The 287111-nt window shown below is 46.7% G+C and overlaps 10 protein-coding genes and 1 long non-coding RNA gene across 23 annotated transcripts in view; 4 read left to right on the forward strand and 7 right to left on the reverse strand.

The window, feature by feature from the left end:
* Positions 1 to 18376, reverse strand: part of tead1a (TEA domain family member 1a) — an 82334-nt gene extending 63958 nt beyond the window's left edge. For 3 of the 6 annotated variants that reach the window (XM_064311953.1, XM_064311952.1, XM_064311951.1), the window contains exons 1-2: positions 18177 to 18376; positions 17601 to 17730 (exon numbers count right to left, since the gene is read on the reverse strand). The gene's annotated coding sequence lies outside the window, so the exon portion shown is untranslated. The remainder of the gene's footprint in view (positions 1 to 17600; positions 17731 to 18176) is intronic. The other 3 variants (XM_064311955.1, XM_064311954.1, XM_064311956.1) reach the window with 2 other exon arrangements.
* A 27358-nt stretch (positions 18377 to 45734) lies between these two features.
* Positions 45735 to 69348, reverse strand: parvaa (parvin, alpha a). The gene is made up of 13 exons (XM_064312172.1): positions 68945 to 69348; positions 61990 to 62079; positions 61809 to 61879; positions 60486 to 60588; positions 60242 to 60382; positions 58354 to 58469; positions 57246 to 57304; positions 55987 to 56006; positions 55666 to 55727; positions 55459 to 55527; positions 54838 to 54939; positions 51721 to 51793; positions 45735 to 49016 (listed from the first exon to the last, which is right to left on the reverse strand). Exons 1-13 carry the CDS (start codon positions 69078 to 69080, stop codon positions 48940 to 48942), a joined length of 1119 nt encoding a protein of 372 aa, XP_064168242.1. The 5' UTR covers positions 69081 to 69348; the 3' UTR covers positions 45735 to 48939.
* Positions 69349 to 69745: 397 nt separating this feature from the next.
* mical2b (microtubule associated monooxygenase, calponin and LIM domain containing 2b) lies at positions 69746 to 173063 on the reverse strand. 2 transcript variants are annotated; one of them, XM_064313823.1, is made up of 36 exons: positions 172879 to 173063; positions 142029 to 142420; positions 134872 to 135079; positions 133629 to 133745; positions 130509 to 130610; positions 128009 to 128164; positions 127093 to 127193; positions 122974 to 123231; positions 121015 to 121130; positions 120534 to 120660; positions 120035 to 120125; positions 118047 to 118194; positions 115989 to 116188; positions 114780 to 114886; positions 114159 to 114230; positions 113780 to 113920; positions 109924 to 110061; positions 109304 to 109549; positions 108438 to 108545; positions 106553 to 106693; positions 104877 to 104984; positions 104288 to 104308; positions 103148 to 103334; positions 102361 to 102440; positions 100999 to 101110; positions 89913 to 90072; positions 89505 to 89584; positions 87377 to 87457; positions 84575 to 84687; positions 83129 to 84110; positions 80018 to 80085; positions 78336 to 78428; positions 77785 to 77878; positions 74111 to 74210; positions 72567 to 72640; positions 69746 to 70908 (listed from the first exon to the last, which is right to left on the reverse strand). In XM_064313823.1, the coding sequence occupies exons 1-36, from the start codon at positions 173057 to 173059 to the stop codon at positions 70724 to 70726; spliced, it is 5688 nt and encodes a 1895-aa protein (XP_064169893.1). In that variant the 5' UTR covers positions 173060 to 173063; the 3' UTR covers positions 69746 to 70723. The 2 variants fall into 2 exon arrangements, with proteins under 2 accessions (XP_064169893.1, XP_064169894.1); XM_064313824.1 differs by lacking the exons at positions 104288 to 104308; positions 104877 to 104984; positions 106553 to 106693; ... (1 more) ...; positions 109304 to 109549; positions 109924 to 110061 and having other exon boundaries at positions 87377 to 87460; positions 172879 to 173056.
* On the forward strand, positions 162592 to 179376 carry dkk3b (dickkopf WNT signaling pathway inhibitor 3b). Its single transcript, XM_064313825.1, has 8 exons — positions 162592 to 162741; positions 162928 to 163224; positions 163826 to 163951; positions 165090 to 165170; positions 173283 to 173375; positions 175874 to 176018; positions 176612 to 176768; positions 178643 to 179376. The coding sequence occupies exons 2-8, from the start codon at positions 162994 to 162996 to the stop codon at positions 178734 to 178736; spliced, it is 927 nt and encodes a 308-aa protein (XP_064169895.1). The 5' UTR covers positions 162592 to 162741; positions 162928 to 162993; the 3' UTR covers positions 178737 to 179376.
* Positions 179377 to 196207: 16831 nt separating this feature from the next.
* On the reverse strand, positions 196208 to 200191 carry LOC135242228 (ZP domain-containing protein-like). 5 transcript variants are annotated; one of them, XM_064313216.1, is made up of 9 exons: positions 200059 to 200191; positions 199654 to 199806; positions 199074 to 199132; positions 198572 to 198747; positions 198076 to 198476; positions 197749 to 197845; positions 197458 to 197647; positions 197029 to 197135; positions 196208 to 196845 (listed from the first exon to the last, which is right to left on the reverse strand). In XM_064313216.1, exons 3-9 carry the CDS (start codon positions 199108 to 199110, stop codon positions 196801 to 196803), a joined length of 1053 nt encoding a protein of 350 aa, XP_064169286.1. In that variant the 5' UTR covers positions 199111 to 199132; positions 199654 to 199806; positions 200059 to 200191; the 3' UTR covers positions 196208 to 196800. The 5 variants fall into 5 exon arrangements, with proteins under 5 accessions (XP_064169286.1, XP_064169284.1, XP_064169282.1 ...); XM_064313214.1 differs by lacking the exon at positions 200059 to 200191 and having other exon boundaries at positions 199654 to 199786; XM_064313212.1 differs by lacking the exons at positions 199654 to 199806; positions 200059 to 200191 and adding an exon at positions 199230 to 199248.
* Positions 200062 to 203905, reverse strand: LOC135242227 (uncharacterized). The gene is made up of 6 exons (XM_064313211.1): positions 203737 to 203905; positions 202766 to 202974; positions 202537 to 202677; positions 201838 to 201970; positions 200342 to 201127; positions 200062 to 200200 (listed from the first exon to the last, which is right to left on the reverse strand). Exons 1-5 carry the CDS (start codon positions 203854 to 203856, stop codon positions 200384 to 200386), a joined length of 1347 nt encoding a protein of 448 aa, XP_064169281.1. The 5' UTR covers positions 203857 to 203905; the 3' UTR covers positions 200062 to 200200; positions 200342 to 200383.
* Positions 203906 to 212469: 8564 nt separating this feature from the next.
* On the reverse strand, positions 212470 to 219942 carry LOC135242091 (uncharacterized). The gene is made up of 13 exons (XM_064313003.1): positions 219776 to 219942; positions 218783 to 218991; positions 218554 to 218694; positions 217746 to 217881; positions 216658 to 217138; positions 216395 to 216536; positions 215202 to 215354; positions 214895 to 214953; positions 214376 to 214551; positions 213880 to 214280; positions 213553 to 213649; positions 213263 to 213452; positions 212470 to 213001 (listed from the first exon to the last, which is right to left on the reverse strand). The coding sequence occupies exons 1-13, from the start codon at positions 219893 to 219895 to the stop codon at positions 212859 to 212861; spliced, it is 2448 nt and encodes an 815-aa protein (XP_064169073.1). The 5' UTR covers positions 219896 to 219942; the 3' UTR covers positions 212470 to 212858.
* Positions 219943 to 222745: 2803 nt separating this feature from the next.
* LOC135242090 (uncharacterized) lies at positions 222746 to 232255 on the reverse strand. Its single transcript, XM_064313002.1, has 13 exons — positions 232093 to 232255; positions 231144 to 231352; positions 230915 to 231055; positions 230094 to 230232; positions 228874 to 229354; positions 228609 to 228750; positions 227295 to 227447; positions 226984 to 227042; positions 224678 to 224853; positions 224179 to 224579; positions 223810 to 223906; positions 223526 to 223715; positions 222746 to 223265 (listed from the first exon to the last, which is right to left on the reverse strand). The coding sequence occupies exons 1-13, from the start codon at positions 232210 to 232212 to the stop codon at positions 223117 to 223119; spliced, it is 2457 nt and encodes an 818-aa protein (XP_064169072.1). The 5' UTR covers positions 232213 to 232255; the 3' UTR covers positions 222746 to 223116.
* Positions 232256 to 244586: 12331 nt separating this feature from the next.
* Positions 244587 to 271832, forward strand: far1 (fatty acyl CoA reductase 1). 3 transcript variants are annotated; one of them, XM_064312205.1, is made up of 12 exons: positions 244587 to 244744; positions 253702 to 253924; positions 254387 to 254562; positions 256145 to 256324; positions 258968 to 259145; positions 260141 to 260185; positions 260599 to 260726; positions 261185 to 261252; positions 263372 to 263543; positions 266605 to 266734; positions 267690 to 267817; positions 269075 to 271832. In XM_064312205.1, the coding sequence occupies exons 2-12, from the start codon at positions 253736 to 253738 to the stop codon at positions 269235 to 269237; spliced, it is 1557 nt and encodes a 518-aa protein (XP_064168275.1). In that variant the 5' UTR covers positions 244587 to 244744; positions 253702 to 253735; the 3' UTR covers positions 269238 to 271832. The 3 variants fall into 3 exon arrangements, with proteins under 3 accessions (XP_064168275.1, XP_064168277.1, XP_064168276.1); XM_064312207.1 differs by lacking the exon at positions 263372 to 263543 and adding an exon at positions 263912 to 264083; XM_064312206.1 differs by having other exon boundaries at positions 244600 to 244744; positions 253699 to 253924.
* LOC135241654 (uncharacterized) lies at positions 261259 to 262713 on the forward strand. Its single transcript, XR_010326074.1, has 2 exons — positions 261259 to 262470; positions 262513 to 262713. It is a non-coding gene; the product is annotated as an uncharacterized LOC135241654 (long non-coding RNA).
* A 5916-nt stretch (positions 271833 to 277748) lies between the features above and the next one.
* Positions 277749 to 287111, forward strand: part of LOC135242619 (ovochymase-2) — a 17153-nt gene continuing 7790 nt past the window's right edge. The window contains exons 1-16 of the mRNA XM_064313770.1: positions 277749 to 277846; positions 278062 to 278096; positions 278670 to 278767; positions 279090 to 279187; positions 279346 to 279518; positions 279740 to 279835; positions 280751 to 280902; positions 281074 to 281269; positions 281539 to 281568; positions 281738 to 281828; positions 282589 to 282722; positions 283753 to 283896; positions 285615 to 285745; positions 286072 to 286165; positions 286447 to 286578; positions 287088 to 287111. The exon at positions 287088 to 287111 is cut by the window's right edge and continues 84 nt beyond it. Coding sequence (XP_064169840.1) covers positions 277749 to 277846; positions 278062 to 278096; positions 278670 to 278767; positions 279090 to 279187; positions 279346 to 279518; positions 279740 to 279835; positions 280751 to 280902; positions 281074 to 281269; positions 281539 to 281568; positions 281738 to 281828; positions 282589 to 282722; positions 283753 to 283896; positions 285615 to 285745; positions 286072 to 286165; positions 286447 to 286578; positions 287088 to 287111 — 1726 coding nt within the window. The remainder of the gene's footprint in view (positions 277847 to 278061; positions 278097 to 278669; positions 278768 to 279089; positions 279188 to 279345; positions 279519 to 279739; positions 279836 to 280750; positions 280903 to 281073; positions 281270 to 281538; positions 281569 to 281737; positions 281829 to 282588; positions 282723 to 283752; positions 283897 to 285614; positions 285746 to 286071; positions 286166 to 286446; positions 286579 to 287087) is intronic.

Raw genomic sequence — 287111 nt, forward strand, 5'->3', positions numbered from 1 at the left:
AGCCCACCAACATTAGCGATAACCGTTCAGACGGACGCCGTGTTTGCCCGTTTAGACTGGCAGCGTTTCCCCTCCCGCGCCATTCTGCGAGAAAGGCCCGGCGGTTTCCGCTAAGCGCCCGGGGTCAGGCCGGCGAGCGGGCCGCGCTAGCTAATGAGCGTAGCCGCCGCGGCGCATTGTTTGCTCTCCACCCCCCCCCCGTCCATTGTAACGTCTAATGCTTTTTCCACCAGCTTCCCTGCGAGAGGTGCCGGAGGAGGCCTGCTATGCGGCTGCTTAGCGCCGCAAACCCTGCATTCAACCCTTTTTTCTTTTCTCTTTTTTTCTGTCGGGTTTTCAAAACGAGTCAACGTTTCGGTTCTTTTCAGAGGCGCAGCCGAGCGGACGGATTTCCCGTCCGGTCTGGAAGCGCGTCCTCTCGCTGAAGCACAGCGCTACCTCTATCCTGTCGAGACATCGCTATGCCAAGCTCGACGCGAGCGGTTCATTCCGTTCGCACCTGTTCGGGGCCGGCCTCCCAAAACACTTAATCCGCGATTTGGGGAGGCTGGCAGCAGAAGAGGTGCTGGCCAGATCATCGGGACCCCATCTGACTCCTTCCCTACCCTGGAGGCAAGGAGAGAGGAGGTCACCCGAAGAGGATTTGATTGACTGCTGTGTGTCCACAAACTCGAACCCCTACAACCTAAGAAATGGGAGGTCACTCACACACAGCCTATACAGCCTATACACCTGATGGCCTTCCACCCAAAAGCATACAAGCTTCACCTGCAGTAACATGTTCTCTCACTCTTGCTCTTAGAGTGCATAACCTCTTGAAAATAAAATATGGGGGGGGGGGTGTCTATCATGTAGCTTCAAGCTATTATTATTGTTATTTTTATTGAAATGGTATTACAGCGTGGTCCTTTACAATTTGTAAATAAAAGCATGTTAATTCACACTGTTCTGCAATGGTGCTTTCTAATAAATTCGGATTGCAATCTGACTCATGACTCGAATCCAACAAACTGTTTTCCGCTTTCCCCAACGGTTCGGTTGGTACGTTACGAGCAGAGCAGCAGCATTCTTTATTACCGGAGAACCGGTTCGCATAATTTCGACCGCTGCTACGCGAGGCATGTTTGCGTAACCGATGACGACGGCGCTCTGTAAACACCAGGGGCCTGCTCTGAATGGCTGACCCGACGGGCGACCGGAACGGTGGACAGGAAGGGGGGGGGTCGCTCCCGGCCAGGCTAAAATTTCGGCAGGGGGAGGAAAAGCTTGCCGCGCGTCGCCCGGCGACGACTACGGTGTCCGCGACCCGGGCGCGTTTTTCCTCGGCATAAAAACCCGACCCTTGCGGCGGGCGTACGAAAAGAAACAGACCTAACCGAGCCGCCGGAGACGCATGCGCGCGCGTGTGTAAACCCGCCGCGTACGTTTGGCCGCTCCGGGGAGAAAAACAGGCCGGGCCCTTTTGTCCGCCGCAGAAAGGCCGTGATAAAGGCGCTCCGTATCCCCCCCCCCCCCCGCCATCGCCGCGTCTGTATTAATGACATTAAATACTCATGCCACTGTAATATATTTTTCCCCTCTTGTCGCCGGGCGCGGGGATTCAATTAACGATGACCTAAAAATGCTTCCTTTCAAGCCTTTTCTCTGCGAGGCGCTTTGCATTTCAATGGCGCGCGTCCGTGAAAGAGTGCGCCCCCCATCTTGTGCCGAGGCACCTCCTCGGCACTCGGCGATGTGGGACGCGGTCCTTTTATTCCCGCCGGAGCTGAACCGCGCGGCGGCGGGAGTCATTATCACCCTATCAAAAACCCGCCGGCGCCGGGACTGGCCTATTTACTCGTTTAATTCGTCCTCCCCTCCTTTTCCCGTGATCCTGCACGACGTCGGTCGACATGTCGTTTTTTTTCCGTTTCCTTTGTTATCCGGTAATTGTGGGGATGATATGAAAATGGACGCATTTCTGCTCTCTGTAATTAAGAAAGCCCCTCCTGACCCCCCAACGCCACCCACCAACCGCCCCTACCCCCCCCGCCCACTCCCATCGCCGCCCAAACGAACGTAATAAACAATCGATGACGAGTTGATCTACCGTGAAACCCATTGCAGTCTCGCCGTGCGTTCTGCACATGGGTGTGTGTCCTTGCATGTTTCGTTAATCAAAAGGTTTTAACCCCACCCCCAGGCTATGAACGGAAGAGCGGGACGTCCTCTGTCAGGAATGGACTTTCCTTCAATTTTCCCCTCATCTGCACCTGACAAAATTGTTATCCGTATGCAGGAGTGAGACCGGCCTCCAGTTGCTACTGCCACAGACGGATTATTTCCACTCCGGGTGCCAGGCGTTTGTGTGGAGAGACCTAATGATTCTCCTTCAGTAGAATGAGCTTCCCAGCCATGGAAGAATTGCTCCAGTGTGCGCGTATTGATTGTTTCGCAGTCTGGACCCAATGGCACACTTTGCTACTTGACTTGTCTGGCTTAATGAAGCACGCGCAACACATACAGAGACAACTGCGGCTATTTCGCGCGGCTCAGGTCAATGGAACACCCGCACACTCGCTAAATTTAAACATCTGGCAACTTGCTGGCTTCTCGTGTGCCTTCAACAAGACTTGATACACAGGAAGACGTCCTATTGCAAACCTCGTACTATAACTGCAGCTCTGCTCAATTTCTTGGCCCGTTTTTTACGGAAACAGTTCAGAACTGGTGTTTGTGTGTGGTCACTCGGTAAGTCCCACAGCAACAGAGTAGAACAATCTCTGCATTCAAGGACCCAATATTTCCTGCGAAATACAGGAAAGTTTGTAGACAGCTGTGGAAACAGGTTTTTTTATTTATTTAAATGTGCACAGATAATGAATTGGAGCCACATTTGCATTAATTGCCCCAGGGGGGTATCGTGAGGCGACTTGCCCTTGCCTTGATTGGATCCAGCGGACGGCCGCTAGACCATCGTTTCCGCGCGGCGACGCCGCCGGCTCCGACACCAACGGCGAGGCGCAGATTCCGCAGGTAGCGCCCCCCCCTGCAGGTGAACGCCGTCCGCGCGTTCCCCTCCGCCCCGGGCGGCGACTTTCCTGGACGTGATTAAATTCTCACAGGTCTCTCCGCCGAGCGCTGTCGTCGGTCGCACATTCCGCCTACAGGTGGGGGGTGAGCGCCGTGGCAACCGTCACACAGCGCTTAAATTCGCGGGAGAGGTGTCGGCGTTCTCGCCTCCGAACGCGTTCGCCGACCCGACCCGGCCCGGGCCTCCGGGCCTCCCGGCGCCCCCCCCCCCGAATCCGGCCCGCTAATCACCGGCTCGCCAGCCGCGCCGCAACGCGACGCGCCCGCCGGTGGACTAATTACCGCCGTGTTTGTGAGTGGCGGGAATGTCACCTGCGCGACACTTGCTGGGGGTATTAGCGGATAATTACATACTGCAGTCCCCCCAACGCCGCTCCATGGAAATGTCCTTATTAGAGACATAAAGGAGGGGAACCGGGGCGACGTGCGAATGCCTCGGCGGGAGCAGGGCCGTCGCCGTGACATCGCATTAAAGGACATGACACTCGTCCGCACGTTACATAAACCGCTCTCGTTTCTTTTCTGGGTTTTTTTTTTTTTTTGTTTTTCTTCTTTCTTCTTCTTCTTCTTCTCCACGGAGCTGGAATGCGGCGGCTTAATTTAAAGGGAACCGGTTCTACCCGGTCTTCGGCGCACCCGGTAATGAAGCGGTAGATGAATGGACTCGAAATGTCATTTTTCTGCGCAAATTCTTTTTTTTTTTGCGTTGGTTATCTCTGCCCGCCCCGTAATGATTTCGTGAATGGCTTTTTTTCGCAAATCCATAACAAAGCGGCGTAGTTAAGGGGCCAAGGCTGTCAAGCGCGCCATTATAATTAACTTATAGCACAAAAAACACGGCCAGGATATGCTTTACTGACGCGGCATTGGCTTTGGAGGATTACACTGGCAAATGCTGAAACTATTCCAGGGTCACATAACGTATTTTGGAAAATATAATATGCAATTACGCACATCCAGCAGGAGAACATTAAAACAACCGGAACCTCGGCGAAACTCCATCTCAGTTCATCCCGTAGAACGGCGATTATCAAAAACACCGAAACGGTGTGTGCAAATAAGAAATGAGAACGATTATTTTTTTTTATTCACAGCCGCGGCATACTGAAATTATTTTTTTTTTTGCAAGTTCAATATACCGTGGCGCTGTGAATTAAAAAAAAAAAAAAAAGCAGTACGCGCCTCGCGAATTCTGAAAAGGAAAATGTACCCAAAGAAAACCCAAAAAAAAAAAAAACCTTTATTTCAAAAGTTGTGCTGACATTTGCCACCGAGGAGCAGCTCCGCTTTTCTTACACACAGTACGACACGTGGGTAACAGGGCAACAACAAAAAAAAAAAAAAGCGTATAAAAATAATAAATTTTTCGAGGCAACGGCGTCAGTCCCATTATAGATAAATGTAAAATACTCTGCATTGGCCGTCCTTTAACAGACTACAGCGGCCAGCCGAACAAACGCTGCAAAAATGGGTCCATTTGAACTGGATTCCCCCCCCCCCTCACCCCCAACCCCCAACCCCAACCCCGGTCTTTCAGGCTTCATGAATAAATCTATACAACCAGCGGCGCTGATAAATGGATGAGCTTTTCAATCCCGATCTCCAGGTGCGGCTGCGTGAGAGTCCAGCCGGGCGGGCCGCGAATGCCCCTCGGTTACCGGCGGCAGCCGAGCGTTTATTACACGCCTTTCTCAGACCGGCGGGAACGGGCAGGGGCGCGCGGGCTATAAATACCGCGCCTGGAACCCGCGTGCTCCGCCGCACACGCCCCCCCCCCCCCCACAGGGGACAGGGACGGGCCGACGGGGACCGTAGGCAGCTGTCCCCACACGTTCAACCAGAATCCAGAGTACCTGTCCCGCTTGAAGCGTAATTATTAAAAACGTGGAAACAAAAAGATGTGTGTGTGTGTGAGTGAGTGAGTGTGTTTGTGTGGTGAGTGAGTAATAGTGTGTGTGTGTGCGTGATTGAGTGAGTGAGTGTGTGGTGTGTGGTGAGTGAGTGAGAGTGTGTGAGTGAGTAAGTGTGTGTGTGTGTGAGTGAGTGTGAGTGAGTGAGAGAGTGAGCGAGTGAGTGTGTGTGAGTAATAGTGTGTGTGTGCGTGTGTTTGTGTAGTGAGTGAGTAATAGTGTGTGTGTGTGTGTGAGTAATAGTGTGTGTGTAAGTGTGTTTGTGTAGTGAGTGAGTAATAGTGTGTGTGTGTGTGTGAGTGAGTGCGTTTTGTGGTGAGTGACTGTGTGTGCATGCGAGTGTTCAACATTTCACTGGTTTCAGTCACAGCACTCCGCATCGACATTCGGTCGATGTGAAGCTCTTCATTAGCCAGGTACCACCAACACCGTGTTTTCTTTTCATATTTACCTTGAAGCGTACACAATAACGGCGATAATTCAAAAGCGTCTGGTCTGACTCAGGCGCATTCCAGCGTCTGAATGCGCGAGCTCCCCGCCGGCGTGGCGGAAGGGCCCGGAAATTAAAGCCGTAAATAAGAGGCCATGTAGATAACAGCCCCCCCCCCCCCCTCCCGACAGTTACGAGCCCCCGGTCGGACCCTCAGCCGGCCACGTGCCGGGGACGCGGAAACTCAAACCCGAGCGGGGCGAGCACAAAGGGGCGGGGCCGCGGCCGGCTCCGGCGGGGCCTCTCCGCGGGGTCTGGAATGTCAGAGCAGGCCATTGTTCGTCGCCGCGCTCGCCGCCGCTGGCTCCTCGCGCCCAGGCGCTAACGGCACCAAGGTGACGTCTCGTTTTCTGAAAACTGTTTTGTTTGCGGTCCGACCGACGCCGGTCACGTTTACGGCCCCCATACGGGGGGGTGGGGTTGGGGGGATTGGGTGGGGTGGTGCATTCCTAACACCCGCCAGGTCAAGATGGGAAGCATCCCCATAAAATGCTGAGGTACTCCTCGGTGGGGAAATAAGTCAGGGGAGGTCAGCGATGCATTGCTGTGCTGTGCTGTGCGGTCCAAAGTCAGGGCGGCCATTTTGAAATTTTCCTCTCAGTGGGACCAGGTCAGGTCAGGGATGGAGTTAAAAATAACATTATGAAAATGGATTGTTTTAATGGCAAATGATCAAGTTAAAATGGTGATGCAGGTAAAATATATTTGCAAATGTCCAGTCAGCCAACCAAAAACTGGGATGGGTGAATATAATAACAATATTAGTTAATATTATTATTACTATTACTGTTATTATTATTCATTTTTGCTATAAAATGCTTTTCACACACCCCGTTCATATTGAACCACATGTATATCCAAACCAATGGCCTTCATATATTAATACTACCCAGTGAACTCTATCCAACTCTAGGGTTCCACACCCAAAGCGTCAAACACTGGAACAACTTGTTTTTAAAAAGAGGATGCATTAAAGTGCTGTCATTTCAGCTAATTGCAAACTTTCTTTCTCTTCTTATGGGCATAAACAGTTTCCTTCTGTCATTCTCATGTGTTTTTGATTCAGCTATAGTTAACTAATGGGAAGCATTTAGTATCAAAGAAAACCTGTTCTTGATATTCATTTGTATAATAACCTTGTTGGGGAACCAGAGCTACGAGGGGTGATGAGCCAGGTATTCTGTTCCTCACACCCCTCTCCCCAAACCTCCCCACCGCTCCCCCAAACCTCCATTTTTCTCAAGGTGGCCAAGTTCAACACTGCTATTACCTCAACATTTCGGGCGCCTTATTGTTTCCCACGAGTCTTAACGAGGGGTTTCATCCCATGGAGGGTCCAGGTGCCGAAGAGCCCGGGCCGGCAGGGAGGGGTTCAAGGTGTCCTCAGAGGCACCGCACGTGCCTCCCCGCAAGGTGACCAGCTTCAACCCAACCAAGCATTTGACCCCGCGAAACGCTCACATCTTCCGTCCTCTGGGAAGAGCTCTGCTAAATGTCCGTAGGCCAAGTTTGTCTGAAGACACTGGGTATTGAGCTACTCAGACATATATTCTATCAGGCCTTTTACAAACTTATATTCAGGATTTAAGCTGTAAGACTTTCAACTGGGTGCTAATTTGACGCTGGTAATGATGGAGGAATTGTCAGAGGAACATCCTCGTGTGCACGAAGTTCGCTTTATGACAGGATTACACTGAGATTACACTGGGTGGTAGCGCGGTATGATGGTCAGGGAACCGGGCCGAAAGGTTGCAGGTTCAATTCCCAGGTAGGTTCACAGTGCTGTCCTACCCTTGAGCAAGGTATTTTACCAGGCTTCATAAATACACCCAGCTGTATCAATGTATGCTATGTAAAAAATGCTCAAATCTGTGCAGGTTCCCTGTGGGGTAAGAGCATCTGCTAAATGCCAGTAATGTATGTACATGAAGACCTGCAGGGTCTCGGAGCAATACTTCAAATGGCAGGCCTACTAAAAACAATCCAGATAAATGGTGAAGTGACCTTTCCATGTTAATGACTTAAGAATGGAGACCTACTTCCGCACAGAATTATATTCTCTGTGGAAGTCCTTATAAATACACACACACACACATGACACACAAACACACACACACCCACACACACGCACACTGCAAAATCACTCACTGCATTACAACCAAGATGCATTACCAACCGCTGGCGCATTTAAACTGTTTATGCTGCGTAATCGCGTTACGCGTCTTGGTCCTCCCGGAGGAAAGTTTGCGTATCTGGCTTCAATCGACTTCAGATCAGCGCTGCTCCGTTCGCCGGGCTGTGCTCTGGCTCCCACGGGGGGGAAGAAAACACATAAAGGTCCAGCACAGTCACCGGGACCGTAGTTGGCATGCTCCTGCATATCACTGCTCGACCAGCCTGGAGATGCCACCTGACTTCCCAGAGTCCTGTGTACCTCCAGAACAACAGAGCGGCCTTTTGACACTGAGCACTCCTGCCCAGATGCGGCCTAACGTAGCGCCCTTTTTATTTTTGTGCCGTAACGCGGCACCGTAGCCACAAACGACGTCATCTGGACACCCTGAACCTGGAGGAAGGTGGGACGTAGCCGAGCACCGAGGAGGACCCCCCGGTCCCGCGCCGGAAAAAGGGGAGGCCGGGGTGTGCAGCCACGGAGGCGAATGGAGCGGCCGCCTGTGTTCCGTCCGCGGGCGCTACGCTTCCCGCTACGCGAGAGAGCCGGGCGCTGGGAAAGGAAGCTCTAGAAGCCTGGATTTCCTGCTTCTGACAGCGGCCAAGAACTCTGAGGTTTCTGTAGTGCGCTCAGGAACTGACTCATCCAGTGATTCATGGACTAGATATTGCTTTGGATGTGTGTGCGCGTGTGTGTGTGTATGTGTGTGTGTGTGTGTGTGTGTGAGAGAAAGTGTGTGCATGCGTGCGTGCACGCATTTGTGTGTATGTAAGTGTATCTGAGTCCCAGTATGTGATTTTGTGTGTGTGTACAGTATGTATGTGTGTATGTGTGTCTGTGAGTGTGTTGAGTGTGTGTGTGTGTGTGTGTGTGTGTGTGTATGACAGTGCCTGTGTGTGTGTGTGTGTGTGTCCGTCCGTGTGCCTGGTCATGGTATCTGTTCCTTTTAGTGACTATTGGAATAAAAACAAAAAGAAAACACATTCCCAAAACAAAAAAATGGGTGGGGGAACTAAAATGTCCCCACAATCCGCTGGTAACAGGAAAACCACTGCATTGTAATTAAGGGTTATTAGGACACCATTTGTATCTACATTATTTTCCTCCGAGAAGCGGATTAGGCCCGGCATACGGTTTTAATTATGAGCCCATTACCGAAAAAAAGGCAGGAGCGCTGGTTTGTTTTGCTGCATAAGTGTTTCGGTAACAGCGAGCAAGCGGCTTCCATTCACGTTTTTTTTACTCCGTCATAATTTTAATGGATTACGCATAAATATAGAACCAAGGCATTCTTTTAAATGGCAACTAAATGCTCCCCCGACAAAGCACGTTTGATTGTTCTATGTCGTCTATTAAAACAGGACGTCTATGATATTAACGCTAATGAAAAGGTACATTTTCTGATACTAATGAACGAAGTCTTATAGCCAGTGCCTCCCGACGCTGAGCCAATGTAGCAGTAAAGTGGTGACTTGCTGACCGGCTATATATATTTTTTTTACAAAATGGCGGCGTCCGTGAAACAACCGTTAAGTACCCGTAAGAAATGCCGTAAGCTGTCGGGAAAACATCTGGAAATACGCTCGCGGTTTGGTTACACGACCGTCTTGAATACAAAATGCGCCGTGGGGTTGATATTATTTTAAGTTCTGAAGCGCGAGGCCCTCGAAGCACATCTTCTCTGCAGACATCGAGGAAGAGATTTTCCCGCCAAAAGTACCTCCTCGAGAGCCGCATCTGCAATTATCCGGCAAAACCTCGCGTCCGCCGCCCCTCTCTCTTCGAAGGTGGCAGATAAGACCCTTTACTTTACTTCACTTTACTCAGTTTATTTTTTACAGGGACAGCGCACGTTAATAAACGTTTCTGTAAAAACGTGCCAGTTTAGCCAGCACGGCTAATTTTCTAACCGTAGTCCCTGGGTCCCCAGGTACATTAAAAACAACAAACACAAAACGCTGATCCCGCTCGGCTCCGCGCGCGTTCGACGACGCCGCGGCCTCGAGAAAGTGACCGCGATGCCTTCGTCCGGCATCGTCCGGGAAAACAGCGCGTCCGGCTGAAAAAACGAGGCGGCGGAGGGGACGCCGGCTTCCTCTCAACGCTCGGCGGTTTTGGCGGCAAAAGACTTTCCGGGAACTGCCGCCGTTCCTTTTTTCTACGTTTCGCCCGCCACGTTCGGAAGTCTCTCGTCAGACTGGACGGATGACAAAAAAACACCCGAGTGAGCAAAAGCAGGAAACAGGAAAGCGGGAACGAGAGGCAGAAAGGAGAAAGAAAGAAAGCAGGAGGGAGGGAGGCAGGAAGAGGAAGAGGAAGAGAGAGAGAAATAAAACGCACAAACGGACCGTGTGCGATAACGGCGCACTTGAAACAAGTAAAGGGAAATAAAAAATAAGCAAAAACAGCGAGAGGGCTTCTGACGGTGGCAGAGCAGGCGCAGGGCGGAGCCGGCAGCGATCTGGCGGCTGCGGTCCTGAGGCGCGCCGGCGCTGGTGATGTCAGCGGTTCTGCGCCGGCTCACGCAGAGCGAGGCCGGGAGAGCCACAGACCGGGTTTAAAAAATTCCCTTTGTGACACGGGGTTTACCTCAGGGCACCCAGGGCAAGACTACAGACCGCCCTGCCTCTCTCCTCTCTCCCCACCTCTCCACCCCCTCTGCCCCCAAAACACGGTGGAGCCCCCCCCCCACCCCTCCAGAGGACAGTGTGACTACAGAGAGGACTGGGCCTTTTCTCTACTGTGGAAACAAGCTCCTTCCCCTCATCCCCCAACACGCCGCCGTTACACTAACAAGCCTGCGCTCCCAAATGCGATTACAGACCACTTCTCTCTTTCTCTCTCTCTCTCCCTCGGCTTCAAGCGGATACAGAAATCCGGCGAGCTGCCTTCCCGCCCTGCCGTCCATCCGATAGAGGAAGGCCCGGTTGGCACTTAAACAACCTACACGACATCGCTCTTACCCCTTAACAAACGTGGCGGAAGCATATTACTCCAGCACGTAGATAATAGCGCCTTTTCCACATTTCAGTCTTTTTCCCGCTACTCAAAGGGTAAGCGAACGAGGGGGGGGAGCAGCTCCGGCTCAGAGAAAACCTTGCTCGCTTCCTTTCGTTTTCACCGCCATCACGCGGTTCTCCCAGGTTGGCGGATATCTCCGACGCGAGCCCCCGACGCTACGGTCGCGTTTCAGCTCGCCCCGTGCCCCCGAAGCCGTCCGCGAAAAGCCTCGCTTCCTCCCCGCGCCTCCTCCGAGGCCGGCTTTATATCGGCCACCGACTCCTGAGTTTTCAACCGGAGGGTTTCGCGCGTAAAAAAAAACCTGAACGCCCTGGACGGAAGAGGGCGACGGAACCTGCCCGCGCGCGGTGGACTTAATCCCCGCAAAAAACGCAAACTTAACTTCCTCGTAAAAGAGCGCCCTGACCACAGTTTAAACACGCCTGTCGAACAACCGACAGCCTAGCACACAACACCCTGATTCTACCGGTCAATCAGATGCAACACGTGCAACCGCGTTGCACAAGGAAGACGACAAAAAAACCAGACGGCGCTAGCGTTCGACACTGCTAAACCGGTCGAGAGCACGCCTGCGTTAATGGACACGGGTCCCCAAAAACTCAAATAAGCAGAATTGCGTTAAGGCTTTAACGAGTAATTAATCGAGTCAACAGTTCTGCGAAATATTAAGTATGTGGCAATCAGCGTAACAAGTTTTCTCCTGCCGTTCCCGGGGTGAATGCTAACTGATAATGATGATGGTTGGAGGACGTTTGTACTCAATCAACATTACGCCGATGCATTTGATTTGATTGCGCCAGGCCGCACTTGCCAGACCCCTGAACAGCAGGTTTGTTAATCTCTTCTGATGTCGTTCAGTTAAATTAAACCAACCAGGGCAAAATATTATTAACCCACAGCTGAAACATAATGCGTCCACTAATCAAATTCAATTATTTACTTTCTTTTAATAGCAATATAAGAAAGCAGAACTCTTTATTTCTTGAAAGTGTTTAATTAGAGAATTTAAGTAGCACGGCCAGAAGTTTAACCGAAAAACATTAAATGCTATTGTCAGAAGTTTGCCGTGAGTTCATAATAGCGAGTTTGCGAAAGTTGGGAAAGTGAGCAGCCGATTATTTGAAGTGCGCTTGTTTTTAAAAAGTACTTTCATTATTGTAGCATCAGGCAACAGGCTACTGGCAATACCTCGAGACCCAATAAAAATATCAGGTTCCAGCACGCTCAAATTTGGCCTGTAAACAAAACAAAACAAAGCAAACCGGCTGATTCGTTTCCTATAATGATGCGTTTCCTATAATGCCAGGCACTTCCTGCACACATTTAGATCTCAGTTCTTCAAAAATGTTGCTATTAACAACAGCGCAGGTGGCGTTCACCGTCGCCCGTGACGAGGCTGAGGGGCGGAGCTCCGGGGGAGTCTTCGGGGGAAACACCTCAAAAACCGCAATAAAAATCATTTTTAAAAAAACACCTATGACAAACACCAATATTCACCACACTGAGGACACACTTAAGTCATCTGTGCCGAGATGGCGTTCGGCCATTTTGACGTTTGATAAGTCTGACGAAGTACAGTACAGGCCGACATATTTGCTGAGTCACCGCGTGTGCGAACTATTGTACAAATCAGTGAAAACCTGACTGATTTCAGGAGCAATAGACGTTGCGGTGCGTTCGCTTCAAAACCGAGATTCTGCCTTCTCCGCGTTTCTGTTTCCGCTCAATATTCTGAGCCAGGAAATCTGACTGCGCTGCAGGCGACCACTTCAGACGAAGGAAAATACACTTCCTTTCTGTCTGGAACCGCAAAAGAAAAGTTGCCATGTATGAGTTCACAGCCCCCTCGCTACAAAATGGAAATTTCAAGTACACAGATTAATTTTCCAAGTCGTTCTGCGGCTTTATTTCACTTGGCCGAGAGAGGTGGAAGCGCTTGGGCCTTTTGTGCTCCAAACTTTATTTTACTGGCGGGAAAATCGGTTTAGGCATTACTGGAAGGATTAATGCTCATCAGAAAAAAAAGAGAGACCTTGTTTTCAAAGACAGATTCCATTAAACGTGTGCATGTTCAAGAATTTACGAGGCATGGATTTCGAGACAATCCAGAGAATTCAAGCATTATTGCCGTTTCTTGGAGAGAAAGACACAGCCACGGTCACGGGCAGTGTCGTTTTTGCAAAAGTTATCCGCAGCATTTTTTATTTATTTTATTTTATTTTTTAAATACACAATACACAGTGAGCGCGTGCACGTGTGTGTGCGCACGCGCTCACTGTGTATTGTGTATTTAAAAAAAAAAATAAAAACACACAGTCATATAATTTCCCAGTGCACGCTGTACACACACTAGAGTTAAAGGGCACACAAAGCCCAGCCCACTTCACGCAAAGTCAACTGTAGAGACGGCGTGGAATTCTGGAATTCCTGACCGAGATTCCTGACCAGAAAACAACCGCCCTCCCCAACCGCTCACAGCCCCCCGCCCCCCGCCCCCCCGCCCCCCCCAGCAAGCAGCGAGGAGCGGGAACAGTTGGCGACTCAAATATGAAGCGCATTAAAACGCTATTGATAAGCTAAATGAACAGATAGTTTATCTGAAGCATACACGGGCCATATGGTGCCACGGACGCCACCGCCTGTTGCTGGCGCAACAATAGGCCCGGCGCAGACCGAGAGTGGCAGGCGCCGTGATTAATAGGCCGTCAGCCTGAATTTCCAGACCTGCAAGCTCGAGAGCAAACGCGCATATTTGCATTTTTCCTCTTTTTCTTCCTACAGGTGCGCGAAAGAACTGCAGCAGATGTCAACTTGAGGATAGAACTGTTTGCCTTCTGCGATGTGACAGCAGCTCGTTCTCCCCCAGCCCGGAGAGACAATGAGCCCCTCTCTCTCCCTCCCTCCCTCCCTCCTTCCCTCTCCCTCCTCACACTCTCGCTCTCTCTCTCTCTCTCTCCCGCTCCCTCCTCCCTGTTCCCCCACAATCCTCCACTCCCAGAAGTAACTCAATCCACTCAGTGTCCTTTTTCAACCCGTTTCACAACCGAACAGACGGCCCTCCTTTTCATCCCCAAGCACGAATCCGCTCTTGGAAACGTTGGAAATGTTACTCAAGTTTTTTTTTTTTCCCCCCATTTTTAAATTTTAACATTGCACATCTTCCACAATTTCAAACACTAGCAAAAAAAAAAAAAAAAAGCAAAAGAAAAAAAAAAACAAGTTGGACATTTCAAGTGATGTTTGGTTATGTGAAAACGAATCAGAATCAGAATTTAAACCACCAAGGACAGACTGGCAATGTAACCGCCGAAATCTTACATCTTCATGCTCCGAAAACCCGTGCCGGCCACCCCAATAATATCAAAATAATATTTTTCTCGTCCCGGTAAAAACGTAACGATGATCGGTTTAATCTGTATCGATTAAACGCGGGCGTTAAACGAAACGTCCTCGAAGCTAATCGGACAGAGTCCGCGCGTTTCCTGAAGTGTTAGCCGGGCGTGTGCTGAGTCACCGCGTCTGAATCAATACGGCGGCCTCGCGGAGGGCGCGGGAGACGCCGCCGCTACGGAGCTCGGGGACTTTCCGAACGGCGAAGGTGCCGTTTCGCGGCTGCGCCGGACACCGCGTCCTTTCGCCCAGGACGGCCGACGCGGCGGTCCGCCAGGGTCCTCGTCGCTGCCCTCTCGCCCGAGGCGGTCGACGGCCTGCCCGCACAAACCTGGAGGAGCGTCCACTTTTAGCCTGAGCTCCAAATAATTCCCCCCCCCCCCCCCCCCCCCTCTCGGCGGTATTCCGAAAAGGGGGGTCAAGCCGGTCACAGTCTGCACGCCGAGAATATACCCGTGTGCTTTAAAACAAACCCGTCCCTCGTTCAAAAGGGGGAGAGTCTGCTTATACTGCATCCCCCCCTTCTAAAAAAAAAAAGACTACTACCACCCTGCTTTAATAATCTGTGAGGTTAAGTCTCCAAAAAATAAAAAATAATCAACAACAACACAAGCGTTTCCTGGTCAACTGGAAGAGCGATGGCGGAGGTAAACACTTCTGCTGTGTGACTGTTGTCCAGTGTCCAAGATCAAAACCGAATCGAATTACATTCGCGTGCTGCTAAGACTATCTGGAAGTGCTCTTTACAAAAAGCTACGGTGAATTATTTTAATTAAACCCAGCTCTAGTTAAGCAAGGAAAATAAAAAGGCTCCCTCGTTTGTTTTCTCCCCTTCTCCCAAGGGCTCTTATAATTGCTGGTGATGTAAAAAAAAGAAATAATGATAAAATGCTTCGGTCCACAGCAGCTCCCGTTGCATTTTACTCACATGACACAGAATTTTGTTTTATTTTTATTTTTTTTGGTTATGCCTTAAGATAATTACATTTCAAAATGATTATTTGTGCGCATCTTCCAATCGTGAACACGCAAGTAATCGCTCTTAATTTCACACTAACCGAGTTTACCTGCATTCAAGAAGAGCCAAATGCCCACCGTCAGGGGGAAAATATAATCTATCAGTATTGATTTAAGTCTGAACGTTTTACTGCGTGAAACAGGGTGAAAATTTGAAATCACAGCTGTTCTGTACAGTAAAATAGCAGGACACTTGCATCGTACCCATGACTCTAATGACAATACAACCTCCGCACACGTGTATATGTAACAGCAAAAACAGTATTGTGTGTATTACAGTGTATTAAACCTTCCCTTTAAAATGTACAGATCTTGTACAGGCCTCCGAGGGCCATTCAATGCTAACTACACCAAGGCTTCCATTTCAATGGTCCTGATAAAAAAAAATATAATTAGTTATGCACAGTTTTTCTTTAAAAAAAAGGACCTTCGGATTCAAATGGCAGCGCTATGGAGGCACAGGCCTACCCTACGCCAGTCGCTGAGACCACTTTAGGAGAGGCACGTCGCTAAACAGACAGACGGCGACCAAATATTTTTAGAGAAATCTGTGAACCGTTCGCCGAGGTTCGCATAAATAATGTAGCGGTTTAATTATGCAAGAATGTCAGGGTATCCCTCCACCTTCTCTCTGTCGCCACGGTGGGCAAAGACGGCTCCCCTTTTTTTTTCCGGGAGAGTGCTGTAGCAGGGGCACGACGGGGCCCAGAACATGGAGGCAGACAATGTGCTATTCTTGCACTCGCAAATGCAATGCAGGCTGGTGTCCAACAGGTCCGCCAGTTGCATAAGACCAGACAAAGCAACTATTGCTGCTCCCTTGGTATTTTTTTTTCTTTTTTTTTCCTCCTCGGCAAACAGATTCACTTCTCGTCATCGTGACAGGTCTGGGACGAAGTCTGTTAGAAGTCAATCTGTTTACTGTAGTAAACGATAATGGCCCAGTTAGAGCCGTCAACAAACAACACATTGTGTCCCTGCCTTCTCTCTCTCTCTCTCTCTCTCTCTCTCTCTCCCGCCCTCCCTCCCTCCCTCCATTTTTTTTTTAAAGGCCACAGTGAAATAGACGACAATAATTAACTACAATAAAAGAGGTCTTTTCCCAAATCGCACAATAGAGCAACTTGTTCTCAGAGCAGAATCCCAGACTGGAGCAGGAGCAGCATTGGAGCAAGTTGGACAACTTCAGCAGAACTTCTGGGCCTTTCCTCCGTATCGGTGAATGAATCTGAAATGCACTCCACACGTTTTTTTTAAACGTGATGTTAATATGTATTACTATTCACATGTACTGGCCAATTTTTTTTTTTTAAACCCTCAATTAATGTATTGTCTGAAAGGCAAAGGAGTGAATAAGGATTCACTTGCTTCAGTACAAACAGACATTGTTTACATAAACACTGCAGAAAACAAATCAGAAATATAATACCTATCTGTTCCTGGTTGCACACCCATAATGCGAAAACGTGGCAGCCTACCATTTCGTGCGGTTCATGTCAAAACTCACTGCCAGCTTAAAAGAACGATCTTGTTCAAAAAAGTGGCCTCTGCTAACAATGGCATTCTGCTCAGTGCAGCACTGTTGTAGCTTGTCCGCTATGTTTAAGCTATCAGGTGACTTGAATGGCACGGGTTATCAGTACGGTCATGCAACAATGTATAGGAATTGTTCCCAGCCGTATGACCCTCAATAACAAAACAAACCTAAAGTAAGACTGGACCCCATGACGTCCCACGAAAACGGATGCTGACCGCCGCACGCATTGTAGCACTTGAGTTATCTAAACATTGAACACACCAATTCAATTCAACATCCGAACCGCGAATCCAGGTTTTGCCTGAATACAATGCATCCCGAAAAAAGGCGGATCTGAAATGTGCAAGTCAAGCGTAACCTACCAAATGTTTTTTAGCCAGGCAGTGGTGAAACAAAGTCGCCATATCCCGTCGGAAAACGTATTTTAAGGAAATATGCAAGGATCATTACATGACAACAACAGGTTAAAAACACTCCGAACACTCCCCAGACTTGTAGTCTTTGGTGGGTTTTTTAAAGCCATTTATTGACAAAATCACAGGCGGGTACTTTAGTTTGAGCTTCCTCGCTGTCGTTAATGAATCATTTACAAACGCCTCCCTGGATACAAACTCTCTGCAACCTGTGCGAAATTTCTGCTGCTTAATTTGAAAAGAGGTGAATTTATACGTACCCTACATTTATATCCCATTCTTTGTTCTTAAATAAGTTTTGCTATCGTTGTGAGTATGCTACCCGATGCGTTTTTAGCTAAAATAAGGCCTAAAAATCGGGAGCAAATTGTATTACATAGGCTTTGTTAATTAAATTTACTCAAAACTAAGAACAGAAAATCTCAGATAAGATCCCTAGAGAGGAACTGCCCTTAACATCATAGCTATCCATACGCAGCAAGAAAACCTCGAACAGAATTCAGCAAAGTTAATGGAATTCGGAGAATTCAACGCAAAATACTAGTAAATACGGGAAAACGGGATAATGTATACTTACAGAATAGAAACAGCCAATAGAGAGGAAAACGCGCCGTATCCTGTGGGTGCAACAAGTCTTCTTTGAATACTATGTTTTTGCTGAGTTCTGAAAATGTTCCACTCCAATCTGCAACTCCCAGCTGAAGCGGCTATGGAGAGGAAAACAGCAACAATTTGATCCGTCATCTTGTTTAAAAAAATATGTTTCTGCATCGAATACCCATCCAAATGTATCGGAAACCGTTTTTGGACTAGCTGTGGTTTGTGTCGGAGATCTACTGCAGCCCAGTAGCGCGTAAGGTTGGGCTTCTTTACAAAAAATGTGAAAAATGTCAAAGATTTTCGTGCTATGTCAGACGGCTACAGCGCTGTGAGTCAATGGACAAAGTGAAAGCACCCTTCAGCAACAGCGTCGAGAAACAATACCGCTAGCTAAAACCCATATAAATCCAGTTTTTACCAGCTTCGCCGCTTCTTATCACAATACCCATTACTTCAAGCTGGATATATTTAATATTTACACACGACAGGCGCAACTTAATCTAAACTTGCTATCCATCTGCAACCATTTTGCATACCATTAATTCAAACTTACCTCAAACACCTCTGTTATTATTTGTTTTGTTTTTTTAATGTCGCCCTTTTCTTTTCCTTATGTGAGCTGATATAGTTTTTTGTAAACTGTGTAAAGTTATTCTTGTGCTTCTGGGCCAGCCGGGTGTATGTACGTGAATCGGCGGCGCACCTACAGTGATGCGAAGAATGCTCGGAATGAGAAGAGGAATGAAATGAACGCGAAGACCGACTTTGCACTGGGGCGGAGCGAAAGTGGCGTCATCCTAAACCCCATAGCCAGCCGGGGTAGGAGGGACTAGAACCATAGAGATGACCTCACAGGAGACGCTGGATTCAAACTTCAGGAAGACAAAAAAGAGGGGGAATTCGGCCCATATGGCGAGTGGACGCTGTGGAAAAATGGGCAGAAATTTGCATGGAAAGTTCTGTAGTTTCTCCGAATCTATCTCCCATGTATTGGAATTTGTTTCATATTGCATGGAATGTCACATCACTTAACATGGGCCACTACAGTAGCCAACTGCTATACGAGTGTTTCTTAATCAGACACGCTATGACCTACTAGTCATGGGCCTACTCATCGTCAAAAATATACGCTACAGCATTAGAAACTGCATTGCGTAAATCAACACCGTCGGTTTTTTTCCCCCTCGTAGCAAACCTTCACGTGCCAAACTAGGCGGCAAGTGGGGCAGTCCAAAGAGCAGCCAACTCTCGGCCAAATGCAACCCGCCTTCGGTACTTCCTCAGTTGTGGTTCCTTTTCTGCTTTTTCCTTGCTTGAATTAAGTACAAGAATACGACAGGTAATACACCAATAAATAAATAGTATACACCACGAAGTATACACATAGGCTATACATATGGTATACGCCACTAAAGCATAACTTGGAGATGCCATACAAATGGTTAACATTCCTTGACACAAATACTACTCAGTGTGATATTTTAGAATGTTTAGAGGACACTAAAATGAGCAGTAGCTATTTGTACTTTTTCCTCCAAACATTTTTTTTTTTAAATGAATGGCATTTCTTAAATTGATTTTATAATAGCTACTGTCCTTTACCCTTTCAAATGAAGCCAGCAATGGTTTGTCATCAACACAAATTTCTACTGTATCCAGTTATCTAATACCATTAAGCACTAATGTAGGGTATGATTTTATAATGTGATGTTATATACTGGCTGACAACAATAATTAAAATGAAAGACTAAACTTCAGGCAGGGATGAAAAGTGATTGCTCGAGGAATGGTGGCTTGTTTAAGGTAGGCTATAATTTGTTTAAATGCGTGATAAATGTCTCGAAATAGAAAACTGATGCTCGGGATTTTTGATGAGTATTTTTGTAGCATTCTTCTGGATCAAAGTGACTAACTACAAGCAAAACACAGAACCGTAAAGAAGATTAGGCCTATTTTCAGAAATGCTGAATTGCAATCAGTCCCTTAGTCATTGCACAAGACTGGTTGAACCAGCTATGAACATTACAAATCTGTTCAAAGGAGCTGCAAGTGATCTGACACAGAACTGTCATATACTCAGCACCTGTGGCCATTCATTACCCACTGATGACATTTCACTACAAGCCTGACAGCCCTCGCGTAGGTCTGGGGGGAGACGGGGAAACATGTCACCTGCGATATTTTCATATGAATGCCAGTATGCTTGTGAAGCTCGACGTTTGACTGTGCAAGACTGGGTGGTCCGACAGTGTGTGTCTGCTCCCAAGCTGAAATGAAACGTGCACCTATGATTGACAGTCCTGTCCCTTCATCCTTATGTGAGCCAGTTCCACGGGTTCTGTCCCGGCATTGGATTACACTTTCCAAATTCACCTTTTTATCCAGAGTAACCGGAAGGGTGGAGAGGCTGAACCCGGAGCCCTGGAGAGGTCTGGCGGCTTCATTATGGCTGTTCAATTTACGTTCCTTCAGCCCCTTTAAGAAGTGCGAACACCAAATTTCTCCTACAGTTACTTCACAAATGTTCTATGTGAAGTGCAAATGTTCACAAATGATCTTCGCTGCAAATTTAAATGGAAGCACCACACCCACCTCTCTGTCCTGACCCAAACCAACGCGAGCGGGACCGAAGTAAATGCTCAGGCACCGGGTGACCCACTCCCTTCCCTTTGCGGATCTTAGCCCCCCAGTGGAAACCGCGGAGAACCGGGCCGGGTGCGTGCCTCCACACGCCAAACCCGCGGCCGGAGGGGGCCGCTCGACACCGAAACGGGCGCGAGGCGGGCGCGAGGCGGGCGGGCGTGAGGCGGGCGGCTTTGTGGAAGGCCGCCGGGCGAAATGTTCACCGCCAGCTCAGGTGCTCCTGCCTGGGCCTGGGCGTGCTCCGTCACGTCCAGACAAACGGAGGCCATCTCAGCGGCTTTACCTGGACGAGGTACGAGGACGCGCGAAGCTGAAGGATCTATGAGGTTCAATGGCTGGGGTTTTTTTTTCTCTTTTCTTTTTCTGAAGACGTCAGTCAGCGGCTGCGGTATGTGTTAGAGCACGCTGGCTGCACGCAGAGAGAGAAAGAGAGAGAGAAAGAGAGATTGAGAGGCAAATCTGTTGGAGAGACCCTTTTGGTGCTGAATGTTTTCCACTGGATTTGCGTGTCTCTGCGCATCTGCAGACCGATTGTCGCAGGTTTTGTCCTTTGCTTCAAAAGACAGTCTTTGGGTCGATAAATCACGCCAGAAATGATCTTTCGAAAGGGGTGACCGTCGTGAACCTTGAGCTGAAATGAGGCAAAGGTAGGATACAGTCATCCGACAAGAGCGGTGATTACCGAGGAAGATCCCTCACACGTAACTGTCTTCTGAAAATGTCCGTACACTGCGAAACGGTTTGTGTTAAATAAACTTTCGTTGATTTAAAAACAAAAAAATCCAGATTTTACGTTTCACTATGACAGTGGACTCGCATACCCGAGGTGCTGGTGCTGAATTAAGACTGAACATTTTTTACACCGCTGAGCTCTCCCGCTCAAAGTGCTCCCTGCGCTGCGATTCGGAATGCTAATCGCGAGCCCGTCCTCTTTAAGATCGCCTGATCTCGTCTGCGTCTTTTCCTACCCCCCGGGGCGGTGTCACAACAGCACGCCGTTGGCCGTCAGAAGGTTCCGCTTATCTTACGCTGAGGAAGCCGTCCTCGCAGGAGCAGCCCCGCCCATTCCCGGCAGGGTACGGCGGCAGCGCCGAAGCGCCGGAGAGCCACGGGGGGTTCATTCACGCCTACGGGTCGCGTCCGCTGAGAACCCTTGCGCAACCTCCTGGCCAATTATTATCTCTGTGTATCCAGGAAGCTCGCGGCCAGATTACCTGTGTAATGCGACGCTGTAAAATGATTCATGACCTCACATGTGAGAGGCATTGTTGTCAGGACGAGAGTTTGTGAAAGACCCACTCTTATCTCATTACCCTGGAGATAAATCGTCCTGGAAATTGTGTTTGGAAAATGCAGGGCATTTGAAAATGTTTTAGTATCTATTTAGCCACAGGGGATTTCCAATAAAATCATTTTATGGAGGGTAAAATATCATACAGATTGCAAGCTTAAATGACCGCAGAGTATTCTAAATCCCATGCTATTCTTTCAGGATGCAGTCTCACCAAGTATTTTTTCAGGTTTCACCTCCTGTCTCCAATTCCTGCCCCTTGTCTCCATAGTCTAATACAAGGATAAAAAAAAACCTCTAATCCTGGGGGGCTACTGTGTCAGCTGGTTTTTGATGTGTTCCTGCACTAATGTGCTTACTTTAAGTCATTGATTGGCTAAAGAGTCTGCACACCTTGTTTCCAAGGCCTAAATTGGCTTCTGATTGGAAGGAAATCACAAAAACCAGCAGAGACTGCGGCCCTCTAGGACCGGAGTTTCAGACCCCCACCTCCCCACCCCCACCCGCTTTCTAATACATTAGTGAAAAGATTTCACTTGATGTTTCCGTTTCAAAGAGGACTCAGGAGCACTCCCATTTAGATTTTGTACGGCTGGCCAGAAAAATGGGTCGGTTTGCAAATCTGAGGGCCTCGTTCCAATTTGAGGTATTCAGGTACTGACTAGGGTCACGTTTGGCTCCAGGTGCAGCCGTTCAGGAAGCCAATTTGTGCTCTCTTTTCATTTCTGCAGGTTTACCTGACCGACGATCCACCCCCCCCACCTATCCCTGCCCCACCTATGCCAGAAATAGCACAGGTCAGCTGGCCCTTGCTCTGCCCTGCAGGAATTATAGCTCACCTGTGGCACTGTTTTGATATATATTTTGCTTATAGCTTCACGTACAGCTGTTTTTGTACAGACATTTTGATGATGTTCTGTACTGGTGTATTTTCTTGTGTTTAATATCATTATCTACTCTAATATGCCTTGGGACTACGGATGATAATGAGCTTGGCAGCACAATTTTAAGGATCTGACATGTTTTGATCAATGTGCACTGTCCCTGTTTAAAAAAATGTATAAATACAAAACAATTCCTAATGAAACTGCAGCTTGCATACAATTTTTTTACCCATGTGGAAGATGGCACTGAATGATATTTTATACATTCAATTTCTTCCCTCAATATATTGCTTTTTTTTTTAAGTTAGTGGTATATTCTAAAGCATCGTGAAGCTGTAATCCACATATGAAAGGCTCTTTATAAGTGAAGTTTACAAATGAAGTTTATTATTGAAAACATTACGGAGAAGGGAACCCAACTGATAACACTGTCACCCGCCTTTGCTATTTTGCATATGCATCTGATAAGCGCTTTTTCCAAGGAGACGGCTCGCGCTCTCTCCAGCAACGTTCACCTCGTGTTTACCTCACAAGCGCGCGCGAATTCCCCCCTCGCTGCCGCGTGGGCGGGCGGAAACATGGCAGAGTGTCAGCCTTCCAGCGGACCGTGGAGAATTTCTCATCGGGAAACAAGATGCAAGTCGTCATTTTGCAGAAGATGCGCTCGCTCAGCCTGATATCCAGTGGCCAGACGGTAACAGTAAAGAATGCCACCTCCATCCAGCCGAACCATCAGACGCAGGGACACTGAGCGAATTCATGCAGCTAATACATTCCGTTCGGTAGCTTTGGGTGCGCTTCAACCAACGGAGAAAAGCGCCTGTGTTGACGTCCTCGCCAGTGAGCTGCACCATTCAAAGATCACAGTGCATGACTTCAAAATGAGAAACGAGAGCCGGGAGCTGTTTGCTTGGAACAATGGCTGCTTTTCCTTTTCTGAAACACCAGGAGAGCTGCAAAACCTCTGCTGGTGGGGGTCCGGTCTCCTCCTCCAACTGATATTCACAGTGGGAAGAATAACACGAACATGGGAGCACCTCCTGTGACCTGGCCAACACCCATCAGCCGGGGCAGGGGGGAACCCGGGGCTGTGTACTGGAGGCCCCGGAATGTCAACTGTATACGATTGGCCGGTCCCGACCTCTGACTCTCAATTATCTCCAGGGCAACTGGAAAAAAACAGACAGTTTGTGAGATGTGTCATGCAATCCGGCTGGTTCTAGCAAATCTCTGCCCGCCAGCGTCATGCTACAGGTCAGTGGTTGAGTTGCTCGGAAATGCCGTCTCTAATCGACGCCCCGCCTTTACAGAAGAAAATGATTCATGGGAAGCGGGAACTGACAGTGGGTTTGTGGGTTTATGGGAAAAGCACCTCCAGGTTTGGTGGACTTATTTTCACCTGCTTGGGCTCATGTACATTACATACGTTACGTTAGATTAATTTAGCTGACGCCCTTACCCATCTTACAGTGTGACAGAACATGGAACATGAGCGGAATCGCCTGATTTATATAAGCAATAGTGCCAAGCCTGGCTAACAGCATTCCCGCTGTTGCCGCAGGGGTATTATTGGTGCACCAGATAATGTCCCTGCAGCCAGCCACACTCAATTTTATAATACATATTAAGCAGTGGAATCGCACACCAATAGCATTCACGTGCACCATGACAATATTAGGTTTGCTTTATACGTGTTTTGGTTGGCTAATCTTCGGAAATCAAATATATAAGGCATGGCAGTTGGCTGCATTGATACAACAGTAATAAATAGTGATGGTTTCATGTATTTTAGTGGGCTACAATGCCTTTCTAACAGCACAGCTCTGTGCAGCACCAAACAAGAAAAGCAACCAGAACCAGAAGAGACTTACGGTAGTCCTGCTCAAGGTCACGCTGTGCCCGAAAGCCATCCGCTTTTCTTGATGGATCAGATTTGTTTTCTCAATACAGATGGAAAAAGAGCTTTTCAAGGACTCAGAAATTGAGTTCTGCATTAAAAAAAAAAAAAAAAAGATTGACAGACACATTATTTCGCTGGTCATTATCCACTTAAACACATGAAAAGCTTAAATATCTTTAATACCTTAAAATTTGCCTGCCAATGAGATGAATACTTAAAATAAGAAAGGGCCTAAGTGTCACCCCTGCCCTGTCCCTCGCAGAATTTTTATTCTAACTGAATAGCAAATCAGAGGTTGTGTCGTGATTGCTGAATCGCGTAATAAAATAAGATCTATCGGTGGTAGCTCATAGAGGTAATTGCTGAACCACAGTACTGTCAGACACTTGAGTTTAAGGCTGAACCAGTATGGCAAACATGGCAGTCTCTCTGTATACCACAATCAGTTCAATGCAAAATATTCACAATTGCCCCCCCCAACATTCATTAAAACTGTGCAAAAGTGAATAAAGCACACAATCAACAATCCTCAGAAAAGCAGCAAAGGAGGTACTTGAGACCGGTCTAATTAGACGGTGGCTCAGGGATTAACGTCAGGGATTAAAAAGCAGAGAGACTCCCAGCCTCGCCCTGGGGGCTCAATACACACCTTCCCATCTGGGCTGAGGGCGGGACCTGGACTCCAGTCCAATCCAAACGCAGCATTTTCTTGATTGACAAGATATGTCTGAACCTGTATGTAGCATCGACTGAACTGACTGCCACATTGGACAACTTTGCTCGAGAAGGAAGTGTCCATTTTATTCAGCGGTAACACTACATTTAGGGGCACTACATGTCTTTTGCCTAACATACTGTGCAAAAGAATGTGCAACTGAAACACAACTTGGCTTTTTCCCAAATTACTGTACTATCTTTCAGTAAACAGCTATATAAACATGAACAGAAAATTTAAACTAAATAAACAATAACAGTGACAGTGAGTGCTTGTTACGCTTCCGCGTTAGGTAAATGAGATGTTTACTTACATCAGAATAATCATTGATTATATAATTTGAATAATATTGATAAGTATGCCGGTAAAGCAATGGAGGAAGTGGAGTCAGAGGCGGATCGTCCGCACGGACGAGCTCACGTCTGATCTTATTTCCGTCTGCGCCGCGGCGCTCCAGCCAGTGAAGACTCGCAGCTCGGGAGCTGTTTACCCCCAGACAGCCCCAGTCTCTGGTTTCGGCTCCCGGCCCTGGCGGCCTGCCCGTAAACCGTTTTACAACTGGGCGGAGTCACGGCACAGCGCCCCCGCAGCGCCCGGGAGGGGAGGGAGGGGAGGGGGGGAGGGGGGGTCACGCGGTTAATGAGCTTCGGGAACCCGACACCTGGGCTTCTCTCTCCACTCCCACCACCGCACGGAGGAGGGGGGGGGGGCGGACTGTACCACCTCTCAGGTGTGTGTGTGTGTGTGTGGGGGGGGGGGGGTGACTGTACACCTCTCTCAGGTGTGTGTGTGTGTGTGGGGGGGGGGCAGACTGTACCACCTCTCTCAGGTGTGTGTGTGTGTGTTGTGTTGGGGGGGGGGGGGGGGGGACTTACACTCTCTCTGGTGTGTGTGTGTGTGTGGGGGCGGGGGGGGGGGGACTGTACCACCTCTCTCAGGTGTGTGTGTGTGTGTGTGTGGGGGGGGGGGGGAGACTGTACCACCTCTCTAGGTGTGTGTGTGTGTGTGTGTGGGGGGGGGGCAGACTGTACCACTCTCTCAGGTGTGTGTGTGTGTGTGGGGCAGGGGGGGCTGACTGTATCACATCTCTCAGGTGTGTGTGTGTGTGGGTGGGGGAGGGGGGGGGCTTCTGAGCCTACCTCCACATAGCCTCCTTTTGATGCTTTTTATGTGGGCTGCAGTCGACACAAACTGCTCCCTTTGTAACCCCCCCCCCCCTTTTTGAAGTGTTGCAACATTTTAAAAGGCCCTGAAGTGGCCATTAAAACTACCAAAGAGCAGTACATCTCTGTACATCTAAAATGTACAGATTCGTTTTGTACCACCTGTGCTGTGACTATTACATGTATAATCCACTAATGTAATGTTGCAGTGTCATTAAAAAAAAAAAAGACACATACATGACAATTTGCAAACATACTCCTGAGAGGAAAGGTCACAGGGAAATGGGCTCAAAATGGTGGACGCTGTAACTGGCATGCCAGGTGCCATAAATGATAATAATACACCACACATATCCACATATCCACCCCACACACAGTGAGTTTCACCGAACCTTGGTTCTTGTTCTAAAGAGTTCTCAGGGATTTTTAAGAGCAATGGGCATGAAATTAGTATTAGCTGAAAAGCACTGACAGAGGCATCTATGAGAAGTGTGCTTCTTTAAAAAAATAGTTATCTTTTCAGGGGGGGTGTTTACAACTAAAATCAGAGTAGGTTCCGATTCTACACTTCCAGCATTCCAGGGAAGGTTTTTTTACTACAAGGAGGTTTTTACTAAAAGACCTATTTTATTCCTTTCTGGTCCTTCAGTTTGTGTGACTTCAGACAACAAAAAGCACGATGGACTCAGCAGAACTAGCAAACTCGTCTCATCAGGCACATGGTAACTTTGAAGAAGTTCTTCCAACTGTACCACTGCGTTAAATTGTTAGTCGACATCATTACAAGTCCAGCTCACTGCATGGAGGTGGAAAAAGTAATTGTCGCTGACCCTGGGGACCATATTCATTATTTCACTGTTTCTTTAACAGATAAGTCGGAAAAACAGCTGAAAGCCGCATCTGAAATGAGCACACATTCAGTTATTCAGTTATTCACAAGCGTTTACTAAAGCTCGTTGGTATTTCAAGGTTCAAAGTTCCTCTCGGAAGTGAGAGCGCGTCTAGCTTCTTTCCATGCGCTTTCAAGTTCGTGCAAAAGGTTGAAAAATACATCTTTTTTTTCCTCCATCTTTTCGGGCTTCGCTCTAATCGGTCTCATTTATTCGCTTCAAGTGTCCCTGAAGGGTAAGAGTGAGCCTGTGCATCCGCTGGCCGCCCTGGGCATCTCTACAGAACGCCGACCCATGGCTGAGAAGCTTGCTGACCATTCCCAAGGTACTCCACACAGGTGACCTGGCGCCCGAAACGTGTACAGTTATCTAAAAGCTTGCTGACCATTCCCAAGATACTCTACACAGATGACCTGGTGCCCGAGCAAGAAACGTGTACAGTTATCTAAAAGCTTGCTGACCATTCCCAAGATACTCTACGCAGATGACCTGGTGCCCGAGCAAGAAACATGTACAGTTATCTGGTGTGAAATATCAGAGCCAGAAACAAGCCATTCCCATTCTTGCTTCTGGGCACGGTTTCGATCGCGTCGTTGACGGTTCACACCAGCACACAGACGCCTCGCCTCCTGGGTTTGCGTGCCAGATCAGCACACGCACTCAGCGTTCTTCATCTCGACGTTCTGCGTCGTCGTGGTCCGTCCGTAACAGACACGAAAACGAGAACGCCGTTCCTCCGTCACAGCCGGCTAGCAGGGGTCCGGCTTGTGCCCTGTAGCTTGATTTTCGGTTAACGAACGCGATGTGGGCGGGGTGAAGGCCAGGGGTTGTTAAACCCCTGGAGCTCTGGAGGGCCCCAGTGTCCGTGGGTTTCTGCTGTGTTTCAGCACTTCAGTGCTTCGTTTAAGTTGCTGATCATCCAAAGAGTCCAGACGCCTCGTTTCCAATGCCTAAACCGTCGACTAATCGAATGGAGATGGCGAGAAAAGAAACCCCAACCCGTAGACACTGCGGCTATCCGGGACCGGGGGGTTTGAGCTCCCCGGTGTAGGCGGTGCCAGAACAATCGAGCTCTTCTGGTGTCCGGGGTTAAGCAGCGTTTGATCTTTAGAGCAGTGGCGGAGGCTCCGCCAAACGGCGTAGCCGTCCGCTTGCGTGCGTAGCAGGGCTAGCTCGGCTAGCTCGGCTAGCTCACCGGCGAAGTTACCGTTAACGTTACCCTGACACTATCTGGCGACGCAAACCTTAAATAAAAAAATAGCGACGTTACACTCGGCTACGGCCGATTGCGCCTTTACCTGACTGGTAACGCGTTTGCCTAGTAATAATGGCCGAGTGAGAGGCCCGGGTTCAGATCCCACCTCGTACTCAAATCCCCAGCTCGCTCGCTACAGGTGCGGAGCCTCAGAACAGCGCTCAGACTGGAGGGGAAGGCTGGGGGGGAAGGCGGGAGGGAAGGCTGGGGGAAGGCGAGGGGAAGGCTGGGGGAAGGCGTGGGGAAGGCTGGGGGAAGGCGGGAGGGGAAGGCGGAGGGGAAGGCGGGAAGGCGGGGGGGGGGGAGGGGGGGAAGGCGGGAGGGGAAGGCTGGGGGGAGGCGGGGGGAAGGCGGGATGCGGACCCACACAGGGCAGCTGAGGACTCTCTGCTCTCTTTATCGGCGGAGTGATCTGAGGTCAGTGGACACCGTCCCGCGGGGGAGCCCCTGCTGCTGGGCTTTGAACACTGAGATATCGGCCCCCCACTACAACTCCGGCCACACCTACACACACATACACACACGTGCACACACACATACACAAACACACACACACACACACACACACACACCACACATACACATCACACACGAACTCACACAACCACCCTAAAACACAACCACACACACACACACACACACACACACACACACATGCGCGCACGCACGCACAAACACCTTCTCCTCCAGGGGTCTGGGGGAGGCTAATTGGCCTGGGTCGGCTCACCTCACCAGGCGCCCCGCGACCTCGTCTAATCGGCCCACGGGGGCCAGGTGCAGCCTACCGCTGGCATCCGAGCGCTACTCCCCCCCCACCCCACCCCCCCTCCACCCCCCCCTCCTCTTCATCTTCATCTGGAGATAAGAGCGGTGGACCCGCCAGGCCTCACGATGTGATAAAGGACTTATGTGAAGGAGCTGGGAGTGAAACAGACGCCAACGGTCACGCTGGGGGGCAACTCGGTCACGTTTATCTCTTTTATTCAAACAACTGTTGGCTGCGATGCCAATTTTTTTTGATATAGCCGAATCCATTTCTTTGGGTGATGGGCGACCAGCTCACTCAGAATGGAAGAAAACGATAGAAAGAACAGGAAAAAAATGGAAATATGAGGGGACGGAAATAGAATTAAAAACGTCTACATCAGCAAAGAATGTCTATATAAGTATTTGGTAAGCGTAGACAGCAGATCATAGAACAGGCCAAGAGCCACAGAGTTTGCCCCACCCTAGTAGAAAGAACAGAGAAAATGCAACTGTAATTGATGTATTGTTAGGTGATTACATTATTTCGTTCATATTTACTTGCATGATATTTTTCATAAGTAATAATCAAAATATTAAACTATAATTTGACCAAGTTAAAGCATTAACTGTCTATATAATGTATATCAGGGTTCAGAGAGAAATAGTCTTAATCTTCTGAACCCCGATAATGCATTACATGGGCAGTTGGCCAGTCTCTGTCAAAGTATAGCCTGGAACGCTGTCATACAAGTCAGACACTGTGCAGTGGGATTCTGGGGATGTTGGGTTCTTCCAGAAGGAAAGCCTGCAGTTCTTTGAGGGATGAAGGAGACTTTGCTCTACTCTGCACACTGCGCTCAGGAGAACATCCCTTAAAGATTCGGCGCTTAGATGTGGCGATTGCAGGAGCCATCAAAGGTTTTCAACTTCATCCTCGTACTCACAGAGCCGCCCCTTGAATGTGTTTAGCATTGCGTGTTGGGGCGTTGGGGAGTCAAAGTTCGCATTAACTGGCAAATATGACAGTTTTTTTCTGGCAAAAATGATCAAAGTCTGGGACATTTTAAGCCTCCCAGGCATTCTGGTTGACATAAATGAATGAATGAATAAATGAATAAATAAATAAACACTAGACATCCATATATGAAATGGCTATTACGATTTCAAATATGGATTTCACTTCATTTTGTCTCATAGAAGCGTACAAACATAGCATTGCTATCACCTTCCAGCGCAAAGCAATGATTTCAGTCAGATCAAACCTGCGCGGAGAAACTGCCTACGGAAATAACGATGATGCGCACGTCTAAATGCATTAAACGTACAGGAAATTCCATCTCGCATCAGCTGCAATCCCGCTCCCATGCCATGAAGTATCACTGCAAATGTCAGGACATAATAATTTAGTGGTCAGCTGCCACAGCCCTAATGTTATTTTTCGCTTGTTATAAATAGACCGTTTTTACTCTGTCACAACTTGAATAGGCCTCAAGATGATCTTGGTACGATCAGCAAAGTGTTCTTTCGTTGTCTTGCTGCTAAATGCATTGTTCCACACTGCAGGCTAAAGCCAATGAACACACTGTCTGCTGTCCGTGTAAGACTATTCGCAGTGTTTAATAGTGGAAATTGCATTTATTTTAAGAGATTTCGCTCATCTTTATTCAGTATGAGATTATTCCTCTTTATTCATAAGGAAAAAAGTCTCATAAAACAACTGATGATGGAAGTTCGTGACAGCTTATGCAGGTTTATGCACATACATTAAATGTGCACAGATGAAAAATGTTTTGTCCAATTCAACTTGTTGTGCAAAGCATATGTATATTTCCATATTTGATATTCATGATAATTTTGTTTTCAAATCCAAAAATGCAAGATAGAGTTGTAATGTATTATTAAACACCCTTGCCTACCTTGCATACATCAATAAAAGGGTAAGGTGGGGGAAGATGCACCCCTGAAGAACAAAGTTGATTACATTTCGGGACATTTTCGTATCTTGTATTTTTATATATGGGTGGCTAGATAAAGTACTAGGTGGCTAATCCTAGCTAGCTAGAGATCAGTAGGTTTGTGACACTACAATGAACAACAGATTATATTTTCAGCACTTATCTATAAAATATATTTACATACATCTGTCTTTATTGCTGCATACACTAAAAAAATCCAACTGAATACTTATAATACTTATCATTTAAATACTTAAAATATTTATTTTGGTGCTTCCAGGGGGGTTTTGGCCTAATTTTTAAGGAGATAATTGCCCCAAAAGGGAGTAACTATATACATGTTCACCTTTAAAAAAAAGTCTTTTGTCTCTCTCTGCTGGAGTACAGAGCCAAAACAACAAAAATGTGTGTCACTGTCCTAATACTTACAGACTACACCGCAGACAACCATTTTCCTGTGACAGAAAATTCTATCAACTTGCGTCAAAAAATGTTCCAGTCACATAAATCTCATCTTTACCACAGGGGGTATTTCCCCCCCCACCATCTAACTTTAGACATGGGCAGTTTTTTTAATCATTTATACAACTTACCGAAATCCTTCCGGACAGATTTGCCGGCAGAAGAAAAAGCCTAGCAGGAATATGGGGGCATTATGGGGGAACAGGGTCCGCACCGTAGGGTGCACCTGATCTTGTAAAATGGCTTCATATTCCTCAGCTGGCGTTATACGACCATGCAGAGCAATCATCGGATCCAATAAGCAGAAAAAAGCAGCTCACCAGACCATATTACTTTTTTTTCCCCCCCTTCGCTCAAGGGCTCAGGTTTTGTGCTCCTTACACCGGGTTATGTGTCTTTGTGCATTAGTCTTGGATTCGTGGGCTCTCCAAATGAATACCAGCTCTTTGAAGCTCATGACATGCATCTTTTTTTTTTTTTTTGGAGGCTGGGTCACTGATTCGTTTCTGTGGTTATTTCTGTGGCCGCGGTTTTGCTGTTTGGCAGCTGTCCTGTTGAGTGTCCGTCTGTCCCTGTCCGTGAGATTTGACCTGGCCACGGTTCCTCTCTCCCGAAGCAGCTAGTTTGAGCTTAGAATATATTGTCATAAATTTTGACACTGCTCCCCTTGCCACGTTAAATAATTTTGGATTTTTTGAGTGACGCACCAAAACCGGGCAGTGACTACTTAGCCTGTTTGGAACTCTGATACCGGCTTCAGGTTGCTTTGGAAACGTGCATATGAACGTCCTGATTGTCAGACCTCCTTCACAGCAGACACATATTGACATTCAACTGAATATGACTGATCTGCGTAGCTGTTTTCATGTAAATGTTTCCATTAATTTCTCCAACCCCTGTACGTGTTATATTAATGTATGTCTGTGTGTGTGTGTGTGTGTGTGAGAGAGAGAGAGAGAGAGAGAGAGAGAACAGTATTAAGCCTGTCATCACATACCTCATTAATACATGACACAATATTACAATTCTGAACAGACACTGTGGTGTGTATGAATGTAACAGGGATGTTAGTAAACACAGACGGCTTAATTGTCTTTGATGCAGTCTCATTAGCATATTTGGCAGCATATGAGATTAATTCTTCCAAGGGGGCAGAATGAGCGGAGCCTGCTGTTGCCCAGAACTTTTCATGATGGTATTGGGCAGCTGGTGTGAGCCAATCAATTAGGCCCTGTGTTAAATCTATTATTATTATTATTGCTGTTGTTGTTGTTGGTTTTAATAAAGTTCATAAGGTACAAAGACTAACTTTGCTTACTAATTTGCCGCAATACGGAGACTGTTGCATTCCTGGAGGGGGGTATTTTGGTTTGCCAGCGCGCGTCGTTATTTTGAAGTTTCTAGGTCAGCGCTCCCTGTCAGCGAAGCTTTGCTGGACCTAATCGATCCCGAGCAGCTGGTGTGTGCTTGTTGTCTGTACCCTGTTTCCTGTTTGTGCGAAAGTCGGCCCAAGGCAAGTCTCTCTCCATTCCTCGGTTCGCTGCTTAGGCCGGTTTTTTTACGGTTTTGTTTTTCATTGTTCAATAGAATTTTCAGCAGGGTTCCATGGCCATGCGCATCGCCGTGTCGTCATCGATTAGATTCGCTTCAGTCAGTGTTAAAAGTATAGCTGTCATGTCTGGTCTGTCTGAGCATGATGCTTCTTATTAACTGGGACCCGAGCTGTCAGTGATAAAGTCTAAAATTAAAGTAATAAAGAAAAAAAGAAAAGAAAACATCTGGCAAATAACGCCCTAAACGTAAATCCCATTCCAACCAGTGTAGTAGCCCAGATGAATATTAACACTCAACATTACTTTGCCAAGACAATGTGTTAATATTCATCGAGGGACAACATCTGTTTTAGAATTGTACGTCAGGCTCTAGGAATCACGACACACAACTGGATTGGAGGGATTCAATGAGCGAAACCTTGCTCCCTCTTCTAATTCAATAACCACATAACCTAATATTTCTGAAGCACCCTCGTAGACATTTAATGCTTTTACAGCTTTATCTAACGAGTCATTTTCCCTAGAGTGAATCACTCTGAGGACTTAATCAAAATGTAATAGTGTGTAATTGATTTGAATTACATTTGATAGAGGTGGGGAGCTCGCGGATGGGTCAGTGTTCGCCACCTTGTGGTAACAGAGAGGTATTGTTGATGGACTGAGCAAGATGGGAAAGCACAAAGTCAGTAGACTCACAACATCAAACTCCTTTTGTGTCACGGATGATTAATTGCACTGTTAAAGTTGGACACAATTTTATTTTATTCTGGTAGTTCCTGGCAGCTTCCCCTCTAGCTAGTAAGTTGACACAAATGCTTTGAGTAGTCAGATCACGAATCACGGGAGAACTTCGTAAACTTGTCATTGATCCAAAGCGCAGAATTGGAACGTCAAAAAGATCAATAAAAAATAAAAAATAAACAAAGTGATGCTTTTTCAGATCTGAATGTTTTTGTGGTCACTGGATGTTGCACGCTCTTTCCTGTCAAGACGGCCTCCCGTATCTAGCTTAGGCTACTTCAAATGAACGTGCCGATTCTGCGCATTCATTCAACTCTTGACTTTTCTCCGCATTTCTGAACGGAATCATTAGCAAGTGCGGAAGAGAGCCTCTTGATTATTCCCGAGTGAAAGGTTAAGAGCGGAGGAGTGAAGGTTCACGGTTGCGTCAGCTGAAAGCTCGCGGGAGGTGTCACGGATAAGAGTGCTTCAAGCCTGCCGGAAAGGATGCAGGTGGGATCCTTATAGGCCTATGGAAAAAAAAAAATCAGGCACCCAAATGAACAGCCTTGCGTGGGCTGAAGACCAGAAGACCTGAACAATCGACGTTGACCGAGTCATTTAAAGCACCATAATCGCCACAAAGAAGGCAATTGGTTCATTGCCATCATTTCCAGAGGCACTTGGCACATTTAATTTTACCCTGCAGTTTCTGAAAAGGGCTGGTGAACACAACCCCCCCCCCCCCACCCCACACTGGTTCATGATAAAGGTGGTGGGATGCCCTGCCTCCCCCCCCCACCCCCCATCTGAAGAGGCAGATGCAATGAACTTGGATTGGGGTTGGGACACCATAAATCGGGTTCCTGACATCATGATAAATGGGACCGTCCAAAGTCATTGCCGAAAAAGCTAGGTTTCAAGGTCCTACAATGTCCCACCAACTCCCTTTACCTCTGTGTGAAATTAACATGATTTATTTTTTGCATAGAAACGTACTGTCGATACACCACAGCTGCAATATGAGCAGCCTTAATGCAAGCCCTTGTCTCATGTGCATGGACTGGGCGGTGCAGAGAGCTAAGCTGTCGGTCCAGAAGCTTGCTGTTTGTCTTCGGTTGCTGCATTGCAAGCAGCAATTGTCTACGAGCCCCACAACTCTCAACCACATGCAAGCAAATTGTCACCAGATAGCATTAGACCACAGTTCAGTTCATTCGCTCGGACTATTTCAGGAAAACGTAGGCAGGTATTTGTATGATAGACACTTCCCTCTTATTTTAATGGAAACCAAGTGTGCCTACACTCAGCGTATATACTGGATGTCATTGTAAATCGAGGTTCGGCTTGGCTTCACCGCGGTCAGGCACCGCGGATGACATTATTACATTACATTACATTACATTACAGGCATTTAGCAGACGCTCTTATCCAGAGCGCTTACACAGCTTTTACATAGCATTTTTACATTGTGTCCATTTATACAGCTGGATATATACTGAAGCAATGTAGGTTAAGTACCTTGCTCAAGGGTACAACGGCAGTGTCCTTACCCGGGAATCGAACCTGCGACCTTTCGGTTACAGGCCCAGTTCCTTACCCACTGTGCTACACTCCGTCCATGTACAAGAGGGACAAGGGCTGCTCGTGACGCTGCGGCCGCCGCTTACGTAAGTCCTTGCTAATCCTTGTTAGCATGTAGCGTAGCACGCATGTCATCCAGGGGATAATCAATATCAGAGGTAAAATGCGCTCCTGTTGGGGATCTGCAGCGGTGACAGGCCATTGTACCGACCGACGATGTGAAGCGGCGGCCGCCGAAAGGAAGGGCTCTTCGCCGAAACGCAGCGCGGACAGCGCGCCTCGCAGTGCGCGTCGCGCTTCAGGGTTCCGAAGGTGTCCGCCCCGCGGACGCGCGTTCCGAGGGGGCGGAGTCGCGCGAGGGGGGGGGGAAGGGGGAAACAAACAAACAAAAAAAACGCAGGAACAGGCAACCGGAGTAGGTAGTGTCCCCGGGCGACGTGCGGGGGGTGGGGGGTTGGGGGGGGGGTTTGATGTTTAAAATGTTTGTGTGCTAAATGTCCCTTTAATTCAATGCCGCGATGCTGCGTTTGAAGTCGCGGATGAATGCCCCGCGGGCTTTGATGTCGGGCCCCCGGGCTCTCGGCGGAGCGTGGCGGCGAAAGTCCCGCTCTCGGCGCGGGGAGAGGGGAGGGTGATCCCACCTGATACCCCTCGCTGGGCGGGACGGACGCTCCTCTGCTAGACTCGCCTTGCCTTGCAGCGAGCGGCTGACTCACCGCATTAAATTATTATTATTATTATTATTATTATTATTATTATTATTATTAATAATTACATTTATATAGCACTTTTTCCAAATGCTCAAAGTGCTTTACAGTGAAGGGGAACTCACCTCACCCACCACCAAATTAGCCCCACACGAGCCCGGCCTGGCTCGGCGTAATCCGCCTTCTGCTCTCTGAAGTCCTGTTCTTTAGGCTCTAAACTTTAATCTGCGAAAAACTACAAAAACAACAAGGCCCGTAGGGAAAAAAAAGAAAGGGTGGGTTTGCTTCTAAGCGTCCTTCGCTGCTTGCGGGGCCCGGTTAGAGGGGTTTGTGACCCGCCTCGGCCCGTTTTGGACGGAGGGACGGGCCAGAAGGGTTACGGTGCCAGCGTGAAATGGGCTTACGAAAGCGGGCACGCGGTCTCCGTGGCGATCGGCGGTATCAGTACACACCATCTGTGTCTGATGAGATTCTGCCCCCCCCCCACCCCCCTCCCCAAAACAAAAAAAAAAAAAAACCCCACAACAGCCGGACCCAGGGGTGAGCCTGCCAGGAGCGCTGAGCCTCTCTGTCTCACTAGAGTCTCTGTTCATTTTCAAGAAGAGGGACAGGTACGTCTTTAAAAAAAAGGCTTTCATTTTGACCCGAACGGCTGACTATTCCAGCAGCCGGGACTATTCCATCGGGCCGCCGCTGGTGTTCTAGGATGCTCTCTAAGTGAGGTACCAGTTTGTGATTCTGCGATGCCTCACGTGGCGCAGAACTGAATTCCGGACCGTGCCGGTGTCAGTGGTGAGCACGGGGAACCAGCAAGGACCGCCTGCGGTCGAGAGCATCGGGGCTGGAGGCGGGGCTTCAGCTGGGAGACCGGGTCGTCTTACTGGGAAGCAGAGGGGTTTGGGCTTTAAGAGAGCGGGCATGTCAGATCTGTGAAGAGATGGAAGCCTTTCAGAAGAGAGAGGGGTATATATAGGGGTATGGGAAAGAAGGAGTGTAGGGAGCTGGAGCATTGGTAGTATTTTGCAAGAGAGAGGATAGAGTTTTGAGAGAGAGAGAGGGCATGAGTTTTGCGAGAGAGGTTAACATTTTAGAAGAAAGGACAGGATTGTGTGAAAGAGAGAGTGCAGGGCTTAGGGAAGAGGTGGAAGAGCGAGAGGAGAGGGTTTTGGAAGGGAAAGGAGAGGGTAAACAGGTAAAAAAAAGGGAAAAGGGGTAGAGTTTTGGGAGGGTGAGACTGGAGGTTTTCAAGCGGGAAGGAGGGTTTTTAGTCCGCAGGGCAATTGGCTGTGCCACATCTGGGGCATCTGGGGCATAGGTGGCCGTGTAGCTTGACTGGCGGGCCACACTCTCAGTGGAAGATGTCGCCGCGATGAAAGGGGGAAGATGACAGAGAGAAAATGGGGAGTGCTAAAGCTGTTAGCCGGTCTAGCTAGATCTTCCATTGCTTTCGCAATCCTATTCTAAAGGGTTTTCTAATAAGACATTTAGTTTAGAGGTCACACTGAGCTAGAATTCATCTTCACCACCACTAACGCCCCCCCCCCACCCCCCCCACCCCCCCCCCCACCACCCGAGAGATTTATACACGAAGAAATCTTTCTTTCTTTTGCCTCATTTCCACATCCTGTTTTTCCGTTACTCAAAGACCCTGGCCGAGCCTGGCCTGTGACTGTCGCCCACTCATATCTGCACAATAGGTGTTTACCTGGGCTGACCTGGTTTGAAAATGACAAAAAAGCAACAAAAAGAAAAGCCTCGCTCATCTCCAGTCCGCTGTGTGAGGAAGAGAAGAGAGAGACCGGAGGAACTCCAGTACTCCTGCAGCAGGAGTAACAACGGAGTAAGTAAGGGGAAGGCGGCGGGACACTTCCCCAAACGCTGCCTGTATATTAAAAAAATGTGCGGGGCCTCAGGCGCATCACGGCAAAAACGAAAAAGTAAAAAAAAAAATGAATGTGGTGCAAAGCTACATTTTACACAAACACGCGGAAAATTGCGACGAAGGATAAGGGCTTATTGCGAGTAAAGAAAGTGGCATGAGACACAAGGTTTGATTCAGCATACAGCAGAAACGTGTATTTATGGCTTAATGTACCATCGTTACAAAACATTCCGAGAAAACATGGAATTTTACGTGAAACAGAGAATTAATTACTCATCTAGGATAAGGAATGGTTGTTCCATGAAAAAAAAAAACGGAATCAAAGGCAGATATACTGTATGCTGTGTGGTGATGGCATGTTCCTGGCCTACGGATAACATAAAAAGCCACAGTCAGGCAGATTGCTGCACATCACTAATGGAACAACCTTTTCTCCAAGTTGAAAGGAGGTGTTCAGAGACACGGAAGAAAAGACGCTTTGAACTGAATTCTGGGTAAACTCAAACAATCCATCCCGTGGTGAGGAATCACAGGTCAGAACACAGAACGCCATGTTTCTATATTGAGAGAGAGCACGTCCCCCAGCATTTTTAAAGGTGTGCACGTGTCATTAGCTAACTGCAGTGCTATTTAAAACACTGAATGGACGGCCAAAAAAAGCTTAAGAAAAACAAAACGCGCTCATTTAGAGAATTTCTCAGCACACTGGTGACTTAACTGTGGCAAGCAGCCAGATTTCATTTTTATTTTCAGACGTGGGAACATCCGCGATATTCCAGTTTACGCGTTTGTAGCGGCAGAGTGGCCCTTAAAACAAAGAACAAAAGAATAAGGGAGAAAGGCTAAATCTCCTTCTGAGCCATCCGCATCTCTACCAAGGCTGTCAACAAAAAAAAAACAACAAAAAAGAAAACACTTTTGAAGAGCAATCTGGCGACTTTTTTTTTTGCTTTGAACAGTTGGCGACACTGCTCAGGGTGATCCTTCGCTGCCTGGCCGACGCTTCTTAGGGAATGATTGCCCTCTTTTGAGAGAGGTTTGAGAATCAATACATGGAGGGAGCCAGTACTACTGGTTTGTGTGCATTTTTTGGAAATCTGTAAATGAAAGTAGCCTTTTCCGACCTCAAACTCACACCGTAAAATTACTGTCGAAATTCAGCAGCAATAATCTGACCCTTAGCGAATGACAGAAGGGTTCACATTAGTATACTTCATACAAGATAGATATATAGACAGGCAGACAGACAGACAGACAGACAGATAGATAGATAGACAGATAGTAAAACACGAGTAAGGAGGTGCATCTCATTTAGAGGTGATTAGACCCCATACACTCACAATGTTTAGAAAATGAAGGTGAAGGCATTTCACAAGAGCAAAGGCACAACAAAGAAATCATTCATAACACAAAAATAGCCCCCCCCCCCCCAGAGGCACAGTCACAAAATGCACAAACTGTGAGTACACGCTGGTCCCTGCAGTTGCAGACTGGGGCCTTTGGGTGTGCCAGTAACCTCACACCCAACAGGGTTAGAGATTAAGTCAGCCGCGGTTTCTCAGGTTACTCCTGCATTAGTCGCTCCCAGCGAAGCACCGGGCGTCCGCAGGGGACCAGATGTTGACCGTGAGAGATGCCCTGCCTGTCCAATCGGTGCTAGTTCTCTCCTGGGTGGACAGTAGGGTGTAAAACAGTCACTGGCCCCAGGGGGGATGCAGTGGTGGAGCCCACGCACTTGCAGTGTTCCTTGCTCAGGCGCAGCCTGGTACAATTCCAAATGACAAAATTACAATTGGAAAATATTGTATACAGAACAGCAGGAACCTTGAACGAAAAATAAAATAAAGGCTTGCAATTTACTTGAAAGTAGCTATGAGTGCCCATTTATTTTATATTTATTTATAAACACCTCAAGGCGGCAGGTACAAGGGTGAATTCATCCTCTCACCGCGTCCAATCTGACACCCAAACAGCGGGGCCGCATCTCTCTCTCTCTCCCTCTCTCTCTCTCTCTCTCTCTCCCCCCCTCCCTCGGCTCGGTTTGGGAGCGGGAACGAGGCCGGCGCCACAGCGAGAGAGCGGCAGGAGGCTCGGGGTCCGCGCCGTCGCCGCGCCGACAGCCTCGTTTGGCACGCGCGGCGGTGATGAACTGAGTAATACGGAGTTGATGGAGGGAGAGACCGCTCGGGGTAATTGCGGCATAATGGCGGCTCTGCTCCTATTCAGGATACCTAGAGCAGGCTGCTCAATTACACAGGTGTTCTTTTCTGTAATTTTCCCTCTCAAAGGCGGCGCGCGTGAAGATGCTGAAAGCTCTTAATCCCAGAGGTTTAGTGATAATAGCCCGGAGGAAAATGTGTCAGAACAATAGATTTATTGAAAGGCATTGTCGCCGTCCACTTAAATGCACACATTCATACCGGCTTAATGCCGTCAGAAGAATATGGCAAATACTGTATTATTTTTTTCATGTTTCATTAGACGGGCCATTGTGCCCCTGCGTGCACACGGTAAGTACCCCTGGGGTGGGGGGGTGGGGGGGTGGGGGGCAAAATACCCCCAGAACTGCGAGTTCTTGACAGCGGCCATGAAACACAACAGCACCCTGTCTGTCAGGGGACCTGTAATTCGCATTGGAAAATGCTAGCTTTCGCTAGCGCCTGGGAGGACGCAATTCACCATAAAGACCCCAATCGAGTCCTTGGAAAATTAACTCGATATAACAGCTGTCAAGATCTTGCGGTGTTGGCTGCAATCAGTGATCACAAAGGCAACTCCTCTCCTGTGTTACTTTCCTGAATTAAATCACCCAACAGGACAAGCAAAGGGGACAAACTAATTCTAGGTTGACTTAAAAGAAAAGGATAATTGGATGCAGTTTACTTAATTTTAGACAAAAAAGCACAGCTCACCCTCACATTCAATAGAGATATTTCAAACATGAACTACGTTAAGATATAACTGTCTTCTAGACTTAACTGAAGACATATTGATTTGCTTTGTATTTTCATTTGTTTTGTATGTCATATATGTGTATTTTGAGTGGAAAACGCGGCCTTCGGTAAATTCAGAGGCAAATTGTGGACCAGTGTGTGCACTTTTTTTCTATTTCTATTAATTCTGTGATTCTTTAAAATTTTTATTTAAAATGGCCTAGCTATTTCTTGTGAAAAACATTTGCAGAGCAACTTACGCAGAATTTGTCTTTTGTAACATAGAATCCATTTATACAGCTGGATAAATGCTGAAGCAATACAGGTCAAGTACATTGCTCAAGGGTACAGCGGCAGCAGTGTCCTACCTGGGAAACAAGCTTTGAACCTAAAAGTGACGAGGCCAGTTCCATAACCGTTATACGACATCGCCAACTAGAAATAAAATATATTTGTGACGTGAGAGCCGTTGGGCGGTTCATCCTGTTAAGGCACTGTTCTAATGCATGGTCAGGCCTCATGATCAGTGCCAACTGTGGCCAGCAGGTCTCGTAGGGCTGTAAACTATTGGCTGTAGTCAGGGGCGCCATCAGGGATTTTGGGCCCCGTGAAAATATCTCATAACGATCCTCAGCACAGCCCAAAAAATATTTTTTGAGGGCCCCTGTCAGTCAGGGCCCTTGGAATCATCATAACCCCCCCTTTTGGTCCCCTGGCTGTCATGTTTTTCTGAGACAGGGGGGTTTCGGTTGACCACGATGTCCCATCGCACACTAGTGACCCCCACAGGTTGATTGGGTACGGGCGGTCTGCCTGCTCAGCCACACACTGTTTTACTGGCAACTCATGTCTGCCAGCCTGACCGGTAAACTTTGGTGTGATGAAAAGACATACTTGACACCTCCTAAATCGCTATCAGGGGTTGCAGCAATGGGCACAAATAATGCATGCAATTAGGGATCCCAAAAGGCATGAAAAGGCATAAAAAATATAATTCTGACCTCAGATATCGATCGCTCTCTCCTATGAATTACAACGTTGCAGTTATTGTCATTGAAACCTTGGACACCATGAGATGACGTAATGTGCGTGTCGCATTCTCTTCACCAGCGGAAGACGTATTCCGGCAGGCGGTGAGAAATGCGGAAGCGTAGTATGTCGGGTAAGGAGCTGGTCTTGTAACCTACAGGTCACAGGTTCGATTCCCAGGAAGGACGTTGTACGCTTGAGCAAGGTACTTAATCTGTATGTATACAGCTGTATAAATGAATGCTATGTAAATGCTATGCAATACGTTACGTAAGTCTGCTAAATGCCTGTAATGTAATGTAAATGTGGTGAGTTGCGGAGGGAAGTACACGGGGCTGCAGGAAGGAGCGAAAGCTCACAAAGCTAAAACACCTCACACAGGTCGCTGTGTGTGTGCAGGTCTTTCATATGTGATGTCACTGACTTCAGACAACTCTCAGGTGATGAGGTGAAAGGGGCAAAAACAAGTCAAATCAGGGTTAGGGTTAAAGATTGGGTTTTAAGATCTAATTTAGACCTCTAAATAATATAGATCACCCAGGATACAAATTGTACACGAGGTCTCTTTGGCTCCTCATCATTACTCTAAAAATATAATTTTGTGTTAAAAACATTTTGTGTTAATTTTGAAAAAAATTTACCCTTAATTTAACCAGAACGTTAAAAGTTGAATATCCCTGTGACAAAAGACCTGGTGTGACACACAGGTTGACCTGGTGTGACAGAACAAAAAGGCTGTTATTGGCAGGTTTGACTTCTAAAAAATCAAACCAGAAAGGCTGGGAGCCTGCAATTAATTTTAAAATCAGCTTATCGTTTTCCTGGCATTCTTAGTTTTTGAGAGGTCAACTGAAAAGAGGCGGTTTCCATTTTGTGAGGTGGTTTACTTTGCGGCCTTTTATGTATTTTTTCTTTCTTTCACTGAACTTAGTGCTCGTATGAATGCAATTTGTTCGTCATTATGCACAACACAATTTATTTCTAAATGAAAATAGGTAATTTAAATATTGTTCACAAAAACTACAAAATAGATTTATGATTGCTTATCAGGCACTTGATTTTGAACGGGGGGAAGGGGAGGGGAAGGAAGGGGGTGGGGGGGGGGTGAGGCTGGACTGTTGAGATCTTTATCGGGCGAAAACAGGCATGGGGTTTGCACGAGCCCTGCTCATAGCAGTGCATGGTGCTCAGTCCAGCATCAGACCGAAACACCCCGCAGGCAGACCCTTTTCCAGCAGATGGGACAAAACCAGCATCTTTATTAATATGAATATTCATGAGCAGTGCAGAGCACTGTGGGATAGCAGCAAAGAAAAAAAAAAAAGAGGCCAAAGTGTAAATGCTCACTGAAACACAATAGCCCCCCCACACTGTCAGTCCCTGCTGCCCCATGGATCCAACTTCAGGCAGTCCTCATTATTTTAGGGTAGTGGTCACATGACATCTTTGAAAAGAACAATGACCTGCTGTCGAGACTTGGTAAGTTCAACTTAAAGTTCAAGTTTTTTGTATTGACACACAGCTAGGCTGGTGGAATTGATTTCCTGCAGTTGTTGAAGAGCTCAGTGCAAGTTTACAGTAAACAAGCAATATGAAGTGGCAAAACAAAACCAGAGACAAGACATAACAATACAAGAACATCACATAAATAAAAGGAGGTCATAATCACAAATCACTGCTCGTTAAGACTGTGACACAGAAATGTTTTCAAGTGTTCATAGTGACATACTTATCTGTGGAAGTCATTTGTGCATTTTAAATGCTTTTTGGCTATGCTTCTATTTATTCTGTATGGGCTGGCGGAGTCGCTTGCTTGTATTTTGAAAATGTTTTCAGTTGTTAGTAAAAGTTTGTAGTTGTAAAGAGAGCTATATAAAAATAAAAGTGATTGGTTGATTGAATGATTTGAAACTATAATGGAAACTTAATTAACAAAGTAAATTATGGGTTCATTCAGAAGTGAAAACTGTAAATGTTCACCAAACCATTTTCCTCCAAACATGTTAATGTGTGTTAGTTTAAAATGCATACACGCTCCCACTTTGTTGCGCAAACAACTATAAATACAAGCTTACAGTGTGAAAAACTGACTAGACTATGTGAGTGACAATTCATACCAGAATGTTCTATCAATATATGTACAATATATTTTTTTGCTTTAAATTTACAAAGCAAGGTGACCACGTTAGGCTGTTCTATATTGTTCACTATTAGGGGTGCTAATTAGTAGCAGTGCTCAAAATCTGCATGTAAATCAAAAACAAAAGTGGCGGTTGATACAGAAACGGCAGTGGTTTGATGATTCGCGTACATACAAGAGGAACGACCCTGCAGACCTGCACTCCAACCGCGACACTGAAACAAATTATTACTGCAGCCTTCAAATTAAAAAAATACAAAGGGATCCAATTTATGTTCAACGCCCACGCTAAATACAAAATAGTTCAAACTCCGAGCAGCCATCTGCAGCTCAGGGTTATGGTCTGAATAACACAGCTCTCTGTAGCTAAAAGACATTTCATTTCAGCCTAATTCTTCCTCTCCCCACACATCCAACCCCACCCCCACTCAAAAAAAAAAGAGTTTGAAAATATCAAATACCTTTTCCACACAAGAGCCAAGTATATGAGAATTGGTGAAGTCTCCAAATTCAACAAATGTAATGAATGGAATAAAAGTTTGGTTTGAAAAAAAAAAAAATACAAATATGAAACCAACGACAAATGTGCTGTGAATACAGTAATGTGTGTTAAACATTTTATGAATGTGCTGAAGCTACATTAAAAAATAAGGTGTCACAGTTGTGATGATTTATCTATAGACAGCTGTATACAAGTGTCACTTTATACACTTCCTCACATGCCTTAACATGATTTTATACTTCCTGCTCACACGTTTAGCATGAATGTACACTTCCTGCTCACACATTTAGCATGATTTTACACTCCCTGCTCATAAATTTAGCATGATTGTGCACTTCCTGTAACATGATTGTACACTTCCTGCTCACACATTTAGAATGATTGTAAACTTCCTGCTCACACATTTAGCATGATTTTACACTCACTGCTCATAAATTTAGCATGATTGTGCACTTCCTGCTCACACGTGTAGCATGATTGTAAACTTCCTGCTCACACATTTAGCATGATTGTAAACTTCCTGCTCACACATTTAGCATGATTTTACACTCACTGCTCATAAATTTAGCATGATTGTGCACTTCCTGCTCACACGTTTAGCATGATTGTACACTTCCTGCTCACACGTTTAGCATGATTGTGCACTTCCTGCTCACACATTTACAGGCATTACAGGATTTCACGTGATTTTAGCATATATATGTACAGTATGTCTAACATGACGTCTTGGTCGGACATGGTTTTTCAGTGTGCCAGTTTTCAGTGTGAAATTAAACAAATTTCCAGTTTTATTTTACTACCATCCCACACATTCACATAATTTTACAGCACGGCAATACTGAGCAGCTCCCGCATTGAGCATAGGTATGACTTTACCACTTTCATACTCGCGCGCGGGTTTCTGCTGTTATTTATTAAATTTTTTGCAGCTCTTTTCGGACGTGTGCTTGCATGGCCTTGCAGCTTCCTGGCCGACAGCAGATGTTGAATCTCGTGAACCGAATTCCAGCCAAGCGCAAACGCACACAAACCCCGCTGAAGCGCCAATGCGCACCAACACCGCCTCAACCCGCCGGCTGAACAGATGGACCGCAAGCGACAGCTCCGTCTTTCCATTCCAAAAAAAAAAATAAAAAAGCATCCTCAACAAGACATCTACGGGTTTTAGAGATTATTTATTTTAGCATTTCGTGTAATCAGCATTTTTTTTAATGAACAGTGCATATACTTCGAGAATGTTTCTCCTTCAAACCGCAAAACTGTTCATGAAATTAAAAGTAATATCAAAATCCGTATAAAAGCATGCAAGGCAATTAAGCAACAAAATGGTTTGTGCTAAGCCTTGTCAGTTACATCCCTTAGAAAAAACATGTGCTAATACTTCACACAAAGGACAGATTTTCAGTAAGCTTCCTTGTTTTCAGTCTAATTAGTGTTATGGAATTAGAATACTTTGTCTGCAAAATAAAGCATAAAATTGATATTATCCTTCATCTCAGTGCTCATAAGAAAAAACACAACATGGGACAGAAGAAATATAACACATATTAAAGACAACAATATTAAAGATGTCAGACAAGACAATTTCCAAACATGATACACACATCCCTGCATGCTAAGAGATGCCATATCTTCTGGCATGATCACCCTAGTGTAAATCTCCAAGCAGGTGACTTATCCTTCCATCTGATGTATCTCAGCTAAACTTTGCATTTTATAAATGTGAAGCCTTTATTATAAACACAATGGAGCAGTGGACTATGGGATTGCTGGCTCCTGGGGTTCCGAAGTCTCCCTTTCTGAAAAGGGTGACTTCTTGGCATCCAGGGGAGTGAGTTGAACAATAACTGATTTGATCTGAAACCAAAGAATTTAGTGAAATGCAAACACATTAATGCAAACCAACGACCAGGCAGCTAATGAGAGATATTATTCATTCTTTGTATTTAGAGTTTGTGTTTATTCCCCCCATCAGAAGTTACATTTAACTCTTGAGTCCTAGTGCTGGAGTTTATCACTAAACCTAATCTTAATCCGTTGTCGTCTACCTACAGAATCCATGAGTGACAAAGTCACTGTCGGTAACATATTCATTTATGTTATATTTTAATGGTCTTATTTCCAGTTTACTGCACTGATATACTCCTCACCCTAAGCTGGTATAAACCTAAGTTTGTACACCGGGTTTGATTTTACCAGAGCTTCCTGGATTCTAGCAGGTTTCTGTTTTCAAAACACTTTTTTACAGAATTTGCTATATACTTAAGGCATTCTGAATTGAGATCAAAGGATGAATATGAGACAAAAGTACAGACAATCGGCATTTATTTCACGGTATTTACATGCATGTACGTTTTACCATTTTCCAGAAACAGCAGTTTTTGTGTTGAGTCCCCACATTTTCGCTGTGAAAAAGTAAGTTAACGGATGACAGACAGGTGTTAACTGTTGCTTGGGCATTTCCTTTTGCATGGATTGTTCACACATAAAAGAGCAGTGAGTGTCTAGTCTTGGGTTCAGCCTTTGTTTTCATCTGTGGAGATTGCATTTGGAGTCAGAAGGCATGCACCACCACGAAGACCAGAGAAAAGGCTGAAAAACTACTGAACGTCGGTAAGCTGAGAGAACAGAAGAATTCATTAAGAAGGAAAGAACAGAAACTGGATATAGAAAGTACAGCAGTTTGGAAAGTTTTGAAAAAGAAGGAAACCACTGGTGGTTTGTCCAAGGAAAACAACTGCAGTTGGTGACAAAGGAATCCTAAGAAAAACCCTAAGAAACAATGACATCACCAGCAGTCTCCAGGACAGTGGTGCACTGCATGATGCGAACCTCTAATCAGCAGCAAGAATCAAAGGCCTGATTAGAATCTGCTAAAAAAAAAAACAAAACAAAAGAAGAAAAAAAAAAACACTGAGACGAGCCAGAAAAGTTCTGGAACAAAGTTTTACGGTCAGGTGAGAGCAAAATAAACCTATAACCAAATGACGGAAAGCCAAACGTGTACCACAGCGTACCACCACATCTGTGAAATATGATGGAGGTAGTGTCATGGCTTGTGCATGTACGGCTGCTTCCGGAACATGCTCATTCACATTTATTGACAGTGTAATGGAGGAGGGCAGCAGCAGGACGGATTCGGACAGGCTTTGTCAGGCTAGGGATGAAAAAATTCTCCCAACCTCATTGGCTGGTGCTTCATCCTGCGGCAAAACGATGGCTCCAAACGAACTGCCCATGCAGCCGAAGCATTCATCAGCGGGGAAACGCCGAAAGCTTCGGACTGGCCAAATCAGTCACCCGATTTAAATCCGATCGAGCACGCGTTTCACTCGCTGCGGAGTAGACCGAAGACAGAAATCCCCCCAAAACAACTACCGACCGCAAGTGGCTGCAGTGAAAGCCCGGAAAGGCATTTCCAAAGAAGAGATACCAAATGTCCGACAATGTAAGTGGGTCACAGAATTAACGCAGTTATTGCAGGTAAGGGCTACGCAAGCAAATATTAGATTTTTTTTTTGTTGCTTCGATTTACTTTTAAGTTCATCCACCGACTTACTTTTGCACAACTGAAAATGGGAGGACTCAATCAAAAAACAGATGTTTCTGTAAAATGGTAAAACATACATGCATGTAAACACCATGAGATAAAAGCTGATTATCTGTACATTTTTTCTAATTAACTTTTTAATCTCAAATCCAAATGCCTGAAGTATATAGCAAAAATAACAAATCTCTACCTACACTTTTGGAAGGCACTGTATAATTACACACTGGTAGGCATTAAGTCTAGAAAATTGATCTGTATTGTATATATTACAATAAAAAGTACACACATTTCTAAAAGCCATCATAAATGTTGTATGGTCCCATGTTGCTTCAAGGGCTCCTCCAGCAATTTAGGGGCTTTTGGTCAAAATGGCGTTACCTTTTAACAGTTTAACAGGAATGTAGCTTCACCCCTGACTTTCCATGTGGTGCTATACCGCACCTTAACAAGATCCACATTTACACTTTCACACGTGTCTGAATGCTTTCCGATACCTGTTTCTACCAATGCCTGTTCTGTTGTATTTATATTTAACAACATGATTATTTGCGTTCGAGATTTTCTTATTTTCCTCAAAATGAAAAGCAATAACGATAAAACGAATCACCGTTCAAATCAAATCACAAAAACAAAAAAAAAAAAACAACAAAAAAAAACCTATATTTGATATCCGCCCAAAATGTCTGCAGGGGTAATACATTATTAACTGGGATCGCATGTACGGCAGTCCGTGTGTGCCGTCAGGGGGCGGAGAACGGTAGCGGTGAAGGAGCCTGCTGACCAGGCCGGTTGCCCCGGAGACGCTTCCTGTTTATTCAACATTCCTGTATTTGGTGAAGAGGTTGTACAGCACCCTCAGCGTGGACTTCAGATCGCAATTCACTATGTCTGCAAGGAAACAAACACAGACAGACGCATGAGAAACCGCACCGGCACGGGCAGGGCTGCACGACTGACTTGAGCGCGCCCCAGGGACGAACGGGGACGGGCGCGACACGTCTGCGCGTTCAGCCAAAAAAGCGACGCGTTTGCCGACGCAGTTCCTCGCGCGTCCGAAAAACACAAAACCAAAAGGCTTGTCATACCGCCCATGACGTGAGAGTTCCATCCGCGTTTGTTACACCCATTTAGTACTTTTCTCAGTAACAATTCACAATTTTGGCACGAAAACCAAACTTCCTTCATCTCCTAATCTCATATCATTACCAGGAATAAAAACAGATGTTACACACATCCCATAATTATACCTCATGAAACAATTTACTATATATTTATCATAGTACTATAATCGTGCATGCACTCTCCCTCAAAGCTGAGTGGGAGGGTTTACTGTGAAAACCAGAAAGGCCACCATGGGCCATTCACGGACACTGCTGCTACTACGTAAAACTACTTTCTGACTGAATGAAGCCACCCAGATGTTCCTGTGGTCAGGACCAAAAAAAAAAAACAGAAATAAAAACAAAAAATCTTGTCTCAAATTGAAGCATCCCCTTCGTCAAGTGGCGAGGTCTTAAACTGAAACGCATCAGATGAGTGTGTTATTTAAGCACACAGCTCCTCGTAACGACCGTGCACCGCGCGGCTTTGGTGCGAGCGTTCCTTCAAATTTAGCGGTAAATTTTAGGCAATTTAGGCGCACGACCCCTTCGGAAAACAATCATGCCCTGCGCACTGCTCCCCAGACACGTAAGCAACAAACCCCCTCTGTTCCACGGGTGAGACTTCATTCCCATCCTGCAGTATAATGACAAATATTGCAGGATAGGAATGAAGGAAGCAAACGGCACACACCGCCTACCTATGCAACTGCCTTTTCATTTTAACAGCCAACGCAAATTTATTTATACATTGAGGGGAGGCCGTTCAGTTCGATTTATATTCTGTTTGATTCACAGAAAACTAGGTTGACACACAGATACTATTATTACACACTTTAAAAACCCTTACAAATCTTTTCTTGTAATGAAGACAGGTGTTCGGTTATGTTTATACACTGGATGGACCCAGCTGCAGTTTAGCTGGTATTTGATAACATCGGTGTGGTTCATTACATTCCTCAATGCGTGCTCCTCGGGTTCAGCCAGACGTAGAAACGTCCACAAAGAACGATTTAAAAGAAACCACGGTGAATGCACGCCACGAACGTACACTCACACGCACAAGGACAGAGGCGAACGCACAAACATAAACACCGAGATGGCTCAGACACACAACAGCACGACACACAAAACGAAACACGTGCAGGAATGAAAGGACAGAAGACATTGGTAGAGACACAAATGCACGCACACGGCAAGCAGACGCACAAGGTCACAAAGCCATGCAAAATTTAGCATCACGCTACCTTCATTTCATCAATATTAATAACTAATAACAAATGCTGCCAAGGACGCTAATTGACAAGGCTCGCTTATGCAAAACTGACTATTTAAATGTAGAAATTAACATTGCAAATTTCTCAAGCTCCACATTTTTTTATATTCTACATTTAAAATGTACAAATATTTCAACTTTCAAGGGGTGCACAAAAGTCGTTTTTCAACCGTCCTTTAATGTTAAAATGTAAAAATTAGCCAAACAGATTTCACGGCCTTCATAGTTTCTCATGGCTTCCTCCCTGTCTGTCTAACTGAACGCAACAGGTAGCCAGCATATTTGGAGGAGCCAATGTAGAAGCATCCGGAGGAACTCTGCTCCCTGACCAATCAAACGAAGCCATTTTCTCCAGTCATCGCGAGGCTCTGCAACCTCAAGACTTCAGACTCCCCATGAAAGGTAGTAAAGGCTCCCAGCCATAGAGTCAGCTACTGATATAGCCAGGGCTCAAACCAGCGATGTCTGAACTACAGATCCCAGTCTGCCCTTGTGCCAGGTGACCTTTACCCACTGAGCCACTCTGGAAGGATGCACACATTCAGAAACCAGCAGCAGACTTGCATTGAGGATTCGGGCCGAAAGCACCCAGAGTCTGGAAAAGGCATTAACGCCAATATCTGCACTGTTCTGTCTCAGCACATTCTTAGCGCTACAACCCGATCTTCTCGTTCCGTCCGTACCCTCCCACCAGCTCAGTAAAGCGAGCCTGACTCCCTGCGCAAAGCCTGCTGTTTTTTAGAATGGCTGACGGCTCAAACAGCCGCAGTGACCGTGCCATCGGGTTGGCCGCTTCGGCTACCAATCAGGGATTACACTGCTCTGTGCAGTTTCATAAAAATTTAAAAAGAGAGAAAAAGTTTAGGACGCATTTGGCGGTACATTTTAAGCAATACCCTCACCAAGGCTTATTGTTTAAAATAGGACAGAAAGAATATGCATTTCTGAACAAAATCGAAACGAGTGGCAGAAAAGAAATAAAGTGGTGATACATATTAGTATTTTCATTTTTATTTAATTTACTAGTTTATTCGACAAGGGCAGCGCACATTAATAACATTTCCGTAAATGGGGCAGAGGATGTTCCCGGAAACATCACAAATGGCTGAATGCTAACAGAACCGCCACTGTGCGCAAAATGGAGGCCTAAAATAATCAGCTGGCTCAGCGCGCTGGACAGGCCGAGACTGACGGCAGCGAAAGGCGGGACACCTACCCTCGGGCCTGGGTTTGGGCTTCTCCAGTCCGCCGTCCTGCATCAGCTCGAAGGAGAGCGCCACGTTGTGCACCTGCGGGGGGGGAGGGGACACACGGCGGGTGAGCAGGGGGCAGGGGGGAGAGAGCGACACGGATGCCGCGCGACACTCGCCGAGGTCTTGCATCCAGTGGCGATTCGCCGTCAAATCGACCGGCTTAAACAAAGCATTTACTTAGCATCGCTCCTCAAAAACAAACAAACAAACAAACAAACAAACAGACAAAAATAAACCTAAGTCTGAAAATAATAAGGGAGCTAATCATCACGTGCCAGGCAAACGCGGTTGCGCAGCACACAGCAAACTGAGCGCAGGCGTTTAACGATTACTGCACACGACGGTAATGCACTTCACGATGCGTCCGATTAGCCGTGGCGGTGAACAGGAGCGCGGCCCTGAGTGGCCCTGAAGGGGAGACGTGGAGGAGGTGAGCGGAGCAGAGCCAGGAGCCGCAGCTCAGCAGGCAGGGAGAGCGGACATATCCACGGGGCTCAGCACAATGCTCCATTAGATCCTGCGGAGCCTCCCGCTCGTCTCTGAAGGAAGGACCCGGAAGGCGTCTTTCCCGCGAGCGCGTGCGGTCCTGCGTCAAAGGAATTCCCGCCGAATTCATTACGGTGCGTCGGGCACAACATGCACACACACGCGCGCTTCACAAGCACACACACATTTTTTTCAGAATATGACACGTGTTGAAATATTTAGTGGAAGTATGATAAGGAACGAATAATCGAGATAATGTGATTAAGAAACAATGGTGTCTGCCATGCTGTTTTGAAAAAAACACTAATGTTTGGCATCAGTTTTTTCAGTTTCTCCAAATATTAACATCCATTAACTGAGATTAACGTGCGACTATCAAATGTGATGTGGGTGCATACATGCCTATATCGTGTAATTCTATTAATTTACAGCAGCGCATTCATGTCACTCACTTATACCACGAAACTGGTTACCATGGAATCTTTCAGGATGGCCATCATACTCACAAACCTATTCTGTGACACAGCAAGCAGCGAGCGAGCGTAGGCAACAAAAAAAGGCAACGAGGTAAAATACTATACAGTTCTAGCGCAGTTCTACTTCAAAATAGCGACAAAATCCATCATTATCGGTCGAAATATCATCACGGCTGCTCGAGGCTCTTCAACGCGGGCAACACTGGTCATCGTGTGAAATGACAAGAAATCATTCCTGGAGTAGCAAGTAGTGTAGTTCCAGAAAAGTCTGAGAACCAAAAACCTACTTGAGGAGTAGTTTTTCCAAGTCTGAGGTATCTCCATGACTTGCATGAAAAGCCACATCGTGGCCGAAAATGTGTGGGTGACAATAGAAAACCCTCACATCACCCAGCCCAGCACGCACCTACACAACGCACAACGCACTAACCTATACGCACTCACACACACTCCAGCCCAGCACGCACCTACACAACGCACAACGCACTAACCTATACGCACTCACACACACTTCAGCCCTGCACGCACCTACAACCGCACTAACCATACCACACACCAGCCCTGCACGCACTACACAACGCACTAACCTATACACACTCACACACACTCCAGCCCTGCACGCACCTACACAACGCACAACGCACTAACCTATACACACTCACACACACTCCAGCCCTGCACGCACCTACACAACGCACAACGCACTAACCTATACACACTCACACACACTCCAGCCCTGCACGCACCTACACAACGCACTAACCTATACGCACTCACACACACTCCAGCCCTGCACGCACCTACACAACACACAACGCACTAACCTATAAGCACTCACACACACTTCAGCCCTGCACGCACCTACACAACACACAACGCACTAACCTATACGCACTCACACACACTCCAGCCCTGCACGCACCTACACAACACACAACGCACTAACCTATACGCACTCACACACACTCCAGCCCTGCACGCACCTACACAACGCACTAACCTATACGCACTCACACACACTCCAGCCCTGCACGCACCTACACACACACACACTAACCTATAGCACTCACACACACTCCAGCCCTGCACGCACCTACACAACCACAACGCACTAACCTATAAGCAACTCACACACCACTCCAGCCCTGCACGCACCTACACAACACACAACGCACTAACCTATAAGCAACTCACACACACTCCAGCCCTGCACGCACCTACACAACGCACAACGCACTAACCTATACGCACTCACACACGCTCCAGCCCTGCACGCACCTACACAACGCACAACGCACTAACCTATAAGCAACTCACACACACTCCAGCCCTGCACGCACCTACACAACGCACAACGCACTAACCTATACGCACTCACACATGTCCAGCACTGCTCTCCGTCCACAGCTCACTGAAATGCATCACCATCAGCCCTGCACATGGATTAGTCCTTTCCATAGAATATGCTGGATAAACACTTTCTTCCCCAGCACCCAGGGGCAGAGTGGGGGGGGCGGGGGGGCTGGACGAAGCCTGGTCTGGTCTGGTCCACTGCCCAGTGTACGCGAGGGGGCGGGGGGGGGGGGACAGATCAGATGGTGCTGGGGTGCAGGCGAAAGAGGGAGGGGGCTATCTGGGGGGGAAAGCGGGGCCAATTAGCGGCCAATGCTAGCAGGAGAGGGCCGGGATTCCTTCAGGCGAGTGGCAGGCTGTCCCACACCAGCGGTCCCCCCCCCCCCCCGGAGGTTCCCCTCCCTCAGCGCTAATCTCCCTCCCCCCGTATCGATTTCCTGCACTGATGCAGATTACAGAGACAGCGCTCCCCCCCAGGCCCCCCCCCCCCCCATACCCGCTGAGCCTGGCACAGGCGTGCTGGACAGGACCCCGGCAAAACCGGTGCCCAACCGACGCGCTGTCCAGGGGGAGGGCCCAAAACGAACCGGCCCCGACGCGAAAGGCCGCGGTGAAGGAGAGAAGACGGGCGCCCGCAAAAGTGGCGAAACGTGGGGTACCGTGCCCCTCGGAGACGGGACCCCGCAGAAAGTTCTGTGTTTCCCAACACAAACCCCAGCGATTGGGGTGTTTCGACTGCGGACGGGGACGTGTTCGTTCGCGTACCTTTTGGTCAAAGTTCTCAGGGGTGAGGAAGAAGTTGTAGAGGGGAACGAAGTATCCGTCCAGGAGGCCCAGGAGTAACACCAGATACACCCCGTCAGCAAACTGGACACAGAAACGACAAAAATCTTAAGGCTTCATTACAAATACAGTGAAAAATTGATACAGCACATGGGCACTCAATCCCAGACAGGGCTAGTGTAAAAGACCAGTAAATACCGAACGCTAAGGAAGAACAATCCCGAGACACAAGTACATTCATATTTTAAATTTATTTAACATTTATTTAACTTTCATCTAAAAAACATAACCTTACATCAAGATGGTCAGACTCCAGTACTGAATGCTCACAGTTACTTTCAGAGTGACTCAGCCCTGGAGTGATTAATTTAAGTCATTTATTGGCGAGTCTACACACCTTGATTCCAAGGCCTAAATTGGCTGCTGATTTAAAAAAGAAAAAAGAAAAAAAAAAACACACCCCCCCACAAAAACCTACAGGCCCAGTGGTCCTTCAGGACTTCAGTCTGACCTCCCCTAACCCCCCCCCCCACCACCACCCCAACCCCACACGCTCTGGTTAGTTTCTAAAAACGGGGGCCCCGACACAATGGCGCAGCCTACCTGTGTGTCCAGCTCCGACACCTCCAGGTTCAGCTTGTTTAAGTGCTTGTTCACGAAGGTGACGAGGGTCTGGCACAATAGAGAGTGTTTCCGTTAGGACCCGCGGGGTCGGCGACAAAATCGCAGTAATTGCCGTGTGGGGAAAAGCCGCTGAGTGGCGAGAGGAGAGGAGAGAGGGGAGAGGAGAGGGGGAGAGGGGGCCCCCACCTTTTTCACCACGTTCAGCTTGTCCGGAGCGTGGTCGAACAGAGTGTCGAAGGCGTCCCTCTCTGCGGAAGGGGGAACAAAGCGGGCGCCTTATTCGAAGGTGACAGCGGCGCGGCACCGGCGTCAGCTCGGGAATGTAATTGGTTTTTACGCATTCGCACAGCGGGGGGAAAAAAGGTGCAGAACGCTAAGAGCGTTCAGAGAGGTCACGCTAAGGTCGTGACCCCTTGACTCGTTTTCACTTGAAGCGACACGTGAAAATGGCTCCCCCTAAACAATTTTAAATATGTAAAAATATAAATAAATAAACAAAATACAAACCATGTCTTCCAGACAAAGCCCTGCAAAGGATAAATTAAACAACACAGTTAAAAAAACTCCCCGCACCTTCAAAGAAAGCATTTAGAAAGTCATTTAAAGGGCGTCTGTGAAAACAAGATGAATCCAAACAAAAACAACCACCAAACGAGTGAAAGACTTCATTTAGGCCATGGATACGAGGTGAGTGCAGATGGTCTAATCAGGACAGCCAGGCAAAAGGCATGAACAAAAGGAGTTTTGGGTCGAGCGTTGCGGTTCGGTCCCAAAGCTGTGGGGGAGGGGGGGGGGCGATCAAACAAACTGGGCCAGGCCTGAGAGGCCTCGGCGGGGGGAAAGTCTGCCCCCGAACGCCTTCTCTTCCCGGTCCAATCTTTCCCGGCAGAGGCATGCTTCAGCAGCTGAGCCCGTTTACATGACAACGGCCCAAGTGCCCCCCCCCACCCCCACCCCCACCCCCACCCCCACTCCCCCCACCACTCTTATCTCCCTCGGCTGCCTCCTGCCTGCTGGACCAGTATTAATCGGCTGCAGCTACAAAGAGCAGAGGTGCGCTGGCAGAGAAGGGTTGGTGCTAGAGCCCTCCCCCCCCCCCCACCCCCGAAAACATCGGGTTCCGCCTTAATGAACCAGAGCCGGGGGGGGAGGGGAGAGGGTTGGGGCGAGGGGGGCACTGGCGTTTCTACGGTACCTATTTTTTAACATGCCGTCTCCCGATCTGTGCTCGGCGTCTTGTTCCTGCCCTTTTGTGTTAGCCCAACGACTAATTCACCGGGTTTGTGGAAGTCAGCGTGCAGCTACTATTATTACCGCACGGTGTTACGAAGTACGCAATTTATCGCCAGCTAGTGCAGAGGTATATTACATGTCTCAAAAATACACAGAACAAAAGCACCTACTGCTTCTAATAAGCCATCTGACTGTTACAGTTCACATAACACATACGTGTTTTGCCTTTTTTAATCAATTTGTTGATAAGGGCGTTTTAGCCCTTTCTTACACGAAAGGTAAAACTGTGGGGGTCGCTCTAACATTTGTCTGTATTTGCTTGGCTGTCCTAATTTTAAAGTTGCACACATTTTCTTTACTTTTACTAAGCAGTGGTTTAGTGTGACGAGTGATGGAGTTTCTCACACACGCACGCACACACACACACACACACCCTCACGCACACTCACACACACTCACGCACACTCATGCACACTCACACACACTCATGCACATCTGCGCTCGGAGGGCCGTCTGTGGCGGTGCTCACGTACTCAGTGTTCCCAGTGATCTCCTCCTGGACTTGGCGAGACTGCAGAATTCCCTCACGTTTCTAAGGGAAAACAGAGAAAATGACCAGATACTGGAACACTTGAGGAAAAATAAGAGCATTTTCCTCGGGCCCCTCTATTTTCCTTGGACATTTTTGAAGGCTGGAATATTCTCATCCTACCAGACTGCCATTTTTCTGGATACTTGAGTTTTGGGCATCAACTTGGAAGTCAAACCACAAGGAATCCTGCCTTTATTATTGAAGGAAGCTTTCCTATTTTATCAAAATCCAGGAGCCGCTACTGTTTCTAGAACGCAGTAAAACTAGCATGCGTTAAATTATAGACAAAGGCTACTTAATCTTAGGTGCCCTAGGATTCTAGTGCGTACTTGACATTACCAACTGTTCCTAATTGCAGCTGTCCTGATTGAAACATTCCCATCTCTCAGTTTTGAGGGGTTTCATGGTCCAAAGGGAAGTGGAGAAACTGCTAGACTGTCCCTCTCCAGGACCTTGAGTTAAGCACCTTTAGACCAAAGGTCTATGTATGGAAATGTCTGTATGTGCTGCCCTGCGATAGATTGGCGGCCTGTCCAGGGTGCATTCCCGCCTCTCGCTCAATGCACGCTGGGATAGGCTCCAGTACCCCCCGTGACCCTGCCCGGAATAAGCGGGTAATGCGTTTATACATTAAAATTAAGCATATCTGCACTGGTTAACCAAAATATTTTGGCTGACTAGCCAACGTTAACTGACAAGCATGTAACATTCTACCTCTCCAAGTTTGCTCGTCAGTTATCTGTTTAGCCAACTGTTAACCAAACGGTTAGCAGCAACTCCCCAAATGCACCTGTTTCAAGTCCTAAAACATGACGGCCACTTGCTATAACTAATGTTACATATCGAAGATAGCTCGGAAGCCGATGTTAGCTGTGTGCGGTTTATACCTGTGTCTGACGCCCCAGAAGATTAGAGCCGGAAGTTATGTGCCTACCTCACACAAAAAAAGGACAAATGGCAGCGCCCTAGGTCAAGGCTGAAAAAGTGTATAGATATTGAATGAATGGATGGATGGGAAAGTGCTCGAAAGAGAGAAAATGAAACCATACCTGGACCACTACAACTTGAATGGACACGTGGTCCGGGAGTCGTATCGGAGCTCGGAAGTGCTGGGAGAGGGCCACCAGCAGATGGAGGATGGCCACCATGCTCTTAGCATGGACCGCTGGGGAAGCCAAGGCAGAGGGCAGAAATGAGAGTTCTTTCAGGTCGCCTCGAAAACTCGGTGGCGTCCGCACATCCATGAGACAAAACCGAGCCTACTCTCTGGTAGACTGAGGATGAAAGAAAGGAGCAAGCGTTTTTTGTTGCAAAAAAACTGTTTTGAGTCTGATTCCCTTTGCATTTTACCCACAGTGCCCACAATCGTGACGCTCCTTTTTAATGGACACCAAGTGGAGGGTGGGCTAGAAGTCTCACAAAAGATTAGCCAGATTTGATTTGAGCGTCTGAACTTTTTGACGTATCACCGGCTAGGTCACAGCAAAAACCAAGCCAGAATGACCAAAAACACAGGGCCTGGCTAACAGGATAAACCCCCCAAAGAAATGCAATCACCCTCCAAAATACATTCACTTAAAAAAAAACAAAAAAAAACTGGTGAGATCAATGGAAACAAACACAAAGGATTTGCCCTCGGGTGGCAGTCAAAGGAACAATCCAAGAGCATTGATTTTCTGTGCCATTTTGTTAATCTGTGAGGGATGACATTAGATAAAAACAAAAGGAAATTCTCCCACAATTTAAGAAAATGTGCAGCTAGGAGCATAACACTGACAAACAACGGGGACGCGCAAAGCTTTTCCGCAAATAAAAACATAAATAAAATTACAAATGAATACATTAAAGAGGAATCGGACAGGATTCAGCAGCCATTTTTAAAACCCGATGACAAGGAATTCTCTGGGGAATTCTTCTAGCACTTTCTCTTGCATCAAACTGCTTTCGGCTTCCTCGCACGACTTCAGCGTCGCCGCTGGCTTCAGGGCGGACGCACGTCCCAAACGAGAACGCCGAAAGGACGGTGGGGAAGGGCCCTCTCTGCTGTGTTTTACAGAGCTTTTAGCAACAAGACCAAAGTGACACTTCCGACAGGATTAAGCTTAGTGTTCCCTGAATGAGTACAGATAAAATCGATGAGAGACAAATGTCCCGGAATTCCTCTCTCTAAAATACAAAAAGAAAAAAAAAAAACAGGAGGCAATCTGAGGCCTTTCAAAGAGCGTTATTCTTCTGGCTTGATTGAATCCCAGCACAAGAAGCATTGTGAATGACATTCAAGTGTTTTGCTACAGTTCCCTGGAGCTCAAAAACACAGATGAAGGCCTGATAGCAGACATATGGTTTCATCAGTCACTGAATGGTGTTGTACTAAAACCACATTTTTTAAAAATTGTCGTCCTCTATCATTTTTCCTAGCACTCTTTTCTCCAGCATTTCAACCAATAGGGTTTGGTTTTCTTAGCTAAAAATAAAAAAACTTTGGTTAGTTTTAGCATCGCAGGCCTACAGTAGTTCTTATACACAAGCAAGTTCACCATTCATAAAAATATGTATATGACCAACTGAGTTTTGTTTTCTATATATATATATATATATATGCACTGTGATCTTGTGAAAACTGGCTTTAAAACTGGCTTTTTTTTCCAGTGGGCCATTGCCACAGGACTCTGAAAGGTATTTGGCCTGACTGGTTCACTAGCTAAATATCAGGTAATAAGGATATTATGGAATATAAAAGCTTGTCACTCTAGATGAGGGCATCAGCCAAGTAATAAATAACGTAATGTAATTACTTGACTTATTTCTGTTACTGAATTGAGTGAGATGGACACAACACACGTGATATGAACTTTAATTGCTGAACCCACGGTGGCCCAGCTGGTTTCTGTTCTCGAAACAGTGGCAGACCGTAAAACCGGAACTCCTGAGACTCACAGTCGACGGTCCACTTGACGTTCCTGGACGAGACCCTCAGAGTGTCGTTGATCCTCTCCAGAACCGTCTGCAGCTTCTGCTTCTGGGCGATCTCCGACTGCGTCACCTCGGCGACGTTCAGCTTCTCCCCCTCCAGTTTCTCTGGGGAGAGAGATGGGGAGAGCGACGGAGAGGAGGAAAAGAGTAGAGTTCAAAACGAGACTGAGAAAGAGAAAAGCAAGTGGGCGCAGGAAGGGCTCCTCACCGAAGAGCTTCTGCAGAACCTGGCCGTCGTAGAGGTCCTCGGCCAGATCCTTCACAATGATCCGCTCCCCCACCAGCACGTCGTTGATCCAGTCTATGAGCACCTGCATCCATAAAATCCACTCACGTTAAAGAATCACTAAACCCTAGTGGACATTATTGTATTTTCGCATATTGTCCTTTTTTGATCCCAGTTAGAAGGTTAAAAATACATATTTCCAGATTATGGGTGTCTAGATATTTTACTTGCTGTGATAGAGATAGAGATAGAGAGAGCTGGGCTTCACCGCTGCATTGATAGTGGCTTTGACAGCTCGGGAGACAAAAAAACTGCTAGAATAGTGGTACTCAGGCAGATATTTCCAGGACAGCAAACAGATATCTAGAATGGTACGCTGCATGTCTTTTCACAATATTATTGCTGGACCAATCAATTATCATTACAAAAAAAAGACACATTCTATATTCTACACTACACATTTCCATCACTGAATGGAGTGCGGACTGTCCACTTATCTTTTAAAAAAATATTTTTTTGGGAAATTGACCCTAATTTATTATTTTTTTTTTTTTAAGTCGTTAATGACAAAATATCCATATTAGACTGCATGGATAGGCTGCCGTGTAATAAGTCTTTTCAGTCCTTCATCATCTGATGCTTAAGGATACTAAAAGTGTGGTTATCTGTGAAATTGCATGGGACTCCTTGGACAGAAAAAAGTGTACTTGGTTTTTTTAAATAAATCCTGACTAACTTATATTCTTTGTGAGATCCTTGAAGGAGTAGAACCATTTTACAGGAGATTATTTGAAAATAATATGAAAGTCTCCCAAGAGTAATTTACATAGTTTTGAAAGTACATAGTTCTATCATTTTGTCTACATTTTTTTCATGAAGACGATTTTCCAGTTATCACAGTGAGTTTTTTTCTGCATCAGAGTAGGAAATTTTTTATGTCTACGGGGAAATCTGCACATATAACATGAATCACTTCATTTCATGAGCGTTTTCTTATTTCCATGTGACCTTGATCCAACAACACTACTTGACCTCATCAGTTGCAAATTGTAATGTTTTTTTTCCCCCTGAGAAAAACTCCTCCCTTATGAGAACTAAATGAGAATGTTCTGAATCCGATGGTTTTAACCAAGAGTACCTTCGGCCCACTCTTCATCAGTGAAGGGCTAGAGACTCCAGAGTGGGGTGGGGGGGGGGGGGGAGGTTGGTCGCGATCCACACAAACAATCAAACAATAACTTCAATCTGAGCGGACGTGAATCATGGACAACCATGATTCAAAATCCACATGCGCCAAAACCTGACCTTCATCAGCTCCTGCAGTTTGGGGTCATTCTTCGAGTTGGGGTCGACCATGGTGCGGACCTCGTTCTCCTCTGCAGAGACAGAGCGGGACAGACGGAGATGCGGGGTCATTTGAAGGATGAACCTCGGAGGGCAGGGGCAGGGACTGTTTTTGACGTTCGTGTCGCGGAAGAGGCTGTACCTAACATGGTGTCCTCGGGGTCCAGCTCGAACGGGATGGGGCTGAGGGGCAGGTTGATGGCGTTCATCCCCTCCTCCTGGAGCTCAGACACTGGGAGGGGGGATGGGGGGGCGGGGGGGGGGGAAAGCATCATGTTCACGGACAGACACAACTGGCCGGCTTCAGAGGCAGCTCGCACTGCTGCAGTCTGAGTACGAACCCTGAGACCAGCTTCAGAAGGCAAACCTGCTGCAGTTAAACGAGCCGAGCCCGGCTTCAGAAGGCCAAGCTCACACTGCTGCAGTCTGAAGTACGAGCCCCAAAAACGCTACAGAACACTTGGACAAAAATTGCTCCAACTGACATGGATGGGAACAACTAGCAATTTCAAGCCATAGACAAAACGAAGAGGCTGGCACCACTGCCAGACCTACTGTGATGGGCTGACCTCTCAAACTGCCACGGCATTCATTCCAAGTTTGCGACGAGCAACGACCGTGTTTTCATCTGTCCTCGGTGCTCGCGACCCGGTTACGCCGAAAATTATTCAGCGTTTATTTTTGATTCGGCTTCAACGCTGGCCACAACGCAAGGAGAGCGTCCCGTCCCGTCCCGTCCTCCCCTATGTAACCGTGACGACGGGGACGGCGGGGCCGCGGGGCCGACCTGCCGCGGCGGCGGCGGCGCTGCAAATTGGCACCATCATCTCTGGAGTGCTGCTTAACTACACATGATAGCGGCGTAATAGTGACTCCCAGGTCGCTAATAGGCCACCAAACCCTGCTTCCCAGTTATTTCTGCCAATTTATTGTGCTCTCACACAAGTTAAACTGTGATTGCTTTTTGGCGCCCGGTCCTCGTATTGTGGCGACGTGGTCTCGAAGGGGCTCGACACACCTCTGTGACAGAAGGGGATTTTCCTCACAAGGGCCTTGCGTAGCTCCAAAACTCCGGAGTCCAGTTTTGTTTTTATTTTGGAAAGAGATGTCACTTTTCGTGTCCGTAAAAGGTACTCTTGCACACAATACCGTTTCTTCAGTCATACTGCCAAGCAGGACACGCTTTCCCCCATTTGATTAACGGAAGCAATTAGGGCTAGACTGTGTTCTCCACACCTGAAGGCTTGCTTTCATTCCTTTTTTTTATTCTTCAAATTCTAAATTAAAGAAAGATTGTACTTTTCGGTTTTCAAGTGACACACACAAGACACACACTGACACGGAGTCCTGCAAATGGACCTGTACTGCACCGACCGCATGCACCCTTTCAGAAACACTCAAAAGAGTGCACTTCACTCACACCATTCCCAAGCCTTAAAACACTCGCACTCAGGCGGCTGGCACTTCACTCTGACCAGCAGAAGAGGAGCGCTAGCAAACCACCTGCAGGGCCACCCTTCAGAACTACGGGCAGAGTTAACACACTGCACAGGGCCACTCTTCAGAACTACGGGCAGAGTTAACACACTGCACAGGGCCACCCTTCAGAACTACTGGCAGAGTTAACACACTTGCACAGGGCCACCCTTCAGAACTACTGGCAGAGTTAACACACTGCACAGGCCACCCTTCAGAACTACTGGCAGAGTTAACACACTGCACAGGGCCACCCTTCAGAACTATGGCAGAGTTAACACACTGCACAGGGCCACCCTTCAGAACTAGTGGCAGAGTTAACACACTGCACAGGGCCACCCTTCAGAACTACGGGCAGAGTTAACACACTGCACGGAGTCCGCTACCGTATCACGAACACGGCAGCACGCTTAGAACACTCAAAGGTGCACCTTCACTAACATTCGGCAAGTTAAACACTGCACAGGGCCACTTCACTCTGACAGAGTAAAGCCTAGCACATGGGCCACCCTTCAGAACTACTGGCGAGTTAACACACTGCACAGGGCCACTCTTCAGAACTACGGGCAGAGTTAACACACTGCACAGGGCCACCCTTCAGAACTACTGGCAGAGTTAACACACTTGCACAGGGCCACCCTTCAGAACTACTGGCAGAGTTAACACACTGCACAGGGCCACCCTTCAGAACTACTGGCAGAGTTAACACACTGCACAGGGCCACCCTTCAGAACTACTGGCAGAGTTAACACACTGCACAGGGCCACCCTTCAGAACTACTGGCAGAGTTAACACACTGCACAGGGCCACCCTTCAGAACTACTGGCAGAGTTAACACACTGCACAGGGTCTCCGGTCCGAACTCCGACTGCACAATACAGGACAGCAGTGGAGCCAAAGGGAATGTGATTGGTGCTCATTAGTGGTTGCAAAAAAAGAAAGAAAAAAGAGAAGCAGCAATTTTAGGGCAACTTCCTTTCGGCAATTTGGCCACAATGGCTTCCATCAGAACAGATGCACTAGTAGGAGCTCTTACTACGACTTTATCGTTCTCCGCCCAACAAAGAAACGCTGAGCTTTTTCCAAGATAGTAAAACCATAGGATAATACTGTGCTCAATTGCTGTCTTCTGGTCTGCCCACGTCAATCTGGCAAAGTGTGGCTGACACTAGTTAAGAGGCACAGATTTGTAACCGGGTATAAAAGGGGCGAGGCGCTCAGCTAAGTTAAAATAAGAACAATCATAAGAATCTCAAGGATTGACGGGTCTCTTTGCCAATATGCATTCACTTCAGTTAAAAGGGCCAGCCCACCGCACCTATGCAAGGCTGACAGAGTCATACACCACTGAGAAGTACCCACAGTTGTGTGGCCACACTGTTGTGTGAAGTTTAATACAATCACTTTCATGCCATTTAAACATGGTCAAAATGGCTGCTTGCTCCAAAGCACCTCTTACATTGCAACAACAAAAAGCCCACTAAGACACAAAAAGGCTGAAAAAAGACTGCAGATTACCACAGGGGGTAACAGGTAGAAAAGACTTAACATCATGTGTGTGTACATTTGCATGTATTAAGAGCAACTGACAGTGAAAAACTGAACAGTTAATGTAGGCTAGACATGCGCAGGTACCGTGTCATAATACCAAGCTGACTTGAATAATACTTCCAACCAGCTGTCTGCCACTGTGACTCTTTAAGTAAGTAGTCATGTTTGTCAGCAGGTCCTGGGGTCTTTCTCATAACATCTACAGAGAGGAGAAAATGACATCATCTCCTGACATACAAATCCAGTCAGAACTTGTAATTCAATACAAGTTCATTCTGTACAATAAACAGAAATTAACGGCCCTGTTTTTAAAGGAATGGAACTTTTAATATTACGCTTTTGACAGAAACCGGTAAGAACGTGAGTTCCGGACCGCGATCGCCGTTTCGCCGGAGGACGAAGACGACGGTCGTGGTTCTGGACCTTCTCTTCGCCAGGCCTGTGTCATTTATTCACAGGGTAAAATGCATTAGCCCTTCGTGGACTGACCCGGACTCTGGGAAGCAGAGGAAGAAAAAAAAAGTCTCTGCCGACCCCGCGGCCGGAGCCGAGGGAAAGACCGGGTTAGCGGACGGGGCGCGGGGTCGGTCTGAAGCATCCATCGCTTCGCGTTCGAGAAGATGGACCGTCCGCGTCACGAGCGGACACGGCCCCTCTTCACAGGCGCGTCGCCGCGGTCTCTATCGACGGCCGAAAGTTGACCGCAGCGGGGCTTTCGTCTGGCCCGGCGACGGTTTCGAAGCGTAATGATGAATTGGGCGGCGGGCGAGAGAGTCCCTTTTCATTTGATTACTGGCGCACGTTCGAGCCCTCGCCCGTGCGCGGCGGTGTCTGGGGTCCCGGCTTTTGTGACACTCCGCGCTCCTGACGAGCGGAGGCCGCCCCCGCCGGCTCGGCTGCTAAGTGGCTATCGATCCGCGCCCTCTTCTATTCACCCAATCAGTTAACTGACCCCGCCCGGCTCTCTGAAGGGCGGGCCGCGTGCGGGGATAAACGACGCCCCCGCCCTGGCAGAGCCGCAACGGTGCGAGGGGGGGGTGGGTTGGGGTTGGGTCGGGGAGGTCACGAAAACCCTGCAGAAACCTCGGGACAGCTCCTCGCGTGAGAAAGTGCTGGGGGATATCCTGTGCTGGATTTCACTACTTCCTGTCGGGAGAGGCCCTCCCAGGGAGCCCCACATCCTGTTAATCAGCGCCAGCACTGCACCCCCCCCCCCACCCCACCGTAGCGCAGCCTGGTAAAGGCAGGCGGCTTTTTATTTCTGCTCAGGAGAACCAGCTTGTCGCGCTAGCCCATGGAACGCTGCGTCTCTGAAACGCAGGACGTTTCAAAATCGGTGTTCTGCACCAAATTCACCTGCGTCCTGATAAATAAAATAACTACTTTCGCCATAAATACGCCAACTCACAATAATAACACAATACATGCATGTCATTCATAATTTTATTATGACACTTGTAACAGAAGCAGGATTGAACAGCTGGATTAGCGAGATGAAAGAAACAAATAATGTTCTGGCTTTCTGAATAAAATTTCTTTTGCCACACAGGCTAATAATATTAAAAAACCCTAGGAGCAACTTATGATTTAATTTACTCATGTAGAGCAAGCTAGCTAAAGCGTGACACGTCGTTTTCCACTTTTCATTCAAATTGAGCGCTTTATGGTTGACTCCTGCAATGCTGCCAAGGGCTGTGTAAGTATTATGATCAATAAACAACACAAATGTCAGACATCGAAAAACAATTGGCTCAAAGAAACAGGAGCAATCGTTTTGTTGTGGTTCAAGTCTGGGTCATCGCCTGTATTCATTTAAAATGCACTATTGTTTTTTTCCACCTGTGTTCTCGCTCTTTTTTTCCTGCATAAAAATTAATTCTGCATTAACACGACCACTGGAAAACTGCGTTGCTGAATATAAAACTGCAAAAACAAAAGCTGTAAGTGGTCAACAACACTGCAGACAAAATGGTACGACACAAAATTAATCATCTTTCCAAACAGTAAAGGAGTTTAAAACTGAAAGCAGAAAACTGAGAATATTGTGCTTCCAGTACACAGGCAGACAAACAGTCTCTAAACTGAATTATAAACAGGCTTACTTCTCTTTACGGCACACTGAATACAGTTGAGCAAACAGCAAATATGAAATATGAGGGATCGACACCACTGCCACCTGAGGCCATTCACTGCTTTGTGCGACTGTGTGCACACACGTCCTCCCGAAATGGCTGTGCGTGTGTGTTTGAGTATGTATGCGAGTGTATATGTGTGCATGTGTGTGTGTGTGTGCATGCAAGTGGGTGTGGGTGAGTCTGTGTGTGTGTGAGTATGTATGCGAGTGTATGTGTGTATGTGTTTGTGTGTGTGTGAGTTTGTGTGTGAGTGTATAAGTGTGTATGTGTGTGTGCATTCAAGTGGGTGTGGGTGAGTCTGTGTGCATGAGTGTATGTGTGTGTGTGTGTGTATGTGCACGAGCGTATGTGTGTGTGAGTGAGTATGTGCACAAGTGTATGTGTGTGTGTGCGTGCGTGTCCATGTTCCCCCTACCTCACTTCCTGTCTGCCTCCTAGGGGGCAGAAGGAATGATTCCTACCTGCACAGAGGGCTCTGCGCCCCATTGCGTTCCCACGGAGACGGCTTCGCCCGCCCCTGTTCACCAGCCCCCAGGGCAGCACTCTCTCTCAATCCTCTCTGCCGCTGACATGCTTCCTGTCCGGGCCGAGGAGCGGGCGCCCTACCCCTGCGTCCATTTCCCCCGCTGTCAGCTTCCTCTGAGAGGCGCCCGGTCGCCGCACGCGCTCAGCGGGCGAGCCGCGCTCCCGTACGTACGCGCGCGCGCCCGGCGCGGCGAGGGCCTGGTCACGTGAGCGGCCCTCATTCAGCGGATCATTAGGCTTTCCATCAGACCGAATCAACCCCGCGGATTCCTCAGCCACTTCCCTTGTGACCACATACATATATATATGGCTCAGCTGCAGGCTCAGGGTCACACAGCCTTGCAGGGCATGATTACCACAAACCCATCAGAGCACAAGTGCGCTCAGGGAAATGGATTGGCTCACTTATAGCTTGCTGAGGTGGGGGGGGAGGAAGGCACTGGTATTTAAACAACTAGCACAGAACCAGCGTTGTTAATTAAGGGAAAATGTACACTACTCCACGATAACAGTACATTACCTGGAAGCAATAAAAAAATATCCAAATTAAATAAACCCAGACAGAAGACGGGTAAACTAATGAACGCTCGCTGTTCAAACAGCATTTGCTCTTCATTCCTGAGTTACAACGTCCTCGATGCAAGTCAAACATGCTTCCATACATGGCAACGGCACAGCCCTTCGGCCTTAAGTGACAAAAGCTTTGTTCCGGCTCCCTCCGACACTCATACAGTACAGGCCACACTTGAAGATCAGCATGTTGCTTCGAGGCAAGGAAAGCGTACCAGTTATTCCCCCCAGAGAAAACTGCCCCGAATTACCGTTAGTTATTCAAAGACTAAGGTACCCTCAAATGGTTTCCACAGTTACGTAAGTACCACCATCACTATCATCACGTGTAACACGAAAATAAATAACATTTTCTACGATTACAACAAATTCTGCTCTGTGAATGAACAGGCAATGTGAATGATGTCACAACTTATACAGTTATACAGAGGGCGCAGTCTGACAGAGGACATGCACATTGCCTATATACAGTATACTATCATTATTACGTTATTTAAACAATAACCTAGTTGCAATCATATAGAGATATAGGCTATACGTGTGTGCACACACGCGACTTCCAAGTAACATCAAAACAAACACAGCCTGAACGTGCGCATGATGTTTTAACACCCGCACCCATTTTAAAGATGACGTGACTCAAACTATTTTTTTGAGCTCAGCTCAATTGAACTTTTTTTTCTGCGCTCTTTCTGAAAATCTTTTTGGAGTCGCCTTTTTGGAAAATATAAAATAGCCGCCGGCCACCCATTAGTAAACTTAAAATACTGGAATTTATAGGCAGTACGATTCAGTAAAAGTCACGCGTTTCCCTGAGGTTTCATTTTCCGCTATAACTACCTTCTTTTGCCTTTTTCCTTCTTGCCAAAGTTCCTCCAAGCTTCCCCAGAAAGGAATCATCTTTCTTTCTTGAAGGTGGCGATTTTGGGGTCGGTGATTTAGGAGAAGACGGAGATTTCTGCGGCGAGGAAGCCATCGATTAACGTGTAAATGCCAACCAAAAGTTGCCAAAGTGTATTAACTAGCGGAATTCTCTCGTCAAAAGAAAGAGTCACGTCTCGGACGGAAGTGGAATTCCAAATATTTTCCAAACGTATTACGTCGGAACTGTCTTCGCAGTTTCGTATGCCCTCCTCCGTTCTGGGATACAGGCTGACAACATAGCTAGCTTATTAGTTAGCACGGCTGCGAACTGATTTGTCCGGGAACTGTGTTGCCGATAGACCTGGCTACATTTAACATTTTTGTTTTCAAATTACACCGTAGGCTACCACATAATAGAAAATATAAGCGAAAACAACTCTAGCTTTATTAAAATCGAACATCCACAATAATATTTTAGGAGAGTCATTCGATTATGTCGGCTATTCTGTATTTCTCCGTTTCACATCTGCAAAATTATCGCCTCACATTTTTTTTTTTACACTTAATTGGCTAAATTACTCGACATTATGGCAGTGAGCCTATAGGCCTTTCTGCCTTGTATAAATGATCTACCCTTCCATACTTAAGCTGGTGAAATTTCTGAAGCCTGCATAGTCACTTGTTTTGAGAAACAGGCGAAATATTAGCGTCGGTAAGCTATAAAGATTTTTAAATGATTAAAACGAGAGAGTAAAAATAAATCAATCTTCAAGTGAATAGAATGAAATATTTTTATTGGAATTATTTAAGATATATTTTTAAATATTAATTCAATACAACACATTCAACGCCAGTCTCTTTTATATAAATGTTTGCTTGTTTACACAATGTCAGAAATACCCATACACCCACTCATTATCATTCAAACATCGTTTAAATACATAATTAAAACGAAATATTCTTCGCATATTCGTAAATCAAAGAAAAACAGGTGAGGCGGAGGCCTATAGCCTATTAATAACACATTGAAATGTTTTTACTCTTATTTGGTCAAAACTATAAACATCGCTGGTCTAGTTTGAGAAAATCTTTGGTTTAGTTCAGCCTAACAAAATAATTAATTTTTTCTGTGAAGTACATGCATACTTGTTTAAATAAATATTAAGATGTGTTTGTGTAGAAATAACCTAGAATGCTGAGGAGTAGGGTACACCAAAGTTATCATGCATTCATGTATCAAAAAAACAAAAAAAAACAAGACACACGGCAGTTCAGGGTTACATCTAAGCTGTTTTGTACACAACCAGTTTCATCACACAGTGAAACTGCTAAACACACTTAAAGCCATTGTCCTTGGTCTCTCTGTAAAATCAATGGAAATACAATGTCTTTCATACCATTCAGAATTCTCTCATACACAATGTTATCACTGAAAAGTAGATTTCATCAGGGAGGCTATTTCTACAACTGAAGTGCAAAATATGGCAAATCCAACAGGCCCCGGTGTTGCCGGTGCTCCCCCGAGGCAGAACACCGAAAGCGTTGTGACTGACGTGAGCCAGCCCTTCCTTTTTACTTAATCGGAGTGCATTGGCGGAAGGCAAAATTCTGGTACGGCACCACAGTGTGCACTATATGCAGAGTTATACACCATCAGTTTGTAAAATCAGCAATATGAGAAATTTAATAGGATGGTCTTCTGACCCCCGGAACGGCACTGCTGTAAATCTGGTGGTGGCGGCGCTGGGCGGGCTCTCAGGCCCAGTGGAGCCGGTAGCCCTTGGTGAGCACCAGGCTCTCCAGGTCCTGGTCCTCGGCCCTCTCTTTGAGACGCTGCTCCTCCAGGAGGCTGACCAGGGCGTCCCTCTTCTCCACCACCCTCATCATCTCGCTGAAGATCTGCTGCTCCTCGGCCTGCTCCCACGCACTCTTCCTGGAGCCTGCAGGGAGGGGGCGGGGACAAGTGAAACAGGTTGGGGGGGTTGGGGGGCAAACAAGGGGACGTGAAGACAGAAGCCTGGATCTCACACGCCGGGGTGGGGGGGGGGTGGTGGGGGGGAGGGGGCGGGGTCATGGGCTGCTGGAAAACGTAAAAGCGTTTCTGTAGCATTTAACCCAGATACAAGGGGGGAAAACCACCGTGGTCGTGGCGGAATCTATACGCGGAATACTTCTGGTCAGCGGACACCATACAATGATGTTGTGAAGTTAACAGAACATTTTTAACATTTCATTCGCGGGCAGTTTGATTGGAATGGGTTGGACTCTATAGCGGTCTATAGACGGTCTGCCTTCACTTCACATTGAAAACCGAGAAAATTCAGGTAACAAGAATGTACTTAAAACCATTCTGAAAGGCCGGGTAACGTTCAGGCGTCGGTCTTGGGGACCAAAGGTAATTACACAGGCGAAGCCTTTGTGGGCTCCTGAAAGAAGCACTGAGCATGGGGAGATGTTCCTCAGCACTGTTTCCATGCCTGGGACTAAAAGGTCACATCAGAGAAATGTTTCCATAATTGTTTGCACGGTGCAAAGTCAACTGGTGGAGAAGAAAAGCAAGACAGATTTCACAAAAGGGATTTTTTTCTTTCTTTCCCCGGGTTATTGATCTTCCCATCTCACCCATTCATCAGAGAATGTTTTCACATGTAATACCAGAACACTCATGATTACCCAACAATTTGTGTCATATTTGCAGCTACTCCCGTTGTTAAAAGCATTTCTCAGAAATAATGAATGACGTGCATTCACTAAAGAGAGATGCTGCTCCTGGACAGTGCCTATTCTTGCACTGATCCGAATACGCTTGGTCCTGTGTGTATGTGTGTGTGTGTGTGTGTGTGTGTGTGTGTGTGTGCGTGCGTGTGTGTGTTTGTGTGTGCATGCGTGCGTGTGGGTATGCAATTGTGTATATGTGGGCGTGTATACATGTGTGTGTGCGTGTATGTGCATGCACTGGTGCACGCGTATGTGTGTGATTGTGTGTGCGCACACGTGCATGTTTGTGTGCGCGAGTGCGTGTGTATGTGCACGAGTGCACGTGTGTGCGTGCGTGTCTGTGTGCGCGTTTGTGTATGTGTGTGTGTGTATCTGTGTGCGCATGTGTATGCGTGTGCGTGAGTGCGTGTGTGTGTGCGAGTGCACATGTGTGTGCGTGTATTTCTGTGTGCGTGAGTGTATGTGTGCGTGCATGTGTATCTGTGTGCGCATGTGTGCACGTGTGTGTGTGTGTGTGTGTGTATGTGCGCATCTGTGTGTGTGTGCACGTGTGTGTGCGTGCACGTGTGTTTGTGTGTGCACGTGTGTGTGCATGTGTGCGTGTATGTGCGCATGTGTGTGTGCGTGTGTGTGCACATGTGTATGTGTGTGCGTGTGTGTGTGTGTGTGCACGTGTGTGTGTGTGTGTGTGTGTGCATGTGTGTGCGCGTGTGCACGTGCGTGTGTGTGTATGCGTGCACATGTGTTTGTGTGTGTGCGTGTGTGTGTGTGTGTGCACGTGTGTGTGCGTGTGTGTGTGTGTGCGTGTGCACGTGTGTTTGTGTGTGTGCGTGTGTGTGTGTGTGTGTGTGTGTGTGTGCGCGGTGTGTGTAATGCTTACTGTCCACAGCCATCCTGCGGCGGAGCTTCTGCTGCAGCTGGCTCTGTGTGTCCTCCAGCTCCAGCTCCTGAGCACTGAAGGACAGACGGACGGACCAGTGAAGACCGGCTCCACTGTGCGGTCTGATTACCACACAGATGACTGTACTTCCACTAGCATGTGTGTAAGCCCACTGTACTAGCATTACGTGATTTATGATATGGACCAGCAACCACAGCAAATAAACTTGTGTGTAGGTTTACTACTAAATTCACATGTAAATTCTCCAATAAGCCGTTCGTGGTTACTAGTTAAGATTATAACTACTACTGGTTTAAACTGGTTTGCACCACAGGAAATAGGTGGTGTATAATTCGACCAGCAATGAGGTCATTAAGAACACGTTGCCACGGCAGTTGACGTTGCCCCTTTGAAATTAGCTGGTATTCTCGTGACGGTTACGTTTTAAAATCATGAACTGAACCTGGTAATCCAGGGCTGAGGCGCTCTGTGCGTCTCAGGGTCTGACAGGAAGAGACAAAGGCTCAGGGAGCCTGCCTCATTTACGAGACGGGCAGCGCAAACGATGCGAGGATTGGTAAATCTGCAGCTCTGTGTGGGCATGATGCAGGCAACATGAGAGCGTGCTTCAGCTCCACAACACTGGCTTCAGCTAAAAACAGGACAGACAACAAGGGACAATTTTTCAGCTGTCTGACTATAATAATGTACAACTCTGTAAATTTATTATTATTATTATTATTATTATTATTGGGGTCTGATTCCCTGCCATGGCGCTTCCTGTACTGTGGTCTCATTTGTAAGTAATGCTCACTCTGCTTTTCCCCATTGAAATAAAGTGGGGGGGGGGGCATACGGAGGGTGGATTGTACGAACGCAGTTCCTTAAAAAAATTGTGTTGATCATTTTGATTTTATTAATATTATCATTATTATTACAACAACTATTGCTGTTATATATATATATATATATATTTATTTATTTTCCAAGAATTCTAACAATTCTGAATTTTTCTTTTTTCAAAAATAGACATTCATTATCCTAAAAGTTCAAGAAACCAAAATGTCCTTTTCTATTTAATTATCACAGAGACGTTACAAAATGTTTTCGTAGAAACATTTTTTTCAGGTTGAGACAGAATTTTACTTTAGACCAGGCACAGGTTTTTAGAAGTCTTTATATTTAATTTTTTTTAAAACTTTAATTTGTGACAGCAATTGAAAAAATGTATAGTACACATATGGGCACCGATGTTTTACTTATTTTATGATTTAATTAACCTATTTATGTTTTAATTTCTGAACTTTTAATTTAACCCAAAAAAGCAGTCTAGTACCTAAGTAGGATCTTTTAGCAATAAACCAAAAAAAAATATATATATATACATTTATTAAATATTAAATGTGTGGATAAAGAACTTCAAAATGTTCTCCAAATTCCCCCCCACAATGTCACATTCCAAAAAAATGAATTTCTCATTTCTGCTGACTAAAGCCTTTAGGAACAGCTTTTGCGGGGATGAGGCGCAGGGGCTGAGCACTTACAAGATCACCAGCTCGGACTCGTAGCGGGCCAGCTTGTTCTTCTCCAGGACCAGCCTGAACCAGGTCTGCAGGAGCTGGGCTTCATCCTGGGACCGGTCCTCTTTAACAGGGGGGGGGGGAAAGGAGAGGCCCGGGTCACACACTCAAATGTGCCACCGGTCTCACGCTGGACCGCTCATTACCGAATATAACAAACAGGGCCAGTGCGTAACCGAAGACCTTGAGACCCAAGCGCAGGCCCAACTGAGCCGTGCTGAACTTTTGAGCAAAGCCGCCCTCTTCAGGAGAACACGCGGCATGGTTGGGAAAACTTTCCGGAAAGAACTTTCTGGGGGGTTTGTTGTTCACTGCGCCGCACAACTCCTGCGGTAAGCTCCCGTCGCCTTTTAACGGCTGTCAGCGTCACACGCACAAGGGCGGGGGGGGGGGGGTCCCAGTGAAGAAATGCGGCCGCGCTCATTAGTCCAACGCGGGGATCGGAATCGCGTCCCGTTCGCGACCGCCAAAACATTGTTCGCCACCTACTCTCGCCCGCTTCCCCATCCAGTTTGGGTTGATGAATAATGGCGGCTTAACAAAGGGGCCCATTCAACGTGTGGGCCCCCTCGTACCCCACCCCCCCCAACGCAATTATGGGAACAAAGCCGCGTAAACAGCGGGGCCCACAATGGGCACGGCCCTGCCCGCGACCGTCATCACAGCAGACCTTCTCCGGGCGACCATTTGCTAAAACCTCTCGCAAGGCCACGCTGTTGACGAGAAGGAGCCCGGGCCCATGGCTGTCTGTCTGCGGCAAAAAAGAAGGGACATTTTTTCAGGGGAAGGCTTTATAATATGGGCTCCAAAGCAGAACGAGGCATTCCTCTTCAATAGTGCTCTTAGAGGAATGATGTTCTTTTATTTGCGGTTGAAGAACAGAAATGGCGTAGGCTGAAGTGCTCCGCTCATGGCTACATGTTTTCTATTGGGCTTTTTTTCTTCTTCTTTTTTTTTTTTTTTTTGCAAAAGGGAACTAGCTGTCAATATCAGTGCCTAATTATACCACAAAACTAATTATGCTTTTCACTATTAGGAAGGGCATGCAATTACTAGAGTCTCAAGGTTGAGGCTGCATCACAGATTTTATTGCAGATTTTATGATGGAAAAATTGCATTAAAAATAAGCAAGCTACCACAGTTTAACTGAGCTTAACTCTTTTTTTTGGGGGGGGGGGGGGTGATAATAATCACGAAGGGGTGTTAAAATAATACATGGAACAGCAGGTTTTATTTTAGGGATGAAGAAAAACTGGTTGCTTTAACGACCAGCACGCATCTAAACATGTGTTGAAACAATTTTGCCCTTCTTTTCTTTATCAAACATGCCCATTACCTCTGCTGTGAATTCATAACAATTGCGATCCAAAATTGCCATTTTGTTTGAATGCAAATCATTGTAATTTCACGACCTGTTTTCCTGGAACGCACCTGAAAAGCGGGAAACGGCTCAGCCACTTTAGTTAAGGCTGTCAGAGTAATAATACAAAATATTCCCCACTTTAAGCTCGTCACGTGGGAACCGCGGCTGTCTTCTCAGACGGGCTAGAAGAGAAGCTCAACGGCGATTGCGGACCTCTGCCCGGCTGTTCCGCGCTTGTTTGACGGGGGTTTCGTTTCGCGCTGTTTCGGCACTCAGTTAATTTATGTGACGTTCGTTCTCCTCCAATGCAATGCTACACTATTTTCATAGCTGCATAGGTACACACATGAGTGAGGCGTGAGTAGCGCACCTTATTTGCGCCAGCGCAAGAATAGGTTACAGCCGTTTGTTTATGCTTTTCTTCTCGCGTTTATGCACCGAGCAATACATTGGCATAAACTCGCTTTGCGTAAGTGTAAGCAAGCACTGTGATCAATCACAACGGGCCGCGCGGGTCGTTCTCAAAACAAGCGCGCACGTGGACGAGTGCAAGTCACGTGTAATGACAGCCGTGACGGAGCCTGGCTGAGTGTTTTTTTTTTTTTACCAGTCACACACGCAGTCTCTGGCTAAAGCGAATTCTCTGTCAGGGTCTTTCATTTCTCCATTTCCCTCAGTAGCTATTCCTCCCAGAACCCTTTTGATCTCTTTTATCTCTCCAGGTAGGTACAACCTGCCGAGACAGGAAAGGGGGTGGGGGGGGGTGCGCTGCTCCGCTGCCTATTCTCCACCCTTCTGCTCATACCTCCAGCCCCCCTCCCCCTTTCAACCCCACATCCACATTAAACTCCAAAAATAACCCATACTTTCCTCCCGGTCGATACCCTGCCTCTGAGAACTGCGGGCAGCACGGACACCTTCACCACGCCCGCTGTTCACAACGTAGAAAATAAGAGACTCTCTGAACGTGCCGGCCGTCCGTACCGACAGAGTTCGGCCGCTGCAAAGGCCACAGCTGCGCAGGTTCGCCATGCTGCGGAGGTAAGGACGCGGCTATCGGCAACGAAAGGTTTACAAAATTGAATTACCCTAACTCATGCTATAGAGATTTGGGGAGGAAGGCTTCCAGAACACTATGAATATGAATTGAACAAATCGGCCAATTAAATAAAACCCACAGACATTCTGGTTAGCTTCAAGAAAAAGTCAACTGTCTGTCTCCGTACTTAAGTCCTTATGTGTCCATCGCCTGCTTGTACAGCACGTTGCAATATGCGTTTTGGTCTCTACCATTCCAGCCTACCACAGGAAGGACCACGATGGAGTTATTTAGAAACTGAGTTCGACTATTGTGTCGTCATTATCAGCATACCACGTGCCTTTGAGGATGTGTGAAGCATTTTGTCGCTTTTCGGTTGGCACGTGAAATAAATAATTCAGCTGACAGCTGGGCAGAGAGGATCAGACGCACTGATCGGGCTTCCTTCTCAGCCATTCCGCGGAGCCGGCCGTTTGCACCTGTGACGCGCTTGTGTAAATAACGGCTCCAGCGCGGCGCCGTGTTTCACCGCGTTCCCGGGGCACAGACCGCAGCACTGACCTCCCACAGACCGCAGCCCTGACCTCCCACAGACCGCAGCACTGACCTCCCAGAGACTGCAGCCCTGACCTCCCACAGACCTCAGCACTGACCTCCCACAGACCGCAGCCCTGACCTCCCACAGACCGCAGCACTGACCTCCCACAGACAGCAGCACTGACATCCCACAGACCGCAGCACTGAGCATAGCCTTCCAGACTGAGAGTATCTACCCCACACAGACGCACCCGCACATGTAAACACAATCTCTCTCACACGCAAGAACACACAATCTCTCTCTCTCTCTCTCTCTCACACACACACAAACTGACACGCACACACAAACTGACACGCACACCCACATATGCAGCTCCGCCGAGGGGAGGACAGGAGTGCTGATGTGATTTGTCCCGTCACTGCTGCAGATGTAGGGACCTGGACAAAACTCAATAGGGGGCAGGGTAATTGGACAGACAGCCCACCATGTGGAAGGGGGATGGCTGGGGGGGGGAGGGCACAGAGGAGCCCTGAGGGGAAAGAGACACCGCTACAGTTTCGCAGAGGGTGACAGGGCCCGGGTTGCCATGTGATGAGGAGAGCACACACAGCGAGTTTATTCCCTTCTGTAAATCCCGCTCCCCCACCCCCCCCAAGGAGAACCTCCCTGGGTAGCGATTTCCGGCGACCCTCCCTCACCTGTCTCGCCTCGGAGCAGCTTCTCCAGGGCGACGCCCCTCTCCTCCAGGGCCCTCTGCTTCTCCTCCACCTCCTCCAGCTGCCGCTGGATCACCTGCGGGTCACAGCGGCGGCGGGTGTGGGGTGAGGGGTGAGGCCCAGTGGTTGGGTGGGGCCCAGGGGCACTGTTTCCTCACCTCTCCGCTCACCTCACAGCGGCACAGACGCTCAGGAACGCTTTCAGACTTTAAACTCTGTTTTTCTACACGGCGAGCAATTATGCAACTATCCCTCTCAAACTGATCGCGTGCCACCTGTACCTTCACAATTAACTCTACAGCTGAAGCCTGTGTACTGTTTATATACATATATATATATATACATACTGTATATATACACACACACACACATATATATGTATATATTAGCTGCAGTAAAATTATTTTCTATTAACAGCCATTACTGCCATTTTGTATTCACCCCTCCCAGATATAGACTGTACTGTATTATGCTGTGCTGGAATGTAACTGTGTGTCTGGTTCTTGTGCACGTTTTCCCGTGTGGTTTCCTACCTGAGCTCTGTGGAGCCTCTTCAGCTGCTCCCGTCGAGCCTGCTGCTTCACCACTTCCTCCTGCTTCCTCCTCTTCCTCGGCCCAGAGGTGCCCTGCTCACATGGAGAGGCAACGCATCACTGATAGGAAGTGCAATATTAGTGCTGGGGCAGCTGTGATATCACAACCGCAACTGTGATATCGCTGTTAGGGCAGCTGTGATATCACAACCAGAACTGTGATATCGCTGTTTGGGCAGCTTTGATATCACAACCAGAACTGTGATATCACTGTTTGGGCAGCTTTGATATCACAACCAGAACTGGTGATATCACTGTTAGGGCAGTGGTGTTATCACAACCAGAACTGTGATATCGCTGTCAGGGCAACGGTGATATCACAACCAGAACTGTTCTGATCATTCTTTTCATTACTTTTCATCGTCTGGGCATTAATTTTCAATGATTTCAGAGAAATTTGCCTCAAGGTGGATGGATTATGCCATATTGCATCATCCCAATGTATCGTAGAAAGAATGCATAAGAGTCAAATCAGAAGACAGGAAATGGAGGACTCAAACAGAACCAGACTAACCTAATTCACAAAATGAAACAATGAGAATTTCAGGGGGGGCGGGGACACGAATAACAAGCAAGACCCCAAGAATGAGGTGTGAAGATGGAATGCATAAAAGCACCTGGATTGAGGACGGTCTGGAAATTATGCAAGTGGAATGCACGGATGAAACCGTAAACAAAGATGGCCGCAAATTAAAAGCAGAGTGAACGCCGGATTCTGTTAATTTGCGCGAGGATCCACATCGCCACGGAGAAACGAGGAGCGAGAGAAACGGGGCCGTCGCCGCCACCATTCTGTGATACGCAGTGACATTCCGCACGGGAGACCCGTGACATCACAGCGCCGCACAATCACGCGCCTCTGCCGCCGTCGCCTCGGCGACCAGACGCCTCGGCGATCGCGCTACCCGGCCCGTCCGTCTGAGCGCGCGGTTCATCCGCCACGCGCTACACGCCCTTCCGGGCGGAAAACAGGGTTCTGCTGGCATTCACTGAGGTACAGAATCGCACCCTGTTAGCATTCTATGTCAGAGCATCGCCCGTTCTGCAGAGATTCGGAAGTCCAGGGGGTCAGGCAGTAAAAGTCCTGCCGCGTGGTCCTTCCACCCACGAACGCAGCCAGCCGATTTCACCCCTGACTGAAGGACTGTGCTAATTAGCAATTCCGGGTGATTGGAACAAAATACTGGGAAGGGTTTTTACTTTCTGAATGTGGATTTCCCGCATCTGCTATTCCGTTTCATATGATACGGCATGCAGTAGGTATCTAACAAATTCTCTCTATTTTAAAAAAAACAGTTAAAATCCAGGTGATTGGAACAAAATACTGGGAAGGGTTTTTACTTTCTGAATGTGGATTTCCCGCATTGCTATTCCGTTTCATATGATACGGCATGCAGTAGCTATCTAACAATTCTCTCCATTTCAAAAACAGTTCAAAGGAGGCATAAATGTGTGAGTATAAATGAGCGAAATAAACAGATAAGCCCATAATACACATGCGGGTGAGGAATTTAACCTGTGTGCAAACTGATACGGCAAGGTCACCGTGCTCCGAGACGGATTCACTCTGCTTTCTTGTTTGCCTCTGCTTGTTTTGATTCTGTGCGGAAAGCGTTCTTTACCCTCTGCTTGCCGACGCCGCTCTCCTCTTCGCTGGAGGAGCTGGAGTCCTGCTGCTGCGGGTTCGAGACTGTGGACGGAGAGACAAAGCAGCCGCTTTCAGGAAGAGGCAAGCTGGCGAAGTGCGGTACCGGTGATGACCTCAGGCCGGCTAGGTGATGCCCATCCAAAGGAAACAGAAGCCACTACAGGCCATTAACTGAGATTTAACTGACAAAATTACAATTAAACCATAGCTTTAAGACATGCATGCATGCACAATGCACACGCACGCACACACACACACATGCACACACACACACAGACACGCACGCACACACACACACACAGACACACATGCACACACACACACAGACACGCACGCACACACACAGACACACATGCACACACACACACAGACACGCACGCACGCACACACACAGACACACATGCACACACACACAGACACACGCACACACACACGCACGCACACACACAGACACACACGCACACACACACACACGCACACACACAGACACACACGCACACACACACACACACACAGACACACATACACACACATGCACACACACAGACACACACGCACGCACACACACACACAGACACACACGCACACACGCACGCACACACAGACACCCACACACACAGACACGCACGCACACAGACACCCACACACACACACAAATCACTTGGAGAAACAGTGCTTCTGCTTTGCGCTGAGCCAGCTCACAGCTTCAGATACGGCGACCCTGATTATCGTGACGCAAGCAACCGTTTCCCAGCCAGACCCCACAAACGCAGAAATGCAGACCCTCAGGGGCAGGTGGTGCCCCCAAACACCACCGTTCAGCTCCGTCTCTGGGCACCACACACCCCACCACCCCTCTTTTAATGTCCAAAAAAAAACAGATAAACCCTCCAATCAGATTGGCCTAAATGCTTTCAGACCGGGCGTCTGTTCATTTAAAGTGCGTAAGCGAGAGGCACCTGCCGCGTTCAAACGACTTCCTGAGCCCTGCGTCCTGCGACCGGGCTGGTTATCGGGAAAGCAGTTACCCTCGGGTTAAAAACCTAAACCGCCCGACGGCCGAATTTGCATCCAGACATCTGGCCGGTGCGGAATAACCGTCGTCACGAACGACCCAGTGGCAGCAGCAAAACAAAAAAAAAACGAATAAAAAAATAAATAAAAATGAATCATCCAGGCAAACGAACGAGAAGTCGAGCGGCGGCCGGCGGGGGGGGGGGGGGTGAACGAGCTCATGCTTTACAGGGACACGCCTCGGGGGAGGCTTCGTTAGCGAGCCGTCGGGGCCGGGCCGCACCTCTGGCCTTTTCGGCGGGTTTCGGCACCGCCGCCGCCGTGCCGGAGCGCGGCCGGCGTTGGGGAGCGCCCGAACCGTCTCACGCCGAGGAGATAACGGAGGACGGCTCGCTGTGAACCGGGCTCGTTTGGCACCTGCGTCGCCGCCGTCTTTAAACGCGGGGACCTGGGAAATCACGTGACGAGGTTTCGGGCACTGACAAGCTAACAGAAACATCCATTCCGAGATTTCATTAAAGAAAAAAAAAACACGTAGTAATGCAAATGCGTTATTCATTTTCGACCTGACTGATATGAACGTGACGTCGACGCGCGCGCAGCCAAGAGTTACTGCAGAGGATTCAGAACGAGGTGGCGAAGGGACACAGGTCTCTACCTCAGTGAACCCGATCGCTCCTTAATCTCTCAAGGGGATGAGGTCAGTCATTGTGTCTGTCTAACAGTCTAACGGCCTTCCGTTACCTCAAGTGATTGGTCACATTTTTCCTTCAAATTTTCATGCAAGGATGTCTGTGGCTATATGTTTGATGTTTGTCTGCCTCTGTGATGGTCTGTGACATTGGCGTCATAGGGCGTGGGGACGGAGGGTAGAGAGAGAGGGGTGGGGGGGCAAGATGAGCAGAGGAAGTGAGAGGGGCTGAAAGGGGAGTGGGAGGGGCAAGGAGTAGGGAGGAGGAGTGGGAGGGGCAGAGAGGGGAGTGGGAGGGGCAGAGAGGGGAGTGGGAGGGACAGAGAGGGGTGTGGAGGGGCAGAGAGAGGTGTGAGAGGGACAGAGAGGGGTGTGGGAGGGGTAGAGAGGGGAGTAGGAGGGACAGAGAGGGGAGTGGGGGGCAGAGATTATAAATGGATTTACTGCCTCAACATCTCCTTTCCTACCCACTCTTCACACCAGCATGGTGGCCTCACCTGTCACCATGCCACATAGTCTCCATCCGCACTGGACACTGCCCAATAAAAACTGATTCTCACTGAGCTCCATACAATGAGCAGCCCGCCCCTTCAAACGGTTCGACATCCACATTCCCTTTTTGAGTTGCAACACTGTTCTCTTAGATAGCCGCACCCTTCAGATCGACAAACACCGTTTCCTTCTAATTCAGCGTTTCCCTTTTTGATGAAGTTATTCTTCTTATGATATCAACAATAGACATTGACGTATAGACTTGTAATTGTGATGTCAGACAGAGATGCATGCTGAAATACAGCCATTTTACAATCAAAAGTCAATGCGAAAAGCAAATTGAAAGCAGCGAGCAGCAACGGTGTTCTCGACATGAAAGAGAGACGGATGCAGGTTAAAACGGCTCTTTCGTAAACTGCGTAAGTAGGGCCGTGCGCGCGGCGCGCGCTAATGCTAAAAACTGGCCGCCGCAGCCAGCCTGCGCAGAAGCTGAGAGCCTAGCGTGACCGTCCCCCATCTCTAATCTGTAATTGCCTTGCTACAGGTGAAGGACACTTATCCTACACACAGGGCTAAAATCGCGGATGAAAGAAACCTCCTCGAGACCTCCCCGTTTCAGAGAACGCGGGCAATTATCGATACATGCCTGCCTACAATAAAGAAAAAAGCATATTCCGGTGAGTGACACGAGGTCATCGAGCCAGTAACAATTATTTAATGACCACGTGGTGTGTGCGGAGAGTGAACTTTTGTTTGCCAGGATAAAATGGCAGATGAATAAAGGTGGTATATTGCCACAGTGAGCTAAGATGCATGAAGGCAGGCCTCCCATGGCACTCTTAGTTCCCTATGAAAAGGAGAGCGACACGTGGAGTTTGGCTGCAGTACCTTTGTTCCTGAGGTCTGAGATGATGGTCCAGATGTCCTTGTCCTGGGAGCTCCGCCCCTCCCGCCCCGCCCGCTCCGCCCCCTCGCACCGCTTCACCCTCATGGAGGAGAAGAAGTTCAGCTTCCTGGGGGGCAGGGCGGCCAGGTCGTCCCTGGGGGCCCCGGAGCCCAGCGACACCCGCTGCAGGATCCCGGGCAGGTCGGCGCCGGCCGTGCTGCCGGAGGACCCGGGGGGCGAGCTGGCACAGGCGGAGGCGCAGGTGGAGGTGGGTGTGGCTGAGGTGGAGGTGAGTGTACCAGAGGTGGGTGTGGCTGAGGCAGAGGTGGAGGTGGCCGTGGCTGAGGTGGGTGTGGCCGAGGTATTCTCCCCCGCCCCTGAGGTCCCGCCTCCTGTGGCAGTCGGGGCAGAGGGCGGGCCCAGGTCCGGGCGCCCGGCCGCTCCGAACAGGGAGTTAAAACTGAAGGAGCCCTCGGACCGGGGGCGGGCTCTGGCAGCCCCGTTGCTCCTGGCGACGGCCTTGGGGGCCGAGATCCTGAAAGACCTCCTCAGGGCGTTGACCACCAGCTGGAGCGGCGACGGAGTGGGAGGCGGCCGGGGCGGCAACAGAGGAGGGTCAGCGGGAACCTCGACCTCGGCCTTCCGGTCCGTTCCGGAACCTTCCTCCCTCCTCGCCCCGGCCTCGGCGCGGCCCCCCCTGGGCCCCCGGTCGGGGCCGCCCAAGTCCCACTCCAGGAGCTTCTCCTTCTGGGTCTGCGAGAGGGTCAGCTTTTTCTTCCCCGTCTTCGTCTTCTCCACGTCAAAGTACTCGCCGGCCGGTTGCCCGCGGCGACCGAGCTGTGCCGCGGGCGGGTCCTCGTGGGAGGAGCTCGGGGGAAGGCAGGGCGCTGGGTCGCCAGGAAGGAAGTCCGCCCCCTCAGCGGGGGGCCCCTGGTGCAAAGGACGGCCAGATCCCACAGGGCTCTCTGGAGCAGGCAGGAAGATCTGCAGGAACCCAGGTTATTCTCCACTTAAAATGGCAGCCACCCAGTACCGTCTAAACAACTCTATTAGCGCCCTGAATAAAATGGCCTTCGACGGAATGGCCTTTCATGGAATGCTGCGGTAACCTGCACACATCTTAGACACCGCATTAAAATGCCTTTAAAAAGACAATGCAGCTGTGCTTAATTTAATTTAATTTAATTTAATAGCTTTTTGTTCAAACTACTGTAAGTACTTGACACAAAAAGCTAATTGTGAGAGCTCAGGTGATAAAGCAGAGGGGTATAATTATATTCATTTCACAACGGGAAATGAAAATTACAACTCTGCAACAGCTCGCCCTCCAGTGAGAAACGCGTGTCTAAACAGCCATCATTTCCACTGTCAGTGAATTCGCCCGTCTTTCTGTGGGAATTCCGCATTGAAAACGAGAAAAGAATCGACACGTTCGCTATTGTTTTAACCTCTTCGAAGTCAGACTCCTCCTCTTCCTCCCCCGCGCAGTCCCGGGGTTGGTCTCCCAGGCCTGTGGTCGAGGTCGTCCGGTTGTGAGTCTTCACCAGGATGAGAGGGAAAGCTGGGGAAAGAGCGGGGGGGGGGGTGTAGGGGGTGTTAAAAAATGCACGTGGGACGGAGGTCTCGCACCTCCGCGCTCTCAGCGTCGAATGTCACAAGCGGCTCAGAACGCGGGATATTTCACGAGCTGCCCTCTGAAAAGTGAGCCTCGATTTATTTCATATACTGTTCCCCCAACGGAGGCAACTGATTTGAACCGACAACGACTTAGTCATTGCAGAGAGCACTAGCTCCCTCTAGTGGAGGCACGGGAAATCTCATTGCGGTCCACTGACTTCTGGCCAGATTTCCAAAGGGGGTTGAGACTTTGCTTTTTTTTTTTTAAAAAAACGTGCCGATCTGTTACCAGCTAGCAGTTAGCATGAGAACGCAGCTCTGAGTCATTGTGCGCTCTTGAGCAACGGTCTTGCGCGTTCAGTTCTGTATAGAACGAATCATGAATTAAGCTTCGCGCTGAGAGACTCTGTGGCCTTTTCTCCAGTAGTCACAAGTTCAGCCGTGCCTCTAGACTCTAGATGTGTAAGCACGCCCTACCCTTTCAGGCTCTTTTTAAATGCGTGCGTGCGTGCTACCACAAATTGCAAACGAAGTTGTTTAATTTCTTTAGGACCAACAAAATTAGGACCAATCTTAGTATATCGACCATTTACATGTTGGTATGTGTGACTGCAACAGAGCTGCAATATTGCGAATGTTTCCACGCTGCGATTCCCTCAGTAAATCTGGTCCTTGGTGCTTTATTCAAACAGACAGATCTGCTTTGCAATTCCAGGCGTTTTTCAGCTAACTAACTGAAGATGACCGAAAATAAGTTTGACATCTTTGCTAAAAGAGCTACAGCGGAGAAACGCAGACGGCAAAACAGCACGCCCAAACTGGAGCAGGCTCAGTCTAAATTTAACACGCGTCTTCAATTCTGACCTTCCTTCAACGCAACTTTGTAAGTGCATGTGAAAATCCCGATAATAACACTACCGGAGAGGCGAGAAGCCTGGCTTCCTCCGGCTGAGGGGATGAGACGGACTCACAGCTGTATGTAAATCCGAGCGCGACCTCAGCCGCATCTACCGAGGCGAACCAGAGACTTCTGCGGTTGGTTTATCACGGAGTCTGTTTATAAAGGGGGAATCGGAAGGGGGCCGCGGGGAGCCGGTGGCCATCGCTCACCCACCGGGCCTCCATGAAACAATAAAAGACAAGATAATTAATTAGACGGGAACATCTGCTCTGACTCAGCAAATGTTATGTTCTCACAGCTGTTGTGTGTGCGTATGTGCTTGTGTGAGAGAGCGAAAGAGACAGAGAGGGAGAGGGAGAGAGAGAGAAAAAGACAGAGTGAGAGAGAGAAAGCAAGAGAGAGAGTGAGAGAAGGAGAGTGAGAGAGAGAGAAAGAGGGAGAAATCAAGAGAGAGAGGAGAGTGAAAGAAAGAGAGAGTTAGAGAGAGGAAGAGTGAAAGAAAGAGAATGAGAGAAAGAGAAACAGAGACAGAGAGAGACAACAAAGCTTTTATTCTGTTGGGCCAGACGGTGATGAAGCGACACAGTGACTAACAACAAACAACAAAAAAAGCCTGAAAGAGAGAGAGCAAGAAACACGTAAACACAAAGATACAGACAGACACAGATAGACACACAGATACAAACAGACACAGATAGACACACAGATACAGACAGACACAGGCAGACACAAAGATACAGATAGACAGACACACACACAGACACAGACAAACACACAGACACAAGCAGACACACAGATACAGAAAGACAGGCAGACAGACACAGACAGACACAAACAGGCACAGGCAGACTCACAGACAGACAGACACACACACACACACACACAGACAGACACAGGCAGATACACAGAAACACAGACACAGGCAGACACGCAGACACACAGATACAGAAAGACAGGCAGGCAGACACACACAGACAGACACAGGCAGACACACAGACACAGACAGACAGACAGACAGACACAGACAGATACAGACACAGACAGGCAGACAGACACAAGCAGACACACAGATACAGAAAGACAGGCAGACACACAGACAGACAGACACACACACAGACACAGGCAGACACACAAACACACACAGACAGACACACAGAGACACAGACAGACAGACACACACAGGCAGACACACAGACACACACAGACAGGCAGACACACAGACAGGCAGACAGACACACACAGGCAGACACAGACACACACAGACACACAGACACAGACAGGCAGACAGACACACAGACACAGACAGACAGACACACACAGGCAGACACACAGACACACACAGACAGGCAGACACACAGACAGGCAGACAGACACACACACACAGACACAGACAGACACACAGACACAGACAGGCAGACAGACACACAGACACAGACAGACAGACACACACAGGCAGACACACAGACACACACAGACAGGCAGACACACAGACAGGCAGACAGACAGACACACACAGGCAGGCAGACAGACACACACAGGCAGACACACAGACACACACAGACAGGCAGACAGACAGACACACACAGGCAGGCAGACAGACACACACAGGCAGACACACAGACACACACAGACACAGGCAGACAGACACACAGACACACACAAACAGGCAGACAGACACACACAGACACAGGCAGACACACACACACACAGACAGACAGACTACGTTACTCACTGGCCTGGATCTTCCTCCTCCAGCGGCCGTTCCTCTCGAGCTGGGCCGGTCCTGTGGGAGCAGCACCCTCCCCTGGTAGAGCTGTTAGAGGGGTCACAGAATAAAGAGGCAGTGCTCAGAGCTCTGGCCTTAAAGGCACAGCCCTGGGGAAATAAAGAGCTGGAAATGACATTAATGAGCGAGTGAAGTAAATCACAGGAAGTGGTGACCCAGGAGACAGGATGATGTCATCACTCTTTTACACTCGCGCAGACAAGTAACTGAATCTCTCTGGAAATAAAGTGAGTTTTTTTTTTTTTAAATCCCCATTCCACCAGAGGGTGGCGCCATAGGTCTGAAGTTCAAGACAAAACCATGGGGACAGGCTTCTGGTCAGCTCATCCACACACACACACACATGCACGTACACAGCAGGTACATTACATACTGCAAACACGAGCTGCTCCTGCACCATGCGCACATCTACATGCAGACACACCTTTATAAGCAATGAAAATGTTTGTATGTTTGTGATTTGTCATTTAATTCTCATAGTTTCTCTTCGAACTGACGCATAAAAATCCATAAAAAATAAAAACATATTTTGTTGGTCGCCGAACAGACAGTAACACCCCAAGAATGGCCATGAGGGGGTTAAAATAGGCGACTTAGATGAATCCGTTTTGATCTGAGCTTCACTCCAGCGACTCAAGTTTTTTCGAGCACCTCCTCAAAGACCCAATAAACAGAACGCGTCTGGCGTCAAAGTCGGCGAACAACGGCTGCTATTATTATTTTTCCAAAAAATGTTAGAAATGGAAGGATTCTACCCGGCTCTGAGCCAAGTGGCTTCACAAAACTGCAGGTTTGCTTCGATTCACCGCACACCGAAGCCGGTATCAGGACCGCTTGTTTGGTCTTTGTACTCCGGCTTTGCTTCGTATTTTTATACGGTCTGTGGCTCCGGCGAACGTCGGTTTTATACATTCACCGAGAGCTGAATTCCTATGCAGAGGAATTCTACAGCGGGCGGATATTCATTAGAGGCAGAGTTAATGCTCAAGGATGCTTTTATGAAGCGGCGGTTGTCTGCAGATTAAAAAAAAAGAACTGGCCCTCGCTTTCAAAATCGATACGATTTCGGCATAGCTACCGCAAACAGCATAATTAACCTGAAGAGAAAAAGCGCGTGCTTTCAAATAATTTTTCACATTTCACACAAACACTGAAAAGGCTACGATTACTTAAAAAAAGGTGGCCTTTCTCTATTCTCAGACAGAGACAGATATGTCTGCAGCCGCCCCCGGCTGTATTTAAATTTTTTATTTTTTATTACGGGCGAGAGAGAAAGCTTTGAGTGGCTCTGGAAGAAAAGGGAACTCTAGGGCACGGAGATCCACGGAGCGCTCCGGCTGCAGCTCGCAGCGGTATCTGCGCGGCCGCGCTGTAGCCTACTCCCCCATCGCATGTGCCAAAACAAGCATGTGGTCAATGTAGAGTTTTAAGGGTGAGTCCCAACTCCTTCAGACAGTTGTGTGATAACCGCATAAGAGCAGAACCTCCCAAAATGGGAGGGAGGTGGTGGGAGGGGGGGGTGGTCTGTTCCAGTCCAACCACAGAGCGGCACCGCTTCGCCACCCTTGCTAAAGGTCCCGCAGCAGGGTCTGAAGAACTTGCCCCGGCCTGAGCCCAACCCTGAGATTAGGCCCAGTCCTCCGGTGAACGGAGCGCGTGCGTGAGGCCGCCATTGCGTAAAGGGATCCCGCCTTATCTTATCGCTGGCAGGCACGGCGCAGCGGTGTGGAGACTCACAGGCACTGACAGGCAGATAAGGGTTATTCTCGGGGGGGACAGGGGGGACGGGGGGGGGATACCGAGCTCTCCCAGGTTCCGTCCGCGGGATGCGGCCTCCGACCGTGTTTACAGGAGTGTTTTGCTGGTTGCCAAGGTGACGGAGACTAGGCCTGCTTCCAGGGCGACTGTGTGCATGGTGCGTGCATGTGGGGAGGGAGGGGGGGGGTGTCTTAGTATGCGTGTGTGTGTGCGTGAGAGAGACAGAGAGACAGAGAGAGAGAGAGAGAGAGAGAGAGAGAGAGAGAGAGAGAGAGAGAGAGAGAGAGAGAGAGGGCGGGTGCTGATGGATACTCACCGCCGGCTTCTTCAGCAAGTCTGGCGTCGAGCGACAGCAGCAGCGTGACCTCCGACCCCTCGCACCCAGGTGTGTCTGAGCTGCGGGCAGCACAGCAGAGACACTGCGCGTCACTCAGGGGACAGGCGCGCACTACACACGCTACACACGCCAGAAAGTACTGGAGACGCGTCTCTGTGTGCTCGCCCACACGCGTACGTGCACGCGAGCACCGAAGCTCACGCTCGCCGCGCCTGACCTGCGCTACCGGAACAGGCCTCGTCTCATGTTCTCTTCCCCTTTTAAAAAGTGCCTTCACAGCCACATTTATTTCTCCTCACTTGGTTCTATTTGTAGGTCTGCCTCAGTGCACTAGCGTCCTCCAGGCCTCCAGTGACCCGGTTTCGGACGGACGGAGGTCGCACTTACGCCTGCCGGGCGTCGGACGGGGCGGGGCCCTCCGCGGCCGGCGCCGACCCGCTCTCCTCCGGTAACTCGGCAACCGCGCTGGGGTCCAGCCGGCCGGTCTGCGCGGGTCCACCGCGCATCTCTGGGCTAGTCTGGTTACTGAGGTGCTGGAAGTACCCTCCTGCAAATCCACATCGAGAAACGTCCCATAGACCACAGCGGACAGACCGTATACTGTATCCACCACAGAGCATCAACAGAGTCTAGGTACATCTGCTATACATGTATGGCTACCATAGAGTGTCTACTATACCTACTCACAAAACCTGGGCTGAATATCAATACACAATATCCAACTGTCTCTACTGACCAACGCCGGTGCCTCCCTCTTTTACATTACAGGAGAAATGCGAACTGCAACCAAGTTTCCACATTCAAGGAAGAAGTAGATGAGCACAGACATAAAATAATGTGAAAAAATTTTACTTGTATTCCAAGATATTTAATCTTTTTAAAATTGTTATCAAGCAGAGAGAATGAGTCCAGAGAGCTACGGATGATTAAAACAGCGGGTCCACAAAACGTAATCAACATCTGCAGTTCTTTAATGGAAACATGTACCGCTGACCACCCAGCATACTGCAGCAGAGCCAAGCGGAGGCCAGGCCAGAACAGGCACCCGGAGAGCGAGCCGGGGGGGGGGGGGGCGGGCAGGGACTCGGGGACCCCCGGCCAACTGACGCCCGTCCTGCCCCCGGGAGGAAAACGCCGGGGTGTGGGCCAGGCTCCCGATCGCAGCCGCTAACGCCGCCACTAGCGCCGCGCGCTCGTGGGCGAGACCCCTTCGCCGCTCAGGAGCGCCGAGGAAAACGCGACGGGTTACATCACCGCGAGCACGCCGCAGAGCGAGGCCAGAGCCCCGCGCTGTCGTAACCCCACAGGAAACCGAAGTCCGCGAGAAGCACCACCGCTAGTCACACAAAGGGTAGCTGGTTTTTTTCTGGGGGTAAAAGAACGTTCGCGGATGTTATTCCCAGTTAGCTGCTAATCAACGGCGTGAATTTACACCGCGAACGCAAACAGACCGATGCACTTCCTCTTCAACGGGAACGTTCCTGACGACAGACGCGGCGCAGTTAAAATGAAACCTCGGTTTCAGTTCATAGCTCCAGGTTGAAAGGAGGACAAAGCAGCTGAAATTCAAATCTGAAGTCCCCTCGGAGCGCGTACGCGCGGCGCCGCTAACCCAAGGTCGGGGGGAAACTGCGGCAGGCCTTTTCAATAATTCGCGCAGGCGATGAATGGGTGTATTTTGCGAGCGCTTTCCCAGTAACTTCATTCATTGTGTGAAAGGCCTCCGGCGCTCAGCATTCCTCACGCTCCCCCAGCAGCGCGTTTTCCGTTTCGGTAAGCGCCGGTTCGGCCGCAACCTCGCCGGAAAAAAAAAAAAAAAAACGAGGCTTTGTCCCCTTTTCACGTAGCGATCGCACAAAAAAAAAAAAAAAACGAGACGCAAGAAAAAGCACAACAAATCTGTAACCAAGTGCTATAAACTCAAACTAAGAAACTAATTTTTTTTAAAAAGAAAAGCACAGAAAAGACTTCAGGTGAAATCAGTGACCTTGCTGGCCTCGCCGTCCGAAAGCGAACGGCGCAGACGGCTTCCTAAGTCGGTTCGGCGCTTAGCCGATTCACGGTCTTTGAATCCTAAACAGCGGACGTGAAAAGCTCAGGGCAACCGCATTGTCTGGCATGACCTCCACCGTCAGCCTCAGCACAATTATCAAAGGGAGCGAATGGGGAACGTTGCTAAGCTAACGCCATACAACTCCCTCTCGCCCCCGCCCCCCTCCAATACATTGATCTGAAGAGGAAGTCTAGCCTGCCTACAAGACATCTCAATCAGAAGGACAAATCATTGTCTAAAGTTCAAAATGGCCGAAACTGAGATTCTCTGCTTTCCCAGCCAAGTCCTGTCCCCTGCTGGTCCTGTCACTCACCCTGGATGGCACCAGGGTCACCCCTCTTCATCTGCCAGGAAACGTGGAGTGATACTGGGCAAAAACCTCCCTGCCGGAGAACATCATAGCAGTTTTCCCGGCATGAAGATTCTTCATGTACAACTTCCGGAGAATCTGCCTCTTCCTCACCACCGACTCAACCCTGCTCTTAGTCCAGGACAGGGCTACCCAACCCTGTTCCTGAAGATCTATCGTCCTATTGGTTTCCATTTAAACGCTAATTTGGCACACCTGATTCTACCAATCAGCAGCTCAGAGATATCCATAGCTGCTGAATGAGGTGTTCTTAATGAAGGTTGGAGTGAAGACCTACAGGCCGGCTGGCCTCCAGAAACAGGACTGGGCAGCTGGTCTAGGCACTGATCCTCTCCTCTCTGGACTCCTGCAACTCCCTCCTCGCTGGCCTCCCTTCCTCCTCCCTCAGACCAGAGCAGCTCATCCAAAGCAATGCTGCATCACTACTCACCTACGTCCTCCCCAGAGTCAGACAGGTCACTCCCTTCCTCCACCAGCCACCTATTTCAGCCTGCATCAAATTCAACACCTCAGTGCTAGCCTATCGGGCGGGTTAAGGGACAGCTTCACTAAATCTTCAAAAGATCATCAGACCCTACATGCCCATCAGACTTCACTGCTCTATTACCACTGGGCGATTGGCACCTCTTCCCCACTGCATACTTGTGCTTCTAGGTCACATCGCCTGTCTGTTCTGGCCCCTCGGTGGTGGAATGAGCTTCCCACTGCAGTCGGAACTGCAGAAACCCTGGCCATCTTCCAATGTAGACTGAAGACCTATTCAGATTGCAACATCACTCCCCTGACTCTCTTCAGATATCATTTCTTTTTCCCTTTCTTTCTCTGGATTTCCTTTTGGGTAATGTCATAGGTACAGCTGTGTAACGACATGCTTATATCTTGTCATAACTTCTTTTGTCACAATACAAATTGGTGTTAGGCTACCATTACATGCATTTATTGCAAATGGGCCTCTGTGCCTTCTGGGTAACATCACACTTGCAAACCTGAGAGTAACACCGGAAATTTTTTAAAGAAAAAAAAACTGTGGATAAAAAGTAGTTTAAAGTAAGAAAAAAGGCCAAAAACTTGGAGCTAGTAAGACAGCCTAATAAAATATTGCTTTCATGTGTCCATACTCTATAAAATACACCCAAAGGAGGGTGTACTGTAACAGAAGGAAGACAAGTACACAGGCAGGTTTTTCATTGGCTTAAAAAATGACTCACCAATGGAGACGGGCAGTTTCGGTAGTGTTAACACCCAGTAAAATTTAAATGCAATCTGTGTTCTGGGAGTGAAAAGAAGCTTCTGGAACATCACACAGGGTTACCATGCACAACAGTATTAATAGAATTGGAGGGTCCTGCAAACCCTATAGGATGTGTTAATTGAAACCATGTAACCTGTATTACCTTTCAAAACACCTGTGTACTTGTCACTCCTGCCAATTATTTATAACAAATGAACAATTGATAAACATTGAAGTTTACCATTTTCACTTTGGACTACTGTCTAATGTGCTATTGTTGCAACAAAAGGCCAATAAAATGAATTGATTTCCAGTTATCACATACACTGATAAATGGGTAATCATATTTTCAACAAAAGGTATGCAATATTAAGAATATTGACAGCTAATCAATAGATATCTCTGAACGACAGTATTGCAAACAGCCACATTGAGAAATAGCAAGAACTGTTTCTCCATCTGCACCCTCCGGAGTGCTTTCTAACGCGCAGCGGCGGCGAGTTAAAAGGCTCTTTGAACCCTGTTTGCTTTCAATGTGGATTTGGAACGGGCACATTTCGGGGGGCGTTGGGGTGGGGTGCCCCGCGCGTAAATGTTATTCCGCCCCACTCCCTCGCCCGCTGGAAGCAGCTGTGATAACAGTCGGCAGCGGCGGACGGGGCAGATATCCCCCCCCCCAGGGCCCCCCGAGGATGTTCCCCCCAGCCTGTCGGGACCGCACTGCCGGGAAACAATCTCTTTTTGAGGGGGGGGGAGGGGGGGGCTATTTTTTAAAAAATCCGTTCCTCGTAATGAGGGGCAGACGCCTCGGGAAGCACGGGGGGCATCGACAGGCGCGGCGCAGGAAACCGCAGTACCGCCGTACGCCCGGTGATGAAGCTGGCGGGCGACCCGCCGTCTGCCCTTCATAAGGCCGCCGCTCACTTCCTGCTGGGCTCTGCTCTGCCCTTCATAAGGCCGCGGGGCTCACTTCCTGTCGGGCTCTGGTCTGCGCTTCATAAGGCCGCGGGGCTCACTTCCTGTCGGGCTCTGGTCTGCGCTTCATAAGGCCGCCGCTCACTTCCTGTCGGGCTCTGGTCTGCGCTTCATAAGGCCGCGGGGCTCACTTCCTGTCGGGCTCTGGTCTGCGCTTCATAAGGCCGCCGCTCACTTCCTGTCGGGCTCTGGTCTGCGCTTCATAAGGCCGCGGGGCTCACTTCCTGTCGGGCTCTGGTCTGCGCTTCATAAGGCCGCGGGGCTCACTTCCTGTCGGGCTCTGGTCTGCGCTTCATAAGGCCGCGGGGCTCACTTCCTGTCGGGCTCTGGTCTGCGCTTCATAAGGCCGCCGCTCACTTCCTGTCGGGCTCTGGTCTGCGCTTCATAAGGCCGCGGGGCTCACTTCCTGTCGGGCTCTGGTCTGCGCTTCATAAGGCCGCCGCTCACTTCCTGTCGGGCTCTGGTCTGCGCTTCATAAGGCCGCCGCTCACTTCCTGTCGGGCTCTGGTCTGCGCTTCATAAGGCCGCGGGGCTCACTTCCTGTTGGGCTCTGGTCTGCCCTTCATAAGGCCGCGGGGCTCACTTCCTGTCGGGCTCTGCTCTGCCATCCCAAAAACAACACGGCCTACTTCAACACCGTAGGGTTTAGGGATATTCAATTGGTGGCCCGGGAGCCAAATATGGCGTCAGAGACCTCAGCTCTTGACCCCTTTGATAATTTAAAAAGAAGAAATAAACGATGTTCTTCAGACACATCGAAAAATCACGACTGTGTCCAGCACAGCAATACCACCCACTAAAGACAGAATAACACACATTAGCTGGGTATTTAAGAATGCATCTACTTTGCCAATGTCTAAATTTCAGTGTTTCTATTGCATGCAGCATTTTATAAGAATCTGGCCCCAAGGAATAAGTAGTTGAGGGGAATTTTTTTTTTTAGGTATTTAGCAGGCTGAACCCTGTGCTAGAGGCTCCCCTGCTGCACCCTGGGAAATGAAGTCCCCTCTCGTCTGCAGTGAGACCAGGAGTTGGAGGCCAGTGCAAAATGCCACGTGGGCCACTCACAGTCAGCATGCTCAGTCTCTAGTCCTGAGCGTAAAACAGTGAGCCAAAACATGCGCATACAAATACAGCTTACAGATATACAGACAGCATGAGTCAATAACCTATGAAAAATGTATATCACTCTTTCACCTCATCTCCACCTTCTGTCTGTACTGTAAAATTTTGACTGTGGCACGTACACAAGACCTACCTGAGAGTTTTGCTGCAGATATTAACCTGACATCTGGCCGTATCAGGCTCGGTTACAACTACAAACCTTCACACCCTTTGCACAGGGGTCATGCCGTCGATCCAAGGCTTTTGTAATGCTGCAGTAATGTTTCGCCTCACCGCACCTCATTTAATGTGGAGGACAGGACAGCGCAGCGCTGGGGTGAAGGGTGAAGAATCACAGAGAGACAGGAAAGGCCCCACGCCCCACACCAGGAAGTACCTTTCCTCTGCATGGTCAGTGAGTCACTGGACGGAAAGGCTTTGGCTGAGAACCTGCTGCATTGGGTCTGCTGACGCGTTCGAGCGGCAAGCAACGTGCACGCGGCGGGCGCCTTCGTTTGAGAACGCAGGTTTAACCTTCGAGGATCGAAACACCGCACTCCTTCTTCCAGGATCCCAAAAAACACATTGAAAGAGTGAACCTGCCTCCCTTGCTTCAGGAGAGAAGAATCGCTTTGCATTCTCAAGGGGGGTGGGGGATGGGGGAGTGTGCTTTAACTGCGGGAGTGCAGCCGTGTGACGGTAACCAGGTCTTGGGTGATTTCATGACCGTTAAATGAACGAGGCGCCGACAGAACCGGCCTGCGGAGAGAGACTTGGCTGGCGAGACCTTCTGAGGGCCTTATCTGGCACGAGCCACACTCAAAGAGGGGAAAACAGGCCTTCGGGCGGCGTGACCTCATCCCCAAAAAAATGCATTCTGACCTCAGATGTCCGCAGAGACTTAAGGCCACAATGATGATTGGGTGAGTCACCACAGCACAGTAGAACAAACTCAAAACTTTGAGGGGAAGGGGGGGGGGGGAATTAGGTGAGTGTTTAAGAGGGTCTGTGAGCTCAGAGAGAGGACAGAGGGCCAGTCTCAGAGGGGGTCTAACAGAACCTACTCCAATCAGAGAAGGGGTGCGAGAGTCACTGAGGAACACCAATGGGTGGGTTCAGAGGACATGAAGGAAAGGGCAGGGCAGAGTAGGAGAGGATCTAAGAGACCTAGTGGGAGGGATCAGTCTGAGAGGGTCTAACCTGGGACGTGGTACGGTAGGGGGTCAGTATGGGAGGGGGTCTAATGGACTTGCGGGGTTGGGTCAGTATGTGGGAGGGACCAGCAAACCCAAGAAGGGTCAGGGGACAGGCCTTATTTGACATCACGTTAAACACACTCTGAGGCTGTCAGTGTGGCAGAGCTAATGTTTCCAGACAAATTAAGAGGCAAGGGGCATATGCTTGGCATGTAATGTAAGACCGGTTTTGCCATTCTGGGTTAGTGCAAAACTTTAAATGTTTGTTATCAACAAAATATTTAAAAGCTGTTAGAAATGAGCGGCTGTAGTGTTGTGTACCATTATCGTGTTCATTTTATTTTTTCAGGTTTAGGTTTTGATAGTTTAAGTGTTAAAAAGAACTTGTTAATAAATCTACCAACACAAACAACTGAAGCACGTAGAGAGGAAATTTACTAGCAACACTCAGGGATTTGTATTCTGTTTATTGAGTTATTTCTGTGTTATTTGACCTTCATCATTCAAGTACATTTTTAACCCTTAAAAAAGCTTTGGGTCTTGAATTTGTTAAAGTAGTAATAAAAAGAGGAAACAAGTGCGTAAAGTATTCAATCAATTTATTTTTTTTAAATGTACATCTTTAAATATTATAAATAAAGCAAAACAGGTCATCAACGTGGGTTTTACTGTGCAAAATACAGGATTGTGAGTGAGTTCTCATAAAAACAGCTTCAAATTTACAGGACAAAAAAAAAAAAAAAATGGGACTGAATTTGTAAAAACTGTGCAAAATTAGGATCTTCAGAGGAACGACCCCAAATTTGCTTTAGGAAGAACAAGAGAGAGCTCTTGCGTGGCTTTCTGAAAGGGGAGCAGCTTCTGAAACAGAGAACGACGGAGAAGGACATACAAAGAGACACGGGAGAGAAGGAAGGAGGTTATTTTCAGATGGGTCCATGAAAGCTCTGTAGGGTAAACGTAGGCGCAGATGTTCCATCTTCGAGCGTGCGAGTTAGGACGACGGGAAAGCGAACGTTTCTGTTAGTAAAAGCGCGTGCGGGACTGAAGACGGCATCGAAACACGGCCCACGACGAAGATATACGGAATCGCTTTCACGATGCAGTCTCTCGTGCCGCTTTTCAATCCCACATTAGGGGACCGTGGTAAAATAAAGGCACCGTTGTGTTAGGCGTCGCTCGCGAATGACATACACAAGACCCATGCAGCGTTCTCGACACAAACGAAAATGTTAATAAGTGATTAATAGCCAAATGCCACCGTTGCAAAACGATGCACGTGACCATGCAGACGTTCACCTTCGTGCAGTCAAGACTCAGCCAATCAGAGATTGCAGCATTGGAAACACGACTCAGCCAATCGGAAGTTGCAGCATTGGAAACATGACTCAGCCAATCAGAGGTTGCAGCATTGGAAACTGGCTATGAGTGAATTTGAACAGAAAAGAATGGAAAATGGAAAAAGATGGAAGGGAATAAACAAATAATTGAGAGAGCCTTAGTTGTGTTAAAGCAGACACTCCACATGAAAAAAGATGAAAGGAAACTGCTGTAATGACAACAGAAATGGTCCAAACCCATTTTTGGACAAGAGAAAATAAAAATTTGAAAATTAAATTTTTTTTTTTTAGCATTTTAAATGCTTCCCCCTTGTCCCGACTTTAGAACCAATCACATTCCTCAGCGCTTGCTGACGCTACCTCTGCCGTCGCTACCCCCCCCCCCCCCGAACTAGAACCCTGTCCTTTAACAGGAGAATCTAACTTCTAACCATTCACACAATTCGTAACCGCCACTTGCATAGTGTATCATTCGCATAGAATCGTTTCGTGAACTACACGTGTGACACGTTAAACAAGCGTTGTCAAAGTAAACCCTCAGCATGGAAATATGATAAAACACTTCTTTGTATTGATTTCAACAAAACACAGTTTCACCTGTATGTGCCTCCCACAGCCTGATATAAAAAAAGTAATGTCGATATACAGTGTTTAAGTTTTTAATCAGAACAAGAGTCCCGTCCGCTCTGCTTTATGGCAGCCTGCCATGGTCATGACAGAAGCCACGAAGACAAGAAGCCAGACCTCATTCTTGTGTCAAAAATAGGATTGAACGAAAGAACTTGGCAAAATTCTTTGGTTGAAAAATACAGTATTCACAGACTGCATGTACAGTCCATTTGGTGATCATAAATAAACAATGATTGGCCAGATAAGGGCCATATAATGGATTCTGTCCATTCTGTAATGAATTCTGTCCATTCTGTAATGAATTCTGTCCATTCTGTAAACAATTCTGTCCATTTTGTAATCAATTCTGTAATGAATTTCATTGTATCTATTGAATTTGTGTCTGGATGCACCAGAATGTATTCTTGAGGCAAAAACTGTGACTACCAATAATTCCTTAGTAAGAATTACTCTAAATTTTGATTATATGAGCCGATTTTTAAGAGCAAGACAACATTTTAGAACGACTACCTGTACACAGCAAGCATGTGATGCTGATGTTTTTACTTTACGGATCAATGTTGCCGCCAAGCACATATAGGCCAAGTGCACGCCAAGTGCACTAATGTAGACTATAAGCTAAGGGCATATCAGCAGGACACGTCTTACCGGTTCAGGCTATGACGCTGTACAAACAGAGTTCTCAGAACTATAGGTTGCTGTTGGTCTCAATATTGGTTTACTGAAATTCCAAGCAGGAGTCTCGTGTCAAGGATATACCAGCTGCTACCAAGATCCACAGCTAATTGTAATATAACAGATACGGAATGATGTCATCGCTGTTTTATTCAAGCGCTAAACTGTTCAATAATTTCTTATTACTGTAAACCCAGAAAAAAATGCAATGTTTAACAACTCAGTTGAAATACTAATTGCTTTAACAATTAGTCCTCATCCTTAAAGGAAGAGAAAATACAGCAATAAATGTTGTCCTCCATCGTGAACATCCAGTGTACAGGTAAACACAATTCAATCTAACCTTGCATGAGGAGATGACTGTTAATGACACTGTCTTTCTTTAAATTTAACATTCAATGTAAAAAAACAAAAACAAAACAACTATTCTCTTAACCCTTAATTTCTTACACTGTCCACTACAGTCGACTGACTGTAGTAATACTGAAAATAATAAAGCAACGCAGTGATGTGTGGTACAAGCTACCGTACAGCAATTCTAACCTAAGAACACTTTAAGAATAAATGAAAAAAAAAAAAACCCAGCAAAACTTCTATAGCGACTCAAAGGTAAAATGAGTGGCGCATCATGACAGATTTAAAATAATTTAAAAAAAACAGAAGCAAAAAAAAAAAACATAAAAATTAAACAAAGTACGTTTTATGAAATCGTACTCAGGATCTGCTTGTTTAAAAGGCGAAAAAGCAACAATTAAAAAAAAAAACATGCCTGTGCTTCTCAAAGGAGAATGGCTTGTAAAATAAGAATAAAACTGTTTTGGCGTTTCCATTGCACACAATTTATAGGCAGACGAGACTGTGTGTGACAGGCTGAGGGAAGGAACAGGGCCTGGTTTACCCTCTGCGGCCGCTGCACTCCCACACTCCCCTGTCGCACCTGGCAGGCGAACACTGCTCCACTAATTAAAGTGCTTTCAGTGAGTCTTTTTTTTTTTTTGGTTACTTTAAAGTTTTTGGAAAAAATGATTGTAACCCGAGCAAAAACGCGAGATTAACAAGAAATTAGGCCGGAGCACGAGAAGAACCATCTGTGCAAATGCTCAGCGCTACAGCAAAAAATAAAAAATAAAAAATAAAATAAAAATAAAAATCAGACAGGCTTGTTTGCATTGGATGCTTGGCAGCAATCATAACAAGTTTGCAAATGCTGTGAACCACCGTCTGACTACGTGCATGACCTTTTGAGAAGTTAAAAAAAAAAGCATGCGTTTCTCTTTTCAAGAGAGGTCATCAAAGTGGGTTATTTCAGTGCTTGCAAATGATTATCATAATCCCAAAGCCAAAGGAATTCCGTTTGTTCGCCGTCCAACAAAAGGTCCTTTGAACAATGAGACACTAACAAGGCCTGTTCATACAATTCAATTTTAAAATCCGACACAAGCAAAGCAATGGGTTCATAGCTACGTAACTTTTGAATGTGTAAACTTGAGCCTCAACTGAAAAAAGCACCCTAGCACGGGGTCATACAGTGAATTTAACGAGCGCGCGCCACAGGGATGCTGAATCGCGCCCCACCCCCCCCCCCCCAGTTTCGGGTTCTTTAGGAGAACCCGGCGCCCAGGTTCTCCTCCGCCCACAGCCGCAGCTGGCGGAGGGAGGGCGGGCCGGCCTCGGCGCACATCTGGCCAAGGACCTCGTGCATGGCGGCGAGCAGGGGCAGGCCCAGGCTGGCCAGCTCGTACAGGAAGGCGTAGTCGTCGGCGCGGTCCCCCAGGTGGCGGCCGGCGGCCCGGGCCAGGCCCCGCGCCCAGCGGGAGAGGCGGCGGGGCGCGTCGCAGGCCACCCGCGCGGCGCGCAGCGGCCAGAGCAGGCTCCTCCTGAGGAAGGAAGTCACGGTACCTGGGGGCTGGCTCCGCAGGCTGCCCGCGGCCGAGCAGGCGCTGCCGCCGCCGCCGCCGCTGTCGGGGGAAGACGTACGGGAGCTGTCCGTCGTTACCGCTCCCTGGGCCTCCTGAGCGAGAGACAGAGCAAACACACGCGGGCATAACTCCCTTCTTTCATGCCACTCATGATACATGTACCTCCATTCCAGCACTTACTGAACTTTGTATTATTGTCCTGATGCTGTAGCTTGTAATGCCCCCTAGTTTGACTTAGCATAGGTTAGGTCAGAGAGTGATGTTCGCTGTCTGAACTGGACGTAATGTGTTCATGGCTATGAATAACTGTACAAAAGGAGTATTGTACCTCATCGGACCTGTGTTTTGTAGTTGTTCCAATGAACTTTGGTATGCACTTTTGTACGTTGCTTTGGATAAAAGCGTCTGCCAATTAAACGTCATGTAATGTAATAAATCTGGCCATCTATAATTAAGCCCCATAACAGTCCATTCCTATTAACTGATCCGAACTGTACACTAAGTAAGACCCTTCATTTTCCCATCAAAGACAATTATAACATAAATTATATATAAATTAGTTATAATATACAAATACATTTATTATGTATAGATATAAGTATTATACAATATAAATGATTAAATATAAATATTAAATGATAAAATATAAATTATTCTGAATTTATTTCCTTAATTACGTACTTATGACACTGAACCGTAAGCAGTCAGAGTATTTTTTAATCGCCTGTCACTGTCAGGACGATGAAGGGATTTCACAGGTCAGAAAGCCGGATCACCCATTTATGCAGCTACGCGCGGCGCCTATTATTACGCTGTGGGCTGAGAACCGCTCGTCTGACGCGAGGAGAATGGAGACCGCAGGTTATTCACGGCATCAAATATCAATGAGGAACCTGCGTGGGTCTCTGCACTCAAATCGCGAGCTCTTCCTCCATCGCGTATTCTTTATTGGATATTACTTTATTGTTGCTTAGTGTGCGACACCTCGGAAAGGGACTTCTTAATGGCTCGAAGTGAAGAAATGAAGAAATGAATAATGAATAAAATGCATGGAGATAAAGCTTGCCCTTGAGGTGCAGGAGTGGAGTATCTTTTTTTTATGCGCACCCTTTCTTTGCGCACTAATGTCTTACCCAGGAAACATTAAAAAGCCAATTGTGAGGAAATCTGAGGAGGTGAAGATGGTTCAATCTCTGTTTGATACTATTCCCAATTCATATCACTGAACTCGTTTCATTTATCTCTGCATTATTTTGCAATCGAATTTGACTTGAACCTAAAGACGACGTGAATGGCATGGTAAAACGGCACATTGTGTGTTGTGTTAAATGTCATTCGTTACCTTCTGTGGGTCTACTGTCCGCCTCTTGTACCTGATGCTCGTCTTCCGTTGAGCGAAGTGAAGCTTACAGTAAAACTTGCCTGCCGGCACAAAGGCATTCGTCAGATTAAGCACACGGCAAGAGGAGGACTAAGACTTCTGCTTTCTGTACCGTTCAAAGTCTGTCACAACAGCATCAGAGAGCAGCGTACACGAACACACACACACGCGCACGTGTACACACGCACGCACACACATACAAACAAACACACACAGACACAAACACACACGCGCACACTCACAGACACACACACACGCACGCACACATGCACACACGTACACATGTACACATGCACACACACAAACACAAACACACACGCACACACACACAAACGCAGGCACGCACACACATACAAACAAACACACACAGACACAAACACACACGCGCACACTCACACAGACACAAACACACGCGCACACTCACAGACACGCACGCACACACGTACACATGTACACATGCACACACACAAACACAAACACACACACACACACACAAACACACACACACACACACACACACGCAGGCACGCACACACAGGCACGCACACACACAAACACACACAGGCACGCACGCACACGCACAGGTTAAACCCACCGGGTTCGAAGCACAGTAGAGCAACTGTGCGCACATCCAACCAGTCAGGTTACCAGCGGGGCACATTCGCTCACAACAAACTCCATTCGTTTACGGGGGGACGTTGGGGAGGAGGGAGGGGGGGGGGGTGTTTTGCGCGGGGGCGGGGCCTACCCTGCTCGGAGTCGAAGGCGTGGCCGCCCAGCCGCAGCGTGGCGCTGCAGGCGTGGCAGCGGAAGCACTCGCGGTGGAAGAAGCGGCCCTCCGCGCTCAGGCGCTCCATCACGTACACGCGCTTGCCGCAGAAGTGGCAGGTGTCGCTGCCGCCCAGGGTCTGGGGGAACTCCCTCCGCAAGGAGCCCTGCGAGGAAGAGCGAGAGGGCGCCGATGAAGAGTCCGGCCGCCAGGCGTCGCCGCGCTTCGAGGACACGGGCCGCAGCCGTGCTGAGGGGGACTCGCCGAGCGCACCGCCCCCCCCCACCTCCCCAAGCACGAGCGGGCCCTCGCGCGCACCAGGTACTGGGATGAGGTAATGATGACCTCACAACGGCGCGGTGGAAATTTCACAGAAAGAGCAGAGAGCCGAACGCGGATAGGAACGGCGGCGGCTAATGAACCATTACGGCGCTTTGCGGGGGGGGGGGGGGCCCGTGAATGAGGTGCGATCAGCAGGCCCGCCATTTTGAGCGCCTGAAAGCCATTCCGAAATGACTGCAGCCATTAGCTTTTATTATTCGGGGATTGAAGCCATTTTTTTTCCCCCAGCCGATGCCCTCGTCCAGAGCAAATCGCACAATGCGCAGTTTAGCACTGTGCGCTTCTGGAGCCTGCTGCTATAATAAAAACCCGCTAAGGAAAATAATAATCTTGACACAGGGCAGAATGACAGCACCGCACCACCCGCGAGGTCAGGAGGACTCCAGCACCTCCGCGCTGCGCTCCGCTCCCATTGGCTCCCGGACTGGTGGGAGGGGACACACAGCTGGGGAAGAGCTGCCCCCCCCCCGCCCAAGCTGAAAACTGCCAAGCTGGTAAATACACAGCTCAATGACATGCTGACCGCACACACAGATACACACACACACACACACATATACACAATGAGGTGCAAACTCGAGCTTCGAAACAGCCGGGATTGATCCAGAGCCAAAGCGAGCAGCTTCGTCGCCACGCATTACACAGGCGATCAATGCAAGGCATCTACAGTTTTTTCGTTGCCAATTGTACTGCTTCCAAACAGCCCCAGAGGTCTTGGGTACAGGTACTGTACGCTATGTTTTCCAGGCCGGGGGGGGGGGGGGTGGAGCTTCTCACCGTTCGCGGAGACGGCTTCTCCTGCAGGGGGGGGAGACAAACGGCACCCGCGTGACGATACCGCCATCACCCGGCTCCCGCCTCAGGTCTCCCCAAACATGGAGGGGCTTTTGTTCTTCGCAACAAGCTGCGTCAGACCGCGGGTCCCGCGCTCCCACAACACGCCGCTGAACGCGGTCCTCTGTTCTAGCTCGAAACGGGACGCAACGAACGTAACCTCCGGGCTTGGCTGGGACCGAATCTCCAAATGAGCTTACCCACGAGATCACAGCGCCAATGGGAATTTGAGATTGCGTAAGGACATAGACTGGTAAATGCATACATGGTTGTGCTGCTTACATGGTTATACTACTGTAGTTTGGGATACAGGACCACAATACCCATAAGGACACAGACACAGGACATGTGTGTCATGTGTACTGTATGCAGTATGTGCTTATGGGAATTGTGGTCCAGTTGAGGTTAAGCGCAGAAGGGTACAACAGTAGTCCTCAACTGGGACTTCACCCCATTCCCGGAGAGTTGCAAGCCCAGTTCCCCAACTGTTATGCTGCAATGCGGGCGACCATGCGTTGCGGGGGCTGCTTACCGGTGAGGTAGGCGAACAGGCGGCTTTGGGCCTGTGATCATTCTCATAGAGGGTGACTAGGGTTTCGGCCATTGCCCCTATGACCAATGACACCTTCCCCACAGTTCTCTGACCGCCGATGGCAAAGGAGGGAGAAAAGGAAAGGGAAAAACAGAGAGAGAGAGAGAGAGAAAGTGAGAGGAGGAACAGGAAACAGTTACCGGCTCTCGAAGGCAGGCTAGTCGAGGCAAGCGGGGTTAAAGGGCAAGAGATCTAAGGAAGGACAGCATTCCGCACCGAGACGCGCAACGCGGGGCAGGACTCTTCCCTAATGCGCGTCTGCAGGACCCCGCGCTCCCTCTCACGGCCCTGAGCCCATCCCCACGGCAGCCGGAGAGCCTCTTTCCTTTCGCCAAGGAGCCGAGACTGACTTGGCTCCCTCTCTTTTTGAAGAAGGCGCTTCTCAAAACAAGCAAACGGGGCGGGGGAGCGCCCTGTCCAAACAAGACGGGGTTCAGGCTCGAACATCTGTTTGCAAAAAGCGAAGGAATGCTCTCTCGACGCTGCGGCTAGTCGAGCTGCCCGGGTGTCTCCTGGACGTAGCCCCTCTCCGCTGACCAAGCGCTCCTCCCACATCCGCTGCTAACAGAAGCCCAGAGGAGGATGAGGAGGAGCAGCCTGTCCCACACACAGCGCGAAAGCACAAACAAAGAGTTTGATTGAGAAGCATCGTGCTAGGCTAGCGCTCCTAGCGCAGAAGGCTCTGACCGACCAAGAACAACATCTGACTCCCGCGCGCGAGGTGAGCTCCGCTCGTTCCTTGCGAGCTCGAGTCGAAAAACGGCCGCGCCTCTCAAAGCGAGCGAAGAATGCCCGAGGGCGCAGACGGAGCGACGCGTTCAGGCCGCGTTCCGCTGGTAACACAGCGCCTGTTTGGAGGAGGTCAAAGCGCTTTCGCCACGCTTTTGAGAGACCGGATACGGTGTAGCAACCAGAAAATGTGCAAAATGCAAGACAAACACAATCACGGCTCGCATTCATAATACAAACGAGTTTCGTCTACAGCAAGCCTTCGACTGTTATTTATGGATAACACAAAATGCCCACCTGGCTAAGCAGTCTAACGTAAAGCGGCACTTTCTATACCAACTAAAATAATATGTTAGATGGTCTAAATACATAACGCCCAATTTAATTCCAAGTTTAAAAAAACTGGCCTCACCAGATTTCAGTAGAGACCAGGAGAGGAGCGTTCTGTCTAACGGTCGACCATAGCGTACGCCGAAGCATGTGCAATTACAAACTATAATTACAACGCACGGTTTCCTGCCCATTCCAGAAATCAGAGCGCATTGACAGGATGCTTTTATAAACAGCGGTGGGCTGGGCCACAGGAGCATCCCACAACCCCTCAAACGACTCTTCTTCTCTCCCGTGAAGTTTCTTATCTGCCGCTTCAGTCTCATTAGTGGGCGTTTATCCAATGGCGGCGAAGAGGAGGAAAAAAACGTTAGCGAGATAAAACGCCGAAGGGAAATGGAGAGACGCAATCACATCAGAGCACGTTTCCCCCGGAGGGGCCTTCCAAATTAGCGAGGCGTGTGCTTCCGGCTCCATGCAACGGTCGCGTTCGGGCTCGTTCCGTTCGGCAAGGCCCCGGCCGGGAGGCGGGACCGGGGAGCCGGTCCGGGTTTTACCTGCTGCTGGCACTGAGGAGACGGGGCGGAGTCGGGAGGCGGGAAACAGGAAGCAGCAGAAGAGGATTCTGGGGGACGCGGCGGCGAGGCGACTTTGGGCCTGGCGGCGTGGGGGCCAGGAGCGGGGGCGGGGGGGGCGGTCTGAACGGGGACAGGGAAGACGCACGTTGGCGGCGTTCAGGGAACGGTCCCGATGGGGACGGTCAGGGGCAAGGAGGGGAGGAAATTAGGAGCAGGCCATGCGTCGGCATGCTGAGTCGGAGGATTAGCGGCAAACCCGCGGGAGCGCCATCGATCTGCATGCAGTAGCCCTCCGCGGCGCTCGCCCGGTTTGCCACCCTCGCAAACAATTCATTATGCGGAGAGAGAGAGGGAGATCGCGTGCGCGCCCGGCGTGGAAATAAAAATCGCTTGCTCGGTAAAACAGCAACGCGACTAACGGACGCAGCCCTAATTAGTCTTAGTTCTGTTTGAAAAGAAGAAGTGCCTGCCAAATTCCTCCAACAAACAAACTGCCCTTGTGTGTCTTTCGGCGCTAGGTTTGTGTATAATTTAGACCCGCGAAATGAGTAAACACAGCGGAAAAAAAAGGCACCAAATTATTCCCCGGGGGAACCGGCTCAGTTTGTTTCCACTTGACACCTAGCTGGACGGCCGTCGCCCCGGGACACCGCGGAACATTCCGTCAGCGATCCCTGCTGCGCTGCGGCCAAATCCCGACCGCTGTCTTCGCCGAGCAGCGGCTGAAACTGCATCAACAAGCCCACAGGCCTTTGGGGGGGGGGGAGACAAGCCGCTCCACAGACATCCGAATATACAGCACCAGCGCAGCCCTTTCCCACTGCCGAAATGGGCCGGATCAGATTTCGGGTGTTTTATGGGGGGGGTGATCTGATTACCAGTGTTGACCCACGGGTCAGACCGCTGGCGTGACACGACCATGTCAGCTGTGCGGTGGGGCTGAGTAGCTATTTCAGTGCTACTAGCACGAACTCAGGGGAGAGAAAAAAAAAAGAAATGAAAAAAATGAGGCAATAAACAGGCGATAAACGAGGCGCAGGTGACGACAACGGAAAATAAACAGCAGCGGGAGGAGGAGGCGATGCGGGGTCTGCGTTTTTTTTACTTTTGGGGAAAAAGTGCAGCCTTTGGACTGCGGAACGAGCCTGTGCGGCCGTCTCTCTCTCTCCGAGGCCGACGTTCCGCGTGACATCACGCACCGCTCCTCAGATTGCGGGTCACGTGACCGACGTGAGGTCAGGCTGCGACTGGCCAATAGGACACGGCTTCAGCTTGGGCTAACCAGGGTCCGGGTCTAAAGTGGAAAAGGACCGTTACAGAACACCCCTGTCCCTGGCAAATCGGAAAAACCGCCTGGGGCAGGGGGAAAAAAAAAAAAGCCCTGTAATTGTCTCCTCGTCTGGAGACCGAAACGCGTAACGGAAAAGCAATTCAGTTTAACGATTTCTGATTACGTGTTCACGTTTAATAATTCTGTCAAAAGCAGGCCGAGCACCTCGCTAAAAATGGCAAAACACTGTGCCCATTCATGCCTTAAAAGGGAATCTAGCAGGCAAGTGCTGGCAAAAAAAAAAAAAACTCCATTTTTAGCTTTGTATGTTTATTGTGAGTAGGGGGTAATGATGCACTCATCCCAGCTAACACATACCGTAATATTTTCATGCCTGTGACGAGGGAGTCGCGTTGCTCCAACGTTGCGGGGACGTTAAGACAACGTTTCGGGTTAAACCGGGATGACGGCTAACGGTTAATGAGAGGATGCGGGACGGGTGCTGTGAAGGGGCCGAACGAGCAGCACACACGGACACGCGCCCCCGTGCACGCTCACGGGGCGGGGCGGGGCGGGGCGGGGTCAGATAGTCACCTGGGCCGGGAGGGTCTCGCAGCCCGAGAACAGGGCGCGGAGGTGAAGCGCCTTCTCCCTTATGCTCTTCTGGCGGAACTCTCGAGCGTTCTGGGTCTGCGCTTTCTTCTGCAGGGTCGGCACGGGCAAGGGGGACAGAGCGGCAGAGCGTCGGCACGGCGGCGGCACTGGGAGAGAGTTCCGCCTCACCTCGGAAGCGGCCTCCGCCGGGCCGATCGGTGTTAAGCACAGACGCCGTCAGGCCGTTTACTGACCATTAAATCAGGGCTCAATTTTCCTCAGTAAAACAATGCTGTTTTTCTCTTGTGTTTTTCTCCCCCTCAGGTATGGAGGGCACTGCCAGCATTGTAAGGCTGGGTCTGTTTCACACACTGATAGAGGCCATGGCCATGATGCATTATGGGAAAAATAAAGAGAGCCCGAAGCTTTGGGCCCTAACAGAGGTATTTATAAAGAAGGCCAGACATCTCCAGCCACTGTGAGCCTTTTATATGATATTGATGGTTAATATGAGTGCACAAAGGGTCATACAGCCATTTAATATGTCTAATTTAAATTAGACTCACTGTGTGACTGAGTTATTCACTAATTAATGCTTTTTATTTTACTGTCCATTTAACACATAAAGAAATTTTTTTAATTAGACACTGTATATAATTAGTGAAACATTGACACTCAGTTTCTTGAACTGCAACTGTTAACTAAACCTAAACCCAGAAATAAAGAGAACAGTGAGGTTTCAAAATGTGGCCACAATCATAAGTGCAATACACATGGAACAAGAAGGAAGGAGAAAGGAAAGAAGGACAGGAGGGAAAAGACAAAGGGAGAGAGAAGGAAAGGAAGACAGGGGGAGGGGCGATCACCTGGCTGATCTTCTCGTCCAGCCGATGGAGCCGCTGTGCCATCCCCGACACGGCCAGCACCGTGGAGCAGCACGACGCCGGGGATTGTGGGTAATCTGCGGGGGCCGCACTGTCGGGCAGTGGCGGCGGCGGCGGCGGCGGCAGCGCGCGCGTTTGATTGGCCTGCTTGGGTCTGCTGGGAATGTGCAGTGGGCGGGGCGGGGGCGGAGCCAAGAGGCCCGGAGCGTAACTGGACCCGACGTACGACTGAAACCGGAAACACACGCGTAAGGGGGGCGGGGCGAGGCTGGGCCGTGATTGGTGGAGGGGGAGCTTTGAGGTATGTGTCTAAGGTGAGATTTGGAGTGAAGATTTTGAGGGTGGGGGGGGTGGGGGGTTAGGGGTTGATTCTGGGGGTGAAATGCATCTGTGAGCACCAGGAAAGGGGGCATCTTTAGTTCAGCATCTGGAGCTGCAGTTAAACCTGATTTACAGGCACTTTTTATGGGGGTGTATCTATTTTCAGGATATTCAGTGTCTATTTTCACATAGGGGCTTCCCCCCCCCTCGCCTCATTGGAGGGGGTCTGTGAGGTTTGGGCCTGGGCGTGTGCCAGCTGGGCTGGGGCGGCCTGCCCGTACCTGCCTCTTGGGCGGGGGCGGGGGCGGAGGTGGGGCAGGGGGAGGGGCCTGGTCCTTGGGGCGGGCGAAGCGGGGGTTCTCGCTCACGTCGAGCGGGGGGGGGCCCGGCGGCTTGGCGTCGCCCGCGTCCGGCTCGGGCTTTTGAGGATTTCCGGGCGGCCGGGCAGGAGAGAGAGAAGGAAGAAAAGCGTTAGAAGAAAGGAGAGAGGGAAGAAGGCAGAAAGGTAAGAAACAAAATAGCCAGGTGGCCAGGGGCCAGACTTGAAACATCACCGCAAACCTGGAAGCCACTGTTCGTTTCCCCACCATGCCACTTCCTGTACTGCGATGCCCTCTCTACATGTAACCCTCTACGCTCTGTTTCCTGTCTGAAGTGGAAAATCACACGAGGGTGGTGGACTGTCTACTCTCCTTGTAAATAAATGAATAAATAAATAAATACATTTTTATAAAAAAGCAATGCACAGCAATTTAAAATGCCGGCCTTGATGCACACTACGCCACTAAAGTGGACCCTTTCCAAAAGCTCCATGGTTTCCAGCAGTACTTTTTGAGCTTGTGAAATTTCAGGGCTCTGGGCCGGACCGTGCGGAGCAGGGAAAGGGGGTTTGCTGGATCCTGTGCCCACATACACGGGTCACAAAGGAAAGCAAGAAACAAAATGGCCGCCCAGTCACTATCAGACCAACACACCACCACAAGCTTGGGGCCATTTCACGAATAGAAACACAAAAATATACCATAAGAGGAGGCCAATTTCACTCATCTAAGCTTGTCGTTTACCGGCTATCTAAAGAGCTTCCACAAACACATCCAGCCTGGGGGGCATTCAGGATTACGATAAAACTGCTTTGTATCTTTTCCCATTTTATCTGCTGTCCCCTGCTACCTGCCACTCCAGGCCCAAATGCAAACCCAGCACAAGCTCTTCGCAGGAGCGTGAGCCGTGTCCACACCAGGAGGCCTGCGGGCGGACGCCGTCGGCCTCCTCCAGGAGACAGAGCGATGACACGCCCGCCGTCCCCATGCCGACCGCGGCGCAGGGCGGAGGCGGGCGTGCGGCAGAGAAACGGGATTCGCGTCCAGGTTCTGTGCGGGGCCGCGGTGACGTGCAGCGGTTGGGCAACCGTGTGTGTGGAAATGGGGTGGGGTGGGGGGGGGGATCTAACATTTCACAACACTAGTCCCCTTTTAGGTATAGGGAAGTGAGAAGTTCTACAGTTTATGTGTGCAAAAGTCGCTTCATTGACGTTGGCTTTTCCCCTAGCAGGTGCCAGCCAGTCTGTCTGTGGATGTGCCCTTACAGACGAGGGAACCGCACACAGGCTGGCCGCACCCTGCCTCTCCCGCACTTAGACACTCAACTCCCGAGTACGCCGGACGCTGAGGTTTCAGACACATCACCTGTGATCTGCAGACCAACGGGATGAGCTACGATTAGCAGAAAATCCACAGTGAGACCATCCTAAGAAACCAGTGCTAATGTTAGAAGCCTGAGCGTACAGTGTGCATCGGTACAAACAGCCCAAACCGGCTATGCTTCACCTGTACAACAGTGCAATAAAAAGAATCAAAAGGTGCTACAGTGTCACTGTGAGTATTAAGCGGATGCTGCCCATAAATGCATTGGTTCAACATCACACGCCACTGAAAGTCTTTACGGTAAAATAATCACTCACAGCATGATCTTAGCACTCAAGCACCACTGATGTCCATTAAAAGCAACGTACACAAAGACTTTGTGGTGCAGTCTATGAGGAAGCAGACTCCCTACCCACATCCAAAACCACACCGCAAAAACCTAAAAATAAGTGAGTCTCATATTTAGACTCATACTTAGATTTGCCAACGAAGTAAGAAAATTTCACAGGTCAAGCAAAATTTCACGCTCGAGAGAGAAAAAAAGATTTGAAGTCTCATTACAAGACTAAAACCCTCATTACAGACTTTGTTTGTTTTTTTTTTGTTGCAGGGCACCTGCGTAGCAGGGTGTTCATTTCCCCACCATGCCACTTCCTGTATTGCGACGCCCTCTGCGCTCCGTTTCCTGTCTGAATCCGGTGAAAAAGCACACGAGAAGGGTGGACTTCCCACACTCTCCTTCTAAAAATAATGATAAAAAAAGCGACGCGCAGCAATTTAAAATGGCGGCCTCGACGCACACTACCCTACCAAAATGGACCCTTTCCGACGGCTCTACCGCAGCCTCCAGCGGCTCTTTGGGAGCTTGTGAACTTTCAGGGCCTCCGGGCCGGACCGTGCGGAGCAGGGGAAAGGGGGTTTTGCTGGACGCAGTGCCCACACACACGGGTCACAATGGGACGCATTCAGCCAGGATTACAGGCCTCACCTCTCTGGAGGGCTGGGTCTGTGCCCACCCTCACGAGGAGGGAGAGGCCACAGAGTCAAAACCCCTGGCCGTCTGTTACAGGGTAGAGTATGCCAACATTAATATCCTAAATATCACAGAGTCAAAACCCCTGGCCGTCTGTTACAGGGTAGAGTATGCCAACATTAATATCCTAATTATCACAGAGTCAAAACCCCTGGCTGTCTTTTACAGGGTAGAGTATGCCAACATTAATATTCTAAATATCACAGAGTCAAAACCCCTGGCCGTCTTTTACAGGGTAGAGTATGCCAACATTAATATCCTAATTATCACAGAGTCAAAACCCCTGGCCGTCTTTTACAGGGTAGAGTATGCCAACATTAATATCCTAAATATCACAGAGTCAAAACCCCTGGCCGTCTTTTACAGGGTAGAGTATGCCAACATTAATATCCTAATTATCACAGAGTCAAAACCCCTGGCCGTCTTTTACAGGGTAGAGTATGCCAACATTAATATCCTAATTATCACAGAGTCAAAACCCCTGGCCGTCTTTTACAGGGTAGAGTATGCCAACATTAATATCCCAATTATCACAGAGTCAAAACCCCTGGCCGTCTTTTACAGGGTAGAGTATGCCAACATTAATATTCTAAATATCACAGAGTCAAAACCCCTGGCCGTCTGTTACAGGGTAGAGTATGCCAACATTAATATCCTAAATATCACAGAGTCAAAACCCCTGGCCGTCTGTTACAGGGTAGAGTATGCCAACATTAATATCCTAAATATCACAGAGTCAAAACCCCTGGCCGTCTGTTACAGGGTAGAGTATGCCAACATTAATATCCTAAATATCACAGACGGAGCCCTCCTACAGAGCCACTTCTCAATAATAATAATAATAATAATAATAATAATAATAATAACAACAATAACAACAATAATAATAATAATAATAATAATAATAAATTGCATTTGCATTTTTCTTTTCTAAAACCCAACAGTATGTTACATGCTTCACATTCTAATGTGAAGAATGCCCTGACTAATTAAACCTGTCATTGCAAAAGAAATTCGAATTTGAATTCATTTTACAACAGACAGAGGAAGAAACATGAACGCAAAATTGCAATGACGGGACATATGAGCACATCCCCCTTATTGTCTATGAGATCACTGTGAAGAACGATGGAAACCCTTTCGCAGGGGCCCAGAAACCCCTAAAAAAGCTCTTCTCCAAGTTGGACCAACCCTCATGTGACATTAGAACTGGCCTGACCATAAGTCAGAAACCGCAGTGGAACTGAAGACCATCAGAATCAGGCCAGTCACCCATAGCAGAAGAATACAACGGCCCAATGGGAACGGCCATATGCCTGCGGAGACCACCTTCGGGATGGACGGCCTCCAGATCGACACAAGAACACCTCCATCGCCACGGAGACTGTCCTCACCATGGAAACCGCCCGCCGCGAGGAAAGCGTCCAGCGCGGCGGGGCGTGGCGCCGAGGCGGTTCTGACCTGTCTGCGGATGGTGCAGGCGGGGGCGGCGTTCTCCTCGAATTTGGCCAGCAGCTGGGTGGCCATGGATCTGACTTTGTTCTCCTTCTGCTCTCCGCCTTCCCCGCCAGAAGGAGCGCTCTGACCGGAGAAGTTGGTCGCCTGTCAGGAAACGCAGACCAATCAGAGGAGCCGGGAGTTAAACCACAGCAGAGAGTTTGCACAGGAAACGATCCCTCTTTCACACGGTACACCGCAAACTACTACCGTACAAATACACCCAGAATACACTGTAAAAGTCTCAAACACTTAAAGATCACCAGCCGCATGTCATCCTAACACTGAACACAGGAGACGATGGCAATTATGTTTAGCGCTTTAAAGTTGGAAAGAAACGGACCTCTTCCAGATAGTTACAGCCCTTTCTTCGCCTTTTGTTGGCTGAGTCGCTGTCCTCCAGCTTCTTGTCATCCTGAAAGGAAAGGAGTTTGGCCACCGTGAACGAGTAATTCAGCCATTTCGTCTCTTCTAGGGACTCACTCCCCTCGCCAGACGTCTTGGAGCGTTTCTCGCCAGGGCGGCCGTCCCAAGCCGCGACATTCGTCGACCTTATTGTTTAAAGGACGGTCCCGTGCGTCGGTGCACGGATGGGCGTGTCGTTCCAGAGCCGCCCGTCTTTAGTTTAGACGGGGCGACCCTGCGCCCGTGTGGAAGCCGCTTGAGCGTGTCGAGTTACCCTCGGCAACATCAAACGGGACGGGAACAGAGCGAGCTCTCCCTACACCGCCGCTATCGGCAACAGCGCTAAGCGGCCTGCTAACGACGGAACAGGCTGTACGTCAGTTACAAACTTTAAAAAACACTGAAATTCTCACTCTCATCTATGAAACTAAGATGATGCCGTCGCATTCTGAAGACATTAGGGTTAGTCAGGCTCCGTATCTTTAAAAAGGAAGCTTTGTTTCTGGAAGTTTCCGTTAAAAAAAACTGCAGTCGGGAGGGTGGCGAAGGCGGACGTTACCTTGGGTATCCGTTTTCTGGGCAGTGTTAGGTTCATCAAGTTGTAAACAGAGTTGTCCGACTTCGATGAATAGTCCTCGTTGTTTTCATCGGTCTCTCCTTTGGAACCTGCAATAAGGCATGTTACCGTTATGGAAATTCCTTTTGATACTCGATACAACCGCCGTGCCCAATTATCAATGCTAAATTAAGCAGAATCCAATATGCATTTAAATCAAGTTTTGAGGGAAACCTAATACCGCAGAACTGGGGAATGGCTGAGGAGGAGGTCAGGCACTACTCTTAATTGCCCAGGAATACGACATCTTATTTTTTTCTTTTCCAGAAAGTGCTCAGAAATGACAAGAATGCATAATAATCAAGTCGTAGCAATTTGTCATTAAGTCACCGCGGCAACTCATTACCGGATTCCGGAAGGGCGAACGACGAAAGAATTCTGCGCATTCCGCACCGGCCTTAAGATCTCCTCCGGTAGCGGCGCTCCAGATAGCCGCATGCTAATGTGTTTCTAATGAGCCGCTAGCAGCGGTGTGCTAACCTGCGCGCGGGATAAACGCGCATTCTTCAGATTCCAGGTGCCTAAAGGGCAGAAGGGCGCCGCGGAGTTACGCCTTCAGAGATGGGGTCGCAAGGTGTCCTTAGCAGTCTAAAAAGCGGCGGCCCGGACTTCACTGAGGGCAGCACGTCGAACGCTTTCCGAGGACAGCAGCAGTTGACATTATTATTTCCTCCATGTTTTTTTCCTCCATTTTATTAGCAGCAATAAGAGAGGGAGAGCGTGTTATCAATAAGATGGTGGGGAAAGAGAGGCACCGTGATCCCTGTCACAGGTGAGGCTCCAATGAGTCGTCAATCACTCTGGGGTCTGAACCAATAAAAAAAGACTTTATTCAATGCAGAAAAATTGTACGACTGGTTCAAGTCAATGATGGCATATGGTACGAACCGAATTTTTGGGGATTCACGAAGCCTGTACCCCCATGTTAGTTTACAGTTTTCACTTTAAAAAAGGATAGAACATGTCACTTTAAAAACTACTGGTGAAGGAGGACAACAGGAAGGCAGTCTTGCAACACAGCAGCTGACGAGATGGTTAGATTACTGCAGTGATGAGCGAGTCACAGAAACTCGTGTGAATCAGACAAAGAAAATAAACAGGAAGTGAGATCGACAGAGTCGGGCGCGGGGGCGGGGGGCGGAGCCGGCCTACCTGCGGCGGGTAAGGGCGCCCCGCGGAACAGCTCGTAGAACCGGGAGAGGTACAGGACCATGCCGAGCTTGTCCGGCTCGCCGGCGGCGGCCATCTCCTCGCCCGTGGTGACGGGCGGGATGCCGAACTCCCGCTCGGCCGCGTCGAAGGCCAGCTGGTTGTTCGCGGCCGCGTCCTCCTCGTTGAGCGAGTCGAAGTCGCTGCGGGCGCAGAGAGGGGGAGGGGGAGAGACCGGGGGGCGGGACTTAAAACCACAAAACCGGCGTACGCGCTACGACCCGCTGCGACGTTTGCGTCGCCCTCCCCCGCGCACCCTGCTGTCGCCCCCTCTCCCGTGCCTCGCCCCCTCGCACGCGCACCCGGACGCTCCGACAGCGTCCCGACACCGAGGGCGGAGTGTGGCACAGCGGGTAAGGAACCGGGCTCGTAACCGAAAGGTCGCAGGTTCGATTCCCGGGTAAGGACACTGCCGTTGTACCCTTGAGCAAGGTACTTAACCTGCATTGCTTCAGTATATATCCAGCTGTATAAATGGATGCAATGTAAAATGCTAGGTAAAAGTTGTGTAAGTCGCTCTGGATAAGAGCGTCTGCTGAATGCCTGTAATGTAATGTAATGTAATGTAATGTAATGTAATGTAATGTCTTGTAATGTAATGTAATGTCTTGTCGTTCTGGATCGCTCATTAACCGCTGTGACAGACTGAATAAACGGCCCTCTGAGCGCTACGGGACACGGCGTCGCTATCACAGCCCGGGACGGCCTCCTTTCCGCCCCGTTTCGTATCTCAGGCGTCCGCCACACGGAGAGAGGGGAGCGCGTTTTCTGGAAGGAAGCTCATGTACGTGTCAGCTTCCAGGCTGGTTCACAGAGGGTAACAGAGCAAACACCCACGCAGCTCTCTCTCGCAGGTAATCGCTCATCTTAAAAAAATAAATAAAATAAATCCACCGCAAGACAGGGCTGAGAATTCCAGAGCCTTCCGTGAAGACGAACGCGAAACCTGCGCACAATCAGCAGAGGAATTTAAAGCTCTCCCATTTGACGAGAGCCTTCATTTTAAAAAAATTGTTTCACGGGCAAACACACAAGGTTATCTACAGCGCAAAACCTCTTCAGCGCAGTATCCAAATTATGCGAGCCAAAAAGTGTTTGACGGTGGGGGCGCGCTGTACACGTGCGACCGGAAAAAACACGTGTCGCCTTTTCAGTCTCTCAAGCTCATCGGTCCTGAGGCGGCTAACGCTAACGCAGCGTGTGTTGTGACACACACACAACGGCTGCTGCGATGTCTTACGAGCCCCGAAGCTGTCTGTAGTGTAAACAACGCATGTCCTGCGGCGAGCCCAACACAAATATACAACCGGTCTTCTGACGCAGTGCGTGTTTTGAGATGTGTGTAAACTGCAAAATGTAGTGTAATTACGTTATGTGCGTCATGAGTTATTGTATGTGTATTAAGATCTGCAATGCGTGTGCAGTGAGTTTCGATAGATAATGTAAATTGAGGTGCGTACAGTTGTGCTGTGCAAGTTGAAATGTGTTCAGTGATTATTGCAGTGGCAGACTAGCTCATCTGTGACATGTACGTTGTGATGCACACTGTCTGTTGCGATTGCGATATACACTGCACTGAGGTATAGACAGTGTGTGTGACAGTACACACAAGAAGCTTGTGATATACAACGTGGGCGTTGTGAAATACAGAGAATGTGCTGAGACATACAAAGAGCGCATTGTGACATGCACAGAAAGGGTTGTTGTGAACGAAGCATGCGTTGTGATACACACGTGCGTGGGTGTGTGTGTGCTGGTGTGCATGCTGCGCGTGTGCATGCGTGCTGGTGTGCTGCAGTGTGTGGGTGTGTGCGTATGCGTGTGCTGTGTGTGGTGTGGCATGTGTGCGTGAGGGGTGAGTGTGCGTGTGGGTGTGGCGTGTTGTGTGTTGTGTGGTGTGATGGCGGTGTGTGTGTGTGTGTGTGTTGTGTGGTGTGTGTGTGCGTGCGTGGCGTGTGAGTCGTTGTGAGTGTGTGTGGTGTCTGGCGTGTGCGGTCTCACATGAGGTCGGCTCTGAAGCGGTGGACGAGGGCGCAGAGGGCCAGGCCGCTCTTCCAGGAGGAGGCCAGGTCGCACACGCTCACGCTCCTGTAGCCCTCCGTCTGCTTCTGGCACCAGGTCAGCAGCCTGCTGGGCCGCACCTCGGACTCTGCCACGGGGTGGGGGGGGGGGAACCAGACCGAAAAAGGAAGAGGCAGTGAGGCTACGGCATCGATGACATCACTCCGTGGCACAGAAGCAAAAAAAAAAAAAAAAAACCCCCCAACAAAAACAAAAAAACCACACGCGATGAAATGATGAAATGAGGTCATCCTCTTTCAGGAGGAATAACCGGGGGGGGGGGGGGAGAGCAGCCAAAGTGAACGAGGAGACGGAGACCTGGGGCGCGAGCTTCTCCGGTGGGCTCCTGTCGGGGCACGCCAGGGCCTGCGGCGGCGCGCGGCGCGGCGGATACCGTTGTTAGCGGAGGGCGTGCGCGCTAGGGCTATTGTTCACCGGCTCGCCGCAGACATCTCGGGGCCAAATCCGCAACCAGATCGGCATCATAATATTTGGACGGCGTTTCCGACGTTTCCAGGAAACCGCGCCTTCGCCGACTCTTCGCCGAGGTCGCGGAGAACCGTGCGGAGGCGCTCGACCGAAAGCGGGATCGGAGAAAGACGGGCTGAACTCCCGACAAACGTAGAAAAAAGATATTTCTTGACGCGGCGCTGAGGGATTTAGCTTGCGCGCTAGCCTGCGCCAGAATGCCAATTCGTCCCTTTTTGCGACTCCGCCTTGAACCCGGGTTAAGCTGTGGCGGGTGACAAAGGAATCGGGACAACGGCCTTTTTCACCCACGGGGCCGCTGGGGGACGAGACAGACGTCCCCTACGGGAACCCCGACCGCCGACGTGCAGCGTAATTACATTTCGACGATAAGCGTTTTAATCCGCGAAACCTCATCTCTATTTTAACGGCGGACGGCCGTTGGCATTTCACACAAAAGCCGATAGCGCGGAGATGTGGACGCGGTGACCTGGAGAGCGTTCTGCTACGCCCCTCGGCAAGCCTGCCGGGCATCCCAAACCTAAAGTCCCCGCATTAATCCGCTCGGAAAAACAAACCTCGGACGGCGGCTAACTTCGCGGCGCGAAGATGAACTGCCCGACTTCCAAAGGATAACGAGCCGCTTCTATTAGGGAGTCGCAAAGTCCCTCTCACTTCTGGGTAAGCTCCCCTCATTAGCTTCAGAGAGCTCCTAAGAGCTGCTCGGGGGGAGGGGGGGTGCTTGAGATGGAATTCAGCATTCTGACCCCCTGGGGAGGGGCGGCAGACTCGAGGGGGTCGGATCGAGAGGGGGTCGGACTCGAGAGGGAGGGCCGACTCAAGAGGGAGGGGCAGCTCGAGAGGGGCCGGACTCAGAGAGGAGGGCCGGACTCCGAGAGGAGGCGGCTCAGGAGGGAGGGGCCGGACTCAGAGAGGGAGGGGCCGGACTCAGAAAGGAGGGCGGACTCAGAGAGGGAGGGCCGGACTCAGAAAGGGAGGGGCCGGACTCAGAGAGGGAGGGGCGGACTCAGAAGAGGCGGATCAGAAAGGAGGGCGGACTCAGAGAGGGAGGGGGCGGACTCAGAAGGGAGGGCCGACTCAGAAGGAGGGGCCTGACTCAGAGAGGGAGGGGCCTGACTCAGAGAGGGAGGGGCCTGACTCAGAGAGGGAGGGGCCGGGCCGTCTGCGGGTGAGAGGGACTGGAGAGAGGCACGCTCAGGCCTCAGTGTGTACGGAGGGAGGGGGGGAGAGAGAGAGAGAGAGAGAGGAAGGGCGAGGGAGGAAGAGAGAGAGAGAGGGAGAGAGAGAGAAAGGGAGAGAGAGAGAGAAGGAAGAGAGAGAGAGGAAGGGAGGGAGAGGGAAGGAAAGAGAGAACGGGAGAGGGAGGGAGGTAAAGAAGAAAGAGGAGAGACGGGAGGCGGAGTGTGGAGACGCGCTGAGCCAGCGCTGCACTGACTCACCCCGTCGAGAGAGATTAACTGGTCTGCGCACCGAGCTGGCTCTCTCCAGGGAGCAGGGCTGCAGCTCCCCGGTGATGTAGAGGTGCTTCACCTGGGGGGGGGGGGGGGGGGGTGAGAGAGAGATGAGAGAGCGAAAGAGACAGAGTACGAGAGAGAAGGAAAAAAAAGGGAGGGGGGAGAGAGGGAGAGTGTGTTATCAGGGCCACATGCTGTACGTTAAGGAAATGTGGAAACAAATGAGGATAGAATGAGAAGTGAAATCCGAGCCTTTCCCTTTGCCTCGAAAACTCAGTTTCAAGGTGGAATCAACTCTAGGATGTTTAAGAACCAGGAGAATGGCACTAAATTACAGCACATTTACAGAAATTTACCGAGTGAACAGTTTCAAGCTGTACGTCCATCTTACATTGTAAAGTAGGTACAGTGCTACCACGCTGATATAGGACAGCTGTACACACATTGGTACAAAGGCAGGGGAAGGGTTCCGTGAGAGACTCACCTGGTGAGGTCTTACACAGCTGGAGTTGAGGTTGGGGTACCGGGTCACTGGGTCTACGGTGTACTGCTCAAAGTTCTTAGTGATGTTCTCTGGAGTGGTCTGGGGCAAGAGCCTGTAAATGCTTTCCCTGGAGACAGACGATTGAATGGAAAGCACACCCATTAACTAACCCGCAACCAAATCAATTTGCATGCGTATTATACACAAAAATGTACCACAAAATGACTTCAAAGAACATATCTCTGAGGTTGAAGGTCTGACAGAAAAAAAAAGAGATGATGAACTTAGTCTGCATCACAGACAAAGATTAAGGTACAGACCCCACTGGGTAATCTGGGGTAACTAAAACAAGGAAACAAAACAAACACGTATGTGATGATGTCATCATTACAAAAGCCTTCTTTCTATCTGTTGTGGGAAGGCATGGCGACATGGCCAGTTCGTCATGGCAACAGCGCACCCCCCCCCCACTGTACTGTACCTCTCTGCCAGGATCTCCAGGGGGGTTCTACCCTGTGCCCAGCTGCGCACCATCCAGGCTGTGTCGAAGGCGGCAAGGAACCCACGGGCACACCCCGTTCCCATCGGCCAGAAGGGCTGCGGGACAGAGAGCAACCTGATAGGACCTGACCCAATGTGACTGATCTGCACTGACCTGACCCAATATGACCACGCCCACTCGACCTGCCACATTACCAACACCACCACTGACTCCCCCCACACCCAAAAATGGACCACGACCCAAAATGACCTGCAGACCACCCACATATGACCACACCGACTGGCCAGTATAAACCACACCCGCTAGCATATACAATAACTTTGCATACACAGCTTGTAATAAAAGTATAATAAACTGAAGGACTTGATCACCAAAGCAGGTAAAAAATTACATAAGGGCTTTATCTGCGCTGTTGTTTATTTTTTTAATACAAAAGGTGTTATAAAGCAAAAAGTAAAAGGCCAAAGGGTATTCCTGCAACCTGATCCAACTGATACAAGGGGAAACAGCCATTCCAGAAAAGGGCTGCCTTATTTTCACCAAACCCCCCCCTTCAAACAAGCGGCAGCAGGTCAGGAATTTATCACTGCGACCGGTCGCGCGTGCGCACGCACGCCACATACCTGCGCGTAGGGAGAGCCTGCGTCTGGCAACCCGACGGAATTTGAGCCCGGCTCCGACGACAGAGACCGGCAGGTACCGTTCAAAGTCTGACGCGTCGTTTCGATCTGATAAACGTCGCTAGCATTCCGGGCTAGCGCCGGGGTGTTCGCACACGTCCACGGGGCGCCGGGCTGCCAGGTTGCCGGGTTGCCAGCGCTCCAGTAGCGCGGAGAGGCGATGATAACCCGAACCAATGGCCTCCCGGAGACCTTAGACCCGGAGCGACCGGCCGACGACGGCCACGACTCACTATCAACGAATAATAAGGCCGGTGGGAAAAAACTGCCCGGTAACTCGATGGCGTGTCATTTGCTGAAGTAACTCAGCGAATCACCGCAGCAGAAGATAAACGTTTGATTGGAAAGCAGGAGCGGTGGCCAGACCTTGACTCTTCCAATTCTCTGTGACGCATACAAATACAAATGGATCCTCTTTACACTTTACAGCCCAGGCAGAGGAAGATTGCTCAAGCCTTTATTGGCATAAAGGGGGGTAACTCACCCCTTCGTGTCTGATCTGAATTATTGTTGCAGACTGAATTGATAAAAAAACTACAATACTAAAACACTAAGGTACCAGTCAAAGGCTCTGTGCCAGTTTGCTTTGAAACAAAAATGATTATTCATCTCGCTTTGAAAAAATCTCTTTTTCATCTTCGGTAAAAAGAGTACAAAACCTATACTTTCTGCAGTCAGATTTTTATATTGATTTCAAATACCTGATATTATTTTCGCCTTTCAAGATTTCAATGGCTTATCTTTCAACACAAACCAAACGGAACCATTCACACACAATGGAAAATCCATAAACCAAAAAAGATAATTTGGGGAATAATATTGAGTGGTCTCTAGCCTACAGGTCATCTGAGATGGCAATGTTCCTTTTTCACACGCTACGGGGTTCCCCACGAGTTACAGCAGGGACCCATTATAATTCAGTTCAACCAGCCAGGAAAGAGATCCTGCTGCTGTATTAATACGGTCCTTGGTAAAAATAAGTACCACATTAAGTAATGAGCAGCAAGTAAGTGTGTTATTTTTATTTATTTTATAATAAAATACAATTTTAGGGCTTCTTCAGCTTTATTTGAAACGACAGTGTAAAGAGACAGAAAGAAGGCAAGCGAAAAAGGTCACGTAGCTGGATTTGAACCCCTGACTTCGTAGCTTGTAATGAGTGCATGGTCACTGCTCTACAGGCCGTGCCACGGGACCTGTGCCCCCATTAGTGAGTCATCTCAACATAAAGATCCGATTGGCCGAACGGCGCACGTACCTCCAGCAGGCTGTCCCCGACGAGGGCCACCAGCAGCTGGTGTCCGAAGCGCTCCCGGACCAGGGCGGCGTTCTCCGAGGCGTACATGCAGGTGAAGTCGAACATGGCCACGTCCGGCTGGCCGCAGTGGTTGATGGCGAAGTCCAGCGAGGGCAGCTGGTAGTTGGTGCCGAAGTCGGCGGCTTCGCGGGCGTAGGACTGCAGCGCCTCCTGGTTCACGTTCTCGCTGCTCAGGAGCATCTCCGTGTCGATGTAGTCCTGGAGCCCCCACACGAGAGAGAGAGAGAGAGAGAGAGAGAGAGAGAGAGAGACATAGAGACATAGAGAGAGACATAGAGAGAGAGAGAGAGAGAGAGACACAGAGAGAGAGAGAGACATAGAGAGAGAGTGAGAGAGAGAGAATGTCCATTCAATGGTTCACAACTGTCAGCTCATTTCTGTGATATTCCTCTTTACCTTAGCTAAGAAATGTCAGAATTAATAACTGAAAATGTTAATTGCTTAAAACATTATTTACACTGCAAAGTTTTTTCTAGCTGAATTACAACACAAAAAAAACATATAACACACTTCTAAAATGATTAGTCCTCAGTCAAAATTTACACATTGTCTGGCTTGCTGACCACACACCTTTCTGTATTTTGTAGGGAATATTTTTTTTAAACGCAGCCTACAGAAAATGATACGAAACTGTTGGACAGAGAGAATCCAGCTATCTGGATTTTTGCGGCAATTTGTGTCTTAGAGTCTCCGAGGCCCGTCTCAGTATTCTGCTTCCTGTTAAAAATGGCGGCCCATGACTTTACTGAAGACACAAACCAGAGGACATGCTCCCCCCACTTCTACCTACCCCACCCTCCACAAACCATACAGCTCAGCAGGGTTCTGCACTCAGCTTCTAGAGAGCTGCAGGGTATGCAAGTTTTCTGATTTCCCCTTAAAAATCAGCCAACAGATTAGACCTGAGAAAACAACTGAGATGAGCCAACTGTGTCAACAAGAGCTTGATTTGATCAATGAAGTACCAACAAAAACCAGCAGACCCCGTTGTCACTCCCGGACCACGGTCCCAGTTCCCCAAAAATATGCGGCCCTTCAAAGGTTGAGGGAAGAAAGAACACTTTCCCTGGGTTTTTAGCCCGGAGCAGACCTCGCCTGCTTTCGACGGGAGCTAAAGTGTCACCCAAACGCAGGCATCGCCATCAAATGCGCAAGGCTTCGCAAACCACATGAAAGAACACTTCACAGACCTGCTGGGAGCTTGTAATTTAAACAGTCTTAAATAGCGCCCTGTATTTAGTAAATACGCTTTCACTGTCATTATACGAACCATTTACCGCCAACGAAAGGCGTTTCCTTCGGCTTTAAACGTCAATCGTGAAAAATCTGACAAAGGAAGACAGTCGGGCCATGACGAGGTCTTAGCTGTGAGTACCCGCCCCACAGACAGTCACTCTCGCACGCAAAGCGGGGATTCGGGAAGCCGACCTCACCGACAGAATGCGAAAATGCCCCTTAGAGAGAGTCGTTCATTTGTCACAAATGAGAGGTGCCACAGAACGAGCTCGCGATTCCATTAAGACGCGTTTCACTAATTCTCGTCTCGTAGGATACGGGCACAACTTCTTTAAATGACGTAAATCGTTATCCAGATAATTAATGGCATAAATTATTCCGTGAAACAGGCATTACAGGTGTGATAAGGAGCATGAAAATCACCTTGTACAGCCTTTTAGATGAACCCCAGAGGAGGTGAAGAGACCAAATCTAAATTATGCATTCATGACATACACACAGGTAACTGCCAAAATTAAAGGAAGCACCAACCACATTATCTCTCTCTGTAAAGTTCTCAACAGACAGGAACTTCCAGCTGACACCCTAGATTGATTTGTCTTCCTAAGATCCACAATTTATTTTCCCCCCTTGCAGGGTACACAAGTGCAGTTTTGGGGAGGACAAACAAACTGAAGCAGCACTTCATAACTCAGCAACAAAAAACTATCAAAAAACAACACAACACACTAATGTTGCCTAAACACTGGCCAGTACTGAGAGACTACCAGGCGCATTGTACGAGTAAACAATTTTTATTTTATAATTATTTCGCATTATCTTATTAATTTATGTTTCACGTGTTTAAGTAGACTTTCTTCTCTAGACAGCTGGAGGGGGCGACACCCCAGCGCCCCGCATTAATGAACCGGTCTTAATATCAAACCCTGGTCTTAATATCAAACCCTGGTCTTAATATCAAACACTGGTCTTAATATCAAACCCTGGTCTTAATATCAAACCCCGATCTTAATATCAAGAATCATGCATTTCACTATGCTAAAGTCTACACAACAAGGGACATTCAATAAAAATAAATTAAATAATATTATTGATGAAAATATTTTCACTGCAATATATTTTAGTCATCCAAGACACTTGTATTATTAAAAAAAATCAAACACAAGGTCTCAGGAGGATATGCAGTCAACTGATTTATGGTCGCTCATCTGTTTTTCTTGGCACCTGCAGCATATGCAGCAGACAACAGAGGAGACCATCTGGCAGTCAAAGTTGACGTTCATACCCTGGCGTAATGTCCTGAGCAAGACACCTAACCCCTAACTGCTCTGGTGAATGAGAGGCATCAATTGTAAAAGCGCTTTGGATAAAAGCGCTATATAAATGCAGTCCATTTTTTAACATATCCAACAGACAGACCTGTGGGTCCAACACTATGCACTTTCAACCATAATTGCCCTCAGTTGGTGATGATGTCATTCCCTCAGACTTCACCTCAGCCACAGTTCCTCCTGAAACACCAGCAGGCCCAGCAGCCTCGAGCCACTGGAGCTCCTGCCGACCGTGCCCCAGCAACAGCCTGTCTCACAAAGCCGCCGACCTCTCTCTCCTCCCAGCCACGGCCTCCAAAACAACGGCTGCACACAACCAGGAGCACGCTGGGTTGTTAACTGCTAACTTAAACTCAGGAACCACGCCTTTGTGGAAGCGCCTGGTTTCAGTGTATTTGTACCCTCCTCGCTCATTAATTAATGCCTTTCCTTTATTTCGGCAGGGGGTGCGTAGGTAACGCTACATCCACCGGTATTTATAGCAATGACACGTCCTGACATCTGCTTCTTCAGCAGGCCAGCCCAATATTACGTTTCCGAACGAGAGAGCAAACAGATGTCGTCCCGCCTGACTCAGTGACTCGGCCTAACAAACAGGCAGCGAATCACGCGCGGCGTTTCCGGCTATCGTTCACATCCCTGAAGGAAAAGCTTAAAAAAAACAAAAAAAAAACATTTACTATGCTTCTGTAACATGCTGTGCAGACTGGGAGCGTTTTTGTGAATCAAGTCAGGGCGTGACTCACAGGGACCCGGGCCAGCGAGGCCCGGGAGCAAACCTCTGGCGGCAGGACGGGGGCGCGTGTGACGCACGTCCAGTTTTAAACACGCGCTCCTTCTGGGTTTCGCGAGCGGCGCCGCGCGCGCCGGTACCGCAGCGCGTCGTCGAGCCGGTTTGCGGTTCGCTAGCAAACAGCTCCTCTCGGGGCCAACGGCGTTCGGCCGACTCCGCTAACGCTACCTTCGCGCTACGCCGCGAGGCAGGAGGTAACCGAAGCGCGGCTCAGGAATAAAAAAAAAAAAGTACGCCGCGTTTTAAAAAAAAATTGACCGTGCACGTTACACGGAGCAATGAGGCGGAAGCCGCACGACGTGACGTAATGCGAGAGCGAGCGGGAAAACAATCGAAGAAATGAAAGAAATAAAACCGAAGCTAATTGGCGGCAGCATCACTGGCGACAGCGCTGGCCCGCGGCATAAACATTTATCACGATTACTGACCGCCGTTAAACGGCAAAGCAAGGGAATTTTAAAAAAGGGTAGTGCAGGAGTGATTTGAACACTGTAACGAGGAGGGGGCGATTAAAGCAGATAGTGGGGGGGGGGTGCCTTTCAAGACCTTAATGGGGTGGCTGTTTAAACAAAGAAGGACAGTGATTTATACACTGCAATGAGGTGATTGTAGCACTGCGGTGTGGGGCCTGTCTTTAGCTTGGGGGGGTGGGGGGTGGGGGGGGGGTTGATGAACCAGCGTTGAAGGCTGAGCGCTCACATGAATGATGACTCCCTTGTCCAGCAGGCTCTGCTTCTTGGCCGTCATGACGAAGTAGTGGGTGTTGTCCTTGTAGTACACGATGTTCTCCAGATCCACCCCTGAGAGGACGGGAGACGAACGACTCCAGTTAGCGCCCGGGGCGGGAGCCCGCGGGGATTCGAACCCATTTGCCTCTCTGACAACGCCAACGGTGTGCACCTGAGATAAGTGTGGGGGGGGTGGGGGGAGGGGTTCCTGTGCCTGTTTGCACACTAGCCCATCCCTGGGACAGGGAGACTAATGGCTGCCCCCCCCCCCCAGCCCGCGTGTGACCGTGAGGAATGCTCTCCCGCCAACACGGGACTGCGTGCGGTACAGTAGACAGCACGAACTCCGCCATAAATACACATCTGCCCACCGGGAGGCCTACTGTACCCCGGGAGGCTACAGGGGGGCTGAAGGTCACTCCTCATTTCAAGTTCCAGAGGAAGACCGTTCTCTCTTACCATCTCTCAACCCTCTCTCCTGCTCTTTCTCTCAATTTTTTTCTTTCAAATTCAATTTTTTCTTCTCTCATCTGTCAAATGTTCTCTCTCCCTTTCAATATTCCACTTCCCATCCATTTCTTCAATTCTCTCCCTCCCTCTCGAATTCTAATGATCTTTTTTACCCTCCGTTGAGAGCTTTCAGTATTTCTCCATCTCTTCCACCCTTTCTTTCACTCTCCAACCCTCTCACTGCATGGCAAGTGCACACTTTTTTCCAAAGCATGTTCTCAAATGGTGACTCTCTATCTCTATCTCCATCTCCAGCTGGTCCACCCTCTCCCCCTTTCTCTATAGCCTTTCCCTCATTTCCCTCGCTCCCTCTCCCACCCCACCCCCTCCCCATTTATTTTCGGGCAGGGAGGGGGCGGAGGAGAGACGGGGCTCACCTGTCTCCTCCTTGAGCTCCAGGAAGAACTTCTGGTTGAAGATGAAGGCCACGCCGCTGATCTCCTCCACCTTGGCCTCGGCCGTGGTGTTGCGGTTGATGAAGTTGGCGGTGATGGCGATGGCCAGCTTCCCCCTGAACTCTTTCCTCCGGAATCCTGAGGGGGTGGGGGGCGGGGGGGGAAGAGAACGGGATTATAAGAAACCCCTCCCCCACCGCCTCTCCGCTCCACGCAGAGAGTCCTGCGATGCTAATTCGGGGGGAAACCTGTCGACTCGACGTAAATCAGGGGAGCTATTTTAAGGCCGGGAGGAAAGGCCGGGGCTGGAAAAAGGTGAGGGTGAGGGGGGGGGTGGGGGATAGGAGGGGGGTTTTATGTAACCGAAGGAGAGGAGGGAAAACAACGTCTGGCCGAGGGTGAAAGAGGGACACGAAGCTCCGCCCCCGTGCGAGTCCGACCGACGGCGACCCTCCGGAATTCCTGGGTAATGCGGCCCCTTCCTGCACCGGGACCCCGCTGCACCTGGGACGCCCCCGGGGAGGGGGGTGAGGGAGGGGGCGAGCTGCGCCTGTAGCGTGTGAGGAGCGGCATAGCTCTCTCATTCTTTTTATCACAATAATACCATCTCTGTGTTCCCCATCTGGAAGACGTCCAAGGCCGCAAGGAGCGCGTATAAATCTTGCGATCTCTGTGATCTGCCGACAGAGAAAACAGTTTCGGAGGGGGCGCGCTTCGTAGTCCCTGAGACCGTCGGAGCGTGCTCGGATTCCCGGAGGAACTCCGGAGAGTTAACTCTTGGACTTCAGTCTTGGACTTTGAATTTTGCACCAAGGAGTGCACACAGAGCCACGAAGGCCCTGTCACATGACAGAACTAGGACAACCTGCATTGTCCTACCTGTGTCATGTGACCTGTGTGTTTTCCGGTGTAATGGCACCGGCTCTCCGCGCAATCTGTTAAACTCCTCGGGCACTGGGGCGGGCTGCACGGGGATTCTGCCCTGTCTGGGGTCAAAGGTCACCGAGCCCTCGTGCTAAAGGAAGACAGGAAGCTGAAGAGGTGATGAGGAGGACCGGAACCAATTTAGGGTCTTGAACATGGTCGTTACTGGGCCTCGTTACCTCGCCTGGACCTGGTGTGAGGGCAAGGGGAGGGGCAGGGGCAGTGGGGGTTAGTTGGGCAGTGTTTGGGGAGGCAGGTCCACCCTGTTGCCCTCATGCTGGCAGCCTCGAACCCTGAAAAATGATTCCTTGGGCTCTGAGAAATCACTCTGAGGGATGGCACTAGAATGTTCCATTATGTTATGCATAACAGAATTACCGATGTGCTCTGTTGGGCAATCTTTCCCAGCCGCATCACTGTTTCCTAATGCCACTGAGTGCCTGTTTATCCGCTAGTTTGGTACAATCTGGGCTATATTTAAACTCTTCCCCCCTCAGCGACTGAAAAAGCTAAAGCGTAGCAGGACGGCTAATCTTTTTCAGAATTTCTCGATTATAGGACCGGCCAAATTTGCGCTGTTATTTTTAGAAATGTCCTTTTTTAGAAAAAGCCTCTGGTTGGAATGGTGTAAACATGACGTGGACGTTCGCTTCGAGCGCTGGTCGTGGGTCCAGGCGACCGGACTCTTCCCTGGGGGCTGTTTTTTTTTTTGGGGGGGCGCGGCTTCGCCGATCGATTCACATCGAGCAGCAGAGCGCAAGGAGGGACGCGTGTGACATCATCGCGGAGCACAACTCTCCCAAATTATACGCGAAGGGAAATTACAGCGGCCGGCCCGAGGTACACGGCCCCAGAACTTCCTAAAGAGGATTTGGAAGACGGGTTGAATTATAAAAAAAAAGGCAGTAATGAGAACACCAGATGCTGGGACTATTTAAAAGTAGTCTTAGAAAAGACCACGCCCAGGTAGCCAACCAGACAAAAAAAAAATACAGTCTAGATCTAAAAGCTACCCTGGGACAGTCTCTAAAAAAATATTATTTTTAAATACAAAGGATTATACACGTTGCCTAGGGGATATGTTAATAAGAATCGGCGCAATTAAATGTTTTCAGAAAGACTGCATACATTTCAATGCAGGCCCTAATACTAGAAAGGCCAGAGGCAACGCCATTGGGCATTTGGACTTTAACATTGAAATTACTCCCACACTGTAAATGGGATACCCTCCCTCCTTCCGTGATTATTCTTATATATTTGGGCTTAAAATAACTGTGTTTTTTTATTCTAAAAAATTCGCTTTGGTAAAGGAATACTGGGGTCAGGGGTTGGTCAGGCATGCATTTCAGGGTCAGGCATGCATTTCAGGTATCGGTTGCATCTCTATGGCATTGGTTACTTTTGAATTCGCCGTCTGGATTAAAAGCCCTGAGGTGTGCTTCAGCGCTGCAGTCGCAGCGGAAATTCGACGCTGCGAGTCTCCTCCAAACAGGCTTATCGCGGAGAGAGAGAGAGAACGGGTCGCCCCGCCCCGCCCGGGCCGCCGCCCCGCTCTCACCTTCCAGCGTGTTCCGCCGGCCGTCCGCCCCCACCACCACGTCGAAGTCGAAGTCCGAGACGGGATGGTCGGCCGGTCGGACCTCGGCCCTCCACCCGGGCCCTGGAGCGGGGTGAGAGAGAGAGGGAGGGAGAGAGAGAGAAGAGAGAGAGGAGAGAGGAGAGGAGAGAGAGAGAGGAGAGAGAGAGAGAGAGAGAGAGGAGAGAGGAGAGAGAGGGAGAGAGAGAAGAGAGAGAGAGAGAGAGGAGAGAGAGAGAGAGAGAGAGAGAGAGAGAGAGGTGGGGAGAGAGAGAGAGGGAAAGGGAGAGGGAGGAGAGGGGGAGAGAAGGGAGGGAGAGGGAGAGAGAGAGAGAGAGGGAGAGAGAGGGTGGGAGAGAATGAGAGGGAGGAGAGAGGGAGGGAGAGAATGAGAGGGAAGAGAGAGAGAGAGAGAGAGGAGAGGGAGGGAGGGATAGAGACAGAGAGATGGTAAATGGATGGTAAATGGCCTGCTTTTATCGAAAGCGCTTTACAATTGATGCCTCTCATTCGCCAGAGCAGTTAGGGGTTAGGTGTCTTGCTCAAGGACACTTCGACACGCCCAGGCCGGGGTTTGAACCGGCAACCCTCCGACTGCCAGACAATCGCTCTTACCTCCTGAGCCATATCGCCCCAGAGAGAGAGAGGGAGGGAGGGAGGGAGGGAGGGAGAGAGAGGGAGGGAGAGAGAGGTCGCTCATATCCGGCATTGGTCAAATGTTCATCAGAGTCCTGGGGGAGCGTTTCGGAGCGTCCCGCCAAGATAAATGTTCACCACAGTTGCTTTAACGAGCAAGTTTATTCTAGAGGGGCCGAATTTAGGATATCCATCAACAAGGCCAAGGAGAAGGATTAGCTGACTAATCCTGACAGCGTGCAGAAAAATGAACTTCGTGTGGCATCATGTGACCTCTCCTCAGGCATTCCGAATGAGGACACCAGTGTGGGAGCACAATGCTAGTAATGCAGACATTGGGGGGGGGGGGTTAACGTTTCTTATGCAAGGTGGAGCTTAAGGCAAGAGGAGCGTGGAATTCTGCATTATTACGACCTCAATCGCTCTCACAGATCACACACATAACTTCTGCTACATTACATAACTGCCACTTATCAGACACTCCTATCAAGAGTGACTTACACAATTAATTTAAAAAATTTTTTTTTTTTTTTTTACATAGTATTTATATATACTGAAACTGCAATGGCAACAATGACAGGCCCACCTGGCAAGTGACCCTGCAACATTGGGGTTACAAGCCCAGTTCCCTAACCGTTGTAACTAGCTGTAGAGGGAGCAGACTGCTGTTTCATTACTCGGACATGCTATCACTTAATGTATATACAGCACCCCTCACGGGTAATAGACCTGTATTCATACGTCATTAACCTGCTTTACAGTAGAGCTAATCTGATGACGATAATAACTCCGTAATCGACGACTTGATAATCTATAACGTGACAAACGCAAGAAGTAGCAGCTGTTAGGCTAAAAAACCTCAGAGACAATTAGCTAAAGGACACGACAGGCTAAAAGAATTGAGGACTGACACGCCGACAACTGCCCAAGATGGCTGCCTGAAGAAGCAGTTGTTTACTGCGCGGTTTTGAAATGAAACGCTGCACCAGCGCTGATAACGGCAGAGCTGCACGTTCTCCGTGACCCCCGGCCCTATCTATAGAGCTGCTGGGCGGCTTTATGTTCTTTGCAATGTTCTCGGCCCCCGGGGGGGGGCCTACCCTGACACGCAGAGGGGGAACCAGACACCCCTCCGGAACGCCGAGCCAAGGCTCCTGCAACGCTACATCGGTTGAAAACAGCAGGTGAGGAGAGCGTTTTCCTGAAGGATGCGTCGTGTCACTTTGCTGATGGTGGGTGGGGGGGGGGGTGGGGGTGGATTTATGTTGCCTTATTTAGGAAAGGCTCCCCTCGGGTGACGCTGTGTGACGGAGCGACCGCGGCCGGAGAGCCAATGACCTGCGGCCTCCCGCTCCGGTTATCGAACACCGCGAGACAGAGAGACGGACTCGTAGAGAGCCAATACAGATAACCGTGCTCCAAAACCCCCCCCCCCGCCCAGTAAATGTTTGAACGCACATCTTAAAAAGGAGGACCTCACTGCCAGCGGGACAGCGAGAGGGATTTCTAATTAAGAGAGCGTTGGCTCTCTTTCACAGACGCGGCTGCGATCGGTGAACTCAAACCGCAAAAGCTACTGATAAACGGACTCGAGGGCGACGGGCTAGCCGCTAACGGCTATAAAACTCGAACGATAAAGGAGACTGTTTTCCCTCGGACCGCCGCGTTGCGAGGTAAACACGGGAAGCGGGAGACGTCGCTGTTTACCGGCGGTTGTCAGGGGGGGCTGGTTTAAACAGCGAGGAGGGCCCGAGGAGCCCTGCTGCACGCGTCAGCGTCGACCTGCCGGACCCTAACGGCGCGGTGATACAAGGCAGAGGGGGATATTAACGCCGCAGGCGACAAACAAACGCTCCTAGCACCCTCCCCGAGAGCCTGACAGATATGTTAGCAGATACTAAATATACGGGCGCTGCCGTTCCCCCAAAATTAAACAACGCGACCGACCGGTTGCTACAGGATGAAAACAACGACAGTTAAATTCACGCCGCTCTGGCTCTCGCTGCTGGTTCCAAATTTTTTATTTTTTTTCCGTAGAGAGTTTAGATCCCAAATGTTTTCCTCCCGAGATGTTTTTGGCTCATCCCATAGCTGCAATGTTTTTTTTCCCCCCAATGTTTGCAGAGAGGCGCTGATGCAGACGGACTGCAGGTGTCTGACCGACATGATCTTCTGCCTAGTTTGGCTTTGCAGATGTTAGACCAGGATAGTGTTCATTGTTCTCGGCTAGAAATAGCCGTACAAAATAAGTAATTGTACCTTACTGAACCCGTGTTCAGCAGTTGTCTACGATCATGAAAATGTACTTTTGTACGTCGCTTTGGATAAAAGCGTCTGCCAAATGAATGTAATGTAATGTAATTTATTCTTGTGAAATGGGAGGGGCCCAAAACACAGCAGTAGAGCCACCGAAGGTGGGGGCCTGGACTCCGGCAAGGGCCCTGGAGCCAGTCGGTCGGCCGTTACCTTCGTTCTCCTGGTCCTCCGGGGGCTCCAGGAGCTTGACGAACTCCACGTTGACGTGCACCTCCACGGCGACGAGCAGCGCGATCTTCAGCAGCATCAGCTGCAGCTGGCGAATACCTGCGGGCCAATCACAATCGAGAGACGCGTCAGCAGCTTCCGGGAGGCCCGGTCGCTCGCTCGCCGCCCAGAGCTCCCTCCTGCAATCCCAAACGCACCCTGAGAGAGCGCACGGTACGGCGTAAGCTCCTGCTTGACCTCTGACCTCCGCTGCTGGGGAGCCGGGAGCCGTTCGATACCATAGAGCACAGTTAGCCGGCTCTGCCATGCACCTTCCGTCGTTCTACCTATAACGCGGGCACTCCCACGGCAAATATTCTTAACTCCGCCCCCTCAGCCAGCAGCGAGAGGCCCTTAAGAAGTGAAGCACCCCACCCACCGAGAATCACCTCACCTTTGACTGCGCAGACAACGGGACTCGACTGCCCGAGCAGAGGACTCTGGCGTAAACACCAACACACGATGAACAATTATTATTATTATTATTATTATTATTATTATTATTATTATTAATAATAATTACATTTATATAGCACTTTTCCAAATGCTCAAAGTGCTTTACAGTGAAGGGGAACTCACCTCACCCACCACCAATGTGATGCACGGCAGCCATTTTGCGCCAGAACGCTCACCACACATTAGCAAAGGTGGAGAGGGAGAGAACATTCATTTAGCCAATTAAATCTGGGGATGATTTTTAGTGGCAAGTTTGCGAGAGCCAGATCTGGGACTTGGCCAACAATGCAACACAACGCATTTAATCGCTCCTAGGGAGTCCCATGGAGTTTTTTCTTTTTTTTCTTAAGTTTTTTTTTTAGTTTTACGGTTTTGGCTACGCAGAATCGGTCCTGTCCAGGAGGCTTCTGAAAGGAGTAAATCCGAAGGCACGCACTCCTCCGAGACAAAACCGACGGCCAAATTTAACGGCCAAACAAAAGGAAGTATCGCAAACCACGCGACGGCAAACGTGCACTTGGATTAATCCTCCCGTTAACTGTTCTCGAGCAGCCGGGTGGAGGGCTTCTCCACCCCGGCGGGAGACCCGGCGAACGTTCTGTTCTCTCTTTGATCGCCGAACGGGCAGGCCGCTGTGGGGTGGAGGGGAGTGGAGGGGAGTGGGGGGAGAGGACAGGGAGGGAGGCGTCAGACCACAGATACGGTGCCGAGCGGGGCCGGGGGGACTCACTGATGTGGTCGATGGCCCCGGCGCAGAACCGGCCGTAGAACTTCTTGGCGCCCAGGCCCCGCAGGTCGTGGATGGTGTAGGGCCAGAGGTGCAGCACGTTGTTCCTGGAGAAGGCGTCCCGCTTCTCCATCACCACCACCTTGGCCCCCAGGAGGGCCAGCTCGATGGCCGTGCGCAGGCCGCAGGGCCCGCCGCCAATGATCAGGCACTGGGGAGGGGGAGAGACTAAAGTCAGCGTGTGACCCAGAAAACACGGGTTGGCCAAAAACAAAGTCCAGCTTGACAGTAAGTTGGGGTGAAAGTTCTGGGGTGAGTGCTCAAATGCCCGCTTCCCAAGATGCCCCTGGAACATTGTTTTGAAGTCGCTAGGAACACCAAATAACCATCCAAGACAACATTCACGGAATGCAATTTAGTTTTGCTACGCCAGTTAAAACATTTCTGAGAATGACATGGTTATTTATGTTAGATTTATTGGATAAACAAATCCAATAAATAAATCAGGAATGACTCACAGAGTTGGCATTTAAATACTTACAACCAGAACACTCTTAATATGCTGCTGACTCATATCTTTCATCATGTTGTTTCCTAACTAAATGCGAACCATGGAAACACTACCAGACATTTTGAATGAGGCCAGGAGCGTTTTTATTTGCCTGTAATAAACTTAGTTCCAAGAAATTCTGTTTTAAGACTAATCAGAGCATTATCTTACAAAGCAATGAGACATCAACAAAAATGCTCCCAACAGCCTGGAAATATTTGAGCAGTGATCCAATTCATGATTCTGATAACAGAACAACATTCAGGTTATTAGACATTTGAATCCCATAACGAATGTGCCAGGATTTCCATACGCGGACTGGATTGCACTGTTGTTCTGCAATCAATCAAAACATTAAAAGAAGTACAGGGTGCCGTGACCTCACACCTTGTCATAATTACAGCCTCGAAACATCAAAGGCTTCACGATGACACCTCTTTCACTCAAACACGCATGAAGTCATCACGCCTCTACTGAACTTGTCTGGGAAATATGTACGGTTGGCATGACTCAATCAGGAGTTTGCATCTGGTGTGGGGGGGGTGGGGGGTGGAAGTGGAGGGGGGGGGGTCTGCGGCTGAATTGCAGCGCTGTCGGGGGCATCACCTGACCCTTTAACCACGCGTGAGTCACAGCTGCCCTGCTGTGCCGTAAAAAAGGTCACCCGCCTCCCGTCCTCTGAGAGGGACTGCGGTCCGCCAACAGCCGGCTTGCAGACCTTTGATCCGTGTGGCGAGTCCTGATTGGCTGAATCCCGTGCGGTTACACAGCACACCGACTGGGGCCAGATGCGCCTCTCACACATATCCCAAACCCACCCGTCGTTTCATTTCCTGTCATCTCTGCATTTTGGAAGCTGCATCAGACGTGAGAAGGGCCGACCCAAATGGAAGACAGGTGCAGGCGGGGCCCGCGCCCTCTGGCGTGCCGGGACCCCAACTTCCTGTGGTGAGGCACAGGAGCCCCCGGGCCCGCGAGGGGGCGCGGGACCGCGTCGAGAGACCGCAGGATTTTGGGGGGTTCCCAGAGGGAAGAGCCCGGCGCCGTTTGCCCGGTGCGGGGTGAAGTGCGCTCGTCCGCGCCCACGCCGCTGATCCGACCTCTCCTTAAAAGGCCCGCTGCATCACGGCGGGTGAAAAATTTTAAAAAAGCGACGCCGTCATTCATTTCCTGCGAGCGGGTCGGAATCGGGCTGCGTCGGCCGCTCGGGGGAGAAGCGCGACCTCGAAAGCGCTCGGCAGACGGGGACCCGCTCGCTCCCCGTCAACTCCCCTCGGGTTGCACCCCGGCGGCGTTTCCGTTTTTCGTTTTTATTTCCGTTCGCCCGTCGTTTCTTTTAACGCGTTCGGTAATTACGGGGGGGGAGACACTTCGCCGCAGCTGCCGGAGACAGACTGCAGCTGCGCAGTTGAGCCAGGTGTGCGGGGGTCTCGGCTGCCTGTTCAAACCCCACTCTTCCACGGTAAGAGGACACCTGAATGGAGCCGTTTGACTGAGCACAGGTACGAGGTTAAAGCCGCCCCAGTCCCCCTGGCCGCTCTCTCATTCGGATTCAACCTCAAGCCAAAAGTGTGTTCTCCCCCCCCGCCAGTAATAAAGATCGCTATCCGACCCGGGTTGGATTGTGCCCATAACCGACCCTCCACCTAAACTGTGCGTCATCGCCGCGGCCAACAGCTTCCTGCAGACCCACTGTCTGCTGACTCAGACTGGGTCCATCTGCTGGGGGGGGTGGGGGGTGGGAAACGCGTCAATCACACCTCCTGTGGAGCTCGGCCAATGACCCTTCCGTTACCAGGCCAGGAAGTGACCGCGCCAGGCCCGTTTACCTTACCCTCCCCCCCCCCCCCCCCCCTCCCGGCCAGCGTACAGGGAGCAGCACCGGGGGTTTTTCTGGGACAAGGTCGGTGTTCTCTGTCCCCCTCCCCTCTGGCTCCAGAGCCCGCACGCAGCCGCTTTTTTTAATCAAAACACAGACTTTGAACCTCCGAAGGCCGAGGGCTGCCGCTGACTTCCGCGACGGCGACCCGGGTCACGCGCGCCGGGTCGACGCCGCGCGGCCGGGGGACGAGCCGCCACAGCCCGGCCGGAGTTAGCCGCGTTGCGACCCTCGGCTAAACCGCTGACGTCTCCGTGACCGCGATACGCCGAGCCTGATCTGCGTTCGCTACGAACGCGCGGGTCTGGGAACGTTCGCTACGAACGCGCGGGTCTGGGAACGTTCGCTACGAACGCGCGGGTCTGGGAACGTTCGCTACGAACGCGCGGGTCTGGGAACGTTCGCTACGAACGCGCGGGTCTGGGAACGTTCGCTACGAACGCGCGGGTCTGGGAACGTTCGCTACGAACGCGCGGGTCTGGGAACGTTCGCTACGAACGCAGTTGGGACGCCACGGCGACGGACCCGTCGAGCTGCCGCTCGCGTCGCATCACGTCAAACAGCCCGCCCGGGCCTTAAGGACCCTTTCAAGTGAAGAGGACCACCGGGAAAGCGCAGAAACAACCCGCCGTTTCCCTCAGACGGCTGTCCGGCATGTCAGGCGAGTTCAAACGAGAGACGAGAATCTAAGGCCGAGACGTTAGCGTCACGGGGACACGATCTCTCTGTCGTGTTTTCATTCTGGAAACATACCACATAGAAATGTACACGCAGGAGCCGTAGTGTAGCACAGTGGGTAAGGAACTGGGCTTGTAACCGAAAGGTCGCAGGTTCGATTCGCGGGTAAGGACACAGCCGTTGTACCCTTGAGCAAGGTACTTAACCGGAATTGCTTCAGTATATATCCAGCTGTATAAATGGATACAATGTAAAAATGCAACGTAAAAAAGTTGTGTAAGTCGCTCTGGATAAGAGCGTCTGCTAAATGCCTGTAATGTAATGTAATGTAATATAATGGAGCCTACCTGACAAGCAGGAACAGCCATGTGCATTTCTGTAAACTCCCCCTGGTTCATATAATTTTCATCTTCAATTCAATCGCTTGATGTAGTCTCCTAGGCGGAAACAGCTAAGTTCTGCATGGCGATGACATCGTGTTTTCATACTTAAGTCTCCAAGTTTTGATTTACACGAAATCCACCGAGAATCCTTGGCAAACATTTGTAAGAACTCGCCCATTTAACATTTAGAAATACATTTTTAACTACACTGAATGAACAACAAATGTCCATGCATGTCTAAAACTGGGACAACAGAGAAATAAATATTTGAAACAAATTACTTGTGAAGCAATAAATTCATCATACAACCATACTGATTTATTAGTAAGTTTGTAAGAACTTAATAATGTCTGTGATAAACAGAACTTTCCCATTGCACATCATTTTTAATTATTTTAACGTATTAAACAGTTTGTATAATGTATACTGCAACACATCTTTATAAAAACTGTATCAGCTAAACCCAGAGCACAATGGTATTAATATAACAGACATATTTCCTCTCCCATTCATAAATACTGCACCAGACTCTAGAGCACATTTGGAACCAGAAAATTTAATTTTACAGTTCATTAGGAGTGTACTTTGCAATTGTGCGATTATTTAAAAAAAGTTTACAGTATACACTGCAAGGAAAACTGATTTGCTTTCTACAAATATCACATGAACTGCATTATTGCTTTTGGAAGAGTGAGAAGACTGTATAACAAGTTGTCCCAATGTGTTCGTTTTCCCAAACTGCAACAGCAATCGCACTGTTTGAAGAGCAGACAATAATGACTACGAGCTATGCTCTGAAAGAGGCCATGGGGCACGTTCAGCCTAAAGCTGATGCAAGAGATTTTATTTGTTGTATATTTAAGTTCAACTGCAAACGCGCACGGTGGGATGATTTTGGGAAAACAACGTTCCCCATCTAGTTCCTCTCAGGCACTGACGAACCACTGGAGCGAACTAGGTCTCCAGTCCAGTCAAAATCTCGCTTTCAGAGGGGATCGGATGCAAATATTTTCCGCTGTATCTGTCCATAGGAATCCAGCATCACCACGGAAACAAACGCATCGGTTTCCTCCGAGTTCGCCCCACGATTCCGTTTTGCTTCCGATGACTTCTTAAAACAGCAAAAATAAGAAGAAAAAAAAAACATAGTTTGCTGTCGGAGTCATTCAAATACTATGTGAAGCACGTTCGCGCTGTTCGACATATATGGTCAAAATGTTCCTCCTCCGAGGTATTATTCCTTGCCAGCGTGAAATGTGCAACGCATTACTCCAGCCGAGACGGCAGGGTAAGAGGGCGTGACCTCAGATTGATGAGGGGGAATAACGGGGACGCGTTTTCGTATGAGAACATTATTTTCAATAACCGAGTGTTTAATGACTTGCGTCAGGCAGGATTGTGCGGGGCCGGGGATTACGCCGGTAACAGGCATTTGGCAGCTGAGTGCACAGCGACGCGTCCCGATCGCGGCGTCCGGAGCGAAGCCAGATTAGAAAAGGCGCACGAAACCGACACTGACATCACCCCGTCTCCAAAAATAAAGAATAACTAGATTGTAAACGAGCAGCTGGGACGGCATAAATCAAAAAGGCTAATTTGCAGAGAGGATCACAGGGGTCGGGCGCAGCAACGCAACGGCTTTCTTTCGAATTTTTTCCTCCACAAGGGACACATGGAGTGTTAAGGTAAATTAAAACTCGAAAGGAAAGGTTTAAGGCTTTCCGGCTTTTATTACAAGAGTGGGATTTTTTTTTCGTCTCTGAAAGACAATACGTCAGCCCTTTCCGCCTTTCTTTCCTTGAGATTCACACAGGCAGAGGGCCAAAATAAGCCTGGTTCTTAAGCACCACTCTTTCAAGTGCAATAAATGACCTAGCTGCAACTTAGCAGTCACACGTCTTTCTGATTACTTGCATAAACAGCGCTAGTTAACCAAGCCTCCTTGGGGGCTTTTCTCAAAATAAAGATGTTTGGAAGAGAGAAGGACTTGGAACTTGAGCAAAAACGTAATTTGGAGCTAATGAAGGATTAATTACAACTATAGAAACCTGTCACTTCAATTTCTTTTAAACCGTGTAAACACTGGACGTTTTATAGTTTGTACTTAGGGTTTTAATTGCCTCCATTTTGTTTTAAAAACACATGCGAAGCACATAACATGCTGGCTTAGCGCCATTCAGCTTTCATGTTCTTCTGGGGGTCAGGGGGGATTTGGGGGGGGGGGCAATAATTAGCACTCACTCACTCCCCCTCCCCACCCCAAAATTTTTTTTTTTTTAGAGAAAATAATCTTGTTTGCTGACAGATCCCCTGTCTTGTGCACGTGCCGTACATTCTGAAAGCCTTTTGGTGACTGACGTGTTGACCAGCTAATGGGCAGAGTTCCCTTTGAAGACCCATGGCCTTGTGCATCGGAGCCACCGGCGAGTCTGTGAGAGAAGGCCATCGTCACTGGCTGCGCAGACGGTGACTCATAAAAGAGCGCTGCCGCAGGGTCCCCGTGGCGATCGGACAGGGTCGGCCAATGGCACGAAGGAAGAGACCGGAGACCGGCCAATGGAGGCATAGCCCCGTGTCACGTGTTCCTCCTCACACGCCCTCCTTTGCGGTGCCCGTAATCACAGGGTTTCGCGTCCTACCGTGAGTACAGGCCTCCTCTCTTTACAAAGTACAGCACGTGCTAATAAGCCACAGCTGGTGTGGGGGGGGGGGGGGGGGGTTGTTTTACGCAACAAAACCTGGCAGGAGAAAGCGACATTTTCCAGACTGATATTTGAATACATTAGCCAAATATCGTACTTACCTGATTTACATTTCAAAACCTTGACTAGGCCGTCTGCCAAACATGCTGACCATGGAACCACCTTTACTTTTCAAATGCTGCTCAATGTTTCGCCCGGAACAAGTGAAAGAGTCTTCAATGGCTCTAGTTTACTCTTGGAGAAGGAAATCCTTCAAATTTACTTAATCTTCATTTGCAATATGCTTTATCAAATGGTCAGTAAATATCATGAAGGGTGGTTTTAAATAAGCTGCTTTATTCCCATTGCTTTGGTCAGCGTGACCTACGTACAGCTGACTGCCTGAAAGGGTCATGGGCCTATAAAACGATGGTCTGATTGGCATCCACACCTGGCGCCATGGTAACTGTGAATCACCTCCAGTATTCCGCCACAGTCAGTGTGACTCATAGCATGAGAAAGGAAGGGAAGCAAATGGAAGTACTTTCCCAACTCGTAATAAATAAATCAAGGTACAGGCTCATGTCAATCCAGTCTCTAGGGATACCTAATGCTACAAGTGAACATATTTTTTATAAATTATTTTGTAGTCACCTGTGCCTGGTTTACCATAGCGCCCTCATATTGCTGTACCTGTGCACAGTTTCGTGCCCCCAGGGGCTACTCAGTTTGTGAGGAACCCAACAGGAAGTACAGTACTGTGTGGAGGGACTGCTACTTGGCAGTTTGTGTGGAGCCCAACAGGAAGTACAGCATTGTGTGGAGGGACTGCTACTTGGCAGTTAGTGAGGAGCCCAACAGGAAGTACAGCACTGTGTGGAGAGTCTACTCAGTTAGTGAGGAGCCCAACAGGAAGTACAGCACTGTATGGAGAGGCTACTCAGTCAGTGAGGAGCCCAACAGGAAGTACAGCGTTGCGTCGAGCTTACCTTGGTGCCAGTGCAGGCCTTTCCTTTCTTGTACTCCTTGTGGGCGGCCCTCTTGTCCAGCTTGCTCCACAGGGCCTTGGCCTTCCAGAAGGTGACCCGGGCCTTGAGCCGGCTGTAGAAGCTCTTGTGGTCCAGCGGGTCCAGGTCCAGCTGCCTGCACAGGATGTTGAAGGCCTGCAGGGTGCCCTTGCACGTGGAGGCCTGGACGAAGTTCTCGAAGAGCTGCCCGGCCTGGGCGCTCTTCTCCTCTTCCGTCTCGCCCATCTCCGCCCCGGCACTCGCTCCCTCTCTCTCTCCTCTCCTCGCCTCGCTCCCCCGCTCTCTCTCTCTCTTTCTCGGCCGCTCGGATGCTACGCCCACGGTCTGGTCGCTGCTGGCATGCCCAACCTGAGCTGGCGGGAGAAAAAAAAGAAACCAGGGTGAGTATGATGTCATCGCTCCGCACGCCCGACGGTGGCGTGGAATCCTGAACAGATGGCTTACGTAATCCCACCAATAAAAATAAGTTTACTTAAAAGGGCTAAGTGCCTGACCTGAAGTGGTCACGGTTATTGTTCTGAGCAGATGGCAGTCATATTACTGTATTAAACCTAATCCTTTCACACACATTCATTACCTGCTTTGTTAATTTGACACCAAGAATACACAGCTTTTCAGTCATGAAGCTTGGCTCACTGTGAACCATTCTTAGATTTCCTTTATATAGACCACGGGTGGAGAATTTTTTTCTTCTCCTTTCCCCAAGGAATATGCAGCATGTCCTTCCAAACAAGTTTTTTTTCTGATCAGGGCATTAAGAGATCAAGCAATAAAAGACACGGACGGTTCTGAATTACAGGGTGCCATCCGTGCCAGCACACGTCCTAGAAGCAGTAGACAAGCTTTCAACGGGGCCTTAAAATAGTGCCCTGGCCGCAGACGTTTCAACCGTGAATCACGTTCTTATCGACTCGGGGGGCATGTGCCGATTAGAACAGAGTTCCAAGACCTGGAAAAAACTTTTTTTTTTTTTTTTTCCCTGTGCAAGCCACATGCGGCCAGACGAGGTTAAAATAACGCGAACGCAACCTCCCAAATATGAGCGGTCGCTCGCTGAGGAGCGGCTGCGTGCGCTGAAAGTGCGGGGCTGGCTGCGGCCCGGCACGTACGGTCTCTAACACCGGGGCGGTTTTTGTTTTCCGTGAAGGGGAAGCGTCGATGAGATCACGTCCCCGCGTGACTGACGATCTGCCGGGTCGACAGAAACAGGCACGCGGTGCTCCGTCCCGACAGACGGCTGCGCAGAGCCCCGTCCCGACAGACGGCTGCGCAGAGCTCCGTCCCGACAGACGGCTGCGCAGAGCTCCGTCCCGACAGACGGCTGCGCAGAGCTCCGTCCCGACAGACGGCTGCGCAGAGCTCCGTCCCGACAGACGGCTGCGCAGACTCCGTCCCTGGACAGACGCCATGCGCAGAGCTCCGTCCCGACAGACGGCTGCGCAGTGCTCCGTCCCGAGAGACGGCTGCGCAGAGCTCCGTCCCGGCAGACGGCTGCGCAGAGCTCCGTCCCGGCAGACGGTTGCGCTGTGCTCCGTCCCGACAGAAACAGGCACGCAGAGCTCCGTCCCGACAGACGGCTGCGCAGAGCTCCGTCCCGACAGACGGCTGCGCAGAGCTCCGTCCCGACAGACGGCTGCGCAGAGCTCCGTCCCGAGAGACGGCTGCGCAGAGCTCCGTCCCGACAGACGGCTGCGCAGAGCTCCGTCCCGACAGACGGCTGCGCAGAGCTCCGTTTGCGCTTCGCCGTGGGTGTGCCCGATATAGCAGCAGCGCGAGCTCTCCTGCTTTGGGCCGTGCACGCAGAAACAAATGTCTTTGGACTTGCGGCTTTTGCTCCCAGGCTTACACCTGGATAAAGGTGCCTTCTCCCTCAGTGCATTAGCCCCACCACCACATGGAAAGTGCCTACATGCCAAAGCATGCATGCATTTCAATGGTATACGTTTTTTTAAAACTAAATATTTGAGACATTTTGGTTCATAAGGAGTATAGCAGTGGTCCAAATTGCATAGCAAATCTCAGTGCGTGTGTTTGAAGATCCTGCCAGCATTTCCATGTGCTGAGGTGCCAGGTACCTTAATCACCAGCGAACGTCAACTTCCCATGGCACAACTTCCCTTAGAGAGGCCGAGCTCACCAGGAACTCTAAATATCTTTTTTTAAAAACACACCTTTGTGGACCGATCTTTAGTGTGACTGCCCAAAGTTAGCGAACACGCTGCGTTAGCATATGCACAAGGCAAACTCACCACCACTGGTCAAAGGATACTTAAGACATCTTTGATGCTTAAAACACATCTTTTCACACTTGCTTTACAAATGTGCCCTTTGTATTCCTGTCTTATCTGTTATCCTTTTTCCTCTAGTCTAGGTCTCATTCCTAGTCCTGCCTCAATGCTAGTATTAAATTTATAATCTACTATTGACTGTTCTATGAGAGTTGGAGTCAATTCCCTCCAATTTCAGGAACGTCCCAAAGCATTACCTTTCCTGAAGTGAAACAGGCCTCAAAACTTCTGTTTGTTTGTGCCTGTGTGTCTGATTGTGTAATGCACCCAATGTGATTTGGGAAGGCACCGTTATCTATTTATTTATTCTGATTTTTTAATTTTTTTTACAGCTGCTCAAACAGCAATGGAAAGCATGCACTAAATTACCTCATGAAACAGCAGGATATCCAAAACGGAACTAAACACATACACTTACACACACACAGGTACGCATTCATGCACGCACACACACACACACACACACAAGTATTCTTACCCCTGGACCAGTCTTCCTGCCCATTTGCATAGCAAATCAGTTAGTGGAGGCAGGGAATCTGTGCCATCACATGGTATCACAGTAGATCTCTCCACTGGAAGCACATAGGGCATTCTGCACGTGGAATATTGTTCCCACAAATATTTGAAAGGGGAGCGCTTTCGAAATTAATATCGCCCAATGGGCATGTATGGAGGTGTGAAGTCTGCCTTGCCTGCAAGGCCTCCCCCCCCCTCCCCCTCCCCACTCGCATTAACACAGAGCCCTGGGGGGATCACTGCTCGGCTACCTAATTGAGCACGGCGGTGTGGTATGGCTTCTCGTCTTTCATTGGCCGGTGGGTAATGAAAGCACGATACCCCACTCCTTCCATGAAGTGCCCCCCATGGACCGTGACCCTTCACACATCTTGGCTCCCAAAAAAAAAAAAAGGGGGGGGGGGGCGTGTGCTGGGGCAATAATCAAAAATGACCCGTGTTACATTTCCGCCTGCCGAAGTGCTCAGCGTTTTTTCCCCTCGATCCTCAGCCAATTCCCAAGTGCACAGTGATTCAAAGGCGCTGCATTTCTCAAGCAGCCGGAGTCTTAGAAAGCTCCCGTCCAGCCTTGCGTCTATATTTAACAGTTCTGCGCACAGGGCATTGTGGGATATGGCCCAGGAAGAACCAGTAACTATATCACAGCCGTGATCTGCATCTATTTGTAGCAGCAGTTCCAGTCAGTCTGGAAAAAAACAAGAAGTTTTTTCCCTCTCTCTAACATTTTTTTCTTTTTTTTTTTTGAACTGTCATGCCTTCTTTGGGGAAGAAATAGGACCAGCAATGTGGCAACCATGTTTTTTCCAAAGAGACCCAAATATTTTACAAGTGTGGTCACAATCATGAAATGCAGACATAACAGTGAAGCACGGAGAGAGCAGACGTTCTCAGTTTCCCTGCAGGTCACTGCCAGGTTACGATCACACTTTATATTTACAAAATATGCATTATTCAACACTGTTGTGATGTCTAGTCCCACGGTTGCTTAATAATAAAGCGCCCAGTTCCCCCTGCTCTGCAGGGCTGATTCATTAGCGAAATGAAAAGCCAGTTCCCTCTTGGGCCAGCTCAGAATCAGAGTGAAAACATCAGCTCATTCTGTCAGAGGCGTCTTTCACCGTCCCCTAGCGATAAGGCAGACAGCCTGGCCAATCACACGCGAGTACAGCTCCGTGTTTCCTCCGGGCCGCCGCGTGTCGAGGCTGGGCTGAAAAAAACGCGGCTTCGTTACGCCGAACGGCGTCCGGCGCTGGTCCGGGGGGCGTGAGGGGCGCCTCTGAAAGGAAGTGTCAGCTCTTTCTCTTAGAGGCGCTAAATAAACCCCGGGGCCCCCCCCCAAAAAAAGGCCCCTGTGTCCGGCCCCTCTCGGCGAGAACCGAGGGCATTCCAGGGCCAGACGCTCCACATAACTCCGAAGTGCTCCATCAGCAGTGGGCGTAAGCCACGCCCCTTCTGCATTCTCATTGGTGGGGATGAGGGGGAATGGGTCGGGGGGGGGGGGGGGGGGCAGTTCACACGCCAGGCCCCAAGGGGCACGTGTCACCGGGAGAACGGCAGCTCCCCGGAGCTTTCATAACAGGGAGGGAATTTTTATCCTTTTTAAGAAAGCCATCTCTGGCATGTGCGCATTTATCTTCTGAGATAGCGTAAATGGGTCACTTGAACGCGGCGGCAGGTTGCAGGAACGCAGGTGCTTGAAATGAGAGAACAGCCCCTGGCAGTTAAACCTGGGGGTGGGGTGGGGTGGGGGGGTATCCGTGGCTACACTGGCTGTGCTAGCAGCGAGTTTGACCGCTCCTAAGAGGCGCGGTCCCTTTTAGGAATTCGGTCCCGCTGTTGGAATCTGTCACTTCCTGTCCGTGCCCCACCTTCGTGCTGAGGTAATCTATTGAGAGGGAGAAATGGGCCATGGTTTCCAGATTGCATCAGCTCCCTCACCGTTTGACAAAGTGCAAGGGCACAAGGATCGATGTGTTTTTTTTTTGGTTGGGTAACCCTTGAAGGAAATGTGCATGCGTGGATGACGAAAGCAGATTAGAACGCCACTTCCACCACACTGATTTAAAGGGAAGATGATAAAATGTGGAACAACCAGTACAATCATTGTGAATAATTTATCCTGCGTTTGACACAAAAAAAAAAACTTCTGTGTAAAAAAGGAAAATCGTACAAACATTTACACTTCCCGTCAAACTAACCAAAGCACATTTCCTCCTTTTTTCAACCGACATTTTGAACTTCTTTCAGAAAACATCATCGCATCTACTTTGTGTTATCTAAGCCACAGCAAGACGCGATGCTTCCTTAAAATTTGCCATTCAAATCTCAGATGGTGAACTGCCCTTAAACTCAACCAAGGCTTTTAGGTGGTAGGAGCAAGAAGAGAGAAAAAAAAAAGAAAAAAAAAAGGTTTGTAACAAACAAGTACCGGCAGCGCCAAAATGAGCAGCTAAGACAGAAAATTTGATGCGAATGCATTAATGCGCAGTGTAAAATATATCCCCTTCGTGAAACTAGCTGCTGTGAAGGCTTCAACCGGCTGCCCTAACGACCACTTGCCAAACCGGTGGTTTGCATTCCACGGGTTCGGCGCGGCGGCGGGTAATCGTCCGAACCGCCTGTCCGGGCCTGAGCCCGGGGAGATGATTACACGGCGCGCCGACGACGAGGAACCTAGAATCTCCCCGGCCTGGGCCTGGTTATTTAGGCCGGCCGTCCCAGGTGGAATGCCGTGACTTCACCCGCGTGACAGAGTGGAAACGAAGACGTGGGCGCGCGGGGCAGACAGAGCGTCGTTGCTCATGGAGGGGAACGAAAAACCACGTAAAAGAAGAAATAAAATTTTTTAAAAATCCCCACAGATCAAAGGGCTGGCCCGGCCGCTCCTCCTCCTCCAGAACCGGCTGTCTGGGGAAGCGCTTTTTGCGGCCCACGGCCGGGGTTTCCCCAGAACCAAAACTATGCCGGGCGGCTTTTAGTCACGCCAGCGGCCGCTTCCCTCCTCTCAGGAGGTTTTAGGTTTTAGGTTTACGCAATCCGCATTTTCATGCGCGCGGATCAGAACCCGCTGCCCCGAGATCGCGGCGCGTGTCGGCCGAACGGCGGGCTCGCTCCGCCACCCTCTCCGCGACACACTCCGCGTCCTTTCTTTGCCCGGGCCGTTCCGGTCCCGGCGGCAGGTTGGAGCGTTTGGGGAGCGGAACGTGAGACGGTCAGATTGTCAGCGATATCTGGACCTGTCCCAGACCTCAGCCCGTGTGCCAAAAATAAATAAAAGAGATAAACGTTTGCCCCCCCGCTCACCACTCCGTGGTGGCCTATGCTGCATTAGAGCAGGCACGCAAGGCTGGGCCTGTGTGGTTGTGGGGAATTCAAAGCAGTTCCCCTGGAGCAGGTTGTGATATTTAGAGTGTTATTATTGCACAGGCTACGGCAATCTGCTTTAGAGCAGGCAATCTTCAGCAGAGGAATTTCAGAGATCTGAAATATGTACCTGCTGCAGCTGGACTGCCCTGATTTTGATAAAGGTGTGTGTGTGTGTGTGTGTGTGTGTGTATGTGTGTATGTGTGTCTGTGTCTGTGTGTGTACAAGTAAGTAAGTAAACTTTATTTATATAGCACTTTTCAAGGATAAGGGCCACAAAGTGCTTCACAAAGTGCAAATAAAAGCAGCAAATGTATACACACACGTACACACACATCCGTAAAAGAACAACATAAAACAAACAATTTGAGTATCAATTAAAAGCCTGTCTGAACAAATGAGTCTTTAGACACCACTTAAGTGTCCACAGTGATCGCATATCTAATATCAATGGGAAGGCTGTTCCATAACCCAGGCGCCACAGTGGCAAAAGCATGTGTGTGTGTGTGGTGTGTGTGTGTGTGTGTGAGGGGGGGTGTGTGTGTGAGTGTTGTGTGTGTGTGTGTGTGGGGGATGGGGGGGTATCCAGCACCAGACTACAGCCAAACAGTGCTAGATTAGTGCGATCAGAAAGTCCAGCAAACTTGTTTTTTTCCACCACCACTTTCTGACTTTCGACCTACTACAAACTTGCACGGAGAGCGCGGTACTTAATCCCGGAGCGCTTTCTACCCCCAGCGCGACCGAGGGCTTAGAGTGTACACACAGCTTTACTCCAGGAACGCGTGAACGGTCATACGCTGGCCTTAATAAGGAGGAATTTAGGTCACTGTTACACTTGGCGGAGCCAGAATGGCATCTCTTTCGCGGATTTGGTCTGGCGACATCAAAACGGGCACCGCCCAGGGAGGGCGGGCGGAGCATGGTCCGCTGGCCCGTAAAAAAAAACGATGCCGCCAATCTCAAAAGCGTGATTGGCTTGGGCCTCGTGCTGAATCAGACACAACAACAATAACGCTGAAAGTTTAAAAGGAGCTTGACAGAAAACGGATGACCAAGACTAAGACAGAAACACAGCGATGTGGTGGGCGGGGAATGGGTTGGGGGATGGGTTGGGGGAGCGGGGGATTGCGCGCACTGTGGCGAGGGCGACTGCGGCCGAGCATGGAGAAGAAGAGGAAGGAAGGAAGCACTCGCTGGCTGATAAGGAAGCGTGACACATCAGAGCTGGAAGCAGCTTCGCGCAAACAATGTTCACAACCCCCCTCTTTCCATAAGCTCCGAAAGTCCAAGGAGTATCAGTTGGAAGCCATAAAAACCTGTCAGCTCTCACAAGACTGGACCCACAACAAAGAGAAGTTGTCTTGAGAGAGAGAGGGGGGGGGGGGAAAGAGTATTTCTACAGTATGCAACGCTTGAAAGCGATTCCCTGTCCGAGGAGAAATATCATTATTTCACACAGTAGCTACGGATACAACAGCTGTGCTGTGTCTGTGTGGCTGAGTCTCCTGTGCTGAGTGCACGGAACCGAACGTCTCCCACCACAAACGGATCATTCCGGAGACACTTCGGGGCCAAGGGCAAAACCAGCCGCTGGCTGCAGAGTTAGTCCCCATTACAACACAACCAGCCCAGAGCCTCACTCTTTATTTACACTGAATATTACACCTAGATTCTTAAGTTCTTTAATATTATATTTTATTTCAGGACGTACCCATAATTTATTCATGATTAATGAATCGTGAATCCTTTAGTTTGTACAGTGCCATTTTTTTTTTGCAGTAATAATTTATGAGGGGGAATTTTTAAAATAAGACTGAACAAAAAAAAAAAACAGACAGACAGACAGAAAAACCCATCTGAGATATGCTAAGGAAAAACTGGACGAGTCACAGAAGAACAGCACATTAAGCTCCTGAACAGAAACTTTCAGAACAAAAAATTCCTGCACTTTTTTTTTGTTTGTTTTTTACGAGCGAGTGGGCGATTCCGCATATCATTTTTAAGAATGATGAGCTCTCAGGCCGTATTAAAGCCATTCCGTTGGGGGTTCTGATGGGACTTTAAACAGAGCGCAGACGCCTCAATTAAAGGGGGCTTCTTCGGCTCCTGACTCCCTCCGCGCGCGCCGTAGCGGCCCGACGGGGAGGGGGGGGCCGCGGCAGCCGCCGCTCAGGCTGGCGGTTTTATGTTTCCGCGGCTGTTCGGCGTGTCAGCGCGAGTCACCACGCTCTACAGACTCACCCAGATACTCAACTCCATCTGTTGGTAACAGCAATTTCCAGCACTGTATTACAGCACGAGAACGTCCGTCGCCTCGGCGCTGTACCTGGTCAGACCCGCTGAGAAACGCTTTGGTAAATGGACTGCATTTATATAGCGCTTTTATCCAAAGCGCTTTACAATTGATGCCTCTCATTCGCCAGAGCAGTTAGGGGTTAGGTGTCTTGCTCAAGGACACTTCGACACGCCCAGGGCGGGGTTTGAACCGGCAACCCTCCGACAGCCAGACAATCGGTCTTACCTCCTGAGCTATGTCGCCCCGCTTTGGCCTCAGCAGTAGGGAGACGGGACTGTCAACGTTAGGAGATCAATCGGAGCGGAGTATCTGGCGAGGGTAACGAGTCTTTGGCGCGACTGACGCCGGTTGACAGACGTCCGGCTCAGAATAAACAGGTGTCACCTTCCGGGTGCAGGGGGGGCGCGTGACCCCGAGGACGCCATCCGACCTTACGCACAGCGACATTCCCCAGGCCGACGGAAACCGGCGGCGCCCAAAAAAAACTCCCGAGGAGCGCAGAAGCTCGTGAATAAACACGCTTTCCGCTGGAGGCTTCTACGCGGAGCGCCGCGGGAGAGAGGAACGCCCCCGCTGGGCCCAGGCTGGGCCCAGATCGATTTACGCACACCCAACCGAAAACACCCTCTTTAAAGGCCCTGCAACACTGGACACTCGCATGTGACTCTCTTCACGTCCACATCCTAGGGTGCTTCACAAAACGCGCTTCAGCTAACAGTCCAAACTAATAGGAATAAGCACAGAGGAACAGGCAAGTCTTAAGGCCTAATTTAAAAGAGCCTCTTTTAAAGTAGCCAGTTTACGCTTGGAATATGAGTTGCAGGTAAAAAACAAAAAAAAAACAAACAATTCTTCCCCCACCGGTTTCCATCCAAACGTACAAGGCAACACAATTTTAACAGCAGCCCTCGATCGAGAGCAAAATACACAGACGCTTAACCTGGACCACTGCAAACACAGGCTAAATCCCGTCCCTGGACCCCTCCTCCTTTCTCCCCCGCCCGGGTCACCGTGCCGAGGGCCCGTTACTCTCGGGACGAGCGGACGGCGTGCCCAGCCCTCCACGGGGCGGCCACCCCTAATCACAGACGTTCCACTGGACGTTTTTGGCTGTCCTGCCAGCCTGCTGTTTACACTCCAATTAACACGGTCGATTCTCGAGCTGTTGCGTAACCAGGCTGCTAAAAACACGATTAAGGACCTGGCCTTTGCTTTCGCTAAAGGACCCACTGGTTGGGTGTTCAGGTCATCGAAAAGATACGCTGTGCAAACATGGAACTGTGCTTCGATGTTTTTTTCCTCCCGCGCACAAACGAGCAATTGAATAGCCTGTCAATGAGCCATCGATAAGCAAAGAATGAGAGGATATCCCTCTATGTGAGGGAAGGAGCTAACTGGGTTCATGCTAATGGATCCATTTACAGTTGGCCCGCACGGAAAAAGGCAAGTTATATGTATATGTAAAAAACACCAACTCCTGCAGAAGACAGTGTTAGGAAAAGGGAGCGGGGGAAGGGGCAGGGGGAGGGCCTCTGCTCTCAACCCAGCTGATTGGTCTGTCCTCAGCAGGACGGCAGTGCACAACATCAGAAAACTGGCAGGAGGCTTGCTCCGTGACCGCCGACCCCCCAGCCCCCCCCAAAACACCCGCCCCTTCTCCTTCCTGTCCCATTAGCAGACACACAGAGACTGGAAACACACGCTCACTTCCAGAGAGAGGGGACTGGGAGGAAATGGGCCGAACGGAAGTGAAATTTCCAGACGCAAGGTGAAACTCAACACTTCACCAGCAAGCTGTCTCAGCTATCCTCTCTCTCTCTCTCTCTCTCTCTCTCTCTCTCTCTCTCTCTCTCTCTCTCACTCCACACGATGACCTGCGGTATCCATGGTGAACGGTCGCCTCCCGCCAACTAAATGCCCCAGAGGGACTGAAAAACATTGTTTTCAGCAGATCTGCCCGCTTTATTTTATTCTTATTGGGGGGTGGGGGACGGGCGATGAATCCAGCGAACTTGCTTCCCAGAGCCTGGTTCTAATGTAAGGTTTGACTGTGATTAACAAATCTTGGCTTGCCTCTCTGAAATCGAACACACGGGGTTTGTTTCCAAAAACGCAGGCTGTAAATCAAGAAATCCCAACCACTAACCACACACCGAACCCCAAAAACCTGGTACTGACTGCACTCCTGTCACCAGTGTGGCTGGGCTGAGACCCAAACAGGAACTGCCAACAGAATCGGGTCAGTGAAATCTGCGGTTCAGAAGGAGCCAAATTGGGGTAAAGATCTTATCTGGCTAACAGCTAACTTGAGACATAACTGTATCAAGTTTGTTTTAAATGAGCATTAAAGGAAACATTTCATAACTGCTCAGGCCATCCTGGAAGCGCAGAAATGCACGTGTGCACCAAATTTAACTGATTCAAATACCCCAAAAGGAATCGCTTGTCTGCAGCACAGTAGCTTGGCTATACTGCAGAAGTGACTGTGACTGCGACTTCTCACTTGATGTAAGGTTAGATGCTCCATTTTTCTGGTACCAGTTCAATTACATGGGGGTTGGGGGGGGGGGGGCTCTGGGTGTTTCACCCCACAAAGATCTCTGATGACAGAACAGATGTTGTGCTGCCATGGGAACAACCACATTAAACGCTCACGTACTTGGGTATCATATTGACAGCCTAATTTTGTGCCCTTCAATCGTAGCCAGATAGGTAGGCAGCCTGTATGTTAGCAGGGTGGCCAGAGCAGCCTGATGCAGGAATGCAGGTACAGCTAAGGAGGGCCACCAGCACTTCTGGGTAATGCACTAGTCCCCAAACTGGTCCTGGAGCGCCACTGGGTCTGCTGGTGTTCTGTTTTCACCCTAGAATCGTAACCAACTTCAAACCAAAGAAACCAGGTGAAAACGAATTGGTTGTCATCTGCATCAACTGATCAACTAAATGCAGAGTAACAATGAAAAGAAAAGGACCATACGGCTGTCCAGGAGCAGAGCTAGGGACTAAACAGTCAGTCGGTTTTACAGAGCCAGAGAGCACCGGACGGGCCTGGCCGTGAAATGACGCACAGCCTTCGCGTATTTTTTTCACTCGCGCCGTTATCAGGCGGCTCGCACTCCTCCGCCCGCCAACCTGAGAAACGAGAAAGCGCGAGTTCCGGGTCGGCACCGTTTCTCGTTTCCGGAGCTTCTCAAGTCTCGGGTAGGTCGAAGACGAGCTCGGTTCCGTCATAGCCCCTCGTGGCTCCTCCTACCCCACGGGCCAGGAGGCCGCCCACCTGGCGAAGGACATCGGTGAACAGGGCAGCAGCGCGAGGCTCAAAGTCGAGAGGGCGAACGAACGCGCGACTCGCTCGCCTCTGCGCTTTCATCGGTTCACGGACTCCCCTCGGATGTCCACGCAGCGTAGAGGCGCTGGCCCGATTTGGTGCCCACATACGCACGACACTGACTGCCCGCTGGTCAGACAGCACAGGCCGAATGGTCGTGGGTTTATACAGCACACAAAGCCCTTTATGGGCACCCTTGATTTACATGCTAAGTTTATTCCGGATGCATATTTATCAACCGGCAGACCTTACTTCTGGGGGGAAAAACTCAGCCGAGCCTTTCAATGCAGCACTGAAAAAGGAAAACAAATTTGACCCTAAAGCTCTGATTGAGCATTCCTTCGGAAGTGAGGCAACACCAGCGATTAGTCTGAGCAACAGTACGCGGCAGGACCCCGCACAGGGAAAGCGCTCTGAGAGCAACTCTGACTGGGCCACAGCCTAAGCTCTCCCAGAGACTTGAGCAATACTCCAGTCCCCGAAGTTGACAGGCCTGAAAATTCCTGAGGAAATTCCTGTGAGACAAAAAAGCACAAAATGCGGTTACAGCTGAATGGTTCAAGAGTGCGCTGTTTGTCCAGGACAGGCTGGGCGTGGGGGTGGGGGGTGCGGGGTGGATGGGGGGGGGAGGGCAGGGGGGCGGCAGAATGCCCTGTCCCGTTTGAACCTGCACGATGCAGGAGTCGGCACCTGACACCCAAAGTGCTGTTTGGATACCATCTCGTGTAAAAAAAAAATCTGCAAACGCTCCCCACGCTTACAGAACCCGGAACGAGGGTTTCAGTTCCTCGAGGGCATGAAAACAAGCTCGCCGGGTTTTTCGGCTGAGGATGAGGAACCTCCGCTCTTTCCAGTGAATGTGGAAAGTTACAACGTAGACACGACCGCCACCGGCTAAAAAAAACACGCTGCTGACCAGACAGAGCCTCAGAAAAAGGAACAGATGCACACGCCAGAGCAGTTTACCGCCTACGCGCCGAGACCACCGAGATCATTTCAGATCCTTCTGCTTGAACACATGACATGTCCCAATGAGCAAAATCATCAAACAAATTAAAAGTAAAAAAAAAAAAAATTATTTAAAAAAAGTCTAATTAATAGTCACACTTAAATAAACATGAAGTAGATTTTAAATTTGAGATTTGAGGCTAAAAGCTACTTGAGATATGCCCTGTACATGCGTGGGTCACACTTCAGCACGTTACTTAAACACAACGCAGCTACTCTTAATTCGCAAATATTTATGTTCCCTTATACCGCCCATTGATTTAATTAATTAAATCAGATGGGTAATTAGTCAATCTAACAATTTAATCAATGAAAACCAGACACCTCATTTTTGCATAACCCTACCCCCTGAAGGTCAGCAGTCAGAAGCAACGCATACATACGGTGCACCTGCACAATGTTGGGTTGATGTACATTTGCACGGCGGCACTATACCCAGCTCCGGCTCTAAATCAATCGGCCAATCACCCGTGACAATCTGGGACGTGTCGGGCAGAGTCCTGCCGGGGCAATTAACCTTACCGAGGGGCAAAAAGCCTGGGCGCCTGCCTATCCGCCTGCAGCCATGCGTGAACGCAAGTCCAAGAGCAGGTCAGTCCAGACGAGCTGCGCATTCCAGACCGGAACGCGGTCTTACCCACACCCCCCCCACCCCCCCTTCATATCAACCATGCGATCCCACGCAACTACCGTTTCAGATTTTGGGGGGGGGGGGGGGGGGCACACTGCCGGAACACATGCGTTCACGTCGGACGAAAGTGCACCTGGTCCCCCGGTGACGCCACCCACCCCACCCCCCCCACCCCGGAGTATTACAGTCACCCTCTCCACTGACGTGCCCACAGCTCCTGTATACGTCGGCGGAACATTCCGGGAAGCTGGAGTTGCGCAACTTTCTGCTTTTTACCCCCTCAGGCAGCGAGAAGAGATCGTCGCGCGGGGGGGGGGGAGGGGGGAGGAGGGGGGAGGGAGGGAGGGAAAAGGTGGAACATTAACGCCCGGGCTCATGGGATCGGCGGCACCAACAATGGGAGGAGAGGAGAGAGGAGGAGGTGGGTGACAAAGTTCAAGGTCGCCGACCGCACCGCAATGGGGGGGGCGGGGGGGGCAGAGCGAGCGGCATCAGCTCGGAGAAAGTTTGGTGCAGAACAGCGGGTGCGGAGCTGAACCCATGCCAGGGCAGGACAGGCTTACTTCTGCACTGCCAGTCATTTTAGGGCTCTGTGCACTGCTCCAACAGAAACAACGCTGGAGCCAGAAACCACAGAGAAGTATGATGTTTGTACCCGGAGGCTACAGGTTCACAGTTGAAAAGATTTGTACACCTGTTAAAAAATGTATGTATGTGCTAGCTGCCATTCTTATCAACCTATTCAAATTGCGTGGTCTGTTATTTCGGTAAAGGAGCATTGTTTACTGAGAATTTTTGCATGATTTTTTTCCAGGAACATTCCAGGCCAAATGGAATTCTGGTACAGTTTTTTTTAATTTTTTAATTTTTTTAAGTTTTTTTGTTTACACCACACAGTTAAAGCAGCAGTCCAACTGAAAAACAGATTACAGCGGTAGACTGATTAGAATCTACTAAACCGTTCCCTTGAGCCATATTACTCAACGGCTTCTATTATAGTGTATTGCCAGGTCGTCTTTGGCCTGCAACAACAGCCAAGACTTCGCCCAAAGAACATGACTGATTCGTGGCACACCAATGGAGAGGAAGACTGGACTATGAGTGGTGCTGTCATCACTCAGTGACTAAAATACAGGAAGAAACATCTGCACAACATTACACTGAGTGACATTAGTAAAGTTACTAACAGCTGTTATTTTCACCCATTTACACTAACTGACTCCAAAAAAAGCAATTCCTGCATATTTATTTGCACGACACGGGAAAACACTTGCTTCCCATTTTGAGGATTCTAAATGTGTGTATGAACACACACACACACACACACACTACATGGCCAAATGTATGTGGACACCATACCCATATGTACTAGCTGAACATCTCATTCCAAAACCATGGGCATTAATATGGAGTTCGTCCCCCCTTTCCTGCTATAACAGCCTCCACTCTTCTGGGAAGGCTTTCCAGTAGATTTTGGAACATGGCTGTAGGGGTTCTCTTCCATTCAGCCACAGGTGCATTAGGGAGGCTGAGGACAGATGTTGGGTGAAAAGGTCGAGCCCGCAGTTGGCGTTCCAATTCATCCCAAAGGTGTTCGATGGGGTTGAGGTCAGGGCTCTGTGCAGGCCAGTCAAGTTCTTCCACACCAAACTCGGCAAACCATTTCTTTATGGACCTTGCATTGGGGCCATAAGGGGCCTAGCCCAAATCACGAAAGACAGCACTGGAACAATACTCTTCCGCCACTTTACAGTTGGCACTATGCATTTGGGCAGGTAGCATTCTCCTGACATTTGCCAACACTCAAATTCGTCCTTCAGACTGCCAGATGGTGATCTTAGGCTTGTGTGCGACTGCTTGGCCACGGAAACCCGTTTCAGGAAGCTCTTGACGAACAGTTCTCGTGCTGATGTTGTTTCCAGAGGTAGTTTGTAACTCTGCAGTGAGTGTTGCAACTGAAGACAGGTGACTGTCACACACAACACACTTCAGCACTTGGCGGTCCCGTTCTGTGAGCTTGTGTGGTCCACACTTCAGGGCTGAGCTGTTATTGCTCCTAGACGTTGCCACTTCACAATAACAGCACTTACAGTTGACTGGGGCAGCTCTAGCAGGGCAGAAATGTGATGAGCTGACTTGGTGGAAAGGCGGCATCCTCTGACAGTGCCACGTTGAAAGTCACACAGCTCTTCAGTCTGACCCATTCTACTGAGAATGTTGTTAATGGAAATTGCACGGCTGCATACTTTATTTTATGCATCCGTTAGGAATTAGGAATGAGTGTGGCTGAAGCAGCCGAGCCCACTAATCAGAAGGGGTGTCCACATACTTTTGGCCGTATACACACACACATATATTGTGTGCATATATATATATATATATATATATATATATATATATATATATATATATATATACACTTTTTTTTTTCTTCTTGAAAATTCAGTTCACGAAAGCCCCCAAAATCTACATTGCCACATCAGTATTAAATTTGACATTCATTAAAGACAGCATTATGGTCTTTGACTTTAATAGTGACCAATAGTGACGGAAATATTCAATGCAAATAACCCCCTCATGAAATCCAAATGAGTTTAAAGCCTTTAGCATAGTCCTTCCAAAACTTCAGCTATTTTGTTTGTTTGTTTTTTTACAAAACAGGTCGGATATAGAGTAGAGAAATGCACATTACACTTAACAATATACCCCAGCTGGGAGTTTTATCTCACTAAAATCACTTTCAACGTGTTGTTACCCAAACACATTTCTTAGCACAGTCTAACATCCAAGTCATGGCCATGTTTAGCAGACACCATCGTCCTAAATTATCGTTTGTTGCGCTGAAGTATGCAAACTTCATATCGTACACTGCTGCCGTTTAGTAGTCGTTTCTTTTGGTAAATATATTTAGATATGTGCAGGTCTGACATGCCACTAGCTATGGACTGTGAATGTTCATCCGTGCTCCCAACAACTACACATCCATAAAAAACACATTTAAAGGAGAACTCGGTAACCTACTCTTGCAAGTCACCTGTTGTAAATAATTGAACACTGATCTTTTTTGAACTAGGTCGACAATGTAACCGAACACGCAAAACGCAATCCGATAGCCACGGCCAACTATATCGCAACTTAGTTACATATTTAATGACCACTTAGACATTTTAATAGGTATCCTATAAATGTTTGTTTTTGTGTAGACTACAAATACACCCATACAATGGGCCAAACATTTGTTAAATGGTAAGTGTTTAAATCAGGCGTAGCCTACTCCTGACCCCTAATACACACTCACTCAGTCATTGACTTACATTATTCGTCGGTGTCAGTTTAAACTTCAGAACGACACGTGCCGTAGTTCAAGCGCCTTTACTAGTACACGATCAGTAAAGAAAGTCCCCAGTATTAAGATCTTCAGCCTTCCCAAGATATATTCATTTGTACTGACTAAACATCATGATTTGTCTTCTCCCGTCAGTTAGGTCGGGTGTCGACGCGTATTCACATAAACTGAGAACGTGGAGCATTGCTGCGTTCGCTTATTTTTTTTTAAAGGCGGTGCTCCCGTTTTGTGGCGTCCAATGGGAAGTTCGACTCTGGACTTGGAATGACAACCTACCGCAGCTCAGTGCTGCTTTCCAAACAGAGATCTCCCGTTGCCAATGCAGTCAGAAAAATCCCAACTGCACTTTGTAGCGCACTCTTTTAAATCCGTACTAGGATTTGTAGCATTTATTGTCTGGAAGGGGAGTCGTGTCCCCTCTTTCCCCTGAATTACAATTGCATTTGGCAAGTGCATTGGACGGTCCTGTATTTATAACGTAACCCTGGCTAAACTCAGATTTTTAAAGCATTATATTGTGGCTTTTCATTGTCTGCAGTGTTTTTGTTTAGTTTTTCCGGAGTTTGTTGAACTTTGTTTTACCTTAAGTAATATCAAATACATCAAATGCTTGGAAACATGAACAATATCGAGTAGGCTATGCGTAAAAAAACACTACGTTTGCAGTGTTATATAACAACCAGGAGAGAGCAATCTATATCCTGTAGGCTACATGTGCAAAAGTGACAATAATGAAGGCGCGCAGAATAAAATGTCCTATCTCGGCGCTTAAAACACAACAAGCATAGTGTATATACGCAAGGATTTGCTACACCTGCACAGTACTGCAACGCGTTGTCGTGCGACGCTATCCTTTATATATTTAATTTCCCCCTCCCTTCCCCCCCTAGTTGCCTTTACCTTTACTCTTTTCAAACAACCGAGTATCGTGAAAAAATGGCAAAGGGGCTCTAAAACTGAGGAAGTTAATATCTGCTTGAAAACTTTACAAGGCAGTTGTAAACCTTTTATCACGATAGAGTCACACCCCACTTCAGAGCTGGCCGTTACAGCTTGACTATACAGCCCAGGAATACACTGAGGTAGCAGTGAGCGAGGACTCTCTGGATATTTTTTTTAATTGCAGCTGCTCCATAAATCACTGACCGTGTAATCTAATTGGAAATGGGGCTTCTGAATGGCTTTCTGGTAGAGGCTGTCACAAGCAAGACACAATTCCAAATCAAGCGAACATTATACAGTATGTGCCAGTTATTAACTTCCCAGACATCTGACGCTCAGTGTGAAAAGGACACCGTTTTATAATGTACAGTGTTTGTTCTAATTTATTCTCTTTGAAACAAGAGTGGAGAATGATACTGAACCAAAAGCGACAATATCTCATAGAATAGATGTAAAGTGACGTGATGCCAAGCAAGTATCAACAAGATTGTTTTGCTGAAGACGACTGATATAAACCAACCGTCCCGCCCCCTGACACACACGCACACACTCACCCATGCACGCACGCACATACAAACACACATACTCACGCACGCACCCACGCGCGCACGCTGCAAAGCCCTTCCACCAGACTGCGTCTCAGATTTTATGAGCCTGTGGCAGCTGGTCCTTGGGGAGGTTACAGTTCCAAGTGACACCAGGAGGTTTTCGGCCTTGTTGGTCCTTTACGACAGTGTTAAAGAATATCACACCCATTACATTAGTGACATTTCATCACTGGGATGTCGAAAGCCCTCGTTTGGACAAATCACGTAAAATGAAAACATCTTATTACTTTTACACCTCGGTTGTGGGGTATATGCAATAAAGTGTGTTCGTTCCAATCCACATTCTATAATATTTATTTAGCAAAGCAAAAGACAAGTGCTGGATATCTCAATACTGCACAAATACACGTACTTGAAGACGGTATTTCCAATATGGTTGAAGTATGGAGAGAGAGCCACCTACAGGTTCATATGAGCAAGAGCAAAACCCAAAGACAACTCAGAACCAATCGGCATCGCCCATGAGCATGGCACTCCGGCGCCTGAAACACCAAGATCACATCAATTACAAGTATTTTAACCAAGGCATAATTTCAAACACATATTTCTAGATATTTCATGCATCTTAAACGTACAATTAACAATATACCATAGCCTACTAATGTCCAATACATCCCAGAAGTCATTATGCTCAGGCAATAAAAGGGAAAACTACTATGACCTACTATGATTTAAAAAAATAAATGCTAATAAATGCCCCCGCTTCTGTCAGACTGGATACTCTGCTGTGCTCTATGTGTTAAGTAAAAGGCATCCTGTGCCAGTTGCGCAGGCAAAATAGCACAAGCACACAGACAGCTGACGTTACCAGCTCAAATGTCAGGCGCACGGGGCATGGACAGTTCACGCGCACCTGCATAGCGGTAACCCGCTGTAATTATACACTTGCTGAAATTACAGGCCTACAGCAGCAACGTAGCTGTCATCCAGTCAATGTTTTAATTAACCGATATTTACAATTTATACATTTATTCTTCAGAACTTATTGATAAGGAATGAGCCTATGTATATTTTAAAAGTGAATTTGTTAAAGTCCAAGGACAAAAAATGGTCTAATCTGATCTTTGAAAATAGCTCTTTCACCCTTTATGCCACATTTTTGTTGTCTAATGAGTACTATTCAATTCAGCCTGGCAGCAAAACTCAATATTATACTTTATAAGTCTGAAGTGAATTTTAGGGATGGTTGTAGGCACGAAAATGTGGTCACAAAAAGAGCCTTATTTTATTGCTATAGGCTATATAAAAAGTCTGAGGCGTTAATAAAATAAACAGATTGGGGTGTCTTTGCCAAGGCACATGATAAATTCTCAAACTGTAATTTTCGATGGCAGCTCTATCATTTACAGCATACAGGTATGATTCACTATTTACATCTGATATTACTTAATTTAGCTGTAACAATTAAAGTGAATTTTAACGGGTTGATGACAAACAATATATGCATTAAGTTACACAAAGGCGCAAGCGGACAGTTATAATTGATATATGTGCCGTCGATACCATAGCCAATATCACTGCATTTTCAAAATGTAGGTAAATCTGTACCCCAGTTTTTGGTCCTGGGCGATGTATCATTTATTTATTTATTTATTTATTTATTTATTTATTTATTTTGATGAGGAGAAGTGCAACTAACGCGCGATGCCATATTTGACCACACGAGGGCAAACTTAGACCAAATAATTAATTTTGCCGATTCGCTGCTACTTCACCATAATCAAAATATGGCATTATTTTTATATGTGCATTTACTTAACTGATAAGAAGTTAGAACTGTATCACAGCAAGTAGGCTTAGCCCATTGCCCAGGCTACATTTGTAATAAAACTAAACGGTTAACAGTATGACTTTGTTCAGTCATTATCCTTTGGGCTTCTGACTCCGAAAAATGTACAATATCGTTTTCATTGCTATTCAGCACGCCACGAATTGAATAAAATTCAGAGCCGCAGATCTATATAATTTCAGTCCTGTAAATTCTTTACGTTCGGCATTTCTAAAAGTCAATATTTAAGTTAATAAAATACATTAAACTCGTTTAAACATGTAGCCTATTGTATGTCACGTTCGAGAGAAAAACGCAAATTATTAAGTGTCAAAACGAAAATGTAAACGGTGGGTTAAAAAGTTGCCCGAGGTCTGCGCAGTTACTGCGCAGATGTTCCGGTATTACCTCAGAGACCCATACAGCCGGCCCACTGCAGTGTGCCACCCTGTTTCATTGGCAGAATGAATCATTGTCTCGATGTGTAAGGAGTAAGTAAATGGGAATGCTCAGAAGGCAGAAACGCAGGTAGCTAATGTAACGGAGAACGCAAATCCTTCCCCTCCACAGCAAAAGGTACGTGGCGGAAGGTTTACAAATAACATATTCACATATTATCAACGTGTTATGTAAACTTTGACCTGTACTTATTCGCTTTCAGTATAGGCTTTACACAATATAGCTCCGTCACTTTAATTATTATGACTTGAAAATGGGGCCAGAGTTTAAAACCATAGTTTTTTCCCGGATTTCTCTTTACAGCGCTTCAGGTTAACGGCATAGCCTACTTCTTAAGGACTGGGTCCTGTGAGACTGGATCGTGCGAGGATGCCCGCTCCTGCAGCAAGTATGGTGCGGCTTGTTGCGCTGATTTTATCCCTGGCGATGATGGTCTATGGCTTTCCACCGCAAGCGACAACATCCGTGGTGGATACGGACATCACCCAGACTCTCGAGGACAATTTGGCTCAGGGACACGCCACACTGAACGATATGTTTAGGGAGGTGGAAAAGCTAATGGAAGACACGCAGCATAAACTGGAGGAGGCGGTGTACCAGGTAATGTCGTGCCAAGGGCTTTTTTATTCACTGCACCGACTACAAAACAGTGCGTAGCCGGGTGTTTTATCCACTGTAGGGCTAACAGAATACTGTGATATCTGCCACTTACGAACTGAATTTTTAGATGCACCCAGATAAAATTATTAATCTTGCGTACATGGTAGTCGACTTCAATGGGGGTTTTCTTTAGCTTACAGAAGATATATATTAGCCTATAGGCTATGTGCTCATTTGGGTTATCGCTAACTGTTTTTATAAATTACTAGATTTAAATACATTTAGGTATACCGTTCTATTCGTTAAGTTTTAAACTTTTTGTTAAGTTTTTTTTTTCATATAAATGTAATTTGAATGAATGAAAATCTCACGTGTTCAGCCTGTACGATTACACTTGCTTGGCCTTTCCAAATAAAAACACTCTGGACCTAAACTTTAATAGTATATATGTGGGTGTTTCAAACGAAAGTTTCAGATTATCGGTGCCCTCAGTGTCTTTAGTTATCACCGCCCTATAAGGCTTTTCCAGACGACCCTCGCTGCTTTATTGATTTCTGAGCCGCGACTGCTGGAGACGTATTTATGAATCCTCTTTTTATAGATGGACAACGAGAGCGCCCGATCGATGCTGTATGTACATGACCTTCCTCCCAATTACCAGGAGGAGAGCAGCACGGACAGGACGGTGGGAAACCAGTCCGTCCACACGGTGGAAAAGATCAACATGGTACAGCATTGTACATGTGGACAATACGGCTATAATACATTTTGTATTATTAATGCAGTGTGTGTTGGAAGAGGGGGGGGGGGGGGGGGGTCTGTATGAGAAAGTATGTTTGTGAGAAAGAGAAAAAGAGCATGTGCAATGTATGTGTGAGAGAGAAACAGGAGAATGTGTGTTTGTGTGTCTGTGTCAGAGAAAGAAAGCCCTCATATTTGTTCATAAATTAAAAACAAGTTGGTTTTTGATAGGAGACACTGAAAAATTGCAAGTACGCAGCTCCAAAATGTGCAACTCCAGCACCCCCCCCCCCACCCCCATTGTGCGTTGTGATTCTGCACATCTCATTCTGTTACACTCTGAAGGGGCAAATTGGCAAAGATGAAAAAACAGTCCTAACAATGAAACAAATTAGTAAAACATAAAGTGCATTAAAACTGATTTAATATTCAAACTCTGTCCATCAAAATACAGTTGCAACAATAGATTGTTAGAACTCCAGTGCTGACCTTGAGGTCATTGATTTAACTGTAAACTTATTTTTCTAAAGGGGTTTTTATTCCTTATTCGGTAAACAGAGCTTCGGCACTTCAGCAGACTGAATTTAATTGGACTGCACTGACGGGAGAGGCGCACCGCCTCCTGCTATCAAACGAAGTGTGAGGCTTTGCCAGAACAGTCCGCTTGGGTCCTGGGCACCGCCTGGCGCAAAAAAAAGAGAGATGTGCCCGTGCAGTGCAGTGCCCTGTGTGCCCAGCAGACTCTCTCATTCCTTGAGTGTCACGTGACAGCCCCCGTGTCACTGAAACCAGTCTGCAGCCACCGACAGACCGCGCGCACATCTCTCGCGTTGGAAAAACGGCATTCAGAAATGCACGTATGGAGACGGTTCTAATGAAGGGACTGTGGAAATGGCGTATAACTCTTTAACAAGGCAAGTCCACAGGGACACATGGCCAGTAATGACGCTGAGCACGGAGTCGTGCAGATAGTCACACCAGCGAGCGCATGAAGGGTTTCTCCTAAATCCGTCACGCGCTCTGGGGTCCCCTGGGCTGTGGGGTTAGCTGTGCTTACCCAAGACTTGGGGCTTCCTTTTCATGTATCATCTGAGTAAAAAAAAAAAAATCTTCCTGTCTGTCAGGTAACAGACAACAGAACAGGAGTGACCCACTTCTCCAGAACCGTGATCCAGTCCGGCGGCAAAGAGAACGAGGTCCAGCACGTGAGTGGCGTTCCGTCGGCTGCGGTCTACAGAAACGTGGCGGGTGTGCTGAACCAGAAGGACGCTGTGCGGCTTGGTTCATTATCGTTGTGTGAGATGAAAGCAAAAATGCACATTAAGAACATACTAATTCAAGTGATGAGGTAAAGAAGATGTCCTACACGTGCACCAAATGTACAGCTGAACTGAAAAATGTGAACACCAATCTGAGGTCACTTAGTAAGGTGTTGGGCCAATGGCTGTCGCCGGTATGGTCTGCATGTCCATCTGGATTTCTGTAGGAGGCATATGACATCACGTTTTCATGAGAAAGTCAATCAACTCAGTTCGTTTGTGGAACTGGAAAACACTGTCTGGGGGGGTCGTTACAGAAAATCTCATAAACACTGGACTATATTCAGGTCTGGTGACTGAGAAAGCCATGGCATTTAGATAAAGCCCGTGTCATGCTCCTCAAACCAAACTGTCGACAGGGGCATCTTGAAAGCCGCCACTGTCTGCAGAAAAGAAATACTTTAAGACTGGATGAAGTACCATCAAATAATGATTCACTTAGGCCAGGGTGTCCAGTCTTACTCGAAAACGGCTGGTATGGGCACAGGTTTTTGTTTTAGCCCAGCACTATGACAGTTGATTCATCTAATATACTAATCGTGATCTTTGATGAAGACCTTGATGAGTAGAATCAGGTGTCTTAGTGCTGGACTAAAACAAAAACCTCTCACCCACAACAGTCCTTTTTTGGGATAAGACTGGACACACTCCCGACTTAGACATTGTAAAGGTATGAGCTCACCCAAAACATGGCAGGAAAATGTGCCTCACACTGTTTTGGAACCACCAGAACTCTTCACCGTGGGAGCTTTTTTGCTCCCATTTACTTCATTGACTAACCGTGTAGATGCTGCCATATATTATAGTATTCAGGGTGGCAGTGTAGTATAATGGGTAAGGAACTGGGTCTTGTAACCTAAAGGTCACTGGTTTGATTCCCGGGTCGGAATTGTTGTGTCCTTGTAACACGTTGTACCCTCGAGCAAGGTACTTAGCATGCATTGCTTCAGTATACATCCAGCTGTATAAATGGATGCAGTGTAAACATTGTTTAAGTTGCTCTGGATAAGAGTGTCTGCTAAATGCCTGTAATGTAATGAAAAACAGTAACCATTCTTTATCAGTACCAGGGGTTATCCTGGCTCAGAATAGGGCTTAGGTTGGTGACTTGTAATGTTCTGGTCTTGAAAAATGAAATTGGGAACAATTTAAATATTTTTTGAAGAGTTATATTTTGTAAGTGCCGGAATTGGATGACGATACAGTCTATAGAAGGATTAACACATTCTAAGGGGGTCATTCTACAGTAATAGCGGTATTTGGAATTGCAGTATATCTTGAAAAGCATTTCATTTTTGTCACGCAAAGCTTTGGGTAAAATATTAACCCTTTAACTTAATGAGTCCACACAAATGGCAGCTTAATGTATTTACATTATTTTTATACATTCACTCGAGGAATGCTTGCACCATATTTTTTGTCACTGGTGTTACTCGTACCTTAAACAACAAAATACTTTTCAGAATTTTATTTCTGAGTTCAGTCTACACATATAGGCAAAAACCATGTAGGCTAATGATAATACAGTAGAATCCACTTAATTACATAGCGGATTATTGCATAATTTGGGTATTTGCATAGAATTGCCAAACTCCAAACCATTTCCCGTTCATTCCATTGTAAACAGATTGCGTATTTGCACAAACCATTGTCGCATATTTTCATGGAATTACGTCCAATTACATTGCATAATGATCTATAAATAGCCTATACGCTGAATAAAAAGTTGCAGATGCTGCATAAATAAATCGCAATTGCCCTAAAAAGACACAAAACCACCTACATTTACAAAGATAGGTGACTTCTGTTGAAAATCGCGTCGTCAACACTCTCCCTACTGTCCATTCTTTTATGCAAGTAAGCGGATTCTACTGTAGTTAATTTAAGCGTGTAAGGTTGCACGTTAACTTGAAAGCCTGAAATGCGGTATCATTCATGACCAAATTGTACCTATAAATGCATGGAACATAATTGTTCTACAGATGTTGTTTTTGTGTGATTTCTCCTGGCTTGGGCGGCTTGAAAAAAAAAAAAAAACACTCAGGCGGCCTGCCTAAGAAATTTCAGTGCCGGAAAAGTCCAACGTTGTGGTTGAGACGCATGCGGCTTTTAACCGGCTTTATTAGTCGGTGAGCTTTGAGCTACTTGCAGCAAATAGAGACGGGTGTGACGTTTTCGATGTGCGTTAAAAACGGACATGCAAATGACAGTCGGTCTGTTACAATGAGGGTAATGGGGCCCCAGGGTCCCAGCTGGTCACCCTAAGAGAGACAGTTAGCTCACTGAGCTGAAGGCAAAGGTCCTCATGACTAAGGATGCTTTTTCATGACGTCAACAGTTAATAGTGCACTTCCGATGCTTCTGCTCTCTTGGCAGTTGCTATTATGCCAGAGGTCAGATTTTCTTTCTCTCTCGGCCTTATGAAATTCATTTTTATAACTCTGACAACCACTTTATATACGGACCGAAATTGTAATAAAACCTTTGGCTCTGCTAGTACACGGAGTTCTCATATAATGTTAGCCAGGTTAATGCCGTCTGCCCCAGCAGCCCGTTTTCCCCTCCCAGACGGACGGGGGGGGGAAGGTGTGCTCTTCGATCAAGGCCGCGCAGAGCTGCGCCGGGCCCATTTGGAATGCCTGACCGCCAAAGCCGCTGACGTGACGAGGCTGCTGAAGGGTCGGCTCGAGCGGCGGCGGCGGCAGCAGCACACTTAATTATCGAATGACGTTGGATTGCCTATGTCGTCTATTAAATGAATAAGTCACAGAGTTTGCGTTGCTGTTCTTGGTTGAGGGCCTGAAAACCCTTATCTGATGTGAAATACAAAGAGAGGGAGAAGAGGAGATACAGGTCAGCATCAGTGCTTTAAGTCAGCAAGTAGCAGGTCTAATAGTAATAATAATTAACCAGTACTACTACTACTACTACTGTGACTACTGCTACTAGTACTACTACAACTGTGACTACTGCTACTAGTACTACTACAACTGTGACTACTGCTACTGTTACTACTACTGTGACTACTGCTACTAATACTACTACAACTGTGACTACTGCTACTGTTACTACTACTGTGACTACTGCTACTAGTACTACTACAACTGTGACTACTGCTACTGCTACAACTACTACTACCACTACAACAACTACTACTACTACTGAGAAGAAGAAGAAGAAGAAATAATTAATATTATTGATGTAACACTTTTAAAACAGTGTTCTACAAATGTTTTACAATAAGAGCAATGCAGAAAAACAGATACATAACCAGTGGCAGCACCAGGAATTTTTCTAGGTCAATATATGGAGATGTGCTGATAATTTATTTTTTTACTGTAAAATGTAAAATTGTGAGAAAATGCTTGGGGGGGGGGGGCGGGGGTGTGTGGCAGGGGCTCAGCGCTGTAGCCCCAGCATGTCCCCAGTTAGCGCCGCCGCGGTATATAAAAGAGATGGAGTGTCCCGCTCTCTACTGCTGCCATCTGTCCAATCTGCAGATACTGCCGATCCCGTCACCGTGGCAACTTACATCCAGGAAACGGATGTTTGTTTCTCTTAAGTAGCAGGCGAATGGATTTCTGTTTGCCTTCCCGTCGGCGCGCGGCGGCCCCAGTAGTCCAGCCGAACGGCGTGGCCTGGCGACGGTCGGGAGCCGCGGGGGCCCATGAGTCGCCGCCTCCTGGTGGGTGCGCGGGTGAAGAGACGAATTCCCCCCTGCTGGTGTCACTGCCCTTAACCTGCACTGCTATTCACACGCTCACCATAGAGGGCGCTCTATAAACTTTCAAGGTACTGTAATAATAGGTGCACACCCGCGTGCTTAGGCAGTGCCTGATTGGGAAGAAGAACACGGTTTTAGACCATGTCATGGAGTCATCGGGGGAGCGTATGTGTGTGTGCGTTTGATACCATGCTTTGAGGCACTTCACAGTTTGGACTTGCACATTGGGTTCTGCTCTTTGTTGTCTGTGTCATAAAGCCAGTTAGAAAAACCCACCACTACAGGAGACCATGGACACGGTGAGCTACACGCATAAAACTACTCTCGCTGAGGAAGCTTAGTTGGCTTATAGCCACATAGCGACACAGGAAAAGTCAGCTGCACACCGCCCTTCTGCCCCCGTGTATGATCACACGTGCCCTCCAGACCCACAGCGCAGGTGTAACAAGTACCTGACTTATTTGGCATTAGCCGATTCCGCCAGTTAGGTTACAGCCGGACTTGCCTTCTTCAGCTCCTAGAACCTGTTAGGGTTCAACGGGGCAGCAGTCTTCGAAAAAAAGAGACACTTGTTAATTTAGCTAGCTGTTGTCGGTCGGTTCCCCGCGGCGAAAGCGGACAGATGTGGGTTTTAGTGTCTCTCGGCGGAACAGAAGGTCTGCCTCGTTCCCAGTCCCAGTGAGTCACACTCGCGGTCTTCAAAGGGAACCCGGGGCGGACTGAAAGCGGCCCGCCGGTCTTCCGGAAACGGGCCTGTTTCTATTTGATTAAAAAAATACTCTTTTGAAGGCGGGCTCCTGCGTCCTCTTAATTTGCTGCGTGTGTGTGTTGGCGGACTCCCGCGGTGCCGGGTCTCATGCTTTATTCATTGGCGTTCTCGGCGTGCTCTAGCAACGCGGCGAAACAGGAAATTGCTTATCTGGGGATACGCATACGGTCGTCCCAGTTTCCCATTTGAGTTCCTGTTTCTTAAAGGTCACATTAGATAGCCTGTGTGCACACGGGCGGAATCTTGTGACAGTACCTTAAACCCTGGAGAATATCGTTCCGATTGAAAGCAACTGCTAACCACTAACCGCGCTGCCGTTTCTGAATCTCTCCCGGGCTGAGTTCAGCCGTATTAAATGACCGGATTTATATTTCGTGTCGTAAAACAAAGCCGTAAACACGCTGGGCCTACTTTTGGGTTATTGCCCTTCAGGCTGCACCGGAGTGCCCGTGAGGCGGCCGCGGGGACTGAACTTTCGCGGCGGCGTCGTTTGAGGCGCCTGGATCGGACGCACGGAAAGCGGCTGGCGGGACCGTCGAGGGGCCCGCGGTCGTTACGGGAAGACGCGGGCTCTCCGCCGCTCCCCTTTAATGTGACTGCTAGTTTTTACGCTACTGGGCTCTCTGCCGCTCCCCTTTAATGTGACTGCTAGTTTTTATGCTACCGGGCTCGGAGATGCAGACGTCATTAACAAGGCAGGTCTCTCTGTAGGCTTTTGTGTGCGACGCGAAAATGCTGCCAGCCTGCTTAGCTCCCGGGGCCGCCCCTGTCGCACAGCACAGGGAACCGCTAGATAAAAATGCTATTTACATTTAGAAACTAGTGAGTTGCTGGCTCACCGGCTCGAGAGTCTCAGTTTTTGAAGCGGCTGTTCTCATTATCCAGGGGCTGGTTTAAACAGATCTCTTTGAAATGGGACCATTCTGTCCGATAGGAATACATTATTGCAAATCAACGACTATTAAAACCACAACTAAAACATCCAACATTCCTAGCAGACCTTGGGGCCAGAGTGACAATGGCAATCCCTCAGCATTTAAACAACAAAAAGCCACTTTGAAACAAGAACCAAACGGGAGACATTCAAAAGGTTTGCATTTGCACCTCTGCATTTTGAGTCTTTTCTCTGACTGTAGGTTCCCTTTAAAAAATGGACAGTGGCTTGCTGACTTTATAAAAATGCCTTTGAGTACTGCTTAAAGTAATGTAAAAACCAATGGATTAATAACTGGGTAAAGCACAGACTTATTTTACATGTGTAGTGAAGTCTTGCAATTGCATGGGCTTGTGGCCGTTGGTCTCAGTTTTCCATGGGGTGAAAGCCAGCTCAGAATTTCTGCTCTGTGGTTTCTCCTTCTGCGAAACCTCAGTGAGGACTGGGAGCTTTACTCTGCGCTGCCATTCAACCCAACCCCCCTCTCCGCTTTTTTTTTTAGAGTGTCGCTCTGAGAGAGAGTACACTTGTTTTTGCGCCCTTAAGGCACTCAAACAGGACAGGATACAGTAACCAGGAGTGTGGGGGGAGAACCAGTGTCTCACTGGAAAACATGCTGATCCCACCAGTCTAGACAGAATTGAAGAGTGAAGGGAAATCTCCCAGTTTACAGTAAGTGCTGCTGGGGGATTGGGCAGCCTGGGTGGATACTAACGCTGCGCTCTGCCAGTCAGTGGAGTTTCCGCACCAAGGGAAAACACACCGAACCGCAGAGTACCATCTGGCCCATGCCGTGCTATGGCATAATTAATAACACGTCTGAGCCGAGGGACGCCATCAAAAGCCTCTAATGCCTCGAAATACATTTTATTGCCGATGGCTGAAGTTTATCGTCGTCAGCCTCAGTTTAATGAATTGAATCCGTGCTCGAGCGGAATGCCGAATTCCTCTCTTCAGCGGTACTTTTCCTCCCGCGACGGTAACAGTCGGGATTAATCTAGAGAGTTACGTACTTCGGTACGCCGTTGTTCCGACTGCGCTGCGACACGGAGCGCAAGAGCAGAGGGTTGAGACACGCAGGCGAACGAGCGCTAACCGCTTTCGTTAGCTCGACCCGATTTCCCGCTCTTCGTCCGATGGAGAAGCTTCCGCTCCGGCTCAGCTCCGTAAGCTGAAGGGAGGCGAGACGAAGCGGCCCGCCGACGCGCTCCACAGCCCGCGTAGCCGCCAGGGATCTGGCGGCTGCCGGGGCGAAGACGCGTTTTTTTCCCCCAAAAAAACAGCCGGCCCTAACCCGTGGGGGGACCAGCGCTGCAATGCCGTCCCGGACTGAGCTGGGGAAGAATTCAGCTTCAGGTGCCTGACTGGAGGAATGAGAATTTTTTGGGCCCGATAAGGATGCTTTTGGAGGTTTTTCTCCCCAGTCTGGAATCACCGGTTTTGCCTCTCGAGTCATTCTCCAGAAAGAACAGCAGTGGAGAAGAGGCCTGAGCTCTGCTTCGAAGCACTCTCCCACAAGCTTTGTTATTCCACACCACAGGCTACACAGTGCTATAGGAGAGCTAGTGCCAGTTGGGGTAGGACATCTATCAGTGATGACAACTTGAAGCCTGTGGGTGTTTCTCAAATGGTTTGGAGTAACAATGGGGGCTTAGGCGAATTAAACAGGATTGTTTCCTGAGACTACGGACACCCAGGCATTGTCAGCCAGTGCCTCTCTCCAGGCTTCAGCTAGTGATGTCTAGGCTGTAGGGCCCTGTCTGCACTCATAACAATCTCCTTTACTGACCAACTCTCTCTACAGCCAAGTTCCTGATTGAACTCTCATTAACAAACCATGAAAGCGAGTGAAATTCCTGGCCCAAATGCAGTATTTCTTCATTTCCAGTCCTTTTCTTGGGACCTCGGGTATCACCGTCCTCTGAGCACTTTCAGCTTTAATAAGAGTACATTTCGTCCCTACCGGGACTCATATTTTTCTATTTCTTGCCTTCCTATAAAGTGTCTGAGACAGACTCTCTGTAAAAAAAAAAGCACTGTACTAATAAAACGGGATTGAATATAAACTCAGTGAGAGCCTATTTAATGCGCTTTTCCTGTGTGCTCGCACAGAATTGTCAAGTGATGCGGTTAAGCGGTTCGCTCAGTCTTAGGGTGGCATTTTTACCTCTTAACGTCTTGCCCCACGCAAGTTCACACAGGCGTCGGCAGATTGTAAAGCTGATGAAATGGAAGGTCTCGTTGCAGATGTCACGGCCGTGTACAAATGTGTCATGTCCTGAGGGTTCCGTCAGTCGCTCTGGATAAATAAAAAAAGTCGTTGGTGCAGATCCTTGTGATCGGGCCATCCCTCAGTGCCCTGTGCCTCAGGATGATGATTAAAGCTGTGTAGGCTTTGTGTGACTGTGGTGTAACCGAGAGGGCTGTGGAGGGAAGTGGGGGCGTGGGGGGGGGGGGGGGGGGGGGGGATGCCCTTGGAACAGGAAAACAGGAAGTGCACAGACAGCTCGCGCTGTGAGCGTTGCGCCACCGCTCCCCGCCGTGACCGCGCTGTGTCCTCCCGCCCCGCAGGAGTGCATCATCGACGAGGACTGCGAGAAGGGCCGCTACTGCCTCTACGAGTCGCTGCGCTCCAGGTGCCTGCCCTGCAAGGCTCTCGACACGGTGGGTGCTCTTTATAAGAACTGCTTTATAATATACTGCCTACCCCTGCACTCAGGTGTGGAACCCATAACCTGCTGGTCGCCAAAAACTGGATGCTTGCAAAACATACACGAAGCAGTACTCGCACACTAAGAATATAACACGTACCACTGTACTCACACACAATAAGAGTATAACACATAGCACAGTACTCACACACTGGAGTATAACACAGTACTGACACACTAAGATTATAACACACATTACTCACACACAAAGAGTATAACACACAGTAGTCACAAATTAAGAGTACAGCACACAGTACTCACACACTAAAAGTATATAACACAGTACTCACACTGGAGTATAACACACAGTACTCACACACTAGAGTATAACACAGTACTCACACTGGAGTATAACACACAGTACTCACACACTAGAGTATAACACAGTACTCACACTGGAGTATAACACACAGTACTCACACACAATAAAGTATCAACATACCAGTACTCACACACTGGAGTATAACACAGTACTCACACTGGAGTATAACACACAGTACTCACACACTAAGAGTATATAACACAGTACTCACACAAAGAGTACAACACAACAGTACTGACACACTAAGAGTATAACACACACGGCACAGTCTATATGAAAACATACATACGGAAGCAAGGCTATAAAGAGAGAAGGACGATGTGCAGAAAGGCTGTTTTCACGCAGTCCCAGAGAACACCGTGTTCTTTGTCCCGCGCGGACAAAGCTCGGCGTTCGGGAGGGACGCGTTTGGCAGGGGGGTCTGGAAACCGAGAAGCCGGGTGTATAGACTGTGGCACACGTCCCGGAGAAAGGGAGACCTCCCAATAATCTCAATCCATATGCCGCACAGAGCCGGATGGGCGGGGAAAACGACCTTGGAAAAGGGCGTGCTGGGCATAATAGACACTTCTACATCTGTAATAAAGAGATATACACGTCTGTGATAAACATGCATTCCTCTGTGTTTTAACAGCCATTGTCAGTGTTTGCGTTTGGCTTATTGAATTTAACACTCCTGGGGTTTGCATCTATGCATTTACTGATTTTGAGCTCCAATTATATCAATTTCTTAAATGATAAAAGGTTACGAAAATGTATGTTTTTATACATTTGCCCTAGGTTTCCTTTAAAGGGACCAAATCTTACTGTGCAACTTTTTTTTCAAGTGTAACCCTCCAATTTTGTGTGCTGGTTGTATTATATCACCCTGGATTTCATTTTAAACAGAGCACTCCCTGCAGGCACGTTTTGAGTTTTATATTATGGATACAAATCTTACGATGCAGGAGCTAGCCAAATTGGTCATGCCAGAATAAAATGCACCAAAACAAATTCAAACAGACAATCGATGGGGATCCAGCAGTGAATTTATCCTGCAACTTTCAAACACGATTAAGGACACCCAAGCTACTAGTCTAGCTCAGGCTAGAATCCATCCACAGTCTAGCTATCCTCTATTTAGAATTGATCTCTACCAGCGGTAACCATCCCTGTTCTGGGAGATATACTGTCCTGTAGTTTTTAACTCCAACCATAAGAAAACACACCTCACTGAACAGCAAGAGATTTCATTGAGCTGCTTAATTAGTAGAGTCAGGTGTGCCAAATTAGGCTGGAAACGAACACCTACAGGATGGTAGATCTCCAGGAACAGGGTTGGTTACCACTGTTCTATACAATTTACCATTTCATAATCTGGCAAATGTTTTTAGGTGCGGAAACAGGTTTAAATTTATCACGGTGTACATCTAGGCACCGTTCTGCTGCACAGATGGGCTCAGCGCTCTGATTCTGAATCCAGGCAGTGTCTGCGCTGGCCGTGGCTGGCAGCTCCACGGGGTGATGAACAACTGGCTCTAGTGCTGCCCAGTAATGGATGGGAGGGCCGCAGTCTGGCCGGATGACCGCGTGTCATCGCACACCAGCCGCCCCCCACCGGCCAATCAGGGCGCCTGTTAAGGGCAGAGCTACTGTGCGCCTGTTAAGCTACGCGCAAAGTGTCTTCCTCTGACTCATGTCTGTGCGAGCCTGACTTCTGAACTGCGGGGTGTGATAAGTGGTGTCTGCCATTGTGTGCTTAGGAGGAGAGCAGGAGTGCTTGGAGGTTGCATCAATAGGCACTTACATATACATATGATGCACGTAAGTATGTATATGATTGGCTATCCCATATTGAGGAGAAAAAGCAACACTACTGGAGCTAGATATTAACAGATTTAGAGTGAAATCAGTGCCCCTAACTGAGGTGGAAACTATCTATGAATCCCTCATTCAGTTTTTACGTGAGCAAGCTTTCATTCATGAAGCAAATGCAAGTGATGATAATGGCTCTGAATGTAATGGATACCTGTGTTCACTGTCTGTGTGTGTGTGTGTGTGTGTGTGTGTCTGTGTGTGGTGTGTGTATCTGTGTGCGTGTGTGTGTGTGTCTGTGTGTGTGTTTGCACACGCTTGCGTGTGTGTTTCAGACCTGCACAAAGGACGAGGAGTGCTGTTCGGGGCAGCTGTGTGTGTGGGGCCAGTGCTCTGAGAACACCACCAAGGGAGAAGCAGGCAGCATCTGTCAATACCAGAGTGACTGCAACACAGAGCTCTGCTGTGCCTTCCACAAAGGTACAGCCAGTCCACCCGCTCTTGAATCCACTGATAAGGTCTGGTAAAAGAACAACTGGACACTGTGCCTGATGGCAAATGAACCTGAAGCAAAGTCAATGGAATGATCTCTGTGACTTTGAACAGACCTGCTCTTTGCAATACAAGTAGGCTAGGGGATACAAAGCACTGAATCATCAGTTCTGAGCCTTGGTGTCTGTTCCCAGTAGCTCAACTAAAATTCAGTTTTCCTAAGCGAACGGGCCCAAACTATGTCAGACTGCGGAGATGAAATCCAGGCCGGAGCCATGCGCAGAATTCCGGTGGGCTTACAGCGAAGAGCTGCCACCGTGTCCTGGCAAAGCCCGAATTAGCCAGGACCATCAATCAAGCCCGGAGGCCAGCTAACAAGGCGCGGCGTCTGTCTCTCTCTCTCTCTCTCTCTCTCTCTCTCTCGGTCTCTCACTCTGTCCTTCTCTCGGTCTCTCTCTCTCTCTCTCTCTCTCTCTCTCTCTCGGTCTCTCACTCTGTCCTTCTCTCGGTCTCTCTCTCTCTCTCTCTCTCTCTCTCTTGCTCGCTCTCTCTCTGACCGGCTCCTCCTCTTCCTCGGCCAGCCCTGCTGTTCCCGGTCTGCACCACCATGCCCATGGAGCGGGAGCGCTGCCGCACCCGCCCCAACCACCTGATGGAGCTGCTGTCCTGGGACATGGAGGGGGAGGGGCCCCGTGAGCACTGCCCCTGCGCCGGGGGGCTCCAGTGCCTGCCCCGTGGGTGAGTCCCGTCCCGCCCCGCCTCCTCCTCCTTCGGCTCCCAGTCTCCCACCCATGCCCCGCCCCCTCCTCTTCCTCTGTCCCCTCCTCTTGCCCTCCCATCTGCCACCCATACCTCGCCCCCTCCTCTTCCTCTGTCCCCCCGTCTCCCACCCAGGCCCCACCCCTCCTCTTCCTCCTTACTCCATTCTCCCATCATCCCGCCCCACCCCTGCCGCCCCACATCTCCTACCCATGCTCCTCCCCTTCCTCAGGCTCCGCCCCCCCTCTCTCAGACAGGCAGCCGCCACCTTTTCCGGTCCTGACGAGAGGTGCTTTGCGATTTGTAGCTGCGTAGATGACGATTAATGAAATTTCCCCCATTTTTCTATAACGTGCTTTGAGATTGTGAGACGAAGCGCACGACAGAAAAAAGCCATCAGCTCCGTCATTAAAGGCAGCGCTGACGCTCGAAGGCGTCGGGGCCCGGGGAAGCGTTCGATCGTGACGACGGCGACGTGCCCTCGCCCCGGCGCTCCGGTCCACCGGCTCCTCAAACGACCGGAGCGTTTTTTTTCCCCTCGGGTGACTTTTTGGGGGGGGGGCTGGGCGCTGTTTGGACGCAGCGGAGCATTTCCGCGCAGGCAGCCGGTGGGACGGCCTTATCTCTGCTGCGCTCTGACCCGCTTTCTAAATGAGGCGGCTCCGCGGCGGGAGCTGTCAGCGGCGGCGGCTCGGCGCATTCGTCTTCCCCTGACCGCGGGGCGCACCGCCCGCCCCCGCGCCGGGCCATTAGCGTCGCATGGCCGGGGTGGGGGCGAGGACGTCTCCCGGGAATAAAGACGCTTCTCGTTGGCCAAGGACACTCGTGGCAGGGCGAGCAACCGGCAAGCAGGCTTTCTGTTTCTCCTGGATGATCTTGTTTTTTTTTTGTTTTTTTGGGTGTTACACCCAGACAGGCAGGAAAGGGAGTAAATTACTGACAGGGATACACTCTGGCAGTTTGTTATCATTGCGATTTTACGACAATTTCCCATGGTGCCCCCGTTCAGACGGGGTTAAAGACAACTCTGTGCCCCGGACGCCGTCCTCGTTCGAAACAAAACAAATATAGTAAAACTGCAAGCCGCATTCTTGCATTAGTTTAGCCTGTGAAAGTACCGTCAAGAAATACTGAGTTAGCATCAGCGCAGGTTTGATGTTTGCCTGGTTACAGCCATGAATCCTACCGTGGAATTGTGGGCTAAATATTTCAGGTCTAGTTTTCTGGATGTAACAACATGTTTTTATACAGATAAAAACTCTGAAACACTGAAATAAATCGGATTGTTAAAGAAAGAACAACTACAGCGACACCTGGTGGTCAAAACTAACCTCACCATGAACAGGGGGAAAGAATGGTTTTTCCACCCTATCCCAGGACATCAGAACCACGGTGATAAATGACCCTCAACACTGTGTGCCAATAGCCTACAGTAATAGGTACACCAACGGAAAATCTGGCTTACAAGTGAAGTTGTGAAGCACTGTTATATATTTAGACGTTTTATATAGTGAATATAGGGCTTTTCTCTGCATTTCACTGTTCTGTGAAGGTTTAGGTAAAATGCATATAGCGTCCTCTGAACAGAATAAGCAAAGGAAAATGAATACAGTAGATGTTAGTAGACTTTTTTCTACCCGCTTTCATATATGGAGCCTAAGGTGACATTACCCATCAAATGATTTCTCTGCATTTCATTTTCAGTCCAAAGATAGGCTCACTAGGCCGGTTTTTGTATTTATAAATTGCACATGCTTTCGTCTTCGTGACTGGACACACAGTGACAGGCGCACGCGTCAGTCCAGCTGAACGTTTTTAACTGAAATTTTCTATGTCTGTTTTTTTTTTGACAGGCGTGGCTCCTTGTGTCTGAAAGCGCAGAACTCCTCCTCCAGCGAAGAGGAACTGACAGACGCGCTCTATTCCGAGATGGACTACATCGTCTAGCGCGTGCCGCTCGACGCCAAGCAGCTCGTAGATTCTTAAACCCACCGCCCTTGGACGACTTAGCCAACTCCCCACCTGTAGAACATACTTGTGTACCCTGTTAAATTACCCAACCCCCCGCCCCCACCTTTAGATTTGTGTGAAATGTCCACCCCCCCAGAAAAACGCATCCTGGCCTACTTGCGGCTGACCTTACTAAATTTCCTTCTAGTTGTGTGCAGTGTGCTTGAGTGTCAATGTCATACAATCCCAGGCTTGTTTCTCGACCCAAACCGTGCGCATGAATCCAGCTGTCCTCATAAACGCTCCTCCCGTAGTTACTTAAAGACTGAAGAATGTACTTAACGGACACAAGGCTGCTTCGTAGTAAATTATCGTCATTGTATGTCAAGGCAGTTAGCTGGCCGAGAAAAATGTGTTAAAAAGAGAGGACTCATCGGGCCCAGTTGTCGGGTTTAAAAGTGACTGATGCGTTGCCGTGGGAACGTCCGCCCGCTGCAGCGTGCGCCACGGGTCGTTATCAAAATGGAGGTCTGTCTTTCAGTAAAGCAGCACCGGCTAGCGTCGAAGCACGCCGCTCTGCGGAACCACCGATAATGCGAGTCTGACATCACGCTGTCCAATTAAAATCTTCAAAGAGGTCGGTGTGCTTTGTGTGCTATTATCCGTACTGGCCAATCACGTCGTAGCGGTGTAGGATAAACAGAAAATTAAATTGTGTTCAACATTTTGAAGAGGTCTATCAGTTGTGGCCTCGACACAAATGATAAAAACATATCTGAATATATCTATATATGAAACTGTACTGTGACATTACAAATATGTTTTTAAACCCTAAAATCCATCAAATTGGTTTAATACGGCATCTTTCCCACAGAGAGAGCTGATGAGCAACTAAAACAAAATATTTAAATAAAAGTTTAGTGAACCACAAAAACACTTCGCTATGTACCCACAATGCTCACATACAATGAGCGCCTCACTACGCTCACACAGCATTACAACATCCTCCCAATTAGGCATGACATTGAACGTTATCAAAATATAACTCTGCACTGTCCAAGGCATGAATGGCACAAAAAAGTTTTTAAACAGTCAAAAATATTCTCTCTATAATGCCACTTCTTGGTCCGAAGTTGGCCACAGACATTTCTTATTTTATTTCTGAATAAAAAAACGAGAATTTTGATGTTTCTCACTACAAAGGCTTAGGGTGCTCCTACAGCATCTTCAAAGCATTCGGCTAATGTTGACTCTGAGGAAAGAACTGGCTCTGAGGGTCTGTCAAATGGTAGCTGTTAATGGTTAAGCACAAGGCTGTGTAGCTGAAACGCATCGGGTTCCGAGTGTGATTGTGCTCCTTTATTACGTGGCAAAAGGGGAAAAAAAAGCTGAATACTGGTAATGATGACAAAGGAACCGCTGTGCTACAGTATATTTCTAGTGTCTGGAATGGTATGGTAGTCTTCGCAATAGTGTTTACTGGTCAGCTAAACATTTGAAAATTACATTGACAATTATGTTTGTGACAGATCCATGTTTCAATGGTATGAGACAGCAAAATAGCTTTTTCAGTGACAAAGCCTGCAGTAGTGAGCAATGACATATAAGAGCACTGATACAATGCATATATTATGATTTAGATTCTAAATGCGAGTATTCTTCAAAGAGGAAATTTTGGTTTATTAAAATTGTTCAAATAATGTAAAAGCTGAAAAATGTTGTTAGATGTGGTCCTTTCAAAAAGTTATCTCTCACATCTGAGTGACCCTTTTGTTCACACAGCCAATTTTGAATTTTAAGCCTATTTTGTTCCCCAGGTTGTTTTTCCAGGATGGGAATGTTTAAATAGATGCTCTAGACTATTGATGCATGATCTGGAATGTTTTTATGATATGATGAGATTGTCTAGCTTCTTTCAGGTCATTTCCACAATGACCAACAATAATGTTGTCAATTTACCTGCAGTAAATAAGGGTTAACCAGCCCTGCTTTGTTTTGTCACTATCAATGATTTATATAATATCTTTAAATTTAACATTACCATCCTTTGCTTCTGAGCCATTCTTCCACCCCCTTGTGGACATAACAGGAAGTGCCTAAAAGTATCTATGGTAATAAATTTTACGGAAATGAAATAATTATGCAAATTTTACAAAAAATATACAAATACAATAAAAAATCTCTTATTTTTTTGTATAATACAGAGTAAAATATTAATATTCTACTATATTAATATTTAAGTATGATATAAATTTGACACCCCTAATGCATTTACATATGTATATAAATCCAAACAAACATAGGCTGTCAACAGAAGTGATGTTCCTTAGTAGGCTTTACCTGTAAAATACCACCGCCCCATCTTCACAAATGTAGAGAGGCCAATTCCTGCTGGATCTCATCGAGATGTCACAAGGAAACACCCCTCTACCATGGGGGAGCCACACAAGGGCATATCTCAGTCTCACAGGTCAAGGAAAATGAAGAAAAAAGCATATCCACTTAAAACCGCACCAGGAATCTTGCATCTTTAATCCTGCAAACTACCTCGGAGAATTCTAGGTTTTCAAGAGGGATTCCTCTCATTTCAATGAGCTGAAAGAGAAGGCACTAGTTCTTAAGGCTATTAATGCTAAATTCCTCCCAGGCAAATTCTCATTTTCGCCTAGGCTTTGTACTCCAGCACACCGTTGTCTTACATATAGGTTAACCTTTGGGCTACTTAGCCCCGGAAATCCCACCGAGATATAGACTCTCTTTCGCAAGGCCTGGTCAAGAGCGTAGCACAACAAACATCCAATCCAAAGATGCTTCAAGGGCCATTTATAATCCACTCCAGTAACAGAAGAGTATTAATATCAATCGGGTAAAACAAATTGCTTTCCGCTGAGAAGATTAAAGGTACTGAAAGTGATATCGCCCTGACAACGTACATCGGTCAAATCATGAAAATCAAACCACAGTAAATACATTCATTGTTCACCTTTGGTCACCACAAGGGGTCTGTAGCTGACCTTGGGGTCTCAGAGGTCACAACAGATTTTCAGCTGCACGTGACATCACAGCCGGGGCCATAAACGCTGCACCACGCCGAGGCGGAAAGGTTATGAATTTAACACAAACCGACTGAACTAATGAGCGTTCACCTGCCCCGTTATTAACTGGAACGTTCTGAGGGAGGGCTAATCTGCGCTGATCCCAGGTTGGCGGGTTTTGGGGGATGGGGGTGGGGTGGGGGTGGGGGGGGTGCCCTTTCGGACAGACCTTCTCCCTCAGCACCTCCACGCTGCTGCTCTCCAGAACCCCCTCCAGGAAGGGTTCGAGGATCATCCGGGCCGGGCTCCAGCGCCAGGCCAGCTGGGACAGGGCCTTCATCTGGGAGGACCACGCAGCGGGTCGGGGAAACGAGAGGGGAACGTTCCTCCTGCACGAGGCCACACCCTACTGAGGACCACTCGACCAATCGCTGCCAGTCGTTCTGATGACTGAGGGAGGATGGTTTGTTCAAGGCTTTGTTCAAAACGTCTTTGGTAAGATGAGGAGATTCTGTCTCCATCTTAGTCACTATATACATCTGCCACCTACAAGACAAGCTCAGATGGGGTAAGGTAAACCAGTGGATTTACTGAAGAGAGCAATGCGAGTTGGGAGGTTTTGTGTGTGTGCGTGTGCGTGCGTATGTGTGTGTGTGTGTATGGCATGGAGAATAATATCGGCTGATAATAGCTTAAAATGCACTTGTCTCTATTAACCCAATAATTAATAAGCTTATGGCCCAAACGAATGAATTTGATGTGTACCTAATGAGAAAATGTCATGCTCAAAAAGCCAAATAATTCTAATCTGAACCGTTTTTATATGAATTTTACCGGCCAAACTCACCAGCAAAGCTATTCAGAAACTCAACAGCTCTACAGACTATGCTCTCTGCTTAATAAAGTCAGAAAATGGAAAATTCTGTTTATACAAATGGAATTCCATGTCTTTGCTTCATAAGTTAACATCTATACTTAGCTACTTCCATTCCATGAATGTGGAAACTTGGTCGCAGTTTTCATTTGTGCCAAAAGGTCAAATGAGTACACATACACAGACTTTTTATATACTTTTCAAATCAATATTTTTCCTTTTTCTCATTTGGAATCAACTTGTACCTCGACTCGCAACTAATGCCCTCTGACACTGACGCGACTGAGTCGATGAGTTTTTTCTTTTTTTTTTGTTGTCAGTGACTATTTCGCGCGCTGCTGGTCCTCTGCCTGTGTGACAGCACAGCAGGCGCAGAGGAGCAGCTCGCACCAGTGACAGCTGGTAGCCCGCAGCCATTGCGTCGCTGGCAGGAAGTCATGCTGCGGCAGGGATTATGTCAACACGTACAACTCGAAGCCAGGCTACACTGGCAGCGATGAGGCCAATCGTGGGCCATCGCACTGGACTCCTGGTCATAAGCGTCCAATGACATCAGCTGACATTACGCTGCATTCGTTCTGCAGGTGCCCTCACCCAGAGCGACTTACAATGACAGAGAACCGTAATTGCACCCATCCGAATGACATCAGACCGATATGGCATAGGTGAAACTCGAACCCGTGACTGCAGTTTTGACCAACTCCACTACTCAGGAGCTCATTAGGGTGAGATTTTGACCTATCTACAGCTCTGATGTCAAAACCGACAGCGCAGAATTTTAGGGTGACGGACTCCCAGGAAGACGTCCCGGTAGCTGGAGGTGCTGATGTCTTCTTCACAGACGTCGGAGTGCAGGAACGCGGTCCGCAGGCTCTTCTCGGGTTTTCCGGAACCCGGGGACAGACGGCGGCCAGGCGGGTCATTTGCACACCGCGGTGGCGGCGGCTCGCTCGCTCGCTGACTCACTTGCTCACTCGCTCACTCACTCGCTCACTCACTCACTCACTCACTCACTCATTCACTCACTCGCTCACTCACTGGCTCACTCGCTCGCTGACTCGCTCACTCACTCGCTCGCTCGCTAGCTAGCTGACTCACTCACTCACTCGCTCGCTGACTCACTCACTCGCTCGCTCGCTCGCTAGCTAGCTGACTCACTCACTCACTCACTCGCTCGCTAGCTAGCTGACTCACTCACTCACTCACTCGCTCGCTGACTCACTCACTCGCTCGCTGACTCACTCACTCGCTCGCTCGCTCGCTCGCTCGCTAGCTGACTCACTCACTCACTCACTCACTCGCTCGCTGACTCACTCACTCACTCGCTCGCTGACTCACTCGCTCGCTCGGCACGACTCAACGGTTTTTCCATTCTTTTTTTTTTTTGTTGTTTAAAAGGTCACGGACGTGACTCATCGTGGACGTACCTGCGCAGACGGCACTCGACATTTACACGCGTCCAGAGCGAGAGGAGGGGAGGCTGAACCGCGGCGGCGCTCGCTTTGCGCGCGCTGACGTTCAGAACACGGCAGCGCTCTCCCCACGCCGGTGTCCTGCCCCACGTCACGACCGCTGTGATGATGATCTCCTTCGGGACTTACTCGAGCGGGGAGCGTGGTTACGGATGAGAGACGCCCGGCCGTTTCTGATGGCGCGCGTCATCTGTGTGGTCATGTCTGCGAGGGATAAATGAGTTTGTGCGTGCACACATTATGAGAGCATTTATAAAAGTGCGTATGTGTGTGTGTGTGTGCATGGATGTATGAATATGCACGCATGTGTGCATGTGTGAATTTGCATGTGTTTGTATGTGTGAATGTGCATGTGTGTGTGTGTATGTGTGTGTGTGCGCATGTATGAATGTGCGCGCGCGCGTGTGTACATGCGTGCGTGTGTGTGCACGCACGTGTGTGCGTGTGTAACGATGCCAACCTGTTGATGCTGTCGTCCAGCCCGCACTGGTCTCTGAGTCACTCTAAATCACTGCAGCCTCATAACTGCAATGCTCAGTGTTGACTGATTCAAGCTGCAGGTGATGGGAGAACACAGGTAGAATTCCCTTACACTGCTCCCCAAGAAAAATATAAAATGTTCTATTCATAATCTGAGCTTGATATTTTAGAACCAAAAGTGAAAAAGAAACTGTTGCCTTTTCTTGAAGAGTTACTGGCGTAATCAGGATCTGATGGGACTCTTCAAAGGGATCTGCAATCAGTCGGAAAGCTTCAGGTGCCTGCCCTGAAGATAACACAGTCCTGCGGACAAGGACGACAACACGGCCATTCTAAGGCCTCATACACACACTACCAGCTTCGGTTTGGTTTTAGTTTTGAAATGTTTTAGAAATGTATTAGAGTTTTAGAGTTAAGTTTTTCGCTACGTTGACCTGCTTGTACACATTTTGCAGCGATGTCCCTCTGAGGCAATGCAGTCCAGCTCAAGCATACCCACACACTCCATTCAAGCTGACCGCTCCAACATATGCTCTAACACTATAACCTAAAAGATCGAGCATACCCACTAACATTCAACCTAACAGGTGCACGTTTCTGACGATCAGCTAAAGGGCTAGCTCTTAGTTCCCTGATGGCCTGATGATAATTCAATAGTGTCTCGCTCGTTCTCTGCCTGTAGCGACGTTAACAAGACAATAAAGTGCCGTTTAGCTTAAACGAAACGTATACGAAATACAAATAGAACATTAGTCATCTGCTTGTTACCTTTAACATTGTTACACAATGATCTTCGCACAAAGTAAAACACACAGCCAAACCAACTAGGCTGAAACCGGAGAGCAACTTGGTTAGCCAGAAGCTAGCGAGTGCAAATCCTGTTTCTTTGGGAATTACCAACGACCAACTCTCCCAGTTTACCCGTGACTCTCTAAAACGATTAAAACGCATTTCATGTTGGTTTACATTCACTATGGGTGCTTACCTGCAAAATACAAATAATACACTGTTTTGCATCATGACAGTCTCGCTCGTTCTCTGCCTGTTGCGACCACATCAGCTATCTGAGACAATTCTACCTTGTGATGATTGCCATCTACTGGTCAAAGTTTGTAACAACATTATCAACTTACAGTGTACTATGACTATTTGAAGTAAAACAGCATGCAGAAAATTTTACCAAAAACAAAAAAATTAGCACATTATGCCTTGTCAGTCCTCTCCAAAGGACTGTGACCCAGACCCTTCTAGTTATTTCTGCTCGCTGGTGATAATACTATTGGTCTGGGCCACGGGCCCTTTCCCCCATACCTTATAGCTCTCTATGGCGTCCCTCAGGGTCTTGTCCATGTGCACCTTGAGCTTTCTCTCCATCGTTCACTGCCTTCTCCGGGTGCATGCAGAAAAGTTTGATCTGTCAGTTGAACACATCAAGACACAGGTGGGTCAGAAGAGCTGGGGTCAGGGGTCACGGTTGAACAAACGGGGCTGGGTGCTTTGCAGGTGTTTCTATTGATTTCCCTCTGCTTCGTCTCCTGCTCTTCAGAGTTCTTCTCTCTCTGGACTAGGTACTTTATTTGATTGGAAAAGTCCTCCATTTCCTGGTATTCTGGTTCAAAAAGATGAGAATAAGCCATAAACCAATACTACAGCAGGAAACAGGGCCCTCACATACAATCCATTTAAACAGCTGGAGAATTACTAAAGCAATTCAGGTAAAAGTACCTTGGTGAAGGGTAAAACGGTAATGTTTGACCTGGGTACTGAACCTTATACATCAGCATTAGTCAATTCCCTAACCATTACATTTTATAGACTCTTGTCTAGTGATGGGTGAGTGTGGCTTCATCCCATTGTGACCCTCTCTGCTTTCTGAATAAAATTAGAAAAAAATACATAAAGTCCCCTTTTAAGAAAATAAAATGAAAGAGGCAAAGATTAAGTCATGGTGCATTTCTGAAATCTATATTTTTAACCAAAAACTTATGTGTGTATTTATAGGATATGGTGTGTATACTGAGAGTGTGTGCGTGCTTACACACACACACACACACAAAATACTACACTATATGCGCCACCTCAGGCTTGGATGCCTTCTCGGTGCTGCTGGTGCTGTCCAGACAGATCCCCTCATCCCCATTGTGATCCATGGAGATGTCATTATTCTTCTGGTCGCTGTGGCAACAACTGCCGTCATTCACCACCAGCTGTCAGTGCAGCTCTCCGTCTGTGGAGATTTCTTCAAATGGAGGGGGGGGGGGGGGGAGAGAGAGAGAGGAAGGGGGGGGGTACATTGAATCAGCCAGACACGGAAACCCAGCAACTCTTATATCAATGAACGCTCATTAATTAATCATGAAAGTTAATAAAGAGACAGTGGTGGTGAGGTATGTGTCTGTCGCAGGGACTTAGTTTTCCAGTGATGTAGAGTCTGAGAAGGGCCTTGCTTCACCCTCCATGTTGATGACCAGGGCCACGTCCAGCTCCTCTGGGAAGGTCATGCAGCCGTTGGGCTGATGTGGTGCATAGTGGTGCATTCAAAGCCAAAGAGCTTCAGCTGCAGCATCAGCAGGCAGGGAAACGACAGGAGCTTCAGGCCCTGAGGCACAAACAGCAGAGTCTGTACCCATCAGAACCCATACGGATCAGAGCCAGCATGGATCAGAACCCATACGGATCAGAGCCAGAATGGATCAGAACCCATACGGATCAGAGCCAGCATGGATCAGAACCCATACGGATCAGAGCCAGCATGGATCAGAACCCATACGGATCAGAGCCAGCATGGATCAGAACTCATACAGATCAGAGCCAGCATGGATCAGAACCCAATCGGATCAGAGCCAGCATGGATCAGAACTCATACGGATCAGAGCCAGTATGGATCAGAACCACTCTGGATCAAAACCTGTACAGATCAAGACCCGTAAAGATCAGAGCCCAGCAGAGCCTAAGATCCATGAACTGCAAACTACATATGTCTGAGTACGAGTTTGTTGGTTGTTTAAAATGTATAGGCCAGGGAATAGAATTTCCTCAGAGAATTGACTATTCTATTCAGAATAGGGTTCAGAACCCACACCGTAATCTGCTGCCCCAGAGCATTCGTACCCAAGTTCTGCTCTAACAAAACAAAGCATGCATTGTATAGACCCATGTAAAAGTACTGACACTTTAAGATGATCAAACCACAGCAAAGTACAACAGACTGAAGAATTACTGAAGAAATGGATTCTATCAAAAAAACAGAGGTGGAGAACATTGTTAGTGTCAGAATACAAAAGTTGGCAAGAAGGTACAGAAGGCCCATTTATAATCAATAAGCATAATGTTAAGCTAACAAACAGGCTGCACTGTAACAAAAGGTAATTCAACAGGACAGATCATTAGTCTTTATACAGCTATACCTAAAACATTAGAATTGATTTTTTTTGTACCAATGGAGGATCAGAGATGCACACTATGGGCACGTGATGGGGATAAACCAGGACATTTAAAATATTGAAATAAGTATGATAATAATTAAATATTTGAATTGACGGTGCTACGCACCAACACTTTCTTACTCCATTGGAATAAACTGGGCTGTTTAGCTGCTAGTAAAATATTATGACGAGGGCTTGACGTTAACACCCCCCACTCGCCAAATAGGGGTCAAATTTGGCAGTGTGGAGTGTAACTCACTCCATCACTTTTATCAGCCGCTTTGGCGGGCGACCTTCTGGTGGCTATTTTCTATTCCAAAAAAATCATTGTAGTTTACAAAAGCCACCTGAAATAAGTCAATTCGAGGTGATACTACATGATCTTACAACTCCCACGAGCACCCGGTGCACACTGTGTAGACATCCCATTGGTAAATGGTAAATGGACTGCATTTATATAGTGCTTTTATCCAAAGTGCTTTACAATTGATGCCTCTCATTCGCCAGAGCAGTTAGGGGTTAGGGGTTAAGTGTCTTGCTCAAGGACACTTCGACACGCCCAGGGCGGGGTTTGAACCGGCAACCCTCCAACTGCCAGACAATCGGTCTTACCTCCTGAGCTGTGTCGCCCCCATTGGCCCACTCAGTTTGCTCTCTCCTGTTTTAGAGTATGTAATCTGATCAAAAACACGTCTTTCAGCAGACAAAAATGCCATGTTACTCATAAATACAAAGCACTGTGTATAAGTCATTAAACCAAACCGGCAAAATCTAGGCCTGCCATTAAAAGTATTGATATCAAAATTATGCCAAGTTACAAGAAACAATATTGGCTTCAATTATCTTATCTCACACAAACGAGACAAGCTGTACTCTAAAGCAATGCTACCCAGTGTTTGCTTGCACACAACTCCATAGTCTTTCATTGTAACACGGAGTCATCATCTAAGCCCCAAAAATAGCTCTAAGAGCCTTTCACCATGTCAGCTCTCTTTCATGTGAACGAGCACAGTGGTCGACTCAGCTTGCGAGCCAAATGAATGCCAAGCAAGGTCATAGAGGAAGATAATAGATCTGTTCCACCAAACAACACAGATTACATTTTGAATGTCACACATAAGCGCCATAATCTTTTAAAAAAAATCTTTCCTCATTTTCCGCAGTGACCTCCCCTAACAGACTGATTGAATGCAACCATGTCCCCTATTGATGTAGCCTGTACGGTCACACTATGACCCAGATATAGGTTTAAACTGGTTCCCCTGGGAATTTCAACACTGAAGATCCAGTCAAATCAAGTAGCTCCTCCTGAGGAGGTTCCACTCTTTACCGTTTAGGTGTATCACTGTGTGCTATATTTAATTCTATAGTGGTATCTGTTCCAGTCAAACACGCCCAGCAAACATATTTCACCATACGGGAAATTACGTGCCCTTGTTTTTGTTTCTGTGCCACATATTCCTCCAGACATATTTTCAGCAGAGATTCATGCTTGCAAATTAGACACACTGGGAGCTAAAATAAGCACACCTGAAAGCCTTGTTTAAACAATGATGCATTAATTCAACAACAAACTAAACAATGGACTTTTTGTCCAGATAAACGCGTGATCTCAATCTTCATTCCATACATTATTACATTACATTACATTACATTACATTTCAGGCATTTGGCAGATGCTCTTATCCAGTGACGTACAACAAAGTGTATAACCATAACCAGGAACAAGTATGACGAAAACCCAAGAGAGAAGTACCGGTCCAAGTGCAGGGAACAACTGCATAGTACAACTTGGACCCTGAAGGTTATAAACTGTTTAAATTTTTTAACTGTTTAAATATTACTGTTTGTATGTTCGCTAGACACACAGAGAAAAGCTCATTTTCATGAGGCTGTCAAGCGCATGCTCTGGATTATTGTTGCATCGTTCTCATGCTCCTGTATCAACCCTGCCAATGGGTATGCCATCATTTCCCACAGAACCGCTCAAACGCAAGTCAACAGAGCAGATGCTGCTGCCATTGGCCCATGGGTGTACCAGTTATTCGGGGCTGTGCTGTAAGAAGGGGGGGGGGGGGGGATGGGTAAAACACTGTTGGTCTCCCTACTGAGCAGGGTGGTGGGGCTGGCCAGGTTACAGATCTGAGATGTATTGGAGAGCGACAGTTTATTTGACAGAATGTTTAGGGCTTTAACGCAGGTGTCAGTATAGAGGGATAGGACCAGAGTTGCCTTTTGGTACTGAGTGCTTTGGATTTTTTTTCTTTGCCTGTGGTTGACCCTGTGCTGGAGTCATATGCAGTTCTCACCTGTCTCCACTGTGTCCTGGTCTCTGTTGGGAGGAGAATTGGGGGTATACTTGTGACCCGTAAACACATTTTCAAGTCCTCTTCAGTCACAGCAGTCAAACAACTCTCTTCAAAGGGAGTTCACCAGAGACAGGGCACCGGCTGAGACTAGCTTACGAGAGTTGATAGATCCAGTTGGCAAGAGAGGGCACGCCCACAAAAATGTTATAAACTTCCCTTGTCCAAACCCTGAGGGGAGAAATTTGGTGGAGTTTCCGGAAGGAATTAATGAAGCAGTCAGTCAACAGGTCTTTAAATTAGGACAATGTTTAGTAATATATTTAAAACCCTGCAATTTTCAAAATGTAAAAAAAAAAAAAAAAACTGCTGTGTGGCTTTCTGCAGGGCAAATAGATTTACAAAATCTGGATTTGCACTTATATTTATCGCTAATACAACAACTAATGGCACTAACCCACAAAGTGACATTGTTGACATGACTTCTAAAAATAAAAAATAAAAAGAGTGAAACCGTTTGATTGTGGCCAGCTAGCTGATGTTAGTCTACCTTTTTATTGGCCATAATGTAATTGATGTGGTTCATTTCCAGGGGATTCAATAAGATTGAAGATGCCTAGTTATGAGACCTCAGGCCACTGAGTTGGCTCATTTGTTCACTCTGTAACCATATTGGCACTCAAGTTTAACTTGGATTATTTTGCCAAAGTGCGTATGCTTGTCTTTAGCTCCCAACATTTCATTGTGATTACAATAAAATGGCTATGATAACTAGATAGATTTATGATTTATTGATTTATTTAACACTGATAAATCTTCAGTGACATACATATGTCACAATACCGACTTGACCTATATACAGTAAGGTGTTGGCTCACATTTGTATAATGATCAGCCGACACACTCTTAGTTCCCTAGAGACCACGTATAGAGGTGTTGGCTCATACCTGACTCAAAGGTGTTGGCTCATACCTTCATAATGAATCAGGTTCATACCCGCATAATGATCAGGAGGAAAACCTTGAAAGGTCATTGTCTTTCAAGCATCTGTGAAGCTTGTTATAGAACGCAGGTTTGGTCATTATGCCTGTCTGAAAGCGTTTGGGAGATTTTCCTCCTTTCACGGCAGCAGCACCCAGGGTTTTTTCACAGGGCTTTGCACAGGGTTTTTCACAGGGCGTTGCACAGGACTTTACACAGGGTTTTGCTGGCTGCGAGCTGATACCAGGGAGCCTTCTTTGCACAGAAATGATCCAGGGAGCTCATCTGTGAACAAACTGTACGCCTAAAAGAACATTTTGAATGTGCGCTCACATAACCAACAAATGGCATGTTGAAGGTCATAAGATAATGCCATGATAATTAACGTGCGGTTTGAGCTACAGAATTCAACGACTGTCGTAATTGTTAAAATAGCTGATCAAAGTGAACAGTATTGGCTTTTTCCAGGCAGGGGCTCTAAAACTCATTCTACCTTCCTGTGGTTCGCGCCTCATCTAGTATGCCAATTCTCTAAAGAGAACATGAGTGTAGGCTTAAACTATTGTATTAAAATGTTTTTCCACATATAAATGTAATCGTAGTGCCCTATAGGGTACTGCTATACACGCCTGAATGAAAACAGCTCATTTTTAACAAGGGGCAAAACGGTTTGAAAATTATAGCCCATGGATGTGTTCGTTTGACTGTTTATTTGCAGGATTGCTGGAGTAAAATTAGTTTCATATTAGCTTTTAAATGATCATAATATAAATATAACATTTAATTGAACATAACATAACATAATGCTGAGAACAGGCCATTTAGCCCAACAATACTCATCATTTTCTTGACTAAATTAGTGCTTTGATTACCTATAGACTAGATAGTATCTAACACTGTATCAAGTCAAGTCTTGAAAATCCCAGAGTTTCTTCCTCTACTACATGACCTGGCAGGCTATTCCACACACTGTTTGTGTAAAAAAAAAAAATCTTCCAAATGTCGGTATGGAATTTACTTTTTGCTCATTTCCATTTATGTCTCCTCGTTCTACTAACAGAACTCAACCTGAAGAATCTCTTGTAGTTCTCTTTGTTGATCCCCTTTATGAATTTGAAAGCTTCAATCAAATCATCCCCGAGTCTCATTTTACTAAGCTTGAAGAGGTTATGCATCTTAAGTCTTTCCTCATAGCTTTTATATTTCATACCAGGAATCAATTTTGTTGCTCTTCTTTGAACCCTTTCCAGAGCCTTTATATCTTTCTTGCAGTACAGTCCCCAGAACTGCACACAATATTCTAAGTGCGGTCTAACAAATGTATTGTGTAAGATAAGTATAACTTCCTTGGATTTTTACTCAGTACTTTTGCCTATATATCCCAGCATCCTATTGGACTTTTTTATTTATTGCTATAGCACAGTGCCCAGAATTTGAAAGGCTTTGATCAACCATTACTCCAAAATCTTTTTCATATTGAGCACATTCCAATTTTGTTCTTCCCATAAAGTAATCCTGCCAAATGTTTTTATTTCCCACATGCAGAACATTTACATTTGTTGAATTTTGGTTCTGAAAAACAATGTACAGACATTGTCTGACTGCTCCATCCAGAAGTGGGTGTGGTATAAGCCGAAAGTGGGTGGAGTTTTACACAAAAGCTGTATAAAATGCAAAGAATCCCTGATCGCTGCCACTGTTATTGTTGAGATATTAAAGTATTAAAGTCATGGTTGTAATGACATCAATCATAATCTAACAACAGCTCATTTACTTTTTAAAGCTGTATTTAACAAACAATTATCTATATGTGATAGCCATAACAGGCTTTTATAACACTATGGTAAACAAACAGTCAAATGAAGCTTCAAATATAGTCTAAATGTTTTTAGAAATTAAAACATAGTTGCCTTACTCATTGCTGCATTGCATGAACTTGAATTTCCCTCAATCACAGCCAACCATAAATGCAATGTTGACTAACACGTTTTGTTAATATCGCCTAACCTACACATTGGAATATTTTTTTCAATTGAAATAGCCTAAATTATTTAATGTTCAGTTGGCCTATGTAAATTGGTATAAGGATTGGTATATAAATGCTGCAGTGAAACCAGAGAAATCAGCCGTGAATTAATTGGAGGATGAGCTTGCCAAGGTCAGAGAAGTTGAATCAACGCATGTGCTCCCTATTTTAACAGTTTAGCTGTATTTGTCCACACTGGTCTCTGCACATTATGTTTGTCAACGGTGTTATGTGCTTTATATGCTCAGAAATTTCATTTTTATCAAATTAATTTCATATAACACTCATTGACTTAATATCAGAGCAAACTTACTATCTTAAAGTTATGTGACAGCCTTTTTTTTAGTAAAGTCTCCATTTTAACAAGTTTATCAATGGTTTTCCTGCCAATGGTGCTGCTGTCTAGTCCGGTAGCATCAGTATATGTTTTATATAGTCCCCTCCAAAAGTATTGTAACAGCAAGGCCAGTTCGTTTGTTTTTGCAATACACAGAATACATTTGGGGTTGAGATAAAAAGATGAACATGAGACAAGAGTTCAGAATTTCAGCTTTTATTTCCTGGTATTTACACCTAGATTTGTTAAACTACTTAGAACATAGCACCTTTGGTATCAGACCACCCAATTTTTAGGTGAGCAAAAGTATTGCAACAGAGAGTATTTAAGTAAATGAAAGCAAGTAACACTTAATATTTGGTAGCATATCTCTTGCTTGCAATAACTGCATCAAGCCTGCGACCCATTGACATCACCAAACTGTTTTTCCCTTCAATCTCCTCTTCAGGAGGTGAAATGCATGCTCAATTGAGTTAAGGTCTGGTGATTGACTTGGCCAGTCTAAAACCTTCCACTTTTTCTCCCTAATGAAATCCTTTGTTGTGTTGGCAGTGTGTTTTGGGTCATTGTCTTGCTGCATGATGAAGTTCCTCCCAATTAGTTTGGACGCATTTCTCCGTAAGTTGGCAGACCGAATGTTTTTGTAGACTTCTGAATTCATCCTACTGCTACCATCATGAGTTACATCATCAATAAAGATTAGTGAGCCCACTCCAGAAGCAGCCATGCAAGCCCAAGCCATGACACTTCCTCCACCGTGCTTCACAGATGAGCTTATATGTTTTGGATCATGAGCAGATCCCACTTTGGCCTTTCCATCACTTTGGTAGAGGTTAATCTTGGTCTCATCAGTCCATAAAACTTTGTTCCAGAACTTTTGTGGCTCATCTCTGTACTTCTTTGCAAATTGTAATCTCGTCTTCCGATTCTTACTACTGATGAGTGGTTTGCATCTTGTGGTATAGCCTCTATATTGCTGCTCTCTAAGTCTTCTTCGAACAGTTGATTGAGATACCTTCACCCCTGTCTGCGGAGATTGTTTGTGATGTCACTGACTGATGTTTTGAGGTTTTTCTTCACAGCTTTCACAATGTTTCTGTCATCAACTGCTATTGTTTTCCTTGGTCGACCTGTTCGATATCTGCTGCTCAGTATGCCAGCGGTTTCTTTCTTTTTCAGGACATTCCAAGCTATCCCCAATGCTTGTGCAATGGCTCTGATCGATTTCCCCTCTTTTCTCATCTTGCTTTTCTCCCAAAGACAGCTCTCTGGTCTTCATGTTAGTTTATCTTTTATAACACAAATGCAGTTTTTACAGACAAAACCCAAGGCTAAAACCAAGAGTAGACATTCAGAACGATTTATTGTTTAACCAATCAATCTAACAGGACACATCTGGGCAACAAGAAGCACCTGTCAGTCACATGTTCCAATACTTTTGCTCACCTAAAAATTGGGAAATAAAAGCTGAAATTCGGATTTGTCATCTCATGTACATCTTTTGACCTCAAACTCAATTGTCTTCAGTGTATAGCAAAAACAAAGGAATTGACCTTGCTGTTCCAATACTTTTGGAGGGGTCTGTATTTGTTTATAGTATATTATTGTTCAATATTCATGATTCATCTTGGATGCATTTTTATTTATGAACATAAGGTAGTCTCAATTTCAAAGGCTTCTATGAAGCAGTGAATTTTTTTTCATATTTAGCAGGAAATTACCTTTGACAATTATTCTTTTAAGTATTGTTCATTAAATATGAATCCATAAAAAGATAAGTAACTGTGTAGCTTGTAAAAAAAAACATTTTATGGAGTAGTAACACTAGTGCCTAAAATGACAGAATTGTGTACTTTTTAATAAAATATTAGAAAATACAGTTAATTAAGCACCAAATTCTGTAAGTCTGTAGAGATAAGATGTTTAATGTTTAAAGGCTTTTTTTATTTTCCAATTGATTTACCACTTCATATGCAGAATGACCAATATACTGTATATGTAGTCTGGGGAGAACTTGAACTCCGTCTTTGTAGTATTTTATACGTATTTGTTTGATTACTTGACAGATGAGCACATACACACCCAAGATAATTGGTGCATAAATTCAAAAGTATTGAGGGTAACACCACGAGCCATAACACGTTTCCACTGTGGTCCTTTAACGTAACTGTGAATTGTTGTGTCACCGAGAGCCATTTCTGAAAGTTAGTTCTGTTTATTCGTTTGGAATACAAAATTAGTTGATAATAAAATCAAGTACTTTTCCACGATTCTATGCACTTGGTGAGGAGGTAGGGGAAACTCTTGGTTGGTTTTTTCTCTTTGCCATACAGTGTCCCCTATAGAATAAGGGTAGGCCATGGATTCATATATTTCATGGATGAGTCATCTAGTTTCTTCTGTGAGTTTCTTTGACTGTTAGCTACATGGAGAAATTATGTGGACATAATGTCTCAGCTGCTTAAGCTATTTGTGCTGACGGTCTCTATTCTGAATGCGAAAGGCAGTGCCAAAAACAAGAGTGGTAAACAATTTTTCTTTTTGAACCTTTATTTAACCAAGAAAACCCCACTAAGATCAAAATAACTTTTGCAAGGGGGGATATGACAAACAACACGGTAACACAAGACAGCAGATAAACAAGTTACAAACAAATAGAAAAAGTATGTCTTTTCCCCACTTCATCCACAAGTTGAAAGTGAAACAAAATACAGGTACCATGTGATGGAAAATGAAAGCATTAAAAATGCATGAGAGTATTATTATTTACATAAAGGGCATTTTGCAGACACTCTTATTCACAGTGATGTTCACTTTAATTTTCCATATAGCAAGGACAGGGTCCTATCTGGGAACCGAAGTACTGCCAGTACTTGAACCATTATACTACAATACCACCTATCTGTGCAACCTTTATATCAAATTAATTCAGAGACATTACAACATTACATTTTGCATCATCTAGGTTACTGAACAGTCAAGGTTACGGAAGGGTTCTGATAAACAAATCCAGAAATTTATTATTATTATTTTTTAAAATAATTTTTAATCTTTCATTTGAAAAAGGCAACTATGGCATGAATGTGATTGTTAAAAAGGCACGCATTATGCTTAATGAGCCAACATTACAGGGTCTCAGGGTCAGTAGATGGAATTGGTTGGTATTTCACCTTTCTGAAATTCATTACACCAAAGAAGAGATTATACAGATTCAGGGCCTGAAAAGTTAATTCATCTTTCATTATTAAAAGGGAAATATTGTCTTAATGTGATTGTCTAGAAAGCGTTCACTCTTTAATGAGCATGCAAACAATGTCTCAGAAGTCAGTGGATGGAAGTAGTTGGTATTTGACCTTTGACCTCTTTGCTGCATAAATCACTGCTCCACACAGAATGGCAACCACGACCAGGAGAACAGCAGCGATGAAAACCAGGTTCACGTTCAAGCCAACGCTGGAAACTGTAAAGAATGTGAAAAGAAAATACATTCTTTTTTTACATTCGTTTGAGAGTATTACTCTGAAATCCACCTTTACTTAGAGAAGTAAACAAATGTCACGTAATGCAATGGTATCCATCATGTGTGCTTACAGCACGTCTTTCATGTGTCAGGCTTGAGGGTGTAATTTTGCGCAAATTTACACACAAATTCACAGATCTTTATAGAGTACAGTTCACCCAACATAGCTTGAGAAGCACATGGGATGAGCCATCCACACTGTTACACCTGCACAGGATTTTGCACAACACAGCACCATCAAACGGAACTGGGGCTACAGTACCTGTGATGTCTGTGCTCTTCTTTAGACGCAAAGGCCCCTGGGAAATGTAGTGTCTGACCGTCTCTGTGGCAACAGCCCTCCTGTGGTGGTGATGTGCAACAGGGGAGGCTGTGGCATTGATGCAGCCCTGAGAACATCTGGTGAAGGGGTTCCCTGCCACACACAGGATGACTGAGCAGCTTATGAAGACCTAGAATTCATCAGAAGAATAGAAATGAACTTTAATCTGAATCCAAAACCAGGCAGAATTACACACAATAAGGCTTGGCTGGGTAATTTGTCGCATATTACCTCCTCATGTTGCCCAATGAACTTGAAGGCCTCAATTCCAAATTTGAATTCTGAAGAGTGACTTGGATAGACCACCACCGTCTCGTCCACTGCGCAACTGGGAAAATAAAACAGTTGAATTCACAGGTCTTTTCTAGGCTAAAAACTTGTTTAAAAATGTTTTTTTACACTATCCAGTCATTAATGTTCATCTTCCCTATTCATGGTTTTAGATGCTCACACAGAAGGGCTTCCAGTCAATGCTTTGTTGGGCTTATTGAAATTTTACCCCTGAAACAATAAACATCTACCACAAGACTTCTGCTTTCCTTATACCAGTTGTCTTACCCATTTTCAAATATGTCATAGAAAATGTGATAGTTGGGGTCATCAACAGGGGTTGCTCTGCAGGACTCCACAAAGAGTTCAGTGTTGGCAAAAGAGGAAGTGGCTTTGATTTCCATGTAGAGCATCTCTCTCAGGGACACCTCTACTGGGTAGGTACTGGGGTCCACCATGCGGTCGAACAGGTTACTGTGGAAGAACTCAAACTGGTAGGTGAACTTTCCGAACCCTTTTTCCGTGAACACGAAAGGAATCTTGTGCGCCCGGAATTCCAGAGACACATTGCCCTTCTTGGGGTACGTGCATGAGAACTCGATCTCCACCTGATGTTTCCTGGTAATGACGTCACCAAGTTTGTCATATGACGTAATTTCATTTTTGAAGATCAGGTTGTCCACGTCCTCCTACACAGACAATTAGAGACATCAAAAAATATTTCTCTGCAGAAACATCACAACTTTTGTTTAATGTATTATTTGAGTGGATCAAAGGGACTGACCTCCAGTATTGTCCCACAGGAGCTGAGGGACATGGCAGCGATCACATGGGTGGCGTTGGAGATGGGGGTGCAAGAGGCATCATTGAGACGCAGGTGATCTTCATGAAGTCCAATTATTGAGGCCTTCTCCACTTCCACTGTCATTGTGTTCTCATCACAAATCACAGTGGCTTTGCCTATTAATGAATTATAGGGATAAATCATGAATCTCACATACAAGCTTCACTCAAAACTAAATATGCACCGTTTCATGTGTGGCAGCCATTTTATTCACTCCATAATTTCTAAATTTAGTCAGCTAGCTCAATGCTACCTTCAGTCATGAAATGAACCATGTAACATTTAACGTTGTATCCATGGTGTGTAAAATTACCATTATTCATTTTTACCAGTACAAAAGTGCAAAAACCAGTGCACTGCAGTTCCTTTAACAGCCTGCATTGCACAATTCAAGCAAGGACACGTGAACAATAAATCAGTGCATATAGATATAAATACTAACCAGGTCCACGTACAACAGAGACAATGACGCATCTCATTTCCGAATGAAAGATTCTGGACCTGAAACGTTGAACATGATCATGAGACACGTACAGGGTAAAGATAAATTAAAAATTATTATAGATAATATTTTCAATGAAGAAAATTTAGCAAACACATTTTTGTAGCTCAAATTCAGTGGTTCCACTAATTTAAATAGGGAGGTGAAGCAGAAGTTTCTGAAACGACACTTCCGGTATGCCTCCTTATTAAATAGAGGGCGAAAGCACACGATCCAATGTTTATATAAGGTAAATAACATTATTTTCGTAATAACGTTATTCATCCCCTATCGCGAAACTTGTGGTATAAATTTTAATATAATTCCGCGGGACTTCTGCTTCACCTCCAAAATCACTCTGTTTCTATCAATATAGCCTACTGCTTGTCAGAATAAAAAGTCTATTCCTACAAGTGGCTGGCACTGTTCAATAAAGACCAAGAGTTTTACATTGATTCATCAATCAGCATGCAAGGACCAACAATAGCTGCAAGACTTATCAGAATAACTTGATCAGAAACTGTATCACTTTGAAACTCACCCAGAGTGACTCTCTGCAATGAAGCAAATTGGAACATGATCACCAAGGTCATTTTCAGTTGGTGTCCACCTTATTAGAGATTTTCCAACTGCCCCATTGATAGTATTGTATTTTGTGATGTTCAGCGGTCCGCTGATAATGAAGTCGTTTACCCTAATGAAGACAAAGTGATCGATATCAGAAATCGGTATAGGTTTTTGCAATTTTCACGTTTCACAAAAAAGATAAATTACTTCAATCAAAGACTTTAAATATCTAATACTACCATTAAAATAACAATGTATTCCTGCCCTATTGTTATAAGGGAATTTTAACAACTAGTATACTGCTTTTTCACCCATTTGGCACCTAAGTTAAACTGATAATAATAGTGTGCTTCTGAGTGCAACAGAACTGCTATCTCACCATGATTGTGATGCGGTAGCGCTCAGCTTGATTTCCAGTTCCCGATTGACAGACGCATTAAGGAATTCTCCATTTCTTGGAGTTGGGGACAGAAACTGGGGCAGAAGTTCCCCCTCGGTACAGGAATGCACAGCTGGGTCAACTGAAATTTAATGGCAGAAGAATGGGAGAGGGAATATCATCAAAATGTACTTGGTAGGAGGGTATAGGTCTTTCAACTTCTTTGTTATTCAGAATCAGTTTTGGACAGCTATAGATCAGTTTAATTATAGATTAAATTTACCTTGGATTGCAAACTGCAAAGGGATTTTGCTCAATGGAATGGTCATTGGCATGGGCATTGGCATGGGCATAGTTGCAGGGGCCACTGTAGTCGTAGTGGGTGATATAGTTGTAGGGGGGTTTGTAGTCGTAGGGGGTGATGTAGTTGTAGGGGGGTTTGTAGTTGTAGGGGGTGATGTAGTTGTAGGGGCTTCTGTAGTCGTAGGTGGTGATGTAGTTGTAGGGGCTTCTGTAGTCGTAGGTGCTGATGTAGTTGTAGGGGTCCTTGTAGTCGTAAGTGCTGATGTAGTTGTAGGGCATTGGATGTAGTTGTAGGGGCCATTGTAGTCGTAGGGGGTGATGTAGTTGTAGGGGCTTCTGTAGTCGTAGGTGCTGATGTAGTTGTAGGGGCCATTGTAGTCGTAGGGGGGTTTGTAGTTGTAGGGGCTTCTGTAGTCGTAGGTGCTGATGTAGTTGTAGGGGCCATTGTAGTCGTAGGGGGGTTTGTAGTTGTAGGGGCTTCTGTAGTCGTAGGTTCTGATGTAGTTGTAAGGGCTTCTGTAGTCGTAGGTTCTGATGTAGTTGTAAGGGCTTCTGTAGTCGTAGGTTCTGATGAAGTTGTAGGGGGTAATGTAGGCATAGGGCCGTAGTACCACCGCTTGTCTCTTACAACTAGTGGAGACTTGATAGACAATGTGCCATCGGTGTAAGACAGAGTGATTTGTTGTCTGGGGAAATCCTCCAGGACAATCTCAAAAGCGTGAGCATTTTGGATGGAGTTGTACTGGTAAGTCAAGGTACAGGAATTCTGAAAAAAAGGAAATGATCTATATTGTCAAGAAAGAACAGGTGATATGAGGGGAATTGCTAAGCTCCATTTGGTTTCCTATAGCATTATCTTTTTAAAGGCCATGCTTGGTTACCATATAATCTTCTATAATTACATAGGGAAGGAGTGAAGTGCATATGCCTTTTTAACCTCAAGTTAATAAGCAGTTCATTTAAATTCCATGATCCCAACCTTCTCCAAGAGTAACCTGATGAATCTGGAAAGTATAGTACTCTCAGATTGGAAAATTGTTCTCTGTAATTTTCAGTAAATTTCAAGCCTCAGTAATTGTTCATGAGAGATTGAATGGTTTTGAAACTATTGGTGGATTTAGAAAGATTTGATACTGCATTTTGCAAGGATCATACAAGGATAAGATGGTTGTGATGTCACCTTACTCATAGAAAACTGAGAGGACATCCACAAATGGCAGAGTAAGTGCAGGACAACCAACAGAACAATGCCAACAGTGATTGGTGGAACTATTCTGGCTGCTATCAGGTAATTCAGACCGGCATACTGGAAGTATAACATGAAAGTGTCTACCAATCAGCATTGTTTTGTTGGTTATCATCATTGTACTCCATGGCTGGTAGAACTCCCATCCCTTTTTTGAGTAAGATGTCGTCAAAGACAGCTTTCTTCTATGATATCATCCTGGTTATATTTTCAGTATTTTAGATTCTTACTTGATCCAAGTGGAAGCCTGGATGCTGGCTGCAGTAAGAGCACTCATTTCCTCTTCCATATCTGCATATAACTTGGTCATTATCTGGGTCATGAGCCAGCAGGTCAAATCTCCTAGGACAGTTCTGAGGTACCCTATAAATGAAGAAAATATCATTAGAATATAAGGCTATTTAAGCCTAATGGTAAAAATCCAACAGTGTAAATATATTATGTCTAATATTTGTGGTTTTAGTGCTCAGTTTTGTATATGGTGCATGGTGGAGGAATATCAACCTATTGCCATGGAATATGAAACATTATATAAATGAAAGTATCATCAGAAGCAATTATGCAGTGTGCCTCATCTCTGTACTCTCACTGCTCACTGTGGGTGGTTTAAGACTTCCAAAAATGTAGTCTGTGATTTTCTGACCAACCCTAATGTACCTCATGCACCACTTCCACAGAACACAGTCCCCAGAAGTATATTGTTAGCTATAACTTTGAGAGAAATCTGGTGACAAAACCCCAAATGCCCTACACCTGCCAGTGCCTTTATATAAGCCACCTGGTCATCAGAAAACCTCTATAAACAGCCTAACGTATCCTTCATCACACAAAGACTGTTGGAGCCAGCAACAAGTACTAAAACTGGAGTAATTTATTTTAAATACGCAAAGATGTAACAGGTCACAGTTTGTGAGAAGCAATGACATTACCGGATGAAAGGCAGAACTGCTGTCACTGGAGATCGGTTGGGTTCCCGAGTGTCAGACCTGATCCCAAGGTCCACATGTGTCAGGAGAGACCATGGTTGATAAGTGCTTTCCGAATTGTAAATCCAACAGCACCCTGTTTTCCTATAATAGGAACAGAACACAAATTTAAAACCTCGAACATTCTAATGAATTTAATTAGTCTTTATACCCCTGGTCCTGAATGACTTACCACATTTCAAAAGGCTGGTTGCTTCGAATATTTTTTGTCATTAATGCTTCGGATGTACACCACCTGCCTCCATAATAACTGACTCCACTAGTACCGCTGTCCACTTCTGCAACCTCAAATCTGCTATCGGAACCACAGTCCCCACTGAGACAGTACCACTCATTCCACAGAGAGCAGGACTCGTAAGTCTGCTTGTAGCGGATGTCCACCTGCAATTACAACAAAATCATTTTTCAGAATAATTCAGGAAAATTCAATAATTATAATATACAAAGAAGGTGGCCATGGATATGAGCATATAGTTATGAGACTTAAGGACAGCACTGCTCTTGGGATTATTTATTGAATCAGTGGAAAAATAAAAATGGACATCCTTCAGAGACAAACTCCCTATGAAGGAGCTTGAATTCAAAATGCGTCAGTTCATATTTTTCCCTTGTTTCAATACATTCCGCCAAGAAGAATTCTGTTTATAATAAAATAATTTTTGTTAATTGATTATGGATATAGTGATATTTACATATAAAAACATTAAAGTGAACTGCATTTTTCTTTCAGCAAATAGTACACTTGAATTTATTATTCCTGAAATGTATGTATTTGTTATTTTACACATGGTGATGACTTGTGAATACATTCTTTTTATGATGGTAAAGTCTTGTTTTTTAACCTAATTTCTGAGACAAAGATATTTATTCTACCTGCCTGCAAAGCAAATGACCCATCACGGACAGTGGGACCTTGAACAAATCTCAATTGTGGCTTAGAACAGAAATTTTTTTTTGCTCTCCTTTTATTACAAATATATTTTTATACATGTAACAAAGCACCACAGAAGTATCTACTCAGAACACTGCCTTACAGTACTTAGTAATTTGAGTGTGACTTGCCAGACATTTTACACAGACATTTTATGAGGGGTCCTGTTATTTATGCAGAGCTAAATCGCACAGCTAAAGCGCCTTGCTCACCCTGAACGATCCATCGGGGTTCCTTCCTTTCGGGGTGAAGGTCAGGGTCCCTCCGTAGAAGTGGGAGGCCAGGGCTCCAGAACAGGAGACCAGGAGCAGCAGGAGTGTGCAGGCAGACATGATGCTCTAATCTCATCAGACACTTTGTGCCGAGTCAAGATAGCACAGCCAAGAGCACCATCATTTTTATACTCACAGAAACACAAACAAGTTTGATTACTTACGGCAAGGAACAGCACAGAAGACCACAGGAATGAGGAAACCTTCAGAAAAATAACAATAAGAATTCATTGCCAACTAATTTCATTCACTAACTTTCCCAAGTGCATTGATCGATTCCAAAAAATGTATTTATTACATTAGAATTAGTTATCCATAGAATCTGATTGCACTCTCAACCATGGCCATAAAACATAATAATGATGATGATGAAAATTATATTTATAAGCAATGATTTAAAAAAAATAATTTAAACCTCATTTAATGTAAACCTATATACATATATATATATATATATATATATTTTTTTTTTTACAGAATCGTTCAATACTGTAAGGCGGTGTATTGAGTGGACCCAGGTGCAGACTACGAGACTGAGGCAGAGATGTGGTGGCAGGGAAAAAATAAAGATTTAATCGAATTGATTCAAATAACAGAAACACTGAACAAGGCTAAACAAAGGGAAGGTAAAATAAACCGGAGATGAGACTCCAAAATAACAAAGGCTGCAACACAAAAAACAAAGACCTTAAACAGGAAACAAACAGGTAACAAAGAAAAAAGTAATCTATCCAAAATACCAAACAGATAAAACTTTAGGGAGCAAAATTAATGCTTTGACCAGAATCCAGGAAAACTCAAGACTGAGCAAAGTCAGGAACAAATGACATAGAATAAATAGAGAAAACCTGAGTAATCACGACAGACACAGGTGAAATAAATCAAAAGGTGAAGGGTGAGTACTGGCGGCATCTAGTGGATGATGCCGGAAGGACCCGGGCGAACCCTGACAAATACAGTATCAGTTTTCAAAGCACAACAGATACACCATTATGCATTTATGATGTATAGCCTACATTTTGATTTGGGAATTTGCTCTGGTAAAACCAATTAACTTTTCCATTAACACTATTTATTGTCTGGGCGGTAGGGGTAAGGGCTGGGGAGCAAACATGTCTCCCCCCAATGTCAAACACTCATCCCTGGTGCTAAGGGGCATTGTATATATTTATATCAAGCTGGTTCATTTTTACATGTGAGCATGTTTGAGACAGCAGAGGGTCCAGTGCTACTGATCCAGCTGCAGGGAAGACGAGGCTTCCCCATGATCATGTGATGAGAAGCATAAACAAAGACAGATGTTGGCCTTTAAACTGGTTGGCCTGGGAATTTCAACACTGAAGATCATTGTATTCTATTTTAAATTCTATAGCCGTATCTGTTCCAGTAAAACACACCCATCAAACGCATTTCAGCATATGGGAACTTACGCGCTCTTTGTTCCTCCCAAGATATTTTTGGCTTGCAAATTAGACACCTTATATAGTTCAATTTGTCTAAACAATGATGCATTCATTCAACAAGAAACAAAACAACGGAAAAAATGTTTTCAGATAAACACGTGATCTCAATCTTTACTTCATACTTTATTAGCTCATTTTATTATTCCTGCTTTATTAGCTTCACTTCATACTTCGTAGCTCATTCAAAAAAGCTCATTTTAATGAGGTTGGCAAGCGCAAGTTCCGAGTTATTGTTGCATCGTTATCTTGCTCCTGTATCGATCGTGCCGGGTATGCCATCCTTTCCCACAGAACCGCTCAAACTCAAGTCAACAGGATGTGACGTGTTCCATTTCAGCACAGCGACAGGCGCAGGATCCCCTTGCTTGACCTCCCTTACGTGCCTGCCGCGTTACCGACTGGATTCGTAGAAGGTGTTGGCGCATACCTGCATAATGATCAGCCGACACACTCTTAGTTCACTAGAGACTGAATAAAGTTAGCTTACGTGTTAATTAGCTTACATGTGCTAATAAAGGTGTTGGCCCATACCTGCTCAATGATCCGGCTCATACCTGCATAATGATCCGGAGAAAAAATTAGTTTGCCGTAAGGGCATCGTCTCGGTTTTCCGTAAAGCTTATTATAGAACACACTTTTGGTCAGTATACCAGTCCGCAAGCATTTGGGACATTTTCCTCCTTTCAAGGCGCGCAGCAGCATCCAGGATTTTGCAACACTGTCTACGAGTTGTCATGCCTCCTAGTTTTACCTGGCATAGGTTAGGTCAAAGTAATGTTTACTCGGTGAACTGGACTTAATGTGTTCATGGCTGTGAATAACTGTTACAAAATGAGTATTGTACCTTACCTTATCGGACCTGTGTTTTGTAGCCTAGTTGTTCAAATGACCTTCGATATGCACTTTCTGTACGTCGCTTTGTATAAAAGCGTCTGCCAAATAAATGTATCGCAATGGTTTATTGTATCTTATAACTTTTAATTAATTGGTAAAAGTGTTCAGATGGAACACCTAATAGAACATTTTGAATGTGAGCACGAATGGTATGTTGAAAGTGATAAGATAATGGTCTGATTAAAATATTTATTATGCGGTTTGATCCACAGATTGTGAGAATTGAATAGATGCAGTAATAGACAAAAATTCTCATCAAAGAGAATCGTATTCACTGTTCACATAAATAGTTACGTCTCCTTCTATCACAGCGTTTTCCCTGTTAATAACTGGTTTATCTGCCAATTCAGATAAGAAATCAGGTATGTTGCTGTAGTAACAGTATTGAGTTTTTTCTTACTCTATAAATTAGTAAAGCCATTCAAAGTTGCGGTCACGGCTGTTGAAAAAGAAAGCTTTGCGGCTTCAGACTTTGTAAAATGTTCAACTCATTCCTAAATGAAATTGGTGGATGCATTAATTTCTGTAGTAGTCTATTCTTTGTTGCCTGTATTAGCTAAATGTCTTTATTCAAATTCTGATTCTAAGAGACGTAAGCAGCTTTGTACAGCTGTAGAGGGATTTTTGGTTCAGCATTTAAACACGCAGACAATACTGAGCAATGTTGTTTATTCATAATAACATTTAAAAAAGGTCACAGCTCTGAAATGAACACAGCTTGCAATTGAACATATGAATAAATTATGCGTTAAGCAAAATTTTACGAATAGCAAGAAACAAAAACAAAAACAAAAAAAAAACCCCAAACAAACAAAAAAAGAATAAAAAAGACAAATAAAACATTATAGCCTACCTCACAATCATTCATCTACGGCCACTGTGGCAACATTGCTGACCACTACACATTTATAAAGGCCACTTGTTTACACTACAAATTTATAAAAATGACATGAAACAATTAAAGCCCTCTTTGCCCACCTCTGTTCTTTGGGACGGGTGTTGTTGTCTGATTTCTGGTTTTTGGAAAGAAGGTCTGCAAGATTCCTTTTTTTGGCAGGAGGTGGAGCCCTTGCTCCTCCAGTTGCTGATGTGCTGAGTTGCATTACATTACAGGCATTTAGCAGACGCTCTTATGCAGAGCGACTTGCACAACTTTTTTACATGGCATTTACATTACATACAGCATTACACAGCTGGATATATACTGAAGCATTGCAGGTTAAGTACCTTGCTCAACATGTCCTACCTGGGAATCAAACCTATAACCTTCAGGTTACCAACTCCTTACCCATTATACTACACTGCTGCACTTTGTTATTCTGGCAAACGGTTCTGAGACTCCCTGTTGTGGTTATGCCATGGCGGGACCTCCCGAGGCAGATTTAACGTTGCCTCTCAGTGCATCATATCTGGGGGATGAGTAGTCCAAAGATGCTAATGCTGCTCGTATTATACGCTATGCAAACACAATGGGGGTAGGCTCCACAAAATTACATATGTTACACCAAAGTGGAATACTCCTTGAAAATATACTTTAGAAATTTTAATTTTAGGCAAGTCAACTTTAACAAGATGAGAGCAAATTTAAGTAATGTAGACTTGGTGCAACTTCTTGATTGCAAGACTGTGAATGAAAAGTGGGGCAGGTTAAAAAGGGATATTCTTGAGGGATGATGTAAATTTATTCCAAAGATAAGGAAAAGTAAGTTGAAGAAGCAGTCTCCTCAGTGGATGAACAAAGCCATACGGGTGAGTTTCAGAAAAAAATCTAATTAGATATACAAAAACAACAGAGTAATAAGGATGAATATTGTAACGTGTGCCAAGATTAAAAAAGAACTAAGAGTAGCTAAGAGGTTCTTTGAAAGGCAAATTGTCCAAAATGCAAAACGTAATCCTAAATGTTTCTTTCAATGCTGTAGTAGGAAAATAAAGTCAAGGAGAATCTCAAGTGCATGAAGAATAAAAAAGGAGCATTGCTTTATAAGAATAAGAATGTTGCTGATGCCTTAAATAGTTACCTTGTTGAGAGTTTTTACTAAAGAGGAGGTTACTAATAGACTGGAAGGCGTACTCCGAATGTCTTAGCAGATATTTAGATAGAGGATAATGAAGTACTGGATAAATTACATAAACTAAAGACAAAAAAGCAGCAGAACCTAGTGGCATTTCAATACAAAAAGTGGGCATCCTTTATGGGACGACTCAGTAGATAATATCCAGCCATTGCTACTATTGAGGCAAAGCAGCAATCTAAAAAAAATAAACATATTGTATTTATTGCAAACACACAAAAAAAAAAAAAGAACTGGGAAAAAACCTGAAACAAAAGATTAAACAACTAACTCATGAATGCTCTAATAATCCCAAAGAACAAATACAGAATGAACTCAGGAATCTTGAAGTATTATACGCAAAGAATCCAATTCCCCAGCCAACAACTACTCATATAGTAGTTTTGAAAAAAGCGATAAATGAGGCAAGTATTTGGCAAATCATTTACAATAAAAAAAGGCAATTATTCCAGCTTTAATGAATTCTGCAGGGGAAATGGTCCAGAAGAACCGAGACCTAAATAACATCTTCCAAATATTTTACAGCATCCTATATTCTTCTGACCCAGAACCACACCCATCAGAAATAAATAATTTTTTTTAAAAGATCTGGAGCTACCCACACCATCCAAAAGATAAGAAGACACCCTAGATGCACCACAACTTCGGATGACCTTTATAGAGTACACCAGATGACTAATATCAAATTGCCTGAATCTCATGGACTCCCTGCTGAATTCCTTAAACATTTTTGGTATATACTATCACCACTGTTTTATAGAGTAACATAAGAAATAAAAAGCAACTTCTTAATCCCTTCACACATGAATACAGCCACTATACCACTCTCACTACCCAAACCCTATAAAGATGTAACCCAGTGTTCCAGCTACTGCCCTCTATCACTGATGAAAACTGACTTTAAATCATTACTATAGCTCTAGCCACTAGAATAGCAACAGGTTCTCCCAGCTTAATTCTCCCAGACCAAACAAGTTTCATCAAAAAAGATATGCTTCTGATAATGTTTGCAGACTATTCAACTTAATTAACGCATCACAACAGACACAACCTAAGAAAATAATTACATCACTAGATGCTGGAAAAGCATTTGGTAAAGTAAATTGTACCTTTTTATTAGGCACACTTGACAAATTTCATTTTGGGAAACCACTATTCTGGGAAACCACTATTGAACCACTCTCAGCAACAATACGATAAAACAATAAAACCTAAGGAATTCATACTATTAATTCACAACACAAAGTTAGCCTTTACACAGATGACATATTGCTGTACTTACAAGGCCCTTAAACATCATTACAAGAAACTTTCGCCAAATCAACAACTTTTCTACAATCTCAAGAATAAACTGGAATAAATTTTACTCTCTCTATAATAGGACAAATCTCAACTGTCATAAAATAATTCTTCCCCATATTAACTATCTCTTCTCAGTGCAAGGAATCACTTGACTCCTTAACTACCCACTTCTATCGGAAAAATAAAAAGCCTAAAGTTAAAATTTCAACAAAAAAATAAATCTCCAGTTACAATACAGTATGTTGTGGGTTCTCTACAGCTCCCTCTGTTGTATATTGTGCTCGTTTACCAATCAGACATGCATGGAATGTATTAGGTGTGGCTTATATATGTTGTGTGCCACCTGTTGATTTTATGACCCTGATCAAAGCCTAGTGTCCATGCACATTTGTCCTTTTGCCTTGTTCTAGCACATTCAATCCATCTTTTTTCCACACAAAGAGTGCTTTGACCTTTTTCCTTGGTGCCACACTTTTTTAAAGTGTATTCTCTTTTCAGGGGAGTTCTTCTTTTCAAGCATTATTGCTTAATGTTTGCCTACCTGTCTTAGCAATGAACACCTGCCATTCCTTGATCAAAGCAGCACTTCTATTTCAGTTGTTTGTTCAATCAAACTACAGTAAATGGATAGTTTTCTGTACTGTACAGTATTGCTAAAAGGAAAGGGGCAAGCAGGCTGACAGTTTTCACTAACACACAGAATTGAATGCTTGTAGCGTGATGTTGGGACGGGTGTAACCAGATTCTGCAATGGGGTTCTATGTGGGAGGGAAGTGTAGATCCCTCTGAGAGCCTTCACATGTATGGTGCCCGGTAGGTGTTCCCATCACGCCTCCAAATTGACCTGGACACCTTCAAGGATGGCTGGATGGTTGGGATAATCATCCACTGTAGAAAACCATTCCCAAAATCAACGTCGGACAATGGGACTCTTCCAGAAGCCAGTTGATGATCCAGATTTGTCTATATAACATGTATCTCCCGCATTTCCTTTGATATTATTCACAGTGCATCGCATTTATCATATTGATAAATTTACATGCACATTCTTTCTCTCAGTCCATAATGAGGGGATTGGTGAGCCCAAATTCTCCTCTCTGCCCTGTGGCATTCCAGGTCACGTGTTCCTCCAGGCTAGTGTTGGTTGGGGGTCGCGAGACTGTCCCACGGTTTATATTGTCTTATGGTCTTTCCAGGTGCCTGTTATGATCCACCCTCCCTTCCCCGTCTCGTGGAAATTTGCCTTCCCAGCTGCAGTATACAACCTGTGGAAATTTCCAGCTCCAATATGTAAAATAATGGAAAGATCAAAGTCCAGAGACAGTTAAAATTGCACCTTACAGCAGCAAGCTAGTCCAGCTAGTCTAGCTATTTGCATTTGAGATGATTGGCCCAGGAAGCACTGTCGACTCACAGCAAGAAGGTCCTGGGTTCGAATCCGAATGAGTGTATGAGTGAATAATTTCTCCTAAATTTCATATGTTTTAATACTTTAGTCTTTGAAGAGTATACTTCAAAATGCCTTTCAAATACAGCAGAGCTCGACACAAAGGATTCTTTCTACTGGTCCAAGCAGGCCAGTAGGTCAGTGTTCCAGGTAGGATACATTTCCAATGGCCCAGCTACAAAAATACATATAACCACTTTCTTAAGGAGATGTAGGTTATTGGCATTAAAAAGTGTCAAAATCCCTATCTATAGTGCAGGAATAGCTTGCAGTTTAGCTGAGGAAAAATCAATTACAGTAGTCATAGCCAGCTAATATCTAATTAGATCATTCTCCTAGTTGCTTAGCTAGCTTGCTAGCATTAAATAAATTAAGATGAGTTGGCTAGATGCAACCTTAATCGTTTTGCTTCATTAAATAGCTCTTTTATCTTACAAGTAAATATGTAAAACTGACTGAGACATTAGTCGGTAGAAATATAAATTTATGCTCTAAGTCTTACATTAGTAATTAGTTAAATCTGTGATGTTTAGTAGAGAAAAGATGACTGTGAAGTTAGTTATTTCTGAAAGTGTTAATGGTACTAATAGTAATGAATGGTCACACTGTAACATTCACTATTGATAAGCAAGTGTCAGCACAGAAATGATCAAGCTATTATCAAATCCGACTGAAACCGTCCCATCCATGGGTGACACCAGCACCACCTGTGAGTCGCGATGTGGGGCTGCCGGCCACGGTTGGCAGTGGAACGAGAGGATCTGGGGCTCGTCTGTGCACTAGAGAAGTGCTGTTTCTGTGAGTTTTAAGTGAATAAACGACCCACTGCCATGCTGAGCGTGATATTTTGTGTGGTTCTGTGATAGAACACAGTGTTTTCCCTTCCTGGGACAAACCTGCATGAACGTTGGGGAGAATATCTTTGCATTATTTTAAGTTTACTTGTTTGCTTATTTTGACAAATGAATGCATAACCACTCAAGGTAACTGGTGCATACATTAAAAAGTACTGAGGATAACACCACGAGCTATAACATATTTCCATTGTGGTCCTCTAACGTAACAGTAAATTTGTGTTTCACCGAGAGCCATTTGTGAAAATTTGTTTACTTTATTAATCTGGCTGGCATGCAAAATAAATTGATAATAAAATCAAGTGCTTTTCCAGGCTTCTATGCACTTGGTGTGGAAGTAGGACATATTGGGCTCCTGTGGCAATTAGGTTCTTCTGTGAATTTTTGTGACTGCTAACCAGATGATGATGTGGTCATCATGCCACAAATGCTCAAACTACTGTTTCTTTGTGCTGATAGTCTCTATTCTGGAGGCAAAGTGCCAAAGACAGAGGAACAGCACAGACTGAAGAAGCATTTTTCCATTTCATTCACAAGTTGAAACCTGATAAACTTTGGACAAATTGAGATAATTATCAGCAAAATAGAGGCATCATGTGATGTAAAATAAAAGCGTTTAGAAATCAATGACACAGTGCTATTTCTTGTAGAAAGTTTATATCAAATGTTTACCATAAATTCAGAGCCATTACAACAAAATTACATTTTGCAGCATTTAAAAAAAACTACAATTATAGTCAAGCCATAGTCATTGATGTGACATGTCTTATGATGTGACAATGTGAATTAATTTTAATAAACATTTAATTCATAGCTAAGCAGTCACGGTAAGGTTATTGAAGCATTGTAGTTAACAAATCCAAGCTCACAATAATCACTATTTTCTGAAATTCATTACACCAAAGAAGAGATTATACAGATTCAGGGCCGGAAAAGCCAATTCATCTTTCATTATTAAAAGGGAAATATTGTCTTAATGTGATTGTCTAGAAAGCGTTCACTGTTTAATGAGCATGCAAACAGTGTCTCAGAAGTCAGTGGATGGAAGTGGTTGGTATTTGACCTTTGACCTCTTTGCTGTATAAATCACTGCTCCACACATAATTCCAACCGCGACCAGGAGAACAGCAGCGATGAAAACCAGGTTCATGTTCAAGCTCATGTTGGAAACTGTAAAAAAAAGTTAAAAATACAAGTTTAAGCATTCAATTTTGGGAATTACCCTGAAATCCACCTTTACTTAGAGAAGCTAAAGAATACCATATACTGTTATAGTATGTTTCATATGTGTCTACATCATATGTCTTGTATGGGACAGGCTTGAGGATATATGTTGTACGTTATATATGTCATATATATTGGAGTAAATGTTAAACCTGCACAAGATTTTGCACAGAACAACACTTTCAAACAAGACCAGGGCTGCAGTACCTGTGATGTCTGTGCTCTTCTTTAGACGCAAAGGCCCCTGGGAAATGTAGTGTCTGACCGTCTCTGTGGCAACAGCCCTCCTATGGTGGTGATGTATAACAGGGGAGGCTGTGGCATTGATGCAGCCCTGAGAACATCTGGTGAAGGGGTTCCCTGCCACACACAGGATGACTGAGCAGCTTATGAAGACCTAGAATTCATCAGAAGAATAGAAATGAACTTTAATCTGAATCAAAACCAAGTAGAATTACACACAATAAGGCTTTGCTGGGTAATCTGTCACATATTACCTCCTCATGCTGCCCAATGAACTTGAAGGCCTCAATTCCAAATTTGAATTCTGAAGAGTTATTTGAATAGACCACCACTGTCTCGTCCACTGCGCAACTGGGAAAATAAAACAGTTGAATTCACAGGTCTTTTCTAGGCTAAAAACATTTTTAAAAATGTTTTTTTACACTATTCAGTCATTAATGTTCATCTTCCCTATTCATGGTTTTAGATGCTCACACAGAAGGGCTTCCAGTCAATGTTTTGTTGGGCTTATTGAAATTTTACCCCTGAAACAATAAACATCTACCACAAGACTTCTGCTTTCCTTATACCAGTTGTCTTACCCATTTTCAAATATGTCATAGAAAATGTGATAGTTGGGGTCATCAACAGGGGTTGCTCTGCAGGACTCCACAAAGAGTTCAGTGTTGGCAAAAGAGGAAGTGGCTTTGATTTCCATGTAGAGCATCTCTCTCAGGGACACCTCTACTGGGTAGGTACTGGGGTCCACCATGTGGTCGAACAGGTTACTGTGGAAGAACTCAAACTGGTAGGTGAACTTTCCGAACCCTTTTTCCGTGAACACGAAAGGAATCTTGTGCGCCCGGAATTCCAGAGACACATTGCCCTTCTTGGGGTACGTGCACGAGAACCCGATCTCCACCTGGTGTTTCCTGGTAATGACGCCATCGAGTTTGTCATATGACGTAATTTCGTTTTTGAAGATCAGGTTGTCCACGTCCTCCTACATAGACAATTAGAGACATCAAAAAATATTTCTCTGCAGAAAGATCAGGGCTTTTGTTTAACGTATTATTTGAGTGGATCAAAGGGACTGACCTCCAGTATTGTCCCACAGGAGCTGAGGGACATGGTAGCGATCACATGGGTGCTGTTGGAGATGGGGGTGCAGGAGGCATCATTGAGACGCAGGTGATCTTCATGAAGTCCAATTATTGAGGACTTCTCCAATTCCACTGTCATTGTGTTCTCGTTACAAATCACATTGGCTTTGCCTATTGAAGAATTTCAGGGAAGAAATCATTGGTGAACCTTACATTGAAAGATAAATAAACTAAAAATAAGAGGAACACAGTTATGTTTGACAGAAGACATGAGATTAAGCAGTTTTGGAAAGTTTCGAAATTGAAAGTGGCAAAAGGTTGAAGAAAAACCAATAATTTTAGACCACTAGGGCTTAAGCTGAAGTTTTAAAATGGTGGTCGTGATCTCGAGATAACGAGACCAAAAAATACATAGATTGCACGGACATCCGTAACTATTTAGAGGTCTGTATTGCAGTATTTCGAGGATTGGGACAAGAGAAAAACTAACTAGTGCATATAGTTAAATACGAACCATATGTGTGTCCAACGGTGACAATGATGCATCTCATTTCAGAATGAAAAATACTGGACCTGAATGGTTGGACATGACAAGTACAGAGCAAAGACAAATGTAAAATTATTATACATAAGATTTTATATTAATTATATTCAGCAAATAGATTTAAGAATTTCTGATAATTTGTTAGTAATTATAGAAATTAAACTAAGACTGAATTTTATGTTTAGTCATTAATCAGCACGCAAGAATCAACAACAGCAACAGTTTCGAAGACCTTTCAGAATAACTCGATCAACGACTTCATCACTTTGAAACTCACCCAGATTGACTCTCTGCAATGAAGCAAATGGGAACATGATCACCAAGGTCATTTTCAGTTGGTGTCCATCTTATTAGAGATTCTCCATCTGCTCCATCGATAGTGTTGTACTTTGTGATGTTCAGAGGTCCACTGATAATGAAGTTATTTACCCTGAAAGAAGGCACATTCTGATCAATATCAAAAACTGGTATGCATATTTTCAGTTATCATGCATTTTAAAAAAAGATAAAAAAATATATCTGCTGCTCAATAATTTTATCTAAAGAATCAAAATATCTAAACAATGCAATAATTTAAAATAGCTATGTATTTTTGCCCTTGCATGTTGCTGTTTTCACCCATTTGGCTCCCAAACAGACCTGGGTCAAATACAAATATGTGTTTGTATTTATATTTGAAAACATAGTTAAATAAATATTTGAAATATTTTCAAATACATTTACACATTAAATACTTTGCATTTGATTTATTAAAATTATTTTAATTTAAAACCAAAGACTTTCCCAAATAGTATTTGAAAATATGTTCCTTTAAAAGGACACTATACTGGGAAACCAAATACTTTTTCAAATAGTATTTAGAGCCTTTTAAAAATATGTTAATCATATTTAAAAGCAATTGCAAATACATGCAGATGCTGCTTAAATGTATTTTCAAATACATTTGGAATTTAAATACTCAGTATTTGTAAATGCTGTATTTCAAATAATTTAAAAAAGGAAGAAAAAAACGAGTATTTTAAAGTGATTAAAATGCTTTAAATATGTACTTGACCCAGGTCTGTTCCCAAATGATATTGATGATAATAACGTTTGAGTCTGGGTTCAAAGTATGTGTTTCAGGGTTTAGATATATTACTATATACTCAATACGAGGAGATTTCAATGATTAAAAATGGCCGTTTTGTGTTTTTAGATAATCAAGATAGCCTGAAACTCTGTCTCCCATAATGCTTCCCTTTCCATATCGACACAATTTCCTCAATCGGATCATTCCGTCTGAAGTAGTGATGCGCGGATCGCAGTTACATCCGCGGATCTGGCGGGTCGAGCTAGCTAGCATAGCATGTAGCAGTATACCCGGAAATGCGGTTTAACGGAACTTCTGCTTCACCCCCTTACTCCATAAAACCAAATGGATAGGAATAAAATTGTGTTTCTAATGTGTTTCTAAAAGAACTGCTGTCTTACCATGATTGTGTTGCTGTAGCTTTGAGCCTAATTTCCAGTTCCTGATTGACAGAGGCATTGCGAAATTCTCCATTTCTTGGAGTCGGGGGCAGAAACCGGGGCAGAAGTTCCCCCTCAGTACAGGAATGCACAGCTGGGTCAACTGAAATTCAGTGGTAGAAGAATAGGAGAAGGAACATCAGCTGAAGGATAGGAGTGTGTAGGTCTTTGAGTTTTCTTGTAATATCAGTTTTGGTATATCTATAATTTTAGATTAAATTTACCTTGGATTGCAAAATGCAGTGGGATTTTGCTCAGTGGGTTCGTAGAGGGAGCATGCAAAGGTGTTGTGGGAAAAGGGGTGGTTGTAGTGGACTGCTGCCACTGTGCTGTTGTTGAAGTTGCGGAGGTTGTGGCTGTAGTGCCAGGCTGGTTCCACCAGTAAGGTGCAGGTGAAGTGTTGGGTTGGTTCCACCACCAGGGGGAAGGTGTACTGTAGAGTTGGCTTCCCCAGTACGGTGCGGGCGTGCTGATAAGCCGGTTCCACCACGACTGTGTCGTAGCGACTGCTGTAGTCGTAGGGGCATCTGTAGTTGTAGGGGCCTGGTACCACTGCTTTTGTCCTGTCACTAGTGGAGACTTCCTGGACAATGTGCCATCGGTGTAAGACAGAGTGATTTGTTGTCTGGGGAAATCCTCCAGGACAATCTCAAAGGCATGAGCATTTTGGATGGAGTTGTACTGGTAAGTCAGGGTGCAGGAATTCTGAAGAAAAATAAATTAACTGTATTTTCAAGAAAGAGCAGGTGATATGACAGGAATTACTAGGCACCGTTGTGTTTGCTACAGCCACTTTTGCTACTTCTCTTTTTAGAGACCATGCTTGCTTACCATAGCATTTCTCGTAATTACATAGGGAAGGAGTGAAGTGATTATTTATTTTTTCATCACAAGTTAATAAGCAGCATATTTAAATTCTGTCTAGAAAAACCTGATGAATCAGGAAAGTCTTGTACTCTCAGATTAGATTACTATACTCTGTAATTTCCAGGAAATCTCAAGCCTCTGTAATTGTCCATTTGCATTACAATGGATTAACATAATGGTATGAGCTCAAATAAAAGCCTGTACTTAGAATACATTGCTATGCAAACATTAATGGTTTTGGAACTATTCATTATCTCTCTGCATTTTGCAGGGATAATACAGGGATTAGATGGCTGTGATGCCACCGTACTCAGAGAAAACTGTTGGTTGTCAACAATGTATTCCATGATTAGTAGAGCTCCTCCCTCTTTTCCCTGAGTAAGATGACATCACAGACATCATATTATATTAACCCTGTTGTTTTGTAGGTCTTTCAGATTCTTACTTCATCCAGGTAGAATCCTGTGTGGTGGTGGCAGTAAAAGCACTCATTTTGAGTTGTTCCATATCTGCATCTGACTTGGTCCTTATCGGGGTCATGAGCCAGCAATTTAAGTCTCCTTGGACAGTTCTGAGGTATCCTATAAATGAAAAAAAAAATCATCATTAGAATATCTTCAAGGCTATTTCAACCTAATGGCAAAAATCCAACATAGTGTAAATATAGCATGTCTAATGTTTGTGATTTTAGTGCTCATTTTTGTATTTTATGCTGCATGGTGGAGGAATATCAATCTATTGCCATGGAATGCAAAATGTATAAATCAGAAAGTATCACCAGAGGCAATTATGCAGTGTCCCACATCAGTGGGTGTTTTAAGGCTTGCAAAAATGTAGCCTATATGTCATTTTCCAACCAACCCTAATAGGTAAAATTTAAAAAATGTATCTTGTGCACCATTTTCACAGAATGCAATCTTTACTTAAGTCATGTCATATACTTTGCAGGTAAATATGAGAAACTTTCCGAGGCATAACTTCGCTGTAAAAGCTGCTTTGGAGATACTTGACTTGTTACTTTAGACTACAATACCCCAAATGACCTACACCTGACAAAGCCATTGTAAAGTCAGCAGATTGTTAGAAAAGTTATATAAATAATCAAACAAATTCTTTATCACTCTGAAACAGTTGGAGCCAGAACAAAACACAATACTATATATATATATATATATATATTTATTTTTATTTTTTTTATTTTTAAACGCAAAGATGTCAAACAGGTCACAGTTTGTGAGAAGCAATGACATTACCGGATGAAAGGCAGAACTGCTGTCACTGGAGATCGGTTGGGTTCCCGAGTGTCTGACCTGATCCCAAGGTCCACATGTGTCAGAAGAGCCCATGATGCACTATAGCTTAACGAATTGAAAATCCAACAACACCCTGTTTTCCTATAATAGGAATAGAACACAAATTTAAAACCTCAAACATTCTAGTGGATTTAATTAGTCTTTATACCACTGGTCCCAAATGACTTACCCCATTTCAAAAGGCTGGTTGCTTCGAATATTTTTTGTCATTAATGCTTCGATTGTACACCACCTGCCTCCATAATAACTGACTCCACTAGTACCGCTGTCCACTTCTGCAACTTCAAATCTGCTATCGTACCCACAGTCCCCACTGTGACAGTACCACTCATTCCACAGATAGCAGGACTCGTAAGTCTGCTTGTAGCGGATGTCCACCTGCAATTACAACAAAATCATTTTTCAGAATAATTCAGGAAAATTCAATAATTATAATATACAAAGAAGGTGGCCATGGATATGAGCATATATATATGAGACTTAAGGACAGCATTGCTCTTGGGATTATTTATTGAATCCGTGGAAAAATATAAATGGACACACTTTAGAGACAAGCTCTCGATGAAGGAGCTTGAATCCAAAACGTGTCAGTTCATATTTTTCCCTTGTTTCAATACATTTTCCCAAGAAGAATTCTGTTTATAATAAAATAATTTTTGTTCTTTAATTATGGATGGAGTGATATTAACGTAAAAAAACATTAAAGTAACTGCATTTGTGGCTTTCAGCACTTGAATTTATTATTTCAGAAATGTATGTATTTGTTATTTTGCACATGGTGTTGACTTGTGAACACATCCTTTTTATGATGGTAAAGTCTTGTTTTTAACCTAATTTGTGTATGCATTGAGAAAAAGATATTGTCCTAAGGGTACTTTGTGCCTCTTCCACCTGCCTGCAAATCAAATGTCCCATCAGGGACAATGGAGGCTTGAACTAAACTCAGTTGTGGCTTAGAACAGAATCATCTTTTTTATTCTCCTCTTATTATAAATATATTTTTATACATGTAACAAAGCACCACAGAAGTAGCTACTCAGAACACTGCCTTACAGTACTTTGTAATTTGAGTGTGACTTGCCAGACATTTTACACAGACATTTTATGAGGGGTCCTGTTATTTATGCAGAGCTAAATCGCACAGCTAAAGCGCCTTGCTCACCCTGAACGATCCATCGGGGTTCCTTCCTTTCGGGGTGAAGGTCAGGGTCCCTCCGTAGAAGTGGGAGGCCAGGGCTCCAGAACAGGAGACCAGGAGCAGCAGGAGTGTGCAGGAAGACATAATGCTCTAATCTCATCTGAGTCTACCTGCCCAATCAATATAGCCCAGACATGGTGACCATCATTTTTATACACACAGAAACACAAACCGGTTGGATGACTTACGGTAAGTGGAACAATACAAAAGACCACAGGAATGAGGAAAGTTTTTGTTAGAAAATTAAACAATTCATTAAGGATCGTGCAAATTTGTTTAATTCTTCCGCTTTCCTTTAACGAGTGCGTTGATTCCCAGAAATGTATTGTTCACTTTAGAATGCATTGCTTTCTGTGTAATCTGCTTGTAAAATGAAGTAGGTAAACCTTGGTCATGATTTAAAAAAACATACAATGATAAATAATCACATTTAAATCTGATTTATTTTTTAACAAATTAAGTGTTTACAGCACTTTTCAGTACATTATCAGTTTCCTGTGCACAACAGGTGCACTATTGTACATTTATGATATTCATTTTGATTTGAGAATTTGCTCACAACTTAAGTGCACATTTGCAAAGACTGTGGTATACACACAATGTGAGTCAGGGCAGTTTAAGGTGTCGTTCCAGTTGTGAATGGTCAGTTATGAATCCTGTATTTAAGGATTTGAGAATAGAAGGACGGTGTCATTGGATTGTGAGATATGCAACACTGTGCAATAATGTTCTATGCTATAGGGCATTGTGGATATTTATCTGAACAAATGCACATTTTCAATGTACAAAAATGCCACGTTTACTCACATATACAGAGCACTGTCTAAGTCACTAATTCAGACTTGCAAAAAAAAAAAGATCTATTCCAAAGCAGTGCAGCCCAATGTTTCCTCAATTGTTTCAAGTAACTTGGCCTGGTGTTTTTTTACCTTACCAGCTGGAGATAATGTGGTTATTCGAAGTTTGTGTCACAAAGTGTCAAATTTCAATCATTTAGTGGAAATAATGTGCAATTCAACTGTGTTCCACCAAAACTATTTTAAAATGAGTACAATACATGTTTGAATTGCCTGCACCTAGTGCTTTAGGAGTATGAACAGCACACCATGAATAAAAAAATATTGTTGCTGCTGTTTAGAAAATTGTGTTCACAAATAAGATTTTTTACCATTTCACATTGTAAAATAAATTACACCATTGTACTTTTTTGCCCCACAAACAAATGGTACATTAATGGTGCAAGTGTCACGGTACGGGTAGAGGGGACCCAAATGCAGCGGGGAAAAAAAAAAAAAAAAACAACTCAAGAGAAAATTAACAAAGACTTTACTAACACGACAGGCAAACAAGTAGGGAACAGAAGGCCACAAAGGGCAAAAACACAAACTCAAAAAATGTCAAATGAAACCGAAAACAAGAGGAACTCACAAACACGGGCAGGGCGGAACACGGTCAGGGCAGAACACAGGCAGGCAGAGCACAAGGGCATTACAAACAAACACTTCAAGAACAAACACAAACAGGTAAAAAACGCAGGCAGGTACAAAGGGTCTGACCAAACGCAAGTCGGGAACAAACACAGGCAGGTACATACGGTTGAAACCAACAGATATCGGGAACAAACACAAACAGGTAAAAGAACGCAGGCAGGTATAAATGGTCTGAACATACATCGGTAACAAACACAAGCAGGGCAGAACACGGGAAGGCAGAGCACAAGGGAAGGTCAAACAAAACACAAATCAGGAACAAAATACAGGCAGGTACATACGGTTTTCAAACAGAATTCAGGAACAAACACAAGAAGGCAGGTACATGAAAGTCAGGAAACAAACACAAGGAACCAGCACCCAAGTCAAGGGAACAGAGAACTTAAATAGACAGGGGTAACAAGACACAGGTGAACTCAAAAAGCAATCAAACCAGAAGGAGGGGATAAGACACAGGTGGGAACAATGATGGGATAACGAGACAATGAAACAATCATACAATTAACAGGGGGGGAGCAGGACACAAAACAGAAGTGCCGCCATCTGGCGGCCCAACAAGGGAAACACAGACAGGAAAACAGGACCATGACAGCAAGTGCCTGTCTGGATAGGTTGATACGTTTCAATATTTATTTAATAGGCATAAATATCATCTCCCCCTTTCCGTAGTGTAAATGTATGTTTCTCTGTGTAACTGTCTGTAAATGTGAATATTATATGCTGCGAGAAAAATGTCCTCATGGGGATAAGGAAGTATTTTACCCATTTATCTATGTACAGTCTCTGTTTCACAATCGATATCGTCCTGTTTTCCCTTCCTGAGACAAACCTGCATGAACTCTGAGGAGAACTGAAACTCTCCATCTTTGCATTATTTTAAGTTTACGTGTTTGCTTATTTTGACAAATGAATGCATAACCACCCCAGTGTATGCAACCACTGGTGCATACATTAAAAAGTACTGAGGATAACACCACGAGCTACAACATATTTCCACTGTGGTCCTCGAACGTAACAGTAAATTAGTGTTTCATCGAGAGCCATTTGTGAAAATTTGTTTACTTTGTTAATCTGGCTGGCATGCAAAATAAGTTGATAGTAAAATCAAGTGCTTTTCCAGGCTTCTATGCACTTGGTGTAGAAGTAGGACACATTGGGCTCCTGTGGCAATTAGTTTCTTGTGTGAATTTTCGTGACTGCTAGCCAGATGATGATGTGGTCATCATGCCACAAATGCTCAAACTACTGTTTCTTTGTGCTGATAGTCTCTATTCTGGAGGCAAAGTGCCAAAGACAGAGGAACAGCACAGACTGAAGAAGCATTTTTCCATTTCATTCACAAATTGAAACCTGATAAACTTTGGACAAATTGAGATAATTATCAGCAAAATATAGGCATCATGTGATGTAAAATAAAAGCGTTTAGAAATCAATGACACAGTGCTATTATTTGGAGAAAGTTTATATCAAATGTTTACAATGAATTCAGAGGCATTAGAACAAAATTACATCTTGCAGCATTTGAAAAAGTACAATTATAGTCAATGTCTTATGATGTAACAATGTGAATTAATTTTAATGAGATTTTAATTTCATTGATAGCTAAGCAGTAACGGTAAGGTTATTTAAACACTGTAATTAACAAATACAAGCTCGCAATAATCAGTATTTTCTGAAATTCATTACACCAAAGAAGAGATTATACAGATTCAGAGCCTGAAAAGTCAATTCATCTTTCATTATTAAAAGGGAAATATTGTCTTAATGTGATTGTCTAGAAAGTGTTCACTCTTTAATGAGTATGCAAACAGTGTCTCAGAAGTCAGTGGATGGAAGTGGTTGGTATTTGACCTTTGACCTCTTTGCTGTATAAATCACTGCTCCACACACAATTCCAACCGTGACCAGAAGAACAGCAGCGATGAAAACCAGGTTCATGTTCAAGCTCAAGCTCATGTTGGAAACTGTAAAGAAAGTTAAAAATACAAGTTTTAACATTCAATTTTGGGAATTACTCTGAAATCTACCTTTACTTAGAGAAGCTAAAGAATACCATATACTGCAATGGTAGGTGTCATATGTGTCTACATCACATGGCTTGTATGGGTCAGGCTTGAGGATATATGTTGTACGTTATATATGTCATATATATTGGAGTAAATGTTAAACCTGCACAAGATTTTGCACAGCACAACACTTTCAAACAAGACCAGGGCTGGAGTACCTGTGATGTCTGTGCTCTTCTTTAGACGCAAAGGCCCCTGGGAGATGTAGTGTCTGACCGTCTCTGTGGCAACAGCCCTCCTGTGGTGGTGATGTACAACAGGGGCGGCTGTGGCATTGATGCAGCCCTGAGAACATCTGCTGAAGGGGTTCCCTCCCACACACAGGATGACTGAGCAGCTTATGAAGACCTAAAATTCATCAGAGGGATAAGAGAGCTCTGAATTCACAGACCAGGCAGAATTGCACAAAATAAGGCCGGACCGAATATCTGTCACTGGTTACCTCCTCATGTTCTCCAATGAATGTGAAAGCCTCGATTCCAAATTTGAACTCTGAAGGGTTACTTGGATAGACCACCACTGTCTCATCTATCGTGCAGCTGGGAAAATAAAACAGCCAAATTCACAGGTCTTTTCTGAGCTGAAATAACCCTAAAAGCATTTTCTTTTTTACCATCCAGACTTTAATGTTCATCTTCCCTATTCCACAATTTTAGATAAATTTTGCCATTCCTCATTCAACAGGCCTTATTGATTTTTCGTGTTCCAGTCAAAGCATGGTTATACTCATGGGCCTATTGATATTCTACCCCTTTAACACCACGATAAACACACCACAAGACTTTTGCTATCCTTATACCAGTTGTCTTACCCATTTTCAAATATGTCATAGAAAATGTGATAGTTGGGGTCATCAACAGGGGTTGCTCTGCAGGACTCCACAAAGAGTTCAGTGTTGGCAATAGAGGAAGTGGCTTTGATTTCCATGTAGAGCATCTCTCTCAGGGGCACCTCTACTGGGTAGGTACTGGGGTCCACCATGCGGTCGAACAGGTCACTGTGGAAGAACTCAAACTGGTAGGTGAACTTTCCGAACCCTTTTTCCGTGAACACGAAAGGAATCTTGTGCGCCCGGAATTCCAGAGACACATTGCCCTTCTTGGGGTACGAGCACGAGAACCCGATCTCCACCTGGTGTTTCCTGGTAATGACGTCACCAAGTTTGTCATATGACGTAATTTCATTTTTGAAGATCAGGTTGTCCGCGTCCTCCTACAATGACAATTGGAGAAACAAATAAAAAATATTTCTCTGCAGAAAGATCAGGGCTTTTGTTTAACGTATTATTTGAGTGGATCAAAAGGACTGACCTCCAGTATTGTCCCACAGGAGCTGAGGGACATGGCAGCGATCACATGGGTGCTGTTGGAGGTGGGGGTGCAGGAGGCATCATTGAGACGCAGGTGATCTTCATGAAGTCCAATTATTGAGGCCTTCTCCACTTCCACTGTCATTGTGTTCTCGTTACAAATCACATTGGCTTTGCCTATTGAAGAATTTCAGGGAAGAAATCATTGGTGAAGCTTACATTGAAAGTTCTATGATTGCTTAAAAAAAATAAAAAGTAAGAGTAGGACATTTATGTTTGACAGGACATGAGTTTAAGGAGTTTTGGAAAGTATCGGAATAGAAAGTGGCTAAAGGTAGAAGACAAACCAATGATTTGGGACCACTAGTGCTTAAGCTGAAGTTTTAAAATGGAAAAGTTTTCAAACAGGCGTGAGATGATACCTCTGTTGCAGAGATTGAAACCAGTTACTGCCGCTGGTTTGAAGAAGTGATGCTGTGGTGTAGTATTACAGCTTTGTTCCATATATCATACTTTTGCCACAGTTTTTAAGTTGTGTATATTGCTGTCAGTTGAATCTACCAGGTCAGTTTCACACAAAGCTCCACATGCACATCCTTGCATGCATGACAGCGATTTCATTCACCCCAATGCTTTCACAGGTAACCAGCTTCCTAAATGCTACCTCCAGTCAGGAATTGGGCATGGGTGACCATCTGTCCTCTTTTACCAGGGCTCATCCTTTATTTGGTATATAAAATATCCATGTCTGTGGGATTTCTAAATTCCTAAACATGTCCGGTTAGGTTGTGGTTCCATAAACAATATAATAATAAACGAATAGCCTAATATTACGTTAATAATGCCCACCCACCCTTGTTCTCTTTTTTGAAAACCGAAATATGGTCAGCCTAAATAAAGCATCTAACGTTTAACTTTAAGTCCATGGAATGTAAAATTTGCATCTGTGATTTTCCTAAGCAGTGAAAAGCAGTTAACTGTGATTCGTTTTGCTACGGAAGTCTGTAGAGGCTATCCAGTATTTTTTGGTCTTGTTATCTCGATATCACTGATTATTATCTTGTGATCTTTACATAATGAAAGTTGTTTTCTCGTGATCACGACTTATTCATCTCGTGGTCTGGACATAACAGAAGTATTTTTCTTGTGATCACTAGATAACCTCTGCAATCTGAATGCACAGTGATTGTGCGCGACGAACTGGGGATAGCACAGCATTACTTTATGAATCTAAGATGGTATTACTTTTACAGCAGACCTGTCTCAGATACTATTGAGTTTGTTTCAAATTGGTCTACTTTAAGGCTTGATGGGATTTGTACTTTTGCAATCAGACCTATTTCACTGTACCAAGCATGCTCTGTCATGAACATCTAATGTTGAAGTGTTTAAAGAAATATTTGCAGTGCATAGTTAGCCCAGATCTGATTTACAGTTAACTATAAAATTCCCACCAAATGAGCAATCTGTTGTCATTACTGTCTTACACTGTGCACATTTCAGACAAGTGGTGAAGTCGATTTGACTTCTGGACAAAATGGATAGAGAAACTTTATTATCCACTAATGTGGAGATTTGTCTTCGGCTACACGTGGCATATAAAACACATTACCAACATAAAGCATGTACTAATAAAGCAGAAGAAAGTGTAGGCCTACAGTGATTATGTGTGACGCACTGGACGATAGCATGTTGTCCTATGAAGAAGGAACGCATTTTATTTACAACTTTAGTTATGTCGAGATCACAGATAAAAAAAAGTTTTGATCACGAGAAAACAAGCTTGTTTATATTGAGCCCACAAGACAAATAAGTTGCGATCTCGAGATAATGAGACCAAAAAATACATTGATTGCATGGCCTCTACGGAGTTAAGTAGATGTTTAGAGGTCTGTATTTCAGCAGGGGGACAAGAGAACAAGCGCGAGTCCGCAATAGCTGCGACCGCACACGCGCATGCATCCATGCGTGCATGCATCCATGCACACATGTGACCTCTTCTTTGGCTCATGACCAACCTTTCCACAAAATCTTGTGCAAATCTGTGAATCCATTCGGGAGTTATGCGCCTTTTTGTGATAAGCCCCGCCCGTCGCCACGCCCCCTCTTGGTCAATTGGCCTTGAAAGTTACTCGGCTCTACCTTCTGTCGTGACCAACGTCCATGCCAAATTTCAGCCTCCTGGGGCGAAAACTGTGGCCACTACGGGGTGGGACACTTTTTGTGGACCTACCGACCGACCGACAAACAGAGCTATAGAGCTGCGGTCGCAGCTAAAAACTAATGTGCATATAGTGAAATACGAACCATATGTGTGTCCAACGGTGACAATGATGCATCTCATTTCAGAATGGAAAATACTGGACCTGAATGGTTGGACATGATCATGAGTCAGATACAGAGCAAAGACAAATGTAAAATTATTATACATAAGATTTTATATTAATTATATTCAGAAAATAGATTTTAGAAGTTCTGATTAGTTCATTATAATTCAATTAGACTAAGACTGGATTTTATGTTTATTCATTCATCAGCACGCAAGAATCAACAACAGCAACAGTTTCAAAGAGCTTTCAGAATAACTCGATCAACGACTTTATCATTTTTAAACTCACCCAGATTGACTCTCTGCAATGAAGCAAATGGGAACATGATCACCAAGGTCATTTTCAGTTGGTGTCCATCTTATTAGAGATTCTCCATCTGCTCCACTGATAGTGTTGTACTTTGTGATGTTCAGAGGTCCACTGATAATGAAGTTATTTACCCTGAAACAAGGCACATTCTGATCAATATCAGAAATTGGTATGCATATTTTCAGTTATCATGCATTTTTTAAAAAGATTAAATATATATATATATATATTAAATATATCTGCTGCTCAATAATTGTTTCTAATGAGTTAAAATATCTAAACAATACAATCATTTCAAATATCTATGTATTTTTGCCCTTGTTTGTTTCTGTTTTCACACATTTGGTTCCCAAACAGACCTGGGTCAAAAACAAATATGTGGTTGTATTTATATTTGAAAACATAGTTAAATAAATATTTGAAGTATTTTCAAATACATTTACACATTAAATATTGCATATTGCATTTGATTTATTTTATTTATTTTAATGGAAAACCAAATACTTTTCGAAATAGTATTTAAAAAAATATGTTCCTTTAAATGAACACTTTCCTGGGAAACCAAATGCTTTTTCAAATAGTATTTAGAGACTTGTAAAAATATGTTAATCATATTTGAAAATAATTGCAAATACATGCAAATGCTCCTTAAATTTGTAATTGTTGTATTTCAAATAATAAAAAAATAATAATTTTAAAGCAATTATAATGCTTTAAATATGTACTTGACCCAGGTCTGTTCCCAAATGATACTGATGATAATAACGTTTGAGTCTGGGTTCAAAGTATGTGTTTCAGGGTTTAAATATATTACTATATACTCAATATGAGGAGATTTCAATGATTAAAAATGGCCCGTTTTGTGTTTTTAGATAATCAAGATAGCCTGAAACTCTGTCTCCCATAATGCTTCCCTTTCCATATCTACACAATTTCCTCAATCGGATCATTCTCATGCTACTGGTAAGGCAGTCTGAAGTAATCTGTCCAGTTGAGGATGGATGACATCATCCTCGTTGCTGCATTTGGTGCACTGAAAATCTGCATATCGATTGTTTGCTGATGACGTGGAGCCGTGTAATTTTGTGGTTGCAGAACAACTCAATGCTTCATTTGCTTACATGAAGTTGTCGTTGTTGCCATCTACGATGAGATAAGCTAGCATAGCATGTAGCAGTATACCTGGAAATGCGGTTTAACGGAACTTCTGCTTCACCCCCTTACTCCATAAAACCAAATGGATAGGAATAAAAATGTGTTTCTAATGTGTTTCTAACAGAAGTGCTGTCTTACCATGATTGTGTTGCTGTAGCTTTGAGCCTAATTTCCAGTTCCTGATTGACAGAAGCATTGCGAAATTCTCCATTTCTTGGAGTCGGGGGCAGAAACTGGGGCAGAAGTTCTCCCTCGGTACAGGAATGCACAGCTGGGTCAACTGAAAGTGGTAGAAGAATGGGAGAAGGAACATCAGCTGAAGGCTTTGGATAGGAGTGTGTAGGTCTTTGAGTTTTCTTGTAATATCAGTTTTGGTATATCTATAATTTTAGATTAAATTTACCTTGGATTGCAAAATGCAGTGGGATTTTGCTCAGTGGGTTCGTAGAGGGAGCATGCAAAGGTGTTGTGGGAAAAGGGGTGGTTGTAGTGGGCTGCTGCCACTGTGCTGTTGTTGAAGTTGTGGAGGTTGTGGCTGTAGTGCCAGGCTGGTTCCACCAGTAAGGTGCAGGTGAAGTGTTGGGTTGGTTCCACCACCAGGGGGAAGGTGTACTGTAGAGTTGGCTTCCCCAGTACGGTGCGGGCGTGCTGATAAGCCGGTTCCACCACGACTGTGTCGTAGGGACTGCTGTAGTCGTAGGGAATTGTGTAGGCATAGGGCCATAGTACCACCGCTTGTGTCTTGTCACTAGTGGAGACCTCCTGGACAATGTGCCATCGGTGTAAGACAGAGTGATTTGTTGTCTGGGGAAATCCTCCAGGACAATCTCAAAGGCGTGAGCATTTTGGATAGAGTTGTACTGGTAAGTCAGGGTGCAGGAATTCTGAAGAAAAAGAAATTAGCTGTATTGTAAACAGGTGGTGTGAGGGGAATTGCTAAGCACTGCTGAGTGTCCTACAGCCTTCTCATTTTAAAGACCATGCTTGGTTACCATATCATTTTCTGTAATTACATAGGGAAGGAGTGAAGTAAGTATTTCTTTTTTCATCACATAACGTCAAGTTAATAAGCAGCATTTTTAAATTTTATGATCTCAGCTTCCCTTTAGAAAAACGTAATGAATCAGGAAAGTCTGGTACTCTCAGATAAGAATACTGTCGTGTCCAGTGAATCTCAAGCCTCTGTAATTGTCCATGTGTATTACAATGGATTAATACAATTGTATGAGCTCAAATAAAAGTCTGTACTTAGAATACATCGCTACGCAAATATTAATGGTTTTGGAGCTATTCATTATGTCTCTGCATTTTTCAGGGATAATACAGGGATTAGATGACTGTGATGTCACCGTACTCATAGAAAACAGAGAAGAGATCCTCAAATCACAGAATAAGTTGGGAACAGCGCCAACAGTGATTGGTGGATACTTTCTGCCTGCTTTCAGGTCACTCCCACTGGCATCCTGGAAGCAGAGCCAGAAAGTATCCGCCGATTGGTCTGTTGGTTGTCACCAACGTATTCCATGATTAGTAGAGCTCCTCTCTCTTTTCTCTGAGTAAGATGACATCACAGACATCATATTATATCACCGCTGTTGTTTTGTAGGTCTTTCAGATTCTTACTTCATCCAGGTAGAATCCTGTGTGGTGGTGGCAGTAATAGCACTCATTGGAATTAGCTGTTCCATATCTGCATCTGACTTGGTCCTTATCGGGGTCATGAGCCAGCAGTTTAAGTCTCCTTGGACAGTTCTGAGGTATCCTATAAATTAAGAAAGTATCATCATTAGAATATCTTCAAGGCTATTTATACCTAATGGCAAAAATCCAACATAGTGTAAATATAGCATGTCTAATGTTTGTGGTTTTAGTGCTCATTTTTTGTATTATATGGTGCATGGTGAAGGAATATCAATCTGTTGCCATGGAATGCAAAATGTATAAATCAGAAAGTATCACCAGAGACAATTATGCAGTTTCCCACATCAGTGGGTGGTTTAAGGCTTGCAAAAATGTAGCCTATATGTCATTTTCCAACTGACCCTAATGGGTGAAATTTGTATCTTGTGCACCATTTTCACAGAATGCAATCTTCATATGTATTTCCCTGGCTATAAGTTTGAGAGTAATCTGATGATGTGGTCATTGAACTGCCCAGTAGATTTACTTAAGTCATATCATATACTTTGCAGGTAAATATGAGAAACTTTCAGAGGCGTAACTTCGCTGTACAAGCTGCTTTGGAGATACTTGACTTGTTGCTTTAGACTACAATACCCCAAATGACCTACACCTGACAAAGCCATTGTAAAGTCAGCAGATTGTTAGAAAAGTTAGATAAATAACCTGACAAATTTTTCATCAATCTGAAACAGTTGGAGCCAGCCATCTTTTTAAACCCAAAGATGTAACAGGTCACAGTTTGTGAGAAGCAATGACATTACCGGATGAAAGGCAGAACTGCTGTCACTGGAGATCGGTTGGGTTCCCGAGTGTCAGACCTGATCCCAAGGTCCACATGTGTCAGGAGAGCCCATGGTGCACCATAGCTTAACGAATTGTAAATCCAACAACACCCTGTTTTCCTATAATAGGAACAGAACACAAATTTAAAACCCCAAATATTCTAATGAATTAAATTAGTCTTTATACCCCTGGTCCTGAATGACTTACCCCATTTCAAAAGGCTGGTTGCTTTGAATATTTCTTGTCATTAATGCTTCGGATGTACACCACCTGCCTCCATAATAACTGACTCCACTAGTACCGCTGTCCACTTCTGCAACCTCAAATCTGCTATCGTACCCACAGTCCCCACCTTGACAGTACCACTCATTCCACAGATAGCAGGACTCGTAAGTCTGCTTGTAGCGGATGTCCACCTGCAATTACAACAAAATCATTTTTCAGAATAATTCAGGAAAATTCAATAATTACAATATACAAAGAAGGTGGCCATGGATATGAGCGTATAGTTATGAGACTTAAGGACAGCACTGCTCTTGGGATTATTTATTGAATCAGTGGAAAAATAAAAATGGACATCCTTCAGAGACAAACTCTCTATGAAGGAGCTTGAATTCAAAATGTGTCAGTTCATATTTCTCCCTTTCACCAAGAAGAATTATGTTTATAATAAAATAATTTTTGTTAATTGATTATGGATATAGTGATATTTACATATAAAAACATTGAAGTGAACTGCATTTTTCTTTCAGAAAATAGTACACTTGAATGTATTATTCCTGAAATTTATGTATTTGTTATTTTACACATGATGATGACTTGTGAATACATTCTTTTTATGATGGTAAAGTATGATGGTTTAGTTTTTTAACCTAATTTATTCCATCTGTCTGCAAAGCAAATGACCCATCACGGAAAGTGGGACCTTGAACAAATCTCAATTGTGGCTTAGAACAGAAATTTTATTTTGCTCTCCTTTTATTACAAATATATTTTTATACATGTAACAAAGCACCACAGACGTAGCTACTCAGAACACTGCCTTACAGTACTTTGTAATTTGATTGTGACTTGCCAGACATTTTACACAGACATTTTATGAGGGGTCCTGTTATTTATGCAGAGCTAAATCGCACAGCTAAAGCGCCTTGCTCACCCTGAACGATCCATCGGGGTTCCTTCCTTTCGGGGTGAAGGTCAGGGTCCCTCCGTAGAAGTGGGAGGCCAGGGCTCCAGAACAGGAGACCAGGAGCAGCAGGAGTGTGCAGGCAGACATGATGCTCTAATCTCATCAGACACTTTGTGCCGAATCAATATAGCACAGCTGTGGTCACCATCATTTTTATACTCACAGAAACAAACCAGTTGGATGACTTACGGTAAATTGAACAATGCAAAAGACAGGAATGAGGAAAGCTTTAGTTAGAGAAATAAACAATTCATTAAGGATGGTGCAAATTTGTTTAATTCTTTCGCTTTCCATTCACAAGTGTGTTGACTCCCAGGAATGCATTGTTCACTTCAGAGTTCATTGCTTTCCATATATTCTGCTTGCAAAATGAAGTATGTAAACCTTGGACATGATTTTAAAAAATATACAACAAAAAATAATCATATTTAAATTTGATTTATTTTAACAAATTAAGTTTTTGCAGAACTTTTCAGTACATGATCAGTTTCCTGTGCACAATACAGTTTAAGGTTTCGTTCCAGTTGGTGTGTGTGTGTAGAAAAATTTTGACACCTCATTTCCGTGAAAACAAAACTTAACTTGCTCCAGTGAACTCAGACATTCAGTGCTACTGCAACCAAAGTATGAGTTAAAAACAGAAACGCTTTGTTTTAATTACATTAGTAGACGATACACAACTATGCCGAATACGGAGTTTCGCAGCGCCACCATTGTCGCTCTTGTCGTTCATTTAACATGTACCCCCTCCCTGCAGTCTCATCTGCAACTACACCCGCTACCCATGACAAAATGGACAATATTGTCTATCTGGGCATTCATAAAAAGATTCTTTCACCACTCAAAAATCGTATTCCGTCCTAGCAACAAGATAAACCCGGCAATAGCCCTAAGATATGCCAATACAGCAGTGAAAACGCTGCTCGCTGTTATAAAGAAATAAACGAGACAAAGTTTAAAAAAATGATACCATGTCATTCTACAGTCAATATCTGGGACTAAATATTGAATAAATACACAACCATTGGTTTTACACGTAGAGATGTCCCTTTTGAGGCTTAGTGGTCATATATTGTCCTGGACAATCTATTTGTGAAGTATACGCGCATTTGTGATGCCTGGGTACCTTCCAAAATAGCTGTGCGTAATACTACACGTATCGTTTACGGCGTTGTCGCCCTTTTTAATACAGTCTGGCTTGATTGAAAATTAATTTATTCAGTAGGTGAGAATATAAGCTTTCTAACGATGTATAACATGTCAAATCTTGCTTTTGGAATAGCGTTTTATAGGTCAGCGTAACCGAAAATTTTCTTATCGCATTCACTTACGCATTCACTCTGGTAGCAGTAAAATACGCTGCACCTAACGAAACGTTGTCAACGATTTTTCATAATTTCTTGGAAAACACTATTATTACTGAGGACTTCTGGGCATAGCTAAGCCATATGTTTGTTGATAGACCTATCGGACATCGTTTTCTGGAGCAAAACAGAATCGGATTGAACTGTATCATTGATTTACTGTCTCTGTCTACATCTACTGAACACAGATAAAATTTAATCATTGCTATGTAAGTATTACTGCTCAAAATATTTCGGTTATATGTGTTATTTTTGAATTTTTAAATAGGTTAGTGGTATTATATAATGTGTATATTTTACACTGTAATCATGTAAGCTTTAGTTAGTAGTGTAATAGTTTTTGTGATGCATGCACCACTGATGATGAGAGTATTGGAACATTGCCAAAAACGTGGTGGACGATTGAAAATTGTTTTCATATCGTCCTATCCCCATACAAGAAAACATACGAGAGTACAGAGTATATAAATACACACAAGAGTTCATTATTACACATTTAGGTACTGTACAGCATTGTGTGACAATATTTGTGCATTATTTTTAAATCTGATATCAATGTTTCATCTTAAACCTTAATAAGGGGCTCATTTATATGCTTTGCGATGGACAACAAGCATTATACTCAGTTTTGGAGAGATTTTGGATATGTTTCTGGACCCCTACTTTAGACCACTGTACTGACAGAAAGTTTGTAATTACCACTTGAAAATGATTCAACAGTGAGTTTCTTGAGTAAAAACAGTTGATTTACAGTGAAATACCTGTTGGCTGGTGTTTGCCACCTTGTGGTTTCAGGAAGATGTTTAAGTTATAATCTTCCTGAATACACAAGGTGGCACATGCCAGCCAATAGGTAACTTGACTGAGAGAGAGAACGTTTACCACATGCCGATTTTTTCACATTTATTCATACACATTACATTACATTACATTACAGGCATTTGGCAGACGCTCTTATCCAGAGCGACGTACAACAAAGTGTATAACACTTGAGAAACCCCGATATTCATTTTGGAATTGGCCTTAGCAAGACCCAATAAAATCATATGTGTGGCAGGAGATCCTGTGGATTTGTCATTTCAGAATGTCAGTGTACTGGCTAGTACACAGTTTTTTAAATTTATATTTTAATCACAACCAGAGAGACCGCCAAAGTGCTGAGTTATCCTATGCAGCTTTAGTGTGACATTAGATTATTTCAATAATATGATTAAATTGAAATGTGTCATGCCATTTAAGAATATTTTCATTCAAGCAATGCTGAGAGCAGCATATGAAATAGATGAATCCATGTAAAGGTGCAACTACTGTATGTTATGAACATAAACAAGCTGCCTACAATTAATATTGTCCTCAAAACATGCTATTTTTGTTGAAATGTCTTTAGAAACCTCCCTTTTCTATTTTAGGCAATAAATACAATGGTAGCCTTGGATAACACACTGCTATGGTATTGGTCTCGAATTGGACTCGTAGTTTTGCGGGCTTGGTCTCGACTCGGTCTCCGCCCCCCCTCGGTCTCGATCTCCCGATCTTGGTCTTGAATCGGACTCGATTCACCGGTGACTCGATCTGGACTTGGACTCGACCAAGGCGGTCTCGACTACAGCCCTATCTGGAGACAATGTGGTCATTCAAAGTTTAAGTGTGAAATACCAATCATTTATAGTGGAAATAATGTGCAATTCAACTGTGTTACAACTAAAATATTTTAAAATGACTACACTATATGTTTGAATTGCCTGCATCTAGTGCTTTGGGAGTATGAACAGGACATGATGAATAAAAAGTATTATTATTATTATTATTATTATGTTTAGAAAATTGTGTTCACAAATAAGATTTTTTGCTATTTTACATTGTAAAATAAATTACACCATTGTACTTTTTTGCCTAAACTTTTTCTGACCCACAAACATATAGTACATTAATGGGGCAAGTATCTGTCTGGATAGGTAAATGAGAGTCAATATTTATTTAATAGGCATTCATATCATCTCCCCCTTTCCGTAGTGTAAATGTATGTTTCTCTGTGTAAATGTCTATAAATGTGAATATTATATGCTGCTAGAAAAAAGTCCCCATGGGGATAAGGAAGTATTGTATCTATTTATCTATGTACAGTCTCTGTTTCACAATCGGTATTTATTTTATTTAGCAAATATACAAGAACGTGTACGTGTACAGTTACCTTGACAACCTATTATAAACATATCATTTCTGGAGTGTAAGTTTTCATTGTTTAAAACATTCTTTTAAATGATGTTCTCTTCCATAAGGCAATTTGATGGACATGAGTTTGTTATTTGATACTTTGATGTGACACATAAAGATTGAATGACCACATTCTCCTGAGATGAGATGAAAAAAACCACTGTGCAAACTAAGACATTGTTGTTGTAACGTGACCTCATTTTGATGTCAATACTTTTAATGGCACGTCTAGATTTTGCAAGGTTGAAGTAATGACAGTGCTTTGTATGCATTAGTAACGTGGAATGTTTTTTGTTCAGATGTCATTTCTTTTTGTACTGTGTTTGTAATATGAGTAAATGATAATAATAATGCATATTAATGTATAAGAGAGACATGCATACACATATATACTGTACAGGCAAACACACATACATTCTAGCTGAAAGAAACACATAGGCATAGTCATCTTTTATTTTTAAATGGAAGTGTATTTAATGGGGTATTGTATACAGAACAGACCTAATAATTATTTGTATGTCGGTTGAGAATCTGTCGGCCTAGCTAACATTAAGTTAGAAATGTGGCATTTACAAGGTAGCTATAGTAGCCTAGCTAAAAAGTAGTTAACAGTATAAATGCCACAGCAGAAAATTTGACCGTTCACTTTAAGAAAATCAATAAACCTGCCGTCACAAAATCCATAGTGTATGGCTTCCCCTTCATGACTTTTCCAAAACATTTGGTATTAGACATGCCCTGCCATGGTATAACCTGCCCGATGGCACACCTGCCATCCCAGTGTCAAGCATTGTTAATTCTTACATGTGAGCTTGTTTGAGACAGCAGAGGGTCCAGTGCTACTGATCCAGCTGCAGGGAAGACGAGGCTTCCCCATGATCATGTGATGAGAAGCAGAAACAAAGACAGGTGTCGGCCTTCAAGGAGGCCAAAGCCATCACATGTTTTTATTAATTTATGGAACGTTGAACATTTCCTTGTTTTGTGCTTCACTGCTTATGAGTTTCGTTCTTTGTGGTGCGAAAGCAACTCCATGTCATCTAAGAATGTAAAAAGAATGTAAAAAGACACGTTTGTTTTGGAAACGGGAAACCAAATATTTCTTGTAACACCATCATGGTTCAGCCAAAGAGTTATTGTGGCACTGAGCACAGCCTTTCACTGGACATTAATGCATACAAAGAGGGAATAAGTTATACTTTCTTTGGTTCCCTTTTCTTCAACTTACTGCCAGCATGGGAAAAAAAACTCGATGTCATACATAACGCGTGTTTGACTTTTCATTGCTTTGTAGAAATTGGCTATTACTTTCTGTCTTCTCAAATGTTTTGATAAAGTACACCAAATGCGAGTGTACATACAGTGGAAATGACAGTGAACATACTGCATAGTCCATAAGTATTTGGACAATGACACATTTTCTTGTTGGCTTTGTGCTGCACTCTGGCAGATTAGATTTGAAGAGACACAACAAATACAAGGTTAAAGTGCAGACTGTCAGCTTTAATTTTAGGGTGTACATGTCCATATCAGGTCACCTTAACAATATACCAAACAGTTGATTTTGACACACCCAAATGTCTCAGAACAATTCATTATGATCTCTTGACATTCTGTTAGCTTTCTTGTGCATGAATGAATGATGTGGCACACAGCCAGTTTAGCTAGATGTCGCAAGACAAATAAGTGTCTATTGTCAAAAACAAGCCAAAAAGAAGCAGAAAACAAAAATAACACTTCAAAATAAACGGGCATATTTTTTAAAAGAAGCCCAAAAAATTGCAAGCCAAGACAAATTCATGTCAAAGTCATGTTTTATAAGAGACTGTGCACAACTCACCTAGAAACAGCTGAAATGTCAACTATATCTTTCATGAGATATATATTTATGAGGCATATGCTCTGATCTAACCTAGGTGCCTTCTGTGATGTTGCCCATGTGACTGTAGTGTAGGACATATCATATTTGCTTTCAAATAACTGCAGTCTTTTACGAGAAAGGGAGTCACCATTTAACCCAGGTAAGCTGCCAAATGTTCTAAAAGCCTTTCATCCAGTCAGTGTGTGTTTATGTGAAAGAGCACAAGGCTTGACCCAGAATACAAAACAAATGAATGTCAATCAATGTCATACAGGAAGATAATAGACTTAGTCCACACAACTTCAAATAACTGAATGAATGTCAAAATACAATAACTCTTTTTTCCTCATTCTCAAAATGACTTAGATGGATCGGTGATTACTTTCTAGTTAAGCACGCAAAGATCACTTCAGGTGAACGTTCGTATGCCTAAGTATGTGGAATCAGATTATATTGTCTTCCTTTGTAAAATAAATACTTAGTTAAATAAATACAAGTTAAATTATATATTTTTATTATACATTCAGTATTGCTGAAGTATGAAATATTGCACTTTTGCATACTCCTTTCACATGAGTAGACACTGCAATCAGATCACACAGACTCTAACCCCCATAGCTACAGGTCCCAGTTTAAGATAAGATAAGATAAGATAGACTTTATTGTCTGGAAGGAAATTTGTTTTAGACACATCTAGTACTTGCTGTACAAAGACAGTATACATAATAACACACAATAGGACAGCACAATTGCACATTGCCCATTATACATAAATTTAAGACAGGAACCTAGGCTACAATACATACAGCACATACATACATTATATACATAATACACAAATTGCACAACGCAGCGGACCTCCTAGCTCCTAACCTTACCTCCTAGGCTGCTATTCAGAGCTTTAATAGACAGGGGAACAAAGGAGTGCCTATACCTGTTCAGTTTGCATTGGGGGATCCTGAAGCGTCTGTCTGAGGGAAGGAGCTGGTATTCAGGGTTCAGCACAAGGGTGGGATCTGAGATGATCTTCTCTGCCTGTCTGATCAGTCTTCTCAAAGACAGTGTGTTGCCTGATTCCGATGATTTTCAAGGCTGTCTGGGCGAGTCGGTTGATCTGGCCCTTCAGCTGGACAGAGAGGTTACCAAAACAAGCTGACTCACACCAAAGACCCTTAGCCTTTCTAAAGTTGGAGGCCAGTGAGCTGTAAATAGAATGGGCAGACATCTTACATTTAGTCCATCAATTTCTTTCAATAGCCTACTCTTGAAGACCACCTTCCTAGGTATTCATGTAATGGATGTTTTTACTGTAGGAATTTGGAATTATGGACGACAAATAAATTGTGGGATGGCAAAATCCTTCAAAAATGGCCATTCAATTAAATACATGCCACTTTAAAAAATTCTAGAAAATAATTAATTCAAACTGTTTTCAGCCAACTCTAACGCATTCCTGAAATGCAGCTTCCCAGGTATTCATGCAAGGGACTCTGTGCATTTTTACTGTATGAATTTGAAATTATGGGATGGCAAAATTCTCCAAAATGAGGGGGAAAGGAGAAGATTTGTGCTTATTTAAAAACTAGCTCTCTAAATAAAATGCAGGTGGAAACCAGGAATTGGCGGATCCGCCTGCGTCCAGCCGTTCGGTCCCTCCCAGGGGTGTCACCCGGCCTGTGACCCCTCCCATGGTGTATCACCCGCCCTGTGACAGTCTGCTTCTGTCTATGTGTCTCGGCCAGCTTTATCATGTAACATTCCTTTGATTGTACTGAGCTCATTATCCACGTTGGGAAAATAAATCTGAAGCGTACTGGACGAAAGGAGGAGCTGATTTCCTGATGGTGTATAGTGCTAGCGAGCACTAACTATACTTGCAACATCGTCCGCTTTTCTGCCGATACTTCGGTCATTGAAATGAAGAGATAGGATGAATTCCAGTGATGGTGCCTTATCGCACACACTTGTAAGTGAGAGTATGAACAACTCCCACTTTGAGTTACATCAGGTTTGCACCAATGTTATGATTGCGTACCTATCTGATTCTACGGTGTCAGGTGTAAACAATTGTAATAGCAATTTTCTCAAGCCAGTGGTGCCACTCCACTGTGCCACATCTTCAATAAATCCTTTATTTATGGGGTTCATCCAGTGGTACGGTGATTTTTGTTGAATTAAATAGATTAGTATCAGTTGGAAGCATTATTGCAGAGCGCTCACAACAGCTGTGCATTAAACATTCGGGGATATTCAGGGATTTAACTGCCATGCAGTCTAGAAATGCTGTGTCCGTAATATGGTGTTATAAAATCCATAAGCTGCTTCACCTCGATCTGGTGAAAGGCAGCCTTCCACATTCCAGAAGCCGCTTTAACTGGCAGGGAATGCCTTGCTTTTGGGAGGGTCTTTACGCATATTGTTGTGATGTTCCTGTGTTTAACAGATATCGGAAAGTAAAGAGATCACAGAGGAATGGCAAGTGTAGTCTAAACTGAGAGTCAATATGTAGGTCTTCATGACACACGGATGCACATAGAGGAGCCCTATTTAATTCAAGGGCTCTTTGTTGGGCAAAATGGTGAATTTGATAGTTTTCACACTTTTCACACATATAATAGAGGATTCCATAGAAACTAAGAAGGTTACCCTATGGAGATTAGCCAAAGAACCCTTTTTTCTGAAAGTGTATACTGAAATTTAACCAACATTTAAGAAAATATTCAATCAAAATGCAACCAAACAGACAAGACACACACAATTAATTAAAAATACCTGGCCAGAAGAAAATATTTAATGTATTTAATCTCTATTACGAGATGCACTTCTGTCCTGAAGAATGTGCAGTTCAAGAATGTAGATGCATTGAAAAAGTCTTTGGCCCTCCTTCACAAAACATGCGTACAATCAGTTCTGATCGTTAACTGCCGTTTCCAGAAAACCGCCTTCTTATATGACTCGATCAAAGATCAAAGATCAAAATCTATGTATGTTGGGAAACATGTAAAGGAATGTGCATAAAATATTTCTGTTTTTAGAGTGCTTTATTGTTTATGCCAAATTATTTTAAGTAGTTGTAGACCTCATATGAACAACAAAATATTTATCAATACAATTATTACATTACTATTATAATAGCCTATATTAATATTAAATAAGAGGCCATTGATTTTAACTACATGAATTAACCTTCCTAAAAAACCTCAATTTTTCACTACTTTTTAATTTCATGTTTAGTTTTCGTTCATTTTAAGAGCATGTTTCCTTGTATTAGTTTTCATTTTTCAAAAGCTCTTGTTTCTGCTTTTATGCCAGTTTACGATTATGTTTTTCCTCACGTAGCTTTCATCTTAGTTTTTGTTTAGGATAATAACCCTATTATTAATTTCATTTATTGAGAAGTGTTTGATGATGATGTTCGATAATGATATTAAAGCTGTGGTAAGGTAGCTAGCTTGCTGCCGCAGTTTGTTCGGATTTTACAATCAACAGTCATTGATAGTCAAGCAATTCTGTGGTAATTTCAGTGTGTATTACCCGGTCTGTGATCCGACAGCTTATTGGACTCTTTAGTTAGTCATTGATTGGGTGTGCAGAATGTACAAATATTTGCATAAGCGCTGCAGGCATGCTATAAAAGAAGCATGCAGCTGTAGTTCCCGGCCAGTCGATTCCAGTGTGTTGGAATCGCTGCTGTTTAATGAGCACACCGTGTCTTTGCAACAAGATGTGCCTGGTCTGTCGGCAGCATTGGTGTCAGCAGTGGGTCTTCACACGGGCGCCTCAGGAGGTGCACTTGAACAGGGGAGCAACTTTGAGAGCTGCTCAAGCCGAATGTCTGCCACGTTCTCTCAGTCAAGAAGACCCGCGCCACCCTGCTGCACCCCCAGAATGGTGGGCTAGTGGAACCGTTCAGCCGCACACTGGCCACCTAGTTGGCGCTGCTCACCTCGCAACCCCCGGTGTGATTGGACCTGCACCTCCCCTCGGTCCTCCTGGCCCACCAATCAGCTTGGCAGGAATCCATGGGCTACACCCTGTTGGCACTGATGTTCAGGAGGGAGCTGAGGACTCTGGTGGACTTGGTGCTTGACCCCCCCCCATACAGCAACCTGCCTACCTGTGCACCAGCTGCTAGACTGCATGGACTGTGTTCACCAGCTGGCGAGCTGGACAGTGCTGGGGTCAGGCGTAAGCAGAACTACGGCCTATACTGCTACCAGCTCGAGGACGTGGTCTGGGTCTATAACCGGCGAACGGGTCAGCTCGGTCACCCAAATTGGACAGCGACATAGTAACATTACATTACAGGCATTTAGCAGACACACTTATCCAGAGCGACTTACACAACTTTTTACATAGCATTTACATTGCATTCATTTATACAGCTGGATATACAGTATACTGAAGCAATGCAGGTTAAGTACCTTGCTCAAGGGTACAATGGCAGTGTACAAAGGCAGTGTCCTACCCAGGAATTGAGCCTATGACCTTTTGGTTACAAGGTGCCAGTTCCTTATCCACTATGCTACCCAGCGCAGTGAACAGGGAAGACCAGCCTGCCTATTTCTCCCTTATTTCAAAAAAAGCATCCTTGTTCCTTGCATCAGCCTTAAAGTCACAGTAAAATTTCAAAACCATGCTAGTTAGCGAGACTGACACAGTGTTATCGCCAGAGCACAGTAAATATGGCAAAGGCAACAAAAAAAGTCCAGTGAAGATAAGCTTTAATCTGGCTAACAAGCAAGCTATGAAACTTATGAGATAGGTAAGGTAGGTAGGAGCTATAAGCTTCAGGCTAGCCTGAAGTAATTGTGGCATAATTAGCAGCAGAGCAAGATAATTGGGCATCAGTGTTACAGCGTGCGGGGTGGGCCCTGCAGTCTGGCATTAAATCTGGACCATCTGATTGCCTAAGAGGGAGTCAGCTGGGATGACAGCGACTCACTGCGCACTAGCGACCTCTGCTGGTTGAGCAGACACCTGCAATAAACTTGTTAGTATCCTTCTCTGAGTCATGTCTTTGCAATCCACTGAGTTGCAGACAAGTGTGTTCAGAAGTGACAGGTGACATGTTCTGGAGGACAGAACATGCTTGTCTGCTTTCCCCCGAATTGTTACCAAGGGCTATATCAATGAAGTATATGATTCAGAGTTCATCTGTTAACTTATCATCAGCTTACACTATCAGGTAGTCAAAACAGTCAACAGCAGTGAAATTTAATATTTTTCAGGTAAATAAATGCCCTTGGGCGTACGGAAGATGTTATGTGATATTCACAAAGTAACACAAAGCTTGTGTTATATTCATTGTGTATTTTAGTTAGCATGCCTTCCCATCCTGTGTTGCTGAGGCAGCAAAAAATGAATGAATAGCTGCCATTCTAAACTGTGGGAGGTGGGCATGGGGGAACCCAGGGGTGTCTGTGAAGGAGTCCGTGGGGGGGTGGGGGGTATGTGACCTATATACATCACTAGGTGCCGAGTATCTTTTCTCAAATATACCTCTACTAATTATAGAATAGCGAGAATAAATAGTTAAGATGTGTCTGTTTCAACAATCCTCACATGTGGCTCCAATTATGTAGGTGTAGCAATAAAAACTATAGATTTTGGGAAGCCTATGGTTTAGCCTATGCCTCTGACAGTTTTTTTCTTATATACAACTCTGGTGCTCATGTTGACAAACACCAATAACAGACTCCAAAGGCAATCAAAAGCCTAGACTCAAGATTAGATACTGAAAGCTCTCTTATACCTGCACTAAAGAAGCAACTGATCATACCTGATTAATCAGAAACATCTGTGAAGTCATTTGCCTCAAACATTCTTGTGCCTGAAATGCGGGGCTATGTATAAAAAGAGCTGTAATTTCTTCATGAAACCAAAATGTAAATAAATACCTTTAATAAAGGCTGAGAATGTACATGTCAACCACATGTGAATTGTTTGATTCCAAATCTAAAATTGTGAAGTACAGTGCTAAGTCAATAAAAAAATAGGTCTTTGCCTCAAACATTATGGAGCTCATTGTGGCTTACACATATCTAAAGTATGGAATGAGAGGTAACTCTCCCTATTTTCTAATCAATTTATTGTGTTGTAGATATGGCCTGTATCTTCAATATGTGCGATTTAATTTGTCTTGTACACAGTTCAGAAATGGGCTGCAATGTGATATAATGTGTTTTTATACAGATACAGTATGTACATTGTGCATATTCTTAACATTTGAATATATGTATTGTACATATAGATGTATAGTCCCCTATAAGTCCATGTGGGCTAGGGCCCAATGTTGTTTGACACTTAAATAAAGGCAGACAATCCATATATGAGGAATTACCAACAGAGCCATGATATAATGACATGACATTTTAAGATACCTCTATATGTGTTGATTTTTATAGCCACAGCACTGAACCCTGAAGTACTAGAGTATTATAGTATTACAGCCGGTTTTAAGCATAAATGACATAGATGGTCGCCTAGAGCGCCATCCATCCATTGGAGTGCCAAACGAGTCTGCAATTGCACCTCCCACCTTACAGTAACAGTGTTATAGCATGACATCTCCCCTGACCTATAATACTTTGTATTATAGTAGGCCTATTACAGTATTACCACCCCCTTGCTTGACCTATAATACTTACATATAATTCAAGTTCAGGGTGAAGTATTTTGAGACCTCAAATACAATCTACAAAATAATACAAGTGCAAGGAAACACACTGAACAGTTTCAAAAAACATTGTGTTCTTATTTTTGTGCCCCTTTAAGACTGAAGAATTGCATCCCATGGAGTATGATTTATCGCTCTATATTAATACTTGCATCACTTGTCTCTTTTTACATTTGAATGCAGATGTTGCTATCGTATAAATAGATGCTTACTTTACCTCTGTATTACCAAGATTACAGTAATTTATGATAATTATTAAAATCAAAAAAGCTGAATTTGTAATGTCATCGAAAACCATATTTCCTTGGGGTATTCTGACGTCATTATGGCTTTAAATCTGTGAATTCATCTGGCAACCCCCTGTTCAACTGCGTTTCCTGTTCAGCTTGGATCAGACTGGCCTGCCCGACGTTGTTGGGCGGTGAGATTATATCGCTGTGCGTGCAGTTTACAATTCGGGAAAGAAGAGAGAAGTAGTCTGGATTAAGACCGATATTCAAGGTAATTATTTGGTAATGCATTTAGTGAGTTTGCAAGGCGCAACGTTGTTGACGATAGTGGAAGTAGCTAACGCTAGCGAGACAAAATTATTTTCAGGAAGCGGCAATGTTCACTGGCTAGCATCAACTACTCTACGCAGGAGTAGTGTGCTTCGTTATCTGCTAGGTGTTTATAGTGCGACCCCAATTGTATCTAGTTTTATTGTCATCCGAAAGGATAAGAATGGAGTACGGTAGCTGGATGGCTGAATCGATATTTTTGTGGCAGCAGCTATCGATTTTTGTTAACTAACGTAAGCCATCTATCGAGCTTGTTAGCCATTAGCTAGACAGTAACGCGCGACTCACGTCTAGCTTCCTGGGGAAAAAATCACGAGCCAGATGCTTTTCTGACAGATGGCTAGTTTCTGACTTCTAAAGCATAAGTTAAATGTGTTCTCATATTTGCTAACGGTACAGTAACGTTATCTCTTACGTTATCCGTGCTACTAGCTAGCTAGCTAGAGGGTTCTGGAGGGGCGTGCAGCATGTATGAACTTGTGCCAGTTTTCCAGACGTTCACATCTATTTGCCGCGTTACTAAGTTCGGCCCTTGGATGGTTCTGATGTTAGAATCTACCCACGTATCTGGTCGTTTTTACGGCTTCTCAAACGGGTCAATTTCAACTTCTCATCGCTAGTTAACGTTACCCATGAAGTGTCTAGTTGGTGTTTTTCCCAGACGGATCTGGCTTCGGTGCTTATCTAGAAACGCGGCTATATGATATTCATTTCAGAGCACATGGATGTGGTTAGCTGAAAGCTGGCTTCCTAGTTGAAAAAATGAGTCGTACTTAGCGAGTTTATTCAGTCAATGTTTCTGAGTTATGAGTTGAATGTTATCTTGCAGGCTAGCGTGTTGGTCGTGGAGACTCACTTCTATGTGCGTATTACTTTAAATGAGACTCTTTCTTGACCACGCTTCCTAGACTGCAGAGCTGGAAGCCAGGAAGACGGAACTGAATAGCACCAGCCATTTGGCTCCTTTGACTGTTCACTCCAGGTTCAGTCTAAATAAGGGCAGCAACGTTTTTAGCGGCGTTAGCGATATACCTAATGACAACTAGCGTTACCTTTTAAAAACTGCATGGTCTCTGACTGGCTGGCTAGAATGCAGGATCCCTTTCTTGAGAGACAGTGCATTTTCTTGCGGACCTTTTATTTTGAAAGCGAGTTCTCGCTGGCCGCGGCAGAGGAGGACTATTTCTGCACTTGTGTTATCAATGTCTCCAAGTTATGTACGCGTGTCCATATGAGTGTTGAACACCTGCACGTGACTCATCTGTGCACCGTTGGAATAAAACACGTTTGCATTCGATTAGTAGCTGGCGTTCTACGGTACATGCAGCTGTGAAGAAACCGTGTTCCTGCGCTTAGCTCGCCAGCAAGTGTGTCGTCGCTGTGCATAAATGCAATAGTAGACAAGGGGAAAGAAATTGCAACTTATTCTATCTATTCTGTCATTGTAGATTTTTCTGCTCAAGTTTGTGTACTTATGCCTACACACCCTGGTGTCCTATAAAATGTGTGATTCAATGTAAATTCCCTTTTAAAATAACACTACAGTGAATATGAACAAGACCTGGCAGTCTCTTGCACTTCTTTGAAAGGTTAGAAACATGCCGTCTCCTTCTGGTGCATGGTTGTGTTGGAAATGCTTAGAATGGACATCGTGACCACAAACCCTTTCAGGTTTGTGACCTAAAGAGGTTGCAGGTTCAACTCCCAAGGAGGAGAGTGTCGTTCTTCCCTTCAGCCAGGTGCTGCTTAACCTCAGTTACCGTGTAAAAATGAGAAGTTGTGAGTTGCTCTGTATAAGAGTGCCAGCTAAATGTCTGTGCTGGATGTGTTGGAAATTACTGGAATGGGCCTTTTTGATCTCTGCATGTCAGAGAACGAGAGCCCCCGGCTGCTGCATGGAGAGAAACAGGTGATTTCACAACACATAATTATGCCTAAGTTTGCACATGCCCAAGAAGGCAAGTGTAATTATAACGCTCAGGAATTGTTTGCCATTTTTAACAGATGTGCATGCATGTATTTCAGATGAAGCATGTTGGCTAAGGGTTTTTTTTATTATTTTTTATAAACTCGAGAGGTCAAACCATCAAGGTTGTATTTGCATGCCGGTGAGATGGTTCTGGATTTCCATTTAACTAGTGACCTGGCTGGGTATCCGTGTTTAGCCATTAACATCTCCAGGCAGTCTGTTGGTGAACAGGGCTGGCTGCTAAGTGCCTGGCAGGTGGCTGGTGGCTAACTGTGTGCAAAAGTGTCCCCTGTTAGTGTGAATGCATTTCACCCTGATTGGTTCAAATGTCTCACAAGAGTCGGGGGCAAACTGGAAAAGTTTGATTGGAGTCAAATTTAAAATGGTTTTTATTTGATTGTAGTATTATTATTATTATTATTATTATTATTATTAATCCTGTCTGCTGAAAATGCGGATTTACCAGACCAATGGCTAGAATGGAACATGCCGTTTCTCATAATATGAGTTTTAGTGTGGCTGGCACACTAGTCCTGAGCAGCTTAACGCTTTTATGGGAATACAGTTGAAATTCATACCGCAGGACCAGCGAGAATATACAGGATGTGCGACAGCCAGCAGTGCAGTAAACGAGTGTGGCCGCGCGCATAACACTTTTGTGCGCGTAGTCTCGAAATGGTTTCTGTGGAGCTGTCCGCTTTAGAGTCCACTGTTTGTTACGCAAACCGCATCGCTGCCAGATCCCTTCTGCAGATGTTATCCCGCTCACGCTCGGTCCTCCTTTCACTGGAGGAATATTGTCGCGATGTAGTCTGTGCTTGGTTTGTACAGTGGTTACTTATTGTAAGAGACAGATGGCTACTGTTTAAGTCCCCCCCCCCCCCATCTTCCCCCTTCCTTTCCTTTAACCAGCGTCACAAGATGTGGCCTGAGTGTTGTCTCATGACTAACCCATTCACACTGGCCAGCGACTTTCTGTGGCGGCCCCTTGGGTCGCCAGATGGGTCCGGGATCCTCCCTTATTCAGCGAGCGCGCCGCAGGCTGTGTCTTAACTTCTGTCGTTCAGATAAAAAAATAGTAGAATATTTTGTCCGATATGATATGAGTTTGGTGCCTGCGTCAAAACAGTTTTCCTTTCGTACACCAAACCAGTCTTCGTGTGGCAGTGTTGGGGGGAAGGGGGGGGGGGGGGGGGGAGATGGGAGGGAAACGTGGAACGGGTTTCGCCACGAGTGGTGTTGGAACGACCTGTCGACGCCCCTCGCTGCAAGGCTGGGGTGAAATGAATTGCGAGTCCAGCCCTATGGAAGGCACCGGGCTGTAAGGCTGGAGCGCTCCCCTGGAAGTCCGAGCGGCGTTTCGGGTTGCAGGGGATTCGCTCTCTGAAATGCAGATGTGTAGTTGATGGGGGGGGGGGGCCAGACCTATTAAACAAACACAGTGCTGTATGCACAGTATCGGGGAATTGATTTTTCTATGGGCCAACGCGGCCTGCCGTTTCTTGGCCGGATGCCCGTTTTCTAAGGTGCGAGAGAGAGAGAGAGAGACAGGGAGAGGGAGAGAGAGAGAGTTTCGCATGTTAGCGGGGCTGCCTGCTTTTCGGACTAGCGCAGAAGGCTAAGGACAGGCTAGCCCCCCCCCCCCCTCGTGTCCCGCCTGGCATTCGGGGGCCCGTTCTGCGCCGCTGCTCCCGCGCGCCCGATCCCGGGGTGCGTCTGGGTGCGCCGTCGCAGGAGGAGCGCGCTGCGTCCCGGGGCCCGACCGCACGGCGTGCGGCTCCAGGCCCCCCTCCCCCGCAGCTGCGTCTCGGCGGGCGTGTTTGTATGCACCGCACTGAGTACCGGGGGGGGGGGGGGGGTACAGGGCACACTCTGTTCTGTTCTCAGTGACTCGCGTGCCCGTTCTCTGAGGAAACCCGCAACTCGTCTGCAGAAACAGCAACGCACTCGGCGACTTCGTTCGGTGACGCGCTACTTTCCCGGTCGGCGCTTTTTGAATTGGCGGCGGTTTCTTTTTCGTCGTTGCGCGCGGAAGTTTGTTGTGTCCTGGCAGACTTCTGCTTCAAAGTCATTTTAGATAACGTTATCACGGTTTGTCAACACAATCCAAGTCGAGGTTATCTGTAAAGGCCAGGGAAGAGTTTGGCTGTTCGTTACTCATTTACTAGTGCGATTCGTGACCGTATCGTTGGGCCGAGGGCCTCTGCAGTGGATGAGTTAAGGCGAAAGTGAAGGTACCTAAGGTACCTGGAGCACTTCACTTTGTTCCCCCGCTGGTGTTGCGGTCACCGAAATCGGCAACATTAAAAACGAACGAACGAAAGGCAGCATTTCTCCTGAGTCAGCAATTGGCAACAAATTGCCGGAACTTGAAACGACTCTTTCCCCCCCCCCAACCCCCCGTGCATTTTATTCGGTATTTCACCGCATTAACCTTGGACGAGCACCTTTTTAATGTGCATAAATCGAATTATGATTTAGGACGGCGGTTTTGGCGGTGATGGTTGGGGGACTGGGGGGGAAAGAGCGCAAGTGGCTGAAGTCACTCTGGATAATAGCGTCTACTAAAATGCCTGATGTGTAATGTAAACGTTATCCTCTTAATGGCAATCGAGACATGGCGGAATGCCTCCCTGTTGAGCCGATTGCTGTTCCTCTGCCTTTTAGCATTATAGTGTTTGTGGAGTGCGTACCGCACGCAGCCGTTTGTGGAGTGCGTACCGTATTTCATCCGAGTGCTTCTGTTCTCTCGCTCGTGTAGAATTGCTCCAGGAGAGCCTTGGGGGCGGGCGGGCAAAGCTGTGAATGTCGGGTGCGTTTTTGCCGGTTGCTGACAGGAAGTGGATCTGAGGAGGACCTGCAGAGTCTTATCTGACGTTAATCGTTAAGGAACAGCCCCCCCTGTTCCTCTCCTCGCGCGTTCCCTTTGGTTTTTGCCTTAGAGTATTAGGGATGTGACCAACGATAATTTTAGTGATCAAAGGACAAACTTTTCTGTGATTTAGAAATCTAATTTAAGCAATACAGTTTTCCTAAACAAGTCCCACGTGAAAATAAAAGAAAAAAATTTAAACAGACCATTCTCGATGAGAATGAATCCGGATACACTGTAATCAAGTCATCTGTGTTTGCCTTGAGCTTCAAGGCTGCGAAGGCCGCTTGGTTTCTATGGTGCTTTTGTTGCTTGTTGCTACTTGGTGCTTAGTGCATATCACCTTGTCATAATTTGTGGGCTCCCTACTGTGATAAACATAGGCTTTCTTATACACTTATACAGTTTAATAATCTTCAGGAGAAAGGGTTTAATGGTGCATTTGTTAAACTACTGTAATAAGAGCTGTTCACTTCACTCAAGACTTGAATGTAACTGCGTTGAGAGACTTTGCAGTTGTGAGAGACTGAGATTTGATGTCCTGACTAAGTTAGCTAACTGCTCCTGCTTCACAGTATGCAAGGCTGGGTTTGTTAGTTTGCTGGCTAACTGCTGCCGCTTCACAGTATAAGAGGCTTGGTTTGTTAGCTCGCTGGCTAACTGCTGCTGCTTCACAGTATAAAAGGCTTGGTTTGTTAGCTTGCTGGCTAACTGCTGCTGCTTCACAGTATAAAAGGCTGGGTTTGTTAGCTCACTGGCTAACTGCTACTGCTTCACTGTATGCGAGGCTTGGTTTGTTAGCTCACTGGCTATTTTTTATTACCAAAAAGTTTTTTTTATAAAAAAAGGATGAGAAGCATTTTTTTGTATACAACCTCCAAATGTCAAATTATTTCGATGGAATTTGGGAAACAAATTCTCCCATAGGCTGCCTATATTATTTATTTATTTATTATTCCCTGCGACCGCAGCTCTATAGCTCTGTCTGTCGGTCTGTCGGTCTGTCCACAAAGTGTCCCACCCCGTAGCTGCCACAGTTTTCGCCCCAGGAGGCTGAAATTTGGCATGGACGTTGGTCATGATCGAAGGTAGAGCGGAGTCATTTTCAAGGCCGATAGGCCACGCCCATCGCCACGCCCCCTCTTGGTCAATCACAAAAAGGCGCATAACTCCCGAATGGATTCACAGATTTGCACAAGCCAAAGAAGAGGCCACGTGTTTGTGTGAGGGTGTGTGCGTGGATGCATGCACACATGGATGCATGCGCGTGTGCGGTCGCAGCTATTGCGGATTCGCGCTGGTTTTTTCCAAATCAAAATTTTTGATTTGGAAGTCTCGAAAAATGCTAACAAACTCGAAGGTACTGCTGTCGCGTCTTCTGCAGCCCATGGTAACCAGGAAATTTCTCGGTGAAATTTGAGGTCAGTGAATTTGTCTCTCAGAAGAAGCTTGCGAATGGAGAAAGGGAAGTGGCGCATCCCAACTAGTAGATCGAATCGTCTGTTCCTCAAACGCTCAAATTTCCTAACCGACTTGGAGATACAATCAGTAATGGCGAACGACCTGCCCTGTGGGTTGTTTTAGCTCTTGCCCCACATCCTGTTTCTCATCTGTTTGTATCTCAGGCCGGGCACCGCAGTGCTGTGAAACCTCACTGACCGGTAGGTAAAAGTGTCTTAATGAACAGGATGTTCACTGCACAGCGTTTAAAAAAAGGCTTGTAGTTTAACTTCAGCCGTAAGGTCAGCTAGCAGCTAAAGTTAAACTACAAAGGGGAGCGGACGCTCGAGTGTTTAGGAGAGGAATGTGTAGTGTTGACTGTGTATAAGAACAAAAAACCTGAACTGCCACTAGTGAAATGTGTAAATGTTTAGCGGAATTGGGCAAGATTGGGTAAACTGTTGAAACGTCTGCTCGGAGGTGTAATACTCGCGTCCTGAAGGGCCAGTTTGCACGCAGGTTTCTATGGTTTCGTTTCCAGCGTTTCCCCAAGGCAGGTTAACTTGTACCCCCCTGAAGGGACTCCCAGCTCTTCGGAGTTGTCCAAAGAGTTACCCCATCAATGAGTTCAGTTGATGCTGTTTGTCTGAATCTTAAGTGACTTCAGGGAGTCCATCCTATTGAAGGCCAGACTCTCCCCACTCTTAATAGTACTGTTGAGCTTCAGTTTCCTGAAAGGGGATCAAAGTCAAGCCTGAAAAAATAGCCCTCATGCAGAAACTTTTTATTGTCTGCATCGCAGTGTCAAATTTAGATGAAATCCCCCCCCAGGTATTATTTTTTCTAATGTTAGCTATAGCTCTGATGATTAATAATAAATAGGCCAAGTGTTATTCAATGCACGCTAATTACTGCCAATATAAAATCGACATTGAACATGCTTGTCTGCTTGGCTGTTTAATGTTAGTTTGCTGAAGTTAGCCTGCTGTCTGACATTATTTTGCTTAAGATAGGAACTGATGGGTGATGACAAGACATCCGTCGCTCTGATGAGACCTTAAAGCGAGGTCCTGACTCAGTGTGGTCAGGACCAAAAAAATGGCTAAAAAAATGTTCTCTCCCTCCAGTGGGGCTGCTCAGTGGCCAACAATAGAGGATTGTGGTTGTGCTGGGCAGCTCCCAGGTGTGAATGTGTATTGTGTGAAGCAGGGCGTTGCTGCAAAAGAGCGTCCGTGCTCAGCGAACCTACCCTGGGTAAATAAAGGTTAAATTAAAAAAAAAAAAAAAGAAAAAACAAGGTAACTTCATCTGCAACGTTAACTTATGGTTCCGTTGATATTATGGTTATTCTGTAACTTTCCAATTGGGTGAAGCATTCATTAAAACAAAAACGGTTCTCTTAGTGGTGGATTGGCTTACCTCAGAATATTTCTTCAGATTTCCTCTCCTCTGTCATCAGTTACTATGCGCTGTCACGGGCATTGGGCTTCATTAGCGATGGGCACAAGTAGGTAGACCATTATACAGTACCTCAAATAGTCTTGCTTGATTTAAGGGTGCCTTGTCAGAAGTCAAACAAAATGGTGGTAGCATGAACAATAGTAACAATGGTTTTTATTCCATCTTGAAAAATTAAAAGAATTAAAAGGATTGATGGCACTATCTAATATGAATGAGAGATTTTTTTTCCCCATTTGGTATATGTTGACAGGAGCTAGTTCAGGTAATATAAATTCTCTGGAATAAGTCACTTAAATAACATTAAAAATGCCATTGTGAGGCCTATTTTATTTCTACAAGAATTGCTCTAATACTTCAGTTTCATGATAGCAGTTGGTTTTTCGGTTGCATTTTTTTCCATTCATAGTTGCAAAAATATGTTTGTAAATTAAGCTTTAATTGTTCCATACGAGGTAGAACGTCACCACGCATCCTCATGAAAATCTCTTGGTACTCGAATTGCAAATATCTGCCTTCATGCATGACATTGGCCCTTCTCTGCTTATTTTTTCTTCCCAGTTAACCACTGATAATTGGAGAATGAGATTTGTGGTTGAAGTGCGCATTAACCAGGAAATGCATCAGTAATATACGCTGCACGCATGATTTGTTTATTTTGTTTATAAAGCTATCGACCGATGCCGTTGTCAAACAAAAGTGCAAGGTGGCCCAAGATCCACCCCTCCCTGTTCCCTCTGTATAAAGTTCACCCGTTTAGTCTTTATAAAGTGCGCACTCCATTTTATTTGCCTGGACTTGCGACAGCAGGCGCTTGGCAGCGCAGTTGAAAGTTTGGGGTGTCGGTCGTATCGAGTGAGTCCCAGAATAAGACGGACTTGCTGTACCTCAAGTGAAGAGCGGCGCTGGCGGTTCCTGGAGCGGCAGCGACACCCTGCTTTCAATCGACGGCCAATTTGGGGCTTCGGACGCGAGGCGCGCGGCCCCCTTCAGACCGCCAAACGGCTCGAGTTTCGCTTGACGGCTGAAACGCACCCAGCCCCGGACGGCTGCGGCACCTGGAGCGCGAGACTCCTACCTTTTAAACGACGAATGGTCTCCTCCTCCTGGCGTGAAGGTTCTTTATGGTTAATTTCCCCTCCTCCTCCTCCTCCAGCAGGGGGACACATCTGAAGAGGGTCGGAGCAGGCAGGATGGTGACCATTCCGGAGTACTACGAGGGCAAGAGCGTCCTGATCACGGGCGCCACGGGCTTCATGGGCAAGGTGCTGCTGGAGAAGCTGCTCCGCTCCTGCCCCGGCGTGCGGGCCGTCTACGTGCTGGTCCGCCAGAAGGCCGGGCAGGACCCCCACACGCGCGTCGCCGAGATGGTCAACTGCAAGGTACGGGGTGGGGAGGGGGGTGGCCAGGCTCGCAGGGGAAGGTGGAGTTTCCATTTTCAGGTCCCGTGTGGGTTTCGCAAACGTTGCAGCCCCTCGTCTTCATGCGTCTCTGTTCGAGGCTCTTGTGTTCATGGCTGTCTTCCCCCTCCCCAAAAATACCCTCATTTTGTTGGTTTGAGCCAGCTATTTTCTGTCTGCCAGGCCCAATGTCCAGGCCTGTGTGCAGAATCATGCATTTTAAAGTGATTTTAGATATTGTTGGCCAGCTGCCCTGGGACTAACTGTGGTGTTCAGTGACAGTTTTTAATTGTACACTATGAATGAATGAATACATGAATCAGTGATGCTCCCCTTTAACTTTTTGTTTTGTTTGCAACTTCTAGAATTGTTTTCGGTTTTGTTTTTCCCCCTTTTTTTGATAGCTGAAATATATATGTATTTTTTTTTTTTACGTTTCCTCAGCTCTTCGACAGGCTGAGAGACGAGCAGCCGGCCTTCGCCGAGAAAATCGTTCCCGTCAGCAGCGACCTGACCCAGCCGGAACTGGACCTGAGCAAGGAGGACCAGGAGACCCTGGCCGACTGCGTGAACATAGTCTTCCACTGCGCCGCCACCATCCGCTTCAACGAGCCTCTCAAGTGAGTAACTCTGCACCACGTAGTGCGGTGGGTACGACCAACTTTTTGGGCGTGGAGCCTCTGGCTGTCCATATCTATTGCAATGGGCTGAAGATGTCTGGGGCTAGCTAAGGCAGCTGGAAATTTATCGGTCTGCACAGAAACACGCGGGCTAATTCGACTGTTTAGGACACGTAAAAATGCTAAGAGCCATTTGGCACCAACACAGCGTAAAAACGAGAAACCTATCTCCAGTTATTTTGGTCGCTGGTTGAACCTTCTCCCCCTGTTCTCTGGAGGAGCGTTGAAAGAGGACGGTCGCAGCAAACTGGCAGCATAAGCCACCTGAGCTTAGCCACCTGCCCGCTCCGTTTCAGAAAGTTTTTCCAGTTGAGTTCACCCCCGGGGCCTGTGTCAGTCGGCGTTACCAAGGGGACTCAGTCGGCTCCGTTTGGCCGGGGTGAGGTCATGACCGCAGAATACGGCTTCTGCAGGGTTCGGCAACGACACACCAAGCCCCATAACGAGACGTAACGTGCACAGAACCACACAAATGCCATAGTAACCGTGATTAATACACAAGAGAGGAGTGCTGGGGTGGGGGATCTGGTTCAGTCTGGAGAAGTGGATCTTCAATGTGTGTCAGATGATTTATTAGGTGCTCTTGGCATAGAAGGTTAATTTTTGAGTCCTCTCCATTCCGGAGCTTAGAAACTACGGATCTGCCATGAAAATAAACTCTTTAACTTGGCATTCAAAATGACACCCTTTTTTTGAAGACTTGTATTTTGCCATAGATACGTGTTTATTAAATGAACTTATTCCTAGAAGCTAGAAATCCAGAAAGAAAGAGTACCTTGCCAAATGTAGCACAGTTTACGCTCTTTAAAAAAATGTTTTTTAAAAGAGCATTTAAGAAGTCAGTGTGGAGAAGTGACCTGCCAGAACGGGTAATTCACATGTAGAACCGAAAGCGTCGCCTTCCTGCGCTCTGTTTGCGGAGAGAAGCGGAGTGTTTAGGGAGCGAATCGCCTCGCCTTGTGCTCAAGCCTGTTACCAAGCAAAGAGAGCGCGGGTGGGGGGGAGGGGAAACCTTTTATCAGGTTTACCACAATAATACTAACACCAGCACAATACCCTTTTCTTCATCGGTTCACTTTCACAGCCCTTATCAAGCCGGAAAAACCTGTTTTTGAACAAGCTGCGAAGAGGACCTAAATTTACAGTCAACACTTGATTTAATTTGATGTAGTTTCATTTTGAATCTGTAACTTAATTGTTATCTGTTTGATTGATTTAATGTCTGAATTTGATGCATGTTTTTCCTGAAGTTGAACCTATAAATCGATTCAGGGTTTGTATTGTTTCCATAACAAAGTAAACTTGTCAGCTGTGTTTTGAAGAGAACAAAAATCTGTATAAGTCAAGAAGTCTAGGACTTTGGTTGAAGACTTGAGTTGTAGTTAAGGTCCCATTTGGATTGAGTCTAGGCCTTGAAGAGTCCTGAAGTTGGAACGCGTGTCTCTTTATCTTTATTTTTTTTGGAAAAATGTAAAATCCGACGTTTAAACTTGCTTCGCTTTTTTGGTCTTTGCGTCTGAAGGGACGCGATCCAGCTGAACGTCCTGGCCACGCAGAAGATGGTGGCGCTGGCGCACAGGATGAAGCAGCTGGAGGTGTTCATCCACGTCTCCACGGCCTACGCCAACTGCGACCGCACGGTCATCGAGGAGCTGGTGTACCCTCCGCCCGTCGACTACAAGAAGCTGATCGACTCCCTGGAGTGAGTATCCCCCCCCCCCGACCGGACGAACGCAAGCTCTACATGGAAGCTTTGAGGCGTAAACGCCCTGTAATACTGTACTCTTCTGACCGCCGTTGAGGAATCCTGGGAAAAAGAGACTCGGAATTGGCGATGAGGTGTGCCGCCATCTAAAACCCTTCAAGGTCTTTGGCCCAGCCCAGATATAATTGGCCGGTTGTTGGTCTTTGTGCAGTAGCGGCCGCCTTGATCCGCACGATACCAACTGTGTTTAAACACGACCTCTCTTTCACCTTGAACACTGAGGCTTTTTGTTTAGCGTTTGGAATCGCTCGGTCCGTGGAGGAGCTCGAGAGCCTTTGGAAATTTAGATGTGGGTCAGTGAGAGAATACGCGCGTTGGCAGAGGACCGGATTTTCAACATTCTTCACTCTCTCTCTCTCTCTCTCTCTCGTGCATTATGACTGCCCCGGTCTGTGTGTAGTTAAAGGGCCGTAGCTCCGTGTTCTTCCTCCTAACGAGTAAGCCGGTCTTGTTCGCTGTTAGAGGTGCAGAGAAAGTGCTGTAATCTGATGCGTTTAATCTGATCGCGGACGTGAGTCCCAAAGTAATAATATTATTATTTACTATGAAACTCAATGAAACATGTAGGTGCATGTCCGATTCTCTCATTACGCTGCGACGGTGTAACTCTTCCTGGCGATGCGCGAATGTTATGTAACCTTAATCTGCAAATGTGATCAAAGATAGGGCGACATAGCTCAGGAGGTAAGAGCGGTTGTCTGGCAGTCGGAGGGTTGCCGGTTCAAACCGCGCACTGGGCATGTCGAAGTGTCCTTGAGCAAGACACCTTACCCCTAACTGCTCTGGCGGATGAGAGGCATCAATTGTAAAGCGCTTTGGATAAAAGCGCTATATAAAAGCAGTCCGTTTTACCAATTATCAAAGATGAAATGCATATTTGGAATCGGAGTGACAGGTTGTCGAACGCTCCGTTCTGGCAGATTGCCGCTGCGTTTAACGTGTAGTTTCCTTGTAGGCCTTCCTTGTAAAGTGATGGATCGTGATTGACCGCCACGCGGTAGAGCCTTCCTTCAGTTTAAATGCCGTCTCCTTTCAGAAGACCGTTCAGCCATCAGCCAGCCATCTTTTTTCCATTCCCGAGCGCTCCGTCGTTTTTATGGGTAATCGATGCGGGAGTCTCTTGATGGGCGTTTGGGAGTTGGGGTCAGACTCGTTGATTGCATCGGTGTTTACCTGCTTGGAATGCCAGGGGCGGGATGCTATCGTGCTTAACTGCAGCTATCGAGCTGCCGCGGCAGGTTTGCAACGTTAAACTGGTTCATCACATTACAGGCATTTAGCAGACGCTCTTATCCAGAGCGACTTACACAGCGTTTTTACATTACGCTTGTATTGCATCCATTTATACAACTGGATGTATACTGAAGAAATGCGGGTTTGGTACCTTGCTCAAGGGCACGACGACAGTGACCTAACCAAGAATCAAATCTGCAACCTTTAGGTTAAGAGGCCAGCTCCTTACCCATTATACCTCGCTGTTCACCAGACCGGTTTCTATTGCCCAGCCGTGCCCCTTGAGAGCCTGTTCATGTCCTGCTGTGCCCTCGTCTTCCTCCGAAGGGCGTAGGGGACGTTCGACGGGCAGGCTGGAGGTCAGTCGGCAGGGACGGGCACACGCGGCTTTTGGGTTCCGCGGAAAAGCCGGCTGCTGAACCGAGCGACCTCTCCGCAGCGACTCGCCCGTCGACTTTACAATCCGTCGACTCGCCCGACCGGTAGCGGCTTGCCTTTCCCGTCGGCCTGCGGGCAAACGCGCGCCCCGTGCGGGTGGCTGGACGAGAAACCCGCCGAGGTGAAGTGGTGCTTCTGAAATGTCACGGCTGCTGACTCTGGAAACGTCTTCCTGGAACGGCCTTCAGATGTGGGCAAAGCTGAGGCTGTTTTGAGAGTTGTTGTTCTTTGGTTAGCAAAGGGTTTTTTTTTTTTTTTTTTTTTTAAGTGAGGGAAAAACCCCAAACCCTGTGTAGTCGTGGTGCTGTTCAGATGTGACTGCACACCGTGGTTGATGTAGAAACTCCAGAGAAAGTCCAGCAGACACTGGTTTTCACGGTTTTACTTGCGTAGAGGGATGCTTTTGTAGTGGCAGTTGATCGTTTTTTATTTTTATTTTTCAGTTGTGTTTGTGGTCTTTGGTACCCACTCTGTAGAAGGAAATGGACCATTTCAGGGCTACCCGGCTCTGTTTCTGCCCAATCTGTCGTCCTGTAGGTTTCCTTTTCTACCAATTGGCAGCTTCACCAGACCTCCAGCTGTTGTATTAGGTGTGGCTTTGTTAGGGTTGGAGTGAAAACCTGCATGACGGTAGATCTCCAGGAACAGGGTTGGGCAGCCCTGAAATAGACGCTAGTCATTATCGTGGTTGCATATGGTGCCATTAGTTGCTGATGTAGGATTTGATTCCCCAGCCCAAATCTTTGCTCCTGCTTTTTAGAGAGGTAGCGCAATACTGATCTAGGATCAGTCGTAATGCACATGGTGCAACTAGACCAAAGTGGGGAAGTGTCTTTCCATCAGGCCTGGATGGAAACATTTTGGTGGGGAAATGATGCTGTAAACTGATTTAGAGATGTCTTGGGACAGGTGGATGGATGAGAAGCTGGTGAATCTGATCACACCGAAGCTCATCGGGGACCGGCCCAACACGTACACGTACACCAAGGCGCTGGCCGAGTACCTCGTCCAGCAGGAGTGCGGGAACCTGAACGTGGCCATCGTCCGGCCCTCCATCGTGGGCGCCAGCTGGAAGGAGCCCTTTCCGGTGAGTTCCGCGCCTCCCGCCCCCCGAGCTCGTCGTCTTTGTGCGGCTTGTTTGGAGTCGCTTTTGAGTTTCGGCAGAACGCGTCGAGCGCTTGCCGTCAGCCGCCTTCCAGCCGTCGCGACGCGGTCTGCGGGTCAGGTTGGCGCAGACGTGGGTCTGAGGAAGACCCTCCTCGGTGAGCAGTTTTAAAAGAGCGGGTTTGCACGGACCCGGTTGGCCGGCGTCGGTCGCTAGTTGTCGATGGCTGGGCGATGCTAACGGCGGCTGTGCGTCGCTCTGCGGCGCCGTCGGCCCCACCGTTCACGGCCTGGATTTGAAACCGCGCCCTGGGGCCCAACCGTGCTCTAGAACAGTGCCTTAAAAGGGATGGGCCACCCAGTACATTCAGCCTTAGGCACCTAAGGCCAGTCTAGTCCCCCTGATCCCCATTGGTCCAGTAAGGGCTACGGTTGTGGTCAGTAGCGCAGTTACCAGGAAGTGGGTCTTCGAAATACGGAAGTTAGCCGTATCACCTTAACTGGGGTCCGAAGACACCACCGGAGAGACTTGGCCAGCACCAGCACCAGCAGAATGGGCCAGTAGCCTTTAGGCACGGAGGCTTTTAGGGCAGAAACCCATTCCAGCTTGTAGCTCACCCCGGGCGACCCAGCAGCGGACACGGAGCTCCCCTGTGGAGCCAGTCGGGTTAAGCGAGGCGATCAGGTGGCTGGAGAGGGAGAGCCGTCCGCGCCGTGACCTCATCGGGAATCCGATCCGGCCGAACGGTCGGCGGGTCGTTTGTCGTCAGTTGTCGTCGTTAACCCGCCGTGACGTTCGCCCGCCGGACAAACCCCCCCCTCCCCCCCCCCAGTCTGGAAACGGGATCCCTGCGCGAACACGGAAAGTTCCTCCCGGCGACCGTCTACGCAAACGTGGGAAAGGAGAGCCGCTCTTTTTGTCTCCTTCGCGGTGCGAGGAGCGGGCCTCTGACCGCGTTTCCTCTTCCTGTCTTTCAGGGCTGGATCGACAACTTCAACGGGCCGAGCGGGATCTTCATCGCCGTAAGTTTGATTTCAGACGAATGGGAGCCGTTGGTTTTAACACGCCTCACTCCCGCCCGCACAACGTCTCAAGCACACACTCCCACTCGCATTCTCACTTGCATACTCGCATACTTACTCACTCACTCATTCTCACAGTCACACACTTTCTCACATACTCACTCACTCACTCACTCATCACCTCACTCCATATACTCCTCCACTCTCTCTCGTCCTCTACACACTCTTTCTCACATCCCTCCACCCACACACACATGCACGCACACACACACTTTCTCACATACTCACACACACACACACACACACACATATGCTCTCACGCACACTCACTAGCGGGCTGGCTGGCTGACTGACTGACTCTGCAGTGTGCCTGGTCCCTGATTGGCTCGTTGTCTCCCCGCTGGTTTTTGCAGGCGGGGAAGGGGATCCTCCGCACCATGAGAGCCTCCAACAGCGCGGTGGCCGACCTGGTGCCGGTGGACGTGGTCATCAACACCACGCTGGCGGCGGCCTGGTACTCCGGGTCCCAGCGATACGCCAGGTCTGTCCCGCAGGGCGCACGCGCCAGACCTGGGTCGAATAACGCATTCGTTTCGCATTCAAATGCTTCCCTATCGCTTCGCTGATTTTGTCTGGTGTATTGGAACCAATGAAACGCTCTCAAAAAGTGCAAACCCCGCCTTCTGGTCATATTGGCAGGCTCAATTACACCAGGCAAGATCAACAGAGCACAGAAAAGTATTTGAATCCAAAACAAATAAGTATTTGACCCAAGTCTGAAACACACGCACATCTCATTTACTTTACAGCATGTTTTACAGTTTGTGGAGGTGATGGACAGTTTAAATGAAGTATTGGTATTGCGCAGTGTTATTTACATATTTTTAAAAATGTAAAATTGTTTGTTACATACATTGTTTTTAAATTCTTAATTTTAATCTAGCTTTTTCTTGTTTGTTTTTGTGTTTGTTTGTTTGTTTGTTTGTTTTGTGTTTGTAGGCCTAAAAGCATTTTGGTGTACAACTGCACAACCGGTGGCATCAACCCCTTTCACTGGGGAGAAGTCGGTAGGGATCATGTCTTCCATGCTCAGAATCCACATTTTACAGTCTTGAATTTTAAAAAACCCAGTTTGTTTTTGGTGCGTTTTTAACTGCAAGGTCCTGAGTGACTAACCCAGCCATCCTCTCGGGGCGCAATAATGTACCCGTGGCCACATTGAAGGCCCCGCCCATTCCTGGCCCCTCCCCCCCGCCCGCGGGACGGCGAGTGCAGGCGGGCGGGACTCCTCTGACCTCGCCCCCGTGCCCCCAGCGTCCCCTCATAGGCTTTTCCAACACCCGTTTTGATTGGCTCCTGGGAGATTGTGCCCTGTCCCCCGAAAAGTAATTTTAGTGAAACTGCTTTGTGTGTGGTGGACTCCATTAAGGCCAGACCTGGGCCCAATACGTATTTGCTTTGGATTCAAATACTTTCCTACACTTTACTGATCTTGTCTGGTGTATTGGAACCAATGAAATACACTCAAAAAGTGCAAACCCCGCCTTCTGGTCATATTGGCTGGCTCAGCTGCACCAGGCAAGATCAATAGAGCACTGAAAAGTATTTGAATCCAAAACAAATTCGTTTTTGACCCAGTTCTGATTAAGGCTATCTTTTCATTCAAATGAGTAGGTGTGAGCGTGCGTGAGTGCTTAGGGGGACAGAGCAAGATCTTTAAAGCCTACTACAGCCTGTCCGTCATCTTCAGTGGCCTATGACATGCAATGGCCCCATACATCCCTGCATCATGCGGCAGCTTACTGCGTACTTAAAACGTTTTAACTAGGGATGTGAACCACGCTAGTTGCTGTCTATAACGGACTAATCAGGTTTTTTGTTTACCATTTTATGTTGGATACTGCTTATAGAAACATGCCAGAACCTGAACCAGCACAGGTCACAAGATTAAAACATCTAAAAAGTAAAACCTAAGCATCGCTATATATTTTTTCTAGAACGATTATATGCTGCTTCGCTCACTGCAGTGGTTAAGAGCAGCAAGTTACTTAAAACAAACACAACTATTTTCAATTATTTTATTTAACAGGTGTGCTTGTGACCTGAAAATCGAGGCGTCGCCGGTTTGTTCTCATCCCTAGTTTTGACGCGTTTGTCTGCGCGGTGCCGCCATTTTGTTTCGCGGCTGCAGTCGAGGCTCGGCCGGCCCAGCAGTGATCGCACTGTCCCTCGACCTCGCGCCTTTGCTTCTTTCCACGGGTCACGCACGCCCCCCCCTTTAACGGGTGGGGTTGCCACGGGTTACGCACGCCCTCCCGGCTAACGAGTAGGGTTGCCACGGGTTACGCACGCCCTCCCGCTAACTGGGAGGGTTGCCACGGGTGCGCTGGCCACGCCTCTCTCCCTAAACGTTTTTTCGAGGCTCGATCACTGACGTCTTCGACTGCTTCATGAAGCGCTGGGGGTTTTGCATGCAGCCACCTTCTGGGGTGTGTACACTTCCAGCCCCCTCCCCCCCCCCCCGAAAACTAACTAACTGCCCGGGGACGCCGTGTGCCAGAAAGCGATTTAGTTTCCCCCTCGAGGTCGCTCGCCGCTAGCCAGCGGCGCTGAAACTTATGAGCTGAGGGTAAACCTGACCCTTCGACCCCGGCTGCCGTGGTTACGAAGGCCTGCTGGGGCGGGGCGGGGCGGGGCTGGGGCGGGGCTACTGGACAAGGTCCGCTGCAGAGCGGATGCGTGTTCAGCAGCGCCTCGAACCCCTTCCGGAACCCGCCCAGACGCTTCCACGTCTACGGACGTCGTCTTTTAGAACAGCACCTCGGGGTCGCCCTCTGGAAAGAAGTGTCATTTGATTCGACCTCCTCGTTGAAAGTGTATTTGCAATCGAGACAAATGCGCGCTTTAGAGAAGAGAATTAGCGGGTAAGCGTTAAGCCTTACAAGGCTAAACCCAGCGAATGATGATTGTTTTTTTTTTTTGTTTTTTTTTTTAACTAAGCACACTGGAGTAGGTGCCCATTACAAGGGTGACCGCTAAATTCTTGGAAACGGCCAACAAATGATTTCACTGGGTTTGTTTTTTTTTTTTTTTGTTTTTTTTTTGGAGAACCGTGCCATATGATCTTGTGTTCCTCTTTTTTTAACTCTGCAATCTTCACCCTGTTGCAACACTTTTGTCTCTTAGAGTACCATGTAATATCCACTTTCAAGAGGAACCCCCTTGAGCAGGCCTTCAGACGGCCCAATGTTAATCTCACATCCAATCACCTTATCAATCAGTACTGGATTGCTGTTAGCCACAAGGCGCCAGCAATCCTTTATGATCTCTACCTCAGGATAACAGGAAGACCGCCAAGGTAAACGTCCCCCCCCCTCCCCCCCTCGCTGTCACTCGCACGCTTTCACCCGTAGCCACTCCCCCCCCCCCCCACCCCTCCTCCTCTTCCTCCTCCTCCTCCTCCTCCTCGGACCAGCGCCGGAACCACGGTTTGTCCTCTCGCTTCATGGGTAAGGCCGCACAACCCCCCCCCCCCCCCCGTCCTGCCCGAACTAATCTACGAGGGGTTTTGCGGTCTCGCCCCCCCCCCCACCACCCCCAAACTCCCCCTCTCCCTCCTCCCCTCCCCCCTCCCCTGCTCCCGGCCCGTGGTTGTGTCTGTTCTGTGTTTGTCTGTCCTGTTAAAGGGTACCCCCCCCCTCCCCTGTGGTTGTATTCTCTCTGCAGAGTATTGTATAAACATGACCTTCAAGACCAACCCCTTAGAACAGGCTTTCAGGCGCCCCAACGTAAACCTGCGGTCCAACCCCTTTACCAATCAGTACTGGACCACAGTGAGTCACACACTGCCCGCGCTCCTGTATGACGGGTATCTCAGGTTGACGGGTCAGAAGCCCCGGTAAGGTCCCCACGCCCCCCGCCACCGCCCCCCCCCCCCCACCCCCCTCTCCGCCCACCTCCACCCGGGTGCTGGTGTTTCTGTGGTGTGGCTGGCAGCAGGAGCTGGACGCAAAGACCCGCCCCATCCCTGGCTGTTTTTTTTTTTTTTTTTTTTTTTTTTGCTCGACTTCATGGCATCGGACTTGGCACGGTCTTGTTTAATTTTTAATTTTTAATTTTTTTACCCGCTGTTAACTCATGCGACCTGAGATGCATGGGAATGGTCTGGCTTCCTAAAAAAAAAGCATGCCGTAGCCACCCCCCCCTGCGCCCCTCCCCCCCTCGCCCAGCATTACTGCGCTCTCTATTTATTTGCACAGCTACCTGAGAACATAACTACTGGCAATGTTCCACTGATCAAATTTGGCAAAGTGCAGTAAAAAGAAGATTCCTGGTTTTTTTTTTTTTTTGTTTGGGTAATTCTTTCAAAACTTTTATTTGTGTTTCCGTTCGGGGAAAAGTTTCCCTTTTGAAATTATTTTGGTGGCTGCCGGTTGAAGCCATTCCTCTCCTCAGTCCACCCGCCCCGCCCCACCCCCCCCCCCCCCGTGCCATCAAGTCTTCAGAAGATGCCTGGGAACTCTGTTGCTGTGTCGATTCTCCTCCTCTTCATCGAGCACTCGATTGGGAGGGATGCACTGCCACTTACTCACCAGGGTTCGACTGACACCGGTTACCATACACCTCCTCCGATCGTCTGGGCTCCCGACCCACGAGCATGTGAACTGGGCCCTGACCCAATACCAGATTCCCTTTATGTGCAGAGCCACAACGAGACTCCTTCCCTTTTAAAATGAGGAGGAAGTTAACTGAGGAAATGATTGCAACACTTCTGCCAAAGTTGCATATCAGACGTTAACTGTGGTACATGGACTGTCCTACCTGTAACTGACTGGCTACTGTAGCATTTTTTAAAAATAAATAAGTCTTATTTTCCCTCTAGCGTAACAGGGCAGCTGAGGTTTTATTCCACCGAGTATGCTTCCCAAGATATAAACGATAAGATCGTAGCTTTCTTTCGTACTTTTTGAAGTCTCTGGTATGGGTCGTGCAGGTGTTTGGTAGCAGGTGTTTGGTAACTGAGGTTAAGCAGTACCTGCCAATCACGGTGGATGTTAACCCACAGGCCATTTCAGGAGGAACAGCAGTGGTGTCGCACTTGAGGATGGACAAAGAGGATTCTCTTGCATAGCTTCTGAGGGGAGGGGCAGGACTTTTCCACCCCCCCTTCTCTTCTGTTGTGGCCTGAAATGAAATGATTTCCTTTCAAGACGTATTTATTTATTTTTTAAATTTGTTTGTTTTTTTTTTTTTTGATCACCAAAGGATGGTCCATTTTGCTCACCCCCTGTTTTTGTTTGAGATTTTTTTTAAATTTAATTTTTTGGCCCTTTCCTTGGAGAGAAACTGAGCAGAGAATACCATTGGAGTTTTCACCTCAGATTTGGATTTGGCAGATCTTCTCATGAAAAGTTAAAAATAATGAAATCTCCACTTGGTCATGTTCATGTTCACAAAGCACACTCCAAGCAGCCTTAGATTGTGCAGTCTTTGGGGTTTATCACAAGCTGCATATTGAACATTCCAAATTTTTTCTTATGCCACCTTTAATATTAATGTTGTGAGAAAATGGCTGCACGCACTTTGAACTGCTCTGGTTTCTACCCAAGTTTGATTAACCAGCCCTGGCCTGATTGATTTCAGACATTACTAATCCCTGCATAAGTATGGGGAAATCGAGTCACTGTCAGCGGCAGGAATGCGTACATCTCTCCCCCCGTGAATGCACTGTGCACCAAGCTCAACCCGCTCGCTGTTCTTGTGCTCTTGCAAACCAGTCCCGCATTGAAATTCAGTCCTAGTCACTTTTGTCGAGGTAAATTTGTCAATGTGAAAAATGCCAAGTCACTGGATTTGATTTCAGTTGGGTATTAATTACTCTCTCTAATACAGTGCAATAGCTTTTACGTATTAGCGATATCTGTAATCGTGTACTTTTAATGCACTGGAAATTATTCTTATCCATTACTGGTATTGCATTTCTTGCTTTGATTTACCCCCGTCCCCCCGTCCCCCCACCCTCCCCAAATTTGCACTGCAAGAGAAGAGCAGTAGAAACAGGGAATTCCCCTTTGATCCGGCTGCTTTGTGTCTAATGGAGAGATTGCAGTCACCCCCTATGTAAGGGCCCTGTTGTTATGTTATGTTATGTTTATCGTCATTACATGACATTACATCAGCCACTATATCTGGCCCAGCCAGTTATAGCGGCTGACGGCAGAATGAGTCGCTGGTGATAAAATGGCGGCTCAGACCCCAGTATGCTGGCGACTGGTTTCCAGTGCCGTTGAGTTGAGCTGTTTGTTTTGTTCTGCGGCGAGGGGGTGCGGCTCTGTCGGTTCCGCCCCCCTCCTCCCCACCGCCCGTTTTCTGACGCCTGTCCTCCCCCCCCCCCTTCCTCCGTTGCCGTGCCGACGCAGGATGATGAAGACCATCACCAGGCTGCACAAGGCCATGATGGTGCTGGAGTACTTCACCAGCCACTCCTGGGTGTGGAACACGGACAACGTGACCATGCTCATGAGCCAGATGAGCCCTGAGGACAAGAAGGTAGTTGCCCCCCCCACCCCCCCAAAATGGCACGCAGACACACACAACCCCCCCCCAATGGTCTCCTTTTCCAGCCGCTCGCCTGTCTAATGCGCGCTAAGCCATGCAGCAGAAATGGGACATCGAGTCCTCTTTCAGCGGCTAAAATAACTAGCATCCACCCCGTGATCAAGCAAAAGATAAATCTCATTCCGTAGGAGCCCTTCCTTCATTATCATTTAAATGGCCCTCGGAGGTCAGTCCCTATCGAATGAACATTTGTCTTTCGGCTGATCTCTGTGCACCTCCGTTGGTGTCACGGACGGGTCTCGGAGCGGTGCGACCATAACGGAGCTTATGAAAAACGCTGCCAAGTCTTGCTATTGGTCGGCAGGTTGCCAGGTCTGTCGCTATTGGCTGTATTTGCTGCTGAGTCCGTCACGCCGAGGCACCGCTGCGCGGGGTTTCTGCGCGGAGAGCCGCCCCCCTTGTCCGCCCGACGACGGCCGTGCCGCGACTCGCCACGCTACGCCGTGCGTGATTGGATGACCGAGAGCTCGCCAGACAACGGATAAATTCAGAGAGCAGGCACTCGGGGGGGCTGGTTAGACGAGTGAATGGAGTCATTGTGTCCAAAGGCAGCCGAGCCCCAGCTCTGTTCAAATTCCACCCAAGGTCGAGATGAGCATACGTGCATAATTTTTTTTTTTAAATTAATAAAACGTGATTCACCAAGAACAAGTGGGCCTCTTTGTGTCAGACTGTAGGGAAAACCCACGTACAATGTACACTGCAACAAAAAAAAAAAATGACGGAAGCTTCCGGAACTTCATGGCTATAGATTGGCTAGATGCAGTAGGTGACCCACTCGCACATTCGGAGGAAAGCTCCCTGGAAATCCGTGGCAGCCTCGCGCATGAGCGTGGGTGCATCCCGGTTAAGGGTCTGAATTCTGAATTCCCTCCGTGTTTTCCAGATGTTTAACTTCGACGTGCGGCAGCTGCACTGGGCCGAGTACATGGAGAACTACTGCATGGGGACGAAGAAGTACGTGCTGAACGAGGAGCTGTCGGGCCTGCCGGCTGCCAGGAAGCACCTCAACAAGTAAGAGGCCGTCGAGGGGGAGGGGAGGGGCGGGGGGGGAGGAGGAGCTTGGGTGGAGATGGGTGGTTGCCATGCTCGCCTCTGCCTTCTTTGAAACTGCTGTGACCTTAATCTATGTGCGTTTGAAAACGCATGTAAAGACGCTTACGGAAGACGTTTCTATTTGAAATACTTTATTATTCATGCAGTCATTTTAAGCAGGTACAGACCTCGTGTTAACCACAAATGTTTATCAATACCATTATTATATTCATGTATTATGCATTAATATTACATGCTATTAATTTTAACTACATTAACTACCGTGAATAACCGTTAATTTTTCATTAGCTTCTTCAGGCTTCAATTTCAGTTTGCCTTTATTTCATTTTAAGAGCAGGCTTGGTAGTTTTAGTTTAGTTTCCTTTTTTTTCCCAAAAACTCCCGTTTTAATTTTTATTTCATTTCAGGATAAAGTTTCTTCCTCATACATTTTGTCTTATTTTACGATAATGACCTTGTTGGCAACGCATGTAATTCATTTTGTTCATTGACGATTGAGTGATTTATGGTGATTGATATTGATATGTGAAGATGCGCGTACGTGCAGCCGGCGGTGTTTGGGTGGCTTGGCCATGTTCGGGTCATCGCGTCCTCGGGGAGAGAGCGCGTCGTTAGGGGCCGCGCGCGTACGCGGCGGTGAGCGATGGTGAACGGCTGTTGTTGACTCTGCAGCTGGCGTCCATTTTATGGGATTGCCGGAGTTGCTCCTTTATGCAAATGGACGACGACGGGCACCCGCGGTCAGTTTGAGCGATTTGCACTCGTCCGCTGCTACACCTTGGATACGCACCGAAAGTGTTCGTTTTTGCACGGTTGCTCGTAGGAACTTTTTAAATATTTAGAAAGCGAAAGTAAAGTAAGAAATGTTGTAAGAAACACTGTTTTTCTGTGGACAACTGACATTTGGTGACCTTTAATCCAACCCTACACACTGCTGAGTTCCCATGTTCCAATACTGGCTGTTAACTGGATTTACAGTAGTGAGTCAGTGTGCCTCAGACTCTTAAGACCGCCTGTGCCTCCTCTCTGTCTCTCTCTCTCTCTCACACACACACACACACACACGCGCACACACACGCTCAAAGCCTCCGTACTTCCGATAAAGGCTTGGGACATTAACTCAGCATTCCATGGTTTTGGTTCAGGCCTTATGTGCGTTGCCGTGGATACAGGTGACCGCTGCCGATGGTGACGCGTTCCTCCCTCCTTCCTCAGGTTGAGAAACATCCGCTACGCGTTCAACACCATCCTGGTGGTGCTGGTGTGGCGCGTGTTCATCGCCCGCTCTCAGATGGCCCGCAACATCTGGTACTTCGTGGTCAGCCTGTGCTTCAAGTTCCTGTCCTACTTCCGAGCGTCCAGCACCATGAGGTACTGAGGCCGGCGCGCGGAAGGCTGCCCCCCCCAGGCTCCTCCTGTCCTCTCCTCTCCTCTCCTCCCCCCGCCTCCGACCCCCCCCCCCCCCCTTCCCAGATAGCTATGCATTTGGCAAAAATGCTCTTCAAAGCGTGGACATCAGGGTCACCGCACTGCGTGACACGGCATGACAGTGTGACGTCTCTCTCTCTCTCTCTCTCTCGGCCATACGTTCTGTTAATACGTGACTGCATTCGCATTTTGGGGTGGGGCTGGGGTTTTTTTTTGTTTTGTGTTTGTTTTCCACCCCTCATCCCTCCCCTGGCTCGGCCCAGCCTCTGGGCGCCCCACCTTCACTCGCTGATATGGCAATAATGACTGGGCTCCCGATCGCACGAGCTAGCGCAGGCGGTCGATTTGCGCCGCGACGGCTTCACGTTTCTGTGCCTGAATCTCGAGATCGCCTCGCCTCACCGTCTGGTCTTGTGACCGTTTTTTTTTTTTTTTTTGTTTAGATTTTTTTTTGAAGTCTTTGGCCGGTTGCTTTTCCACCAAAGCCATTCCATTATGTCGCTTCTGAATATAGCCAAAATGCTGTTCGCTTTTCCTTGTTTTAAGAAGTTGCAATGATCTTTACGTAGCTTTTGCCAGTTTTTTTTTTTTTTTTTTTTTATTTTTTAAATTTTTTTTTAAGTTCTTTCCATGGAAGAGTTTATTCTGGTTGTCATCTGGGTAACTGCTCCTCCATAGACTTTTTAAGGATATTATTATTATTATTATCATCATTATTATTGTCTGTAACCTCTTCCCATACTTTGGAGGTCCAGATACCTACAGACATGGACATTTGAGTGTTTGATGAAGACCCAAGCTTTGTCATATAGCGAAGTCCCAGTGTGTGTACGGTTTCTTCGCCGAATGTCGTTGATGCTCTTAATAGCGGCAGGCGTAGTCGGCTTACGCAGCGGCGTCGCCGGCTGCTGCCGGAAGCGCGTCGAGTCGTCACCACGACGATACGCCGAGACGTGCCAGAGCACTTGAAGCGGCTGTTGAGATTTTGTTAAGCTGTGCGATCTTTTTTTGTTTGTTTGTTTGTTTGTTTTTTTTTTTTAAGACTCAATTTCTTTCTCCATGTACATATTGTCAAAGGGTGGTGATTGGAATTCCTTTTTTTGTTTGTTATTCTACTGATTCGTGTTTTACTTTGTCATTCTGTGGGAATGTATTTGTTTTTGTTCCAGAATTTCGTTTGAGATATACCTTAAAGAATTGGAGTTTTTTATTTTTTTGGGGGTTTCTAGGCTGTCGCCTGTGGGGTATAGAGCTTTTTTTTGGGGGGGGGGGGGTGCTTCGATGTTAAGACGTTTGAAGGGTGCGTCAGTTGTGCCTGAACTCGAAATGAAATGTGAAAGAGAAATTGTGTGTTTTCTAACAGGTTTGTGTAAAACTATTTAACTAGCTAACAAGACTAGAATATAAACATTCTAAGCGGAGTTATAAAGTATTTTTGTGCTCACAATAAACGCAAAGTGGCTATTTATTTACTAAACGTGAAGCTCGAGTGAAGGCATTAAAAACGGAGCCGGTGTCAGCTGCTGTTTGTACCCATGACGGGTAATGCCCATTTTCCGGAAAGCCATTCAACAGCTTTTCATTGGTCTGTTTCGTACGCCATACCTACTGTTATCTTCAGCCGAAATCATTACAGTTATCATGAGAGATTCTGTTTTTCCAGTTCGTGCGTGTTTGTAACCGAAAAAAAAAAATGAATGTCGACTCTTTCCAAGTGCAAAGTTTTCATCCTAATGTCATCGTACGTTCTTCGTGACTGAGTTGGATTGCCTCAGTTTGAATTGTCCCAAGTTTTATTTTTTATTTTTAAGTCTTTAGCTCCATTTTGTATTTTTATTTTGAAAGAACGCTTGCAGAATACAGTGAAGCTTCTGTCTGTTACGCGAGGCAGTTTCGACGGTAGATTTCATCCTGCGTAGGCTACTTCTGCAACAATCAAAAACGATCAAACTAGGGAAGCTTGTGTCTCCTACTTGAAAAACGAAAACAAAAGGTGTTTATTTGGACAACAAGCTGTGGTTTATGTTTTAAACGGCCCCACAAGGACATCATGGGAGTTTGGTGGCATTGAATTTATCATATGGTCTTCAGAGGGCATTACATGCCTGTGTCTAACACTAACTCTTCATTTCCTTTTATTCGCATCATTCTTTATGGTTTTTTTTCCCCCTTCCCCGTCTCATCAGAGATAACATGTATGTAAAATTTATTACTGTTTTGGTTACTGTTCTTTCTGCTTGCAAAGTTGTACTGTTTGTGTTGTACTTGCCCCGGTATAGTATGGTACAGTTTAGTTACCCCTCCGAAGGTGATACTGTGCAGTGCCCAGGTGAATGATGTATCCCCTCATATTCTGAAATTGTTTTTTTTTTCTGTGTGTGTGTGTGTGTTTATTGTTCAAATACAAAAGAAATCCCCTTGTACACAGTCTTCAGTTCAGAACGAGTAAAAAAAAAAAATGTTGCCACAGTTAATGGAAAAAAATCAATGGGTGCCTTTGTTTGTAAACCAAAAAAAAGAAAAAAATAAACTATGTGAAATCCTATCTGAAATGGCCTTTTTATGAGTTTGTTTAATCCGTATTTTGTCATTTAGGTGACTGCTAACATCCATAGTGACATTGAGTCAACGAAACTCATGATGCTGTTTGTTTGCTTGAATAGAAGCATTACGAGCGGGACAGGTTTTTAGGGTGTATGACTGCCTGCTGTGTTCACCCTGCAGACGGTGGTGGACAGGGCTGCAATTAAAAAAAAAAAATGTAGTTACACTTCTTATCCTGGGCCACCCTCGAACCCGTGACCGACAAAGCGGCCAACTTATCCTCCCCATCTGCGACCACCCATCCGTAGACGGTTGATGGTTTTCTTCCGACTCCACGGTAAACGGGAACCACGAGCCTGTCTTCGTTCGTTGGGTTTCTTAAAGGAACAGTTCGTTTGCAACGGCGGCTGATTTTATTTTTTGGAAAGTTACTCCGCGCTGCCTGTGAGAAGAACCGCTGCGTTCCGCGAACGCTGGATTTGACCGCACCGCTATTCTGAGGAATTAATATGAATCCGCGGATGGGCGGAATGGCCTGCAAGCTTTCTGTGGATCGTGCAGTGGGTAGGTCTTTTCTGCGTTTTTGCTGTCTGACCTACTTCTAACGATTCATAAAAGGCTGTTCGTGAGGCTCATCTGGATTTTGTCGGGGGCGTTCGTGCGATTCTTTTCAGAGGCTCGATTAAGCGTTAATGCCGCTGACGAGGACGTTAAGGCTGAGCGAGCAGAACGGCGATCCTGCCGCGCGTTGCCGCCAGTGCCTTTCGGTGCGCTGTCGTTGCCGGGCAACCTGACCTGGGAGATCCCGCTCGGATATCTTTACCCCGAAGGGCGGTTTTGTTTTTCTGGTGTTGATCCTGCCAGCTTGGGAGAGGTTCAGGCAGGTAACAGCCCCAGCCAAACCCTTGAAGTAATCTCTGAAACGAATGTGGGGGAACTCTGGCTTTATTTACGTACAGGTTGGGGTTTTGGATGAGTAGGCTACATTTTTTTAGTTTCGTTTTTAGTTTACAGGCATTTAGCAGACGCTCTTGTGCAAAGCGACTTTCATTGTATCCAGTTATACAGCTGGATATATATACTGGAGCAATGCAGGTTCAGCACCTTGCTCAAGGGTGACTCAGCAGCAGACTCAGCAGTGTCCTACCGGGGAATCGAACCTGCGACCTTTAGGTTACAAGACCAACTCCAGCTTTTAAAAAGTTGAGTGTTTCACTCTGTTTATGGTATCTATAAAATGCCTAGGCTATAAAGAAGTAGAAAATTAAACTCGTCTTTACTAGCACTGAGTGGTCCGTTTCAATGAAAAAGTGTGTTCTCAGTTGCTGATGGGTGTTTTCCAATGGTCAATGTGTGTTTCGTACAGATGCTCAAAGACTGTACAGGGGGTCTTCTCAGCAGACGTGACACAGGTAACTTGACTGATTCCACTCCCGACCAATCGGCTTACGGCAGGACTGGCTCCTGAACGTGGATCCCCGACTGCGCTTTTGTCCCTCCTCAAAAGGCATTCTTTAACCTTCTCCATTTCCATAGACCACTTGGTCCCGTAAACCTGTCGGTGGGACTGTGGGAATAACTAGGCTACTCATGGATGCTATATAAAGTCTCCTAAAAAATAAAAATAAAAAAGAGTCTTGGACTGAGTGTTTTGCACAGAAAGGGTGTATGCAAGCAGTCTTTCCCTGTGGTTTTAGCCAAATAATTAGGCTACCTGCTACTTAGGCTACCTGCTAATTCTCCTAATTTATGCAGAATATAATTTGGTACGAATATCTGTGTGTTAATGTGGTGAGTTTACATATAATGTCGATTTTAAATGCTGTGGGGATATGCAATGCGTAAGGACATGCTTTATCACCCCTGATCATTTATATCTAAAAACAAAATTCCTGCATATGCATTCTAAATGTGCCCCCACATCACAAGTCCACAGAAGCACCTGAGGTGCACGTACCCCTGTTCTTTGTCTCATTCATCCCCTGAATAGGAAGCGGTTTGAGGGCTCTCACACTGGGCACGTGCCGGCCTGTTAATTAAATGCACATCATTAGGGGTCCAAGCAGCGAAGCTGGTGGAACTGTAAGCTTAGGGTTGTAACTAGGTAGCTGTTTTGTAGGTGACTTAATGCACTCGTCTTAATAATCGCTTGTATTTTTGCATAGACTGCGTTGTTGCTGTTCTCGTTTGTGTTAGTGTTAATCAGTTTAACCTACAGGGTCCAAGTTGAACTATGCGGTTGTTCCCTGCACTTGGAACGGTACTTCTCTCTAGGGTTATCGACACACTCGTTCCTGGTTATGGTTATACACTTTGTTGTACGTCACTCTGGATAAGAGAGAGAGCATGCGTGTGCGTGTGTGTGAGGAGAAAACATAGTTCCCACAAGATCTCTGATCATTCTCGCAACATGGCGAGAATGGGCAAACATGTAATAAGGGCTGCACACACAGCCCTCTAAACCATTTCTCTTTGCATTTGTGCCTCAACTAAAGATTTTGACAATGACCACCAGACAGAGGTGTATATTTTCTGCTACTGAGGTTCTGTCACAGATCTTGGAGGGTGAAAGTGATTTAGATGAGGATATGTCTGAGACTGAGTATAATGTTGAGGAGGACCCTGACTATGTGGCATCCTCCTCTGATGATGAGAGTGAAGCCTTTGAGATACCACATTCTGACCCTCCTTTTGTTTCACAACCACCAATAAACCATCCTGTCATCTCTCAACCACCAAAAGACCCTCCTGTCATCTCTCAACCACCAAGAAACCCTCCTGTCATCTCTCAACCCCCAAGAAACCCGCCTGTCATCTCTCAACCACCAAGAAACCTTCCTGTTGCCTCTCAACCACCAATAAACCCTCCTGTCATCTCTCAACCACCAAGAAACCTTCCTGTTGCCTCTCAACCACCAATAAACCCTCCTGTCATCTCTCAACCCCCAAGAAACACCCCTGTCATCTCTCAACCACCAAGAACTGACATGTTCACTTCCAAAAATGGAGAACTACTATGATTGAACTCTTCATAACACCATCAATGCAAAAGGATATTCTTGAGATGACAAACTTAGAGGGGAGGTGTGTGTATGGTGACAATTGGAAAGAGCTGGATGTGACCCACTAGCAATCCTATATTGGGTTGCTTATTTTGGCAGGAGTGTACAACTCAAAATGTGAAGCAACAGCAAGCCTTTAGAATGCTGACACTGGTAGGGCAATTTTTCCAGCCACAATTTCTCTGGAGACATTTCATGTTTTCTCCCACATTAAAAAGTATTAATTTACTTTTTATTGGTGTTTCTTCATTATTGAATAACTGTCATATGTTACTCATTGATGTTCTGAAGTGTTTTCTGAACCTAAACATTTGAAATGTTTGACGTTTTTAATATTTCTTCCTGTGGTCAAATTGACCCCAAACATAAAATGTTACTACGCTTGATAATAAAAGGTGTGTTTCTTTCCAAGTGTTATTTTTCTTTTTTAATGAGCACTTAATACCAACATAAAGCCCTGCAAACACCAAAACATAATTTGTTTTCCATTTTAGGTCAATGAATGAGATTGTACAGTCATTTGTATATTTTGCAATAGTCATATAAAACCAATACTTGATGTATAAGGGGAGGATGGGGGGAGTCATGTTTTATTTACTGGGCTATTAAGATGGTCAGTAGAAAGGCCTAAAGTAGCTGAGAGAGAAACATCTGTAACACTTTCAGTTACAATTATTTTCTGCAGGTTTATATTGCTGGGGTCAAATTGACCCCAAACATAAAAGTAGTTAGTTAATTTGAACATAATAGGAGGGTTAAAATCGCTCCATAGGGGGCGCGATAGTGCCAATGCTTGGACCCCTCCCAACGTCGCTTGCGGCTTTAATTTTATTTATTTTTCTATTCACACAACTCTGAAGTGTAGAGGTGACCAACACAAGAGTGTAGGCCTGTTACCCAAATGTCATTGCGCAGCCTGTCAGTTCAACCATTGAGGTCCGTCTTGTCAGGGTGCGCTGCAGTGAATATCTATAAAACTCGTCATATCGCATCGAAAACATATGCATGGATAGATAGCACTCCGGGAAAAGAGAAACATAGCTTCATTTAATTTTTGGGTGAACAGCCCATTTTTAAGGATTGAACTGACAGGCTGCGCAATGACATGCTTTCGATGAGATAAACACAATTTTCTTACTTAAGCAGAAAGTGATTTTCTATTAAACTGCAGTCTGTGGATGTTTGTGAGCAATGTTGTCAATAAATACTTGGGAAGAGATTGCCGTTGAGTTTTTTGAATGTACATTTTTGGTGATTTGAGCTCCACGAAAACTTGGTCCGTTGTGTTCCGGGTGCGTTGCTGCGGATATCTAGAAAACGCGTCAAATCTCATCGAAACTATCTGAATCATGGATAGACGGCACTCCAGGTAAGTGGTAACATTACTTAATTTTTGGGGTGAACTGCCGCTTTAACCCCAGGCTGGAGGTAAAAGCTGCCCACACTGGGTGCTCTCCCGGCGAGACTGTGAGGCCAGCTCCATCCGTCTCAGGCTCCCTCTCTCTCTCTGAATGGTGTGACGCGATTTTGGCGGATTTCCACAGCCTCGCGCTGCGGTCCCATATGGCTAATGGTTCTCGGTAGCGTCGTTTTCGACACTGGCGCCGTGTCATCCATCCGTGCCCGGGAATGTGTGCAGGATAAACAGGACTGTGGCACCCCGCACGCTAGCCAGAGTCTACAGAAATAAGCACGCTTTGTATTTACAGTAGCGTTTCAGGCCGCTCTGGTTCTTATCTAGTGAATGTTTACGATAACTCGAACTATAAATATGAGAAGGTACATAAAATTGTAGCTTCCCCCTAGCCAGCAATACATAGTTCCCATAATTAATAGTTGAATGTGTCGTTATAATTATTATAAATTTTCCGAGCAGGTCTCCTTGGGGGTTGGCTTAAAACACTGCACTTCTGCAGGTTCCAAAATGAAGGTGGTAGAGATATTAATGTTGAAAATGGTCAGTTGGTGGCCCAGAAAACCTGATGACATTTTGGTTTTGTTTTGTGGATCTGCTGTGCCACTTTTAGCCAGGTAATGAGGTGAAACATCAAAGCAGCCTTGAATGCTAACCTGTTCCCTTTCAGAAGGTCGTGGAGATATTGAGGAAGGATAGACAGTTACCTGGCAGCTGCCTGTCTGATACTTTCCAGCCAAAATTGCCAGAGCGAAGGGAAATGGATGAATTTCCTGATTTATTTTTAGTTTTTCCACAAATATATTAGCACCATGTAATTTACTGTCAGATCATTGTTATTATTATTATTATTATTTTGGTAGGTGTTCTGAAAAAAAAACAAGATGCTGGCAGACATGAAAATAAGGGCAAAATTCCCATTTCCTGCTTTGGTCCTCCCGAACCTTTTGAGTCAAAGGCCACGCGTAGCGTCATCACAGGAGGTCTTTGCGGTGAGCTTGGCCTCGCTCGCTTGCGTTGTCAACAGTAAAAACAACTGGCATGACTCGGCTCTTAATGGTGGAAAGCAGTAGGGACTGTGGTGGTCATTAACAGTTTTTCTACGGGCGTACGTTAGCTGGACTGCAGTCCCTTGGCACTACTGTGATATTAAGATTCCTTTCTTCTTCTCCTTTTATAGGGCAAGAAGAAAGGCCAAATACCCTCCCCTCCCCCCCCCCCCCCAGCAGGGGGCTGGTAGTTAACAGCTGTCCCCTGCCCTTCCATGCTGAGATGGATTTTATTAGTCTGTCAAGCCTACGACTTGAAAGATTGTTTTGGCGGTTGTGTCTGGTGTTTTTTGATTGGCTGCCCTGCGGGAGCCGCTCTGCTCTGTCTCGGTGGGCGCGTACGTTTGCATATTCATTTAGGCGTTTAGCAGACGGCGGGGCCGTTTATGGAAATGGGGTTCGATTTGGACGCGCCGGCGCGGAAGCGCGCGGCCGCTGTGGTTCGATCGTCTGCGCGCCCCGACCGCGGCGCGACCGGAGCGCTGCTACGGTAACCGGCGACGGGTTTTTTGACCGTAAGCCGAAAGGTTTGAAATGTCAGGTGGCGCCGGACGCGAACTGGGCGCCGTTCTCGAGTCTGAACCGCCCTGGTTTAGTACGCTCTGTCCTGGTTAATGAGTAACTAACCCCTCCTGTCGGGGGAAGTGCCCCCCTCCCCCCCTCGCCCGCCCCCTCCTCTATAAATGCCCCTGCCGTTGCGTGTAGGCCCGCAGACCTGGGACAGGATGCAGGATTCCTGGGTGCTGACTTCTGTGGCTCTGTTCTGTTTGTGTGTCTGCCGCCATGGCGACGCCGCCGTACCGTTCGCGGGAGGTAAGCTGGGTTTGCCTGCGACCACCGCTGCGATAGGTCGGCCAAATGCAGGCCTGACGTTCTGGGATTTGTTATGAATTATGTGCATCCAAGGTCAAATACAGGGAAATGTGCCTTGGGAGTTCACATGCTGTAGAACTCTAATGGGGGGGGAGGGGTGTGCGGGGGTGTGTGCTGCAGGTCATTCCCAGCTAATTTTCTGGTGCTAAGTGGGAAACAGGAGCTAGACAGAGAAATAGCTTAATTAGCATTGTAACTGGTTCTCAGGCTTTGTTGTCAGAAAGAAAACCTTGGCTACAACTTGGTCCGGGTTTCAAATATCATGCCAGCATTAAAAATAACGTATCTGCTTATCTGTTCCAAAAGCTAGAGAAAGATATGATTGAAAACGTATTTACTTTTAAAGTTGCGTCTGACTGGTATGTGTATTATAAAAAAGGGTTATTTATTTATTTGTTTATTTTTTGTAAATTTGGTTTGTGTGCTTTGTTTCCCCTAAGGTTCAAAGTGTGGCCTTCCCCAGGTTCAGAACCTCTTGGATCGTTCGCTAAGAATTATTGGGGGGCGGGGGGCGAAGTATGGGTCCCACCCGTGGCTGGTACGTCGTCCTTGGTCACCGTACAGATAACCTGGGAGGGGGGGGGGCAGGTGTGCTTCCCTAGGGGGCTTCTAGTTTTTGCTGTTGCTGATTACGCAGTTAACTCGCCTCACATGTTGTCTTGGTTCCGAACTGGTTGCCGATTTGGAGGAGAGCGACGGGAGGGCCTGGGGGCCTGTTTTAGCTGTTAACCAATCAGAGTGCTCCATGGTCAGGCAATAGCGTTTTCATAGGCTGGAATGGGAGTCGTGACCGTGGAATGGCTCGGGGTGGGGGTTTGTGTTTGTAATGTTTTATTATGCGCTTTTACGACCCCGTCAAGGTGTCCCTGAGGTTCAGGGGGCTGCACTTCTGCGGAGCGGCGATCCTCACCGACCGCTGGATCCTGTCTGCCGCCCACTGCTTCTCCACGCTGTCAAAGTAGGTGGCGCTCTCCCTCCCATGGAGGTGCAGGTCTGTCCATCGCAGACCTCCTCAGGCTCTCTCCTCTCGCTGCGGTCTCCCTGTTTTTGAGCGTTTGCCGTTTGTCCTGTCGCGTTCCCCCCCCCCCCCCCACGGACGCTCCCTCGCCCCGCCAGGCGGTCTTTGAAGAACGTGGAGGTCGCGGTCGGGGAGTTCGACCGCCGCGCGGCGGACGTCGGGGAGCAGGCCTTCGCGGTGAGGTCCGTCCGAGTCCACGAAAGATTCCACCACTCCGCCCCGATGAGCTACGACCTCGCGCTCCTGGAGCTGAGCGGACGCATCAGATTCGGTGAGGTCCGCCCCTTCGCCTCTGTGTCACAGTCCCACACGAAGTCTCTTGCAAAAGCTAGCCAGGAACCTAAATGGCGTTAATACATTTGGCAAAGACTGTTTTTGATGAATGCGGTTGCCAGGTAATCTTCAAAGTCAACGAAGAAAGTGGACATCTTTGAAAGGGCCCCGTTCACCGTGCGGCAGAGGTAATTTGGTGATTGTAATTCTTTCCTGCAGGTCGGTACGCACAGCCAATATGCCTTCCCCTCCCCGGGGAGGTGTTCCTGCCAGGGGCTGCCTGCACCGCCACCGGTTGGGGGCAGACGAGAGAACGTAAGACCCCCCCCACCACCCCGCATGAATTTTCCTCCTCCGTTTCTCATCTCAAGGCTGAATTATGCGAAGGGCCGGGAAAAAGGCGGTCGTATGCGTGCTTTTTGTGCTGACGAGGCTCAACGTTGCGCATCGCAGCGTTTTTTTTTTTTTTTTGCTCGGAAACGCTGCGGAGGCCGAATTCGTAATGAAGACGCTGAGCCGCTTATGAATTAATCTGGGCTGTGCCGCTGACAGCTGTTGGTGCCCAGTGTTTCTGAAAGGCGCTTGCATGTCAGATCCGGGAACAGCTGTTGTCTTTTTTGCGAGGTGGAGCTGGGGGGAGCGATGCCTCAGAGCCGGTGGGTGGGCGGGCGGGCAACTACATACAGTAGCTGCCCTTGATGGTCCTATCCCATAATTCCCTTTTGTGCTGTATACCACAAAACAAGTCACTGTGCTTTGTCAACCTGTGGTGCGCAGTGGATTAGCTTTTTATGCAAAATCGCCTGGGAATTCATGAGCTGTGAACACCATCTTGCATGAAACTTGGCGCACGTTCCAAGTCTTAGGGGTTGGTGTGATAGGCGGTGTCTGACATCACTTGCTATGCAAGAGAGAACATTCTAGTCTGTGCTCAACATTGGAGGCTGTGATTAGCGTTGCTGTGTGAGCATGATTGGACATTGCAAATTGGAGAGGAAAGAGCAGGAGAGTGCTCTAGTGCTCTAGAGAGCTGCACATCCAGCAGCCTGCTGCACTGCAGGTGCTTGATTGACAGGAGGGGTCTCTATAGCCTAAAGGCTGAGAATACCAAGCTGACTGACAGCTGAGGGACGGCCAGAGGAAGTTGAGAAATGACACATGCTCCACACAGGAGCCCCTCCAGGTTTGTTAAATCTGGGGTGTGTGTGTGTGTGTGTGTGTGTGTTGCAGGGGGCCAACTGCCTTTCGTCCCCCGTGAGGTGCGGCTGGGCCTGGTGGACCGGGCCAGGTGTAAGCACGTCATCCAGACGGTGAAGCCTGGCCAGAAGACCTTCACCGTCGTCTGCGCCGGGCCGGAGAACGGGGGGAGAGACGCCTGCCAGGTACTCGCACGCCCCTCCCCCAAACCACCCGCGCGCCCCTCCCCCAAACCACCCGCGCGCCCCTCCCCCAAACCACCCCGCGCCCCTCCCCAAACCACCCGCGCGCTTCCTGAGCGACAGAAGTCCGGTGCAGCTCATCCCAACTCCGCGACCTCTCGATGCCCCCCTTAGGGAGACTCTGGCGGGCCTCTGGTCTGCCCCAGGGAGGGAGGGCGCTGGGCCCTGGTCGGCGTGACGTCGTGGGGGAAGGGCTGCGGCCGTAGCTGGGTCAACAACCGCAGCAAGCCCCCGTGGAAGAGGGGGTCGCCCGGGGTCTTCACCGACATCCGAATGTTCCTGGCCTGGATCAAAGAGAACCTCAGAGAAGGTCAGTGCTGTGAACTCGTATAGCAAACTCGGGTAGCACCGTCGCCTCACAGCAAGAAGGTCGTGGGTTCGAATCTCGGCCTGGGGCCTTTCTGTGTGGAGTTTGCATGTTCTCCCTGTGTCCGCGTACTCTGGGTACTTTGGGTTCCTCCTACATGATGGATGGATGGATGGATGGATGGATGGATGGATGGATGGATGTGTAGCATTACATTAATTTTGTATGGTTTTGGTTTTATTTCTTATGTCTGTCATTCGGTTTCTTTCTAGCGACACAACGTCAGAGAAAATCATCATCAAGTAAGTTTAAAAAAAAAAGTAAATTGTTAAAGTTGTTGTGCAGGTATCAGTGACAGGTGGGATGGGGCAGTGACATCCGCATACAGTGCATGTGCCTAAATGGAAAGGATATCGAGTTACCTTGCTGTGTACTTTTCTGAAACCCGGTGAGAATTCCCCCTTTCCACAGGGCTTTGCGGTGCCAGCGATGGGCTCCGCGCCGGTTTGGGGGGTCTCATCCGGAATCCCGAACATCCGGGCCGCAGCTACGAGAACAATGAGTGGGTGCCGAAGAACTCAGTATGGAAGCCTTTCCTTCTCAAAGACAAAACTCTCCCGTGCGGTCTCAATATACATGTTACTCATTGTGGAGCCTGTCTGGGCAGTGAAGTTCAGAGTTTGGAAGCTCTGCCTTCATGTTTGGCTCACTGCTGCTTCTAAATGTGTCAGAAAGCAAGGCTAAATGTGGGTCATTTGGATTATTATGGATTGCTACTGTTTGTTTATGTGGCAAGAAAGCCCTATCCATGGGATCTTATACTGACGCAGTGTACACTAGCTGTGTAGAGTATTGAGGCAGTGTACACTAGCTGTGTATCGTTTTGAGGCAGTGTACACTAGCTTTGTAGAGTTTTGAGGCAGTGTACACTAGCTGTGTAGTGTTTTGAGGCAGTGTACACTAGCTGTGTAGAGTATTGAGGCAGTGTACACTAGCTGTGTATCGTTTTGAGGCAGTGTACACTAGCTGTGTAATGTTTTGAGGCAGTGTACACTAGCTTTGTAGAGTTTTGAGGCAGTGTACACTAGCTGTGTAACGTTTTGAGGCAGTGTACATTAGCTGTGTAGAGTTTTGAGACAGTGTACACTAGCTGTGTATCGTTTTGAGGCAGTGTACACTAGCTGTGTAGCGTTTTGCGGCAGTGTGCACTAGCTGTGTAGAATATTGAGACAGTGTGCACTAGCTGTGAAGAATATCAAGGCTGTGTACACTATCTGTGAAAATATTTCTCTAAATGTGCACCTGATCAATGTCTGTGCTAGGATGTGTCTCTGGTCCATAAACGTTCCCCCTGGGAAGAGCATCCTGCTGCAGTTTTTGGAGTTTGACCTGGAGAACGACACCCACTGCAGCAGCGACCAGCTGGCTGTGTTCGCCGGCACGGACAGGCTTATCGGTGAGAGGCCAAACGCCACGCCCCTCCGCGGTGGCCCAGCGGTTGCGCTCCAGATGATCCAAACCCCGGCGGCTTCTGACTCTTAGCAGCGGCACCCAGCCGGTTCCGCAGGATAGGGGTGGGGGTGGGGTGGGGTGGGGAGCAGGTGAACAAGGAGCAGGGATGGGCAAAAATGCTCAAAAGTATTTCATATTATATAACTCTAAATGCCGGCCTAAATAATTATATCTACATGTATGAACTGCACCCAAAGCGGTGGAGCAGTAGGGCAGCACAGTATAAGCCATGCCTGAATAGAGCTAAACACCCTTGTAATACATGCATGCCTGTGCATATTTCAGATACAGTGAAGTTCCTCATAGCTGCCTCCCATGCGCAATATACCTATTTATAGAATGATATGTGTGTGGATGTAAATTTCTGAGGGAGATTTACAGTCTGGGGAAGTGCCACCTTTTAGTCGAGCGCAGTATTCGAGTGACAGCCCATACCTTTACTTTCGGCGCAAGATAAGACTACAGGACCTCTCGGGCCGTATGTGGTTGGTTGTCACCGTTCATCATGCAGTGGGGACAAAAAAAAAAGCAACGAAAATGTTTTGAAATCACCTCAGCTGTCGTGCTTACGCAACCCTTTACATTACATTACATTACAGGCATTTAGCAGACGCTCTTATCCAGAGCGACGTACAACAAGTGCATTGGTTCAAGGTGCAGAGGTGCAAAAGAAACACACTAGAGTGAAGTAAAGATCGTAGTGCCAGAAGTGACCACATAGATCAGGCCTCCAACCCTGTAGAGTAACCTGTTCAGCAAACAACAATCCTGCCAAGTACAAACTAGCACTGAAATCACATTTGCCTAATCAGAATCAGACAAAAACAAAAACAATCCTGCCAAATAAAAACTAACTTTACACTGAGGTGGGATATTTTTAATTTACTGAAAGTGTCTGGAACACTGGCCCTGTTCCGCTGCTTCTGCGGGAGGCTAACGCCGCGACTCGCTCCCGCCTCTCCCCCCCCTCGCAGGGAGGTTCTGCGGCAGCCGGCTCCCCTCCCCCGTCCGGGTGGACTCCTCCAGGGTCACGCTCCGGTTCCTGTCCGACTTCAGCGTCTCCGGCGCCGGCTTCGCCGTCAAGTTCGACGCGGTGGAGCCGCGTTCCGCGCGGCACGGTACGTCCCCAAAAACCGCGTCCCGGCTTGTCGCTCCGGGGCGAGAGCTTCTCATGCCAGGGGTTTTTTCATTTTATTTTATTTTTTTAAATGAGGAATGTTTGCTCACGCAGGTGGGCGGTGGTGACAGTGTGTCTGGTGAGGATTATATGTCAAGAAGGCCTTTACGCAGTATGTATTACATTACATTACATTACAGGCATTTTAGCAGACGCTCTTATCCAGAGCGACTTACACAACTTTTACATAGCATTTTACATTGTATCCATTTATACAGCTGGATATATACTGAAGCAATGCAGGTTAAGTACCTTGCTCAAGGGTACAACGGCAGTGTCCTTACCCGGGAATCAAACCTGCAACCTTTCGGTTACAAGCCCTGTTCCTTACCCACTGTGCTACACTCCGTACGCAAACAGGCTGTCTCTGAAACATGCGACGTTCCTGACGAACCGTGACCCGTCCGGCTGCGCGCTCGCAGAAGCTCACCTAGCCTAGCCTGCTCGTAACAAACCTACGATTCCCAGGCGCGGTGCGTGAGCGTGTGCGGGTGCAACATCGGCCGTCCGTTTCATCACCTCCCTGTCTTCAGAGACTCGATCTGTTTATGCTCGATGCGGGGAAAAAAAAAAGTTTAATTATTTATTTATCTTCGCTCCCGGGGGCGGAGCCGACCCTGGGGTTTTGGTGGCGATTGGGCGAGGACGTTGCTGTGGCCCCCGAAGTGCTCCAGTGTAAAGCTGAATTGTGTGGCCCTCGGATGGTTTGGGATCCGAGGGCTAGGCTCTGCCCAGCTCTGCCCAGCGGTCGGCTCTGCCCAGAGGCCTTTGCAAGCTCAATTTTTTTTTTTTAAATGCCGAGCCGCGTCCTTGGTGACTGTTGCTAGGCGAACTCGCCGCGCGGCTCAGGAGAGTGTCAGAGACGTCGCTGCTCAGCACCGATTCCATGGTTACGGAAACACTGGTGCTCTTCTGCGGCTCCCTGAACCTCGGCATATGGTTACAGTGTGCAGTAATGGTCGTGACGCTGTGCTGTTTACTGGCACTTTGTTATTTTGTGGTCACATTAGTTTTATCCTAATGGACTCCCAAGGCAGTAAACGGCCTATAATCCAGACTGAGTCCTGAAAGCTCTCTTATATCTGCATTAAGGAAGCTACTGCTTTCGATGTTGATTGATGACATGCCCCTCTGGGATAAATAAAGTTGGTTGAATGGAATTGAAGACAACTGGCAAATCAGAAACACCTGTGAAATCATTTGTCCCAAACATTATGGTGCCCTGAAATGGGGGGGGGGGGGGTATGTATGAAAAGAGCTGTAATTTCTACATGGTGAAACCAACATTTATTTTAAAATACCCGTTAATGAAAGCTGAAAATTTGCACTTTAACCACATGCTAATTGTTTTATTACACATATAAAATTGTAGAGTACAGAGGAAAAAAAAAAGCCCAAACATTATGGAGCTCACTGTGTATGAAATGTAGTTACCCATGATAAGAATAAGCTTGCATGTTGCCCTGGATACACCGTGTGAACGTTCATTGGCTGTTATGGGGCACAGTGCGTAAAAGGGTTAAAGGTGCGTTAATGCAATGCTGAGGGACCGTGGCCGAAGCGCGCCCTTCCTGCTGTGTCGGTCGCCCTCCTCTGGCTGTTCGGGGAGCCCCCAGGACCCGAGCGCGGTAACGTCCCGGTGTGTCTGTGTCCGTGCAGACTCGGCCTGCGGCGCGGTGGCGGTCCTCCAATCAGAGGGCGTCGTTCAGAGCCGGCGCTACCCCGATCTCTACGGCAGCGACTCCGACTGCCGCTGGGTCATCCACGCCCCCTCCGGCCACATCGTCAAGGTAACGGCGCGCGCGCCCCCCCGCCCCTCCGCCCCCGCCCCGGCCCTCGTCTTCGGGCCGACCCCGCCTCGGCAGAGCCCTTCTGCTCGTTCGCCGCCCCGGGGCCGGGTCAGGAGTGCATTAATGATGTTTCGCGTGCGTAAGGAGAGCGGGCCGCCGTGGTGGGAGGGATCGGTTTTCGGGGGCCGAGGAGAGGTCGGAGCTCTCCCCGCTGTAATGTTTACACACGGCGTTGGAGTAATGCGACCGTGCTGCCGGGGGGGGGGGGGGGGGGGGAGAGGGGGAGGGGGAGAGAGTCTGTTGAAAGGAACGGTGCTGTGTTGCAGCTGGAATTCGACGACTTCGACGTGGAGCCGTCGAAGGAGTGCGCGTACGATTCCCTGGCGGCCTTCGGCGACGTGGAGGGGAAGGACGAGATAGGTACACGCCCCCCTCTGACCGGAACCCGAGCCGTAGCGCGCGTTGTGTTGTGTGCCACAGTACATCAAATAAGCAATACGACAAGCCACAACACCCTGACATTTTCATAGGGACAAACGCCATTACTGTAATAGACTCAGTCTAAAGGCTGAGACTCCAGCCGAGGTGAACAGCCTTCAAACGGACTGAATGCGAGTGCGCTGTAGGCTACATGCTAAAGGGCTTAGCGTGTTTACGCGCCGTGTTCTCTGTGACCGACGGCTCGCTCTTCCCCTCTGAAGCGGTGCTCTGCGGAGGGGGCCTGCCCCCGCCCCTGCTCAGCTACGAGCGCGTGCTGGCGCTGAGGTTCACCTCCGACGGCACAGTGTCCCACCGCGGCTTCCGCGCCACCGTGTCCTTCGTCAGCGAGAGAGGTGAGCGCCGTTCGCAAAAAACGCTCGCCTACCCTACGGCTCGACCCCGGCTTCTGAACCCGTGGGTGTACAGTGTAGTTCTCACAGAACAAATCAAAAGGGCTGTAAATCATACACCGATCACCCCGTGTGGATGTAAATGCCCTCAAATCAAAGCTGACGTTCTGCACTGTAACGCTATAGCTGTTTTACTTCAGAGCCAAAACAACAAAATTTCATTTTGTCACTGCCCGCATACTTACGGACTGCACTGCACGTTGTTATTTTAATTCATTGTTGTGTTTTGGGGAACTGTAATGCACACACACATACCTGTAGAACTGGGAAGTTTAGGTCTTCATTGTTTACTTTCCTTTTCTTTATTTCAATTTTCTCCGCGGAGAATCCGGCACGCCTGTGTTTGTCTAACGCGCTCCCGGGCGTTAGCTGGCCAAGACGCCTTGTGTACATTCTTTCGGAGCGCGTATTTGTTGTGCCGACGCTCGGTAACCGCCATTTGAAATCGACAGATCTGCGCCCGGAGGAACCGGTCG

Source organism: Anguilla rostrata, chromosome 16 (assembly GCF_018555375.3).
Source record: "Anguilla rostrata isolate EN2019 chromosome 16, ASM1855537v3, whole genome shotgun sequence".
Taxonomy (NCBI): domain Eukaryota; kingdom Metazoa; phylum Chordata; class Actinopteri; order Anguilliformes; family Anguillidae; genus Anguilla; species Anguilla rostrata.

Excerpts from the sequence above, each read along its gene's own strand:
- parvaa (XM_064312172.1), bottom strand. The coding sequence starts at position 69,080 with ATGGCTTCCTCGCCGCAGAAATCTCCGTCTTCTCCTAAATCACCGACC. Across the intron at positions 57,305-58,353 it reads TTCAAGTTGTAGTGGTCCAG|AAACGTGAGGGAATTCTGCA; the intron begins GTATGGTTTCAT and ends GTTTTCCCTTAG. Across the intron at positions 51,794-54,837 it reads CTGAGAACTTTGACCAAAAG|GTGCACAACGTGGCGCTCTC; the intron begins GTACGCGAACGA and ends CCCCCCCCGCAG.
- dkk3b (XM_064313825.1), top strand. The coding sequence starts at position 162,994 with ATGCCCGCTCCTGCAGCAAGTATGGTGCGGCTTGTTGCGCTGATTTTA. Across the intron at positions 163,225-163,825 it reads TGGAGGAGGCGGTGTACCAG|ATGGACAACGAGAGCGCCCG; the intron begins GTAATGTCGTGC and ends CTCTTTTTATAG. Across the intron at positions 176,769-178,642 it reads CTCCAGTGCCTGCCCCGTGG|GCGTGGCTCCTTGTGTCTGA; the intron begins GTGAGTCCCGTC and ends TTTTTTTGACAG.
- mical2b (XM_064313823.1), bottom strand. The coding sequence starts at position 173,059 with ATGGCCCGATCACAAGGATCTGCACCAACGACTTTTTTTATTTATCCA. Across the intron at positions 123,232-127,092 it reads ACAAGGGAGTCATCATTCAT|GACTACATCGACACGGAGAT; the intron begins GTGAGCGCTCAG and ends TGGGGGCTCCAG. Across the intron at positions 78,429-80,017 it reads GCGGCGTCGGCAAGCAGAGG|GGCACCTCTGGGCCGAGGAA; the intron begins GTAAAGAACGCT and ends CCATGTGAGCAG.
- LOC135242228 (XM_064313212.1), bottom strand. Across the intron at positions 198,748-199,073 it reads CTCTGTTGTACGTGGACCTG|GCAAAGCCACTGTGATTTGT; the intron begins GTTAGTATTTAT and ends ATTCATTAATAG. Across the intron at positions 197,648-197,748 it reads TCATTGGGCAACATGAGGAG|GTCTTCATAAGCTGCTCAGT; the intron begins GTAATATGCGAC and ends GATGAATTCTAG.
- LOC135242227 (XM_064313211.1), bottom strand. The coding sequence starts at position 203,856 with ATGTCTGCCTGCACACTCCTGCTGCTCCTGGTCTCCTGTTCTGGAGCC. Across the intron at positions 201,971-202,536 it reads GCAGTTCTGCCTTTCATCCG|GGTACCTCAGAACTGTCCTA; the intron begins GTAATGTCATTG and ends CTTCATTTATAG. Across the intron at positions 201,128-201,837 it reads CAGGCTTCCACTTGGATCAA|AATTCCTGTACCTTGACTTA; the intron begins GTAAGAATCTAA and ends CCTTTTTTTCAG.
- LOC135242091 (XM_064313003.1), bottom strand. The coding sequence starts at position 219,895 with ATGTCTTCCTGCACACTCCTGCTGCTCCTGGTCTCCTGTTCTGGAGCC. Across the intron at positions 214,552-214,894 it reads CACCGTTGGACACACATATG|GCAAAGCCAATGTGATTTGT; the intron begins GTTCGTATTTAA and ends ATTCTTCAATAG. Across the intron at positions 213,453-213,552 it reads TCATTGGGCAGCATGAGGAG|GTCTTCATAAGCTGCTCAGT; the intron begins GTAATATGTGAC and ends GATGAATTCTAG.
- LOC135242090 (XM_064313002.1), bottom strand. The coding sequence starts at position 232,212 with ATGTCTGCCTGCACACTCCTGCTGCTCCTGGTCTCCTGTTCTGGAGCC. Across the intron at positions 230,233-230,914 it reads GCAGTTCTGCCTTTCATCCG|GATACCTCAGAACTGTCCAA; the intron begins GTAATGTCATTG and ends CTTAATTTATAG. Across the intron at positions 229,355-230,093 it reads CAGGATTCTACCTGGATGAA|AATTCCTGCACCCTGACTTA; the intron begins GTAAGAATCTGA and ends CTTTTTCTTCAG.
- far1 (XM_064312205.1), top strand. The coding sequence starts at position 253,736 with ATGGTGACCATTCCGGAGTACTACGAGGGCAAGAGCGTCCTGATCACG. Across the intron at positions 259,146-260,140 it reads GCTGGAAGGAGCCCTTTCCG|GGCTGGATCGACAACTTCAA; the intron begins GTGAGTTCCGCG and ends CCTGTCTTTCAG. Across the intron at positions 267,818-269,074 it reads GCCAGGAAGCACCTCAACAA|GTTGAGAAACATCCGCTACG; the intron begins GTAAGAGGCCGT and ends CTCCTTCCTCAG.